The sequence below is a fragment of the Phaethon aethereus genome (genome assembly GCF_964289735.1).
Source record: "Phaethon aethereus genome assembly, chromosome: Z".
In the NCBI taxonomy this organism is placed as follows: domain Eukaryota; kingdom Metazoa; phylum Chordata; class Aves; order Phaethontiformes; family Phaethontidae; genus Phaethon; species Phaethon aethereus.
This window is the reverse complement of record NC_138577.1, coordinates 15607235-15895592: the sequence shown is the minus strand read 5'-3', so window position 1 is coordinate 15895592 and position 288358 is coordinate 15607235. Positions and strand designations below refer to the sequence as shown.

The 288358-nt window shown below is 40.0% G+C and overlaps 3 protein-coding genes across 4 annotated transcripts; 2 read left to right on the top strand and 1 right to left on the bottom strand.

The window, feature by feature from the left end:
- Positions 1–49402: 49402 nt before the first annotated feature.
- Positions 49403–64959, top strand: GDNF (glial cell derived neurotrophic factor; the record flags this gene model as incomplete). Of its 2 annotated transcripts, none has more annotated exons than XM_082013782.1 (2): positions 49403–49475; positions 64475–64959. In XM_082013782.1, the coding sequence occupies 2 exons, from the start codon at positions 49403–49405 to the stop codon at positions 64957–64959; spliced, it is 558 nt and encodes a 185-aa protein (XP_081869908.1). The 2 variants fall into 2 exon arrangements, with proteins under 2 accessions (XP_081869908.1, XP_081869907.1); XM_082013781.1 differs by having other exon boundaries at positions 49403–49574.
- Positions 64960–91533: 26574 nt separating this feature from the next.
- Positions 91534–245922, bottom strand: WDR70 (WD repeat domain 70; the record flags this gene model as incomplete). The annotated part of the gene is made up of 18 exons (XM_082013152.1): positions 91534–91618; positions 99690–99852; positions 100223–100339; positions 104051–104130; positions 105581–105681; positions 121639–121777; positions 122875–122959; positions 129442–129541; positions 151307–151481; positions 183700–183776; positions 185558–185711; positions 191224–191357; positions 198785–198844; positions 236016–236220; positions 240912–241026; positions 245461–245544; positions 245749–245811; positions 245898–245922. 18 exons carry the CDS (start codon positions 245920–245922, stop codon positions 91534–91536), a joined length of 1962 nt encoding a protein of 653 aa, XP_081869278.1.
- A 2307-nt stretch (positions 245923–248229) lies between these two features.
- On the top strand, positions 248230–282748 carry NUP155 (nucleoporin 155; the record flags this gene model as incomplete). Its single annotated transcript, XM_082013758.1, has 35 exons — positions 248230–248365; positions 249647–249784; positions 250159–250255; positions 251390–251460; positions 252065–252157; positions 253468–253634; positions 254096–254201; positions 254753–254826; positions 255136–255227; positions 255361–255458; positions 255550–255702; positions 256566–256666; positions 258104–258274; positions 259341–259451; positions 260337–260431; positions 262478–262566; positions 267576–267638; positions 267742–267892; positions 268765–268831; positions 269574–269692; positions 269906–270003; positions 271821–271954; positions 273778–273969; positions 274619–274757; positions 275419–275554; positions 275987–276140; positions 276414–276518; positions 276653–276807; positions 277311–277440; positions 277713–277826; positions 278307–278427; positions 279419–279529; positions 280662–280798; positions 281559–281659; positions 282610–282748. The coding sequence occupies 35 exons, from the start codon at positions 248230–248232 to the stop codon at positions 282746–282748; spliced, it is 4158 nt and encodes a 1385-aa protein (XP_081869884.1).
- Between the last annotated feature and the right edge of the window lie 5610 nt (positions 282749–288358).

The window sequence follows — 288358 nt, the reverse complement described above, 5'->3', positions numbered from 1 at the left end:
AGAGAAGACTAATTATGAAACCGTGCTTAAGAAACGGGAACAGTTCAGCACGCCACATAAAAATGAAACATATGAAATATGTCTGTTTAAACAGGCTGTAGAAAGAAGCCTGACCTATAGAAGAGTTTGGGGGTAATGTAACCCTGAAGAACAAATTTCTTATATAGACAAATGAAGAGGAGAAAGGATAACAAGCTGAATCCATAACACAAACCATATTGTCACTAGGATCAAGGTCAAAAACTCTAGCAGACAGATGATTGAAACCTTTGACAAACACATTTGCAATGTTAATTAAACCATCCACTCTGGAACAAGGTGGACATGGCTATTGTACAAGAGACATGATGGACAATAAAAGACAGTACAAAGTCTGCACATCAAATTAGTTGGGTATGCTTGGGCTTTGCCATGACAGAAAACAAGGTCGAATAACAAGCAACACAGCCTCACCAAGGCTTATAGTTTTCCAGACCAGGCAGGTATATGCTACTAAAGATTAGGCAATATGCTGCTCACATCTTCAAAGAAAGAAAGCACCAAGATTCTTGTCTGTCTCTAATGGCAGATTATTAGCCATTAGAGACAAGAGCTACGACTGGAGCTGAAGGTCAAGGTGCAGCTGGAGCTGAACTTGGAAAGGGATGCAAAGAATAATAAGAAGGGCTTCTACAGATATGTCAGCCAGAAAAGAAAAGTCAAAGAAAGTGTACACTCCTTGATGAGCAAGACTGGCAGACTGGTAACGACAGATGAAAACTGAGGTATGATGAGATGCTGAGGTACTCAACAACGTTTTTGCCTCAGTCTTCACTGACAATCTCTCTTCCCACACCTCTCAAGTGGATGGACCTCAAGGCAAGGACTGGTGGAACAAAGTCCCTCCCACTGTAAGAAAAGATCAGGTTCGAGACCACCTGAGGAACCTGAACATACACAAGTTTATGGGACCTGACGAGATGCACCCCAGAGTCCTGAGGGAATTGGCTGATGTAGTTGCCAAGCCACTGTCCATGATACTTGAAAAGTCCTGGCAGTCAGGTGAAGTCCCTGGAGACTGGAAAAAGGGAAACATTGCACTCGGTTTTAAAAAAGGTAGCAAGGAGGAACTAGCGACCTGTCAGCCCCCGCTCTGTGCCTGGAAAGATCATGGAACAGAAGCTATGCTAAGGCACATGTACGACAGGGAGATGATTCGAGCCAGCATGGCTTCACCAAGGGCAAGTCCTGCCTGATCAACCTTGTAGCCTTCTATGATGGAGTGACTATATCAGTGAATACGGGAAAATCTACTGGTGTCATCTATCTGGACTTCTGTAAGGCCTTTGACATGGTTCCCCACAACATCCTTCTGTCTACATTGGAGAGATGGCTTTGATGGGTGGGCTGTTGGGTGGATGAGGACTTGGTTGGATGGTCTCATCCAGAGTATAGTGGTCAACAGCTGAATGTCTAGATGGAGAACAGTGACAAGTGGTGTCCCTCAGGGGTCCATGGTCCAATACACTTTAATATCTTCATCAATGACATAGACAGTGGGATCAAGTGCACCCTCAGCAAGTTTGCAGATGACACCAAGCTGAGTGGTGTCGTTGACACACCTGAGGGATGGGGTGCCATCCAGAGGGACCTGGACAAGCTTAAGAAGTGGACCCATGTGAACCTCATGAGGTTCAATAAGGCCAAGTGCACCTGAGTCAAGGCAACCCCCAGTACCAATACAGGCTGGGGAATGAGGTCATTGAGAGCAGCCCTGCTGAGGAGGACTTGAGGGTACTGGTGGATGAAAAGCTGGACATGAGCCAGCAATGTGTGCTCACAGCCCAGAAGGCCAATGGCATCTGGGCCTGCATCCAAAGCAGCGTGGCCAGCAGGGCGAGGGAGGGGATTCTGCCCCTCTACTCCTCTCTGCTGAGACCCCACCTGGAGTCCTCAGCACAGGAAAGATATGGACCTGTTAGAGCAGATCCAGAGGAGCGCCACAACAATGATCAGAGGGATAGAACACCTCTCCTGTGAAGAAAGGCTGAGAGAGTTGGGGGTCTTGAGCCTGGAGAAGAGAAGGCTGCAGGGAGACCTTATTGCAGCCTTCCAGTACATAAAGGGGGCCTTCAAGAAAGCTGGAGAGGGACATTTTACAAGGGCATGTAGTGATAGGACAATGGGTAATGGTTTTAAACTAAAAGAGAGTAGATTTAGTCTAAATGTAAGGAAGAAATTTTTGACAATGAGGGTGGTGAAGCACTGGCACAGGTTGCCCAGAGGGGTGGTAGATCCCCCTGGAAACTTTACAGGTCAGGCTGGACTGGGCTCTGAGCAACCTGAACTAGTTGGGGATGTCCCTGCTGATTGCAGGGGAGTTGGACTAGATGACCTTTAAAGATCCCTTCCAACCCAAACTATTCTCTGATGCTATAAGTGAGTCTCAGGATACAAAATAACTCCGACAAATTAACTCCTTGTTTCTGAAAACCAGCAGTGCTTGTAGTGCAGGCACCAGCTCTTTGCATGCATGCAAACTCTGATCAGATCACATAAGAACCTAACTCAGCCTGTTACAGGACACTGTTTATAAACAACACTAAGAGTGAGAAAGACTGAATTCATCCAGTATAATGTTCTGACAATGCCATCCAAAGGCTGCATCAAGATTAAGTTTGCTAAAAAAAATAGTATGAGTGGGACCAGAAATCAGTAAGTCCAAAGGGAAGTACTAGAAGTAATTAATATTCAGCTGAGGAATGAAACCACACCTCTTTAGAAACCTTCCAAAAGAAGAGTCTTTGGGATCAAAGAATAATTGAAACTATGCCAGAACACATGGCTTGCTTAAATGTGCTTTGACTGGCAGGAAGAGGGACCTCTGGGCATTACAGCACCCATCAGCAACAGGGGAACCCCAAACCCTCACTCAAATGTGATTCTTTCTTTCCTGTTGCCACGTCTCCCCTACCTACTCCTCTCTTGCCTACCATCTTCACATTTGTTTCCCTTTGCTATGTCTCCTTCTTTAGCCATTTGCCTTGGCAAAGTCCAGTTTAGAAAACCTACAGAGTGTCTTTTGAATTACTGGTGTGATCCAATGTCTTCAGAGGAAGCTAAAAGCAGTGTTCAGTGAACAGGCTGATGCTAGTAACTTTGCTGAGTTTTGTAGGGACTGTAGCTTTGTTTCACTGAGAGTGAGAAGCTCAGAGTCTGTGACTGCTGTTTCTATTGATCTTTCTGCATCTTTGCTCTGCTTATCTTGCTTTGCTTTCATAAACAAAATCAGATTTTAACAACAGCAACAACATCAGGTCCAGCCACAGAACCCAACTCATGTCTTCTTCTTTTTCCCAAAATGGAACGGTATTAACTGTTGCATCTGAAAGACTACTGAACAGGAGCTTTCCTTAGACAAATTAAATCATCCACAGTTTAAGGGGAAAAATCTCATTGAAACAAAGCTTTATTTTATTTTCCAAATGATCTAGCTGTATCCTTTTTCTCTTTTATCTTTTAAAGTCAAAAAGATTTTGAGAGGCTCTAAGCATATTGAAATCTCTGTACTCAAAGCCTTCAGAACACTATATATAGTGCCAGGGCAATCACTTGGGCATCTCCAAGTCCACTGGTTCCCTCAGAATTAACACAGCATGGGACACTGCAATGACTAATTGAACAAGTTATTAACAAGTTAAGTTCTTATCTTACTCCTAAGTATTTGCAATAGCCTTCTACTAATGCACTTACTCAGGTGTGCACCCTATACTAAGGGATAGAATCAGGCCTAGGCTTCATGGATGTCTCTACCCTCAGCAATAAAATACAGAACTGCCGTTGATCCACACAGATACGGCCTGCAGTGAAGTGTAAGACCAGTTGTGCTAGCTCAGTCGAAATGCCCCAAGATAATGATGCTCCTGAACTCACCAGCCCAACTTTCAAGAGCACCACACTGACATGCTAGAGCTGGTTCACATCAACCCACTGCTCTATCTCAACAGTGATGCTCCATCGTTTCTGTCCCAATGTGGGCTCTTAGGTGTCTCTGCAGTAGCTGCAGATCTCTGCAGGGCAGTATGAACAAGATGCATGAAGCTCTTGCATATACCTGGTATTACCCAGAGCCAGCTGAAGCCATACTAAGAAAAAAAATCTTACCCTTTGCAAACACCAAAAGAGGAGAAAGCGTGGGTATTTACTGACTGTATCATCATGGTTCCTACAAATAAGGCTCAGTTCTGCTATGCCTCTTCTGTGAATAATTTGGAATTTTTTATAATCAGAGCATGATTATCTGAGGCTGTTCTCATTTTATGTTACCCTTCAGTTCTGATTCTGTATTCTTTTGTGGTGGTTTTACGCCCTGTAACAAAGGAAAGTTGTCAGAGGGATAGAGTGCAGAACCCTTATATCCTTTTTATTCTAAAATTGTATTTCAAAGCATTCATCAATTTCTGACTATTAGAAAAACAGAAATTTTAATTTTTACTGCCCCACCATCTTCTTTTGCAGGGCAGTAAAGTCAAAAGCTTCCTTTCTACATACTCCAAAAACATCTGGAATTAGGCGTCAGAATTTGTATGTCAAAACTACAGCACATTTCAAAGCTCTGGGTTTCAATGTTCTGCAATACAAGCAACTTTTTGCTGTCACATATACTGGCTCCATCTTAAAACTTTGCACTTTCTGATGACCAGGTCTGAAAGATAATACACAAAAACATCTTTGTAAATGAGCGTATTGCTTTATTACATATATCTTCTATAGAAATGAAGTATAAATGTTGTAGCCAAGTTATCTCCTGAATTTCCCTCCAAAATATCTCATCTGCTGCCATGGATCAGTAGTCCAGAGGTTGTTACTGACAGTTTTATTTTTGTTTCTAAGGACTGTAATGGATACAGATCCTAACCAAAGCCTCTCTGAAGTTAATGAGATTCTTTCGTTTTCCACAGTAATTCTGGAGCAGTGTCATAATGAGGCTTTTATGCTAAGATTTCATCTTTACACAATAGGCCAACATCAAATCTGCTCCAAATGAGTACAATTCTCATGACTTTACATTGGCAACAAAGGTTTAAAGCATTCCTTAACACCACCATAACCACTGAATGCGTGTTGCTAGGGTGTCAGCAAATATCTTCACAGACTCATAGAATCACAGAACAGTTTGGGTTGGAAGGGACCTTAAAGATCATCTAGTTCCAACCCCCCTGCCATAGGCAGGGACACCTTCCACTAGACCAGGCTGCTCAAAGCCCCATGTGGCCTGGCCTTGAACACTTCAAGGAATGTTGGCATCCACAACTTCTCTAAGCAATCTCTTCCACTGCCTCACCACCCTCATAGTGAAGAATTTCTTCCTTAAATCTAATCTAAATCTACCCTCTTTCACGTTAAAGCCATTATCCCTTGTTCTACCACTACATGCCCTTGTAAAAAGTCCCTCTCCAGCTTTCTTGTAGGCCCTCTTCAGGTACTGGAAGGCTGCTATAAGGTGTCCCCAGAGCCTTCTCTTCTCCAGGCTGAACAACCCCAACTCTCTCAGCCTGTCTTCAGTCTTTGTTGGTCAGGTTGAGTTTCCACAAACTTGTGAGATTCATGTTTTCCAAGTTTGTAAATCCTACATCTTTTAAAAATCAAAAGGGGAAAAAAAATCAAAAGGAAAAAAATCAAGGGAAACTACAGTTCAAGAAAAAACATGAGCAAAATAGCTTATGCAACTATTTCTATGATGCACTTCAATCCACTGAAGCTGTTACTGTGCAACTTTAGGAAATAAATCTAAATGGCAACTCAATAAATATATTGTGTTATGAGTCATACCATAAACTCTGAACTATCAGAAGTTTTGTGTTTGAATGGAAAGCATTCCACTGATGCTTTACACATGAATAAGTAAGAGCATCTCTAAATAAATAATCCTCCAGATGTTACATAAAGAGTAACTGGTCTAACATGGGAGATGGATGAGTGAGTGAGGATTTCAGATGCTGCATGGAACATGACAGAAACTTGTATCTGCACTGTGTAACCTGAAAAAATAGTTACCTGCTTAGTGATGCATTTTAATTTAAAAAGTCAGTAAAAATCACAGGAATTTCTGTAACAACCTTCAAAATGGCTGAAAACAAAATCATCCTTCTATTCTCTGTTTTCTATCATCTGTGTTACAACCATTGGACTCACGGTCCAAAAAGACAAAACAACAGGAAAGATCATTTTCGAAAACAGCGGAATAATTTTAAGTTTTAGTCATGAGTCCTTATGTGGTTACTTTGTTGGTATGCTGACAGTGAGGAGAGCAGAAGGAAGACACCACCCTCACTTCTTGATCATCTTTGTTTTATTCTGTATATTTATACCATGGCATTCATTCAGGGCTTCTGCTGGCTGCTTGAAGTGGTCAGGAAAGAATTACTTTCCCTTTTATGATAAAATTTGACATCTATTTTCTTTCCTTTTCATTCTTCTGAATATTGGAGATTAGTCACATAAAAAAAAAATATACACCAGGGCATTTGAATTAATATGTTAGTGGTACTGATGTTATTCTCTTACCAGATCTAAGTTCGGTACAGGGTGTGTGCTTTGTGGTCTCTGATAGATTGAGGCACATGAAGTAAACTCCCTCAGATGGAGTAACCACCTCAGATGTAATCCCCCAACCCTGCTGAAGAGAGGACTCGATGCAGCCAGTCACTTTCATCCATCCTGCATTCATATGCTTCTGTGTGTGAAGATAATGAAAGACTATATTGTATGCTGACTTCACTATGGTTAAACGATGTTGTTCAAATAAAGAAAATCTTTAATTTCACAATTCTCCTGAACAGGGCTAGGGCAGCACTGAAATGAAACCCCAAAGGATATATCCCTTAGAGCTATTGCTCCCCATGTAAAGAGCCTGTGAAGGGAGAGCATGTGAGATTGAGCCAGTCCACTCTGTGAAGCACCTTCACTGTCTGTCGTTCACAGATAGGCCCAGCCTCTGGGGAGAGCAAGAATTGAGGGCACCTCAGAAGCAACCAGAGTAACCCAACACTGAATCAAGTCAACAAGCTTCTGTTCACGGTGCACAAGCTTCTCCCAGGCTTTTTCCTAATACCTTTTTACAGTTTGGTAAATGGCTAATGAAAACACATGGCTTCCTCTGCCAGTCCCCAGCTTATTCATCAGCCTGAAATTTGCTTCAGCATGGCTGACAAGGAAGGAAAGGAGAATTGTCAGAGAAGAGCAAAACCAAGGAAGACACTACTACTTTCTTCTATATTTGTCTCTTATACATTTTTGTTTTGAAAAGTAAAGACACATAAGTTACAAGGCAGTGAAAAAACAATCTCCGCCCCATCTCTTACTTCTCCTTCTTAAAGGTTACTTACTCACTGGATGGAAAGGAATCTCTAATTTTGATTATTAAATGGCTTAAATTCAGAGTATAAGGAGTTACACAGAAAAGGATCAGCAGCGGATATCCCATGAATTTTAACATTTACAGAAGCATAAATGGGTGTACAGTTTATTCTGAAAACATGCTCTGAGGTCCTAGCAGTGCAAAGAACAAAGAAGAGCAATATCTAGGTGGCAACACTGGAATGTGAAACAAGGTCCTTCTGGTCCACCAAGCCTGAGAAAGACTAGTAAGGCTTATAAGTAAGCTGGTAACCAAAGAAGAGAGTGCCAGATGAAAACCAATGGTGGTAAATGCAATATAATGCAAAATGGGAGAAAGAGTTAAACGTAGTGAAAATAGTATGAAAAAAGCCTAGTGGCTATGGTGCAAAGCAGAAACTGACAGTACAAAACCCATTCCGAATAATTAGGCCTAGTAAAATAAGCAGAGTTTATTAGACTTATAAAAATGTAATGCTGGTGCAACTAACTATATGACATCTTAGAAACCACAGTAGTCTGAGCACTTCTGGATACCCATTGCATTGTCCAGTGCAGCTTTAACCTGAAAATCATTGTGCTGAGCTTCACAAACAGCATTCACCCAAATGAAGAAAATACTAGGAGGTATGAAAAGAGGGGTGGAAAATAATACCAAGCACATTCTAATGCTGTTACATTTTGGTATGACATGCTCCCACCTGGAATACTGTCTCACAGACTACCTCTTTGGCTCAAAAAGACACCCAAGCATTTTATAGTCCTGAACTGCAGCTAATGAGACCCAGCTGACCTGGCTAACAAAACAAGGTTAGACAGTTCATTGCCCTCAAGTCTGACATATCTGCGCATACTCCTTCCTTGCTTGGGGTTAGAAGGTCTCAGACTGAAACTCCTATGCTATCCATTATATCACATCTACAAGCCTTAAAATTGTTTCTAGAAAATGTTGATCCCAGTACTGTTTCAAAACATTTAATTAAATGCTGCTTTATATTAAGCTAAACCTGTGACTCCCTGTACTCATTTTATAACACCTTGCCCTGAAAAATACATGCTGTAAATTGACATCATTTCTCATTTTGGAAGTAGAGATGACAATGGCAGCACTTACATTTGACAAGTCAAATCTCTCAGTCAAGAATTCTCTGTGTTTCCTGTTGAAACAACAGTGAAGATCCAGTCTACCAAGTGCTCTTGGGAAGTCAAGTTCCTTCTTTCATCTCTGGACCCCCAACAGCCTAGGAAAGAGGGAGTCCTGCCTGAGAGCACTAGCTGAACTGCCTGATCCAACCTGAGTAGCAGACTATGCATTGAGAATGATGCGCTTAAGCAGGAGGTACCCTTATCAGCACCACAGGTGAGCAGGGCACAAATGGGAAGGGGGAGAAGAGGCCTGCAAGTGTCCCAAGATGTCCATCCCTAGGACTACCTAAGGGTTCTGATGTGCTGTAGCCCAGATTAGCCTATACCTGATCCAAGGAGTCAGCTGTGCCTTGCACAGAGCACTGTACGTGGCTGTGTACCAGTAGCGCATGTTAGAGCTGAGGACGTGGCATTACTGGGGTGGTTCACATGGCTCAGTGCTGTGAGGATAAGGAGCAGGTCTGCACAGCACTGTCCACCCCCTGTTTGCGCCTTCTGTGTCCAACCGAGGAAACTCTGGTGCAGGCTGTGCATACCATGGCACAGCTCACGCCTGCTGGCTGTGGGCAGCACAGGCACACCGACAGCAGCAGGACAGGCAGGCAGCAGGCCCAGGAGGGAACCGCCATTTCAGAGGTTACCAGGCAGCACTGGAGTCCCAGGCCCAACATGGCGCTCACTGTCAAACTCCATTGTGATTGGCTACAGCCACTGGGCAGGTGGGCAGCTGGTTGCTAAGCGTCCTCGGGTCACCTAGCAACCCAGGTCCAGGGTGGGCCTGCGCTGGCAGGCTGTAGGCTGTGGAGAGTGGCCCCAGAAGGGGTCTCAGGTGGTGTCTCCACACCTAGCGTCAGGTCCTAGTGAGGAACTGGGGGGTTCCTGTATGGTGCGGGTTCAGCAGGACATTTTTTAACACTTTGAAATGTGTTGAAAAGCTATCACATGGTTGCTTGCCTTCCTAATGGGAACAGGACCTTGTCACCATCCTTCATGTGTGTGGGTTTCCTGCAGCAATGGGGCATGAATTTTGTTTCTCTTCACTCTCAACCTTGGAAAAGGCCTCAGGCAACACTTCCGCTTCACTTTGGTCAGCTCAGGATGAGAAAATGGAAAACCCAGCATTAAAAGCCCAATGGCAAGTAGAAAACAACACTGTGTCAAGTGCAGAAATTAGGAGCAATTTGACTGACTCTCATTTCTATAGTTGCTTCCATGTGTAGGTGGATGAGCAGAAAGCCACATAGTGATGTGAAGTCTTTGCTGTTCTTTCACCCTTATTAAAGTCACATTCTGTCAGCCCAATCCCTCAGGAGAAAGTCTCATTAATTTCATTTTCAGAATATAAAGGAGTAGATAATCACAATGCAAAACTCATTAGCAAAGTTTAAAAAAGGAACTAATTTAAGCAGCCTTTACTTCTCTGCTCTGCAACACAGTTCTTAGTTGATTTGAAACTAGGGGCAAATGAAGAAAAGATTTCCAGCATGGAAGACGAGGTTGCAGCATGCCATTAAATTTCTCCATGGCATTTCAAAGCAGAACCTCTCACTCTTTGCTGGGGGTTTATCACTGGAATCCCGACACGTGCCTGCACAAAGAATTGCCGTAGACCTATATATATAACTATTTAAGCACGTGGCAGGGGGGTCCATTTCCTACGATGTCTAACTGGAGCTATGATCCTCGAGGTCAAATTCTTGCAGGTAAATCCAATAAGAGAGTTAACCCCTGCAGATTAGGCACTGAATACCTGGCCTCTGGCTCCTTCTGTGAAATTCAAAACCTGGATCTGGGTGCTAAGCCTCCCCTCATTGAGCACATGCAAAGTTAGACCTCTCAGAAGGGCCATCCAAGAAAGCACATGTAGAGTGGGAGCCACTTGGAGCTGGAAATGCTAATTGCAGGAGCGTGGCTGAATTCTTGTCCCCTCTCCAGACCCATGGCATCCGCCCGTGTCAGAGCTCCAAATAGAGCCTGACCCTGCTCCCTCCCGCCGGCAGGCAGCCCTTGTCAGGCTTCTGTTTTCTTTCTAAAACCCAGCCAGGATGCTCGAGCGGTGTCGGCATTCGCGCATACATCATGCCCTGACGCCAGTAGCACCCGCCCAGGGAGAGGCACGCAGGCTCCTCCACCGGCTGGTGGAGCGTCTCCTGCCTCCCAGCAGAGCTGCCTTGCTGCAGACATCTTGGATGATGTGAATTGGGTTTCCATAGCTTCCCCTGGAAACTCTAACCTTAATGATGACTTTAGCAGCAGGTCTCAGTACTTCAAGTGTGTACAATGACAATGGATGGAGTTTTAGCACTTCACAAGAACTGACTTCCTATGGCCACTCTACCCCTGCTATCATCCCAGACCACTATGAGCTTTCATTTAACTCTTGCAAACATCAGCTATACCATCCCTGCAAAGATCTTTCTACCTGTAACTCAGGTTTCACCTGCTAGAAACCATATGCACTCTCTCTGGATTTTATCCCGGTGTATAAAAGGATGATTATTGATGATTTGGGACAATGCACCCAAACACACAGTGGCCTTTTGCAGTTTTCTTTTGCTAATTTTACAGTTTGCTCTCTTGAACATAACACACACACCTGTACAGTAACTGCCATTGCCTTTACACAGGAATTTATTTTATGACATGAAACGGGGTTAAGTTAGAGCTAACCTGTCATACGCTCTGAGTTAAAAAGAAACACACATTTAGCAGTGATGTTTGATGTTAAACACATGTCCTTAAAACATATCACTTCTTGTGAAAAATATTTCTTTTAGCAATGAAATTAATTTTGGTCAATATTACCCCTGAACCTGGAATAAATAAAAGGACATGGTGATCTTTTTAAAAAATCTGAATTTCATGTCTATCAGAATTTATGTCCATAGATATCAGTGGTAAAATACTGCTCTAAAATGCAACTTTAACATGTGACTATGGTGACATCATATTTCTGGTTTTTCTTCCCTTTTCTTTGAGCATCTGCACCTGAATTCCCTATCGTAAAATCAGTTAAAGTGGATATAATATAACAGATAATTATATTTATGCTCAGAAGGAAAATACTGAGATTCATATTACATGGCAGAACTCCCATTAGACCTAATCATTCAAAATAAAAGTTATCTTTTAAAGTCTTAAGGCATGGAACTGGATTACTGAGAGTCCTTTCTTGCATCTGAAAATAGTACTTTAAATTTCCAAGTGTTGCGTCATTGGAAAACAATTGTGGAAAAGTAATTATGATTTACACCCTGCAGTATTGCTGTAAACGAGCAATTCAAGAAGCTCCACAGAAACCTCAAATGCATAATTCCAAAGTAAGTTGCATTGAAATGGGCTTTAGCAAAGTATGTTCCCTGATGTAGCAGGAGAGCGCAGGGCACACACCTCCCAACTCCACATCAGTCACAAGTCAGGACTCTTACTTCCCAGAGAGAGGGACTGTGACCTCTGCTATTTAAAAAAAAAAAAAAAAAGTTAAATTAAAACCAGTGGCAGAATGTGAAGAAGAAAAATGTCCTTGTACAATTTGCAATACCAAGTCTAAATGGAAAATACCAGCAAATTCCTGAAAACATGGGTGCACACTAGAAAAAACAGGCTGTTACACAGCTGGGGCATGGACACAAGGAGGTTTTAGGCAGACCTGCCATCTAGAGAGTGCTGCCTGCCACTGTCGTGCGGCACTATGGTTGGGGAAAGAGACGATCTTTCTAGGAGACAAAGGTTTTGTATTCTTCCATAAAATGGCATAAATGTGAAACCATGTCTTTCCAAAACTAGCTTACAAGAGTTTGGCAAATGAAATGGTTACAGCTAAAGACCTCAGCATCTATTCTGGGGTAGAAGAGCCATTTTTCTAATTGTTCAATCCGTATGCCATTATGATAAGGATATCATAATGCCCCCTCTGACTTAAATGGAGTGAAAGAAGAAAGCCAAGATATGCACAGGGTGTCTCTATCTGAAAAAGCAGGAGCAGGTACGTAACTTCTATCACACATCCAGGCACCGAGCCAAATTTTCAGTGTGTGTAAACAAGCATAAACTTCACTGAAGCTGGTGGAGGCTTGCCATTAGAACTCACTAAGACTCTATTATTCTCTTTACCACGGTACCAAGTGATACCCTAGGATAAAACCTGAATTCCTCAAGACAAAAAAAAAAAAGAAAAGAAAAGGTATTGGATGAATAAGTGTCTGAAAGAAAATCACAGCCCTGAAACTACAAGCTCTGATTGTTGCCTTGATATAACACATTTAATGAATAACGGCTTGTACCCCTAGAAGTTCTAGACAACGTAACAGGTGATGTTCTCTGTGCACATGACTGTTATCAAAGCTGCAATACTTGGATGAAACAAGACTATTGATCCTTCAAAAGTAGGGATTAATTTCTCAGGATGGCATGGCTAATTTATCTCTAGTAAACTAAAATCATTCTTGTACAGTTGTGACTCACTTCAGATAAATGAGGACTGATCTTGTGTCAAAGTACTTTGACATTGCATCTTATTTCCAGAAGATATAGGCACTTGTGTGGCTCAAATATAATATGTCAAACGTTCATATATGTTGGCAAGATTATTAAAGAGCAAATAGGTAAATATAAATATACCCCTAATATAAAGGAAAATTCTGTTGCATGACCGGGAGCATACAAAGCTTAGAAACAAAGGGAAGAATCCATGCCAAAGTTTTATATGTAAAACATATGAGTACCATCATTTCAAACATTTGGGAGCTAAGTCCAGCAAGTCACGAACCTCAGCAAGAAATTTCTACATGAGAATTAATGGCATGCATCATTTAATAATTCAGTGGGAATCAAGGTGAGAAAATTATATTTCTGGTTATATTATTACTAAATTCTTTCAGAAATCATGAGATCTTCCATTAAAAGAAAAGCTGCTTTCACAGAACTATGAAAACAGCACAATAAATTAAATGTGCAATGTCTCAGTCTGAATGGACTTGTAAGAATTGCTGCAACTAAACTGTAATATATTTTATATCACTGTAAGGTTTTGTGTTGCCCAGGGCCTAGCACTCTGGAGGTGCCTCATCACCTAAAGTAATACTTAGTATAAATTGTTGCCACTATTGCAATTGTAATAGCTTTACATAAACCAGAGGAAAACAGTGTGTGAAAATACAAATCAATTTGTAATAAGCTTACACTATGTTTTTCATCTACCATAATACTATCTGAGCAGCATTCATTAGCATCCCTTTCATCTATCTGATATCTGCCTGCTGAAGATGCAGAAATAGATGCCTGATGGTCTAGCTCACTAAGTCTCCCAATAACCTCCATTCTGGCACAGGGAAGTTTATATGAGCAAAGACCTCACGTGCCTTTCGGTTCTCAGCGCTTCATCGCATACACATGGTTGGTTGAGCCAGATTTCCAATGCATAAAAGAAAGTAGTGTGTAGGTTTGAGAAATTTGTCTTTTCTAGGCCTCTTGCAGTATTGTTATTATTTTCTGATTAGCATGCAAAGTTAACACCCTGTGATAATTTGTAGAAACGTAGTCATTAAAATTTACACTTCCCCAGACTTTCCAGTGCAAAATAATGATTAGGCTCAGTGATCAAAAAGCACTGGACCATTCTCACTCTCGCTCCAATTCAGTTTATACAAGATTTTTTTCTATTAAAATTTTTCACAGGACAAATACTTCTCTACTGAATAAAGATTTATATTGCAGTTTCCTAGAATAATCTTCAAGAAGAAAAAGGTATTTCCTCCCTCACAAATCTCCTCACTCCTTGCATACACAACAGCATGTTCTGAATAGGACAAAGAAAAATTAGGGAGGGTACAATTACTTTACTAGAGAAAACCTACTCTCCTCCCACGCCAACAAGATATTATAGGTCAAGTCAAGTAAGGTCAAGTGAGTTCTTGTCGTGTCCAGGATCCCTGATTTATTTTGTCAGCTGTTCACTGTCATGCAGCATGATGGGGCAAGTGTCGATACTGAGATAGTGCAAAGTGAGTGGACAGGTTGATTTAAACTAGGATGGCTCATGTTCACTTGAAATACACACTGAGTCCTGCTGGGTGATTATGGATGTCATGGAGAGTGTGGGATGAACAGTATATTAGTACACATAATTTATGTATGGGGCTTTCTTTGGCTTTAAGAGTACAGCCTCTGGGATGGGGAAGTCCCGTGGGTTCCCCTGAGCTCTGTTATCCCCTAACAGACAAGGAGATACAAAGGAAGCAAATACAGAAGAGCTGGTGCAGTAAAACCCGTGGCCTCTCCTCTTAATGAACCTACCCAAGGTCAGACAACAAAACAGAAATACAGCTAGGACCCGAAGCCATGAGTTCCTGTTCAGCACCTACCTGCCAGCTCGGTGGGGTATATTACTTCCTAGCTCATGTGAAACTACATTTCCAAGGGCTGCAGTTCAGCATTTTCCATTGAAAAGGCAAATATATGCAGATTTGTAGTGGTGGTGTTATGCAAGCAAATGATGGCATCAATCCCACCAGTTTTTTTTTCTCTTTACTTTTATTGGTAGATTTTTATTTTTGGCAGTCCTTTTACTAGGGATTAGGTGTATTTGTTTAAGCTGATCTTTTCCACTCCTTTTTTATAAATACACATTTTCTGTGGGCAGAATGCAAAGCAGAACAGTTGCTGAAAGGGATCTGATGACTATCAGAACATCCTGCACTTTCTTTAAAGCACTACTTTTTGGTAGCTTCAGATTTTACAGGCACAGTTTTCAACAGCTCAGGAGTCAAGGACCTCACTTCAAGTGATCCTTGCAGTAATTCATCAGATATGGAGTAGGAGGCACTACAGTTATACGCAGTAATTGTATCACTGTCCAAAATTTTAATTTGTTAAAGTAAGTGTATATGGGAACTAGACAAATATGTATGCATGCATTTTTGTGCATTAGTTTATACAAAGCCAGAATTTAATGCAGGGTTCTTTAATAAGTCTGGTCACACTAAAATAGAATCATAGAGTCATTAAGGTTGGAAAAGGCCTCTAAGATCATCAAGTCCAGCTGTCAACCAAACACCACCATGCCCACTAAGCCATGTCCCTAAGTGCCACGTCTACACGTTTTTTGAACTCCTCTAGTGATGGAGGAGCAGCCTGTTCCAATGCCTGACCACTCTTTCAGTAAAGAAATTTTTCCTAATATCCAATCTAAACCCTCCATGGCACAACTTGAGTCCATTTTGTATCGTCCTATCCTCTCGTCCTATCTTGCCCACGTTATACTTGTTTCACAAGTCTGGCACTCTCATGCTTGTATAGCCTTTGGTGCAAAATACCTGGAAACTAAGTTATATAGAAGTCAGGTTACCAAGAAGCTTTATATACTGTGAGCAAAACCATGGCTCAGATAAATTCAGTTGCAAAACTTCCATTGACATCAGTGCACAAAACATTTCTCACTGTGAATGTGTTATTAAGCAGGGTTTAAACAAGAGCGGAATGCAACAATCAACTTATAGCTGTGATATACTATGCTTTTGTCTAAATTATACTAAACTTAAATTATACTAAACTGGGCCTGCCCAAAGCCTATTATGTTTCCATTTCCCACAGAGTATGGTGGCTTTTGTGCCAAACTGTTCAATGCCTAAGTTTGCATTTCTGCACAGCCCTCCGTGGGAGCTGTGTAAGGCTGGGCTGACATTTTGATAAACACACTGAACAAGCATCTGCTCTGTGAAGTAAAAGGAAGGGAGAAGATGTCAAAATAACAGGAAATGGTGCTAGGAGTTACTCTTCTTTAGAGACTTTGATACCAGCAGAGCCAAAGTAGCTGAGTACTGGCAGGTAAAGCAGATGGGACTCCATGGCTGTGCTGTGTCTCTGGAGTCCTGTAAGTATTTCCACTGGTTTCTTTTTGTAGAACTCAATTTCATTTTGAATTTCAGGTTCCAGAAGGAATTTCCAGTTTCCATTTATATTCCGTTCCTGCAATATCCCACAATTCATTTCTTTTGGATATCAAAACCATTAAATAACACCATCGCGACTTGGAACTTTACCCAAGGTGGATCAAGAAGGCTGAGTCTTTGTGCCAAGTACCAATGCTGCCAGGGCACAAAAGGTCATTGCCATTCTAATTTTGCTTCAATAGAGAAAATATTTGATGATCAATATTTAGTGGCATTCTCCATGGAAGTCACTGTTTCCAGGCCTGCTTTTAATTGGTTAGGGCTCCAAACAGCAAAACACTCAGGCACACACATAACTTCAAGCAACTGAGTAATCCCAGCTCTTTGGGCTGCACTGCTGAAGTGAGTGGGAGTCTTGCCATTGAATTTTATAGGAGCATTATCGGACCGTAAGTGCTTTGCTGGTTCAAGGCCAATATTTTCTCAGACTTTAGATGAAGCCAGATTGGGCCTGATCTCTACACAGCCTCTCCTAGAATGGTGAAAATAAAAACAAATGATACTAAGCAACAGGAATGCACATAGCATAGAGGAAAGAAAGGATCATTGAACACAAGACAAGCTGAGGAAGCATTACTCATTGAAATACCAGTATAGGAGTGAATGGTGGCAGGTTGTTTTCTTCACAATATCCTTCACACCAAGTTTTACAGACAGACAGTTTGTCCATCTAGCAAACAAGTGTCTGTCTGACTGAGATCAAGAGAGACAAATAAGCCTGCTGCAGAGCCAGGGCTGCAGCCTTTCTCCAGCAGAAGGGGCTTATGTTGCACTGGTTAGAGAACAGGCTGTGTGAAATGCGGTGTACACTAATCATCCATTTCACATACTTGTAGCAGCAGTGGGCAGGATCAGATCCAGCTACAGGCAGAGTAGATAACTAATCGTGGCAACCTACACCAGCAGCAGAACGAGCACGGCCCTTTTGCTCCTTTGGTCTATACCTGCAGCCAGGGCGAAGGGAGAGGTGAGAGCAGGAGGGGCAGCCACTGCTGGGTGCTGGGCCTCTCCCCTCGCACCAGGCACCCGCACGTCACTCCCACGGCAACCCAAGCTGCAGTCCAGAAACATCCACATCTGCCCCTGGATGTTATAATAACCTTTCTGGAGCACAAACAGCCAAGTCCTGAGCCAGCCTTGCCCTAACACCTCCACAACAGCATTTCAGGGAAGTCATTGGGTCCATATTACAGCACTATTTGGCTTAATATAGCTCTGTTAAAACTGTTTGGTGCTATGGTACTCCTCTCACATTAAGAGATTCTTCCCATGTTAGGAATTATGTAGACACTCATTTTGTCCAATCCATGTATCATCTACATGCACTCAAAGCTTGATAATTCTGTATATGACCCACTGTAAATTCTAATGTAGCATCTACAATGTGGAGACATAACCGTGGCCAGTGATCAACAAAGCTCCTCTAAACCAGCTGAATCCTACAAGAACACAGTCTCTCAGGTCCAAGACTGCTGACTGGTGTATCTTAAATTAGGAATAAAGCAACCTCTTTTTTTTTCTTTCTAGTAAGCAAGAGGTTTTATTTCCCCTGTTGTGGCTGATTTAGACAATGCCTCTTCAGGTAAAAACCAGCAGGTATATACTTTGGGTCTGATTCTCTTACTCCTTTAAGGCTAATCCAGTCACATGTGTTGCTACTCGCATTGAAGTCAGTATGATTATTTTTCCGGGTAAGATTTAGTCTTCTAAAGCCACAAAATCCAGACCCTTGGTTTTCTGCTATATTTCCTTCAGTGGGATAGCCCATGCTGGGAGAACATTCATTTACTGCTTTTATGCCATTCGACCACACAATCAGCCAACTCTTTCAGGCATGTGTATCTTTTTTATGAAATACAAACCAACTACCAAATGCTCTGTTGTTTCAAGCCAATTAAAATTGATGCTCTACAGTGCATACGAACAACGCAGCTCCATGAAAGGCACATACCTTGAATTGCTAACCAGCTCCGGATAGACCAGAGAATGCATTTTAAATGACAACGTCACATGCAGCTTGTGAGTGAGTAAGAAGCTATGCCACTATGGTGTCTCTGGAAATAAGCGCTACTGTTTTCCCTAGGCGCTTCATGACCTTGTGTGTTGATCTCAGTCCATTTTCCAGGACTGTAAATAAGAGCACTCAGAAAAGCTTTTCTGTTCACACATTTGTAGTTATGAGGGAGAAGTTCTGAATGGAAGTATGGCATCCATCAGGCAAGCACAGCAGGTGGCACAGGACAGACTGCATTAAGTAGATTCTACAACTGGGACTTCTACAGCATTTTATTATGGCAACAAGTGAATATATATTTATCAAACAACACCAAATAGAAAAAAGTTGTTACCGTGCACAGTAGTAAGCTGGCAAGTTTCCAGTCAGCAGTTTTACTCTTGGCAACACAGAGAAGTCACCTGCTGGGTCACCAACTGCTGTGAATCTGCAATTACTTCTATCGTATTATCTAGAAGCACTTCACTGACCCAAGTAAGGAACTTAGTTTGGGCACCTATATGCTCCCAGAAGATCTCAGACTTGGGTAAAAGAACCTAGACTAGTTAAGCTGAATTTCTTCATTGATACTGTAGTAAACATATTATAAAAGTTACTTTTCCTTCTTTTTCAGTTTCACAAGTGGTGATATTTTCTGCTTTCTCTATTAGCTTTTATTCGTATTGTTCTGTTCAGGGCTATCCATACTGAATGACTGAGAATCAAGTAAGATTACAAAGTGGTTTTTGTCAATTACAGATTTTTTTCATATCGTCCATGCTATTGTGATAGAAAAAAGGCTGCCAGCATAGCATCTGGGTGCAGATCTGAACTAGCTCTAAGGCAGAAAAGAAGCCTCAGGAAACCACAGCCACTCTATCACTTTCACATAAGGAAAAGAAAACCCTAACATGGAAAATGAAATCCACAGGATAACATATGTGCTAAACACACTGCCAAAATGAGGAAGCACTAAGTCCTCACCTGTACCTATCAAAAACACTAATGAAATTATAGTGAGTGCATCACTCTTTTTAAAGAAAAACCTCCATCATCCCCACTATTTCCTGGAATCACCTTTAGTAATTTCAGACACATAGAAAAGAAGAAAAAAATAGAAGCAGAAAGAAGTAAATGGGAGACAGCCGCAATTGTTGGCAAAATTTCTGTGGCTTCCTTCCTGTAATCTTTATGGATTACATCACCTGCACATTGTTCTCTATATGATCAGCTATAACTCTGTATCTGCACTGGCAAGACCAGACACTGCCTACCCCAACTTGCCTTGCAGCTCCCACTCAATTTTGAGACGCCAAATAAAACACAGAAGATTGCCCTTTTCTAATGGCCCCATTTCAAACTGCCATAATCTATTGCTAAATTTTCAAACAAGTACCTTCTTCTTTTCACCACGTCGGTCCTTGCACTTGGAAGCGGCTCCCTGCAAGAAATCACAAAGCTGCCTCGCTGTCCTCCTTCAGATTCCTCCTTAAAATTTACTTTTGTGATGATGTCCACCAAGAGCTGACAATAGCAGAGTGCTGAGACTGTGGCTTAGCCCCCTCTTCCCTGTCTAGCTGCAGCCTGGTTTTCTCTCCTGTACTTTTATGCTAAGCCCCTTATGACATGAGGGCTTACCCTGCTGGTCAATAGAACTGAGAAATGAGGATAGCTTTTCCTTTACAGGTATCCATTCCCCTTCACACAACATTGAAGGATTTAATTAAAACACATTATAGCCTGTCAATGGCTTCTATGATCTCAGAAATCTCCCTGAGTACAAGAGCCCTTCCAAATGCCGCATTAGGGAGGAGACTTCTCATACAGGGATGAGGGAAATAAAACCAAAAACCCACCGCTTTCACATATGCTAAATCTAAATAGAGTACCAAAAGGTGGAAGTGCCAATTGCCCGGAGCTTCATATAACAAAAAATTCATTGGATTTAATACTAGACTACGATTCCATCTCATCAAATAAGTAAGAAAACTTCAGTGATTTCACTAGGAAGTTGAAGAAGAGAATCTTTGCCAGGAGAATGAGAAATTATGAAGATAAGCCAGCGAAAAGTCTAAAAATAATGCAAAGGCAGTAATAAAGAGAGACTATTCAAAGGGATCCTTACACACTGCAAAACTAAGGATTTCTTTCCTGTAAACTTAATCCTCTTTATTAAAGTCCTTACTAGCTAGAAACATCTTCCAGCTCTGCAGTACAGCATGAAAAGATGATGGAGAAATAAGGCAGAAAAACTGCACTGAAGAAAATGCAGAATTTCAAGTAGGATTCTAATCAGAAGTGGTTTTCCTCTGAATTTCCCATCTGACAGGTTTAAATTTTTATCATCCTGTGGCATTACTAACACTTCAGAAATGTGGCATTTTATCCCATATTCAGTAACAGGGCAGGAGGGAGGAGAATGCCAGTAACAACACTGAAGAAAGGATGTGTCTTTTCTCAAACCATCCAGTGTTTGGAGTTTCTTTAGGACCTCCAGCCAAAGTCACTTGTGAGACTGAGGGCCGCTGTCAATATCAATGCCCTAGGTTTCTCCATTCTCTTTTGGAAAGAGAGACTGATAGTCATTTTTAATCCCCACCAAAGACATGTTTTCCTATACAGTCTTTTGAGCTGCCAAACCCTGAGCCAGACCTTTCTATAGCAACAAAGCACAGTAGGAGTCATCCCTTCTGGAAGCTTGGAAAGGCAGGAAGAGAGATATGCCAGTGTCTCTCTATTTATACCTTTAAAGCCTATGAGGAGACTGGCGGGGCATGAGGACCATGGCCAGCTAGGAATTCCTTGCAGAGCTAGTATTGCTAGCTACTCTGAACCTAGACTTCTGCGTCTAAGCTAACTGCTACTCAGTGGAAATTACAATTACAACTCGTGTGTTTTGCCAACATTTTGAGACAAATAAATTAAGATATACTGGAAGCTAAGGGATTGTGTGTTTTGTTAATAAACACAGAGCACATGGTATTTTCAATGACTTAGGCCACACAAAATAATCCAATAATTGCAATATTTGAAAAAATCCAAATGTTCCATCCTGAAACTACAGCAAACCCATGGAAGAGGCTACCAAGACTGCCCACAGATATGGGCAACTAAAGGAGGGCCAGCTGCATGCAATAAAGGCACATATTTTATACTAAAAAAACCAATTTACTATTAAAGGAAAAAATATTTATTTGATCTGGATCTGCATCACATCTGATAAATATTTGTTGGTATACCAAGTTTTTCCCAAATGAGTCAAACACTTACATGTAATGTTAATAATGCACATAAATACAAAAAAAAAAAAAAAAAAAAATCAGATTTGTTTCTGGAAGCCAGGAGAGGAGGAAAAAAACCACAAAACAATCCTTTCTAAACAGAAGAGTAACCTGTTTAAAGTGTGGCTTAACATACAGGAAAATGAACATATATTTAATGATGAGGCAAATCTGCTTGTATTTTACTGAGATTAAAAAAAAAAATTGCTTCTATACCTTCCAAAATAGGAGCATCTGGTAGGTAGATCACTAGAAACACTGAAAAGTGCTTTTAACTTTATTTTTAGAGCACTTCTTAATTGTTCCCATGGAAAAATGTGTCCTTTCAGTACAGATTCTGAGAAACTTTCAGCAGATTATTTCATTTCTGTTTCTCTTCTGAGCCAAGTTCTTTTTTTCTTTCTTCTTTTTTTGTTTTTCTCTTTTTAACTGAAAGAGCCAAAGCCTTCTCTGGTGTAACACCAATCAGTATACAGCAGGAATTAAATTGCTCTGTTTAGCTCTTATCAGATAACACTTTGCAGCTTTGACTGTAGCCCTCAATCAATGCCCTCATTGATTGATTTCAATGATTTAAACTGTGGCACAAGCGCAGAGGATTTCCCTCACTTTCACTGTCTCATTTGACAATATTAGTTGATACAGGCTGGACTGGTCTTTTCCTTCCTTCTTTGGTTTTATCTTCTTTCCATTTTTCAGGCTCACAGAAACTGAGGTTGTTTTATACTTGCATCTTAGCAGTACTCTTCCAGATTCATCTGTGTGCTCTTTATTGGTGCAATTTGATAATGCAGCCCAGAGTATTCAAATCTAATTTTGCACTGCCCCAGTTGTGGGAGCTTGACTCATGGGGCTGCCCCAAGGGCTTTGCAGCACCTCAGAACCACTGTAGTGCACACCTCAAAGGAGACCCATGCCCTCATTCTAGTCTGCTCTGTAAAGAGCGAGGGCAGTGAAAGGCTAAGTCAAAGCTGTTTTTACATCTCTGTATTGAGAAATTTCAGACAACTTTGAATCAAACCCTCAACTGAAAAATATTTCTGATTATTCATTACCAACTTACATTCTTCCTTCATGTGCTCATTTTTCAGATATTCTCTGGCAAAGACTCAGTATCTCTGATCTGTTGATTCATAAAGTTCATTTTAGCCTTCATATTTCAAATCTGGTTCAGGTCTGCAGAGGTTTATGCAGAAACAAAACAGCACTCTCTCTGAAGAGGACCTAGAAAAGCTGCAAATGGATGAGTATCTTGTCTCAGCCCCATCAACAGCCATTATCCTCATGAATAACAACACACGAGAGAAACTGCTCTTGAAGTTTGGTCCTAATCATCTAACTGCTCCATGATCTGCCTTTAACAAGTCCAGAACTAGTTCCTGCAAATGCAAGGGGAATAACCCAGCAGTAGACAGATGGAGGTATGATCTATTCCTTATGAGAAGTTTCATTACAGTCCATAACTGTTAGCAGAAGTAATAAATAAGATGCTAATTATTACACGATGCAGCATTTTGTCAACCTAAAGCTTTTTTCTTTTCTTTTTCTGCTGCTTCTTAATTCGTACCTGGCCTTTACCATCTGCTGAAGAGAGACAGGGTAGCAAACACCAGATTATCTTCACAAGTATCTGATACAGCTAACTGTTTCATGTCAGAATTGCCTAAAATGTTTTTCTCTGAAGGAAATGATAAATCACAGCCCTCATTTTTCAGTACATGTTCCAAGGCAATGGTTTCCAAACTGTTTTGGACCTTGCCCCACTGTCAACTCTCAGCATGACTTACACGCCATCAATCACCATCACTGTCAAACATTTAGCCGAACTCGTAGGAAAGCACGGCTGTGTGTGCCAGCTGTACACTATGCCCTCACAGGCCACCATTTGGGACACTCTCCTATGAAGAAACAGGTTTATATGCACAGACCACAGTACAGTCAGAACCAAGTCGCCCCTCACCACATAAGAGAGAGATCTGAGACGCAAGAAGATTTCTGGCTTCCTGTAGATCCCAGGTGAAGACCAGGGACGAAAGACAGCCCAGTGTTCAGATGAGCTCTGTGATCACCTTTTTGTCTGTGTGCAGAAAGATTAATGACAAAATGTTTTTGTTTCTGCAGAGCACGGTACAAAATATTGGAAAGCATCTGGTAGAAAGAGTCCACCAAGACAGCAATGCAAGGGTTGAGGTGTGTGGAAGACATAGGAAGGGTACATGTTTATAAACCTTCCTCACATCTCCCTGTGTGCACACAGAGGAGCTCATACAGCATGTGTACTTTTGTTACTCAGCAGGAAGCTCCTGAAGGTGCTGGTATCTCCCAGACACCCTGCCACCTTGATGAAGCATTGTCTCTGCCACAGCAGTGGCCCTAACTAGCTCTGCGAGGCTACATCCCACTCCTGCACCCTCTTCCTCGCATGGCTGCTCTTTCCCCACACACGATGGTGCCAGCAGCTCCAAGGAGCTGAACAAGACCTTTGATTCACAGAATCACTAAGGTTGGAAAGGACCTTCAAGATCATCAAGTCCAACCATTAATCCAGCGCCACCATGTCCCCTAAACCATGTCCTGAAGTGCCACATCCACACGTTTTTTGAACACTTCCAGAGATGGCGACTCCACCACCTCCCTGGGCAGCCTGTTCCAATGCTTGACCACTCTCTCGGTGAAGAAATTTTTCCTAATATCCAATCTAAACCTCCCCTGGCGCAACTTGAGGTCATTTCCTCTTGTCCTATCACTAGTTACTTGGAAGAAGAGACCAACACCCTCGTCGCCACAACCCCGTTCCAGGTAGTTGTAGAGAGTGATAAGGTCTCCCCTCAGCCTCCTCTTCTCCAGACTAAACAACCCCAGTTCCCTCAGCCGCTCCTCATAAGACTTGTGCTCCAGACCCCTCACTTGATTCAGTGACCATGAGTCACCTGGGCTGCCTAAAACACCTGGGCCAGGCCCTGCTGTCACTGAAGTCCAAGTTTTTGCATTTGAATTCTGTGAAAGCAGCACTGCAGCAACACTGAACCATGCCTGCTCAAGGGACTGGAACCCTTCTGACCAGCTCGGGGAAAGAGGCGAGTCTTGTGTTATGCACCTGCTTCATTGCTGAAAGCTCAAATTTTGATGCTTTCAAGCTTTCCCCAACAGGTTATTCTCCAAACCTGAAAATTATGTCAATGCCCAAAGAGAGGAGACGCAGGGAGTTTCCTTCCAGCTGCCTGGCTGAGGATTTTAACGTTCTGGCCTACAGTCAGCAGAGCATCAACCAGTTCATGTGAAGCTCTAAGTGTGTCACCAGGATACCACATGCTTTGATAATTACTCTAGTGGGTATTAAAAGTTAATCCTGTGCTGTATAGATCACTTACAAAACACAATAACTGAACCAGAAATCCTTATGTGAGACAGTCATAAAATCAGCGGCTGACAGTGCCAGCACGTCTCTGACACGTCCGGCGTAAACTGGAACCCGAAATTCCTGCCTAGTGCAGCCAGTCAGGAATCCAACTGTCCTGTGATTATGAAATCTGAGGCATGGCAGAGCAGCTTATGTCAGATCTACTGCGTATCCGTGAGTCTTAAACCAAGACTTGTGAATATAACCCATGCCCTTCCTGGCTTGTGAGAAGGGTCATGAGCAACTGGTGAAATTTCAGACAGAAATAGCCAATGCATCATTCAGAGGAGCCAGCTCTTCTTCCTTTAAAGACCAAACACCCATCCCAGACGCACTGGTCCTACCCAGCTATATTCCCAGCATGAAATCTCCTGTTCTGCAAAAAGCCTAGAGAAAAACATTCTAGGCGTTCTCAACACTGTCTCAAGGCAGGACACAGAGCTAAAGTCACCTTTACAAGCATGATGGAGAGGGAAGAATAGCCATCCTCCTCACTCCACTGTTCTTCTTTGCTACCTCCCTACAGCAACTGACACATTATTGTGTTTTCACAATAAATATTTGCAATACTTTCGCTGTACAACTGGTGAAAGTCCTGAGAATTATGCTAAGATAGTTTCAGTCTTTCCCAATAGCAGAAATTCAGTGAACTAAATAATAATGGCAAACAGCATGTCCTCATAACTCCTCCCTTTTAGATCAGTATTTTCTCTATTTTTTCCTATGTCTTCGTATCATATTGCATTGAATAATAAATTCAATACAGAATCTGGACTCTGACACTGGATAACAAGCAGCACTAAGTATCAATACTAAGTATCACCACCTGCTGCCACCACCGCTGTCTAGTGCTTGGACAATATTGACCTAAAAGTGAAGAATGGTTATAAGCCAGTAACAATGCTTGAAGGTAGTTTTACCCATCCTGAATCATTTGCAAGCATAAAATTATTATCTCTGCTGGAAGATTTCCAAGTAGCTGCCTCCACTGTGCTGGATTCACCGTGTACTCCGAAAGCAGTATTCATGAATAACTCTTTCTGTATTCCTGGTTAGGTACAAGAATCTTCCCATACCTTCGGATGGGAATTTCAGCTTTTAAGAGACATCAAACAGTCCAAACACCAAAGCAGCAGAGGACATTAGGAGGATATCAAGCCTATCCATCTAATAAACCAACTCCAAGGTCTTAATGATTATCTTCAAGGCATTCTTTTTCCCTAAGTCCAGGATATATAAAAGGCTATGAGCTAAGGGTAGGTAGAAGAAATTTCCTCAAAGACCAGGAGTAAAACCCTGGGTACCTCAGTACTGACTACTTTACACATAAGGCTCTTTTTCTGGTCTTATTCTCCCTTACTTAAACACACAGAACTATCAATGGCTTAAAAAAAAATCCTTGCTAAAATAAGCTATTTTACAGAAATCATTTCTCATCAAGCAAAGAATAAAGAAAACATAACAGAACCTAAGAGTTCAGACACATTATGAGATTCATTGGTTACCACAAGATGGAACAGACTTCACCTTACAATAAGCTGTTCTAGAGCTGCAGGAGGCAAAGGCCAAGCCCAGACTGTGGAGAAGATGAGGGGATGGAGAGGACATGGCTAGACTGCCAGTAGCTGGGACAGCTGAAGGATGCAGTGGCCTTTGGAAGCAGAGGAGGTTCTCCACTGGTGCAGCCTGCCTTGAAATGGGTTAAGCTAACCTTCTGACAAGCACCAGTGCTCATGAAGGAGCTAGTAAGGGATTACACTTCTAAATTCCATCCTGGATTATATACAATGGCTCCTCGTGTACATCCAGACTTATCTAGCAATGAAGAGAACAAGATCCACGCAACATACTCCCAGCAGGTAGACCTCTGTTCTTAATATCACAAAAGGAATGCAATTTCTGATTTCATATATGGCTTTAAGAATGTAGAAGGTTTGGCTTTTTTTTTTTCCTTCTATTTCATATGCAAAAAGGGGTTGGAAAAGGGTTAGAATTTTCTATCAACTTTATTTGCCTAGCAGTCTTTTTAACCATGTTCCCTACCAGTGTTATTTCCACTAGCCTTAATTATTTTAATCAGGCTCATTTTCCTGTTCATTAGACTTGAAGTAGAGGTAATTCTCTGTGAGCTCTAAGTTACAGTACCACTAAGACTAAATAGCTATTAATATTATTAATCTGAATGACCCTTAAAAAACAGTCAAACTAAGGTTAAAACCACAGCAAATAGACAAATTAGCAGGAAAATTGAAATTAAAAGGCCATTTTGGTTAGACTGTCAAACTGAGATGGCAGGGAATAAATCTTAATAAATCCTTAAACAAGAAGTTAAAAGAGGTAGTTATATAAGTAGTTACAAATCATATGAGCAAATTTTTGCCTGCAGCAGCAAAATAAAATTTCAGCTGGGTGTACATTTTAGTGCTGGAACCAAATTACTGTTTACGTCTAGATCACAATCTCAATGCCAACAAAAGCTTCCTCCCTACATTTGTGTTGTATGAAGGCTAATCTGTTTCCTTCTACCTCCCCACAGAAATTATAGGCTTCAGCAGGGCAATCTTTGAGGGAAATGTCCAGCATTGTGATTACAATAAATATAATTATAGCAATAGCAAGGAACATGTGAGGCCATCTCTGAACCCTTCTCTCTGGAACAGGCAATCAGAACATACCTTTGGTATTACCAACACCCAGTAGAGTTTCTAAAAAGCCATAAAGAGCCAAAAAGATGCCTGAAGGTGAGCAGAGCACAGAAGTATAGCAGCAAGAATGGATCAGAACAAGTCTGGGTCCTTATAATCTGGCACTGCCTGCCTTGGTCCTCTACCTCCCTAGCACAGGGCAACAGGGAATGGACAATTTCTCCCATTGCCTGCTCCCCAGCTTCTCAGGAGGCTTTAAAAAGATAAGTTATCATCCTCAGTATTTTACTGTTTCTCTTCCATGGAAAAGATGTGGAAAACTAGTTTTATAATCATCAGGAGGCATTATATGTGAAGGTGTACAAAATATCTCCATATCCAACCTCACATTTCATTCTTTTGCTTTCTTCTTAACCCATCTGAAGAATATGTCCCAGAAAAGAAGTTAATATCCAGGAAGGAAGATGAGAAAGGATCCAGGGAAGTTTTCCGTGATAATTCAGCGGAGCTGTATAGAATCATAGAATGGTTTGGGTTAGAAGGAATCTTTGAAGATCATCTAGTCTTAGCACTGCTGCCATGGGCAGGGACATCTTTGACTGTATCAGGTTGCTCAAAGCCCTATCCAGTCTGACCTTAAACACTTCCAGTGACGGGGCATCTACAACCTCTCTGGGCAACCTGTCTCACCACTGTCATTGTAAAAGATTTCTTCCTTATGTCCAATGTAAATCTACGCTTTTTCAGTTTAAAACTGTCAGCCCTTGTCCTGCCACTATAGGCCCTGGTAAAAAGTCTCTATCTTTCTCATAAGCCCCCTGTGCTGGCTGAAGAGCCACTCTCTGCCTATACAGCCTTTATATTATATTGAGGAAATTATTGTTCCCCTTCCTAGCTACAACTCCTCTCCTGCATAGATATGACTGTGTGTCCTGTCCCACTCATGCACCACCCCAAAAGCCATCCAAGCTGTGATTTGTATCCTCTCCCAGACACTCCTTTAAAAATTCCTGGCCACACTTACCATGGGAAGTCTGTTTGTCTTCAGGCCATGAAAAAAGTTCTGCTATGCTGTGTGTTTTTAAATGGTGACTGAGTCACTGGTGACTGAGACCTTCCTGACCTTCAGAAATAGCAATTGTGGAAGAGCTTTTAACGATATTCACTTCATTAGGGCTGCTTCATAGGAAAAATAGTTTGGCAAAAATAAGAACCAAGTGGAAAACAGATGCTAAAATTTGTTGGTCAGTTCCTCGACCATCTATGGCTCCATTAAAAGGTGCACAATCATTATGGTCAGGCACCTGCCTTGTAACACTGCGTTTCTGTATCAGTCCCACATAGCCAGCTGCACCAGGATTTTCTATCACTTGTCAAATCAGAGAACAAATTTATCAAGGCAAAACAGACAGTATCTTGAATTAGTCATACAGCCAATCCACTGGTGACTGAGACCTCTTTCTCCAGCTTGTTGAAAAGTTACAAGTTGTGAAGATTCAACAATCTTTACTCATTTTAAATGAGCCACTCTCCACACACACATTTCAATGAGCCACAATGATTTTTGGGAGGATTTCTGAGTAGGTCTAGAATTCCATTACTGTATGCAGATTATTTCAGAAAAGTGAAATCACTCTTGAAAGATAGTACAGCCTGCTAGTGTCCCTCTTCGACAACTCTTGCTCCATTCAGTTGACGTTTGTGTATCAAGGGAAGTGATTCAGAAAAGAATAATTTTCAGCAGTAACTGGTGCTGGAAAAGCATCAATGAAATTACTACCACATCAATCAATGCTCACTTACAACCTCCCCAAAGCAGATGCAGGCAGAGGCAAAGCACTCTGCTCTGGAGGAGTTCGTGGTACAAGACTTCACAGGAAGGCTTCACAGTGTGAAGCCACCTACTCTGACCAGCTTTAGTTTTACCCTTTTTTATCTTTTGAGGGAGAGGGGAAAATACCCAGCTGACCTGTCAGTAAGCCAGAGAATGGCACCTGCTTACCCATCCAGGAAGGACACTTTCATGAAGCCATGCCGTACGTACCTTCTTAGAAACACTGATTTACTTATGTTCTTCTGCCTAAATTAAATAAAATGTTAGGCAAATATTTCCTATACTACCACATATATAATCAAAATATAACTTTGAAGATATAATTTTAGGCCTTGTACTCAACATATATTAGAACATACCGTTCTGTGTATTTATATCATTTTCTTGATTCACAGATGAATGATGAACTTCAGAAATGTTATTTTTAGTGAAAAGAGCAGCAGACAGAAAATTTCGTATTCATCTGTAGAAGACAACAAGATTTTCAGGACTTTTTCAAGAATTATCAAAGAATTACATTTACCATATGCCCATAGTTAAAAGGTTAAGGGCAGAACTGCATTTGCCACTGGCTGCCCAGTAACTGGGGTGGCTGTGCTGTTTATGACAGCAGAAGGTCTTACATTTCTTTATGGCCAGATATAAGGAAGGAGTGGATGCAGGCCCTGGCAGATCTTTGCAGTCATCCAGTCCTAAGAAATGACACAACAGTCAGCAGCTAAAGCAGATGAGGTAATAAAATCCTCAGTGGTTCTGTACTTGCAAAAACACAGTGCCCAGACTGGGGACACTATGAGAGAACTTACTCAGCTCACTAGGTCTTATCTACATCTTTGCTTCCCGAGATATACTTGGCTGTGGTCTTAAGGAATTTGTTTATGTCATTGTAGATTTCATGGAGTTGCCTTTTGTGTCCTAGCTCAGTTCTTTCATTAGCCTTGTTCACTATCTAACATCTGCCTCTTCTTTTTCTTCCTGATCTGACTGATGTGGTTATTGCTAGAAAGCTTCTTCATTCCATGACAGGAATTTGCACAATTGTCCACACTGTTTACTTAAGGAATTCCAGTAGCCCAAAATAAAAGGATCAGACTCTGATATTGGCTAAGCTTATGTAAGCCTGGAATAACTCCACTGATTTCAGGAGAATTTGCCTGGATTTACATTGGTATGAGTAAGACAAAAATCTGGCCCAGAGTTTCTATTTATTCACTCACTTTAGGCTTCAACAATCACAAAACCTGGTTGCTAATAGGTTGACTAAAACTGGAGACAGGCTTTTTCACAGAGGCACTCCATGGTCTTTTCCAGCTGTCCATCCCAGGAAACTTCAGCTGACTGAAGCAATCTGAACCTCCACCCTGAATTCCAATTAGTAATTTAAAGCTTCTACTAAAGTGTTGTCAGAATTTTTTAACAAGTTCTAAATGCATGAGAAACTTCAAAATTGGCAAACTACTACTTGTTTGGCCTCCAATTCTCATTTGTAAACTAACACAGCTATACACTGGCTGTAAATTATTGCAGTATCCTCCCCTTTGAGGACCACTTACACAGTCCAGAGGGATATAAAGTGGCTTTGATGTAAATAAGAATTGGGTACTTTCTGTTTAGCTTTTTTCTTGCTGTTTATTGTCAGTACTTCGTTGCAGCGCAGTGATTTCATCTTGGGGATAAGATGCATATGGTTGTTGATTGACTTCTGCTATTGAGACTTTTGTCCTCTGTTGACTCTGCCTGTCTTGGGGCATGCTACTCTAGCAGCAGCACCAGGGGTACGCACCATGAGCCTCGTGGTTCATTGTCACACACTACTTCCCCCAGGGCAGCAGCAATTTTCCTGCAGCAATGACCGCAGACATCAAGTGCTTTTGTGTTATGGATCACTGTCCGTAGCAGACTCAGTAACACTGCACAATCGAATGCCACCAAAGCCAGCGGGAGCACCATCGGTCTTTAGGTCAGCAGAGTTTGGGTAGCAGATCATTCATGCCACTGCATTATGTAAGGCATCGTGGTTGCACAGTACTGGTGTGTTGAGTGATAGTCCCTGTAAGAAAATTATTTTTCTTCCTGGTCATTTATCCAAGGTATTTTGGAATCAGTGGAAAACCAGTGACACCCTGCAATTTTTACTTCAGCTGACTGGCACAGCTATCTTCAGGGTTTAAATCAAGAAACTTACTGTAGCTGAAACTATCTAAACCCAGATCCATCAACAGGGTAATATCATTTTTAGCTTGCTGCCTGAGGGCACATAACTGACATTTTGTATATATAAAGTATTGGCGTTCCTCATATGCCAAAGTTTAAACCACAGAAAGAATCTTCTGGCAGATTATAACAGAAGCTCCCCAGAGGCAGCTGAAACAGTCTATTATCTGTGTGTGCTTGTGTTGACTAAAAGTTACACATAGGCTGCACTCCACCATCCAGCAAGCAAAGACACAATGCCAGCCTTATCCCTGTAGCACTTTGGAACAAGAGCTCCCACCAGGATCAGGGCCACTTTCCCGCATGCGTCAAGAGAAGAGCTGCCCTCTGCAAAACCCAGCAGGAGCTACATGGGGAGTGCCCTGTATCCCTCACCACAACTCTAGAGGGTCACCCACACCACTCCAGCTGCTCGATAAAAGGAACTCGGATTGTATAAAGATGGAAGGATACCATGTTGGGTCACATAAGAAATTATGTTAAAGGGTTAGGGACTAGCAAAGGGTGGAAAGTGAAGCAACTTGCACAGAAAAAACTAAGTCGTCTGTTCCTAACATCTTACACTGGATATTTTTTCCACCCCAAGACAGCCCAAGGCTTAGCAGGAAGAGACTTTTTCATTTGTACTGGTTTCTTAGGGCTGCTTGAATGGGCTCTCTTCAGTCTTTAATGTTTGTTTCTCCAATCCTCACTTTTTTACTTTTAAAGCTAGGATGCAAATAATTAAATCTACCAGAGACCAGTGTTTATCTTTGTGTTGGTTTTTATAGAAAGAGCTTGAACGTCTTTTTGCAGTAGTAAGTTTTGTGACTTTAATTACAAGAAAGCTAGTCAATGTAGTGAGTCATTTTGGCTATTTAATTTAAAAAACTCAGGAGATGAAAAGGAGCAGAAATTGTTTAACTAAGTCTTTCTCCCATGTTAAAAATCACATTTTAGAACAAATGGATTTGTGTTATTGAGACAAGAGTTACATATGAAGCTTTTTCTGTACAACTTAGTCATACCAAAGCACTTGCTACTGTTCTTGTGGCATAAAAAATATAAACTTTAAATTCAGGGAAATTTTAATTTGAATCCATTGTAAATTTTATTTGTATTTTCAGTCAGGCTTTTTGTCAAGGAAGGTTTGCCACCACATAATTCAGTCTTCTGTCCCTGGCTCACGATCACAACCAGCCACTGCAGGTAAAGCAGTTAAGCATGTGCAAAACTTAACCATATCCAATAGGCCAAAAATAACACTTATTTATGGCTGTGTTTTGCTTCCTTTCTGTAGTATTTACCAGATTCATGCTTCTTTGCAGAGATTTTGTTTCCAGTTTTATGAGAAATTGGCACTGAGAAATTCCTACCTGACTGACCAGTTTTCCATATTCTGGTCAAACACCACAGAAGACTGTGATAACTTTTTCTATAGGTGTATATATTCATATGCAACAACATACCTAGTTAAGATGGCCAGCTTTTTTCCCATTGTTAAAAGCGATGATTCTGTTTTCTGCCTGTTCCAGTATTACATAGCTGCTGCCATTCCTCCGCAAACATTAAGTTCATCTTGAGGGTAGGCTCAAGTGGTTGACCTATAACAAAGTAAACACATGTAGCTCAATCACATGGGGTCAACGCATGCTTGTGTGAGCTTGCTTGACAGTCTGGGGTCTGTGAAAGCAAATGTGTAGCTGCACTAATGCAGGCTGCTCCAGAGGTGAATAGTTTACATGAAGGCAAAGCAGAATTTAGATTAATATCCTCTGGTACAGCGATGTTGCAACCTTGTCCCAGATCACTTACCTAGCAGATCTTCATTTCAGAGCTTCCAAGGTGAGGAACACCACACTGTCTGCTCATGAGAGCACACCCCCTGCTCCTCACCAGTCTGCCCTGACACTTCCCTCCTTAGGGACTCTCCTGGGCTGTTTCCTGCTCTAGCCAGGCTTTCAGCAGCACCAAGGTTGCACACATCAGAGAAACAAGAAAAAGTTAGAGTGGCTGATCAGAGTATCACCCACCTTCTTCCACAGTGATGGAGAGGACATCTCCCAGGGTCAAGTAGGAAGCATTCATTACTTTTCCATCCAAATACATTGACACAGGAGCAAAACCATGAACAAATACCAGAAACTGTAGTAGAACAGATCCATGAGCCCCAGTAACATTTCTATAGCCAGGCTGGACATCCTCTGCCCATTGCAGCTTGGTCCTGTGCTCCAGCCCCATCCCACATGCGTTCTAGGTGCACTACCTATGTGTCCCTTCACCCCTCCACCTTGCACACCTCCCCTGCAGCCATCTCCCTTCTCCCCTTCCAGCCTGTCTTCCCTCACCCCAAGGGGACTGAAACAGAATGAACATGGTAATTGTAACCATGGTGCTGTTCTCTCTACCTGCTTGTCCTCTTACCCATTTCCTCTCTACCCATGTCTATCTGCAGCATTTGGGCCATGTTTCAGAACTCAGCCATGAGTTTTCATAGTTATTGGTGCTTTTAACTTATGAAAGTGAAAAAATACCCCTCCCCCCCCCGGGAATAGTTTGAAAAGGCAAAATTCAAATTATGCCTGCATTTAATTAAAAGACAAATTTTCAGGCATCAACTCCCCCTGTCATGGGGAGCAAACCAAGCACACAAGTTGCTGTGTGCACAGATGGCATGGTGTCTAAGCACTGCACCCTTTGGCTGCAGATAAGAATTTACTCCAAGATAGTTGCAAATGAAGGTGCAAATTACTCACTGCAAAACTAACTCCAAATTTCTGTATGGCAGAAATGCCATACCTGATCAAGTCAGGCTAGAAGTTTGGTCCCAGTAATTCAATATCTGTCTATACTAAGTGATGACTGGACCTTTGATAAACTTGGAGAAGGAAAAGGTTAGTCATTTCTATGACATAATTATTCTTTGTGTGCAGAAAACATCTCTTTTCAGCATCTAGAGCCATTCATACCTCTCACTGGTTGTCTGCAGAACTGTTCTTTCTAGTATATATGGAGTTGATCAAAATGCAGATGTGAACACTGCTCATACCTAAATAGTGCTTCTTTTTCCCTTTAATTTCTCCTTCCCTTCTACTCATTTTTGCCACAAAATGATTGATTACGATATTATGATTGCTGGTGGTGTAATATTTACAAACCCACCAGAAGTTAAGATTTCTGCTCATAAAGAATCTCAGCTAATGCATTTTTAAAACAGAGATTTTTCTGGAAGAAAAACTTGATGTGAATCCATGGTTAACCACTATAGCCAATATCAAGAACTCCAGCTTCTCCAGCACGCTTTCCAGGGCCAGCATTCCAGGTCTGACTGGTAACCCCTAAAGCCAATGTGTTGTCTCTTAAAACACCCAAAAAATATTTTTATGTTAAATACATACAAGAAGACAACATTCTAACAGCAGCTAGATCATCTAATTGATCTTTTTCCTCTCTCTTCATATAAGAGAAGAGAAGCCTGGCCCGTGATGAGATCTCCTGTGCACCTCTTGCATGGAGAACGGAGGCGATCCTGCCTCCCACGGCAGTGGGGCATGGCAGCCTCTCTCATGCCCTTCAGATGGTGTTTATTCCTGCTTTCAACAGCACCAGTGGCGTGCTGACAGTGTTACTAAAACTGTTTTGATCTTGTTGCAGAATGAATAAATAAACTCATTGGATTGGGACCAACCCTATACCTCTCCTCTTAACGAAATCCATCCTGCATCTCCCGTGGCATTAGCCAGGCTCCCATCAGCACTCCCGTGTGTTTTCGGGGGTGGAGGGGCACACACATGTTGAGTGTATGTGTTATTCTGGCACTTAAATACAGAACATTCAGCAATTCATATCATCACTGGAAACGTAACTGTTGAATTTCTAATAGTTTGGACTCAGTTGAGAGCTAAAGGTCAGTTTGCATCATGTTTTGTATTTAATGATTAAAACTTAAGTGCTCAAAAATACGTCTCATCCAAACGAATGCACTTAGTCCAGTAGGTTTATATCAGAGTACTGATGCTTTGAAAGCCTATAAGCACGACAGTTACTGTCCTATAATCAAGAAAACCAAAATCCAAGTGCTATCCTGAGAAGTTTTCAGGATTTTATCACCCACACAAAAGAAGCCAAACATTCTTTTGAAGGAATTGCCCTTAAAAATAGAAAAGCTATTTTCATCAAGCTGCTGGACTGCTTTATCTTGTCACCTGTGCCCAGCAATGGAACACTTTTTTCCTTTAATAGATATGTTTCTTAAAACATCCTGATCATAAGTGACCTTTGGTTTTTAAGCAGAACAAAACGGAACACTTTAGTCCTGCTCCCCTTGAGGTCAGTGGGAAACCTGCCAACCCTTCCAGCACAGGGCGTCTCAGCCTGCAACATGCACAGGGCCCTGCCCTGCAAAGACATTTCACCCCCCCGCCAAAGCTCAGAGGGGCTGAGAGCCCCCCTCGTCCATGAGGATCATGGCTAAGAGATGTGTTCCAAACGACCCACAATAGAATAGCTCGGCATGCAGCAGCCAGCTGACAGATGAGAGCGCTGTGGGAAAGAAGCTTTCAGTTTTGATTTAGAGTGAAAGGGCAGCAGTATCACTGGCATCTTTGGGCAGGGACTTTCATGGATGAAGTAGCAGCTGCCCAGTCTGCAGAAATTTATGAACTGGTGAGATAAGCAGGCTGCTATCTGCTGGTCCTTTGGAGGGTGAAAGGTGAGAAAGAGAGAAAGAGCTCAGGTTCAAACCCTGAAGTGCTTCACAGAGTCAGTGGAAAGCAAACTACCTCAAAGGAAATACTGAAACTGAATGTAAGCAAAGAAATAAGATAGTATTCACTAGCAGCTGGTGGAGCCCTGGAAGCATGTACAAAACAAATAATGGCAATTTTTTGTGTGCAGGAAGCGATTATGAGAGGCATCACAGTTAAAAGTGGCTAGAAACAAATAGTTTGTTGTCACAGAAAGGTGCACTGGCAAAATAAAGAGGTTTTATTAACTTGTGTCAGTCTCAGGAAAATCCCCATTAAAAAGTCTAAACATACTTTTTGTCATCAGCTGTGAGAACTCTTTTATCTTGCTTTGAATTTTATTTTACTTGCTTTGATATTTATGTTTTATTGTGATGTTTTTGTCCACAAACTACTACTTAAATCTCAATGCAATAGCTAGGAGATGCAACGAGTATTTAACTTTTAAAAATTATCAGATACTGAATATACATTAAAGACATCTAATCAAAGAAGTTACCATTATATTGCAAGGAAGGAGCTTTGTCCAGCTCAATTTATTACAACATATCCAGATGAGACAAATACACAGTTACGTATTTCAAATGTGGGAGCTGCAGGTCCAGTAGACAGAGTGCTGATATTTCTAAAATGGTTAAAGTTAGAGTTCATCCCAGGAAAAAACAATGACTCCAACATTAAATCTTCCTCCTCCAACTATGCTTCTCTGATAAAGGTCCTTAAGAAATGGCACCAAACAGACCGGACAGGGGGAAAAGGAGTGCGGGTCCCCAGGCAATTGCTGGAGATGTACCTTAATACAGCAAAGAGTGAGACTTTTAAAACAAAGTGATGACACAAAGGCTTATGAATAACATCTAATACCACATCAAAACACAAAATTTCCTTGGGTGAAGCATGTATCTTCCTAAGAGCAGAAGCCAAGAAGACAACACAATAGCCCGAGGAATGACCCCAGAGACTCTGAGAGTCATCAGGGGATGAAGGGGCTCAGGTGAGCACGGACCATCAGCCAAGAGGCTGCAAGTCCCTGGGGATCCCCACAGGCAGGGCAGCAAACAACCAACCTCCCAACACACGGAAAGCCCTAGACCACAGGGCAATAAATATAACACTCACAGCAAATAACAGCCAGCTCCTCTGAACACTGTCCCTTGGGCTGTCAGTCTAAAACCAGCCCTTTAGAGACTCCCTGATTTTCCACATCTCAGAGGCTTCATTTCAGCATTATTCCCCATGCAGAAGTTCGGGGTTAGATCTTTTCCCACATAAAATACCAGTAATACAGCTGCTTACCATGCTTTACAGTAGGATTTAATATTATTAATGACCACATATGACAGTAAAAACTTGCCTATTAACCAACCTTTCAGATAATTTCCAAAAACCAATCAGCCATTTCGGACAGATCGTTACCTTCACAGGAATTCTCCCTCTTCACAGACTAGCAGTAACACAAAAACTCTTACACAGATTATATCAAAGTTTGCTAAAATTGCTTGTGCCGAGTTAACTCCAAGTCTTGCAGAAAACTGATATAGCTGTGATGAAGCCAAGGGGGCGGGTGACTCCCATGTGTTTCCCATTTCCTAGTCAGCATAAGCTGCAGCAGATACACAGAGAGCAGACAGAGAAATTATGCAGAGCTTGTTTCAGCTTTGATGGTTGTACAGCCAGTTATCGGGACTGCAGCTGTTGAAAGCTGAAGGCACTTTGCTTCCCGTTGCCAGTCAGACAGGTGCTGACATCCCAGGGAACCTTACCTGCAAGACTGCACACTCGTAACACCACAGTTAGCATTTGCATTCTAAGGTATCATCAGCTTAGCAAGACTTCATTAAATGTGGTGATTCTTAAATATTTCCTGCTGTGCTCATTGCCTATGCCCTTGCATTTTCCCATGCACCTGTGCTGCATTTCCCCTGGTGCCAAGGAAGAAGCCAAGATCCATGTTTCTCCTTAGGCTACACCTTCTTCTATGAGAATCTGCCTGCAAACTTTCTGCCAACAAAACCTGGCAGAATTGAGGGCAGAAGAAGCACAATCAAGTCCCCTCTGTCCATCGTGCTCTGGGGAATTATGGAGGAAGGAATATCTATGCGTTGCATATGTGTGTATAGTATATTCACACAGCAAGGGCTGGACAAAAGGACAGTCATCCCAGGGCACTGCTCAGGAAGAATGGAGGGGAAAAATTAAGACCGAAATATCTCAAATTAGGTGGGCAAGCCATCCTGGCATCAGCAGCTGTGAGGAAGGAGCCAGGGGAGGGAAGGGCTTTCAGGAGCTCAAGGCACTGCGGGTCAAGTGTGTGTGTTTCCACAGAGATGGAAATGTTTGTATCAGCCAGATGAGGACCCAGACCAAATGCTCTGTGTGAAAAACACGCCCCTCAGCGCTCCTGACAACATGTATCCAAGTATCGGAAAACAGGTCCTCTCTCCCCCACTCCCATCCTATAGACCTGTTTGCATCGGAGCTTGTTTTGCAGAGATGCCTCTTATAAGACTGGTCACCTCTGATGTCCACTAGCACCAATGAAGAGACTCAGAGCTGCTGCTCGTCTCTTAGGTGGGCTGAATTGCCCTCTGGAGAGGCTGTACCCTCCATGAACTACTGAAAAAGTCTGTGGCAAATTTGCTTCTCACTTGGACACCCAAGCTACCTGCCAAAAGCTAGGTGGAGGGGGCTAACTCACGGTACCTCTCTTTCAACCTCTTTCATTGGGCTTTTCCCAAAATAAGGCAACATCAAAGGGGCAGAAGATGGTCCAAGAACATGAGTGTCAAGAGTCTGTGTGTGTCTACTCCCATTCCCCTGGTCCCTCCCTACCCCCAAAAAACACTAAAAAAAAAAATTCATTAAAAGCTGTAGCCACCTTGGTACAAAGTGAGGAACATGGTAGGCACTGTTGGAATTCCAGTGTAGAAAACAGAGATGAAATGACATGTTCAGAGGATTCAGTACCAAACAGTTCTGTTGGTTTGGGGTTTCTTTTTCTTTGTTTTCTTTTCTGGGGAGAGCATCAGGGGTTTTTTAGAGTTTTTGGGGGGTTGGGATCTTTTGCTGGTAGGGGGTTTGGGTTTTTTTTAATGACTGCTTCCTCTTGTATTGCCAGTAGAGAGGTAAGTCCTAGAGCCGTGAGCGGAGAGGACGGGTGCCTGGTACCTGCACCCTGAGCTCCCATGATCGCAGGAGTGGGTGCCCCCAGCTGCACACCTGATAGCTGCCCGCACCCAGGCACAAGCCCTGCGTGGCCCTGATGAGAGCATCATCAAAGACTAAAGACTGAGTGGCAGAGGAGAAGATAGCAGGTTTTAGGCACAGAAGAGAACCTATAAAGGGAGGGTGAGAATGTGGCCATCCTGATGCAATCAGTCAGACAAGTGTAAAGGAGCATCAAAGGAGCCAAATATCACTGAAGTTTTGACTGAGACCAGGGCCAGAATTGGGCTAGTGTCCTGGGCTGACAGAAAGGGAAGACTCCTTGACTTCAGGAACAGATAGTTTGATATCTTGGGAATGTCTCTGAATTAAAGAATCTGTTGATGTTTTGGGGTAACCTGACTTCACATTAAAAGCTAGCCTGATTAAAGGCTCCCTGGATTTTTCCTCATGCATTGTACTGTTCTGACATCTGACCCCCTTTCCTATTGCAAAGGACTAGGGTTTTTTTCCCTGAACAGACAAAGGAAGTGTCTTGCAATATAGGTTCATCCCCCCTCTATAAATGCAAGTTTGGCTTCAAGCACACCAGACAAAAAATAATTGATTTCTTGAACCAATAACCTTTAACAGCTCCCACCATGATATCATATGCTCTTCCCGAGGCGACCTGCCAGTTTTTCCCTGGCTCCTTTCTGAATGTCCCAGAAGAAAAATGCAAAGGGAAACATAATGAAGAAAGGCTGTGGGGAAACTCCCCTTTTACCCATTTCCAGAAAAGTGAATTCCTTGGGATCTTAGCTAATAATGACATAATCTTAACTCCTGCACAAGAGTGAATTTCTTCTCACAAAAGTAAAGAACATCTTCTTGTTTCCATTTCTCAATTCCATGGCCCCAACAAAAACAGAAGTTCTCAAAAACCTGATACAGTGGCTCAGAGAGTACAGGTGAGATATTTTATGGAAAGAGTGATGTTGGGAAAGGGTCTGAAAAGAGAGGGAGTGAGAACAAGGAGGTGACTTGGCAACAATAATTCTCCATGGGAAACAGCTTTTGCACAAGCCTGCTGGAACTGTCCCTCATGCAGCAGCACCGCACTGACTCTAGAAGCAACCAGCCCCTCAGGAAATCGCCACAATGAAGACAATGGAAATATTGCTGGAGTAAGAATAGCAGACACAGTTCCCAATACTGATTTTGTATTGACTTTTATGGACCTAAGACAGCAGATACTTGGAAACCTTTGCAGCAAATTTACCAAAGATTATCCATGAAGCCTTGTAGCATCCTACCCTCCCAAGATATACAATATGAATTTTTTTTTAAGAAGCTATGTTGCAAATTATAACATTTCTGACATTTCTTTCCAGCCTAAAAATGACTGGTTGTCTCTTTCCTGTGAATTTGGGATTCTTTCACACCTTCCCTCACTCACCTCTACATTCCTAAATGGCTGCACTCTATTTCAGTTTGCTGATTAATACTGTCTATTTTTTCCACTTTGCCTGCAGTGTAAATATAACTCTGTGCTGAGACATTTAAAGATCCAGGAATCAATTTAGCAAGAAGCTTGCTTGTGTCTAAGTGTGCTAATCATCCCTGGCTCAAAGTCAATGTTTCACTGCTTTGCTGAATTGAGATACTAAACATAATTATCAGAGGAACTTCCTTGAAGATCACATACATCATCACACTCCAGAGTCTTACTAACTACAGAGAGCTCAGAGGTGTAGGCAAGAGCACAGTACAGTACCCCACGCTTTTACTTGCTAAAGGAGATAGAGGTCTATGCATAATCCACGCAAAGACTTCACAAAAATCAAAGCAAAAGTGACTGTCTCCTACGGAGTGACTTCAAAAGGAGCCTGGTATAAATAAAACGTGTCAGTTTGCATTTTTGTTCCAGATTACAGCCTCAAGTTTTCAGAACTTTCTTCATAACGGCTGAAGAAGATTTTCAGATGGGTAAGTTCACAGCTCTATTAATCATTGTTACACCTATTTTGCATGCGAACTATTTCCTCTGAATTTGTAACTAGTCATAAGCCTTCTGCTCTGCGAAAGTATATTCATGAATGCCCCTTTCTGAACACAGAAACCACATAAATGTTTCTAGTTTCAGCAGTTAGTGAAGTTTTCCCAATGTAAGCCAGCATGCTGAAGCATTACAAGCTGATGGCCAGGACTCATTATAACTGTTTTATGTAAAAAAGAAAAATTTAAACAAATAGTGCCATAATTCCACACTTGCAAGGAGAACGTATCATTTAATTGCCTCTATATGATGAAGCACACATAAGCAAGGAGCAGAAGATTTATAGCCCCGTTGTTCTCATAACTAATCCCAATTACAACGTGTCTCTGCTCACCCCAACAGAAACATCTGCCTAAGCGCCGGGGCTAGGGATAACCACTGCTATCTGACGTGACAGCGGTTTACGAGGACAGCGCAGTTACAGCTGCAAGTCTGCTGCGAGCAAACAGCTGAATACGCTGCTGAATGCATCACAGTCATTCAGACTGCTGAGATGCCTCTTCCTATCCTTAGTAACAGGCTGAGGGATGTTCATCTGAAAGAACAAAGCTTCTGCTACATATCTTGTGATTTTTTTTTTAATTTATTTTTTTTTTACCAACTTGGCCTGGCAGAAATTAAGTTTAACAGGCTAACAAATACTTGTGAGTGACCTTCCTTCTTACATCAACACCTGACAGCAGAACACAAATTCAGAAATACGGAAAAAAACCCTTGGGAGAGAGAATCCAAATGGAAAAGCTCAGAGCTTTTGCAAGATGTCGCTGCTTTTTCCTGTTGTCCCTCTGCATGGCTCACTCCTCTTGGCTGCTTTCAGCACAGATTAGTGACCTTCAACCCTGACAAATATGTTGCTCTCATGCTTTTATGATCTCCTAATCTCTCAGAAGGTGACACATTCTGAGATTAGAGCAAATACACCAGGATCCCAATGGCAGCATAATACAGATGCGGCTGTGATGAATGCCAATTAAAACAATAGCAGCATGTGACAGCTGTTTACAATTACTTTTAATTAGCAACTTTTAAAAACTCTGTTATCAGGCTCCTCTTTGAAGGATACAACTAGAACAGGTCTTGAGTTTATGATTTCTTAGTCCTTTGAGTGGCTTTCTGCTAGACAACTTCTGCATGAAATGCTTTGGCAGAAAAGCTTTGCACAACCTCCTAGTATTTCCCTGAAAAATGCCTCCTAAAGATAAAGGAACTTCAGCTATGGGCGGAATTTGGGCACTGGACACTGCCCAGATGAACTGTTAAACACAATTTGCCCACAGTGTTCCCCATCACATGTTAAACTTTACCTATAAATATACAAGTTAAACAATAAAAGCAGGCATCTACAATAAAGTTCTGCAAATATCTACCTAAAGAGAAGAAAAGTTAAGGTTGCTTTTAAGCCACATTTGTCACATCTCGGACCAATTTTAGAAACAGGGTGCCTTCTCTCCTTCTCGCACCCAGCAAGAGAAGAGCCCTGCTTAGGGCTTGTTCTCATTGCACTGGGAGGTCTGCCTGAAGCACGTGGAGACACGCTGGCTGCACCTATCCTGGGAAAATAAACACTGCCAGGGATGCTGCCAGGCCCAACCATTGATACTATCGCACTGGGAGAGCAGTTGCTGGCATGCTGGGGCCCATGCCATCCCAGGCAATCTCAACCCCACAGAGGTGCAGGAGTCCACAGGGACCAGGAGACACCCCCAAGGCTACGTGCATGCAGCCACCCTTTCTGTGAGGGAACGGGAAGGATGTGGTCAAACAGCTGCAGTTGGCCCTCAGGCTAAAGAACAAACCCTGGCACTGGCTCACAATAATTCTAATAAACACAGCAATTAGGGCCAGCTTTAACTAGATTGCTTGGGCAATGCAGGTAGTCTGAGTTCCAGCACAGGCCGGGCACCTGAGCAAATCCTCACGGGCCCCAACAGACCTCCACTGCTCAGGGGGACATCTATGCTGCCACGTTTTCACTCTGGTTCTTACCTGATCTAAATTAAAGGTCTCACCCCTTGCCCACCAGTTGAGTTACCATAATACACGTACCATGGGATGCAGGAACGGCAGTTCCAGCATTGGATGCCAGCGCAGAGCAGAATGGCCACACATGTCCTCGAAACACATGAATTCATACAAACCTTAATCATCTTAAGTCAAAGAAAGGGAATGATTACTCAAAACTGAGTTTCATGCAATGGCCCAATCCTGCAGGGACCTCCTGCAGGTCCAGGGATGACCAAGGGCATTCGACATCACGCAGGATCAGGCAGCTGTAGCCCAAAACACAACTGCTTCCCGCAGCATGCAGCCGCGCAGTGCATTTCCCTGGTGCTCAGATGGCTTCCAAGGGCACTCGCTTCAACAACAGCACAATCTCCTCTGCTACTAATACCGCAGAAACAACTGCTTATTGCCTGAGCAGTCGTACTGTGACTAGGGAATCATGCTTCACGTTTCAAAGGTAACTTAGAAATTACAGTATGGAGTGCTTGACACCTTAAGAGATCTATACATCATGTTGACACATATAAACAAAAAATGAGCCCATACTGCATAATGTCAAGCAGCTTTTTAGCTTGTTTTAAAAGAGGCAACCTTTACAATGTAAAGGCACACTTTATTTAAGTCTGAATGGGTCATTTTTCTCTTTGTGGTTTTCTTCCTGACAGCAGAAGTTCTTTTTTTTTTTTTCACCAAAAAAAGTTTTATCTCAAGCAGTTCCCAAAGCCTTGTGCTTAAAACTTTATGATCTCTATAGAAAAATATAATAAATTTTTAAGTTTTTGTAGCTTTTGTTAGCTTTTAATAGCACTACGGACATTTTCCAGCAGCTACTTCAGTTTCTGCAAAGCAAGAGTGCACAGGGCTCTCAGTAACCCTCCTTACCAAGAAACTGGCGATGGCGGTACAGGGAGAGGCAGGTACATTATTTTTGTGATTAAGAACTAGCAGGTTTACCCTCCACTTATTTCAACCATCCTATTAATGCAGCTAAGACATCTGCATAACACTTCCTTTCACTATGGTTCCTGTGAGCTAAATAACGCGTATGTTAAAAAAAAAATGGCTTTCAGCCGCTTTTAATAGCAAGGAAAAATAAGCTCCTGCAGTATTACAGATATGCAATCTCTGTCTTGGCTTCATTACCTGATGTTATTTGAAGAAAATCAGTGGCTTTGCACTGACAAAACCCATTCAAAGGAATAATGCATTGAGCTAATTTTATCCAATATGTGCAGTAAAGGTTTAGTTAATGGTGTTTTAGTTAAAGTACTAAGCGTCCATCTCACTGCATGTTAATGGGGTAACCAGTACATTGATTTCAATGTGTCTGAGTCACCAACATTTAATAGAGGCACCACGTTGCATCCATTCCCTCTATCCTTTCTGCCTGCTGTGTTCAGCCTGGGAGCCAGGAATGGCTTTCTGTGCATACAGCACTTGGTGCATACGGCACTTGCGTCCATCACCCATCTCACAACTACGCATAAATAACGTCGTGGCAGAGGTAGGACAACCTGAACAGTATCGCTGAGCCAAACCAACCACTGCTTCTTGTAATGCCTTCTCCCATCCCCTTCTGGTGTGCACATATATATAAACAGATGCATTTATCAGATGCCTGTGTCTTTATTGTATGGATACCATATATCCTGTTTCTTTTTAACAGATTGTTCCATCATCATTTTCCACCCATTTGTTGTAGTCTGTAAAGAGGCGGCACTTTAGAAACTTTTACTCCAGGTGCCTGTCACTGGATAATCTGTACTGAAAAGAAAGTTACGATGACTTTTAAGTGATTACTGATGTATAATGCTGTTTCAAATTTATAATGGGAGATAAATTTGGGGGAGTATTTTTCTCTGCTGTTCTTCTGAGACATCTCTTTTGTGCAAATCAGTCTATCCCCAAATGGCACAGTTACGAATACAGATAGCCTGAAACTTAAAACAACTAATAAAGTAACTAATTCAGACATTATTTCTGAGTTGCAAATCTGTTGCTCCTATAGAGAGGGGGACATGTTCCCAAGAAAGGCTGCCCGCTTCGTCACAAATGCCCTGTATAGCGGAAGACAGTTGTGAAATTTCCCTTCAGCAGGCAGGTGACTGTGGCTGTGTAAAAGTCATGCTGCCCAAGGGGCTTTGCAAGGAGGTTCATGTTCACCTCTCCATCTTGTCATCTGACAGAAATTTAGAAGACACCTCCTGCAGAAATATTTCTCCTGGCAGCCCATCCAGATGACATTAGCAGACTCCTACAAATTTCCAATAAACACATCTTAAAAACCTTCAGTATGCTGACTGTTGAGGGCACAGGGATTGCAGCTCGCTCCCGTTACACCCAGGGAGGTGACAGTGACACCCTCTACAGACCTACAGCCCCTGGCCTTGAGGTCTCCTCCTCCAGAATTGGGTGCCTGGAGGACTCTGCACATTTCACACTTATGAAGAAGAGCAAACAAGCGTTATTGGCGTGCACACACCTGGCTCTGGAGTTCACACCTGAGGTCCTCATCCTACTTCCTAGACAAAGGGTGCACAGAGGGTGCAAGGGGTGCAGCAAGGACTGTGCCGAACGCCCAGGACAGGCAGTGGGAGCTGGTCCCACCTGCCTCCTGCATCCTCTTGCTGTGGGGCCTGGGCTGGCTGGCACATAGGCAAGGGAATGGGGCAGAGGGGAGGAGCAGGGAAAGGGTCAAGGAAGGCGAAAGGGGAAGGGGATCCTCTGTCCCGCAGCTCCGGTGCTCGGCGTAGCACCGGCGCGGCGAGCTCCGGCAGCTGAGCTGGACTTCTGGGGCTTTCGCTGCTCCGTCACAGACCCCAGCCTCCCCCAGAAAAACATATCCAAACGCAAAAAACGTCTACGAACGACACGGCAGCGGCCCGTGGGCCGCCGCGCGCGCCCTGCGCGCTCCCCCGCCGCCCGCGCGCGCTGCGCTGCGCCGCGTCCATCCCGCAGCACCGGCGGCATGAGGCGCTCGCCCCGCCGGGTCACCGGGCGAGTGACAGACGCGCGGAGCGGGGCTGAAAGCCGCCGCCCTTCACGGCGACTTAGCGGAGGCCCCCGGCGCCTCGAACCGCTGTCCTCCGCGCAGGGGCCGGGCTGCGCGCAGGCCGGGGGGGGGCGGCACCTGCGGCCGGCGAGGGGCAAGGAGCCGGCGGCCTCCCCGCCGACGTCCGTCGGTCCGTCGGTCCGTCCGTCCGCCGGTCCGTCCGCGGCGGCGGGAGCGCGGAGGAGGGGTGCGGTGTTGGGTTACCCCGGCCCGGCCCCGCCGCCGCCGCCGCGGGGCCAGCCGGTGCCGCGGGGCTGCGCCGGCGGCCGCGCAGCCCTCGGTATGTCGGGCCGGTGACTTCAGCCGGGAGATATTTGGAGGCTCCGCGGGGTCCGGTGCGGGGGGCCAGCGTGTGTTTGGGTCTGAAAGCGAATCAGCGGAGGGCGCGTCACTGCCAAAGGGCCCTATAAATCCATCTGCGGCGCCGAGCCGCCCTGGCAAAGCCCCCGCGTCCGCGCGTCCGGCTCCGCGCTCCCCTCCACCCGCGGGTGCGGCGCCCCCCGCGACTCGCCCAGCCCCGCGCCCCCGCCGCCCAGCCCCGCCGGCGCCCGGGCCACGCCGGGGCAGCCGGAGCGGGCGCTCCCGGCACCGGCGCTCCCGGCACCGGTCCGGCCTCCCGCCACGCTCCCCGCTTGGATCTAAGCCTTCGCCGCGACGGGACGCCCGATCTGGAGGAGGAAGCCTCGCCGCCGTCGCCGCCGCCACTGCTACCGGCTCTGTAGATCCCAGCGCCGGCCTCTGATTCTCCCAGCAGGCTGAGGGGGCTGGTTTGAATTTTTTTTTAATAATTTTTATTTTTCCCTCCCCTCCTCAGCTGAGGTGGGGTTTTTTTTAGTTGTTGGTTGTTGGGTTTTTTTTCCCCTTCCCGCCGTTGCGTGTGTGTCCGAGCGGTGCGCGGCGCCCCGCGGTGCTGGACCAGCTGGCGTTACAGGAGCCCTGATGTCTTCATCTGACTCCCCGCAGTTGTTGATGGAGTGTCTTTCTCAGGTTTCCAGGCAGGGTCCCAAGAGCAGCCCCCACAGCCAGCTCCCGCTGCCAGGCGGCGCTCCCCGCCGCTCCGGCCGCTCCCGCCGCTGCTGAGCGCGGCTCCGGGGCCGGGGCGGGCAGCGACCCCCGCGGCGCCGCTCCTGCCGCGGCCACAGCACCTGCTGCGGCGGCGGCGGCGGGGGAGGCCGCCGGGGCTTGTCCCTCCATCCAGGCTTGCGGCCGTGCCCCTCTTCCCTCCACCAGTCTTCCCCTCCCCGCGCAAAGAGGGTCCTGGCGGTGGGACCCCGGCCCGGCCCACATGCACCGCCCGTCCGGCCGCTCGGATCCCCGGCGTTGATGTCCGTCTCGGGTCCGAGGAGACCAGCTCAGAGGTGAGGGCGAGGCGGGGTGCGACGGCAGAGGCCGGCGGGGATAGCGCGGCCCGGGCGGCTGCGGAGCCCCGCCGCCAGTCCCCCCGCGCCGGGGGCCGGGGGCTGCTGTCATCCCCGAGCGGCGGGCATCGGGTGTGCGCCGTGTCTGGCCGCGGGCGGGGCGACCCGGGAGCCGAAGAGGAGAGAGGCAAAAGGGAGACGGAGAAGAGAAGGGAGAGGAGAGGAGAAGGGAAAGGAGAAGGGAAAAGAAAGAGGAACACCAAAAGAAAGAAAGGCAAAAGCAGAGGAGGGGGAAGCGAGGAGAGGGAAACAAAAAGGAGGAAAGGGAAGGGAAAAGGAGAGGAAAAGGAAAGGAAAGGGAGGTGGAAACAGGAGGGGGTAAAGGAAAAGGAAAGAGGAATAGGAAGGAAAAAGGAAATATCGAAACAAGGGGAAAGGGAAGCTGGAAGAGAAAGGGAAGAGGCGAGAAGAAAGGGAAGGGAAAGGAAGAGGAGGGGAAAAAGGAAGAAGATAGGGAAAGGAAAGATGACAAGTGAAGAGGAAAAGTAAAAGGTCAGAAAAATTAAAGGAAAAGGAGGAAAAGGAAAGGGAGGAGTGGGAAGGGGATGGGAAAGAGGAAAGAGAAAAAAGAAGAGGAAAGGGGAAAGGGAGAAGGAGAGGAAAGGTGAAGGAGAAGAGAGGGAAAGGGAAAGGTCGGTTTGCCTGTAGCACAGCAAATGTGCGCAGCCGCAAACCCCAGGTCAGCCCGGTCGGCCCTGGCCCAGTCTGGGGACAGGTGCCCAGGCACCGCCTGAGTGCTGGAGGAGGACAAGCACAAGGTGACCTGGCTGCCAGCACAGGGACACAGTCACACCTCCACCTCCCTGGCGGGGTGGAGGCTCCTGGGACCCGCCTGCCCACATCCCCCAAAAGCAACTGGCTTGGTCACAGAGGGGCTGGAGGCCATCCTGTGCCTCCTGATCCCACACCTCTCACTGGGGAGAGCCCACCTCCCTCGGTCTGGCAGGCAGTAGGGGTGGGAGGCTGAGCTGCACACCGGTTTGTTTCCCCCTGCTCTGTCCCCAGGCCTGGCCAGGGTGGACCATCCTGATCTAGGGTGTGAGGCTGCGCAGCTTTGTCTCAGGGCTGGCAGGGAAGGGCGCAGGACTGGGGGAGCGCAGCAGCTGGGGTCTAACCCTGCCTCTCCTCTCTGCCAGGGGCCCGTGTTGGAAGGAGATCTAAGATGAAGTTATGGGATGTTGTGGCTGTCTGTGTGGTGCTGCTCAACACGGTCTCCACCTCGCCCCTGCCCACCGGTAAGACGCCTCCCAAGGGGCTCCCTTCAGTGGTAGAGGGGCCTGAAGATGATCTCTCTCCCATCAGCCTGCTGCCTCCCTATGCTGTGCACAGTGACTGTAAGAAATATTCCCCTTTGTAGCCACCGCTGTCTGTCTTGTTAAACCCGCTCCCCTTTGCCCAGGCATCAGGGTGAGGAAAGGACCCCACACACTTTCTGCCTCCATTTCTCCCCCAGGCTGGCTCGCTGGCTCTGGTCTTGCTCCAGCAGCTCCAAACCAAGTCATCCTCCAAAGCTTGGGGTTGGCAACTGGAGTAGAAATGCCCCCCTTCCCTTTACACCTCCAGCCCTACCTTCCTGGCAGGTGCAAGATCCCTTTGGTTGGAAAACCTGGAGAGATGGGAAAGTTAGTTGTGTGCAGAGGAGCCGGGAGGAGGATCGGGTACATACACTTCCCAGTGCAGGCACTGGAACCCCTTCCCCACCTCTTCAGCCTCCTCTCCCTGCTCAGACCTGCCGATGCAATTATTAACTGTCTGTAGTGGGCACAAGTCCTGATGGAGACTGGGCTCCGTGGTGGGAGGCACTGTACACATCCTCTAGTGCTGCTGAGTTTCATTAAATCCTTCTTGGATCTTCATCTCAAAATTAGTGTGTCTGTGTGGAAATTTACAGAAGAATATGGTGGCAGATTAGGAGCTTGATGCAGAGCAATTCACATGAACTGTCTCACAGTAAGACAGCTCACAATCCAAATGACAGATAATAATAATAATTCCTCGCTAATAATAGGTCTCCTACAACAGCAAATACAGGGTTTTCACAGCTGTATGTGAGTGTTACGCTAACTCTTGTGGCTTTTTAAAGTGAGAGTTAATGTGACTCAGTAAGAAGTGGCAAAATACTCACATGAAATGTGGAGATGGTCACTTAGCAAAGGCACAGATGCAGCTTGAAGGTTGCTCCTTTTGCCCTTGCTCAGCCCTCTTTGATTAGCTTGTTGCAGGGTGCAGACAGTATCCAGTAATTTGGATTAATTTTTATCTCCTTATCTGGAGGCATGTCCTTTCCCTGTGCCTGCCCCAGCCCTGCTCTGGTTTCTCCAGGAGCAGCCGGGCTAACACAGTGTGGAGGCACCGGCTGGGGAGTCGTGTGCCATGACTCCACTTTCATCCCTTAACCAACACCCATCTCCTCTTCCGCACACATATCTACATCCTTCCCCATCTAGTTTTCTCCCTTTCCTTTTCTTGCTTGTGTTTCCCCCCTGCTGGCATCTTGCCTAGGCTACCGCCTCCACACATCCCAGCCCGGGCTCCTGCCGCTCACAGACCAGCAGCCCCTGACGTCCTTTCAGCCCCTCAACGCAGGGAGGTCGTCCAAAAGTGCTTCATCCCAGGGCTCCAGCCTGCCAGGGCTGCAGGGCCATCACATGCGGTGATCTTCTCCACGGCGAGCTGTGTGGCAGGATAGCTACCATCCTACAAAAGGCAGTGATCAGCTTTTCAGGCCACTGTGCTGGTCCCCACTGCACAGGCTTGCTGCAGCGCTGGTGGCAAGAAGAGCACCAGGGGAAAGCATCACCAGTCAGTCTGTAGCCCTGGCAGAAGCTGCGGGGTGGGAGAGCATTAATTCTCCATCTTTCCATGGTGATAGTATTTGTACAATGCCTACTTTTACCTTGAAACCTACTTCTGGGAATATGGTTCCTGGTGAGCTGGTTTCTCCACAGCAGCTCAAGGGGACAGGCAGCAGTAGTGGTCTCGTCTGCTCCCAGTGTCCAAAACTTCTCGCTGTTGCCTCTTTTTTTCCTGTAGATTGGGTAAACAAGAAATGGGAAGAAAGACAACCTGTGTTTCACCTGAGCTATGGTAGTATCAATAGGCAGCCTCTCCTAGATATCTCTGTTTCCAGGGTACAGACATGGGCTTCGCCAAGCAGAGCTGGGTCGCAGGTTATTGCCCCGGATAATCATTTCAGAAAGGGCTGATAGTTTGGTCTCAATCTCTTAACACACCCTCCTCTATCGGAAGTAGACGGCACTGGCTGCAAGGGGAAAGTAAGCAGTGCTGTTCTCCACAACAGAAATTGGGCAAAACCCAGGCAGTTCCTGTGGTCTTTGCATGGCAGCAGTTTATGCAGCACCCATGCCTGAAAGTCAGAAACTCTTCCCTGCGCTACGTGGCCAGGTTGGATGACTCGGGGGAGACCTGCAGAAAGATGGCTCGAAGAGAGCAGTGAAGTACTTTGATCCACTTTTACACTGGTTTTAGTTGATTTAGAAGTGTGTGGTGTCTGGAGAGCCACAAACTCTGCAAACACAGAGCCCACGAGGCTGGTCCTATCTGGGAACACCGCTGTCTTCCTGCCGCTGCAGCACTTTGTTTGAGTTGCCACTGTCAGTGTCTCTGACGTACCTGTTTCTCTCCAGCCACCATTTGGTGGCATGTGCCCTTCAACACACGGAAGACATATAACGCTGTGCACAAGAGGACTGGGTGCTGTGCGCATTCAAAGAGGGGTACACTGCTCTCCCCTCAAGCGATCCTCATGCAGGCAGGGTGGGGAGTAGCAGTTGCACTCCAATGTGCATTGCTTTTACTCCAGAAAGGTCAGGTCTCCCATATATTGCTTGCAGCAGGGGTTAGTAGGGTTGTGAGATCAAGTCCTGCTCAAAAGGTGCTCCAGCATCTTGCCAGAGCACAGATCTGTTTTCCCAGGCCCTTGACACCTTTTTGTGTTCTCATTTGATGGGATTGCTTTCTCTGCAAAGTGCTCTGAGGTCACCTGATGTTGCCCCATCCCTTTCAGATTGGCTTGGAACCTTCCTTCGTTCCAGCCTACAGGCAAGGTCCTAACCTCCTGGGCTGATCAGGTGTAATGTTCTGACCTTTGCTGTTCGGGGCAGTAATTAGAGATGGCAGAGGGTGTTGGCAACTGCAGTCTTCTGCATTTTTTAGTGGACTGGAAGCTGGAGTGAGAGTAGCCTCCATAAATGTAATGCATTTGAGATGAATGGAGTGTTCGTAGGTGTTTTAGCCATCAGTGTTATGGGATAGCTTATTTCACACAAAGAAGAGTAGCCGTAAAGTTTGTGAGGTTAGAAAACTATTTCTATGTTTCCCTCCTGCTACAGTCTGCTGGTGGAAGGACACAATTAACTTAAACAGCAAGTGCGAACAGAACAAATATAAATCAGATTACTATAAACTAAATACTAAGTCAGCCCCTTCAGAAGCATGACAGCACAAAGGGAGCCAAACACTTTGTTTGACTTACACACAGTTCCCAGCAAATACATTTTGTAACCACTTGCTGCTGTATGGCCACAATCAACATGTACGTGAGGACCAGGAGTGTCCTAAGGTACAGGATGTGATATATAGTCACTTGATCAAGTGAGCATCTTTAGTTAAGAACTAGTGGTAAGCACGTACAATTCAGTGAAAAATCTCACCATGGGCTCTTCCCTCCTAATAGGAAGAAAAGGTGTTTTTTTGCACTATAATGTCTGAGTTACTCTACAGCCAGTGGATGGTCATTTGTTGCTGCAGCTCCTTTGGTGTGTTTGTTATGCTATAACACACCATGGTACGTGTGCATTATACCTCTGTTAAAAACTCTTCATATCACAGTTAAGAGGTATTTAATGTTAAGTTTCTTCATTTAGCTGCAACATTATCAACTAATATGGAAAATACCTAGAATAAAATGATATTGTAGGGCTCTTCAAGGCAAAACCAGTATTAAATAATACTTCCAACTGAACGCATTTCCTTCCCTACAATATTTATTAGGCACATTCAGTGTTACGAACCAGAACTCTAATGTTTCTCTCCAGGCTTTCCTGCTCCACACACCTACGGTGTGGCATACGCACTTTAGTCTAAGACACCCAGAAGGTGCAGGGGTAACCTCCCCATGCACAGTAAATCCAATGCATCGGAGAGGTATCTATCTGCCACACCAAGCAGGTACCACACTGCATCATTTGATTCATGGGCAAAATCCTAGAAAAAGAAAGAACAGGACACATCTGGGTAAATCCAGATGCATGTAGCCCTAGATGCCAATTTCTCCATGGTCTCAGGTATAAATACTGAATATACTCCTGTGAAGGGTGTTCTGGGACTTAAGGAGGAAAGGACTGGAATGCAAGAGAATATGGTTTTATTCTCATTTAAGGAGTTATCCTTTGTTTAAAGTTTTATGTCTTTGCTGCTTTTCAATTTAGTGACCTCAAAAATTTCCCAGTGGAAGTGTGGATCATTTTAGATGTTTTGCAGGTGTGGGTTGCTAGATAACATACCTGAACATGCTTTTCTTGGTCACCTCTCATAGGCCTCTTCAATATCTTTTAGAAACCCCTGTGTTTAGTGTCTGCAGACGACAAGTCGCAAAACTATTCTTGAAAGGCTGAAGAATTCAGCTGTGTAGTGACTATTGATGAATTGATGGGAGAAGCATTATTTATCCACTAGGAAAGGATCCTCAGATTGATAGGGTGTAATATCTTTGTAAAGTATATTGTTTGTGATTAAGACTGCATAAAAGAGGTTTAAAATATTTAAAGTTATAGAGGCTGAGAGAAACCATTGGGATCATCGAGTCCCATCCCCGTAACTGCAGATGACCAGGGATGGATATCTAGTGCAAATACCCCACCTTCATCCTCCACAGCCAGTATCAAGCAACTGCAAACTAAAACTTGTAGTACATAGGCCAAACCCCACATAACTACACTTGTTGTGGATTCTCATACTTCTGAGGTAAAAAGTTAAAGACAAGTAATAAATGAGGAATACTAAATATTGCAGCAATAACCATGTACAGGATCATCAGACATCTAAATAAGCCACTGCCACATTAGTGCTGGTAGAGTGGCTGACACTGCAGAACGCTCTTTTTTGACAAAACCATGTGTAGTTTCTGATCAAGTAATATTTGGTAAGGGGAACCAAAGGAAAGATTTCAATGAATCTTGGAAATCCAGTTCTGATTTCAAAGAGGAGAAAGAAAATAGAATCAAAAAGGTTTATTTGAGACAGGTACAAACAACCATTAAGACACAAAATATACATTAGAGTATGTCTGTTCTTAAGATCAAGGACAGAAAAATCGTTTTGTGAGGCTTTTCAAGTATCAGCATTCTTTTTAAGGAATAAAGCCACATTGTATGACTTAGTAGATACTTTGGCTGTATGTATTGGTACAGCACTTAAACTTAAACCTGCAGGTACATTTCTTTGAAATCAGTGGAACTTGTTCAAATGTTTTAATGATTATTGAACAGCAATAGCCTTCAAAAGAAGGAAACACTGAAATCAAAATACTTGTTTTCCTGCGTTAGGGCCAGGCAATGTGACAGCAGGTATGCCAAAACTTCTCAGGTGGCCATGTTTTTAGAGAGAAGCTGGTCGTATCTGCTTTATATAACATGCTACATGCAAACATCTGGATGACCTCTGCTCCCATCCCAAGCATGTAAGATTTCTTTGGCAAAAACTGTTATTACTCAGGAAATTTCTTGCAGGGACGTGTGGATCCAGCATAGTGGCTGGGGAGGAGCGTGTGCTTCTGAGCACACGCCAGTGCCGTCTGGTGGGCCATGGTCCATACCTCCCAACATGAGACCTTCTGCAGCAGTGCGCAGAGCACCTGCCCTAGAGCCAGGGACTGATTTTCCAAACTGCAGTATTAAAACTTTTCATACCATTCCTATTGTAAACACATCAAAACGCAGGTAGTGAAAAGCAACAATGGAAGAACACATATTATTTATAGGTCAGATCAAAATCCGATTGCAGCAGAGATTGCCACAGGAGGGGCATCAGCCATGGTTTTGCTCAGACGGCTCTGCTTTACTGCCTCCAGGGAAAAGACCGGGATAGGGTCCCTTCCTGCTGCTTTGCGAAGCAAACCCTACCCCTAAAGCCCAACAGGAGATGCAGTGTAAGAGCACAGGCAGCCCGGGAACAGTTGCTGCTATTTATTCAGGAATGCTGTTCCCATTCAGTGAGCTAGCACGAAAGTGGGGCTGGGTGACTGATGAGGGATTTTACTGATGCCTTGCGAGGGCTGGGCTGGATCACTTCTGCAACAGGGATGCTAAAGAGAATTTCTTTTTATTACCAGCAGTATTTCCCCCATTAAATTCTCAGTGCCATGCCTGTTCTCTGGCTGCACGCATTCTTACTAACAGAGGTCACAGGTTTTGGGTCCCACTCATACATACTCATTTAAGGCTCTTACAGGGTTGTGACCAAACCAAGTATTAACTGTAAACCCAGGTTTTACTGGAAAGATGGATATTTACTAAGCATGATATGGATTTGGAGAGGTACAAGGGCTTAGTGAGGAGACAACAGGCAGGTGTGTGCCTTGCCCAGGTTTGGCTCCTGCTCCATCTCTGGCTTCAGGCAGGCTGCTGGCACTTTTTTATTGTTCTCCCCTTTTACACTCTTTATGCTGTAACTCCTCCAGATGCACAATAAGGCCCTAGCGCGAACGGGAGCTGTCACAAAACGTGAAGGGTGAGGGTGCTGAAGGGTCTGCTGGGCTCTGCTCCTTGGTGCCTCAGAGCTGGTTTTTCAAAGCCCTGCATCAGAGGCAGGACCACATTCTCCTGCTGCCCCTTTGCTGCTTGGCTGCCAGATGAGACACTCCTGTGCCCACCCCAGAGAGGCCAGCGGAGGGTCCAAGACCCAGGCGCCAGCCCGAAGTCGGGCAGGATCTTGTGAACAACCCCGCTCGCACCAGGTGAGGAGCAAGAAACTCTTGCAGACAGGTCAGCTCGCCAAGGCCGCTGCCTTTTCTTCACCCAGTTCATCCGACCTTGCGGTTTCCCCCTGCTCTCAGGCGATTCCCCCAGCTGGCAGCAACTGTGACGGTCCCGTTGTTTCCCCCCTTTCTTCTCCTGGTGGGAACCAGCACTTTGTAGCTGTGAGAAAGCAGGCACAGGATGCAAGGGCAGGCGCAGCCAGGCAGGGCAGTGTGAAAATAACAGCGGTCTCTGCAGATTTGCCATTATGACCGACACGTGGGAAGCGGCAGGGTTAGCTAGCGAGCTACAAGCACAAAACCTGGCTGCTCCATCAGAAGCAAGCACACCAGGAGGGCTAAGCCTGTGCCTTTTTCCAGGGCTGCCTTACTGTACCTGACCTGTGTGAGCAGCCCCGGAGTCATCCTCCAGGTTACTTTGCACTTTATCTTGGCCAGAGATAAGTGACACCAGCGAGAGGCTCCATTCCTTAGGGCTGTCTGAGTCGGAGGGGGGGATGCAGCATACCCTGGGAGCTGGCGAGGCAGGGCGTGAGTTAGTGAACCAGAACTGTATTAAACATTTAAAGATGAGCTGACCCTGGTGTGTTTGATGCTCTGTTTCCTAATGGACACAACCGGCTGGTTTCCATTTCACTCTTAGCCCCATGGATTTTCATGCAAGGCATGAAAGCAAAGTCGTGCCTTAGAGAGGTGATATTTTCATTGCTTAAATCCTGAAAACCTTTCAGCTTAACTATTTCCAACACTTGCCTTTGCTTTGATGACTGCATGACAGGCTTTGTTTTTCATGAAAAGTATTTAATTTGCAATAAAATAAATGGTTTATCCCCACAACAGTTGATGCTTTTTTACTTTGCAAAGCAGAATGATCATCTCATTAGTAATTTTAACCTCGCTAAGTTGCATTTCCACAAACAGGCTAGTCCGAGGGCCTCCTAAAGTATGTCTCTGTAGTGTGAGATGAAGGGATTCTGTGTTCAGACAGGGCATGTCCACTATAATAAGTACCTGAAAACACTACTGCAAAGCAAGCTAAATACAAAAATAATTAAGGAATAAATTGTATACCAGAGTAATCTTCATAAGCAACAAAAAAATGAGCATGATTTGTTGCAGTCACTGTTAGAAGCACATGAATTGTCTATTTCCCACTAGCAAATGGTCTAAGAAGAAATATCTTTGTGAGTGTAACTTCAGAGAACACTTAAAAAATAACCAGGAAAGAAAGGGAATTAAAATATTTTAGTTATGAAGGGCCCAGATTAAAGTACCAGAACTGTTTTTGAAGAAGAGTCCTTTGATGCTAACACAGATCTGGATCTTAATCTGAATTTTCTAAATAATACTTACCGTTATAATGAGTTGGAGTAACGCCCTTGAACTTTGAAATAGTACTTTATAAACTAGAGTCTGAATGCTGCTGTTTGAATTTCTGTAGTTGAAAGACAGCTGTGCTTGAGTGGAATATCGTGGTAATTTTATTAAATGTTTGGCCTAACGTTTTGATGTAGCAGCTATACACTGCCACAAATGCATGCATAAAAGTTACAATGTAAAGCAAAAATCTAATTTTATCATTTTTAGTATACCTTATATGACTTCTATTACATCACTTTAACCCAGGATATGCAAAGTGCCAAATGATGCTGCAGTGCTGTAATTACATTTTCCCAAGATCAGTATGGAAAAATAGTCTATACAGTTTCAAATAACTTCAAACATCAAATTTTTATAAGATTAAAAAAAAATAGAAAACCAACTTATATAAATTATTATTTTGCAATTAATAGAATTTAAGCTTTTCTTGTAAACCATAATAGATGGCATGATCAGAAGAGACTGTAGTTAGCCTTTGAAATCCATAGCCAGGCACCAAAATGAGTAACTGGATTTTTTTCTCAAAAGCTGAAGGTCCATCTGTTCCCACTGAAATCAATTTGTGGTCAGGTACAAACTGAGGGTTTCTTGCTCTACCATGCTGGGTTACTGCCACTGCGGGGAAATATTTGGCTTTAAAATAAATCTGTTGCTAGTGAAATCAAAAGGATAGTTTTACAAAACATTATTTTGATCACATTTGAATAGACAGAAAGAAATTGTCCATTTTTCCTTAATGGAGACTGTTTTCTTGAGAAATGTGATGAGTTTGGTTTGGATATTCATTTAGACCTATTTTATGTAGAAGTTCTATCTGAACACTGCATAATTTATTCTTGTAAAAAATGCAGGCATCAGATCCTGGTCCTGCTGGCACATGGTGTCTCCAATTAATTGGAAATGCAAAGGCAGACTGCGGGGGGTTTGCAGCGGGGAAGGTGCCCAGAGGAAGGCACGTGAAGCAGAGCTCCAGGGTGGCTCTCTAAAGAGGCTGGTGGGGAGCACCACGGGCGTTTGGCTGCAGGATCCTGCACCTGTATGTGCTGCCAGCTCCTGCAGTGCCCGGGGGACAGGGACTGTGCTCAGCAACGAGCAGGTCAAAGCTTCAGGTTCCAGGAAGCCGGAGTGAGGTGAGAATTTCGATTGGCACTCAAGAGGGACGTTCCTAACCCAAGAGGCTGGGTCAAAGCTGCAGTCTGAGTGTGCCCTAAAGGTTCAGAAAGCAAGCAAACAGTCTGCAAACAGCAAGCAGAAGGTGCAAATATTCTTGCGTTTTTAGTTAGTATTTTAAACGAGTCTCATTTCTTCTTTTTTTTGCTTGAGTCCTGGAGTTCTGGGCATTTGGTGTTCACCAACTGTGCTCCCAGCCCAGTCACTCTTCTCGATGCCCATGTGCACCAGTCCCATGATGTTTCATTCTTTCCTTCTTTGCTTTTTTATTCATTTTCTGGTCATGTGAGAAACTCCTGGCAGATCAAGAGCCCTGGTTCAGCTGGACCTGGGACACCAAGAAGGGGCTCAGAGGCAGGCTGGCGCATGGGCTGCCATGTATACCCCTTTCTCCTTCTCCAGCACTGGAGAGCAGACTAGTGCTCGGGTTGCCACCAGAGGAAAAGGCTCTGCCTGTTCCTGCCTGGGGGATCAGGTCCTTGGCATGGCACTGAACAAGGGAGCGTGGCAGGGAGCTGCAGGAGGGCGAGATGAGCGGGAGCAAGACACACGTGCTGCAGCCCCGCCGGCACTGCTCCTGCCCCACGCTCCTGCTGCTGAGGTGCTCGGCAGAGGCGCTGCACAAGCGCGCATGTCTGCGCACAGACTGCCTTCAGGATTTCCCCAGGGAGCTGGACGGTCAGGGAACAGCTTTCAGAAATGTGGCATAAAACCCAAATGAAACTGCATGACTTTGCGCTGGTCTTGTGAGTGCTCATGGCACCGTAGTCTAAGTGGTAGGGCTCAGCCCATCACATTGCCCCAGTGGGATCTGTGAGCCTTTTTCCCAGGCTGTGCAAAAGTTACACAGAGGTCCTGTGTTCCCTGAGGGAGGATTTTACATCCCCAAGACATATGGTCCTTTTCACTCAGGACACACGTGCTTTGAGGTGCATCACATGCGTGAGCCAGCCTTTGCTAACCTATATTGAGTACATGCTGTTGTGGGCTATCCCATCCTGTCCTATCCTGTCCCATCCCATCCCGTGCCATCCCATCCCATCCCATCCCATCCCATCCCATCCCATCCCATCCCATCCCATCCCATTCCATCCTGTCCTATCCTAGGTGGCTTTGGACTTTTAAAGTCCAATTCCTTCACACCCTGGAGCCTGGGGCCAGGGACTGCTGCTCAGAGATCTGCTTTCATTGCCATAGTATCTGAGCATTATCTGCCAGTACCTTATACAGTGGGACAGGCATCTGTCATGCGTTCTCTCAGATTTTCTACCAGAAGGCAAGTGTGGTCAGTAAACTAGTTTGCTTTGAAAAAATATCTGTGTGTGTAATTAGATATATTTGTATGTCTGTATGTGTAAATACAACACACATATACACACATGCAAACTGTGTATGTTACAGGAAGGGATAATAATGTGTGCTTCTCCCAGGGGTGTGAAATCCCCATGGAAAGCTGTCTGCTGCACAGTTAAGTAGCTCAGTCCATGCAGTATTAGAGAAGCAAAGCTGCTGGGCTCTTCACGTTCATTCTGAGACTATAAGCGTTTTCTAAACAGTATTGTAGACAGAGGGGTAACTAAGTACCCCTCAGCTGAGTTGCTTTATTCAGGTTACAAACCAGCACTCAATGCCAAGGCAGCCTCTATTGTCCGCTGGTGTTCCCTGGCCATGCAACTCGGCTCAGCACCCCCTTTGCCCCCAGCAGCAATTAGCACAGTGCAGAGACCAAACAAGTGCTCGGCACATGGTGGCTGTGGCACAGAGAGGTGTCGGCATCCCTGGAGCACATCTACCAAGTGCTCATCAGGATTGGAGTGATCCTGCTGTCAGTCTTCTCCACCTTCTCGTCTGTCTGTTAGTCTTTTATGGTCTTTAGTCCTTGGTCAGGGGTTATTGCTTACATACATATGATGTCTGGTGGTAGCTTCCTTAGCACTTGCCTCTAGTTCCTCCCTTGTTTCAGCCTGTCACACCTGGTGTTAATGCTGGTATTTCCACTTAGTTGCCCAGGGTTCTACTTCAGCAGTTTTTAATACCATTTTGTTTCAGGCTCTCAGGCTTTGCACCCATACTTATTGGACAGCTGAATATCCCTACTGCGTCATGACTGGCATCTTAGCATAGGCTGCTAAGTCAACTCTCATTTCACTCCTGGCTGTCAAGGTTTCCTTCAAGCCCCTGCAAGCCTCTCCTAGTGACTGTTTGTAGTCACGCTGATAACTATGCTTCGTTAAGTAGAAGAAAATTAGCACCAAGCCACATCTGATCATTATGAGCCCCATTGCTTGGGTCCATGGTTCAGTGGTTGCTGGGTCCAGCCGTGCTGCCAATTACCTTATCTTCTGGTTGCAGCAAGTCCATGTGTGTAGGTAGGGCTTCTCTAGTTGGATACGCTGTTGGCTTGATTACTGGTACTTTTTGCCCTACTGCTTCCACCTTCTGCAATGTTGACACCCCCATGTCTGCATTAGCAGCATTGCATAGGGCTCTTCTATGGTGTGTTTCCTCCACCTTAAATATCACAGGCCACTTTCAGCACAGAAGGCTCTCAGCAACATTAGCTCCCTTGGTGTAGTTGGGGTAGTGATCACACATGAACCAGGATAGATGTCAGCATGGGCTCTGAGCAGGAACACCTTCCACATTACGGGCCTTTCCTCCTCTTTATCTACCCTCCAGGGCATATGTGGATTGACTCGGGCAGGACAGTGCTTGAACCCTATAACTGTCTGATTAATATTTAACCAAAATAGACCCCTGCGTATAGCAGTGTTGCAGTGGTAGGTGATATTTCTGCACCTGAATTGCAAGCAGTTTAAAAATTATGTGCCTAGTTGGGTTGTTACCTCTTCAGGTAATGCACAGTTTTGTTTCTCCCTTCCTAGGTGGGGGACACAAAGCATACCAGCCTTGGGACAAGTATGAGGCTGAAGGTTATAGACGAGAATCTCCATGTATAGGTTGGGTTTTCCTGTAACAATCCTCTGTCCCCTTCCTGATTTGTTGACCATTGCATAAATTTCATTAAACCCTAGCATGCTTCCCTGATGGTTGTATTTCACTATCCACAGCCAACGTCTCATTTTGTCATACCGTTGCTACAAGGGTGAGGCCAAGAGTATGTGACAGAGGTGTGGGCTGTGGTAGTCACAGTAGTATGAGAGGGGTAGTTTGAAGGTGAGAGCCTAGAATGGCTCAGCTAGAGCCATCTTTTCAGGAACACATCCTTCTCTTATTGGGTTACAAGCTAAGAAACCTAGTTTCTGTGTGAGAAACCACCCAGTCCCACAGCAACAAATGCCTCCTGCTAATCCCCTCTCCATCTGTATCTGTGCCAGGGCCAAGCTTGTACTTCAGCAATGGGGGCTGTGCCAGCTCCACGTGGGTCATCTTGCTTGACTGAGTCTAGCAAGGTGTCCCTTTTTGCTTTTAAGGAATGTAGCCCACCCATTGCCTTGACATGGACCTTGCTCAGTAGGGCAGTATTCGTATAGTGTAGGCAGACCAGCCTGTCTGTCACTCAACAGAGCTGAGTGGTGCATCCAACGGACACATCTATCCAAGCTACCCCCCTCCAGCAGGTATGGCTTATAGTGGGTGTTTTGGTGCCTGCTACAGAGGAAATGACAGAGGAGTGCGAGAAGGGTGCACTTACCATTGGTGTCACAGGAATATGGGGCTTGGTGCAGGGTCCTGCCTTGTTCAGGTCCCATATAGGTGTATAAATAGCAGCCATCCCTCCTTCATGTCTTTTGGCAGTCACTGGTCTGCGAGATTGTTGACTTTAGCATAGATATCTGTAAAACAAAGTGTAATTCACTTTTCCCAGTCCCAAACTCTACAGTTTATAAGATCCCGCTTCCCATGTGCCACCCTCATTATGTGAAGATACAAGATTGCCTGCCTTCATTACTCTTTCACCAGTCTATATGTTTTTGCCTGAGCCATCCATGAAAAATCATATGCGTCTCATACATCACTGTTTTGTCATGCAGGGGGCCCTGTAAGATGTGGCTGCTTTGGGGAGGGGTCCATGACCCTCCTTAGGTGCAGATGCACTGTGCTTCAGCAGGTTTTTGCACTAACAGAGTTAAGATTCTGCTGCCCCCATCTCCTCTGTGTTTGGTGCTCCTGTAGAGAACAGGAAGGTGCACCGGTGCTAGGCAATGGGAGGCAGCTTCATGTCTTCCTCTCTCCTGTTAACAGAGTCCATGCCACCGCCTGTGGGCTGGGTACCTGCGCTGTCTGGTCTCCCATCAGCGCTCCTGTCTGCTACAGTGCTCATTAGGGAAAGGTGGTGCTGAGCCTTTGCCTAACGAGCTGTTCCTACCTCAGCACCTGAGCAGGTGAGAGCCTTCGTGGCTCAGTGGAGGTACCAAACCCTGGCCAGGTGCACTGCACTGGGTATTGACTTTCTGAATATTTGCAGCTCCTGGGATATTTGTAGGGGTCCTTCTGGAGATGAAGGTCCCGTACATGCGGGGCTGGTCCTTAACACTGGTCTGTTAAATGGGTGGGCACTGAGGAGTTAAGTACAGAAAGGAGCACCCTCTTACTGCAAAGGAAGTGAATCCTCAAGTCTTGATTTTTGGCACAAGAAAAATAATCTCAATACTGCAATGTAATTTATGTGTTCACGAGACAATCATTAATAATACAAGACATGGGCACCTACACATGGGCTCCTGACAGCCTGACCCTCCATTAAGTCACTGTATTCACTAAAGCAGATCACATTGAGAAATTTAGTCCACTGGAAGTTTAAAGATTTCAAAATGCAATTTTTTTCCAAATCATGCTGAAAAGGTGAAATCTGAGAACATTTCAGAACATGTTCAGTTTCACCCTCCTTGAAGAGGCTCATTCTGCTAGTATCAAAACATTTCATTGACTTCAACATTTAATTTATTTGAATAATTTGTCACTGGTAGAGTGTGTATCAAGTGAAAATGAAATACGCATTTTAACTTCATAAAAAGAAAATGCATTAATAACATTTCTGTTGAAAATTAACATAATACTTCTATTCTGATCTATTTCTACTCAGTCTAATCAGCATCTTGTAATACAAAATATTTCCATGAGAAATTTTTCAAAAGCTCTGATAATAATTATCCCCTAGAATCAGTAAAAAAGCAGGCATTCAGCCAGGAATAATAGCTCAACCTGGTGCCCCAGGAAATTCTTCTTTCTGTCTAGCCCAAAAACCTTATCGATAGGTGGTTTTGCCAATACTAACTGCAGCTGGTGTGAAAAGACAACAATTAACAATTATAATCACAAAATTGCTTTAAAGAAACCTCATCCTCTTGCTGCTTTTCTGGGAAGAGTCTGTATAATTCTCTACAGTAGCTTCACCCACCCATTACCTAATGTTCATATCATGACATGCTTTTCTTTCCCTCGATTTTGGCAGGGCATATTCAATATTGAAAGATGTGCTGGAGTGCTACCAGGCATCAGCAGACACCTACAGAGATACATATGTATCTCATTTACTTTTCCCCAAATGAGTTTCCCTGATGATCTAAACTGTTCCAAACTCTCCCTGATTTCTGAGGGTCCTGGGCACGCGCTCTGAAGTGATGGGCAGAGCAGCTTGCATGTGTCTAATGTTTTTGAGCCACAAATGGACACACTTAATGACAACTGACATGTGACAAAGCCTTTTCTCTCTTTCCCAAACAGCTAATATGCCAGAGGATTATCCAGATCAGTTTGATGATGTAGTGGACTTTATTCAAGCCACCATTAAAAGACTGAGGAGGTCACCGGATAAACAGACTCCGATTTTTTCTAGGCGGGAGAGAAACCGGCAAAACGCAGCCACAAATATAGAGAGTTCCAGCAAAAAGGGAAGGAGAAATCAAAAGGGAAAAAATCGAGGATGTGTCTTAACAGAAATACATTTAAACGTGACTGACTTGGATTTAGGATATGAAACCAAAGAAGAGCTAATTTTCCGGTATTGCAGTGGATCTTGTGATGCAGTCGAGACCACCTATGACAAAATTTTAAAAAACTTAACCAGAAAGAAAAAACTAGTCACTGACAAAGTGAGGCAAGCTTGTTGCAGACCCACAGCCTTTGATGACGACCTGTCCTTTTTGGACGATAACTTGGTTTACCACATACTGAAAAAACATTCCGCAAAAAGGTGTGGATGCGTCTGACGGCTGCACACCAGAGGCAATGCCAGTTTTGCATTCCTGCTACAATGCAAGGAGAGGGACCAAGGTTCCCGGGGATGATTCTGCTCAGAGTGGAGAAAAGAGGACCAAGAACGCAGAACAAGGGGTTGTGAGAGTCCGGGGTGGGGGGGCGCGTGAGGTAGCGTAGGAGGATGGAGGCTTTTGACGTTCTATGGGAAGTACATAAAAGCTCAGGTGGCGATGCCGGCAGCTGGATGGCGTGCGCACTCCCTTTGCTGTTTGATACAGTCCACCGTCAGTGAGACTCGGATCCCTGAGGAATGTGCTTAAAAACACAACCTTGCTATACCATGCTGTGTTGTAGTTATACCGTCCATGCCAGGAAGCTTAGATGAGAAGTAGCCTAGGAGTACCTTACTCATCCCCTTTGCCCTCAGCTTTACTGGACAACACATTGTGCTACTGCTCACTGAAGGGCAGTTCCTAAGCACTCAGGACAACTTCCAAGCTACAATAAGATTAACCTCGTAAGTAAGATGATATCAAAATTCCCAGGCTCAAGTTCTGTAGCGCCAGTATCAATAGAAAGCAGAACAGTTCCACTTACTGGCTAAGTTTGGTTATTTCCATCTCATGTTTCTTCAAAACGAGTGCAGGACTTCATTCTTCTCCTACCTATGAAAACAAGTTGAGTTTTTAAGCACTTCTTCCTAGTATAGTAAGAGAAATAACAAGCCCGGCCTACACAAAACAGGTTTCTTTTGGTTTACAAAGGACTAATGTCACTTGCGTAACTACATTTCTATTCGGTCATTGTGAGTGAGCAGAGACTACTTGATGCAATGCATCCATTCAGAGACATAAATATACAGAAGATATTTATTGAGATTAAGTTATTGTTATTTATTACAATTCAGTAATGAGTCTCCTTTCCTTATTTATTAAAGTTTCTTTTCAAAGGTGCCAAAGTAGAAGGTGCTTGGAAGATACAGAGAGACAATGAAGTTGGGAACAACGGTCCTTGTTTTTGATTGAAAGTGTTAACTTGAATGCAAAAAATCACTTACTTTACCTTTTTTTCTTTTAAACAAAATCCTGATTATGTTCACAAAATGTAGTGCTGAAGCCTGCAGCCCTTCCTCCTGTTCACTAATACTTTTGAAAATTACTGCAGTCATACATGTGCAGGAGAAACAATGGCTCTGGACGAGTGAGGGTTGCAGGACTTGGCTCAACTTTAGCAATTTGTTAGAAAAACTAATTATAGTCATATTTTAAATGTAGCCACATTTTTTTCTCACACTTTTTGCCAACTGACATATAACTATTGACAAATGGAAAATAATCACATTTAGCCTTATAATTTCTTGTTATATTTATTTGAGCTTTTCCTTCCATATTTCCATATAGATGAGGTTAAATCCCTCTTACTAGTTAGCCCTGGATTTAATATAGTCTGCAGGTAAACAATTGTGTTAAGTAACCAAAGTGTTTTGTATAATTTGTTGAAATATTATAGGATCATACCCACGCAGCAGAACAGTTTGAGTTCCCTTAGGATGAGGGAGGTTGTACAGCAAAGGTGTTCATACCTGACAGCTAATGCAAGCTCTCATCATGGAGACTTTTTTCCCAAAAGAGCAGCAGTGCAGGTCACTAGACGTACCTGACAACCAGTGAAGCATCAACTCCCACAAAAACAACAGGAAGAAAAAAATCCCTTCTGAAAACAAAAAACCCCGATGGGCTGACATTTTATCTCATGCATGCAATGGCTCTCCAGACTCATTTTGCCCTGGACCCTTTGGGGCATCACAGAAGAAGGGTCTAGAGGTCAAAAAAGTCCAGAACAGGCATATAAAGATGTACCAGGTATATGAAATGTAATTCAGCCCCAACCTCCGCTGCTTTCCTGGGCAGTCAGAGGGCAGCGCCAGAGCCTACCCGGAGGGTCCTTTCTCACACTGCCACAGGGACGCCTTATCCTTTGTGCTGGGCAGGGGTGGTACAGCGGATACCACCACCAGCATTGGCATGATTCGGGCAGTAAAGGCTTGCTAAGCTGAGGGTCAGCTGCGCTGCTGGGCGGGTGACCAAGCGCAGTGCTCAGAGGTGTGCGTTCACTTGCTCCAGTTGCTGAAAACTTGCCCCAAAGCATTTTCTGTGCAGCTTGAAAAGGCTGCAACCAAAGCAAATCACTATATTCAAAATACAAAAGGGTAAAGTTTGTGATTTTTTTTTTTTTTTAGACCTTACTGAAGACAGGAGTGTGCTTCTCTGGAGTTTTTTACTTCACCTGCGATTTGTGTCTCAGTCATTTGTGTTAATCAACCAAAGTTCTCTACAGACTTTATTTTTGTACAATATTCATTTTATAACTTTTTACAAAATAAAACTCCTTTCTATTGTTACCTGGTTGTTGCTTGTGCTTCTTCCCCATTGTACTGCTTCCATGCTGCAGTATTGCCCGGTTTCCAACCCGCATGGGACAATGCTGAAGAGCCAGCAAGTTCTCTGCGCAGGGGATCTTTCTTCTTGTATCTCACTCAATGTGGATCAGAGAGGTCTGTAGCTTCTTAGCAGCACATAACATTAATGGGACATTGCAATAAATGGCTCAAAAATGCACGGTAAGCAGTGACACAGTAATCAACCCAGTGGCAGGCTTGAAGCCTGGCGTTACCCAAGCTGTCCCTTGCCCATGTGGGTCTGCAATGGCTTCATGGCGGCCTTGGCTATGCATGGCCACAATTCCATGGCATTTTGCTTTGTTAACGCAGGTGTTACATCAGTTAGTTAGACGAAATTTTGGCAGTCCTTTTCCTTCCTTTAAATAGGAAAATACAACTTGAGCAATTTTATTTTCTGCCACCATCATGGAAAAGATGAGGGCATGTTTCGTGGCTGTGGCCAGCAACATTTTCTTAACTGTTTTAAGTACTGCAGTTCCCATCACAGAGCTGATAAACGTATGCAGAATTACAGGTTTCGACACCAGGCTCTGTGCTCCTTGAAACTGCTATGGAGAGGAAGAGGGAGCATCTGAGCAGCGAGTCAGTGAGCAGATCAAACACCCTTTCCCTTAATGTGCAGCCTATGGATGCTGTGGTTTCATTTGTGCCAAGCAAGGCCATGCACACAGCTCTAGCCCAGCTGCTGGAACAGAAAGCCAAGCTCGCAAGCGCTGCTTTTGAGGCACATGGTATGGCAGGCATTCCTCCTTGCTTGCCACTACCTCCGCTCCCTGCAGCAGGAGCCCACCCGCCATGCACAAAAGGCTGCTGATTGCGGCCCGGTTGAATATGGCACACACTAAGTGTTTGGCATGAAAATGACCTGCAGCTTCACGTTCAGCGGAGATCATGCACTTTCCCCGGAGCTGGAGGCAGTGTCTACGTGAAACACAACTGTGAGGTGCTCTGAAGATTAATCTCTGATCTTATAGCCCAAACCTTCTCTCTGCTCTTACGTGGATGGGGAAGCACAAGGCCGATGCTGAAGCCTTGTTTGGCCTCATGAAAGGCTTTGAGTGGGCCACGTAATAGCTGGCAGGAACAGGTTTGCGTGCATGGAGCTGTTTCACCCTCCTTCCCTGTCCTTCCTGGTGAGGATAATACTGGAGAGAGCACACGGGGTTTTGAGCATGGGCTCACCACTGCTGGGCTGGCGCCTTCAGCCTCATTTTCTAGTTAGAGTGAGGCTTGCAGTATTTCCCTGGCATCCCACGCGTGATAAGCAGCTTGAAACCTTCAGCTGGCAGGTAGTGCAAAAGATCTAAAAAAGGACTTAAACTTTCATTTGTCACTAGATAGTGCCAGCGCTGGGACAGACATTATGTCACTGAGTAGCAGGGACAGCACAACCCTGGAAGGAGGAGACGTGTCCCAAGTTAGATATATTATTTACAAGTGAGAGGATGGACGAAACCCCATAATTATTTACACTTACTCAATACTAAAATCAGGAAGATGTTAAGTTTTATTAGTTGACATCTTGAAAAGGATTTTTTTTTTTTAATTTTACTTTCTGTTTTTTTGCCTCGGTTAGCATTGTGTTGTCAGACAAGAAGGGCTGATTAGAGACTTGGGACAAATCATGAACATCTAAAGAAAAAGCAGGTATTCTGAAGGAGGGTATACTTAGTGATACAGCTTGGAAATCTGGCCGTCACCGAGTCCTCTCCAGCAGAAGGGATTGCAGCCGTGTACATCGCGCAGGCAGTGTCACTCACAGGCATCAAGAGAGAAATTGTAATAATACCAGGTCCTTCTGCAAGCTCTCCGTGCGCTCCATCCCACAGCTGGCTGGTGGTGCTGGTTGCAGTGCAGAGAGGATGAAGTAGGCAAAACTGTGTTTGATTTTGGGTTGTTTCACCCCTGCCCACGAAAGGGGAGAAAGGCCAAAGGCAGCCAGTGCCCCAGTCTGCAACAGTGCAGGAGGAAACCAGCAGCAGCCTCGCTCCTTGCAGTCTGGATGGCTAACCAAAAATACAGAGGAAAATATCAGGATGAAGAAAACAAATGGAGCTGACACATTGTATAAATAGGTCTTCAAATGTCATGCATGGCTGGAACAAAGACGTTTTGTTCCAAAGCAAGAGACAGCTTGAAATGGCTCAGTAGTACACATTGAGAAGTTTGCTTATTTGGAACAGAGCTCTTCTAATGAAAAGGTTAATTGTGTTGCAATGGAAAAGAAAAAAGGCGAAGCAGAGGCCAGGCCTGCACTGCTCACCCTAGCAAAATTTCCCACTGCTTGAAGTGAAGATTTTCTACGGCAAACAACACAGGACTGAACTATAATAAATTATACAGTAGGTATATTCACGGGTCAATAAGAATATCTAAACAAACCATATATTCTAGCAGTATTAATCCCACGGTGCTCAGCTCAGTCGGATGCTGGGAAGTTTCCTTGGGCAGGCACCAAGTGCCAGTACTCTAGGTCAGCACCGAGACATCTTAACTCGCCGCTGGCTTTTTCACTCCAAAACTGTGGCATTTTGTTCACTTTTCCCCAAAAAGGGTCACTCACAAGTGTGGAAACCTTTCAGCTTTGCAGCTGAAGAAATGACAAAGAACATGATGGGCTTTTGAAGGATGCAAAGGATTGCTGTAATTACCCACAGGGCTGAACTTCCGTGGGCGACTTCTCTAGCTTTTTGACGACAATCCCAACCCTGGCCCACACATGTAGGTTTCCTCCCACTGCCCCAAACCTTTGGTTTCCTGTCTGCCAGCACATTGGATGAGGAACACTTTCTTCTCTGTCACCCCAGGGAAGATAAGATACAAACATCAGTCCCTGGCCCAGAGCTGCCCACCTTATCCCCAAGTGGACCTAGCAGGTCTAAAGCCACCAATGTGCTCACCAGAGCTGCTCCATTGACTGTTATGGAATTATTCCAATTTCACAGGAGTGTAAACAAGTATATTAAAGTTGATTTTCTTGGCAATAGTCACAAAAAAATGTGAAGACTGGATCCTTGGACAATCCCCCTAGTCTTTCTATTTCAAGTTTCTCCTACTTACTTCATGTGTCCTGGGATTTCCAGAGCTTCAAGACATTTCACTGTGCTTTTACCATGTTGCTAATATCCCCTTCTTTACTCCCTCTCCATTGGTGCTCTCCCACAGCTTTCTCTTCCTTGACTGTCTCATCACTCCCACATTAATCTCTGGCATCACAGATGCTGTAAACATGTCCAAATATTCCTTTATTTCAAGATAAAATCATTCCCCTCTGAGATAAAAACAAGGGTCAACAGGCACTCCTTGTTAGCATTTGGTATTATTTTTAACAGCAGTTTTAATTTGGATATGAAAAAATTCCTTAAAACCCCCCACAGCTTAGAGACAACTTTGGATAATTCCGAAATTTGAAAAATACAGAGACTCCTTTCGTGCAAGTCTAGGCAGGTCTTCTGGGGGTGAGAGTGGCTGCAGAGCCAGGGCAAGGATGAAGATCTCCCAATACCCCATCTCTGGTAGTGGCCTTCAGCTGAGAAAGGAGAGTAGAATAAAAAGCAAAGTGGGAGTGGTATTTTCCCTGGAAACCCCACCCCAGCTCCAACAATTTGCAGTTCAGGAACTCTCTGAGCCAGATGTTTCATTGGTGTCCAACAGCCCTTGGCAGGTCTGTCTCCCTGGGAAGGCACCCAACATCCTCCTCTGTGAATTTATTTTCAGGCTCCTCTGCACTCTGGGGCAATTTAATTCTGTGCAATGCGGGTAAGCACTTCTCTGCTGGCAGTAAACCTCCATTTCATCAATTGCCCACTCATTCCTGTGTCCTGATGAGTCTCCAGTCCTCCTCCACCTTCGTAGTCCACGTGGGTCTCTCCAAACTGAGGAGTCCTCAGACACCATCCATTGTCTTCTCTCTTTCTTCCAATCAGACCACGTTCCTCCTGAAGGGAAGATGCTCCTATCAGGATGCTGGATGAGAGCAAACCCTGGATTTCCACAGAGGTTTCCACGCTGGTATTTTCTGTCTGATTTCCATTCTGTTTCCAATAATTCCTTTCAGGTGCTGGATGGGGAACTCATCAGAGATGCCTTCAGATGCAGCATGTTGCATCCTTTGGGAATCTCCTTCATTTAACTCTGAACTTTTTGCCAAATATCAGGTCTGAACCCAACTAACTCCGATTGTGTTGGTCTACACAAGATATCATGTGGCAGCCAAAATAAGATTTCATTTTACTGATGTGAAACCATTGTGTGAAGCTGCTGTGGAGCCAGAAGGCATTGCCCCAGGCTGAACCACTGTGCAGTACCAACAAATACCCACCTCCCAGAGCTGTCAATGCATGGAGATCCCGAGTTTCCAAGTCTGAGGCACCCATCTGACTTAGGAACAAATCTTGTGTGCCATTGCTTACAGAAAGTTAATTAAAGGGATCTTGTCTTCTGAGAGCTACTCAGAGGGCTGCCTTAAATTAAAAAAAAAAGAAGGATCATAGACAATGAGTTGGCCTTTCTTGAAAACAGTAATTACTGGAGGAAGGGATATAGCAGTAGGCCAAGGACAAGAAACGGTGACCAAGTGCTGCTGCAAACAAGGGATGCAGGGAGAACCCGAAATGTGGCACAGGCCATCCCTCCCAAGCTGTGATAATCAGTGGAAAAGAGTTTCTGTCAGGCCAGGAAACAAGTGGGTAAATGCAAAATGTATCCAAAGGAGAAAGTTTCTGTGGCTCTCACATGGACTGGGTGCCTACCACAATAAAGAAATGAAGATGACCTAAGGGGCAGATGTTTGGAAGGAGCTGAAGAAATCTCGCAGCAGTTTTTTCTGGTGTTTATGGAGGTCCAATTCTGCTAACAGTAAATCTTTTCCTATCAAAGATATCCGGTTTCAGTTCAGCTACAAGTGGGAATGTCATTTAAAAACCCAAAGCAAATTACTAATAACGAGGCATTTTTGCAAGGACACCCCTTTCTGACAACTGGTGGAAAAGAAAATTGTAATAGTTAAAGTTCTCCAAAACCTTGGACTTTGTTCCATTAATCTATTCAGAAAGGCTTGGTAACATCTTAGGCTGATTTTTTACTGTCAGTAATATGTGACTGTTACAGGCCAATGCAAGTAGGTCTCAGCAGTAGACTGCGGGTTGTAGTTGCCTGTGAGTGAGTCTGCATGTTATGTGTGAGTATGAAACAATGAAGCACCTCTGTGTCATGGTATCTCTTTGGCTAGATGCTCAGGGGAGATGGTTTTAAATCCCTTCAAATCTTCGTCTATTCTTTTAGAATACATGTGATATTGGCCATATTTAATATAAACAAATCTGTCATAGATTTTTCCTACACTACATTGGCGACATGACATTTCCCTACATGACACACTTTTTTGTACAAGGTGAAATAATGCAGTCTAGAAGTATTTCCCCATTCCCACTGTCTGAAGGATAAATGGAAAACAGGAGTGCCCATAATCAGAGGTTACAGTGATGCTGTTGTATTTATGACAAGAAAGTTCATTAAAAGTTTCGTGTATTGGTTTAATTTACCCATCTCATGATAAACCATGAATCTCCTCTATCTTCTTTGACACTAACTACAGACTCAGAAGTGTACTTTAAGATTGCTGTCTGAAGGTTTTTGAGCAAATATGGTAAAGCCTCTCTTAAAGGTAATCCCCCTGAGCCCGCATGGTCTCAGTCATGTTTATTCACCTCTTCCAGTGTTACAACTCAATAAATACTGCTATGGCTTAGCTAGGACAGCCACTAAATGTATAGTTTTATGGCTGAGTCTGCTCTCTGGTGCTCATTTAATCATGTGTTTTATTGTCAGCTCTTCTCAAACTGTCAAGCGCTGTTCCTTATGAGAGAGGGACCTGCTTTCTGTAACACGCGTCCCCCCTAGTCCCACTCATCATTTAGTACGATTGCCTTTCTTTTCTCCAGTCTGTTGATGACATTTATGGCTGTTTTTTCCCCAAGAAATAGCACATTTTTAAAACAGGGCCTCTTTTTCTCTCTTTAGTGCTTTGGCTCAATAATTTCTCACACACTAGAAATGGCCCAGCTGATGTCTTGATCTTTATATCCCTCCCCATCCAAGAGCCATAAGCAGCAGTGAAAACTCTGTGTGGACCGCTTTTGCCTTTCTTCAGGAGGCCCCATGGAAAATCCCTTTCCTGCTCAGCTCGGTAACACAAATGCAGAAGCCACCCATGCCGTGCTCCACCGCACGTGGCTGCTGCTCACTATGCCCAGCCTCTGCCACCCTCCCTGAGCACGGACACTGTGAGCGTGGGCAACCAGGCCAATGCCATGGAGAAATACGGACATTTGCTCACATTCACATCCAACAGCAGTCTGACAGCAGTGGCGTGACACTGCAAACCGGTGGTATGTAAAAGTGACCTCCGTGGTGCCCACGATTTACCGATGCTGTGGGGCTCTCTGTGCCCATATAAAGTCTCAGAATAGAATAGAATAGAGTATTTGTTTAGTTCCCCATACTATAATAGTTGGAACGGACCTAAGCGATCATCAACTGCCTGACCAATTCAGGGCTGCCCAAGTTAAAGCAAGTCCTCTGAGCCTCATCCAAGGAATAACACAGAAGGATCGGGGCAGGAGGGAGATGCTGCTTCAGCAGTTACCAGCCTCATTTGGACCTGCAGGGATTCACACAGACAACTGTTTAGCAAGAGGAACCAAGCAAATATTCTGCATCTTGGACTTTTATGCATTGCCACATACAAATATTTTAAGAAGAACAGTAAAGATTGACTGTTTTTCCTATGCTTTTTCAAACTCAGCAGTTTGTTTCTCCATCAGAAGTCGTCAGCTCAGCAAAACGGAAACCTCTTGTGATAACTCAACCATTCAGCCAACGCTTCCTATGGCAAGCAATACAGAGAGCTCAGCTCACATCTCCTGTAAATCTCACACAGCACATCAGGCTATATGGCAAAGCTGGAACAAAGCGCTCTGGCATTGCAGAGCTGAAATACTCCACCAGGTTTTGAAAGAACTCCTTAGCTACCCGCTCCTGGCACTTCACTTCCAACACTGGTCTGCAAGTAGGTTGTGTCCATCCTGACAAGTCCTGTGATCAGCCAACTGATGGGACGCTACTCAGGGCATACATATTCACACTTTCTAGGACATGGTGAAGCGAACAACAAAGCAGAAAAAATCCATTCCTTTCTGATAGCTAACCACTACAGAAGCATCCTGCTGAAGACAATTCAAGACTTCCATTCCTGCTATGGAAGATAGCAACAACTTTCACATTGTCAGTTTAAGGGGAGCAAAATTGCTTGAAAAGAGAGTCCTAATAACTGCATTAAGTAAGTCACACAGTTTTAATCCCATCATCCATGTACTTTCGAAGTGTTTCCCAAAAGCCTAACGCTTGCTCTAGGCTGTCTGTGCTGCCAAAAATTGCCAAAACTGCTCAGCAAACCAGACGGATGAGAGTGCAGTGAGAAAGCAGAAATGTGCTTGGAGTTGGGAGGCTGGGCTGCAATATCGCTATTTCAGTCTAGCTGAAGAAAACCCTCTTTTTGAAATCTTACAAAGAGCAATGAATGTGAGTTTCCTGACCTCAGCAGGGGTCTGGCTGAGAGAAGCCCATTTCAGTTGCCGAAGCTGTGTGCATCAGCTTTGCAGATTTGCCAGCTCTCTCTGCAAGATGGCCTGCAAGATGTGTACACACGGTATCTGGCAACAATAATTCAGACAAAATGAAAAACGCTTCTCATTCATTACAAACAAATGGGTACAGTGCAATCCCAGGCAAACTTTCCCAAAGCAGGCAGCTTTCTGCATTAAAAAAAACAAAGGGGGTGAAAAGAGAGTGTGGAGGCCCAGGGGACCCCTGACAGGAAACGCGTGGGAACGGTTACTTCAAAGAAGGGAGCAGATACCTAGGAAAAGAGCAAGCTTCCAAATGCAGCCTTTGCTTTCTGCTCTGGAAGAGCAGCCCGTGGCCAGCACGGGTGCTCACACATGCACTGCAAGGGCTGCCAACCATGGCCACCATCAATACCCTGCTCCCAGCATGGACCCTCGTCTCTCATCATCAACTTATCCCCAAAACAATTACTTCTGGCATCTTAAAGCCCTGTGATTCTGCAGGTCTGGGCACCTTCTGAGAAATAAGCAAGCTTTTATTTACTTCCATGTTTCTTCCTTGTAGAGACTTTGTCTGCCCAGGGCCTGTGATATCAGCACTCGAGGTCACTGGAAGACAAAACTCATGAAGAAACTTTAGAGGGCAACCCCAAAGCTCATCTAAGCAGGGATGTTCCAGATGAAGGCACCAGAGCCATGACAGTGAGTAACTGCTGACACAGCTCTGAGCTGCTTAGCCACGGAAAATTTGAGGAAACCAACCTGACTGCCTCTGCACCTATGCCTTCACTTGATGGTCCTCCTCAGTCTTCTCTGATAAAAAATTGGCAACTATTCAGAAAAAGGCTCAGCAACTAGGTGGAGAAATGTATGGCATATATGCCACTGCCAAGTGTGAAAAAGCTACAGCATGTAACATAGGTGAGCAAATAAAACACCTTTATGAAAATATGATAGGACATTTGATTTGGGTTGTGTCTTGTGTGAAAGCTGAGGCATATTACTATGTGTAGATAAAATTTCATTCTCACTTCACCTTTGGCATGCATGTATTTACTTACACACCTCAACAGCATATACAGTACGGAGTTCATAAATTTTCTCACTGATAGGACCTCAATGCAAATATAATCAATTTCATAATCAACAATCAAGATGCTAAAATCTGATCTCTCCAAACCAATCACAGACTGGTAGATTCATTGTAGCATTTCTATTATCATTGGTTTAAAAGCTATAACCGTGCTTTCCTGAAGGGAAATACAGGGAATAACAGCTGGCGGCAACATGACCTGGGAGTCACGATGGGAGACGTTTGGTTTGGAGTTTTTTGCTTTCCCTTGTAAAAGCTCTGTTGTGTTTACTTCACTAAAGTTTAACTTGGCTATGATTTCATGACTCCTGAATTCATGCTGCCCCCCAGCCAAGTCATAGAATAGCTGAAGACTCAATGAAGATGAGTGACATCATTAACCCAATACAGTAGCTATTCAGATGTATGCTGTGGTCTCCTTACATAATCACTAATTTTAGCTACTGAGTGAGCCACATACAGTACCACAGTGTATTATGAGGTCTGAATAACTGTCTAATATCCAGATGCTTTTTCCAAGGTTATTTTATTTTCCCGGTTTAAAATTATTTCCTTACACAAATCTCAAGGTGTTATTTTCCCTTAAGCAAATCCTCTCTTCAAAACATGTTCAAGGCTCCTCTGATCACTTTGACACATCATTAGTTGGGTCATCGCAGTTATATTAGTGCTCATGGCACCAATATACAGCACAGAACCTCAGAATTTTATGACTGTCAGTGAGAACAGCCCTAAGAAAACAGTAAGGTGATACAAGCCTTAATTCAACCACCAAACACACACTCAAGTAAGGGACCTGGTTTGCTAAAAGTAGCTGTTTCTTGTAGTTCTACGAAATATCTATGAAAATACTTTTTAAACCAGAAATATTTTTGGGCAAGGACTTCTTTTTGCTATATGCTACAACAGTGTCATCTGCAAGCCCTATTCCCTCCAATCAATTAACAGCAGACACATGCTTATTTGATGCCACTCATAAGTACAAACTCCAGATGCAAATTAAATGTGGTAGCTTAGGCGTGCTAGCACTAGTGTTGGAAACCCCTCAGATGGATGCCCCACTTTTGAAAAAGAAGTAAGAAAGCAGGACTTTCACCGCAGGAATCCCATTCACAGATTGCACCTGGGCACTGTGCATGCCTTCCGGGTTGTTGCATATTATGCGCACTGCACGTACAAGCTCCACAGATCGCACCACATGAAAAACAATCTAATTTGAACAATTTACCTTTCTTCAGCTTTTTGTCTAATATTTTCACATAACTATGCTCTAGCAATGAGAATCGTAGATTTAAAAAACTTCCTACTTCTGTAGCGTTTTTCATCTAAAGGACTTACAGTAAATCTCAGAAGTTCTAATTGCTCAGAAGTTCCTGTGCTTGTAGAACCTTCTTGAAAAAAGATTGATGGATTTCTTCACAATTACAGAAAAGACAAGACACTAGACTACCTATCCACAGTCCTCATACCAAGGCACTTCATTATGGCACGTGCAGAAAGAGATTACATGTAAAGCGGACTCTTACGTTACGATCCCCAAAACCACAGTTCTGCTAATCCCCCTATCGCTGTCCCGGACATCTGGCTTTCTCTCTCGGCACACTCTCCCTTGCTGCTGCCCAGTGCTGTTCTCCAGCCAGGAGAGCTGGCAGCTGGCCCCCGTCCCTTGTGTAATCAACTAGCTCACCTCAGAGATATTCTCACATCGTGCTGGCGCAGACTCACTTCTTCCACCTTGCAGCGCTACCATCTGCAGACAGAGCTCTGGCCCGGCTTTCCGTCTTGTTAGAACAGAACTAGTGTCTTTGTGACAATTTCTGGAAAAACAAACATGCTAAAACCCAAGGCAACATCCTCTGCTGGCTTAAGTAACAGCAACTCCTTAGCGCTCATTTCTGTTAGCAGAGGTGCTGGCTCTTGAACTCCAGTTAGCTCTGTGCTACTGGCACAATATTTTTGATTGTAATGTTAGTAGGAGTCAAACAAATCGGGTTAATGTTGGAAGCTGAACGTTTGAGCTGTAGAGGGCAGCTAGCTGTACATGGCTTTTCCCCCCACTCTACATCTAATGATACTGTGGTAATTAACAATAAAAATTCTCCTTGTGGTAAAAATTGACTGTAAAATTCCGTGTTAAAAAAGTCATATTTAATTGACAGATTAAAAATGAAACCAAAGCCCAACGACACAGGAATGCTGAGCGAAGCAATCAGGAATGCTGATCATGCCTTGGGACAAGGAAGACAGTCTAGATGTCCCACTGGGGGCCTCTCTATTTGTCTAGGCATCTATAAACAGTGTAGGTAAAATAGCAAGGTTTGATTCTTCCCAGGACTGTCGGATTGCAGCCCCTGCATTCATTTGTGCAGGTAGAGGGCCCTACATCTGAGATTCCAATCGTTTTTAATTAAAAAAGCCCTGGCTCCCAAGCAGCGCAGCGTGATTCAGTGATAAACATCATCACTGCCAAGCCTGGGATGCACAGTGCCCTCGCTTCCCGAAGGAAGGGGGATGTTCCTCGGCCGTGCGCGGAGAACGGCACATCAGGGGGACCAAGTTGAAGAGCATGGTGAAGGCAAGCAAGCAAAAAACAGAATTAAGCAACGTGTCAGCTGGGTATATTTCCAAAGGAGCCATGTCAACCTGAATTGCCAGTGTGATATAGCTGCAGCCTGAAGGATTCAGTTTCTTGTGACAACCAAATGGCTGCTGATAGTTACACAGCATTGTTCCTAACTCAGTTACAGGCACAAACCTACAAAAATTGGATTACAACCACAAGATAAGAGTATTTCCCTCTTACAGACTTCTCCTCAGCAGAGAGATGCTGGTCAAGAACACCAAAGGGACACTGAAATAACTGAACTGTATTCCTACCTCTGGGACTAATCTGACTTTGATTAACTCCCCTCATCTTGTATTTCTGTTTCTTCAATCCTGCAGTAATAGTTGTTTTTCCCATTTAGATTCTTAGATGATACCATCTCGGATCATAAGTGAGAAGCACCTAACAGAATAAAAACCTGAACTTGAACAAGGATTTCTGTAGTACAGCAGAAAGGAAAAGAGGGAAGAGGGGATACTCTCTAGGATCTGATGAAGTTAATTTTTTTTCCCCCTCTCCCCTGCCCAAAGGAAAAAAAACAACCACATTTAACAACTTCTCTTAAGGAACTGTTTAAACTCTGTTGTATGCCAGAGTAGGACAGTATGCTGGACAGTAAAACAAGTAGTTAAAAGAAACAGAAAGAATATACACCCTGTGATACTTATCTCATTTCCAGAACTAAAGCTTCCCTTTTATTTTTTTAGTGTAAACATGAGTTAAAAGCTAGTAAAAATTAACAAAAGAATCCTACAAATGGACATTTTATAGAGCCTCAACCAGAAAGATTATCACCTTGTGAACAGCAAAATCTCTCACTGCATTTGGGAATGTGACAGCTATCATCTTCATTGAAATCTTTATCTTCTGTAATCTTTCTTGCATTACAGGATGATTTTATGATGTTTTTGAAATACATTATGGAACCTTTGAAAATTGAGTCATTAACTTTTTATGACCATGGGCTGTGATGCATGGGTATGCATCACCTTCATCCCTCACCTTCATCCTACAACCGGCCTGGGTCTGCCAGCCCCACCACTCCTGGAACAGTTTCCTAAAGAAGTATCAGTGCAATAGGATCCCAGAAGCCTGAATGTCAGAGCTGAGGATAAGTAAAAATGGGTGCCTCAGCACAGCGGAAAATCTCATCAAGAAGATAATTTTCAGCACCATGTCAGTTGAACTCTTTTTTAAATTTAATATTATTTTTCCATTTTGTGGCTGTCTGGGCTACTCCATTGCATTGTTCCATTCTGCGAAGGGTTAGTATCAATGGTTTGCCTAAGCGTACCCCAGCTGGGGTGAGGGAGACTCATGTCTCTCAGATTAAAATACTTACTGCAGATTCTTCCACTTGTTCCTTCATTGACTGTGCTTCTCACTGATTACATGGCCAGCTTCAGGTTTTCTGGTCCTCTGCATTTCACCCAAGATACTGCCTTAATTAAGGTAAATGTCCCCCAAGATAACCCCTTGCCCACACAGTTAAGGCTCCACTTGAGACATGTAGCATGTTACTTCATGTTATTCCCTGCATAGCATGTCCACATCAATAAAAGAAACTGTATATGTACACATATATGTGTGCACAAATGGTTGTCACGTTAAAGACAAAGTTCATCTCAGTTACTTTAGCATGTGACTTGTTAATCTGCAAGAAGATTATAGTTTGAACCAAAGGGTTTTGTCATATATTTTTTGTTGGTGTAAACACAGAACACTCCTTTCAGAGTAATTTTCTAAGCAATCCTTAGCATTCAAGGATAAGCATCTGCTTTGTGGTCGTCACCAGCAAGGGTGTCACTGCAGGATGAGGAAGAGACTCCTGTGAATCAGGAGCCTGCTGTGCTGGCATTGTCCAAACACCCAATTTTACAAGGATAAATTGGATAACTGGAGGTTAAGCATGAGATGTTTAGTAAGTTAACAAACCAGGAAGTATTTTTCACCTTACTACATAGGGACAATTGATATGGTCTGTCAAGTCCAATATCAAGCTTATTTTTTCATTATTGTATGTCCTTGACATCTCCATACACTGTTTACATGTGGTGGGGGTGGATCAAACCCCAAAATGTTTAAAGGTTGTTTTTATGCGGGAAAAATGTCTGTCCCAACAATTCAACATTCACGAGAACTCTAGAACGGAGCATCTGAAGCACAACTGCATATGGAAACAGCATGACTGAGATCAGCAGAATTGCTTTCTGAAATACGAAAATTTCCAGACTCGAGAGAGATAAAAAGTATCCTATCTTCCTGCGACTTCTCTTGAAATCTCTACTATTTCAAGGATGCATAGAGAGGCAATTACAAGCAGGAGAGAGAAAGCAGATTTTTAAAGGTGATAGGAGACAAGAGTTTGCCTCTCGGAGAGCCAGCTGAATTTGCAAGACTGCAAACAGAAAGGAGCATTTTCAATGTGTAGTACACACGACATCAGCACCTGGTGCTCGCAAAAGGAGACACCTCTATGCTGCATTTACCAAGCTGATTTTCAGACGAAAGCCATCCCAACCTCTTTTGTACTCTTCAGCAGCTGTGAGACAGAACGTGTCACATTCCCAGCCCAGGTCTCACTCAAGCTGCTCAGTCAGGAGCAATCCTTTTGGCAAAAGATCCATGTGCATGTTTTTGTCTGCCTCGTCAGAGGAAACACAGAAACACAAACTGCCATCCACCAACTCCAGTGTAGCTGCGAGTCATCCCGCCACAAAAGAAAAAATAATCTGCGTTTTGAATTATTGTTTTCCAGATGTATTATCTTGCATTTGTCAGGGCGACTCCTTGTTATTTCCTGCTTCCCTTTTTTCAATGGTGTTTGCAGTATTCATCTGCATCATCTGTTAATTTCATTAACATCCTGTTTAATGATCTCAAAGGGGGTAGTTTAAAATGGTGTTACATAAAACTGGACATAACTCCCTACTCCTGCAGCATCCCACCGATCACTTCCCACTCAACTCTGTGCCCTATTATTTATCATGACCTGTTTCCTCGTCTTCTGCAAGAGCTCATGCTGTGTTTGTAAGACATGCTGTCTTCAGGTCAATATTCCTGAGTCACTGGGCCTTAGTTTCTTAGTCTGGGATTGCTGCTGCTTTTCCTTTGACTGCTACATTGTGCCTCTAAGGACTGAATTAAAATTCTCTGAATCATTATCAAAACAACACCATTCTACCTCAATTCTGTGATGCACTAAGCTATGGGGACATGGCTATATGCACTTCACTGTTACAAATTACAGTGGTATTACTGTAATAAACTGGAAATGTTATAGTCTCCCAAAAATGTTATAATAAATGTATGTTTTCATTATCAACTCAGCCACTTAATTAAAATATGTATCAAGACACATTGAAATTATTCTATGAATAATCAAGGAGATCTTAATGAAAAAAGCCCTGAAAACTTAAGAGCCGTTGTTAGTAACACTGCTTGCAAAGGCTAGTTTGAAGATACTGACCTCTTTATTTAGAAGATATTGATGTTTGGCTCTGTTTAGTGAGGTAATTTTAAATGAAGAGCCAACTGCAAACTATACACCAACTTCATCACAGAGTGGCCCCCTTGATCGCCTACTGTCATAGTCCCTTGCTTGCATAACCACTGCAAACTTAGGTTTCTCTGCACTAGCAAGATGCCACTAAGTGATAAGGGGAGCCAACAGTACAGAAGAAAGACAATCCCCAACTGGCACAGAATGGCTAGACTACAACTTGTGCAGTTTATGTGGGATGAAGAAGCATGGCTGTACACACCACAAAAATAAATACTACTACTACAGGTTAAGTCTCCGTAACAATACAGTTAAAATTGTATTTTAACACACAATCACTAGTATGCAAACCTTCTCACCCATCTGCCATCCCTTTGGGTCCGAACCTGACAGCTTGAGTTTGAGGGGCAATGGGGAGATGGGGTGTTGTGACAAGATAGCATCCCTAGCCCTTTGCCAGGAGATGGATATTGATCATAGAATCACTGAATCATAGTTTGGGTTGGAAGGGACCTTTAAAGGTCATCTAGTCCAACCCCCCTGTAATCAGCAGGGGCAGCTTCAACCAGATCAGGTTGCTCAGAGCCCCATCCAGCCTGATCTTGCATGTTTCCAGGAATGGGGCATCTACCACCTCTCTGGGCAACCTGGGCCAGTGGTTTTACCACCCTCATCTTAAAAAATTTCTTCCTTGGATCTAGTCTAGTTGTACCCTCTTTTAGTTTGAAACCATTACCCCTTGTCCTGTCGCTACAGGCCCTGCTAAAAAGTCTGTCCCCATCTTTCTTATAAGCCCCCTTTAAGGACTGGCAGGCTGCAGTAAGGTCTCCTCGGAGCCTTCTCTTCTCCAGGCTCAGCAACACCAACTTTCTCAGGCTGTCCTCATGGGAGAGCTGTTCCATCCCCTCTGATCGTTTTGGTGGCCTCCTCTGGACCCTCTCCAACAGGTTCATGTCCTTCCCTTGCCAAGGGCTCCAGAGCTGGATGCAGGGGGTTTCTTCCTCCTCCCTCTAGAATCTATCTGGGATTATTTTTGCATTTTGGAAGACACACTAACCCCTTGCTCTTTCTTTGCTGCTCTGTAGTTCCAACTTATGGTCAGATTTACTATATATGGCCTGCTTTATATTTTTTTAGATACTTTATTTTTTTCCCCTTTTCATATCCCTAAAAACAACTTATTCAGCTCCCAAAGTTGCATTCTCTGAATGACCAGAAATTGCCACTGGTGAGTTCCTGTTAGCCCCAGGGCTCGGGGTATAGCGTCTACACCTTCAACGCCTCTGCTATCAGGCTGTGCCTGTACTCCTCTACGCTGCATTTGAATTCTGGGGTCATAAATAGTTCATTCAACACAGAACCACATGCAATTACTATTTACCAGTTAGAAAGCCATAAATAACACCAGTTTCCCCATCATTGTACAAAGCTAAGCCAAACCTTAAACAAATGAAACGGCAATCACCTGTTTGTTAGACAGCTGTTACTTGAGCTAAGGAAGCTCAGACTAAGCTGCAGGCAGCCAAGACAGGTCCAAACCCAGGCAAGTCCAATTAGGTTAATACAAAACCCTTGGCCTCTTACTAGCCATGGCAGCTCCTTACTAAAGGGCATCCTAGGCTGTACAACAGATCCACAGAATCAAGCTAAGTAACACAGGACAGGGATGGACCAGAAACGCAGGTTTCAGAGTCATGTGTACACTGCAGAAATCAAGAAGAAACAGCAAGAGACGATTTCCAGTCCAGGAACAACGGTGCCCCTGAGAATGTGAGAAAAAGAGACACTTGGTGGTCAGTGGCATATGAGGAATATGACAGAAATACAGTGCCTGAAGACAGGCTTCCAGAGAAGATCTCTAACAAGCTCCAAGTTCCTCAGCATTTGAGCACTATGGAAACCTGCATCACACCAATTGTCACCTGACACCTGCAAACTAAGTGTCATGTACACTCCCATGTTCTTCCCCCAGCTGCAATGTAGTCCCAGTGATCTTGACAAGTATTAGTAATGGGCTAGAAAAATGCCTGAAGATTATTTTTGGTAGAATGCTGCTAAGTCCATTGGAAGAGCAGATGGTGAACAGGAAAGCTGTGGAACAAGAGACATTGCTGCTTCCATCATACTTGGCATTTCAGGAAGATGATGGGTGGGCAACACAGTCACTAGAAGCGAGGCAACCACAGATCCCACTGCAGCACCACACCTCTTGGCAGGTGTCAATGTAGTAATTCAATCCTAGCGTAGATCAGACCAGATGTGCACCTACAGGTGTGTGGCTAGCCCTACCACTAACTCACAGATTATACAAGATGATAGCAGATGACATTTTTTATTATAGAAGGAGAATTAAAGTACATGAAATTCTGGATCAAAACACCTAATTGGGACAGGCTGGAAGTATGTTCAGACTGTGGAATATTGAAATGCTGAACACAAAGAGGTCTTGAGGTCTCTCACATCTAACACTGTTAATGACAGAAGGATTCCTGCTGGAAAAAAAAGGGACAGAGCCAATAAAAAAATCCTGAAACCAAAGGACATGAAGGGAGTCCAGCAATTTCTAGGAAAGCCAACTGTTCTTCCAAAATTTTCTGAGTACGTTAACTAGAAGCTGATGAACCCTTCCCTCCCATATACATAGAAAACCTTACGGATTTGCCACTAACCACCAACTTCAATAGTGGCTTAACTGAATGAACAAAGAACACATTTGTTATGTCCACTGACAACTGGAAGCTGTAAAAAACTGCAGGCAGTTTGGGGCCAAGAGAAAATTCAAAATAATCTAAACAAAATGGCAATATATTTAGAGAAAATGTGATGAAATTCAGTACAAAGGGCAAAATTCAATGCTTAAGAGTACGACATAACCACTAGACAGTGAACTGGCTGGGCAACAGCTTTGCAGTGGACGTTCTAGAGTCTGATGGTGATTAGGACCTGAACACAAACCTATAATGCTAAACTGTAGAGAAAAAAGTGACTGTAATAAGACATGCAAACATTTTTCCTGTTTCTCAGTAGTGAGAAAAAGTATCTTAATCTGAAACACTGGATACGTTGTGGGCAGTACACTTCAAGAAATGTGGACAATCACAACAAGGCAGAGAAAAGCAAATAAATGATGGTATGCCAGAAAACATAAACCAAAAAGGAAAACTGAAAGAATAAGAGGAGACAGGAGATGATAACAAAATTCAAACATAACAAAAAGCTGCTGCAAAGGGGAATATCATAACGGACTTCCATGGCTGCTGGGAACAGGATAGGAAATAGTGGGCTTGAATTGTTGCAAGAATGTTTTTCTTAGAGATTATGAAATACTTTCTGCTGCTAAGAATGAAGCATTGGAACAGATTGTTTAGGGAGATTGTGCAGTGTCTACGATGGGAGCGTTTAAAGAGCTCATCCTATAAACATGCCAGACTGGTTCAGGTATAGCTGTGACCTGAGTCAAGGATGGACTACATAACTTCTCAAGGACCCATCTAGTGCAGTTTGTCTACTGCAGGTATTCATCTGTTGCATGTACTATTTCATGACACAACAAGGAAAAAGGCCAGAGCCTGCAGGAATACTTGTTTGAAAGAGTAAGAAAAATTGCAAGTACTAGCCCTGACATACAGCAGCACTACATGATACCTAAGGAAAAAAATAAAAAAAAACAGACTTATTGACTATGCTTTCTGAATCAGCCTTCTTTTGAGTCATCTCTCAGAGTACAAGATGAGCATACCGTCTGATCATCAGCCATTAGAAAAAATCATAAAACTATTGCAAATGTACTCAAGCAACACATAAGTTATGGAGATTCCAACAAGCTGATCTAAGATCTGCTGCCAAAGTGGGAGACTGTCAGCATGCTCCGATACCTTTGCATATAGGATGGGAAGCTTTGACAACCAAAGTAAATGGCCTCATTAAACCTCATACAGTTGGCCCAGCCAGCACAGGTTCATGAAAGGCAGGTCCTGCTTGACCAACCTGATCTTCTATGACCAGGTGACCTGCCTAGTGGATGAGGGAAAGGCTGTGGATGTTGTCTACCTGGACTTTAGTAAAGCCTTTGACAGCGTCTTCCACAGCATTCTCCTGGAGAAACTGGCGGCTCGTGGCTTAGACAGGTTTACTCTGGGTAAAGAACTGGTTGGATGGCCGAGCCCAGAGAGTCGTGGTGAATGGCGTTAAATCCAGTTGGTGGCCGGTCACAAGTGGTGTTCCCCAGGGCTCAGTTCTGGGGACGGTCTTGTTCAATATCTTTATCGATGATCCGGATGAGAGGATCAAGTGCTCCCTCAGTAAGTTTGCAGACGACACCAAGTTGGGTGGGAGTGTTGATCTGCTGGAGGGTAGGAGGGCTCTGCAGAAGGATCTGGACAGGCTGGATCTATGGGCAGAGGTCAACTGTATGAGGTTTAATAAGGCCCTGCCGGGTCCTGCACTTAGGTCACAACAATCCCATGCAATGCTACAGGCTTGGGGAAGAGTGGCTGGAGAGCTGCCAGGAAAAGGACCTGGGGGTGCTGGTTGACAGCTGGCTGACCATGAGCCAGCAGTGTGCCCAGGTGGCCAAGAAGGCCAACAGCATCCTGGCCTGTATCAGAAATAGTGTGGCCAGCAGGAGTAGGGAAGTGATCGTGCCCCTGTACTCGGCACTGGTGAGGCCACACCTCAAATTCTGTGTTCAGTGTTGGGCCCCTCACTACAAGAAGGACGTTGAGTTGCTGGAGCATGTCCAGAGAAGGGCAACGAAGCTGGTGAGGGATCTGGAGAACAAGTCTCATGTGGAGCAGATGAAGGAACTGCGGTTGTTCAGTTTGGAGAAGAGGAGGCTGAGGGGACACCTTATCACTCTCTACAACTACCTGAAAGGGGGTTGTGGTGAGGTGGGTGTTGGTCTCTTCTCTCAAGTAGCTAGCGATAGAACAAGAGGAAATGTCCTCAAGTTGCGCCAGGGGAGGTTTAGATTGGATATTAGGAAAAATTTCTTTACTGAGAGAGTGGTCAAGCATTGGAACAGGCTGCCCAGGGAGGTGGTGGAGTCAACCATCACTGGAGGTATTCAAAAAACATATAGACATGGCACTTCGGGACATGGCTTAGTGGGCATGGTGGTGTGCTGGGTTGATGGTTGGACTTGATGATCTTAAAGGTCCTTTCCAACCTTAATGATTCTGTTCAGAATGATATGCTACAGAGAGAGGAATATCTTGTGTTTCAAAGCTATCCACCTACGTGAGGCAATTAGACGCTGGAGTCCCAGAGGATGAAGTGCATATTGTATGCAAAATTGTGTTTAACTGGGATTAGCCAAAAATCCTAGCAAATTTAAAAACTGATCAAGTAAGATGTGTCTATGCTTCAACACCAGGCAAGCATAAGGACAGCTCTGCTCGCCAGCTATCCAACTCTTCATTTACATGTATGCCTGATACAGTGCAAGAGATGAGAAGAGCTCAGTGATCAACAACAGAGGACAGAACCTCATGAAATCCTAGTCTAACCGGGCTAAAAAGTCAGAACAAGCCTGCTGATTTTTAATGAGGGTAACTGCAGGGCTTTCAGTAAGTTCCCATTGCTGAGAGGCAGGCTAGAAGGACATACAGGCATTTAACATGACAAGGGAATAGAAGAGGGTTTTGCAATACTGGTGTGACTAACAGGCCACATCAAAATTCAAATGATTCAGTACTGAAGGAGGATGTGAGCTACAAATGCCTCAAGCTGGACACCCCTAAAGGCATCAGAGGTCAAAGAAACTAATGGATAAAGATCTAACCAAGTGAATAGCACTTCGCCTCAGCAATGCCACTCATTGCAAAGCACTCCTCAGAGTCCAGCAAAGATTGAACTGATAGGAAAAAGACTCACAGTTACTCTTCCTGTAACACATATTTTTCTGTAGCTTAACAGAGAAAAGGCAGGCGTGACAAAGAACATCAAACTAGGCATGTAATGATAAGCAAGGAGCCAGTGACTGGAGGCCTCTGGGCACAAGTTCACAGTTCTTGCTACCAATCACAAAAATCAGAGGCAAAGTATCATCTTCAGTAAATTACAGGTCATAGGAAGTAGACCAGAGAGGAACTTAGACAATCATGAAGTAGGTGCAAACAGCCAGAGGAAAAGTGCCAGGAATCAGAGACAGCCTTAGCAATCTTCTCACCTGTGGCAGAAAACTTAAAAAATAAGATAGGACAAAGGAACAAGGATATGACAAGACAAAGGACTACAGAGTCAAATTAAGACCTCTATACCAACAGCAGCAACACAAAGAAGGAATTTCTGGGAAACCAGAAAGACCACTAGCTGGTGGGCTGCAATAATCTGGCAGGAAAAGCCTTGGCCCTATGGGCAGGCATGTAGTATGTAACAGCTGGTTTTAACTAGTCATTAGCACAAAGGACAAAAGAGCATAAACTGCTATAAAGAAAGATCGAGATGCTGCACAGAACATGGAGAAAAAAATCCAGTTTTGGAGAAAGCACCACAGAAGCCATTCTGCATGCCAAAATGCTAGTGACCGTTGTGGCAAGTCTTCCAAGGAAGCAAGCAAAAAAAAAAAAAAAAAAAGCCCAACTTGTTTCAGAAATACTGAAACAAAAGCCCATCTGGACTCTGGCCACATTAACACTAAATTTGGATACATGGAGGACCAAGATTACAACTTGGCAATTACTAAAAACTAGGTCTTTCATGAGGTTAAAAAGAAAACTAGGTTCATAAAAAATTAATACAAGTATAGTTTCTAATATTCCAGTTTGCATACAGAGTTCCATCTTTCATACCAAATATTTAATCACGTTAGTATTTCTAATGTTAAGATTTTTCCCTGGACAATTCAAGGGGTTGAGTCAGAGTTTGCTGTCCCAAGTATGGCCAAGCAGACTGTTCGTATCTCACTCCTGACTGGATTAATTCTTACCATTGAACCGTTCAAAATTAAAACCTGCTTTTAACAATGCATTAAGATTTTCCTTGTTGGTGAACATGCCTGAAAATCCAGTGTAAGGACTGTGGCAAATAAACCAAACCAAGAGTTAAAAGTATAAGCAGTATTTAAGTTAGTTTTAAATATTTTTAATACATATCTGCAGACACTGCTTTAAATTCTAGGCTGCTAAAACAGTCATTCAAGACAATTAATCACTGTAAGTAACAATGATGAACTCTTAGAGAAATTCTAACAGAACTTTTGCAGGGTTCACTTACAGAACTTATTCTTCTAAGAATTACAAAACAAGATCTAGCTGATATTAATAAATAACATGAAAGGAGAAGCTTCACTTTAAGCTCAAAGAACAGCTGCAGCATTTTTCCTCATATGTCTTTCCCTGCAGCTCTGCTCCCTAAGCCACACTGCCTCAGTGAGCAACTAACAACAGAAATTATAAACTGTTAATATTCAGCCTAAAACCAAAGACATATTAAACTTTTAAGAATCTCATTCAAGATTTTAGAGAAATTTGTTTGAAAATGCTTCATTTTGTAGCACATTATTTGGGTTAAAAAAAGGCAAAAAATAGCCTTAAGTGAAACAATGCTATTTAATGTTTATCTGCTGAGGGAGACATTGCATCAGGGAGTCTTTAGCTGCTCTTCATCTGGTAGTTCTTTTCTCCTCCATTTACTGTCCACCTAGGCATTAAGTCCTTCATTCTACATATCACAGCTGCAATTGCAAATTAAGCATTGATTTACTGTTCTACATAAGTATGTACTAAAATATTTTTACAAGGGACAAAGTTGTGGATTATTTAGTGAGGTTCCACTCTTATCCAAAGACTACACTAAGAGTGAAAGCAGTGGAGATATTTTATCATAGGAATGTTATGCTAATACTCATTACACCTTTTGAAGTCAGGCTTACTTTTCCCTAAAGCATAAAAATAATAACTGAAAGAAAGATAAGCTTGGAAAAGGATATCATACAATGAAAGTGATGCAGAAAAGTGCTTTGAAAAAAAATCTAAGCTCTGCTGACTATCAGGACCACATATTTGAGGCTAGGAAGGTGATTAAGTGCTTTGCTAAATATAGCCTTAAAATATGCCTTCAGAATCTATTAATAATTAAGAAAGGTTGATTGTTTATGATGTCTATTACTCTCTAATCTTAGTGGAAATGCATAGTGCTTGCTATATTGTATATTATTATAATCACAATACTTAGCATACTGTATATTATCGTAATCACAATAGAAATGCCTAAAACTAACCTAGGTTCCTTTCTCCTTCTCTAAAGGACATTAGTTTAAAATCTGTCCTTTGCTTTATGACATGCAGAATTACAGTTTTGTGTTAAACAATGAAAACTTTCAATTTTTGAGAAACCACTTTATAAAGGATAATATTGGTCTTCAGAAAGTGTGAGGCAGGATATACATAATTCAGGCATACAACAAAGTTAATAGATACAAAGACCTGGTTATGAATACACATCTCTGCTCTACCCTGACACTTACCAATACAAATAGAGATAGGAAGCCTGAACAAAATTCTGCATCAGCTAGGCAATAAACATGTTATTTTTATTAAACCAAAATAGGTAATTGCACATTCCAATGCCACATTGTTGAAAAATAAAAGCTGTATAAAATACTACTGTGATATACTACACATACTGGAAGGACCATCATTCAAATAAGGACAGACATTAGAAAATACATTTTCCAAAATTCACACAGAAGTGTGAACTGAATTGGAATTTATGTGAACACACAAATAAACTAAACTGGATTATTCCACATTAATTAATCTAAATAAAAGTATAAACTTTGTTATACTTGTAAGGAAGCATGTAATTTGTTAGATCTTAACTAGAAAAAAACTAAAAGGAGCCTGAGAAACTGTATTATTTTATTTATATACTTAAAATCATTGAACACAGTCATGACAGAATTTGTAAAGTTGGCAGTAATGAAAAAAAAAATTGGCAATACAACTAATTCACTAGAGCTCTATTTATAAAGAAATATTTTTCACTTAAATCACACAGCTAAATAACTAACATAGAGAAGAGTTCTTTGCACAATATCATAGAATCATAGAATATTTGGGGTTGTGATAGACCTTAAAGATCATCTAGTTCCAACCTCCATATAATTAATTCCTTATTTAAAAATTCAGATATGGGATTACAATGCCGTGTAATATAACGATCCCTTTTTACACTGCAGCAAGTTTTATGAACTGAAGTAATTTTTACTTTCAAATTTTGGCGCACTACCCAAAATAAAGAAAGAAATGCTGCACTTTTTTTCAAATGCTTTAAAATTATTCTTTAAAACAATTTTTTCAAATTTTACGTTTTTTCCACTCTGGCTTGTCTGTTTCATCATCTTCTGGTTCCACTTCTGCAAAAACTGTTTTTGGCTGTGTTCTAGAAAACATTAAAAAGATTAAAATAATGGTCATATTACAATTCTTTATCAGAAACTATATTAGACATGCAGTAGACACAAATTATGTTCTTTCCATACTTGAAAAAGAGCATCCTAGACTTGTCCATTTTTCATTTTCAGCATAAACCTATCAACTAACCTCCTAAGACCTGAAGAAACTTGCAGCTCTCAAGGCAAAGAACAAGCATAACACACACATCTTTTGCAAGTATTATTTCCTCATCAGCTCATAATCATTATGTGTGTATTCCATGAATAAAATTAACATAGGAGAGAGGAACAAATCAATTTAACACAATGCTAGAAAAATGGAGCCACAGGTCTTCTCATTCCATGATTTTAAAAAAAGAACTGTCCATTTTGATACACTGTAGTATGACAGCAGCTAGCAAGTGAAAACAGCTAAGCCAGGTTTCTGGCTTAGCCTATGGATGAAAAAAACCAGCTTTTCCTCCAGAGACTTTATCCAGCACTACCGTAATATAAAAAGCCTAATGATCTTCATACAAGAACACAATGTATCCTACAGTCAAGCTTGATGGTATCTCTTCTACCACTGTTTACTTGTATTTTAAATAACACTTAAACTTTATAAAAATAATTATTGATTACTTTTTAAACGAACACAGTATCAAGGAGCTTTTCAATAAACTGTTTGGACATTCAGTTCCCCTGTTTTACACTTTAATCACTGCATGGTCCCCCTTTCCAACCTAATTCTCAGCACAATCACTGCAGAGATGAAACCACTAGATTTCTGATGCTGGCTGTGTTCAACTTCTCATTACAACAGACACCACAAAGTATAAAATGCAGCCAAGGCAGTCATCTCATTAATGTATTAACTAATGTTTTTACAGCAGTCTGAGGATATGAAGCACTATTATTATAACAACTGTTATTTGGCGAACTCTACAAAATGCATAAACCTTAAGAAAATTGTGTCTGCCTTAACACAATGGGCATAATTCAAAGTTGCCACTGACTTCAAAGAGTAATAGCAGGCCACCAGCTATTAAAGAGCAGGATTCTCCACTTGCTAAATATGTGGCACAAAATAAAGTCACCAGAACTAGTCAAAGACTTCTGTCATACAGAGGATCATTCTATTGGCCTGCCTTCTCCTCCATCCTCCAAACTTGGCATGGAGGTAAGGAGTATACTGAGAAGTTCCAGAGATGGTCCTACTACAGGACTCTATTGGCACATCGTCCCTGGGTGCAGACTGTACATCTCATTACACCTAAGCAGACCTTGTACCCAGATGAGGACCTACACTACGGGAAGTTAGAGAAATCATTCTGCTTTCCATGGAAAGCAAAACTAAGATTAAAAAAAAAAAATTTACAGTCTAAAAATGTCATTAGAAAATAGTTACATAAACTCTACTTAACCAATCACTCAATAAGGATTAAAAAAAATTAAAAAATAAATCAACATTCAGTCCAAAACAGACACCAGAGATGAAGGCTTTATTGGCTGAAATACTGGATTTTATAACAGAATCATAGAATCATTTACAGGTGAAAAAGACCAACCTGCTGAACAGGTGGAATGTATGGAATCTTCTCTTTTTTCAAAACATACGGATGGAAGTTTATTTAGCCCATAACAGTGTACCTTCCTTTCACCACAACAGACAAAAGGTCTCTGAATGCTCTATAGGTTCACATAAGGTCAGTATTGAGATGCTTGTTAGCAAAGTGTAAACCTATCATTTCTGACCACAAAACCTGCAACTGTCATAATTTTGATTAGAAACTACCAACCAAGGAGAAGGACTTAATCTGTGAAACAAGCAGCAGCAGAAGCTACGTATGTTCCAGGATAGAGGCGGCACAGTTCAACTAACATACGTATGCTACTGACTGCAGTACAGCTGGGGAGGGGGGGAAAGAAAAAAGAAACTAGCCTAATCTAGCAGTAACCAGCTAAAGGAAAAACATACAGAGGAAATGAAGTCTGCTTGCTATCTCGTTTTTCAAAATTATCATGAAATCGCTGTAGCCTTAGCTCAGCTGAAATGTAAACTGTTCCACCTCCACAGGCTACACAGCGGTAATCGGAGCACCTAGGGTGATTCATATGCCTGACCATTTTAAAGACATAAGCATAGAAAACACTGGTTTTGTTGTAGCATTATCAGCAGTGATCACTTAATTTAAATACAAATTGTTCTGCTTAGTAACTGCACTAGAGACTGCTAGTGTAGTAGGAGTTTGCTGCATGATTGATATTTATAAAAAAATTATCAAAACAGGTTTACTACTTCAAATTATTTTAATTTCTGAGGGCTAAATAATACATGTGGAAAGCTGTGTTCTTTTTCCCCATCAACTTTCTCAATTTTATTTATCCTTGACTTTGGGAGTTGATTTCAGTTTGCTAAGGATCTGCCATGGAGACTGCCATGGAGACTGCCATGGAGGGCAAAGGGGCCAAGGAAGGCTGGTTGATCTTTGAGGACAACCTCCTCAAAACATATTCCACCCCATGTGCAGAAAATTAAGTCTGGCAGAAGCCTAGTATGGATGTGCAGGGATCTCCTGACTGAGATAAACCCCAAACCCCAAAAATGAAGAACACAGACAGAGGAAGAGGTTCAGCCTTAGCTGAGAGGAACAGAGGCATTACATGAACATGTAGGAACAGATTTAGGAAAGTCAAAGCTCAGCTGGAGTTTAAACTGGAAAGAAATGTGAAAGGCAATACTAAGGGCTTCTACAGCTACACTGACAGCCAAAGGAATGCTAAGGGCAATGTTACTGGGGCAGGTGACCCAGTAACATATGATATGGAAAAGGTCAAGATACTTGTTTCTCTTTTTGGCTCTATTTCTCCCCGAGAAGGTACGTCCTCAGGTGTTCGAGGACCCCTACCTCACCACCAGAGACTTTGGGAGGGAGTGAGACATTACCAACAGAAGAGGAAGACAGAGACAGTGAGTACATAGCTCATTGGACATACAAAAATCTGTGAGATCAGATGGGATGGATCCAAAGGCACTGAGGGAGCTGGCCAATGTCATTGCAAGGGCACTCTAATATCTTTGAGAGGTCATGGTCATTGGTGGAGGTTCTTGACTAGAAAAGGCAAACATCATCATCTTTATGTAGGGCAAAAGGAGGATTTGGGGAGCTACAGGATGGTCTACCTAACCTCAGTCCCTGGGGAGACTATAAAACAAATCCCCATGGAAGGCATTTCCAGGCACATGAAGGACAAGAAGGTTGACAGGGAACAGCCAGCACGGATTTAGCAAGGGCATACTATTCCTGCCAACCTGACTGCTGGAACCGGCTGCCTAGAGAGGTGGTGTGGAATCTCCATCCTCGAGGATATTCAAACTTGGCTGGGCAAGTCCCTGAACATCCTGAATCTAATTGGATATGAGCAACCTGATCTACGTTAATATGCTTTAGAGCAGGAGGTTGGACTAGATTACCTCCAGAGGTCCCTTCCTACCTAAATTATTCTTTGATCCTTTGTTTCCACATAACTGTCAGCTGAAACCAGTATCTCACACACTGATGAATGCACTCCTATTGTGGGTTACACTAACAGGCTGAAAAAAAAAATGGGAAAACAAACTAATATGATTTATTCATACTGCAGACTTCTCTTTATATCAGTGGTCTTCAACATATTCAGATACGCAGACCCTTAAAAGATTTCTAGGGGCCATGCAGACTGCTTTAGAGTCACCACAATCCCTCTGGTTATGGGCTGTTTTTCTTATTTACCTTTCAGGGATCCAGTCAAAGTAGCTCTGTCATCTGAGGTTCATAGACTAGCAGCTAAAAAAATACTGCTACAACTAAACTAGCTGGCAATGACAACTGCATATCATGGCATGTGACTCATGTCGCAGTAACTTTTGAAATTTGTGTTTATACTGCACTGAAACAAAGAAAAAAGAAGACTTTCAAGCATGCTTGGAAACCAGAATAATGTCATAAAGGCTACTTCCAGACACAAAAGTGAAGGTTTTCAGCATCAGTCCCCTTTGCATTCCTTACCCCACCAACCAGCCTGACTCTTCTCTGAATCTCAGGGGCTTCCCCCTCAAAATTACCAATTTCCTAAAACGATCTAGCTTAAATATACCAACATGTGCCAACAAAATCACTGGTAGAAAATGTCTGTTTAGTCCTGCTTCTTCAACTAAAGATACTTGAGCCACTGCATAACTACCGCTTCACACACTGGCATTGCCATCGAAAGTTCGGTAAACACAGCACAGCTACACGCTGTTGCTTCACATCATTCAGCTTTGCCTGTGACAAGCAGCAATAACAAAAAGAGCAAAATAGGTGCAACATGACTGAACTGAAAGGTATTTTCTAAGAACTCTGGTCTATCTTGGTGGGGAGGGAAATTTCACCCTCACCTTCCCTATGGTACAGAAGAGAGCTACATCTGGGCCTGATTAGGCCCTCAGCTACAATGTTTAGTAACTCCTGCTGATCCTTCAGAGGGACATCTGAAGTCATTATAGCATCTCTGTACAGCTGTGTTAAAACAAACAGCTCACAAAGAATGTAATTTTCAAACATTTACAACTGATGCCTCAAGTTCCTTTCCTGTAGTTCTTTACTTGAAATATTCAATCTGTCCTTCCTTTCCTTTCACTCCACTGAAACGGCTCTTGCCAAGGTCTCTAACAAGCTTCTTCCTGAAAAATCTCAAGATCTTTGTCCTCATCCATTATGACTTTTCTTTTGTGTTGATCACATCATTCTTGACACTTTATTCACATTAGGCTTCTGCGACATGTCATCTCCTGATTCAGCATGTACTGCTTATCATTCCCCGGTATACCTTTCAGCAGCATCTGTTTTTTTACCCATCCTTTTTCCGCTTGTGTACTTCCCTCTCCTTTTCTGGCTCAAATTATAGGAGAAACAGAAAGGTCAGGGTAATGATAACAAGTGATAAATAATGCAAATGACTACTTGGATTCAAGAATAAATTAGGCACCTTTAAGTCCAACAAAAAGGAAATATTTTTACATACATTGTATTAACTAATAGCAAAAGGTATTTTTAAAAAGAAATATTGAATTGAAAATACAATTAAAAAAGCATGAAATCAGTTATCTGATTTAGAATGATCTAATCAGTATGAATCAGGACTGGACGAACTTTAACCCAGTCATCACAATCAGAGTTATGAAAACTCTTATCAACCAGAAAAAGAGGGTTTTTCAGGCCTCTCAGTCTAAAATTATTTAATAACCTTCACAGAAGAAAATTAAGTAACTATGGTTTCATTAGACGTTTTCTTAAGAAGGAAAACGAAAAACTGCAAGTGAATAACCATCCATTAGACAAGGCAAAATCAAAAGCCTTATCAATCAAGAAATATATCAAGTGGATCGCTTTATCCCATATTTGTGGGAAGTGAAAATTTACTACAAGAAATGTGGAAAAACTGATAGCAGAGAAGTAACATAGTAAAAGAATAAACACTATTAAAAAAAATGAAACGTACTATGTTTTTTAGGTCTCAAGACAGTATGTAATTTTAGGTACTTATCAGAATATCACCTTTCCTAACTCTATAGTATATCTTATGCTGTAGCTAAAGCAGCCATTTTCCTGGGTTTGTATACTGCTCGTTATTATGAGCTCCTGATTTTAACAGGGCCGCCGGGGACAATTTTACAATCCAGTATTATGTGATAATATATATCAATTACTTTTACTTTGCATATTTTATTAAACACGCATCCGTAAGAACATCTCTAAGATGCTTTATATACAAGGTGAACATATGTATGCTGCAAAGTCAGATATAGGATACAATTAACACAGGTTTCTATGTTATCTGTGTGCGCAGGCAAGCAGCTAACGAAACCCATGACTGCCATTGGTATGCAGCTGTTAATATAGACCTCCATTTCTGAAAATTAAGAACATAACACAATTATAAATAAAGTTTTTGCATTTAAGTGTCTTAGCTGATAATAACAACAGCAGCAGCAACAAGAATAACAACAAGAAAATTATTTTTAAAATGCTCTTTGCATAGAGTACATCTTAAAATCAAGCTTTTAAAGCAAGGATAACGTTAGTTTCACTGGCATGAGATTTATCAGCTGACAAAACCATCACGACAGCATGCGTCTGGCTGCAGTCCAATTCCCCCACATACATATCACCGTCTGGTGTGTAAGTTAATAGCAGGCTGGACTTGCATCCTCCCCGCTTCTCAGCCAGCTCTCTTCTTCCCCTGCAGCTACATCTTTAACAAGAAACTGTAATGAGATCTGCCCACCTGACACAGTAAGCCTTCTGTAATACAGCTATGTTTTAAAACTTTCATGTCTACTACATTGCAGGTGTCAGGGATGAAATTTAATATACAATCAATGAAGTTACTGAGCCAAAAATATACTGAGGTATCTATCTACTTGATGGAATGTGTGATCATATTTACTTTTGAGAATCAATACCCGCATATCTCAATACCTACACATTCAAAGTAAATTTCATCTCTAGTAAAAATGAACTCTCAAACAATTAAAAATCAGTATTTAGCATATTCATTACAACAACTGTTACTGAATCAGTTTTTCAAATATTGCTTTTTTGGTACTAACGGTGATACTGTATAATGCATTGATTTTATGTACAACATCAAATGCCATACTTATTAATTACCGGTATGCCATACTTATTGATTACCTAGTCAAAGCCAGGCTGGGTCACTGACATTCTCAAGCTGCTTCGGAACAGCTATTCAGTCATCTTTGTGAACACGTGAGTCAAGTCAGACAACAAGTGTCACTACTAGAACCAGATATGATTCTTAACGTACTTTGAGTTTCTGGAAAGAGGTGGTGATTGTTTCACTAAAGAGATACACACTAATAAAGAAAGTACAGTCAGTAAAGTACTAACGAACGTATAGCCTAGGAGATAAAACACTGGGCTGCAAACAAGAAAAAATAGTTTGTTATTGTCTCTGTCCATTCTGTGCAGACTATATAATCCTTCAAAACCTTCTCCTTATGCATTCTGTTAATACTATGTATACCACATAGATGATTTTGTGTAACAAAAACATCAATGATAATATGAAAATGTGAAGATGTTAGTAATTTTTAAAGTGGTACTTTCTGTTCAATAGTATGAAATACATTTATTTAGTATTTATTTTAGTACTATTGTGAATGTATTTATTTAATGGTTTGAATTGTGTTTATTTTTAGGAAAAGAAAAAATCTTTGGTAGAAAGCATATTGCACAATTTTCACTGTAATGCCTACACACAAATACCACACTCACACATACAATTTCTACTGAGTAAATTATCATCTGTGGGATTACCAAGACATACATATCTTGATGAGGCTCTTTATGTAACAACTGCACACTTGTTTCTTTCCATTGAATTTTTGGTAGGAGATTTTATCGCTGCAATTTTTAATTTTTCTACACCTTTTACACCTAGTTAATTCAAGCAGGTACTCAGGTCTTTATGTAGGAAAAATTTGCATAAAAACTTAGGACATTCGAGAAATCACCTAAAATATACTGTCATAACACAAAGTAAATATTTTGAAGGTTTAACCTAAGAATCGTGCAGAACTACAGGGCATACTGGAAAACTTATCATCCCAATCTGTCGATTGGACAGTACCTTATTAAAAGGTATAGTGCAATTTCAGACATTAATTTGGAGAAGAATATAAATTCTGGTCAACTTAGAAAGCTTTCAAATAATTTTCTAGCACTGATAGGTACATTTTAAAAATGGAAATGTCAAATTTCAATAATTTAACCTCCCAAAAACGATTATCTTCAAAAAGATTTTTTGAAGATATTTTGAGTTTGGAAAGAGGTGGTGATTATTTCACTAAAGAGCTAAACACTAATAAAGAAAGTACAGTCAGTAAAGTTTGGTTAAATATTCTTCGTTTACATATTTGTGGTAGCAATGCAAAAATGGCAAAGTATACCATTAAAAATGTGTATCTTCTCTTTTTATCAAACTCCCACTGGCCTCCAGAAATATTACTTGTATTTTTAATTGCTTCCTTACTTAGCATATGCAGGAGCAACCCAGTATGGATTCTCCTCCGCTTCCTTTGCGTGACGTAAAATGGCCTCTCGAGGGTTGCTATCATCTGTCTTATCCAGTGCAATATTCTTGACTATATATGATGACAAGGTACCTCCATGAGTTCCAACACGCCCACCACGACCTGTAGCAAGAAAAAGAGTATTTTAGAGAAAAATATTTAAGAAACAAACACAGAAATGTTCTATTGTGTCTGTAACAGTGATCTGATACAAAGAAGTTATTTAATGCTATAGGAAGAGTCCAATTTAGACCTGCCTGCACATAAGTGTTTTACTGATTATATAACTTAAAGTAAGTCATTACGATTACTAATTTATTCCAGGCAAGCACTCCAATCAAAGACCAATGTCTTACAGTGCTGGACACTGTCCACCCATATATAGCAGAGTTGCCACCCAAAAAAGTTTGAATGTAAATCTGAACGAGCATAGCACCCAAGCATGATGGTCCCTTTGGCATACGACAGTTTGAAATGATTATGCCTAGATTACCTGGTCCTGCTACTGGTGGTTCAGGTTTGTGAGACTTCATGGGGTCCAGCCTATCCTTCTCCAGTTGCTTCCTGGTGCTTCGCTGCCGTGGTTCACGGAACATTGGAAGTGCATGGGCTGAAGAGTCACAGTTTTGAGAAAAAGAAATGTTAGAAATTCCATTTTATTTTTAAGTTTTTAATTACAAAGACAAAGCAAAGCATTTCCTTGCAGTGGAAAAGGTGGCAAAAGCAGCCTCCGAGTTCTGTGTCCAAGCAGTGATTTATGGAGGTATATTTTAGAGGGCTTCTTTCTGCTGAAAGCAGACAGATTTTCAGGGTTCCTTCAGGCAGAAAGCTTACATCTGAAATACAGTTCGTACAGTTTCTGCATATTTAATCTATTCCTCTGTCACAGAATCATCGAATAGTTTGGGTTGGAAGGGACCTTTAAAGGTCATCTCATCCAACACCCCTGCAATCAGAAGGGGCAGCTTCAACTAGATCAGGTTGCTCAGAGCCCCGTCCAGCCTGACCTGGAATGTTTCCAGGGATGAGGCATCTACCACCTCTCTGGGCAACCTGGGCCAGGGTTTCACCACCCTCACTGTCAAAAATATCTTCCTTATATCTAGTCTAAATCTGCTCTCTTTTAGTTTAAAACCATTATGCCTTGTCCTGTCACTACAGGCCCTGCTAAAAAGTCTGTCCCCATCTTTCTTCTAAGCCCTCTTTAAGTACTGGCAGGCTGCAATAAGGTCTCCCTGAAGCCTTCTCTTCTCCAAAGTGAACAACCCCAACTCTCCTAGTCTGTCCTTCCGGCCCTCTGATCATTGTTGTGGCCTCCTCTGGACCCGCTCTCACAGGTCCATGTCTTTCCTGTCATTCATTTCTCAACATTAGCATTGTGACCAGTCAGTTGCTCTTTTCTAGCTCTCTATGTTTCTACAGCTTTCTAATATCCTAAGAGCAAGACAAAACCCTAGACACATTCTTGGATCTGAAACAGAGAGGGCCAAAATGTAATGTTTCTGCATATGAAGTCACAACCATGTTTTTTCTTAAGTTATGAGATAAACCAAGTTTGGAAGAATACCCATAACTGAGACAACCTGGATAAATTATCAGGATTAAAACTTGTATTTCCTCATAAATCTGCTACAGTTATCTTCAATCAGAGTAAAGATTTTGGTCTGCTCACACAAGAGTAATATTTGTCAGCAACAGAAAAACACCATGTTTAGTGACACGGTTTTCTTATGGTGAGGTTTAGCTCTCACAATCAGGTGTGCTGATTGCTTCTGTTTCCCAAAATGTGGTAAATTGTGTTGGGGTCAAAAGACCCAACAAGGACAAAAAACAACCAACCAAATCTTAAATTTAGGGGTACCAGCTCTATACTGAATAAAAAAAAGAATGCAGCATCCAGGGACCTGTAGGTTTGATTTTTCAGCTTATTTCTGGAACCCTGCTCAATTGATTAGACTGAGTGAAGTCACAGCCAGGTGACACAGCATTAGATCTTTGGAAAGAAATGTTTAGGTTTTAATTTTGCATATTTCATGAAGTATGAAATGCCTGGGACAATTTGCTGGCAAGCACTAAGTTTGATTGGTTTGTACGGAGCATCTGAGGTGACTAATGCACAGATACAAGCTTTTGCCATTTGTGGAGTCCAGGTTGCCTAAGGGAAACCCAGACTTCATATTCCTGTATTTTAAAATTAACATTTAATCTCTCAAACCAACATTCCTGCATTTTAAATAGCAATTACAGGCAATCCTGAGATTAAAGAGGAGCTGGAAGTCTGATGGAAAAAAAAAGATTAAAAAGAGAAGGAAAAAGGCGTTGGTTCACTTTGTGAAAGGACTTCTGAGATCTTCAGTTCTTTCCACTTCTATCTGTAAGCTTAAAAGACAGACATCTAACCTCTGAAAACTTTCCAAAATATGCAACAAACCTAAAAATTTGCAAAGTAATTCCGTACAACACTTTTATGCATTGTTTTATATGGAAGTATCCTTATTTAGTTTCAAAATGATGTGTAAGAAACAGTTAAACAGCTAAAACTCAGTGATAAAATTCTGAAACTTTGCATAATTGGGACCTAAATCTTTGAATGGCATTTATAAATGCCTTTGAATACATGAGTTCCATTTGACTTTAAGCAGAAAGTTTTCTAAAAATCACAAAAGCTCTTTACAGCATAAACACTTAATAACAGTGCACAAAGTATTTAGATAATAGACCATGTGCTGATACAGTGAAGGCTGTAGTAAGGATGGATTGAGAAGAGCACCCAAAGGAGATAAATATCCCTGATCTTTGTCAGCTGCTACTGTACCCATTGCTACCCAAAAACTGGAGCTGGACACCTGCAGCAGTGAGGTAAGTAGGAGACAGCTGTGGCTGGAAAGTACCTGAGATGGGAACCCAGAACCAAAGTGCCTTGATATGGGCCTGGTTACCACAGCTGCCCAGACTTTCTCATTCTGAACTTCCTTTGTGTTTATTATGCTGCCAAACAACTTCTCTGTTGTACAGAAGTGATTTTAGCTATTTCTAAGACTAAGACTACTGGAAAACAGAGCTGAATCCAAGCACCATGGAATTGGAAGAGGATAAAGAAGCTGGGCCGCACAACTGCATTGCTGTTCTCATTTGACATGAGGAAACATTACACAGGGCGATACTAATGGGGAGGGCCAAAACCACAGAATCATTAAGGTTGGAAAAGACCTTTAAGATCATCAAGTCCAACCATCAACCCAACACCATCATGCCCCCTAAACCATGTCCCAAAGTGCCACATCTACACGTTTTCTGAATACTTCCAGTGATGGTGACTCCACCACCTCCCTGGGCAGCCTGTTCCAATGCTTGACCACTCTCTCAGTAAAGAATTTTTTCCTAATATCCAATCTAAACCTCCCCTGGTGCAATTTGAGGCCTTTTCCTCTTGTTCTATCGCTGGTTACCTGGGAGAAGAGACCAACACCCACCTCGCCACAACCCCCTTTCAGGTAGCTGTAGAGAGCGATGAGGTCTCCCCTCAGCCATCTCTTCTCCAGACTGAACAACCCCAGTTCCCTCAGCCGCTCCTCATAAGACTTGTGCTCCAGACCCTTCACCAGCTTTGCTGCCCTTCTCTGCACATGCTCCAGCAACTCAATGTCCTTCTTGCATCCCCTTGTAAAATCTGCCCTTGGCAAAAAGCAGATCACTAAACATTTTATAGTAACAAGGACAACTATTTCTCATGCATCCGTGAGCCTTAATATGAACATAAGGTCCTAGAGAAGTATAACCCTGTGGCTAGAGAGATACTTAAGCTATTTAAAACCCCATAGAACTCTGTGCAAGCTCTAAATTTTCAAAAATCACTTGGAATTAATTCAAGAACATATCTCTAATATCTCTGATTTTGCCACTGGTACTGTTAATGTTTCCAAGTAGGAAAACACTTCCTAAATCATCTCCAGTCACCAATTTAGTTATGCAAAACTGAAAATTTAAGGAAGTTCCAAAATTTTGGAGCTTTTTCCCCCCTCTCTTTTCTATAGTAGTTGTCCTTTCAGGCTTTCAGGTGCATCAGAATCTAGAAACAAACCATCATTAACAACTTGACAGAGCATACAGAATATATACCTTTCTGATTATATATACCTTTTGTGCAAGGCTACAAAAAAATTTGTATGAAGTACTAACATCTCGCACCAATAATCAATGCTTAATGAAAGACTGCAACTTTATTTAGAGGGGAAAATATAAAGCTAAATGATCTGCAAGTAATTTCAAACCTGAGAAAGAGCTAAGGATGCTGCTATAAAGATCTGTTTAAATTCCTTACGTGTTATAATGTAATCCTGTGTAAGAGTCTCTGGTTGTCTCTCTTTTCGTTTTGTTTTGACCACGCATAATTTTGCTCCCCTAGGAGGAAACATACAGCAGTTCAGTTGCTCTGTTTATATCAAAGAGAAACCATTTTTTATTCAAGATATAGTTTCAACAAAATCATATAGCACTTTAAATATTCACGAATGTGTGTATCTTTGCCTGTCCATGCATATGTGAAGGAGGGTAGGGAGGCTATTGTTTCTGTTATAGAGCAGTTTATATGACATGCGGAAATAAGGGTGGAAGATTAATTTCATACTTCATTTGTCCACAGTACTTGTAGCGTGCACACTGAAAGTGCTCCTCTCCAAGCGTGGGCAATGATTTGGTTCTAGTCCTCCTCCTAAGCAGCAGAGGTGGCAGTTATCTAACCAGAGGTGTCTGTACACTGCAGCGGGACTGATTTAAACTGGTGGTATCTTCCTCCTCATGATAAGTACCAGGAAACAAACTGGGCACAAAACTGAGCTAGGGCTCCTGTGGTCTGTGCCTAGAAGACTCAGGCTGCCCTCTGGAGAGCGGTCCAAACAATGATGATGAACTCTCTTATTCTCTAAACTGATGAAGATCGGAAAAAATAAAACTTATTTCTGATAATCTTGTAAACTAGAGTGTATTTTCACATCCAAGTGTCCAGGTCACAGTAAGTATTCAGGACCCGTGAACTGTAACACAGTATGTTTTTGGATGCCAGTGAAACAAAGATGAGTGCATACAGGGGGAGAACATCATATTCATACCACTCAGCATAGATGAAGTGTACATTTCCTCCCTGCTGACAGGACGGAAGCATGCCCCAGTTCTCCGGCCAATCCAGATGGTAAAAGGAAATTAATTGCAAAAGAAGTGTTTATAGACTACTGAAGTCCTCTTCTTTTCATTTCAGGCTGACAAGTTACTTTCTGATGAATCACTACCACCTTTCCATTAGATGTACAGGCAAAATTCACATGGACAAGTGGCTGTGGGGAAAAAGACTAGCAGAAAGATGGGAATGTGCTTCCTTGCTTTGCCCTCTCTCAAACTGGGTGGTCCAGTATTACTTCACATACACTGAAGTTTAAGCTAATGCTTCTAAACAATCTTTTTACTTCAGGGAAAAAAAAAAGACATCAAAAATATGACTAAATACAATAAATATTCTTTCAATAACACCACATGAGCAACTTCCAAGAGATCAGATGAAAGGCTTGTCATTCTTACTACAGATTTCATGCAATTAAAAAATGAAAGCATTTGTAAATTCAGGTAGAACAGCCAGCATACTGCACCATGAAAAGCCCAGAGGAGAATGCACAGCTTTTCAAAACCAAACTGGTTTGGTTTTTTTTTTTTCTTTCTCCTGTTACTAAATAAGTAAAACTCTGCAAAACAAACGTTACTAAACCAGTTTTTCTCATTTCTTAGTATAAACACAGAACCACAGAATCAGGCTAAATTTGGGAAAAAATAACAGTCTTAATCATTAATCATGATTACGTACCTCTGGCTTTTGACAGGATCATAGTACACTTTGGCCAAACCATTTCCTGTACCAACCATGATCTGGTTCAGCTTGGGATGCCAAAGGCAACGCACAACACTCTGAAATAAAGCAACATATTGATAGCTAGTTGGTCATTCCTCTAGATCTTAGAATTAATATTCATACTGTCAAACAGTGGATCAAAGTCACGCTGTAGAAGGAACAAGCTTAAGCACATGAATTAATATTTGAATGAATAGCAGTTCCTCTCCAGAGCAGAATTCAATGTAAGAGGAATGGATGGAGGCAGAGAAGGAAGTAAAAATGGGTGGCAGTGTGATAACCATTGGTTTCTACAGACCAACTGCTGCACGGTCTTTATGGGCATAACGGAAATGGAAAGTTAAAGAGGCATTTGAAGGAGAAAAATTAAGTGCTTTGGATAGCAATGCAGGCCTTCATGACTTTTGCATTTTTCTTTTTAATTATTAATTCTTGCACCCTGTTCTTTACTTGATCTGTTTTTCCCTTCTTCTCACACAGTGCTGAACTTTGAGTCGCTGTCTGCAGAAATGGAAGAGAGCTGATTTTCACTCGTTTCCTTCTTCCCCACAACACACTGAAGAAGTTGGTATTTGAAGCCAATGTCTCACAGCTCTGTCACCCTGTTATTTTCAGACATTAAGAGAATTGTTCTTTTATATCCACATGGTTCTCCATGTGACTTTGAATCTCCGTATGATTACTGTACTCAGTCTGATTCAGCAGGCTGGCACAGAAGTCTGTAAGACTCAAACTTCTACCTTGAGAGAGCCAAAGAAGTGGGCACAAGAAGTGCAACACATCACACAAACACAAAACCTGTATGTGCACCTGACTAACTGGGGTGAAAAAAGTACCTATTCTTGAGAGATAGTAACTCTTTAAAGGCATACTGTCCACGACTGAAGACAGGTCTTAACAGTGCTTGTGTTACCTATGTAATAAATGTATCCAGAGCCAGCAGGACGCATCATCCTGTCAGTATTTCACTGAACGATGCTCATTTTTCCAGCCCTATCCTGCCCCCCAAGCTTACTACTTCTCCTGTCTCAAAAACCAGGAACAGACTCTTCTCAAAGTGAAGATATTCAACCACTATCATCCATCATTAAAGTATCTGTATATACTTTTTTTTTACATAATACAGCACATGAAATACAGCAAAGCTAAAATATAAATAGGGGTGCAATATAGCCCTATAACTTGGGAGATAAGAACCATCTAATTTGGATGACAATGGTTATACATCAGGTCTAGTGAGTCCTGAATCACTTCCCACATCATGTTCCAGTCCATTTCTGGTTTGGTCTAGATCTCATTTTTTTGAATGTTATGAGGCACAGAACATAAAAAAAAATGAAAAAATTCTGAAACCCATTCAGCCATCATGAATCAGAACTTCATTTTACTACAAGACAATGGATGACTATTTTCTGAGCCGTTTTTCTGCTTTGTGTTTTTGTTTAAGAAGAAAAATTCAGTGAGATGAGTTTATGTGACTCAACCGACCGTTTTTTACAAGGTTCCTCTGTAAAACACCCTCCTTCTACACTGATATACATACAACTTTATATATTCCCATTTAATTAGAGGTACAAATAAACCTGGTTTATTTATTACGAGACAGCTGAAGAACAACAATCTTTTTACAGGTAACTCTGAAGTACAAAATAGGATTCTGATAATGCAGTGTGTCCATGATTCCTGCCACAAGTGACCAAAATAACCAATACAGGGCTGCTAATAAGTTCTTTGATTTAAATAGGACATTCTTACATACTGTTATGTAATGCTCAAAATGCTATGGTAACTGTAAAACACACAAAGCTAATAACAAGCACTGAAGGTCAAAGGTGGGTGGCCTTTTCTTTTATTAATATTTATTGCATGTGTTTAGCCAGCCTTTTTAAACTTTGTAGTTAATATGGTTCTCCACTTTCTACTGTCAAGTAAATGTATTTTATGGCATGGTACTGGATCCCAGCCAACAAAAACAAAGCCTGAGACAGTGTGGCTCAGCACTGATGAGGATTGCTAAGTTTCTAACTTGTCAAACATGCACAGCACACTTAAAACCACCATGGCACATGCTCCAGAGCAGGCAAAAGAAACTGCCATTTAATGCAGCCCTATAAATCTTCTGAAACTGCAAAATGTCCCTGAATATAATTAGTTAGTAACTAAACAAATACAAGCTCTGAACATGCAAGTAAGTTTATTAACCCACTGGCATATAAACCTACTTTATAAGAAATGATAAAAACTACTTCTGCAGATTTTCAGATTATTTTAAAAATGGGCAATACTTTTAAAAGACCAAAGTACTGAATTCCTGATCTAAATCATAATAATTTTTCCCAATCATATATTCCTAAAGAAGTAAAAACTCTACACAACAAAGGCATCGTTGTAGACTAGATCTTAACATTGGGAGTGAGGGAGGAAGGAGAATCTTTATCATAAAAAATAGTTAGTTCTTAAAGAGCATTTTTCCTTCGATGCCTCTAACTTTCCTACTGTTTACACTTAAAATAACTCGGGTAGACACATTTATCACTGGAAATGCTAAACCTCAAATCCCGTCTCAAAGAAGATCCTACCTCCCAGCTCTCCAAGCAAATAAGTCTTGGCTTGGCCTACCTATGCACATAGATGGATATTCACCTACTGGTACTGGGTTTTTGCAAAATTACAGAATGGTTGCAGTTGGAAGACAGGTCTGGAGATCATCTAATTCAACCCCCTTGCTCCAAGCATGGTCAGCTACTACAGGTAGCTCAGGACATTGTCCAATTTGGTTTCGAGTATTTCCAAGGATGGAGACTCTATAGCCTTTCTGGGCAACCTGTTTCAATGTATGACCACCCACCATAAAAAAAGACAAACGCAAAAAAACAAACCCCAAGCCATTTTCTTATGTTTAAGTGGAATTTCCTGTAATTAATTTTGTGCCTGTTGCCACTTGCCCTGTCACTGGGCACCACTCAGCTTTGCTTTGTCTGCTTCATCCTCCTGTCCCTCTTCAAGCATTTATATGTAAGATGCCCAATGAGTCTCCTCTACTTCAGGCTGAGCAATCCTAGCTCTCTCAACCTTCCCTTCTGTGCCAGACACTCCAAGCCTTTAATCACTTTTGCAGTCCTTCACTGGACTCACTCTACTATGTTCCTCTCTGTCTTGTATTGGGAGCTCAGAACTGGACCCAGCACTACAGATGTGTCTCACCACGGCTGTGTAGAGGGGAGTAACAGCCTCCCTCAACCTGCTGGCAACACTCTTTTGCCTGATGCAAATGTCCACTTTCTGTTTCTCTGAGATGGAAAGGGGATCTGCCATTCCACAACCACTGCTTAAGAATAACTTGTTTCATTTTAAGGTTGCGCCCTGCAATGGAATCCAACATAAAAAAGGTGGTGCTTCAGTTTTAATTGCTCCTGAGACAGGAGCTCAGGCTGGAAGCGATACCCTCAGCAGTTAAAAGCAAACTGCAAGGTTTCAGTCCACTTACCAAGGTGGTTTCATGCTTGGTAAGAGAAATAAAAGAGCAGGGAATTAAATTGCCTGACATTGCTTTATGGAAACCTAGCACAAAAGACAAGACTAATCCTAAGGACGGGTTGCAAGGAAATCTTGTGGATGACAGCCTCAAGACTCTGAAAATACAAACGCCAGAACAACAACAAAAAAAATCAGTTAAGTCATGCTAGTTTCAAACATTCAACAGAGAAAGACTTAACCTGTTTCTTATAACATTTAAAGGTGAAACAAGACAAATGTACGTATATTCCGAAATCCCCAAAATTCCAGGTTATATCTCAGCTTTGCAAATGGAAAACAATGTCTTATTATAACAAACAAGAATGATAAAATGTAGAATGTATCATCATATAAACATCTCCAACATTTGAAAAACAGGTTTCTGTAATGGCTGGATGTTTTGGACAGTATTATCTTTGGAGCATGAAGTCCTGGAAGCCTGTCATAAAAGCCCTGAAAATAATTTTATCCATGGAAATGATACAGCCAGCTTAGTGACTGCAAGATCTGAAAATACAGCACTTTCAAAAGACAATGACTAGTAAAAATTTTAAAGCTGTTTGGTACTTTTGCTGTTGCAAAAGCATCAAGTTCTTCAAATTAAATCAATCTGAAAAGCCTTTGGCAATATCTATTACATATACATATAAAAACACTGTAGCTTCCATTGGGAAATACTGGGAAAAGATTGTGATTTTTTTTTTTTAAGTCAGGCAGGGAAAATATTAAAAATGTTAACAGAAACGCTCCAAATTTACCTTCTTCACTGTCACTGTGAAAAAGGATAGAACAGATTCAGTGGGCATTATTAATAGCAGGCCTTTGTAATTATTTTCACATTACACATTGTCTTGTAATACTGACTTAAACTGAAAATCAATTTAAAATTATCTATACAATTTTAAAGACTTTTTTTTGCAACCTGGAAGAAAATGTTTATCTTCTTAAACAACTGTCTAATAAAATAAGAACCTATTACTGATTGTTCTTGAAATCAGCCGTACCTTTTTCTAAAGTTGCTATACTATTCTTTGAAATAGAAAATATGAATTACCCGAACAATATTTACATTATTTTTAAACTAAGCACTATACTCACTTCAGACTCCCCATTATTTTAAAACAGACTACAGTTTTAGAAATTTTTACCTATAATAACTTAAAAGCTTAATAATATCTGGTAATCTTAAACCATAAAACTCATAAATACGTGGAAAGGTGGCAGGCAAAGGTGATGATATCACTTTTCCCTCGTGTGCTATTCCACCTGCATTCCTTCTGAGACATGTGCAGTCCCAGCTCATGTGCAGTTCTGGCGTGGTTCATAAATAGTCCCACATCTAACAGTCTGTTCTCACCTGTGTGTTTCCCTTTGTATCATACAAGCAGAGCTGTTGCTGCAGGTAAACAGTAAACTACACCAAATAATTTTTCCACTAGGTTGTTCCCCATCTGGGTTAGCTCACTATACACACATGGCTTTGATGGGATTAAACAGCAGTGCCTCTAAATGAGAAACTGAAGCCTGGAACATAATTTTCTGCAACACAGAATGGGACATTTATTCTGGCCTAGGAATAATCCCCTGTGTTTAACAGGCGAAGTGAAGAATAACTGAAGCAGATTTCTCAGCAAGCAAAAGCTAATTGTCTCAACTGAAACTGTCCAGAGCACTTGGGTAGCACCCCAACAGGAGTAAACAATGCAGAGGGCATTTTACAAGGTCAGCAAGAAAAGATTAAAATGATTTGTTGCATAGGAATGGAAAATTAACCCTAAGATGAAACCACGAAGCTGGTAAGGTCATAAAACTACAGACTGATGTCAAGGATTAAAAGAATTCCCCTGGTCTTTGCTTATAAAAGATGGTTCAAGACTGCAGCAGTGAAGATAAAATTCATTTCCCTGGCCCATGCTTTAGGTGAAAACATTCAGTTTTACAGCATGGATAGAACAGATACAGGATGGGAAGATCAGTCTTGGAGGGGTCGGTACAGGTTGGAGGGAGAGAGGTGAGGAAAGGTTAATAAATTTAAGGACTAGGAATGGTCCGAGAGGTTTCACATTGGGAAGAGGGACTGGCAGAGACTATGGGTTTTGTGAAAAGCTTTGGAGGGGTTGCACTATGGACAGCACAGACAAAGCATACTAAGAAAAAAACTTGAGCAAATACAGCAAGTGTTCCTAGTTCCTATGTATTACAGATAGATATAGGCTATTAATCCTTATGCCTAAAATATTTTTCTACCACATTCAAAGCCTGAGCAGTCACTTAATCTCATACCTTTTGAGTCTAGCAAAATGTAAGGTTACCTGTCATGTAACGAAATAAGGAGAACACATATAAAGACTGTCTCATGAAAGTATTATTCGCCTCTATCCTCTCACTCTGCTGCAAAAGAGCTAGGGAAAGTTAAGGTTTCCCTCCATTCTTGTCTTCTTGTTTTCCTATACTAACATTGTACAAGTCTGTGAGCTGAAGCTGTACAAAAGCACTGATTTCTACTTTTTTGCATTTTGGTTGAAAATTTGACTGGTATCCAACAAAATGTAACTACCTTTTATATGTATACAAACCACAAGATAATACCTAACCTTTTGTTAACTTTATTAAACAGACATGTATGTGTGTATGCATATACTGATCTAATGGAATATGGAGGTCATCATTTGCTGCAAGACTGGCATGATATCAAGTTTCATCATTTTCCAAAAAATCCCAAGGACTTTCATATTTTTGACATAAATAGTAATCACCATACACTTCTGCAACACTTACGTCAATGGGGCTATATTCTTTCCTTGCTACCTCAAAATGAGAAGTAAATTAGATGGGGCCATATTTTACAATGATGTTTTAACTTCTCTTCCCTCCTTCAGGAGGTCTTACTGCTTCGCAATCAGGCACTGTTTTCCTCAGAAACAACCCCTTCTCCCTAGACAGTTAAGTTTTAAGGTTAAATACCATGCATTTGTGAGTTTTTTTACTTTTTTTTTACATTTGTTTACATTTCATGTAAAGTATATTTTCAAATAATGCATGATAATATATCAGCTTTTTCAAGTTCATTAGTAAAGCTAATGCCACGCAGGGAAGAAGAAAGAAAAAACATGCTTCCATATTAGTTATGTATTGTTGGAATAAACCTTTCCAATCTTTCTTTCTCTTCACTTCAGGTAGAGCCTGTTGTTTTTCTCTAATAGTTCTTGATCCTCAGCCTGCTTATACATTTTCCTCCAAATGCCAGAATTGATTATTCAGTTATCTTAGACTTTTAGGCTAAGTTCACTAAACTAATGTCTGCTCCCATGGCTATCAGTGAAAACTGTTTAAATGAAAGTACAGACAAACAAATCTGGTAAATGGAGAAGATGCATCTATCTACTTTCACATTCACAGAAAACTACCCTGAGAGGGTGGAAATCTCTACTGAATGATGCTGACACAGAGCAAATATTTGTACTATCTCTGTGGTGAATACGCAGTCAACATCCCGCTTGTAAACTGGAGAAAGCAAAAGTGACTTCCTTGCAGATTATCACTGGAAAAAGTACTGCTAATTCCAGAAAAATACTGAAAAAGGAAAGGGAAGGAACATGCTAATCCTAGACTTTCACACACCTCTACTGTTGAAGCATGAATTCATAGGGTTTTGATGTTTCCTTCACATGTTTCCACTGATTAAAAAAAAAGTTTGTTAAAATTTAGATAAAGTTCTGTAACCTTCAAGTCGCTGATGTTTTGACAGTTATGTTTGGAAATCAGGTGCAAGTAAGAGAGATTAGACTTGACTCTCAGCTAGCACGATTCTTTCATAAAGCAGCAGGCTTTTCTGTAAATTCTCTCCTGAAAAAAGTCATAAATCCTTAAACTAACGAGTGCAAAAGTAACCCATTGTTTCCTACTTTGCTACTGGTAAGATCAGAGCAGAAGAGATTAAATGTCCCAGTGCTTTAGCAGGAGAGAATGAACACAAATGGAGGGAAGTGAAGGTCCTAGGTGGGACTTATCTCCCTAAACTTAGGATGTCTATACCTCTAATCTTTAGAGGTCTACTCTTTAGATGCCTACAATCTTTCACCTCCCTTTATAGTTAATAGAGACAAATAGCATTTTACAGTGGCCTTCATCTAACCTATTTTAAATATCTATTTTAGGACAAGATAAAAACACAGTCTGGATGTGTTTATTTTTCTCATTTGATTAGAAGAAGAGCCTAGGGTGACTGGATCAGCTGTAGACATCTATATTTGGTCAGGTGAATCCCTGCAGCCTACTATGGCCAAAATAACTACAGAATAAAAACAGAAAAATAACAAGGATCTATATTACCGCATGTTGTGCTACTTACATAAAACTCTCCAGTTCAAGGATAAAGGATCCTGAAAGCCAAATTAAATACTAATGCCAACAGAATACAGCAGATACAAACTCCTTAAACTGTCCAACAAATCTTTAGAATCTTAGCTTGAATGATCAGGTCTAGCTCTGGAGATACTTAAAAACTGAATGGGGATAAAACAGAAACAAACACAGCCTATGTTTGCCCTTATTGCTTACCCCTTTCCTGACCTACAATCTAATAAATAATTCCTTCAGAACCTGTTTTGAAGCTATACAACAAGAAAGTGATAGCAAGAGCTGCTACTCTAAAAAAATATTTTCAGTTAGGAAAAGAAAAACTTAAACAAACCTTCTCTATTTCCTATGTGCAAGGTTTGCTTCAGTGGCCATGACGGTATGTGATGGGTTCTGTTTGAACAGTGCTGCTCGGATTTCCTGCACTTGGCTGTCCAGACAGCCAGATAAGCGGCATGTCAGCAGGGAAGATAGTGAACACATAAAATAACATTCTGACCGTGGTCGTGGACTTTGTAAGGACAGGTCATCACAGCAGTGGCCAAATGAACTGAGTATTTATCTCAACTATAATTTTTACAAATTCCAACTTTGCTGAAAAAAAACTGGACTGTCAAAATCAGTGCAAATATTCATGCAACTCGTTTATTTAGCACATCTGTTCTGTAAAACCCCTACATATTCACGGTGAAGAGCTGCTTGTGCAATGCAGTATCTTTTAAACATGTAGGTGTTTAAAACATAATTAAGCAATACTACTTAAGAAACTTATTAGTATTTTTTTTCAGAAATAGAAATTACCTTTCTAATTAATGTTACCCATTACCTAAGCCTATAGGCACATTCACGTTCAGCACATTTCTCCCCGAATGTACCAGCATATTTTTCCCCAAGTGTACAAAGAGATGTTTTCTCTCCAATTCTACACAACTAGAATTTAAAGGAAAAATTAAAAAAAAAAAAAAAAAATCAGAAACTCAATATTCTAATCTGAAGCTAATGGCAATCTTACCTGCAGAAATGCCACTATTTCTACATAATAATCCAGGATCATTAATAATGATGGCTGACATGCAGAATAGAAAATAAAATTAACTGATACAGTTAGCATGGTAAGGAAAGGCTTGTATATAGACAGGTCTTTCCTTCTCCTACAGTCACCCAGATTTCTCTGCAGAAGATTCTGCACGAAACATCAGCTACATTAACTGTCTGTTCCCCTCCAAGAACAACAGAAATTCTGCCTTAAGAATGACAGAAAGATAATGCTGCTCAGAGACAACATTAATTCCCACTGCACACTCTGTAATGTCTTTTCACTGATATCTTCAAGCACAGTGGTGATCCAAAAGCCAACGACTTGGCTTGCCCTGCTGTATCTGGGAAAGGCTGGTTTGCCTCCTGGATGCACCCACCAACCACAGGGGAAAAAATGTAGACTGAGTAACTCTTACAAAAGTGCTGTATTTTTGATTAAAAAGAGATTAAATAATAGATTTAGAACTATGCCATTTCCAAATGTCCGTGAAGCTGAACAAATGCTACCAGTTTGCTTCTACCTTGTTTCTTCTTTTGAGTGAAAAGATGGTAAACACTCATATGTTGATACTATGCATGCTCTGATCCAAAAAAAAGGCTGCTCATACAATAAAAATATACTAATATTACACTAAAAATCTACTTTAAACCCCAGTTGCAAAGATCTTCAGGTTTGAGATTTCCCTGGAGCTCTTCCAAGGAAAAAAGCCAACTACAATAAATAAGGTGGGAGGTTAGGGAATATCTAGAATGCAGTGACCTGCTATCATTAGATTTAAAATACTCGTGAGAATACAGTAGTAGAGGAAACAACACTAGTGCTTTTCCCTTGTGAAACATGACTTAGAAAATGTGTGGAAACATTCAATAGAAAAGGGACCAGAAACGGATATAATTTACACTTTTCTATGTAGAAACCAGAAATACCCTAAAAACATATTCAGAGGCCAATAATTTAAAGCAGTATCTCAACATAGAACATATGGATAGCAATGCTGTATCACTGACCTTCCAAGGTACAGCTATAAAAAATACTCTTAGAAGTGAACTGAGCCACTGAACACCACTTTCCTTTTCCGATGGACAGAAAAAGTGACTTAATCAAGGTGGCAAACTGTTGTGATTGCAAGGTACGGCATTTTCAAGCTTCTGCTCTGTTAAAATTACAGCCACACTTTCATCGCAGTTATCTCAAAGCTAAGGCAGACAACCTCCACATACACTCCCCACTCCCTATTACAGTGAGAAAACCTGCACAGTTTATTTCTCTTGCATGCCTCAAACCTCTAGTGACAGCTCCCCTAAAACAAAGTACATGTTGCTGCAGGATATACGAAGGGAAGGATCACATTGTCTTTACATATATGAAAGCAGAGAATAAAAATTGACAAGTTACCTTAGTTTAAAAGAAAACACATTCCTGTGATTCACCTCTTCTATTAGATTTTTTTTTTTGCTTTAATCAGCAGAAAAATTTACTGGACCTTAAATATTGTATTTACTTCCTTATTGTGTAAAATGTGGGTTTTCCTTTCAAATAAAATAAATGGCTTTAAAAAACCCCAGAAGTCGTATGATGATCCCTTCCAGAAGTTAAAATCATTTATTTTTCTTAAATTCAAAAAGTTTAAATCTTAGTGAAATGGGCCACAGTGGAAAAGTCCTTTAATATATTACCATACCTTATAAATAGTAAATGATATCATCTGAGGTTAAGGAAAGAAATACTGCAATCCTATTTCAACTGTCCATAAAGGGTGCTGGAATTTTCGTATTCCTTATTCCTTCTTCCTTTTACACTCTTTAATCTAAAAAGAAGCTTTATTTACAGCTTGTCTCAGAAGACCTTCCTGAAACATCCCTTAGAGGTATTTTCAGAAGTATTTAGTAATTTAACTTTTGCTTATATTTGAGAAACTAAGAAAATATTGAATAATCCTCCTAACAGAAACAGCTTTCCCTAAAAAACCATAAATCTATGGTTTTGGATTGCTGCTTGACTACACAAACCTGCAGGATATTTTAAAAATTTGCACATCTCATTTTATAATGTAGACAATCTCATCATCTTTGCTCATTTGTAAATTAAATTATTACTTATATTTTCATTTAAAAATAGCAATTTCTGAAATTGTACTTTTTTTTTCCCAGTGCCCACTCTTGCTTGGCAGTAACAGGGTGTACTACTACTCCCTTCCATCTGGGGAAAATGACTGCTCTACTGCTGCCAAAATCAATCTTGTCTGTAATAAGGATAACTACTGGGTGATTTGTTTGAACTAGCCAAACAAATGATAGACATGTGAGAGTGATTCAAGTGACTATCCACAGCTATTTTAAATTAAATTGACATTGGGGGAAATGTTGTGTACCCAACTCCATCTCCCACTCACTAGGTATTTATAACTGGTTCCCATGAAGATCTCATACCTGTATAACCAAATCAAGAATTAGGAATAAACTCTCCCTGACTGGCATCTGACAATGAAATCTCCCTTCCGTTCCAGAGAGGACAGTTACAGATATCCCAAAAGATGAGACTTCACCTCAAAGCAGGTACAGATTTTCCTTCCTCTCACACTACCTGAGGAAATGAAAGGGAAATGGCCTCTGAATTTCTGTGCATACACTTTGTACCCCTCTTCTGGCAGTTTTATTTCCTGACATCTGTTTAATGCTCCTCATCCATCTAAAGGGAGTGAAGAAATATTCTGTGTGCAATTATAAATCTTTCAAATAAGAAAAGCCTCAAATGCTCAAATTGAGAAAGTTTAATATAAATATTTTCTTGTGAATATTTGAGGTGAGAGCAATAGAACTGTTCACAGCTAATACTGTCAAGATAGAAGAAACAGAGACAGAAAAACTATGGAAAAGCTGCATGTGCATAACAGGATTTTTTCAAGTTCAGTTTTTCTTAAGATGAGAGGAATTCTGTACAGTTTAGCATACATAACTATGGTCACAGTATGAAGCCCTCATAATTTCCAATCACACTTCTACACACTGAGCCAGAGCAAGGCTGAAGTACTCTACACAGAGCATCCTTATGAGAGTGGGAGAGGCAGGGGCTCTGACCCCCGAGTTTTGATCTAATCTGCAGTAGGTAAATGACGCTGCCAGTAATCTGCAACATGGGTAATTTCACTCCTTCATAAACTCATGGAAGAAAAATCCACTGAGTGCTACAAATTGAAAATTTCTGTGTCTGCATCAAGATATCTCTACCTCACAGATCACCAGATGCAGAACAGGACAGTCAGAGAAGCATCATTGTGTGTGTGCCCTGTTCACTCCTGCAGGCACACTGCTACTGGCCAGAGACCGAGCCCATGGTCTGCACCACTTCTGACATTTATTTAATTTTCCTTCAAAAAGTATTGCTATTTATCGAAGAAGCTTGAGTTCTAGAGAAGTCCCAATGCCTGCATGGAGGGATAGCATTCAATCGTGGACACAATGATATAGTCACTACTTTAGCCACAAATTGTGACAAAAAAACCAACCAAAAACCTAATATGTGAAATGAAAAGCAAATTAATATTCTACAGCCACAACAGCAGAGACTAATCAGACTGTTGGCCCATTAGTAAAACCACAATGTTTCATTCCAGCAGCTCTGAAACATTAATGGGTTTTCCCATGAAAACTTGAAAGAAAAGGTGAAAAAAGGTTTGTGTGGTATTATAGAAAGGAATGCCAGACACAGTTTTGGTCAAACATTCCCATTAAATATTTTCCCATTACCCCCTGGGTTCACTCACAGGCCAATTGCATTGGCTATTTACCAAGAAGGTTTAAGATAATGTTTACTGCTCTTCCATGTTTTTCAATTTTCTCAGCTTAGCAGCATTTCCTTTAAAAATCCTCATGAAATTAAAAAAGTAACACATTAATAGTTTATGTTTTCTCTTCACAGTAGATTTTCTGTTATTCTGATTATAAACGTTTTATCACTAAACTGGTATAAAACTGCCCTCAGAAAGCCTTATTATTTTCATTTTATACTTGAAATAAATGACTAATGATGCCCTTTTTCTTTAGCAATTTGGACTAAATACAACTGAAATCACTGAAAATATTTTCATGAGGAATGAGAGTAGATCAAGCTCTTTGCAGAGACAGATATTGGTATATTTGTGCTTTTACTACACATATTAGCATAGCATAACTTCATAGAATCATAGAACAGTTTGGGTTGGAGGGGATCTTTAAAAGTCATCTACTCCAAACCCCCGCCAATGAGCAGGGACATCTTCATCTAGATCAGGCTGCTCAGAGAACCTCAGCTATGCAGTGCCTAAAAAACCCCAAAATAGGCACATTGAAATTACATATTTAAGTACTCAATAACATACGAACGGTGAAGTCGTATGATATTTAGTTACAGAAGACAAACTGAAGTCTTAGGCAACTTTACATCTTATCTTTAATTATACTGCTTTCTACATTTTTGAGAGAGTATCAGGAAAAAGCAGAAACTAGGAAAGTAGTGCATGGAAAGCAGGCAATTATTGCACTGCTGAAAAAATGCTTTGATAAACTACACACAAAATATTAATCTACCAATATGTGGGCCAATGATCTTTCTGATAAACAGCATGTACTGCTTATAAAATACAAAAGCCAGCTTCCTGAAAATTCATTTGTTTTTAGCATGCCTTTATGTGTTTATATTTCATCAAACACTGCAATTTGAGAACAAGAAAAGAACACTAAGCACAAAGACGAAAGATACAAGCAATAGAAAGACCTTGGAAAAAAATACACTGCTTTTTTTTTATATAACATTACTTATAGTAATTTTTCTTCTTTTAGATTCTGGTGGTTATGCTTAACTGTGTTTTTCTTAGATATGTATTGTTGAAGCTAGAAGCTAGACAGACTGATTGTAAAGGTATTATTAGTGCTGGCTCACTGAAAATTACATCATAAGATCAGCATTTATAAGTCTCAATTCTTCACCTATTATTTCCATTATTTTCATTTGATCCATTATATTCAAAAGAGGAGAATGACAGCTTTAAATTTTGTAACTACAAATGAAGAAAAACAGCAGCACTAAAACTCTGTAGACAAAAGTAATTTACTAGTCTTAAAAAGTACCATATAAATTTCAGCACCTATATAAATTTATAGTATAAAATTATGAGCCTGCTGAGATTTGTACACATACTTAAAATTTTACTACATGAGTGGCCCCAGTGAAGTCGTTTACTGACCCCTAATTTTGTTTTTCCAACAATTTCCTACTGTTGGTTCTCAGCTCCACATCTCTCTTGCATTTTGAAGCAGAGCAACAGAACCTTACCTCTCAATTGTGAGAGAAACTGATAGCAAAACAATCTTTTCTGGACTCTCCTGTAGCATTATCTACCTCAGCAGATGAACAGACTCTCTCTTTCAGAGAATTAAAGAACTGTTTTTCTGGGAGACAAGGTTAGCCAATAAAAATTACATTTCCTTTGAACACAAAACAGGTAGGTTGGTGAGCAGTAATTCTCACTATTTAATTTCTTTCAATCATACAGGATCCACCATTGACAAGTTTCTCATTCTTGCAGTCTTAAAGCTCAAATGAAGTTTCTGTACACTGTAACTGACTTGACCACCTGCAAATGGAGATGCCATCATGACCACATCCAGACACCTAGCTCTAAAGACACCAAATTCATTGCGAATGAAATTGCTAAGCTATTTTGCTTCCTTGTGTGCATGGACAGAAGACCTCCTACAACAACGCACCTCTTGCACTTTATCTTATGTAGTTGCTTTCCTTTTCTCTGTCATGAAGTTTCAGAAGGGACACTGAGGCATTCATGTTTTATCTCATAAAAAGGTTATAAACACTCGATTATAACACTTGTATCAGAAAAATAACCCACTAGAAATCCTCATGAGTTCAGCTGAGGTTTGGTATGTTCCACAGGAGACAAATTTAAAATCCAATTTATGTTAACTTTGGAGAAATTCTTTAGTACTAAATAAAACTTCCAATGTCATATTAAAACTGTATTTGGAATATATGTTTAAAATAAAAACAGGACTTTTCCCACCCCCCTCCAGAAAAAAACACATGCTTTCTGCTTTGACATGAATTCTGCATTTCTAATTTGCAAGACTGCTGCCACAAAAATGATGGATATAACAAAATCATCTGTAACCAGATCTTGCTTTAGGATGAATTAGAAGAGAAAAAGCGATTTGAAAGCAGAAGTAAATACAAATGTAAATTCTGTATAAATGACCTCCAGCACAAGGTGTTTTTGGTCCACTATGCTAGGAAAGACTGCTATGTTGGGTTAAGAAAAGCACAGAAGGAGAAAACAATATCCTGAAACAAAGTGACACAGTTGCTACCTGACAGACTGCAACAGACGGCATACATTGCCATACTTAAGCAATGGCAATTCTGTGTGAATTTCTCGCATTCCTGTTTTTTATAACCTATAAGCTTACTTGTGTGCACCATAAGAGTACATGACCTTTTTATAATATTGAGCTTTTTCCTTCTGTACAAGGGAACAGGTGGCCAGTTCAAGTCATACACAGACTCTTCAGTATTACACATTTCCAATCTTAGGTTTTATATTGCTGACGAGAATGGTACTTTTGATGGAGAGATTCCTAATGATGTCTTCCTTTTGCCACGGAATTGATGCACTTACACAAGCTAGCATCCATTGAAATGCATTCTGTAGTAACCACAAGTCTAGTTTCAGGGACAAGTAGGAATTTTGTCACAATATGGCATTCCATCATAACTGGTCGAGTGAACAGCCTAACCATGTAAGAATTTTAGGATTCATGTCTCGCTTCGCAGATCTAGAAGGGTTCACAGAACTACTTGAGAAACGTAATGGTAACACCAAAGCAGGGATCTCCTAGTGCTTAAACACCTTGTCCCAAGATTTTTTTTTTTTTCTTAGTTTAAAGGAGTATAGCACCCATTCAGGCCACTCTACCACTATCTGTTAAATATGGAGCAGAAAAATTACAGTAGTCTTAATAGGTCATTATCTGTATAAGGGGAAAAAAGCACATGAATATGTTTTCATTCATATTCTGAATAGTTGACAAAAGAAAACTAAAATACATACCGCATCTGTAACTTCTATCTCATACAACTTGTGGAATGTCTCCCGACAAAAGAAAAAAAGTTTCCCACTGCCACCACCTTTCTTAACAGAGGTGCCTGTGACAAGTATTTTATCATCTGGGCTGAAACAACAATCTGTCCTGTTGAACAAAACAAATCATCATAATAAGCAAATCAATAATTAATGTGTAGAGAACTTTATATGTAAGTTGCACTCCTTAAAAATAATCCTTTCTATTTGTTAATCCTTTCAAGACAAAGCTTTAAAAAAATCTTTTGTCAGCTGTTATCTATTACTATCGTTATCAGACACAGTTCACATGTACAATTACAGCTGTGCACAGAATGTGCAAAACTGGCAGATCCAATAAAAATCCTCCTCCCAACAAAGTTCTCCTCCACTCAAAAATTCTGTAAACTTTTCAACATGAGAAACAAAAAAAAAGATGTATTTTTCAAGTCTGGTTATTACCATTAAGTAAAAAAATAAATCATTCATAAAATCTGTTTTTGCTGATGATACATTCTTCAATGGTGCAAGGCAGTGTGTTTAAACAGTGGCCAAAAATGTTTGTCTGTTTACTTTTCCTTTATGCTACAAATGATAGTCAAGACTGAGCTGTCCATGACCTGCCTTTCTGAGATCTTATTTCAAAAAGATCTTACCGTCCTTAAGAGTTGCATTTGGCTGTGCTACAGCTATGGGAATGCAGGTGGTAGCAATAAAAATATTAAATACAATACTTAGCACTATGTAGTACAATATAGTATCTTAGCTGCAAAGAACACAGTCATCAGCACTTCTAACAGCATAACCTGCATTCATACCATGCACCTTCATGTTATGTCTGCTTTTCAATCCAGCTCTTCTTTTATTAATCATAGACCAAATAAGAATGAGGATTACTTGTATATCTCATTACAGAAACATAAGGCAATGAACCGGCCTCCACCTGAAAAGCTGCTAATCTAATTAGACATAAGACATACGAGAATGAAAAATAGCATAAAACAAGCAAAGCTAACTATGAATTTTCACTAAAAAATACGAGATCTTTTAAAGCAATGTGAAGTCCTAAAATAGCCTAGAATCCTCATTGCACAGTCCTCTCTGTGCAGTCCTTTTCACACAGTTCTGGACCTAGTGAGAACTGAGGAGGAGAACTCCGGTAGACTCCCTCCCATTCAAGCATAACTACTGCTATTTCTACTAGCTGAAATAAATTAGAGTACTTACATTGGAAAGAAGCTGGGCAGTCTTTCCGCTGAATTAAGAGGCTTTTTAAATTGCCTAATATCCCATATTTTTAAAGTATCATCTCCTATGAAACAAAAGGGAGGAAGGTTAGCAATAAAGAATTTAAGTCAAGAATTTAGACATGTGCTGAAATTTTCATCTTCTAATTCAGACACAAAAAAACCAGAATGATAAGGTAGCAGCATTCAAAATGCTTTGTCCCTAAATGAGTATGAAAGTGCAAGTATGAGAAGCTCCACCTGCTGCATTCCAGTAGACCAGAAACTTCTCCTTTGCAATCCCTCCTACCAAGAACCATTATCCATGGTGGAATCAGACTCCCCAAACACTAATTTATTTCGAGTTTGTGAGCATTGGTGCTTTGCTACTAGGAGTAAATGTAACTTTTAAGAGATTAAAAGAAATTAAAATGTTACCATAGACGGTCTAGATTAAAAACTAAAGAAGTTTTATGTGTCTGGTTTCTACCTGCCCTCAAAAAATGATCAGGAAGAATGGAAGGCACAGTAAGTCTTTTCCCTTCTTTAGCAGGCAAACAGCAACAAACTGCAATCTCAGTAGGGAGAACAAGCCCTGGAATCAGTCAGAAATCCTTGGGGAAGGGGAGAAGGGAAGCAAGTGAACCCACACTTGCTATAATGAAACCTTTTCACACCCCTCCATACCACCTTTGGCCATAAAAGCCAAAATTGAGGTCACAGCAAGACATTTATAGCAATTCTCATCTATGTTTGATAAACACAGTGTGACTGTAGGCCAGTAAAAGTCAGGCTGTTTATTCCTTTTTGAAAAGTTATGACATATTAACAAAGTGAGAACGGGGGAAAAAAAAAAGAGCTTAGCTAGTTATTCTCAGAGAGATCTACATCTCTGCTGACCAACCCTCTGGGATACATATTTGCAGCATGAGACAAGCTATAGGACCTGAGCTTTGAAGCACCTCACTCCGGCAACTAGACATCTTGCATGAGCACTTTCAAGGGTGCAAGGAAGGACTTTCAAAAAACAATTCTCTTTAAAAATATCCAGAAATTAATTTTAGACAAAAAGTTACAAAATCCTCCTGACCTAGTTGGAAAAGGAGGCAAGTGACTGGTAATCCACAGACCTGCTTCCTTCCAAAGCAAAAACCTTGCAGGGAAGTAATTTTGTTGTCTAAAAGTATTTTGTGGATTCCCAGCCTTTGAGATCAAGAGCTTACTGGAGGCCTTGGAAACAAATTGTTAAAAAAAAAAAAGTAACATGCTGTAACAAAAGAAATCGAGGCCAGCAGTACCCTTTACAGGGAAAGCAGTAATGTGTGGCCTCGTACATCATGTATGTTTATATTAAAGACTAGCATAACTCCTTACTACAAAATATTTTTAAGAAGTGGACAACTTAAATAAATGATGTCTAGAGCAGAGTATATTTCTGTTCATTGGGAAGCTGAAAAATGACAAGCAAGAAAAATGCTGAGTCCCTATTTTTGGAATATCTGTTTTCCTACTGTTTCCCAGTAAACTCCACCCAATCACTTCAAAGCATTGGGTCTTGTTATACGAACCTTCCCTTTTCCTCTTCTCCGCCGCACCCCCCCCCCCAAAAACACTTATCTGCAAGATGTTATATTTAAAGCACCAGCACTTTATAAATGTATGCAAAGGATACCATTTGGCCACTCTGCAAACCTCCTGGATAGGGTGAGATCTCAGGCTAGCAGCCAAGGCTGTTCTGTTCCTAGTGGAATGAGCCTTGACATGATCTTCAAGCTGTAGTCCTGCCAGGCTTTAGCAGAAGAGATGCAGACAGACATGTAGCTATAGCTCTTCTGCTAACACGAAAATGTAATCTGCTGGTTTAAAAAATTAGAAGACTCTAGAAGGACTCAAAAAAACGTGGTTGATTTCAAATCAACGCTGTTTTACACTGTGCAGAAATAGTTGATTAAGTATTTGGAAAGGAAGAAATGCTAGTAGAACAACTTGGCCAATGCTCTGAAACTCTTACCACAATTAAGAATTTGTCCACATTCACTTTTTCTAATTAAAATTTTCTGTGTTGCAAATATGATATTGGTTCCTGAATCTAATCTGCATTTGGAGTTGAAATCACCGTCACTAACAAAACAGACATATTAACTTCCTGTAATACCATAGATTTTTTCCAGTAGTATCCTTCCGTGAACTGATGAAAAACACTTGATTTTTAAAAGGTTAACATTTGCATTTACCATAAAGAGAAATATATTAGTACTCTACACAAAATAGAAAGTCACTATACATGCTCCTGCATAATCCTTGAGCATACAGGAAACTGTACTCAAGGTGCTTCTACTTTTATAGCCGCCTTCAAAATCAAACATTTTATTTTTCCTCAAGAACATTGTGAAAATAGAAATACAGCTAAAACTAAAAACCCCAAAACAAAACATCAAAAGGAAACACAAAAAAATATTTTTATCTCAAAAAAAAGCGTGTATCTGCATAAGCCATCTGATAGGCTTAGATGTGACTATTTTTTCTTGGGTTTAACTACAGTGGACTTATTTTCCTATATAATTTCACTGATTAAGATGGCACTGAGTCTACACACTGTTCATACCACAGAAAAAAAATGAACCATCAGACTAATAGTTATCATGAGATTAATGGAATTAATGAAGCCACTGCTTCATATTATGACAAAAACGCCATAAATTCTGTACGTAGCAGAGTCAGAAAAGGGCTTTTAGATTTTTATAGTAGGATCCCAAGTCCAGTCCTGATACTTACCTCTTCAGTGCTAAACAAAGAAAAGGTTCCATAAATACTGTCTTCACTGTATTTAGAAAAAATTACATTCATGGTTACAAGTGTGCAAAAATACCACTTTCTTAAGTTTCTGTCAAGTTACTACCTAATACCTAAGAAAAGTAAGACTGGAAACTCTCATAAGCAGCTCCTTAGCTTTTCATTTTCCCTTGTGCTTGCAGCTGAGCCCTGCCTCACCTCTCTCATATACAACACAGAATCTCCATCAAATGCAGGAGAATCTATTAGGCTTTCAATGAAAGTCCCCATTCCCCAAACAACTATCCTCTCTTTGATCCTCAGCACTTGGCAGACGTGTTAATCTACGAATGCTGGATACACATCTGCTTTTGTTGATACAGATCCAAAGCAATGTTCTTATTACGGTGCTGACCAAACAAGTCAAAATAAGGTATGAATACTCCTTGTTCTCTAGCATAGCACACACAGATTACTTTTTTTTTAATACACTAGACAAAGGTAGCACTTTTATCCACACTGAGGAGACAAATTTTTGTACAGTCTTACATTTTGCAAAGAATCAACCAGCATTTCATACAGATTAGAGCAAAGTGTCATAGATAGAACATAAGTGAAAGTCTGTTTAAACACAAATCCGGAAACAAGGAAGAGCAGGCAACCAAAAGTGCCACACGCAATAAAAATAAGCAAAGGAAATTTATGTGATCTACATTTATAAATGGGAAACATAAGAGAATTTACCTAAATGGAGGTTTCAAGACAGCACTAGTGAATATTCCTCACGTAAGTATTAAACTTATTTTCTATTAATATTTAAAAGCACACCAAGGCTTCTCTTTAATCATATCAGGTATGTCTGTGTGAATTTTTCAGTGACAATACCACTGCAGACAGATGCAACATTTCATAGAATAGTTTGGGTTGGAAGGGACCTTTAAAGGTCATCTTGTCCAACCCCCCTGTTATCAGCAGGGGCAGCTTCAACGAGATCAGGTTGCTCAGAGCCCCATCCAGCCTGATCTTGCATGTTTCCAGGGATGGGGTATCTACCACCTCTCTGGGCAACCTGGGCCAGTGCTTCACCACCCTCACTGTGAAAAATTTCTTCCTTAGATCTAGATGAAATCTTCTCTCTTACTTTAAAACCATTAATTACCCCTTGTCCTGTCGCTACAGGCCCTGCTAAAAAGTCTGTCCCCATCTTTCTTCTAAGACCCCTTTAAGTACTGGAAGGCTGCAATAAGGTCTCCCCGGAGCCTTCTCTTCTCCAGGCTCAGGAACCCCAACTCTCTCAGCCTGTCCTCACAGGAGAGGTGTTCCATCCCTGTGACGATTGTTGTGGCCTCCTCTGGACCCGCCCCAGCAGGTCCATGTCTTTGCTGTGCTGAGGGCTCCAGAGCTGGATGCAGGACTCCAGGTGGGGTCTCACCAGAGCAGAGGAGCAGAGTAGAGGGGCAGAATCCCCTCCCTTGACCTGCTGGCCACACTGCTTTGGATGCAGCCCAGGATGCGGCTGGCCTTTTGGGCTGTGAGCACACATTGCCAGCTCATGTCCAGCTTTTCATCCACCAGTACCCCCAAATTCTTCTGGGCAGGGCTGCTCTCAATCCCTTCATTCCCCAGCCTGTATTGATAGCAGGGGGTTGCCCTGACCTTGCAGGACCCTGCACTTGTCCTTGTGGAACCTCATGAGGTTCTCACGGGCCCATTCCTCGAGCTCGTCCAGGTCCCCCTGCATGACATCCTGTCCCTCACGCATGACAACCACACCGCTCAGCTTGGTATTGTCTGCAGACTTGCTGAGGGTGCACTCGATCCCACTGTCAATGTCATTGATGAAGATATTAAAAAGTACTAGTCCCAGTAGGGACCCCTGAGGGACACCCCTTGTCACTGATCTCCATCTGGACATAGAGCCATTGCATTCATATGCTCTGGATGAGACCATCCAACCAAGTCCTCATACACTGCATATTCCACCCATCAAACCCTATCTCTCCAATTAGAGAGAAAGATGTTGTGGGGGACCAGGTCAAAGACCTTATAGAAGTCCAGACAGATGATATCGGTAGTTCTTCCCTTGACCACTGATGTGGTCACTCCATCATAGAAGGCCACCACATTGGTCAGGCAGGACTTGCCCTTGGCAAAGCCATGCTGGCTGTCTCAAATCACCTCCCTGCCCTCCATGTGCCTTAGCACATGATCCTCTTTCTAGAAGGATCTGTTCCATGATCCTCCCAGGCACAGAGGTGAGGTTGATTCGTTGGTAGTTCCCAGGGTCCTCCTTGCTACCTTTTTTAAAAATGGGTGCAATGTTTCTCTTTTTCCAGTCTCCAGGGACTTCACCTGACTAAGCACAGAACAGAAAGACAGATGGTTCACCTACTTTCCAAAGAGAAGGTTCTCACATAGTAAGTGTCTGATTCAGTAAGGATGAGCAAGGTTGAGAGTTTTTACCTCAACCACTTTGGACTCATTCATGATGCGCAGAGTGGCAGAAGAGGTCTGGATCAAGGAGCCTGAACTGCAATTAAGAAACAAGGAAAGTGCCATTAGCATGTCCTAGTAAGCCTAGGGCTGTCGAGGACAAGACTACCACCATTTTACTCTGAAAGATGTGATCTGGGGAACATAATGTTTGGAATCTTAGAAAGATGGCAAGATATACAATGAAGTCAGACACTGTAAAAAGCCACCAATGCCACTCTACTCATCAGGGACAGAAGACACAAAGTAATTGCAAGCTACAGCCCTTGGCTTGTAAGCACACCCCCTGCTTCATAGCTTTTGCCGTCTATGAATACTGCTACCCTGGAATTTTGTGTACGTAATCTCATTCTATGTACCAAACCGACCAGATGTCCTGTACATATGTTAGGCACAACGTTAGCTGACAGTAACATATATTGCCCCTCCCTAGGCCTGTTTATTTGGCCTGGGGGCCATGCTAATGCATACACATAGCTTCTGGTTACAGCTGGTTTCCATCCAGACGGCTTGGATTGTGTGCTTGCACCTGCCCGCAAAGTAGTGGGGAGAAAAAACTCTGTATGAAAAGCTGACTTAGGCAGACACCATCCTGTCCAATACATCTATGCTGGAGGGAATGAGTCTTCAAATACATCTTTGCCTTCTAAAGACTTCTTCTGTTTTCCAAGACTTCTATTAAAAAAGTTTTATCTGAGATTTAGAAAACAAGTCTTTTTTTCCTGTCCTGTAGACATTTCAAATTTTTTTGCCATTCAAGTACATCTTGGCCACACACTTCCAGTCATCACCTCTTGATGTTTGTAATATAAATTACATAAAAATTCCAATTAGAACAGAAAAGGACATTGCATAAGAAAGCAGCTTGAGAAAATAATAGCTCCAAAACAGAGATACTCTTACTGAGAGGCAGTAATCTTCCCAGAAAGTACTAAGTAATGGAACTGGTCTCATTTTATTTTTAAGCTAATAATATCCTTTTGGTGTATTATTAATGCTAGACCAGAAGACAGATCAGGAACTGCGTAACATAAACAGCAAAGTTCTCTTAAAATATTCCTTTACTGCTGTAAAATGCATTTTCAGGAACACAGTATTGCACAGTGTATCAAAATAAAAGATGTAAATTGTGAAACACTACAAGTTTATATCACTAATATCCTATCTCACTATCTTACCTCCACCATAAACAATTACATTTAACAATGCTACGATTTAAATGGTTTGGTGAACAAACCATTTCACTTAGTAAAGTTAGAATTGTCTTACATTCAACACATCAAAGGGTTCTTCAGTCACCTACCTCCCCGGCTGGCAAGGACAGTACCATCATAAGAAAACGTCAAGCATGAAGTGTCAGTGCCTGGAGCATGGGCTTGCCTGCAGTGGAATTTTGTGTGTACCTGTTTGTCAAACAAATAAAACATTAGAAAATGTATTTATTTCGAGACGGGAAAAACATTTCTTTATAGCATTTTGTGTACTCTGCTGCTATTCCTCAGTTTAAACAGAAAACCCTGTATTTTTAGCAGGTATAGAAGCTAAGTATTTCTACAGCCTTTTAAAAATGTCATAGAGGTTTCAGGGTAGGCTTTCATAGTAAGAGCTTGAATGCAAAATTTGACCTTTTCATAGGTTTAATTACACAGTCCACATTTAGGTAGCATCAGTGCTCTTGGAAAACTCCCACTAGCACTGAATAAAGGTAGTTACAACCGGTTAAGACAAAAATACATTTTAAGACAGTTCTCAACACTCCCCTAAGAAGGCTTATAGTTACAAAAAATACCAAAATACATACTTTGGAAAGACTTAAAAGAACAATTGGAAGAATTTACTTCAGCCAAATTTAACCCCTGCCAAAATTCATGGCTTATACAATAGAACAAAGCTCAGTTATTCTGAGGTTTGTGTTCCATTTAGCTGCAACAAAATTCAAGTTTGTGAATGATGTATGTTTATTTCTTATTATTTCTGTTTTGCTGATACTCCTAGAGAAAGGTAAAAATTATTTTCATGTTAAAGTTTTGTTCTTGTATAGAGCTGAATTCTTATTTATTAAGCCACTATTTAGTAAAATTCCTAAAAATTCTATTAAAAAGGGAGGGCCTTCAAATTAAATTTTAGCATTTTTGTAAAATCAAGCCTTCCTATTTCCCAACCAAAACCAAAGGTTTCAGCTAAGATATCAAGATGCCTTTCACACACAAGATGGGAAAATGGAAGGAAAGGGAAAAGGCAGAAACAGAGTCAAAGGAATTTGAGATAGATTGACTCCATTTTTAACACCTAGGAAACTACACTTCTTATTTGCCCTCTTTTCCTAATGTAAAACTAATTCATACAGTTGTAAAATAAAGCATCCAAGAGTTAAAGGTTGCCTATACAATTGTATCTCAGCATCCCATCTGTAAGAAGAGGATTAAAATATGCCCATCGTTGTGCAGAGGGGAAGAAGCCAAATTAGTGAAGACAAATTCAAGTCCTTTATTTACCATAGTGATGAGCAGAACAGAAAAATATGCATAGAAGCATACATTTTCAGAGGAGGGTTTGAATGGCATGTAGTAAGTCAGATCATGAATCACACACTGAACAGTAAGGCGACAAAACACTGAGGAGCTGCTTAGTGATTAGTATCCCATCTATGCAGTAAACAGTTCTACAGAATAAAAAAGGAGGATGTGATCACAAAATGTGAACACACGCACTGAATTAAGCTTGCACAGGATTCCTCAGTTACTGTATCTTCTAACTTTTTACTATGCATCTTACTAAGGCCCTTTTTACGGGCTATGCAAAAGACCCAAGTTAGGGACTTAATTAATGTTGTTCACCCTTTCAAATGTTCATTCTAAATTTGGTCCAAAAGCTAGACAATCTTTGCGTGATGACATAAATAATGACTGAAAGCTTGCAGATTTAGTCAAGTTTTGAGAGGAGTCACATAAGTCATTCCCTCCACAAATGACTCTTCAACAAACAGAGGAGGATTTCAAACACCAAGTAAATGCTTCTTACAGTATTTGGAGATAGAATGTAATAGCCTACATTTAGCCGTAGTACTTGTTTTGAAATTACTGTCACTTCTAGCCAATTGTGAATATCCTGGAGAAACTCTATGAACAGACTGCAGTTTACAACTGTATGTCTTTGGTGTGAGTATTTATAAATAATAAGAAACATACTTTATGCAACCAATTACATAAAATTTTCCAAGTATGTGGTAACACACAAAGGAAAAACTGTGATTTGGCTATCAGAAAATAAATTTTCTGTAGTATTTGTTAACAAGCATTAACAAGCAATTAAAATGATGTATTTTCTGTCCACGAAATAACACGGACACTTGCAAAAACATCATAAATGGTTAATAATCACACCTGGAAAAAAAGACAGAAAGATTACGATATGGTATTTAGCTCTTTCAAGTAAATTGGAAAAACTTCATTTGGTCTCCACAGCACTTGTCTACTCAACACTCCCATCCCTCCCTGGCAATGTCACACTGACATACATGTATTAAAATAACAGGGTTTTTTTATTTTCCTCCCCAACTGCAAGGATGGTGGTTTTTTCTTTCATTTCATCCTCAATCGATCTGAAATTCCCTCCTTTTGTTTTATTGCAGATAAAAAGTAAAATAAAGAAAAATCTTTGGGGTCCAACCAAAGCCTTTTTTTTTCTGTTTTATTAGTAAAAAATCCAAATATCGAGAGAGAGAGAGAGAGAGAGTAAATCACGTAACGTTTTAGGAGTTTTGTTATTTTTCTATGGTCAAAGATACTGATTTTATTTAGCATGAATTTATGAATCCACTAATCAAACCTAAACTGTATCTTTCAGGAATTGCTCACCTTAAATGTGTCACACACTATGGAGCCTTCTCAATGAAATACCTATACTTTCACCAGTTCTTACTCTTTTCCAGCTATCCCATAGAAAAATATCAACATACAGATATCCAAGAGGCAGACATTATTTGTCCCTTAATCACAAAAATGAAAACAACAGAATAAATTTAGCCAACTCTATCCTGCTTCAATGCCTTAGGATTTCATGTAAAATGAGACTTGTCTGAAAGGGACATTAAGATTGCATCAGCAATTCTGTTTGTCTTTAAAAATAAATTTGCTCAATTTACCAGCAAAAAGATTGTTTTCCTAACTTTGAGCTCTGCAAACTTGCCCTCCATATATTATTCTGCAAAGTAATATAACCCTGAATTGTAATACTAAATCAAATATTCTAAAATGATTGAAGGTTGCTCTAAAAGTGATAGAAGGTTGAAAAAGAAGTTTTACATATACTGGCAAATGTTCGTTGCAGTTTTCAAAGAAAATAATGTGTTTGGCCTCTGGCCTCAACATTTTTAACAGATGTCTAATCTTGCTAACAAATCATTAGCAAAAAAGAAAAAAAATTGTTATCAGCATGTTTCTTGCTGGAAAGACATGAAACAACAGAACTAATGTACACAATTTAAACCTTTAATTCAGGAAGGGAAGGAGAAAGCATTGAAACTACATAAAGATGTAAAGATAATTGGGGCAAAGTGTATCTACATTTCTCCCTCATCATCTCCTTTTGCTGCAGAGGTGCCTGTTATTATGCAGTAACACACTCTGTCTTCTGCAACTTGTCTGAAGGCTTTCTAGCAAATAACTCCAGCAATGCAAGCACTTTCTTTCTAGCTTTGTATTAGCACATATATTTTTGTTAAGCAATTACAGCTGACTGGACTTGTGTGCAACATGAAATGACAGGCAGAAAACATGAAGCACATGTGAGAAAGGATGCAGTCACATGTGTCGAAAAAACTACAATAACAGATAAATGTCAGAGTTTGCAATATCACTGCAGTCCTCCTAGAGGGGATGAGAACCAGATGATAGAAGGAAGCCAGAGAAAGGATTGGGAAGGGGGAAGGAGGAAGGTACACGACTGGAGTGTCAGTAATGAATATCCTTTATACAAAAATCTGGGTGGACTGAAGACCTCCCTTCGCCCCCCCCCCCCAAGAGGGAAGTGAAGACAACAGTGGCCACATGAATTGTTTATCACAAATGAATGACCTACAACAGAGCTGCATGGTTAGAGTTCTGCATCGCACAACTGCTCTCCTTCTCCAGATTTCAAAACAAAACATATTCTAGGAAAAGCAAAAGGCAGATGTAGTCAGTTTGTTCACCTCACAAATCCAAGCCACATCCATAAAAAAACCCAACAATATGCTTATCATGACAGTTTTTAACTTTCCACATTGTTCCTAGGACACAATATTTCACAGTAAGCCAAAACTTTCCCAAGATTATAATGCTTCACCCTGCCTTTTTTCTTTTAACAAAATGATGAACGTCCAAGCCAAGATATTCTTCTTCTTTCTTTTTCCTAACATCTTCAAGATTTTTTTAAAAGCAGAGGCAGAAAATTAAGGAAGGCCTTGAGGAAAGTGAGATCTACAAAGTAGTGACGAAGTTTCTGCTATATCAATCTTACCCTGTATTACAGACAAGTGACAAAATTTTATACATTTATTGGTGTGAACACAGTCAACCATGCAACCACAATCATGTCTACAGCAAAAGGAACCTCTACCCAACACTGAGTGTGCCACTAGCAATGTACAATCTACTCCAGTTTACTCCAGCACAAGGCAGGTGTATTCTGAACAGGGAAGCTCATCTCTAGAGATGCCTCCCATGCTTGCTCACCAGCTGTTCCCCCTCTTTCATATCCAGGAATGTTTCCAACGCTCCTTGAGAGAGCTGGAAATCAGGATTTATGGTGGTTTCAAATGTGAGGCAGGAGGGCAGGACTAGCTGGGCAGAGATGTCAGACAGGCAAGTCACAAGCCATGTAAGGCTCTTTGAGAGACTAAGATACTGTCAGCAAAATAAATTAGCTGACACTGATAATATTCAACTGCAAAACTGATTTTTTTAATGAACATAAAAGCCTGCCAAGATAACATGTTATCATAGGCCAGTATCAAGGTGACAAAGGCACGAGCTATAAAGCTGCAAGAAAAAAAAAACAAAGAAACAAACCAGAAACCTTCTTTTTACCACAACTGAGCAAAGCTGCCCAGGTCTTTGTTGAAGGTGATCCCATCAGAGACAGCCAGCCATCTCAGAGCTGTGATCACAGCTGACAAGGCAGGCCACGAGTTACACTCTCCAAATGGCTACTTCCCCATCCCCCCTTCAGTCATCTCTCTTGAAGGAAGCATAGTTTGCTTTCAATTATAATCCAAAAAAGAAACCTAACTGTACTTTCTGGGTTTAGTGTATCACTTACAAATTGTCAGGTCTACGCACACCAGCTGAATTAATGAAATTTCTCAATTTTTTCCCTGAGTAGGCAGTTGCAAACTGTATCAGATGCTTTCCTTAAGTCTCTGTAAACATGATCCCTGGGCTTTCAATTCATGTGACAGCTCTTCAATACCACTTCCCATGGTGTAGAAACGGATGCTGTTTCAGTAATGACCAGACTGATAGAAAACAAGATTAACTTGTCAAATTTGAGGTTTTGGTGTTTACGTGATTACACTGTTACATGATTTGCTCTTCTCTGTGATCTTCTAACTCAGAGACATCTACACATATCATTAGCAGATCTGAAACACTCCTTCCTTTCTCTCAATCCTAATGAAGCAATTATGAATAGAGTAACCTACCTTTACTTGCCATAACCAGCACATCTGACTGGCAATTGTATTTAACTGTCTTGCATGTCCATTATATTCTTTCATGTTGCAACAAAGGCCTTTTTCTAAATGGAGGGATGATATTCTAGGGGAGGTAAGTCTTTGGGATTTCTTTGTTTACGTCTCACACTCAGCAGTGCTTCAATAACCTCCTTTCACGTGTGTTTCATAGAGAAGTTTTCCCAGTTAGTTGCAATTACTGAACAGATAAGAGACTTGGCTTTTTTTTTTTCATATTCTGCATTTTTTCTTGAGCAACTGTATTGTGATGAAAAAAATAGACAGCTCTGTACCTATTTTTAAAGTCTATAAAATCTTCAGTCCCTTGCAATGAATCATGCATTATACCACGGAACTATGAACAAAAATAAAAACACAAGAGAAAATGCTTGCTTGGAAAATGTTGGGCTGTTATGGAAAACAGCATTCTTAGAAGAGAAGCCAGCCAAGGTGAAAAATGATTTAGCATTTTGTTAATTGCAATTGATACAAAAAGTTGATTTTTATTGAAACAAAATCTCTAACACTTACAGAAAAGGCAGTGAGTCAAGGTACCTGACTACATGTGGTTTTAGACAAAACAAGGAAGCAAGCAGGCTGGCTTGCCACAGAGGTGTCTCCGAATCACTGTAGAGTGATGAGAAAGTCCCTCCTATCTGCCCAGACGCCCTCACCACTTAGAGCATTCAATTTCTAAGAGTATTGCTGACCACAGAAACAATTTCTTTTTGTTTAAGTTAATTCATCACGAAAGATTTTAGGAAACCATTTTAGAAAGATGGCTTCTTAACAGCATTGTTAAATATTTGCCTAATGGTTTGAAAATGAAACCCCAGCTGAATGTTTGGCTGCACTGTCAAACTCTGCATTTGAGAAAATTATCTTGGACACAAACCCGATAAATATTACTAATAAAAATAGCTTTTGGAAACTATTCAGTTGGCTTCCTTTGGGGATTTTTTACACTGCATGAGAAAAACTTACCAGGATGTAAAAGAAACGTTCCTTTGTATCTTTTCATAACTTATCTAACCCATCCCATGCTCTCCTAGCAAATTCACGATTTTCCTCCTTTTTACTATCATAAATATGGCTTCTGTAAACCAAAAAAAAGCCCCCTCTTTTGCCTCCGTCAAAAATAATCACTCCTACAGTTGCCCAGCTGTTGAAGGTTCCTTTGCCTTCCAGAAAAGAATCAAATCTGATCAATGTTTTTCTGTAAAAATTTCTTTTAAAATTTAGTTATGAAATACTACAAGTCCACAGATTGCTTCAAACTCACCTATGACAATACCGTTATGTTTCATATCAATTAAAAGTACCCTTTATCTATTGGCAATAAACAAGCAAAATATAAACAGAAGAAATATAAATAAGGTACAAGGATGTCTTTAAAAAGCATCTACCACAAAGTTATTCCGACCATAATTCAATGTAATTTTTCATATTCTTTCAGTCTTCAGTGCTCCCAAAACTTAAAACTCATTTTTGTGACAGGTGCTTAGATAGGTGCTGTGTGAATAGTAGAAATTCACATAAAGGCAGTATTTATGGATCAGTAACACCTGATCCAAAAAAGGCATAATTTGCAGTGAGTTATCAAAGGTGGCTGTATAATAAATTTACTTACTTGTTGAAAAAAAGTAGCTAAATCATGTATACTCCAACAAGATGGGTGTATTTATCTAAGAAATGAACAGTCACTTTCATTAAATTTCTTTTAGCATGTAGTGAGCTATTATTTCTTCTGCATTATTTAATATTTACAATAAAAATGTCCTGCAAACCATTATGCCATATTTTTTCTGCTTATTAATTAAAACAATGTAATTTTTTAAAAACATGGATTTGGTTTTATTTATTCAGGTCGAAAGGCGAAGGAGGAAGAATGCCTCAGTTAAAAGGGTAAATGGTATTTTGCTACATGAAGCATTTCAGTGATAAAATGAGCATTCTTAACTCAGAGCCTCAGTGGTTTATAAATAATGTTGCATAAGGTGGCTAACATTATTAGCTCAATAAATTTAATACTGCTTTTCAAGAACCCTACATATTTGAAATCTTTTTTAAAAGCCTCTAGAAAACAAAAAATACCATCATCATTCAGCAAAGTAAGTTGTTAATAAAAGTTGTTTCTGAGAAGTTGAAGGAAACTCCTTTTCTTCTGTTACAGGTCAGCCAGGCACTTATGGGAGTGCAGTGGGAGATATGCTTTTTTTTAATAATCAAAGATACGTTGCTACTAATCTGCAAGACATAGAGTTGTTAAATGCTCTCAATTTCAGTCACCTTTAACTCAGAATTTTACCTGATCAATTCAGCAACTTCAGGATTAGGCCTCAGAGTTACGTATAAGTAATATGTAAAAGTAAGAAGCCAGCTGGAAAAAAAAAAGGGGAGGATGGAGGTAACTCAAGCAAACTTTATTTTCTTTTCAAGCAACATTCCTACCCCAGTTTCATAATTACTTCATGGCCATTGCTTTTTTTCTCACAACAATTTTATATAATTTACTAGCTAAAAAAGCAAACAAATTAAAATCACTAAACATTTGTAAGCAAAAAAATTGGCAAAGTGGAAAAAATTTTCAAAAATTGTTTTCTGCAAGTAGTTTATATAACTGAACACAGTGTTCCACAGGGAAAAGAAATAAATTCCCACTTAGCCTCAGAATCTGTAAACCCAAAGTTACAGATAACAAATTTACTGGTTTTACAAGTAAAATATTACAGTGTAAATGACTTTTTCCACATGTACAATACACAGTTGTTGAAAACTCTTTTGACAAACGTAGTTTTGTTCAAATACAACAAATTACAACTTAATAGTGCTTTTAGATTCATCCGGCATTTAGCTCAGAAACAACATAGTCTTAAATAACTCTGTCACTTCTGGTTTTGTGGTAGCATCAACTTCAACCCAAAAATACCTTTAAAACCTTTCATGATTAAAGATACTTTGTAGGATAAGTTAAATTTAAAACCAAGATTTCACTGTTTCTGCAAGATGAAGCTCCGGTATACTTGGACTTGATTTCTGACACTCAGTATTGAAATGACTTGAAAATGAATGTTTCAATTTTAAAACACACTGTGTATTTATCCATCTACATTGCACAACACCCTGTCATATCATGTTTCCAAGGTAGCCTACAGAGCAGCAATCAAGTACCTAAGCACTAGGCAGAGTGAAAAAAACTAATATCATTTAGACAAATGTGGCTTGCTGTTCTACAGTGAGACTCCTGAACATATTTAAAACATGGGTTGCCTTCAAAATTAGTTTTCTTTTTAAATAGCTATTAAAAAACAGATTACTATTTAAATAGGAGGGGATAGAATGCCTTTGTTTGGAATTAACGTCCTTCTGTCTCATTTCATGTAAATAATAATCTGATTATCAAAGGTATGGTAATGTAAAAATGTCCTAAACAATATCCAAGACTCCTTCAAGCAGGCTGCAGTATCTCCATACCAATTTGTCTCTGGGGAGTATAAAATCATTACAGAATTATTCATTCTGCAATTAGCCTTCTCATCTACTGTTAATGTTGCTTCAAAATACTCTTTTCTTTTCCCATTTCCATTTTTGATGACACTCTCTAGTACCTCTCCTGACTATAATTCTCTTTCACCAGTAGCATCCCTAGAATTCTTCTCCATTCTACAAAAAGATTCCTTCCGTTTTCTCATCCTAGCCTTCCAGTTTTATTTCAGCACAGTATTTCACACTCATGCCTGGTAACTTCTTATTTCTTCTCACCAGCAAGTGGCATCTTTGGAGAACAGAGAGATACATGAATTGCTGTTTGTGAAATACACATCTCAGAAATCTCATTTGTGACTTACGCTTTTCACAAATAGCTCCATGTTTGTTTCTCTCTCTCCATTACTCTTTTTCACACTTTGGTCTTTTCATTCAATATTGCCTTCTCCTCCATTCTCATTCCTTTTAATTAAGTCAATCCCACTTAAATTCCTTCCTGAGTGTGAACAGATTTATCCCTGACAAATCCAACAAAGCTACCCCATCCTCATTCTCATCAGCCTTGGAAGAAAGTGCCTATTTTCTGATCCCCTTCATTATTTTATGAGGTCCAGTATCTCCCGTACACCTTCTGTATGCTGGCTCCCTCCTTCACTGTTCCCTCTAGTGTGTCTCTCTCTTTCTCTGTTTCACTGACTATTCACCATTACTCAGTCACCTTGGACACTGAACTTCTCAATCTACAATATATTTTTAAAAACCATAATCACAACCCTGACTACAAATATATCAATGCCATTAAATTACCTTCCAAGAAATGGTACATCATTCTCTATCTGCTGAACACCTTAGTTCATCTTGATATCACTTTGTGAATGTTTGACTGAAAACTTAAATTCACCATGATAAAAGCTTTTCCTGATCTTCTTAGCTGGATACTGTATCTCCTCAATTTTCCTGGAAAATCCAACCTCTTTTAATTATTCATCATAAGAAAAATGTTGTTATATGCATCACAGTGTGTCATCTCCTTTCTGCCACATACTGTAAAACACACTGTAAAGAATCCAATCAATAACCCATTGCCATTATTATTACTTTGATGCCTTTTCCCTCATTGTTTCCTTGAGAATGGTTCTTTACTTTCAGGGTCCACTGTTGCCTCATTTTGTCGTCTTTAACAGCTGTATTTTGCCAATGATTTAAATATATATTCTTCCAATAATTGCACTTACAGATAATTCACTTGATCTTCAAGCACATCTGTGTTTTTTTTCCTCACATAAAGAAAAACAAAGTCAAAACCAGCAAAACCACCACTCCCTTTTCCATAACACATACGGACATACAGTAAACCATCACTTAAAAATGACAAAAGAAGGGAGAGAAGTAGCAATTGAGTTTGTTCACTGTCTTGCTTTTGTTTGTCGATGTAAATCTCTTATCAATTTGACACCAAAGGATTCATCTTCTGCCATAACCACATGTGTTTCGGAAGGAGAACAATCAAAACTGAAGTTTGTTTTAAACATCAGACACACAGCAACACATATTAACGCAGCCCTGCCTTGCTCTCCTACCTCAATGCAATAGCCAAGAAATAACAGTGACCTGTCTGGAGCACAGAAAACATTCCTACACCCCTGTCAACTCCTACCCAGTTTGGCACCACACTTCCACATACCAAATATCAAAATCAACCAGGCATTTCCACATTTGTGACAAATGACAAGCCAATGCCTGGCAATACAATGCTGTCTGCTGACTCAAACAGGTATCCCTAATTCTGAAAAATCACTCAGGCTCTTGAAGGTGGTCTTGAACACAAGCCAGTGCCAGTCCTCCCATTACAAGGACAGGAACATCCTACCTGTACTAGTTACACTTTTGCAAGCGCTGGTGAAACAGCCTGTATAAAAGTCACAGAAGTATACTCTGGTGACCTCAACAAGACGAAGTTTGCTTACAGGTCTCAGGCTCAATCTGCTGTCCAAACAAGACCACAGACCTACATACTGGTGAGGACAATGAAACAGGCTACAGAGCTAGTTTATATGCCCTTACCAGGGTATGTGCTGATCACAGCTATATTCATCAGGAGCTCTTAGTGTCCATAAAAAACACGGTCCATGATTATACAATGAACTGGATTTTTTCAGAATATTCCACTTGTTGTATGTGAGCTAGCACAGTACTTTCTAATTTGCTCATCCTATCCCAACCTTAATAAAATGTATTACACTGAAAATTAAATATAAATTAAGTTTTAGTGCTGATTACAGGTGACTGGTTTGAACACAAAACAGTTACAAGCCAAATCTGAAGTGATACATATACATGGTAAAAAGTGAAATAGTAATTATAAAGGCATTTTTATAAAACCCTACATGTTGCTTAATCTGAATGAAAATTACATACCTTGAATTGTCTAAGATTACCTTGTTTAAATTACTATAGCTTAGAAAGATTATACACATTCAAAAATTCCATTAAACTAGATATTCATACTTCGACACACAGAGACACACTGTATATGTATTTAAGCATAATGTGTGAAATATGTACATAGTCATATCCAACTCCAAATCTAGTTCTCTATCTCATGAGAAATTTAGAACTTGGTTCGAGGAAGGCAGCTGTTCCACGGATGTATCTGATTTCAGTCTGTGTAGTATCACTGCAGTCATACGTTAAATAAAACACAGCTGGAACAATGCTCCACCTATTTCACCACCCTCTCTGCTAACTGTTTAGCACTAACATCTGTTGAAAACAAACTTTAGGAAACAGGGAGTTCATTTAAAAAAAAACTTTATTTTAAAACATTTTACACTGGAAGAAGTTTTACTTATTTATCAAGCAAATGTCCAATATATTCTATTAGGTTTTGATTATGAAATTTATACCTAGAGCTGAAAGAAACTTGCTCACTGAAGACTGTCTTACAAAAAATATAATATTATTACAAATACTTTTCATTTCATATGACTGTTTTCATTCTGTACCTGCTGCCAAGAGATGGTGTAGTAGTACAGTCTATCTTCTCGTTGATAATCATGGACATTAAAATAACTTCTTTGATTTATAATCTTATTATGAATTTTCTACAAATGCCATTCAGTTTTTTTTTAAAGTTAACTAGGCTTATGAGATTTTTTTTAGAAACTGAAGGCAGTCTGTAGTGTATTATGGCCAACTATTTAAGCACATTTAGAACTGTATCTTCACAGAAGTGCACCTTTTAATGGATGCGGCCATGAAACAATCATTCTCTATATAGAAATAGTTCGGTTTTTATCAGAATTCCTCTGAATCAAATGTATGTAACCCAATGCTACATCCAAAAGCTATCCTTCACTATAACTTATATTCTTTTTTTACTTTCTCAAATGCTAACAGATTCATAGGGAATATTTTTGTATTAAAAATGTATTTCGTAATGTCATAAAAACGAGCACAACCAGAAGGACCTGGACAAGCTTGAGGAATGGGCCTGTGTGAACCGCATGAGATTCCACAAGGCCAAGTGCAGGGTCCTGCAACCCCCTGCTATCAATACAGGCTGGGGGATGAAGGGACTGAGAGCAGCCCTGCCCAGAAGAATTTGGGGGTACTGGTGGATGAAAAGCTGGACATGAGCCGGCAATGGGCGCTCACAGCCCAGAAGGCCAGCCGCATCCTGGGCTGCATCCAAAGCAGCGTGGCCAGCAGGGCAAGGGAGGGGATTCTGCCCCTCTGCTCCGCTCTGCTGAGACCCCACCTGGAGTCCTGCATCCAGCTCTGGAGCCCTCAGCACAGCAAAGACATGGACCTGCTGGGGCGGGTCCAGAGGAGGCCACCAAAATGATCAGAGCGATGGAACACCTCTGCTGTGAGGACAGGCTGAGAGAGTTGGGGTTGTTCAGCCTGGAGGAGAGAAGGCTCCGGGAAGACCTTATTGCAGTCTTCCAGTACTTAAAGGGGTCTTAGAAGAAAGACAGACAGACTTTTTAGCAGGGCCTGTAGTGATAGGACAAGGGGCAATGGTTTTAAACTAGAAGAGGGCAGATTTAGGCTAGGTATTAGGAAGAAATTTTTCACAATGAGGGTGGTGAATCACTGGCACAGGTTGCCCAGAGAGGTGGTAGCTGCCCCATCCCTGGAAACATGCAAGATCAGGCTGGACGGGGCTCTGAGCAACCTGATCTAGTTGGGCATGTCCTTGCTGATTGCAGGGGGGTTGGACTAGATGACCTTGAAAGGTCTCTTCCAACGAAATGTTTATGATCCTATTCTATGATTCTGTGATTTCAAAATAAATAATTCTCTTATGTAATTGAACTTAAAAAAAAAATTAAATAATTTCCTGTTTCTCTTTGGTAAGTTTATTTTTTCTAAATTAAACAGTTATGAAAAAGGTTATGGACAAGCACTGCACAACATTAAACTATCTGTTTCCTAGGCCAGTATCCGCTTTCTGATAGTGGTCAGTGACACAGGAATACATCAAAATCCCACAAATTTCAAATTGGAAGAATTTGTTACCTTTCTTCAACATTAGACCTCTGGAAAAGGTAGGAATTTGGTAACATTTAAAATGAGATTGGGAAAAAATAAAAAGTAAAAGAAGTTTACTCTACTTCAGTAATGATAAGAATTGAGAGGGAAATACAAAATATATTTCAAAAGTTTAAAAATTCCAAATCATTACTTCAGTTTTGAGGTTTTGCATTGTCTCAAATTACCATTCCATTAAAAGAAACCCTACTTCTAATTTCCTTTTCTATTAAAAAAATCCAAATCTAAAAACCCAACCCACCTAGCTCTTATTACACTGTTTTCTAAAATTCATTTCACATTATTCTTTATGAATAACCCAAAAAGGAAAGGTTTCTAAAAGTTATGAATTTATGAGAAAAGTGAAGCCTGCAAGAGATACAACCAAATATGAACCTGCAAGTGGCGAAGGCCCATAAATTAAGCCAAAATATAGAGCAAGCATATGCAGACAGAAAGTACCTAATCTTCACTCAGTATTTTCCAGAAATCAGAAGTTATTATTTGCATCTTCCCTCCAGATGTCCATATCATTATCCAGCTGATCGGCAGACTCTTCTTTGGCAGTGTTAGGCCTGTGCTTTCTCAGAAGTTGTAACTTGCTTGAGTGTTGGTGGTTGCCTTATCATTTCTGTGATTTCCTACCCTTTTTCTTCTTAAATGAATCCATTTGATCAAGCTGTAACAGTTTTCCATTCGTATTTTAAAATGCAGGAGTTTTAGGCTTCTCTAAAACGGAACTTAATGACCACAAGTCGTACAGATACATATTTTTCATTGCTTTTACAAAATTCACAGTATAAACCTGCTGTTCATCTCCTCACTACCTTCAAGAAATAGTGACATACTATGAATCACAATGAAAAACATTTGGATGCAAAACTAGCTTCCTAAAACACACACCAAGCACAAAATTCTTTTGTAATTTACAAACCCTATCAGGCTCTAGACCAACGAAGTGTTCAGCTGCTTGAGCAGTGCCTATACTATAGTATCTAAAAACCTTTTTTCTAATAATCTAGACCACTCTGAAGCTCACTTCTTAGAACAAAACATAGCATCCATACTTTTAACTTTTTGTCTCTGCATAAAAGGAAATTTTTCTCTGAAATAGCAAAGTTAGCTCAAGAAGGCTCTTCTGTTTAATTATTTTTCATTATTTCATCCATTTCTGCAACAGTATTCACATTATAGTAATAACACTACAATATTAATAAGGCAAATCATCGTGCTATAATGCCTGTTTTCTTCTCAAATTGTCATTTTAAAATTATTTCTGTAGACTTTACTGTGATTTTTCTAAATAGTAAACCAAAGAAAGATATATAATCCTTGTGGGATAAGGCTTTTTCCTTTAACCATACATGAATCCAAAGTAAAATCCTTTATGCTATTTTCATTGGGATGTGACAGATTTCAAGATTTAGAATTGCCTTTCATCACGATATTAGATAATGCAAACATTTAGATAGTCCTTAACTATAAACTGTTTATTATATAAGAGAGAAATACACTTAGAAATACAGCAGGGCACATTTTATCTTAGCATATGATTGTCAGAACCTTTACTGCAGCTAGCTTCAGGGTACAGATAGTATGTACTGGCTAAAACAGATGTATACAAAAAGAAATAATATATGAATCTGTTAATATTTGCTGCTGGCAAGCTTGTGTGTGATTTCCAGTTTCTGGAGCAGAGGTCTGGCACATATACATATGGAATGAAAGGGTGGGATATTATGGATATGGAAAACTTAGCTTAAGTTTGAAAGGGGAATACAGTGTATTTGGGTATCTTTCAACTTGTATTTACATAAGAAATTTCCAGATGTAGCCAGACTGCCCTCTTCAAAGCACGAAGCATGTTACATACTTGGGGAAAATTGGATGATTTGCCGTAGTAGTGATATTCAGCAAGTTTAAGAACAGTAATTGTAAAAATTTAATGCTGTGAAGATATTAATATAAATCCCAAATTCTATATAAACAAAACCAAAACAAAATATCCAAATAGTCAAGTGAATATTACATGGCCAAAATACTGAATAAAACCTAGCTTCTGTGAAAAGAGCATAATCCTGGAATGCCATGATAGACCAGATACCAAAGACACACTATGACCTTTGCCTAGTAGAAACTGTATCTAAAAAGGCATATGCACACTAGTAAAGCTTTCTAGTAGACAGACAGAAGACATACATACATGTCAAGAATTTATTACTGAGATCTCTGTCTTTTGCATGTCAGCATATGCAAAAAGCATCCTGTAACTGTGCAAAGATCCAACAATCTCATCTTCCCAAAGTATGGGTATAAATCTCTGCAAAGGACCTTCCAATTAATGGAGAAAATATTTACAGCAAGTCTCAGATCTTACTACTAGTTTTCATTACTCTGTCTTGGCAGCATCAGCTGTAAAATCCATCAAGAACAGCAAAATAAAGTTTACAAAAAAAATTCCAAATAAGGTCTGGGCTTGGATTCCTATTCCAAAACAAAAGGGTCACCATATTTAGGGGGGGGGGAAGTATCTTAAATGATCTTTTTGTGTTATCTAAATCTGCGTTCTTAGTTGTACAGAATTCCTTCCAAATGGCTCCAATACTTGTAAAACCTTTCATCTCTGAAAACTTTACCTTAAAACTTCAGACTGCACACCACAAAACAAAGGTTACAAAAACCCTTTCAAAGCAAACAATCACTAAATATAGAAATGTATTTATCTTACATCTATAGTCACACAACTATTTGGAAAATACTTTTAACAGGAGTATTTGTAATTAAAATGTACAGACCTTAGATCTGCTTAACTTCCATGCATACTGTGACATCCCACTTTTCCTCCTCTTGTATTTTGAGGATAGGGTGGCTTAAGGGTGTGTAGAAAACAGGTTATTTGGATTACCACTTGATCACACCACTTTTGGGGATATCCATGTAGGCAGTATACTAGTATAGTGTTGGATTTCATTATTATTGTGCATTTTAAGTTCTGTAAAATCATTTTGAGCTTTAGTTAAGTAATTTAAAACTGATCAAAACACATAAATTATTCTAGTAATTTAAGATCAAAGTAAGATTTTAAAACCAGGAAAAAGGAAAATGCTAGCAAAGCAGTAGTTCTGCAATACTGTAGTAGATGCTCATGTTTGAGCAGGAAATAGCTGAAGAATGGAGTTAAATATAGAACTAGGTCTTTTATGAAAAGAGAAATTAAAAAAATAAAAGTTAATCACTAGCTATAAAAATTTTTCCCCAAGCATTGAATCAATTTGTGCTTAATGAGAATTAAATTATATTGAAAATCATAAAACACTGCATCTTTCCAGTTCAGATTTACATTACATAAAAAGATAAACCTATTACAGATATATCTGTCAAAACTAATCTTTACTACTTAGAGTCCAGCCAGTAGACAGCTAAAAGCTTATAAAAATTACTCAAGGTTTCTAAACAGACCCGATTTAATATAGCTAGGAAAAAAAACAGACAAGATTTTGGCTGTACAAGCTCGTTTTTAGGTTCTTAAAGGCATTTAAAAGAAATCACTACTCCTTACAAACTCTGCCTCCCCAGCACTCTTACCAATACTTTTGTATCACAGCTGCAACGATGTACCATAAAACATGTGATATGTGAAACTGAGAAACATGATTCAGGCTGCCATATACAGAGAAGTTGTTTATGCAGTCCTGGGTTCAATACACCCAGCAAAGCTGGAGGGAAAATTCACATAAGATGTAGTCTCATCAGGTGGTTTGAAGGACTAAGAAAAGCTAAGTTCTTTAGCATTCTCAGCCTAATAAATCCTATTTGTAATCAATGAAAAATATCTCGAACCTTTCCTGTTTGGTGTGGAAAGTGAGGGGGAGATCTTTTGTTCATTAAAGAGATTTCTATCAGTTTTAATTCACAATACATTTTTAACCTACCCACCAAGTGTACTAATAGTCTTTACAAAAATTACTTCAGTCTTTCCATATCTCTATGAATGAGATACTCCCACATCTACCCAGGAAAACTGGGCGCACAGAGATTTACTGATTGCAAGACAGACTTCATTCTAGATATTAAACACTAATTAAACACTCCACAGATCAGCTTGTTCAGCAATATGCATTACTACTGGTCTTGCAAACAGCTTTGAATGGGCAAGCACAGGCAAAATGCGGAATTTGAACCTATCTGAATTGCAGGTAAATCTATCGGTTTTACTGCACTGTCCTGTGAATCAAAGATTTTCAAGGTCCTGTCATATTTTGGCCACCAATGCTCTCCAACTCTCCGTATTTGCTGGACATTTCTCCATATGTCAGAATATTTAAATTGAGAGAGTTCTAATGTGTTATGATATTATTGACTATTTCACACTGTTGTTTCCACTATTCATTGGAATTTTGAAGGAAGTTATTTTTTATGTCCTTTGAAGCTGTTATTTTAAGTCAAGTTGACAGTGTTCATAATATTTCAAACAAGCTGACAGATCGTTCTGTTAATGTGCACTGTAAATGCACACGTACATGAACCTTAAAGAAAAACCATACACTGACAAAATAACATATGTGAGAAAATAACACAGATTTATGACAAAACGAAAAAACCTTCTGAGGCAGGTGATTATAATGGATCATAGTCATGCTGAGGAAGTTTGGAGAAAGGCAAGGCAGAGCTGGAATGCATTTGGCTAACTTCAGCATTAGCAAGTTACCAATGACAGTGTCATGAAGACAAAAAAAGTCTTCCTCCAAAAGTGTTTTTACTTTCACTACATACAGCTGGGAGATTTGGAATTGCACCAATAAAAGAGTGGAAGCAGACAACTGAATGAAACACTCATGGTGTGCATTACTAGTCAGAATTAAAGAAGGGAATTGATCATACACCAAAATCACTCCCTAGGCACAACAACATAATTTTTAAAAAGCCGATACTGAGGTGGCTCGAAGTGGCTTGGAAAAAACAACTAGCTCGTGACTCTAACTTACAACAAACAGCTACTTTGACTTCAGCAGGGATGATAAAACACGGGAAAGAAAAGATCTTATTTCTTTCAATGTAAAAAAAAAAATATTTGAAGAATTATTTCATCACACCATTCTGGACCAAGTTCTACACTACTGAGCAGGAAACACAAGTGATGCCACCAAACAATAGGTTTATTTTTGTCTGCCCTTTGATAGTCACATCAGCACGATTCCTGTAGTCAGGTGTAGAGGTAGCAAGTCATGTGTGGAGCAGAGGGTAATAAACCTATAACCAGCAGTCAGAAACTACGGCTACAGTGGCAAGGAAGATTTCTGGGAGCTTTGTCAGGGAGCTTCTGCCACCTAGAAAGCGGTACGGTCTTTGTGAACCCCCAGAGGAAGAGTGACCAGCACTGCAGCAGTGTGCCTGTCTCTAATGATTTCCCCCTTTGTTCCCAAGAAGGGCATTTTCAGATCCTCCTTCCTATCAGGGTATCCACTGCTGCCCTTGGTACTGCTGTTTTCATGACCCTTCTCCTGTGGGAAAGCAGGGGCTTTATGCTTTCACTGAAGCAGAGAAACTTCCCTCTCTCTGAAGTGGGCTCAGCGTCTGACCCAAGTTTTTACTTCTGTCAAAAATAAATGTGTCTAAAAACCTTCACAGACACCAGGATAACAGGTGCTATGGGCATTATGTAGTGTGAGCCATAATATATGGTAGGAACACCTTCCTCGATTTAGTTTGTGGTGTTATCGCCATATGCAGGAACAGTGGTATGGGCATTCAACAGCAGAGTAGAAACGACATTCATATTCGTGCTTAAATGCATAAATGAATTCAGAAAGTCAAAACAGGACTTTACTAGATCAGCTTTGGCATGACAGTCAGCTAAGTTACAGTTAACATCACACACCTTCCTGACTCCTTCCTTCCTGCTGTGTATGTGCCAAATCCATAGTCTAAAATAATGATGCCAGAATCTTTCCTAGCTGATCAAGTGTAAGGAATTGTAACAATTATTTTATGCTTTCAAACACTAGTGATTTTTGTTACAGACAGAATACTTTCTCAAGTTACACACAGATGCTGTCTTAATTCTGACTTGTAACAGAGCTGTACTGTACTATAGCAAAATCTGTGTATACAGTTCTACACTTGTTTCAACAAAGTCAAATGATATTTGCTGGATGGGAATTAAAAAAATTTCTTCTTCAAAAATCAGAAGTTAATATTTCTATATATTTCTAGCTTAACCCTCATATCTTGATTCTCCACAGCTTTACCTATTTTCCTGTGTCACCTACAGTTCATAACCCCAAAATTGCACCACTTTATCAAGAGTTAATATTTTCTTGTCCTCCTCTGCAAGCATCTCTGCAACCTGTCAGCCTAGTAAGTGCTTTTATCATTCCAGTGCAGGAGCCAATCTTATCCACCTCTTTCTAAATCCTACTTTGAACACATGTTCCTTTTCAATTTTTTTTTTCTGATGCCTTCCCCACCCCTCAAAATGGAGGATGAATTTTTTTAATGGATAATTTTTTTAATTATTTCATCAAGATGCTGTATGAAATGGCTGATTTTAAATATATACAGAGATTTCCAGAGCGTACTAGCAGTTTTAGATAAGAATGCCACTAAAAAAAATTTACACTGCTCCTTTACAGAAAAATCCTGCACATTTCTTCGTGACACCAATAAAAGCAAAGACAAAAATCCTTTACGCTTTAGAAATACAAATCCAAGGACACTACCAACTTCATTGCCACTAGGAAATCACTTTACTCTTGCACTGTTTTACAGGGGTCACCAGTTGGAAATTGCACAAAATGCGCAGGATATATCTTTAAATTATTCATAATTACCTTAAACTGCACTCAATCAGCATTGCAATATGTCATCTTATAGACACACAAAAGTTCAAAAGGAAAAACACATGAAAAAGCAGACTACCAAGAACACTATTGTTAAAACTACACCAGAAAGCTCAATATTTCAATACTGTATATGTTAAAATAAACAACATACACAGGTGATGAAAGCCAGTCTCTGAAAAATTTATTATTCTGTTAGAACAAGTTTATACTTAGGATGAATTCTCAAGCTTCATGCCATTAGGAAGTTTTACTGGGTTTATAGTGGAAATAAAAACAGAAATAAAAATAGATGACAATCCCAAAACACAGGCTGTACTTTGAATATGATCAACGGGCTTTCTTTTCCTTTTACATCTATACATTTCCTCTTGCATCCAGCAATCAAATTTTATTCAATCTTTGTGAAAAGTTCTGTAAATCACCTGTTTTCCTTTTTAAAATCAAATGTTTTGAAAGATGAAGTTGAACAGACTAACATAAGTTATATTAGTTCAGTACTAATCATCCCCAAAGGCATCCTATTGGAATTGTACAGCTTTCAAAGACTTATGATGTCAGTTTGCATCAAAGGATCCTCCTCTCCTCCCCCCATTTCCTCTATATAATCTTACTTTGGCTTCCAAAAAGACCCTAACCTCATTTTCTTCTCCTATGCATGCGATAAGCACTTAACCCGTCGAAGTGAAAGGGACTGGGCATCAATTCTTTGGGTAAGATGGGCATAAAGGAGATATTGATGATTATTAGGATGAATAATTTTAAAAGCAGTAAAGGTTTGCCTGGTGAATTTGTACATGACATTGCAAAATTAAACTCTTGGAACTGGACTGGTTTGTAAACTATACTACACAAAGCAACAGGGAGCACTGACTGCTCTAAGCTTTGAGTTATAACCTAGTAGCAAGAATTGTATGTATTGTCTGTCATATTCATGATTACTGGAAATTAAGTTTTAAGTTCAATATGAACAGAAGGAATTACAGACTATATTTCATAACTTTTAAAGATTTTGAAATAGTTCCTATTCTGACTCCTTCTGACCACACTGCATTTTACATAAATTGTTCAAATTTGCCCTAGTGTTAATTTTTACGCTTTGAACAATGTTACAACATTTGGCATTTAACGTGCAGCATCAGCCTTATCCTTACTGACTTGGATGCTCTTGTCCTCTGCCTATTATCTGGATGAATAACTGATTTCAGTATGAAGTTTTATGACTTACTGCTTAATGTATTCAACACTTGAAACAAAATATGGAAGTATAAATTTTTAATTACGTAAGTACCAAGACAGTTTTTTCCATAATCACTACATCTTAAATGAATAAAATTCTAAATATGGCCAACTTGGTGTTTTTTAAAAACAGACTGACCAGATTTTCCTCAGAGAACTGAACAGCAGCAGACTGATCAGATTTAGAGAGAAACAGAGGAAATATTAAATTTTGCCTGTAAGTTATAAAGTTTCTGAGGGGGGGGAAGGGCAGAATAAAATGTAAGTATAAAAGTACCAAAATTGATTTTATCAGCTTCAACATTCAGCACTTTAATATATTAAAAGCATATATTGTTATCAAAGACTTGACTTACATTCATATTTCTATCCCAGATCTGGATGGAGCCATCTTGACAGCCAGCTGCAATAAGTTTACCATCTCTGCTGTACGTGCAGGTTGTAGGAATTACCCGTTTACCTTGAACTGATCGTGGTTTAAACACGCTTTTGTGCTTTTTTTCATTGTTAACATCCCATGTCCTCACAGTTCTGGAAAAAGGTTTAAATTTTAGATAAAGTTAATACATACGAAATAATTCTTCTTGTAGTATAATCAAGCACCTTTTGCTGCCCGAATGGCATATAATATTGTTCAAATAAAGTTGTAAAGACAAAATACCATTTAAGATATGGCTTGGCAGTCATGAAACTAATATGTAAGACAACTTTCCAAGTAAGAAACATCATCTTCACTAACATGCATATGAAAGTTAAAAAACAAAACAAAATCAGATTTTCCCAAACTCTCATGTAAATACCAAAATTATTTACAACTGGACAAATGACCAAAGGTTAATACACAGGTACTACCATAGTCTCCACTGTCACTGGAAATCAGGAAGATGAAAGCATTCAGGTCTTTACAAGAATGAATACTTCAGGAAACAGGCATGAATGCTTATACAAATTCATTAACTAAACAGATTGTCTTACTTGTTCTGACATGACAACAACTGAAAAACCTGCTTTTAACTGTCTGTATTGCAGATTGGCTGGCTATTCTTCAGACTTTTCTTGATTTTAAAAAGATATTTTAAACAATGAATTGCAATATTATTATCACACTCTTCCACTAATCCTGAAGGTTTTAGGGTTCTGTTGCAAAAGTGTTCTTCAAATACTTAACAGAGACTCATTTAAGTAATATTGTTTTCTCAAGTTGAGTTCTTCTCACATTCTTAGCAAAATAAATACATCCTTTTCCTTTTTAATGGAAAAGTATATCTGCCTGTATCTTCAATATTTCTTAGAGACACAAAACCATCCAAATGAGAGAGAATTAAAACACTGAGATACAGGTGGATTCTTTAAACTGTCTTACATACAAATGTTTAATGTCCATTTATTATGTTGACTTCTTTCCAGATAAAAATTCAAAACTCTTTTGGCATCTAATGCAGAGAAGAGTTTCAGGATTTGGCAAAGGAAGGAAGGTCATTAATTTAGAAAGAAAAAAATCACTAAGTTCTCTAGAAAACCTCATTTGTTTAGACTATACAAACATTGCCTGTGATCCAACAGCATGTAATTCACTGGTCTCTAGCAAAGCAAACACCACTTTAACAAACGCTGCCATTTCTCCAGAACAAGACAAGACACTGTGGCATAACATTAGGAACTTCCATCAGAGCTACAAGACCAGACAGACTAAAGAGCTGACATATATATATAATTCTAGGATAAAACAGACAAGAAAAAGAGCGGGTAATAGCACATAGAAGTTATGTTTAATCACACATTTAATGACAGTAATGAGAAATCAGCAACTGAAGTAGAATGAATCTCCAGTTGTCCATAATAAAGTAAAATTATTCTCATTTTTAAAAGTTTTTAAATCTCATCTCTGTAAGGCTTCATTGCTCTATTTGGAGGTCTAGCATAAGACATTCAAGTATTCTGATGGTTGGTTTGGTTGTTTTTTTCATTTGAAATGAAACATTAGATTATGATGTGTTTTCTAGGGTCACTTAAATAAACCCATGTTGCTATATGGAACAAGTTGCCCAGCAAGGTTATGGAGTCACTTTTTTTTGAGTTATGCAAAACCTGTCTGGGCGTGCCCGTGTGCTAGGTGTATAGGTGATCCTTCTTTGAACGGGATGGGTGGACTAGTTTTGAACAGGAGGGTTGGATTAAAGCATTTTCAGAGGTTGCTTCCATTTCCAACCATTATGTGATTCTGAGATTCCCCTTTTCCTCTCCACGTGTTGTCAATAACCATCTCAGTCTCCTACCTTTCAGCAGGCACATTGACACTTTCTCCCATTCTGATAGTAAATGAAAACTTGAGTCTTTTTCCAGTCCTTTTCCCTCCTAATATTCAATCCTTCCAGAATCTCAATTGAATATCCTGTACCTCCAGTTTATCTTCGTCCTCTTCTGATGACCACCTCTTCCTAGAAAGCTGCTTCCTTTCTTGTAGTGCAAGTTTCCTAGGGACTGCCTTGGCATATCCACTTCTCAGATGGTGTACCCAGTTACATGGTTATGTGCAGGAAAGTTTAAAGCTGCCTCTCCCTATTGGCCTTTTTATTTAAGATGCCTCAGAAGCATCTCAGCTGCAATTCCAAAAACAATTTATGAGAATCCTTCACTATTCTAATTCTTAATTTCTGCTGGCACAGAAAGTCTTTTTTAAAGCCTTCAGTCTCATCTTTTTAGGGCTCAATGTCCTGTCAAAACCTCAGTTGCTTCACAACACTATAGAGCATGCTCAAACCTTATTCATTTTACCTTTCAACTGTAAAGAAAGAAGTAACACTTGTATACTTCTGTATCTTATAACACAGATTAAAAAAAAGTGAGCCCTGAATCAACTGTAATATCACCAGGCCAGATGAAACATCCAATTTTCCTGAGTAGCTGCTTCTGCTGCAGACAGTTGGCCACAGTCCTTCACATATGAGTTACATGCCCTGTTAAAAATATCCACATAGCCTACAGTATGTGTTTAATGTCCCTCCAGTGTTTTCTTAACATCCCCTCACTGAATGTGTTTACTGTCGCCTTGCTGCTATTGGATAGAACTATAAAGCTTTTCTACTAAAAGAAATATTTTATAAGAAATCATCTCTGTATTACTTACAAATTGATCAATCATTCCCAGAGAGCCCTTAAGTTTTGAGCTAAGACTGAGCTCTTCAATCTCTTCATTCATAGCAAATCTTTCCTGTATTTTTATTTACGGAAACATTTCCAAATTTTACTTAAAAATGGACATGGTACTGCAAACATATCTCATAATACCATGGACAAAATTTCGGCTTACCACATGAATCAACTAACTGGCTCATTGCTTCTGACTGAATGACCACCAACCAAAACATCAGGAATCATCTATAAACTATATATGTTTTATATTTTCCTTCAGACCACTGACAGACTAGAAATGTAAGGATTTCTGAAGGACCTCAAAGAGATACTTTCACTACCCCATTTTAAGGGTCTTCATCACCCAATCTGAGTATGATATAGACTTATTTGTTCTGACATTCCTCTTACTCTCTAGTCAATAACTATCTGAGCATCCTGTCTCTTCTTTCAGCAGGTGCTTTGATGCTTTGCTCCAGTCCACTGTTTACACTTGAAACTTACTTGAAGCTTTTTTCCAGTCCCTTTCCCTCACAACACCTAATACTCCTTAATATTTTAATCCTCCCATTCTAGCCAGAAGGAAAGGTCAATAAATAAGAAAGGAAGCACAGAAACCCAAACAATTTACCTTCAGGGAATATGTTACTACTGGCAATATGGCAAACAAATGTTACCTAATGCTGCTTCTGTATTTTCTCTCCCCTTCTGGTACCAACCCTTAGTCACCACGCCATATCATAATCAACTCAGAGAGAGCACAGCTTGGAATTGTGTCTTCGTTTTTTTACAGAATATTTTGGACCATGTAATGCCTTTTCCTCTTCCTCAGATGTAATGAAAAAACATCTGCAACTGTGTTGCAGAAGTCCCCTTTTCACTTCCTCATCTACCCTGGGTCCAATCTAATGTTTTTTGTACAGAAACAAATAGATTTTACCACTGGATCAATCAAATCACTTCCAGAAGACTCATTTTGGTAAAAGAGCCTCTTACTAATAAGTATCTCCCTAGGCCTAAGTAAATACAGGATTAAAGAATAACATTGTTTTATGCTCTGTGTTGCAGCATTTAGCATAAATATAACACTAATACTTATCTGTTGATAGGTATAACAAAGATATCCTTGAGTTCCATGGAAAACAAAAGGAAAACATTTCCTGAATGAGTTTCTGAGGCTTTTTTCCACCATGAAAACAAACTATGTTTAATGAAAGTTTATTCTTTAGTAAAAACAACACATAGGGATTTTTTTTCTAAACTATCCCTCCAACACATAATGTAGTTCTTTCATCACATCAGATTTTAATATACTGAATGATATGCACAGCCACATAAATATTTTTAATTTCTCTTTCATAAATTTATCTTCAAAGAAAACCTCTGTGAAAAAGGCTCCACGCACACAAGTTTAAATTTAACTTTTTAAATGGCAGATTCCACATCTGCAAAACAGATTTTGTAAAGTTCTTTTATTTGCCAAAAGCAATTCAAAGCAACTTAGAAAAGGATGGGAATGTTCTTTTGGAAAGGTAATGTGGATATTTTCCTGACCACTGAGAAGTTAAATGACCCATATTTAAATAAACATCTAATTTAATTACTGGGGTCCAGGGTTTGTGGTTTCGGTTTGTTTTCTTTCCCCCACAAATGTTTTTTATCTCCCCCCCCCCCCTAAAGTTCATATAATGATATTACTAAGTGAAAATTTCTAATAAAAGTAATTATTGACAATGCTGCTGTACTACACGAATTATTAAAGGTATTTATGTAGCTGCATTTCCCAGCCTGCAATCACAGAAAATTTCTCTAAGTCCTGATTCAGCAAGCCACTGTCCATTCTAATACTATTCTAATACAGTCTGCTGAAATTCAAGGAGTGAACCAATTCAAACATTAAAAACCTGACCTGTCAAATTCCACTAAGCTTCTCTACCTATTCCATCTCCTCTGTTTCTAATGGACTGCAAAACTATGTTGCACAATATTTAATATTATTTGCATTTAATATAGTATAAACATATGAAGTCTATTCTTAGTAATTAAGTTTATTCCTATCACACAATACAAAAAAGCTACAGAATACATTACTGCTAAAAGTACAGATCAGGCTTAATGTTGTACGCCTAGTAACTATATTATAATGCTTATTTTTGTAATGTATTATAACGCCTACTTTTGTAATATAAGGCTGCCCAAAAAGGCTACCTTGGAAAGCTACAACATATTTTAAAATCATCATACAAATACTGCTGCAATGGAATTTCTCTGCAGAGCACAGAATTCCGAGTCATCTTATCTTATTTTAAAAAATGTTAAATTCAGTCTTTTAATAAAAAGTAACTGATCTTAAAGTAAGATTTTTTTCAATTTTTTTACAACATAAAACAACTGTAACTACCTATAGAGGAATGAAATAAAGATATTTATATAATATGGTGAAAAATTACCTAAAACAGAAAAGGTAAAGAGAATAGATAGATAAGAAATAGCTGAAAAGTTCTGTTAAGATGGACTTCGTCCATATGGTGGTACAAGACTATGTCAGCAAGAAAACTTTCATTATTATATTCTCTTTGCCCTCCTTCAGCAGAAGTTATAGCCTTCTGTTGAGCACATGGGACCCAATGAAGGTTGAATCACCTGCCAGATACTGAAAAAAATTGTACACACAACAGATGGAGAAATCCAGAGAAACTTTCCATACTTGTTTGGCAGAGAAACTTCTAAATAAGCTACCTACTCCCAGCATCTGAACAGAGTTAAAATAATTTAAAACAGAAAAGTCATACCCAACATAAGTAAAATCATAACTATGGAAGGAACTGCCAAAAAAATTGACACAACTTAATAATTTGTAACAATTCTTCAGTTTCCTTGTTACTTAAATAATCCCTAAATGTAAAAAACAAACGAAACTTTAACAGATAAAGCATTTTACCAGAGTAAGAAACAAACAAAACCATAAAAATTCATTTTTATGTCATACGGAGCAAATGGGTTGAAGCAACTATGAAACTGTATTTCCAAATAAAATCGGTAGCCCTCTTTTGATAGCAGAAATTACCATTTCAATTATTACAGCTGAATTATAATTACTATTTTTAGGGGAAGAATCTAATAACAATGAATGGCAACTATCCCCATTGTCCAGTCTGAATGAATTAAAAAGCAACCAACTCAAAATTGAAATGACACATAAGCATGTCTGTTTGCATAAAGAGTAGACTTTCTGAATTACTAAGCAAAAATCCTGCTGCTGGACTATATACACAAGATTTGATGAAATCTAAATTAGAAAAGGAGACAGAGAAGAACTGACTATGAATAAGTTAAGGAACCAGAACTCCTAATGGAGGCCAGGGAAAAGAGTAGAGATGGAAAGCGACAGACTGGGTAAGAAGAATAAAAGCAAGGAACAGAATATAACAGCTATAATGTCATGCCAGATTTGGCATGACTGATTTAAAGTCAGCTGTCCAGCATGTTCGTGAGAGGAAAACAGCAGCAGCAAATACCAGCAAATTATGACATTTGATCACTTATGTCTGAAGAACTGGCCACAGATACATTCAGATACGAAGAGTTACCCACCTATACATCTATATAAACCCATTCAGGTTATAATGAACATACAGCATAAAGACACAGAATACTTCACAACAGAACCTCTTATGGCATAAAAAGTCTGTTTTTACTGAAATGCAAATTTCACAAGCTTTCCAAACTGTCATTTTTGTGCTTTCCCAGATAAAGCCACTGGTCAGGCTAAAGATATAAAAAGGCATTCTTCAGAAGGGTAAAAATTTAAGAGTAGCAACAAACTTCTTCAAAATTATATAGTAATTAACATACTACATATCTTACCAATTTAGTATTGACACATATAACTCAAGCAGAACTCATAATTAGAAATTATCTGCTTGAGTCACTCAGCCATCCATTCCCTCCCTTCCTCAAGGTTATTGATAAGAGAAAAGAATCTTCAGTTCATAGAATTAATTCGGCCCTTGACCATTCAGTGATAACAAGGAGACATAATCTATGCAGAATGCTTCCTTGCTTCAGTTTTTGCAGGAAGAGTACCCATAGAGAATATAAGCAGAGCTGGAGACATAACTAATGTACAAACCATGTCTATGTGAAAAGACTTACGTTTTCTCAGTAAGTTTTTGAATCATCAGAGACTGTAAATAAAGTTATATTGTATTTGCATATGAATTACATACCTATTTCAGCTATTCCCTTCTAAGGGCGTGTCCAAAGTGATGGAAAAAATACCCTGTGGAATTTTGCATGAAATTTCTTAAAGTACATTGCTACTTCTTTCCAAACCTGAAAATTCCCCAAAATTATTTGCAGATCAGCTCATCAAAATGACCAACTCCAACATTCCATCATTCTGACAAAGATTATAGCAGACATATTTCACACATCACATTGGCAGAGAGAAGGAATGACAAAATACAACACAGAAAAAAAAAATCCTACATTATAAACGTTGACAATTATCAAATAGCAGCAGCAGTTAGTAACTCCAAGCACAAGAAATAGCTTCCAGTCACACAAATGGGAAGATTTCAGAATGGATCATAAAAAAAATTTCAAGATTCTGCTCTAGACTTTTTTTTTCCCCTTGTGAATTCCCAGTAAAATATACTGCGCAATGCAAAATTCAAATAAATACCTTGCTATCTCCAGTCTTTCACTTCAAAAATTCTGAATGCTTTAATTCAAGCCAGTAAGTTTCACCTGGGACCTAGAAGTTTTACAAGACATTTTTTTCCTTTCTAAATAGATTTTCATCTATACCTTCTTCATAGATTTTCAAGATACCCTCAAACTTCAAAATACACTTGCTCTTAACATATCTAACGAAGAATACATTTATTTTCTTATATCTGTTTTGTTTTTGCTAAATGTATAGATCTTGAAATATTCATAAATCAAGTGTTCTTACATAATTAAAACCAGCTAGAAAACACAATACATATAACACATTGTTTTTACTAACAGATGAAGATACCAACAATCTGCTTGGAATGCAATTGTTATCCTGGAAGACAGTATAACATATTAGAATATAAATCATATATAGAAAGGTAAAAGATCAAGAGGGAAGTAAACTATAGAAAAGTTTAATTAAAAATGAAAGAATAACATTACTATGTATCTTTTCCTTTAACAGTTATTGGAAAGATTGGTTAGTTCCAATGTAGTTACTAATGCTCAGCCAAATCTTCCTCACATCAGAACAAGCAGTCTGAATATAAGTAAAACAAAAGGCTTGGTGGGAGAAACTTTACAACCTCAGAAGAAAAGATATGAAAAGAAGTATTACTTCCTATTTCCTACAAATAGGAAAAAGAAAGCTAAGAAGGAATATGAAAGTGACACATCAATTGTGGAAAAACAAAGGTTAACTAAGTGAACTGCTAGACAGAAAGCAGTAATACAGGGCATGCAGGCATGCAATTATGCCAGTAGGAGTCCATACTTCTAAGGATGGAGGATTAAGATTCCACATACATATTCTGTTCAGTGCTGCTCAGAATACAGAAAAATAGAAGAAATCTAAAAACAGTGATTACATTCTGAAGACAGGATAACCATCTGAGGAGAAGGGGACGGGGGGGGAAACAAAAACCCCAACCAAACCAAACAAACCACTTCAAGAACACAAGAATAAACTACACAATATGCTAAGTAAAGCTTTAGATATTACTGAGAGCAGAATGCATTGCACTGAGCGCTATCTTAAATCTATTCAAATTCTGTAGAAGATAAATTGGAAGGCAAATCACTGAGCATTTAAAAAAAACCCACAAACATTTAAACACTATTTAGATTCCCAGAAGAGTGATACAGAAAAAGGCCTCTTCAGACTAATAAAATGCTCTTCAAATTAAAGGCATATACTATACTGAAAACAGCAGTTGCAGGGCTCATAGGTTAATAAAAGATAATTCATTTAGGTGTTCCAAACTGTGTGGTTGTGATGGTTTCTTCCTTGAAGAATTTTTTCTCAAGTTTAACTCAAGGTAGTTATAATGGATTTGGTGTATTTGACAAAACCCCTTCTATGGAATGTACAGGCAAAACGGGCCAATATACAGGCAAAAACTGAACATGCCCATCCTGCACAAATGCCTGTAAGCCTTTCTCCCTTAGTATACCCTTAAATATTAAAGTATTTCCTTTTGTATTTCCCTAAAACACTGAATATATTTGATTGCGTTAGTGATGAGCATTTGGGCAACTAGACTGCACTAAGAGTAAAAGGTTGTTAGTTTTGAATGACTTTCCGGCTGGCATTGACAGCTTATTTCCTTTGTTTCTTTTTGATGAAGTCTTAACATACAAATCTGACTGAAGAAAGAGGTTGTTCTACTTTGCATCAGCCGTCAGGTTGGCAATCATGGATGTGAGCACCAATGCATATCACTTCTCCAGATCAAATTGGCAAAGTATCTAATCAAGTCTTCAAAAAACTATCCATACAGTAGGTTAGAGAACCATCCTCCTAAGAACTTTTCATCCAATGAGTAACAGGTTCCATCACTTTAATGAAGTATATTAAGATCTGTAAAGAGTCAACATGCTTTTGAACAAATAATAATTCAAAGTCTATGTTAAATGCTGTGCTATTTAAAAAAACCTGAGCAATGGCATTTTCCTGAGACTATTATTTTGCACACAAGAAGTCCTTCATTTACTACTCCCACAACATCTAACTTCAATATTATAATTTCTACTCAGAACATTAGATGAATTACAGATTTTATGTGACTCATTTCTGAAAGCTGTGACAGTATAAGGAAGTACAATTTTGTGTCATTTTCCAAACGGGGCAAGAAGGCGACGAACTGAAATCTCATCTCCCACTTGGTAAAGATAAGAGTGGGATGTAATCAATCTCCCTATTGGGTACATCTGATTAAGATCAAAGGGGAAGACTTCTGGTAAAGAACATCTCGACAGTTTAAGTTACTGTCACCTGCATGAACTGAAATGACTCAAGAGCACTCTTGCATGATACAGCAAAAGCATGAAGAGTAAATCACTAGAAAAACAGGATGCTTTAAAAAAAGCTGATTAGTCATGGCTATAAAATACTTAAGGCTCATTTGGATCTCAAGTTCTTCTTCAGTCTAATAAATAACTTGCACTGGAACTAACAGTCAGTGGTACTCCCCATTAAACCAGTGAAACAGCAACTGAAATTAAATTAAAGCAGTCAGGCAATTAAAAGCTCTCTGAAGCAACACCTCTGCTGATCCTATATGCATGACAATTAGTTTTAACTGTTTTTACTGCCATCTTCAATCTTAGTCACAGACATATTTCTGCAGTTCCACGAGCGATGAACCACAATCTAACAGATGTAAGTACGAAAAGAGAGCAAATCCTAAGTCTTAAATGTATTTTGATTTTTAAAGTTAAAAAATCTGTTCTAAACAATGCAAAGTCTGACTCAGCTGTACAGATTAACTACGCACTTTGGTCTATAGAAAATTTTAGAAATGAGTTTTACTTTGTATTTACGTATGAAATAACAAACTTTGTATGTTGTGGTACAATCTCCATAAAAACTTAGGAAAGCCTGATAAAAACCAGGCCAAACTGCAGCACATAAAGTGTAAGTAAATACAAATTCATGTATTTATCATATTTTCTGGAATACACATCCAAGTGTAAGACACTTCCCCCCTCCTCCCAAAAATTCAGAAAGGAAGACAGCATCTTTTGTAGAGAAGAAATGCAGTTCTTAGCCTCAGGTCTCCAAGGAGTCATGATACAGTCCCATATCTGTCTGGATAACCACACAGAGCATCTTTTTTTCATATACTCATCACCATGGTCTGCTCACATCATAATATTGCTGCTACTGAAGAAGTCCCTATATTCCTTTCTGCCTTTCATGTAAGGTTAAAAGTCTGAAGCAAACGGTTAGTGGCCAAAGTAGTATTAAATTTTATTATTTCTGAAAGTAAAAACTAAGGGACTTATGCTCCCTTATCCATTATGTTCTCCACATGGGGGGAAATGTTATTGTTTTGCTGAAGTTGAAAATATGTAGATTTAAAAATAATAAAGGCAGGACATAAACAACTAAGACAATATTTTTAACAGTCTGTTTTTCCTTTTAAATAAAAAAGATCAGAGAAGTGCCTTGTTTCATAGCCCAGTGCAATAAAAAATGAACTATCACTAGACATGTTACTTTGTAGTACTCTAGGCTTCTGTTTGCCTTAAGTCCTGAAATTTCAGTGTGTTCAGAAATTCACCTTTTAGCTCCCTGCACAGCCTGCTGCTACCTGAGCAACCTGATTTAAGATGGCCCTGCTCTAAGCAGGGTATTGAAATGACCTCCAGATGTCCTTTTCAACTATATTATTCTGTGACTCGAGACAACTTGAAGGGGTGCTTTACAATGCATTTAATGTGTATGAATATTCTTAGCAGGGACCCACACTTCTTATATCTAAAATTCTATGAATCAACATATATCTGTTCAAAAGCTAGTAAGACTAGAACTAAGTCCAAAATCACAACAAAGACATACAAATAGCATCAATATCACTAACTTTAAGAGCTACTGGGAGATGGATATTGGGAAAACTGCAGAAATTTCAGTTGGTGACTCATGTCCATTTCTCCTACATGTTGTAAAGAACATGTCTTACTTCTCCACTCCTTTTTGCACTCATGAGTAGTTAACAAGCATCTGGCCTCACACCTATTTGGATACTCCACAGCAATCAAGGTTTACCTCACAGCTGGAAGTGCTCCTACACAAGTATATCAAGTAGTAGGAAAATTCTCAACTTATTTTTTGCCCTGCTAGAACTCATGGATGCCTCCTTAATAATTCAGCTATTCTTTAAATGAGTATAAATGCCCAGCTCTACCCTTCCTTTTGCCTGGGGAATTGGCAAAATTTTTAATTCTTTTTTTCTTAGAATCACAGAATAGAATCAGAGAATATCTTGAGTTGGAAGAGACCCATGAGGATCATTAACTCCAACTCCCTACTCCTTGCAGGACCACCTAAAACTAAACCACATGACTAAAAGTGCCATCCAGATGCTCCTTGAATTCTAACAGGCTTGGTGCCATAATTAGTCCCCTGGGGATCCTGTTCCAGGGACCGACCACTCTCTCCCTGAAGAACCTTTTCCTAATGTCCAGCCTGAACTTCCCCTGCGGCAGCTTCATTCCATTTCCTCGTGTCCTGTCAGTGGTCACTAGACAGAGATCAGCCCTTCCCCATCCACTGCCCACCATAAGGAAGGTCTAGACTGTAGTGAGGGCACCCCTCAGCCTTTGCTTCTTCAAGCTGAACAAACCAGATGACCTCAGCCGCTCCTCCTAAGTCTTGTCCTCAAGGCCTTTCACGACCTTGGTCACTCTCCTCTGGACACACACTAATAGTTTGATGTCCTTCTTACATTGAGGCCCCCAAAACTGCACACAGAACTCAAGGAGGGGGTGCATGAGTGCAGTGCAGAACAAGACAATCACTTGCCTTCACCAGCTAGTTATGCTGTGCCTGATGCATCCTAGGTCATAGTTGTCCCTTTTGGCTGCCAGGGCAGACTGACTCATATTCAGCTTGCCATTGATCCAAACCCTTTCTGCGGGGCTGCTCTCCTGCCTCTTGCCCCTGCCACCAATTTGTATGTATAACCAGGACTTCCCTGTGCCAGGTGGAGAATCCAGCACTTTGCTTTTGTTAAATTCTGTACGGTTGGTGATTGCCCAGCTTTCTAGTCTCTTCAGATCACACAATCACAGAATCATTAAGGTTGGAAAGGATCTTCGAGATCATCAAGTCCCACTGTTAACCCAACACCACCATGCCCCCTAAACCATGTCCCCAAGCGCCACATCCACACGTTTTTTGAACTCTTCCAGTGATGGTGACTCCACCACCTCCCTGGGCAGACTGTTCCAATGCTTGACCACCCTCTCGGTGAAGAAATTTTTCCTAACATCCAATCTAAATCTCCCCTGGCGCAACTTGAGGCCATTTGCTCTCGTCCTATCGCTAGTTACTTGGAAGAGACCAACACCCACCTTACCACGACCCCCTTTCAGGTAGTTGGAGAGAGTGATAAGGTCTTCCCTCAGCCTCCTCTTCTCCAGTCTAAACCACCACAGTTCCCTCAGCTGCTTCTCATAAGACGTGTGCTCCAGACCCCTCACCAGCTTCGTTGCCCTTCTCTGGACACGCTCCAGCACCTCAACGTCCTTTTTGTAGTGAGAGGCCTGAAACGGAACACGGGATTCAAGCTGCAGCCTCATCAGTGCCGAGTACAGGGGCACAATCACTTCCCTAGTCCTGCTGGCCACACCATTTCTGATACAGGCCAGGATGCTGTTGGCCTTCTTGGCCACCTGGGCACCCTACTGGCTCATGGTCAGCCGGCTGCCAACCAGCACCCCCAGGTCCTTTTCTACCGGGCAGCTCTCCAGCCACTCTTCCCCAAGCCTGTAGCGTTGCATGGGGTTGTTGTGGCCAAAGTGCAGGACCCTGCACTTGGCCTTATTAAACCTCATACAGTTGGCCTCTGCCCATGGATCCAGCCTGTCCAGATCCCTCTGCAGAGCCCTCCTACCCTCCAGCAGATCAACACTCCTGCCTAACTTGGTGTCATCTGCAAACTTACTGAGGGAGCACTCGATTCCCTCATGCAGATCATCAATAAAGATATTGAACAAGACCGGCCCCAGAACCCTGGGGAACATCACTTGTAACCGGCCACCAGCTGGATTTAACGCCATTTGCCATGACTCTCTGGGCTCAGCTGTCCAGCCAGTTCTTTACTCAGGGAAGAATAAACCTGCCTAAGCCACGAGCCGCCAGTTTCTCCAGCAGAATGCTGTGGGAGACACTGTCAAAGGCTTTACTAAAGTCCAGGTAGAGAACATGCACAGCCTTTCCCTCATCCACTAGGTGGATCACCTGGTCATAGAAGGAGATCAGGTTGGTCAAGAAGGACCTGCCTTTCATGAACCCATGCTGGCTGGGCCTGATCCCTTGGTTGTCCTGCACATGCCCCATGAGCACTCTCAAGACGAACCGCTCCATGATCTTCCTCAGTACGGAGGTCAGGCTGACAGGCCTGTAGTTGCCAGGATCCTCCTTCTGGCCTTTCTTGTAGATGGGTGTCACATTGCCAAGCCTCCAGTCATCTGGGACCTCCCCTGTTATCCAGGACTGATAAATGATGGAGAGTGGCTTGGCAAGCTCCTTCACCAGATCCCTCAGTACTCTTGGGTGGATCCCATCAGGCCCCATAGACTTGTGGGTGTGCAGGTGGCTTAACAGGTCCTTAACTGCTTCCTGCTGGATTATAAGGAGTTTATTGTGCTCTCCATCCCCGTCTTCCAGCTCAGGGGGCTGAATACCTGGTCTGGCTATTAAAGACTAAAGCAAAGAAGGCATTAAGTACTCAGCCTTGTCCTCATCCTTGGTGACAATGGTTCCTGTCATATCCAATAAGGGATGGAGATTCTCCTTGTCTCTCTTTTTGTTGTTAATATATTTGTAAAAACATTTTTTGTTGTCCTTTATGACTGTGACCAGATGGAGCTCTTGCTGGGCTTTTGCCTTTCTAATTTTCTCTCTGCTTGACCTAACAAGATCCTTGTACTCTTCGTGAGTTGCCTTCCCCTTCTTCCAGAGGTGATAAACTCTCCTCTCTTCCCTGAGTCCCAGCAAAATCTCCCTGTTCAGCCAGGCCGGTCATCTTCCCCACCAGCTCTTCTTAGGGCACACAGGGACTGCCTGCTCCTGCACCGTTAAGATTTCCTTCTTGAAGACTGTCCAGCCTTCCTGGACCCTTTTGTCCTTCAGGACTGTCTCCCACAGGACTCTCTCAATCAGTGACCTGAACAGGCTGAAGTCTGCCCTCCGGAAGTCCATGGTAGCAGTTTTGCTGACCCCGCTCCTTACTTCACTCAGAATTGAGAATTCTGTCATGTCATGGTCACTAAGCCCAAGACGGCCTCCAACCACCACATCTCCCACCAGCCCATCTCTGTTTGTAAACAGCAGGTCAAGCGAGGCACCTCCCCTGGTAGGCTCACTCACCAGCTGTGTCAGGAAGTTATCCTCCACACACTCCAAGAACCTCCTAGACTGTTTCTTCTCTGCTGTGTTATACTTCCAGCAGATGTCCAGTGGATTGAAGTCCCCCACAAGAACAATGGCCAGCGATTGCAAGACTTCTATCAGTCACTTACAGAATGTTTCATCTGCCTCTTCATCCTGGTTGGGTGGTCTATGACAGACTCCCAGCAGGATATCTGCCTCATTGGCCTTCCCCCCTCATCCTTACCCATAAGCACTCAAGTGGGTCTTCACAATCATTGATTTCTATACAATCAAAACTCTCCCTAACATACAGAGCCATCCCACCACCTCTCCTTCTTTGTCTAGCCCTTTGGAAGAGCTTCTAACCATCCATTGCAGCACTCCAGTCATGAGAAGAATCCCACCATGTTTCTGTGATGGCAACTACATCCTAGCTGTCCTGCTGCACAATGACTTCCAGCTCCTGCTGTTTGATCTCTTTGTAAGGCCTCTCTACCCTGGAATGAGTCCACAGCTCCTCCTAGTTTATTATCATCAGCAAACGTGCTTAATGGACATTCAATTCCTGTGCTCAGATAATGTGCAAAAACATTAAAGAGCACTGGCCCTAAAATTGTGCCCTAGGGAACCACCAGCCTGAGGTAACCCTATTTAATAAAAGTCTTTGAGCCCGATCCTCAGCCAGTTGCTCACCCAACGTATTATAGGCTTCTCTAGTTACATGCTGGACATTTTGTCTAGAAGGATACCGTGACAGACAGTATCAAAAGCTTTGCGAAAATCCAGAAAACCCTGTTATCTACTGGCTTCCCTTGGGCAACTAGATAGGAGACCTTGTCATAGAAGGAAATTAAGTTAGTTAAGCAGGACTTTGCTCTTCTGAACCTGTGTTGGCTATGACCAATGCCTGCATTGCCTCTCAAGTGTTTTTCGGTAACTCCCAGAATAACCTTCTCCATAATTTTAAGAGGCACTGAAGTAAGATTGACAGGCCTGTAATTAGCAGGGTCTTCCTTCTTACCCTTCTTGAAAACTAAGGCATTTGTCAGCTTTCAGTCGACTAGAACCTACCAGTGAAAAGCAAGTTCTGGATACTTTATATGTTTAATTCCTCCCTACTATGGCAAAATGCAGCTAAGGAAGCTCTTAAAAAATAAACCATTTCTGAAGTACAATTTTTAATTTTTGTATACTTTTATGCTTAAAATCCAAACATGTTTTCTCTTGAAGCAAGAGACCCATCAATAATAGATGCAAACAGGACTTGTGGTTCCAGGCTGAATTTGGCCCCTTACACAATTTCATCACTGGCACCCTCAATTTTGTGGATAGCACAGATTTTAGAAGTGCATGAGATGTCAAAAACTCCTCTTGCACATACCTATGGCCAGTTGTTTAGACCTACAAGCCACTGCTGATTTTACACAGCCCAGGACAGACATTCCGAAGCTGCCGTTCAGTTCCTACCTCTGAAAAAGTTGAACCGTCTTGTTTGAAAGTATGTCCAGTAGCTGCAGAGAAATCAGTGTCAGAAGTGTAAGTTTAGCAGACACTTTCAGCCTTTCGTGGAATCATGTTAAGTTGTAAACTAAGTGTAAAAAACAAGATCCATTTCCAAATGGAGGAAAAAAAGTGTATTTTCATGTCACATCTGCTGTTTGCGCATGAACAGCATGAACAACTTCATGTGCTTACTGAAGTCACTACATATTCTTAATTTATGATCCATCACCACTGGGTGGATTCCCTAGTTATTCCTGTGTGAGTTTCTCTGTCTTACACTGACAGAATACACCTCCCCTATTTGCTGTACGATAAACTTGAAAGCTGTGGATAACATGAAATTCTGAACTTACCAATCCAGAAAAACAAACTGATCTAGTTTTGGCATCAACATACGAGACTAAGGGCAGAATCTTGAAACAAAATTAGAAGATCAAAGCACAATGCTTAACTGAAAACCTAGCCTTCAACAGAATTTTGTGTTTACATGAGCTGCAATGTAAAAACCACTTGATTAATCAAGTGGTTAATTGTAATTAATCAAGTGGAAATTTCATTTCAACCATGCTATGTAGAAAGTGGAGTTTTGTTCCTGTTATGTGCATAAACGCATCTGAATTTTAAAATTAAAACCATTCCATAGGGTCTAGAGACAAAGCACAATCCATCCTCACTTCCTCAGAGCCATGGACAATATAATAGCAAGACATGATTAAATGAATGAAGAAAAAGAATTGGCACAATTTAGCATGCTTTGTTCCCCATTTTCTCTGCGTTGCAGCAAGTGTTCCTTTTGTTTTACATTTTTATTTCTTAATATAGATGATCTATCTGAAACCTTCAAAAATTAAGTTATGCAGTAAAAATGTCAGTCAAAAAAGCTCTCAAATGCAGGCTCTTGCAACTGACTGTGTATTTTATTGCAGCAGCTAACATTTTAATCAAGAAAAATTTCAGGAAAATATTAATATAAACGTACATAGTTTATAAAGATGAAAATAGCTTTACTAACCCTTTTGTAAACATACAGCTTTCAGCAAGGGCCAGCACAGTCATTATTCAAACTCTCCTAACCAGGCCTGCTCATATGCTGTGCTCTCTTGATCAGCTCTGCACTGCATATATCTATAAATAGATAAGTTAGTCTAGGAAAAGCCATCCTCATGTATCTGGAGTGGACTTCACACCTTGACATGTGTAACGTCAAGACAAAAAGCAAGTTACTATGCCAGTACAGTGCAAATTACTACACGCACGCCAGATAGAAGCAATTTCTTGATGAAGACACTCTTGTATTACAAACGAGTCTCTAGAGTTGATTTTTCCAAAGGCTTACAATTGTGAGTAATCAGGGGAGTTTTTCGTAACAGCAACAGAGCTTTATCCCTACACAACCACAATGCTCCCTCTTCTTGCAAAATAGCATGCTGCTATGCTAAAGGATGAGAACTTGCACTGTTCCAGAGACAGGAGAAAGGAAAAAGTCACCAGAACTTAACATATTTGCAACTGTAATTCCTAAGCCTCATTATTGGAAACAGCTGAATTGCTATGGCTGAAATAAAAAATAAAACATCAACTATGTGAGGATAAATAAGGTGGATATATAAATCCTCCTGCATAATTTTATTTTCATAAATGCTAGTTCTGCTTCATTTTTACCTCATGCAGCTCTTGAGAACAAGCTTTTAGATAATCTGCATGGTATTTCAATGTAAGTATTTAAGCAATAACTCTATAGTACACAGCGTATATAAAATATTGGTTAAACATACAAAATATAAACCTGTATATAAAATACATAAACTGTATATAAAATACAGGTTAGTCTGCAAAAAGTATTGTATTTTATGCAGCTAAAAACTGAAAGAGAGACCTAAAGTCTCTGTAACTGACAGAGGAATAAAAAAAAATTATTCAGAGACTCATTTTATCTTCGGAGCAGGTACCAGACTATCAATTCCTTACTCCCTGTGTTTACCTGAGTGGATGTGCACAAACATCTTGGTTGCTCTGAAGCCATAAAATTTTGTTACTTCATGTGCCTCTAACTTCCCTCCTGCTTTGAATTTTATAAATGCAGCACTAGTGACATACATTTGATATTTAATTCTAAATAATATTACCTACAACAGTTTGCGAGTGCCTTATTTAATTTAACTCCCAATTCACAAATAGTCATTACAAGAAATAAAGCTTGTATGGTCCACTACCTTAAAGTCTTCCTAGATTATGGTTACTGAATATGCATGGAATACTTTTAAGTTATAGTCCACATAATTGCATGCACTTCCAAACAGTAGGCAGATCTATTACATCTCTACTGCTTTTGGAAGCCTTCCAATATTTTGTACTTTCCCAAGACCTTATACCCTTGAAACTGGTGGCCTACATGAGTACTTCAGATTTCACTTGAAAGAACCACAAAGAGCTTGAAATATTAAGCAAGTTTAGACTAAAGCTCAGAAACAAGGAAACAAATAAGCAACCTGTTAAATATTTAGTAATTTGTATTTGGAATAAATTATTAGATATATAATTATTATATATCTATTTGAGAATTTACTCGGCATTGTCCTAGATGTTATCACCTTGGCTGTTTCATTGCTAAATCATTCATTTGAATGTAATCTGATGAGGAGGCTCTTTAAACCAAGCCACTAACTTTCTGCCAAAGCAGATGAGTGATGTTCACATCACTCATTCCACCAATTCTGTTATAAGGGTCCTAATATTCTGCAGAGGATTAAAAAAAAGGGAGTTTGCATGTGGGACAGCTACTTTACAACAGCATGGACTGTTCCTCAAAATATCGGAACCTGAGACACTAAACTATAATGCTTATTTTTCATGTATAGTGCTCAGGAGACTATTAATGTCATCTAGATTCTTCTAAACATGAGTCCTGGGTTTAAAAATCAGCCATTCTAGAGTCATTGAAAGAGTTGTTACTGGATGGCTAAATTTCATGTAAATAGATGTGGGCTATGTAGAATATACTAGACACCCTTTGTCTGCTTCGAAAAGTTTCTAGAGCGAACAAGTCCATCCTGGCCATGGATTGTATGAGTCCAGTCTGGTCCTCTGAAATAGTCTCTGCATGAAAGAACTGGAAACATACATTCCACACTGCATTTCAATGGCATTTTTGATTTGGTCCAAAAAGATAACTACAAATATGTATTTTTATATTAGCACTATACTCAATAGGTGTCCTTAAAAAACTAACAAAAAAATACCAAAGGAAAAACCGTTCATGCTGTGGCCAGACACATGCTGTGATGAAACACCAACTTACAGACAAGTGATTAAATCTATTTTCAGAATTGTTATAACTTGGGTGAAAAAATGAAGTGGTCTGGTTTGGTTTGTTTTTTAAAAAGAGTCCCTGAAAAAGTTCTAAAGCCAAATTTTACCGCAAAGGTTTACCTTTTGCTCTGTTTAAAGTTAAATTATCTGGTAGAATTTACAATAAATATGTTGATAGAACAATTAGTTTTTAAAGCTTAAGTGTGTACCACCAAAAAAGGGAAGACACCTTTTTTCTTCTCTGAAACTCTTCAGTACCTGTTATTCTGCTATCCATTTAATTCACTGTAAATCACACAACAGAAGGAAGCTACAAATGAGTAAAAGTAAATAATTTATTATGAAGGGAAGAATGTATATGGTCTAGTAAGTTTACGATGACAAAAGAAGATCTGCATCTTATCTCACCAGAAGTTCAACCTCAGGAGACTGAAATGTTTGCCAGCAGGTTCTAAATCACACAGATACCAATGAATGTAGATCTTAATTGTAGGGATTTGATGAACAGAACTTTCCACTAACATTAATGAGCTAAACTGAAAAATATTCATCAGATGTTTTCTGTCCTAGCAAACAGAAGATTTCACAAATCACAGGTCTGGAAACATTTCAAGGAGGAGATGAAAGGTTTCCAAAAACCAAACTAACCCCTCCCAAAAGAAACACATTTAATATAAAGCTTTATTAGCAAATACGTGAATGGTAACATTATAAATAATAACATTATAAAATTAACATTATTTTATTAAAGGGAGGGTAAAACAATCTACTGGGGAATGATCCAGAGATAGCAAGGCAGGGGAGAAATATCAGGTAAAAAGTCAGTGAGGTATTGGTTGATAAGAAAACAAAAATCTTGTAAACAATGTACTACAGAAAGAACTGTAAGATACATTTCCCATCAGAAATTACACATGGACAGTTCTGCCATCCTCAGAAAGACTATGTATGGACTTCTTCCGAGACTCAAAAAGTTGAATAACTTTAACAGACATTTGGAGCTCAAGCCCCAAACCCTTATGCATAAATAACTAAATCACATGTATAACTTGATCAGAGTTTCTATCACCAACAAACCTACATGTGCATTCCAGTCTCAGGCTTATTTACTGGTGCATTTTGAGCTCACTGGTTTGTTTGATGATTAAAACAGAAATTTCATCCATAAACTTCTATGTGAAGGCTACAAATGGTACAAATTAACCGAACATAACTTTCAGGAAATTGATCTAATTTTTAAAATATTCTTCTCCATGTATGACCTCACATGCTGTTGTCTTCACTCAATTCACTAACCAATCTGCTTTCATTATCAGTGACTAATATTTATTGTTCAGGTTTTACTAGAAATAGATTTACACTTTCTCTGATAAAGTATGCTTTAATTAAAATATTTTTTAAAAATGTAAAAGTTTTGAGGCAATAGTCCAATCTTATGCAATTGCATTAGAAACATGCTGTTTTGATTACCCCAGATTACCAGTTTTATGATCTCTTCCCATTAGCCAGTCCAGGTGATATACAACAAACATCTCACATATATTTACAAGATTAATCCTTTAAAAGTCCAAAACAAAACTCACTGGAATTAACAGCAAAAATTTCAACATATTTTGGATTGTAATTTACTGCTTGTAACTGACTAATCACTACTACACAAAAACATATAAAATGTTTGATTAAATGAAGAGAAGTTTCTCTCACAAAAAAATATAGAATTTCCATGACATTCTATCTCACTTGCAAAACAGGATTTATCGGCCCTAAACAGAATTTTCTGAACTGAATTCATCTCCAGACCATCATCCAGTGAAACCACACACCATTGAAAAGACTAGCAACTAAGAAACACAACTTCAGACTGTTCCAATTCATTTCATAAAAAATAAAAACCACCCGGCATACATCTCTTAGGCGCTAAACAAGAAACTTATCAGTAAGATTTTAACTAAAACATATATTTTAACTAAAACGTATATTTTTATATAACATAAGGATCCTGATAAGAGGAACAATTTTACATTTCATTATGCAAACGATGAAATTACCTGCAATTCCAAATGTCAAAAAACCTAAGCAAATATTTTCCCAGAATTTTTATCTATAGGATATTAACTATCATTAGTCATTACTGCATAACTTTAATACAGAATTAAGATTTGAACATTAATCATGGCAATTTCATTTTATTTTCTTAGACAAAATACATATTTTATCTTAGTAATTATACATGCCAGAATAAATTCTTGTCTACCCTACTTTACTTTTTCATTATCAAACAAAAACACTTGAGTTTAGTTTACTAAGTCTATTGTACTTCCCATTATTACTAGAATAATCAGAGTATTCTGGTGAATCAAATAAGATGCATATCTCATGAGAAAACAGTCCTTTAAATTGAGTTACAGATTAGAATAACCAGCGAATACTTGAGAGGAAAGGGTTTCATCTTCATATAAAAGACATAACCAAGTCTTCATGGAAGAAGACAGGAAAGCAAATTGCCAGAGTGAAAGCTACTTGTGGAATGAAGTCATGACAATTGAATGACCCAAAAACATGGGAAGTTCCTTATCATTTTTAAAAACAGCAAATTCCTGTCTTCCTCCCTAACAGGTATCAGGCTCAGCTAATGGAAAAATTAAAACTTCCATTCTCCCATCATTTCTATCCTGCCTGAAGTTACTTACCCCTCAGATCTGCTCAAAAGTATTACCTAACCCATCTCAGTCAAAGTGAGTCAAGACCAGGAAAGATGTAATAATTAAACAGTTCTTCCGACCTGTCTCATTTTGACAGAACAGGGTTGGACAACAAGTCCCAAGGAAAGCTTATCCATATAACCTAAGCTGTGCACAAACACAGGTGAGCAATGAGGTACTAAGTGTTCCAGGACATGAGAAGAACATACATGCAGCGAAAACTACTTCCTACCTAGGCTAAGCTAAGAATATTGCAACTGACTAGCAAAAGCTGACTTCCTTTGAAAAGGTTGTCCCTTCTTGGATAGTCACACCCAGAGGGTGCTGGTCAACGGCTCAAAATGCAGATGGAGATCAGTGACAAATGTTGCCCCTCAGAGGTCCATACTGGGACCAGTACTCTTTAATACCTTCATCAATGACATCAACAGTGGGATTGAGTGCAGCCTCAGCAAGTCTGCAGACAACACCAAGCTGGGTGGTGCGGTTGACACGCCTGAGCGATGGGACGCCATCCAGAGGGACCTGGACAAGCTCAAGGAATGGACCTGTATGAACCTCATGAGGTTCCACAAGGACAAGTGCAGGGTCCTGCACCTGGGTCAGGGCAACCCCCGCTATCAATACACCTGGGGGATGAAGGGATGGAGAGCAGCCTTGCCCAGAAGAATTTGGGGGTACTGGTGGGTAAAAAGCTGGACATTGGTGGCAATGTGCACTTGCATCCCAGAAGGCCAACCACATCCTGGGCTGCATCCAAAGCAGCGTGGCCAGAAGGTCGAGGGCAGGGATTCTGCCCCTCTACTCCACTCTGCTGAGAACCCTAGTCCTGTGTCCAGTTCTGGACCCCTCAGCACAGGAAAGACATGGACCTGTTGGAGCGGGTCCAGAGGAGGGCCACAACAATGATCAGAGGGATGGAACACCTCTCCTGTGAGGACAGGTTGAGAGAGTTGGGGTTGTTGAGCCTGGAGAAGAGAAGGCTCTGGGGAGAACTCCTTGCAGCCTTGCAGTACTTAAAGGAGGCTTAGAAGAACGATGGGGACAGACTTTTTAGCAGGGCCTGTAGCGATAGGACATGGGGTAATGGTTTTAAACTAAGAGAGGGTAGATTTAGCCTAAATGTAAGGAAGAAGAGTTTCAGTGAGCATGGTGAAACACTGGAACAGGTTGCCCAGAGAGGTGGTATATGCTCCATCCCTGGAAACTTTCAAGGTTAGGTTGGACGGGGCTCTGAGCAGTCTGGTCTAGTTAAAAGATGTCCTTGCTGCCTGCAGGGGCCGTTGGACTAGATGATCTTAAAAGGTTCCTTCCAACCCAAAGATTCTATGATTCTGTGAATCTATGATTTTTGCTCTGCTCACCACACAGTTCTAAAAGGAGCAAATTGTTCAGAATGCGCTGAAGTACTGTAAATATTTAAATTCTGTGCTTGCCAGATAAACCAACCAGTTTTTTTAATGCGTGTTTTCATCTGACACAAAAAAGAACTTTCAAGTTCCTTGCCATAATAAAAAACAACTTTACCTTGATGTGACCAAAAATAAATCATTGAATGGAATCGTACTCTTTTACGTTCTAAATAAATTCTGAAAATTTGCCTAAACTGTAATATTGTCCTGGGAAAAAAGTATCTCATAAAAACCTTGAAGAAAAAATTCCAAGCTTCAGAATTTCATCTTCATGTGGAATATTTCACATGAAGTGAATATGCATGTGTATACACACCTATATACATATGTGCTTGAAAAAACTTGGCAAGAATTTTTTTTTTCCCTAGAATGGAAGTCCAAGTCGTACTCCACCACTGGAAAGTTCAGTTGTTTCACCTCAATATTATTTGCATTCACTATTATATAACGCAGTATGATGTAACTAGATATAATTCAGGGTGACCTTTTTGGGGAGTAATAACTTTGGACTCCAAAGCAAGTTCTACGCTCTATAGTAGGTATCTTGTTTTAAGAAGTATATCTAGAAACTGCATAAAAGCACAAGCTTAAGACTTTCTCATTAAACAAAGATATTTAAATGTTCCCCTAGATAAAGGTGAAACATTAGTAATTATTTTCAAGTATGCTTTGGCAATTAGTCTTCAAATTTGTGAAGACAGATGCAGTGTTGGAGTTTAGGTTCTAATGAAATTTATACAAACATCTTGTAGTAGCCTTGGCATTGCTGCCTTAATGCTCTCAGCAGTTTTCAAAGCTGAAGACTGATCAGTGTTAACTGTATTCGTTACACATAAAATGTTTAACACACTAATGCAGAAGGTGTTAAGACTAATATTTATCCAAAAGCTTTCTTCAATGCTGTAGTTTGTTTAGTGCTTTTAAACAATAAAGCCTGTTGGGATATGTAACAAGTCTATCATATTTCAAATACATTATTCACAAAATCTACAAATTCTGTGTAACAGCAAGACAATATAACTACACTTAAACTGAACTGCAGAGTCTAGATTCTGCTCTCACCTGTTTTCATACGCACAGAATTATTGGTACTTAAAACAAGAAAAGTAAAATTACAGCTTCAGTTCTCTAGTTGTCAACCAAGCTATTCCAGGCCTTAACAGAGTTCAGACAAACTCCAGGGCTCTATTCACTTAAAGTGTAATCAGCGTAGGCTGAGAGGCTATCAACATAGAGTGAGCAGACAGTATGTAACCTCAAGATTAGATTTTATAAATCCAGGAGAAATCCAGGAGAAATGCCATGCAATCCCAGTTTCACAGCCAGTGGAACTGTCCTTCACAGTGCAAGGCTGAGCAGGCTGGAGATACCAAATCTCACACTCTTCTGAGAACTTACTACCATGGGGAAAAAAAATCTAAGCAAGTATGTGAGCTGTAGTAGGTGACTTGGCTCTAAAGCTGATGGGGCACCGACCTCATCAACTCAATGAAAACAGAATCATCTAGGCTGAAAGGAGCTTGTCAGTTCAAGACAAGCAGAATGGCATTGTGGGAGAAAGAGCAACTGATTGCTTCAGTGGGCAGGGAAACTGGCTGCTGACCATCAGCAGAAGTACTATTCCAGACCTTGCTCAAATGCCTTTTCTGTCAAGCTATCAGGGCTTTATGCAGTTCTGGGCTTAACTAAAGGAACACTTGCCAGAAAGCAATGATCATGAAGGAGAAGCCATATACTGATAGCTACCACCTACACAGACACAGAAATAAGGCACCTAATGGGAAGGAGGTGAGAGCGCTGCATTCCAGATGCAAACCTGATTAATAGGACGAAATTGGTTAACATATAAAAAGTGAAAGGTAGCTGAGATGAAAGTGATCCTGAAACAGCGCTGTTCACTAAGAAGTACCGAATTTCAAAAGCCCCCATAAGTAGTATCTAGGACATAACGGATGTCCTAAAGGAGAGGAAACTCTTCTGAACAGTAATGCTTGCCAACATTAGACAGAAGTTATGCAAAACTATCTGCACCACTTGCCCTTCACAAATTATATTTCACATGCTTGAAACTACAAATTATATTTGCAAATTTAATTAAGCTTACTGTCAACTGTTCCATTAAAAGAGGAAGTTAAGCTACCACTGTGAAACAATTAATAGTTTTAAACCTGAAAAGAAGGATTTTAAGAATATATTCACTTTTCTTTTCTGAACACTCTGTATGATCATCACTTATTCTAATTCATACCACAAGTGGCAGAAATCTGCCTTTCTTTTTCCTTAAGACACAGAGGACATTTACTAAGCAATAATATATGATTACAAAAAAACATTTAACACCCTATCCTATGGAGCAGAGTAGCTTCAGATTTGAAACATACATTTGACAAAAGTCTAAGGATTAAATCATACCATAAATGCAAAATTTTTATTTCTGAAGATCTGAAGCTACTTTGCTGAAGTAACTCCATCTATTTAATTGGAGATAGATCTACACTGAAGCACAGTTTATCCCCTAAATAACTTATTACACAGGTCACTTGGTGACAGGAGTCAATACTCTCTAAGATACCATTTAAAGAGTGTGAACGTTAACTTACTAGAAGGTGAGAGAGGGAAGACCTGTGAGAGAAATCTTCTACAGTAAACCAGCCGTTAAGCAACCACAGCCTTAGCTGCAATAACAAATCACAAAGTTCAGGACTGCTAAATTTCCAGTTTGGCTGCAATTCTACTTCTAAAAGGAAAAAAATACATGAGTAGGGACATAGAACACCTCTTGCTGGAACACTTAATATCATTGAGCTCTCTTGCTTATTCATACAGTACTACCTATCACATTTCTGGTAAGAAAACATCCAAATAATGAAAACAACATTATCCATTTCCTCTTCTTCCTTTGTTTTAACATAGAAGACAACTGATATTTTTGAGTTATAAAAGCAAAGAGTTAGTTATGTCTTAAAGTACAGGCTATTTTTTAGGTCTCTCTGCACAGGTGTATTTCCAGAGAGGAGGATAACTTTTAAAGTCTTTCTCATTTTCAAAAATTTCTTTCACTTTTAGGCAATGGACTGATGTTGCATTTCTGTTACTATAAACTTCAATGTAGTTCTGTAGACATGCTCAACATATGCCGATAAATTGACAGATCCTTGCCTTCGTAAATGTATGTTCCAAATAAACCTGAATAACACGGTAAAGGCATTATGAAAAAGACTAAGATGTTGTTGATCAGACACTGCATCTGAGCCTTACTAGAATGGCAGGAAGTACATGCAATTAAAAAGGACTGATCTTTCAGGAATAGCTGTGGGGTATTTAAAGCTCTAGGCAATATATAGCCATAAATTAAAAGATAGGTTGCACAAGAAGAAACCTTAAATCAAGTTATTACCAATACTGAAAAGAGCTTTGTATGTATGCTTTAAAAACAGCTAGAGGTTGGTATGAATTAACAACAGTCAAATTAGTAAAAATTGAAATAATCATTTCTTTAAGGCAAACTTTTGAAGACAGAATTGCTACAGTTCCATGGAGAAGATAACTGAGTTTCTATGTCTGTCTTGTCTTTTGATACAATTTTATTCTAATCACTTGAAATGCTGGAAAGTTAAAAGCAACATTACACAGTTCTGAGAATATATGCACAAGTATTTATCCTAGTTAAAAAAAATACATTCAAGTAAAGAACTTCTTAGCTAAATCTCTAGGTTAATTAGTGATATTCATCCATACACTTACGGTTCATCACTAGATTACTTACAGAACTGACAAGTTTCTTACTTCCTTCTGCAACTAAAAGCTAACAGAACAATCTGCAAAAGCCCAACAAAATTGTTATTCATCCCCAGTTCAAGAATAATGAGACTATTTTTAAAAAATAAGGTTTTTTTGAAACTTACTATAACATAAAAAAAAAGAAACAGTATAGTATTTGATGCTTTAGTGAGCCATGATGTGGAATATTTTCAAGGAAAACAAAATTAAGTGAGCTACTGTAAGTTTTGTGTATTTGCTAACAATTGCATAATGGGACACAAACTTACAAGTTAATAAGAGGAGTTTTGAGACTTATTCTGTAACTGCCGGGTCTAGGGTCTGGCTCATTCCAGTGTGTAAGCTGACCAGCTTCTATTTCTCTCATATAGGAGTCAGAAGGAACTCTTGTCTTTTTCTTATGTAGTCTGATTCTGAGTTAACAGTGTCCTCGAACAGTCATACAAAACACAATGAGACTCCCTGCTGGTAACCTATATATCTGCAATCTGAAATAATAAATTTACAGACAGCCTAATAACCACAAATTAGAACACACTATAGCCAAAACCTACTTACAGGATCTGTTTTGTAAATCACAAGAAGCAGACCAGCTCTCAAAATACTTCTTTTACAATAGCAATTTTAAGAGCCTTCATTTTAATTACTTTTTAGTTCAGGATACTACTACAGCCTTAATCGCCTGGAATCAAAAGAAACTGTCAAGTGCATATAAAGACTATCCCCAAGTAAGAATTTGAGTTATAGCAGGTTAACATAAAAAGAAATATAAATACAAATTTTAAATATTTTAAGCATTTTTAAAACATATCTTATATGTTATTTTCCTTTGATTTCACAAGTCTACTTGCAAAGTTCGCTTTTTAACTTTTTAATGAAAACTCCTGCTTTCAACATACCAACCAGAAAATGCAACCTTCTTTCCTTACTTTATTTTTAAACTGCATGCAAATGACAACCATTCAACCAAAGAGACAGACAATGCAAATGCTATAAGTTGTCAGATGAAATACACTCCGCAATTTCTAAGTAGTTCTAACATTCACTTTATGAATGTTTATTTTCTCTAGAGGTGGTACAAATGTTACCTAAGAGCACAGAATATATAGCGTTTAACAGTATATTAACACCCCCCAGGTGCTCCCGTGTCCTCTTCTCCTTCAACCTCAGACATTGCCATTCACTGTGCTTCAAGGAGCATGACACACATGCTTCAATTGTTACTTTCAGCAGCTTCCAAACTTGTAGATGATGAACTGAAAACCTTTACACCTTTTTTTGCAAGCATCTTTAAAAACAAGTGTTGTTCTGGCAACAAGGTTTGGAGTACACAGAAGCTCTCCACATGGAAATACCAATGAAGTGAGTGGAGAAGTCTCTATTTAAGAGCTAATACTGCATTTTGCAGCCTTACTTTAGTGTTGCATGTGATGTCCAACAGAGACTAAAGCCAGCAAAAGTGGAAGATGTTCAACCTTCCTGTATGCTTACTAAAGGCAACACTGGTTTCATTTTCCTACATCCATACATGCAGGACTGACCCTTCAAAGGGTCGCAATTTGGTGTTAGGTTTTAGGTGTCCTTCTCCACACATGCCAGTTGTGGCAGTTGCTCTTCCGTTGTGAGAATTAAATCTCAACATTTAGAGATACAGATAGCACCACATTCCCTGTTTCAAGTTACAAAGCAGTCACCATAATTCAAGTGATTTGATCTTACATCAACGTGTAGTGGAATTTTTAGAACAAAACTAACAGAAATCTACTGCAAAATTTCCATAGCTCATCTTCACTATATACAAGAGCAGCAGTGCAGTGCATTGTTAGGATAAAAACAAAACTTTGAGATGAGCGGGTGTTTCACTTCACCTTTTCCTCTGATGTGCAGTACTGTAAAGCTTTTCATTTCCCTTTTTACAGACATAGATCTTCTTGATAAAGTATGACAAAGGAATATGTCAAGGACTGTAAGTGCCAAATCACACTTATGTATAATGTCAGGATTGTCACAATTGGGTACAGGCAGGTCTCCTGCCCTGTAGAAAGACTGCTTCAGGACTGGGAGATTTTTTTTAACTAGGAGAAACATTCTTACCTAAAACCTCTGTGTGCCAAAGCCACATAAAGTTATATTGAGCGAAGACCTCATCAACAGTTAGCCTATTTGCATGAAAACCTCAACAACTCTAGATAAAAAATCACTGCAAAAGCACTCTACCTTGAGAATAATCCACATACTACATTTCCAACAGTAGCATGGCATGAAATTCCACCTTAATTAACTGTCACGGAAGAACACATAAAAGCATTTTAAAAAACCCAACTAAATCTAACCAAAGATTCATGTAGCCTTGTATTCAGTCTTTGATCACAGCAATAATAATGCTAACCAAGTCTGACCATTACGGTTTATTCCCTTCATTCCCCCTCACTATACAAAACTGTCATATAAGAGATGTTATAATGCTTATTGCATTTCCTGTCTGTTTATGAGCCCTCTAAACATGAACTTTTCTCATCCCTTTCTAAATCTGTCTCCACAGCCCCCTGTGGCAACACATTCCAGAATAAATTCAGACAGTATCCAAAAAGAATTATTTTCTTTTATTAGTTTTAAACTTAACTGTAGCCACTTTCAACAAATGCCTCTTTCTAAGAGGTTTTCGTGAACAACAGTTCCATGTTCAACTCATCCACCATACGCACCATTTTGCAAACTTTGATCACATCCTATACACACTTAGACCTTTCCTCTCTAGACTGAAGACAGACTTCTGGTCTGACCTGATAAGGCCACCGCCTCCAAAATTCAAGTTCTGTTACAATTGTCTTGTTTGCTTTGCACACAACATAAACCAAGACTCTTCAACAGTTTCATACTTCTGCAAGCGTTTCATTAAGTGGAAATCTATTGACTCAAACAAAAAAAGGCAGCTTTACAAGTCAATGTAATATTGTAATATTGAAATATTCAACATGTAAGGCTGAGGGGTGACCTCATTGCTCTCTGCAGCTTCCTGCTGAGGGGTCGTGGAGAGCTCTTCTCCCTGTTATCCAGTGACAAGATGCATGGGAACAGTTCAAAGCTGTGCCAGGGGAGTTTCACACTTGACATTAGGGAACATTACTTTACTGAGATGGTGGTCAAACACTGGAACAGGCTTCCTAGAGAGGTGGTCGATGCCCCAAGCCTGTCAGTGTGTAAGAAGCTTTTGGACAATGCCCTTAATAACATGCTTTTAACTTTTGGTCAGCCCTGAAGTGGTCAGGCAGTTGAACTAGATGATTGCTGTAGGTCCCTTCCAATTGTAATATTCTATTCTGTTCTAGTTTACAGCTCCAGTCTTAAAATGAATTACTGATGAAACTTCGGAGGCTTTATAGTTTCTGTTATTATTAAATTTCATATACGGAATACTGTCTTTAACATTTAAGTCCTGTGTTGCAAATTAAGCAACCCAAATCGTTTCTTTTCATACGACATGTCCAAATCCTGGAAAGACCTGTCACTATCATGAAACAAAATGAAATGGGTTTAAAGTACTTTTCCTGTAATGTCAGCCATGTGGTGTCTCTGAAAATGCAATTATGCAGCCATTTATAATAGTGTTTATCGGCACCTTACTTACTTGACCAGATCATTTCAATTCACAGCAGTTCAAGCATCAGGGATGCACAGAATCCATATTTGGTATATTAGTTAGGCGCTTGCTTAGATGAAACAAAATTAGACAATCTTCATAATTTACAATACCTTAATTTGTTTTTCACTATCTACAAAATATTCAACCTAATTAAGAAGCAGTACTGATGTCTAACTACATCAAAAGAGCAACAAACTTTTAAAAGTATCTGTTTTAACATTTAATAAATATTTCTACTATGGAAGTAAAACCTTTTGTCTACAAGTTGGAAAAAATATATAGTTGGCTTAACTTGCATATATTTTTACAGCTGAGCTGCTCCATAAAGCACATTGTAGTATTTAAGGTTTTTTTTTCTTCTGCCACAGTCTTATCAGAAATTGTGAATTTTCATATTAAAATAGTTTTTTTCATGAACCTGTGTGTTCAACCAGTAAGTCAGTCCCTTTGGGAGGAAAAAAACCCGTATCATTTAAAGTAACTGATAATTGGAGTCTTCTGTTTACCATGGACCACACTACAGACGCATTAGGGGGCAATTCAGTCTTCCCACTTACTGTCATTCTGGTGTAAAGGAGACTGCATATTTGAAACATCAGTTCAAAAATCGTTAATGACCTTGCTACTGACAGCTGCAGTATCTTTGCCACAATGCCATTTTGCAGTTTGATTCTAACCACAAAGACCAAGACGGAAGCCACAAAATATTTTCTAACAGTCTCTTTGACACCTGTCAAACAACATCCATCAATATTCAATTACACTTAACATAAAACTTGCAACTTCCAATTGAAATACTCTATCTTCCCAGAAAATTCAGTTGCATTTGAGTCTCTACACAGGAATTATTCTACTCTGAAGATACACTGGTTAAAGTTAAATTTTTTCCAAGAGTTTTTGTGAAAACATATTTAACCAACTTTCATGAAAAATCATCAAAAGTAATTTTAAATTACAAAACTAAAATAATACAGACAAAATACATTCATTATCTAGAGCCAAGAGAAATAAAATTTTTGCTTCTAGATCTTATCTAACATTGTCCTTAGCACTTCCTCAAGACTTAAAAGGATGATGTTTAGAGCAAATTAGGGCACAATATTAAAACACAAAAGCTAAACAAGCCCCTCAAAACACACTGACAAGGATAGGCCTCAATACTCACCCATCATTAGAACATGTCAAAAACTCTTCCTTTATTTTTGGATGCCAACAGCCTGAATTGAGCATTGCTGTGTGACCCTAAGGAAATAAACACAAAGATGTCTTACAAGGTCTTATAAATTTTACTCCAAATCCTTCAAGTGTAATCACATGAAAGTTGAGGGCAGAAGAATCAGACCCTTCTGACCACAGCAATGGCTGACTGACATCACAATGATTTAACAGATTTTATGTACTCTAATCAATTTCACCCTTGCATGTTTTCATTTTTCAATTATTAAAAACCTGCCAGTCTTCTATTTTTATTTTTTCTTTCAGAAAATGGCATGGAATCATACTTCCCCTTTTTCTTTTGGGAGAACTGTAATGCAGAGAAAGGATGAAACAATAGGCATCAACATGGTGTCATGCAAATTGTTCCAACCTACACAGAAACAGCAATAACAAGAATTACTACGGTGACACAATATACATACTGAATGCCAAACTACACTAGACAAAGGCCTTGTTGGAGGAAATTAAAGAAACAGAATTCAAGAATCAAGATGGATTTAACATCAGGTGAGTTTTTTATAAAAGATTAGAGGTTGCAAATTGAATAGTCAGCCCTGTTTCTTTAGGATGGAAAAAACAGAACATAAGGATTTTATCTGAAGTAAGTGATTGCCATTATGGTGACAGTGAATATAGAATGTCTTTGTCCAGTTGGCTTTACTTCTTTGAAGTACAGGCAAATGCTCATTGACTACATTCAGAGAGGTATCTGGAAACTACTCCTGCAACACTGGAATTATTTCAGTTTCTTTTAAGCACAAATATGGAGAGAAATACTAAAAAGTTAGTAAGGCAATATAGCAAATATTTCACCATTTTGACTGTTGGACTACAATACACTGGAATTCCAGAAGTTTACAAGAGAAAGAAAATCTGAATTATTTTTAAGTAAACAAGAACTAAAGCAGATGTTACTATGTGATGGTTTATATACATGTCACTAACCAAAACAAACAGTCATCTGACAAGAACAGCTTTAGGCAAAGCATCATTTAGCCTAGTTATTTGGCAATATACTATACAAGCAATAAATAAAACAACTTTATCATCAGTTTGAGGAGTAGATTTTATCATTACTTTAGTTATTTAAAAAACTCACCTGAATTTAAATCATTTATATAAACAGAATACTTGTCTCATATAGCTTGTGGAAATATGAAGGCAAAGTGGTCAAACCCAATCAACTGCTGTCAAAATACTTCAAAACTACCCAATACTTCAGCCCTACCCATTTGCATTTTTAACTCCCACTAAAAATGTACATATTGTTACTTATTAGTCTTACACTTATGGCATGCAAGTAACAATAACAATAACCTCCAACCCCTGCCTTGAAAGAGGTAAATTGTATCAGCAAAAGAATGGAGGGTAAAAAGAAAGCAAGAGACTAGACCAAATCAATAGCTTCTAATATTTTTTGGTTGGTTGGACAAGGGTATGGGGGAAGCTGACAATTTTTCCCAGACACACTTTGAAATTGATGAATTTGTTGAAATTTAGAATTTCATAGACATCATAGAAACAAAAGTTGCAAGAGATGTCTTGGGTTCACGTAGGACAACCTCATGCTCAAAGCCAGATTATAGCCAACACCAGATCAGGTCAGCCATGGCTTTGCCTAGCTGGGTCTTGAAAACCTCCATAGAGGTCCCACAACTTGCAGCAGGCATCAGTACACGTAACTACTGCATCCCAGAGGACAGCACTTTGCATTCTTCCTTACTGAACTTCATGAGGTTTCTCATTCAGCACATAAATACAGAATATTGTCAGTTTTCTGGCATTCATTTAATTTCTGACTTTACCTTTGTGTTTGTCATATCCACAATATATTGGTCTCCTTTTATGCATTCCATTACTGGGAAGCCATCTCTGTCAAGAACTTTTGCCTGAGAGTTACCAGAGACAACGAGAATGACATCTCCTGTGCTGCTATACTGTAAAGATTTGATTTGGTGACTAAAACAAAAAAAAAAAAAGAAAGAAAAAGTTTCAATTAACTTCAGTTCCTGTAAGCCTACACTAAACCAAAAGCATCAACGGTGAGAAAATGTAGTGCAGAAATAGATCCATATATGTTCCTATACCAAAAAAGTAGGAGAAAAAAAATAATCTGAGATTAATGAATTAAAGCTTTTTATTCCTGTGTGCATATGTATGTGCATGTCACATTACCTTCCTCAACCATACAGCACAAACAATATTACATGTATTACTTGCAAAGTTGGCACCTAAAAATATAATTTCTGGCAAACACATGAACTTTAGGAATGGTGTTATAACTCCAAGTGAAAAACAGTATGTGTCAGATTCAGCTCTTCACGGCTGAAAATTCTTTTTAATCTTCTCAAAAGCAACATGTGGATTTACAGTAATCTATAAATTACTATGAAAGGATGTTGTAGTCCTACATAAGACTCCACTGTACATTTTACACCACAAAATTAGTCACATGTAAGCATTCTTGCATCTTTTTCTAAGTTCAGGGCTACAGTTTCATCAGTACCTTACGTAAAGTTAAATCAACCCTGGGAAACATGACAGTAGGTAACAATCTGCCTAGTCTACCCTGTCTTAGATAATTGCTCATTTGCTGTAAAGCTTTTCTTATATGTCTTTTATTAATTGAGAAAACTTGTGACAGAAATCATGGACTAATACCAAAACAACTAAAATTATTACGTGAAAGTAGGAAGATGGCGGATGAGCAAGAAGTCAATTTCCAGCTTCAGCATCTTCTCTCAGCATTCTGCTTTATGAACAAAGTTCACTGCAGTTGCTGTATCTGAAGCAGATATCCCTTTGAACCCCTACCAGCCTATACTCCATTACAGGGATGGCAAAGAATGCAAAGCAGTCTGTGCGCTTCACACCTGCCATAATTTATATCCTGGCACATTAACAGAATGTGCATGATAACATTACTTTATATTAATGCTTCCTTTCTGCAACGAAACTAATCCCAAATTAAAGACTGCAATGAATTTGCCAGCTAGATAGTATCTTCCTTTTGGTGAAGAACGTAATCATATGCATTCAAATCCTAGTAACGTTCAGGAAGCTACTTTTTAACACAATGTCACATCAGTAAAATTAACATCCAGATGATAACAAAACTGGCTATGCAACTTGTAACTTAATAATTTAATGTTACACATTTTATATGATAGAGACTTCATGACTGACTCAGCAGTAGCTACTGTCTGTTGAATCCGTCCTCAAACTGTGAGTTACTACACAAAACACATAAAACATTGTAATACGTATTTTAAAAGTTCTGCATCGATCACAGTAATGTAAACTAAGCATAAGTTTCCCATTCAAAAAATGTTTGGCAAAACTGATTACATTATGATTCAAAAGCCAAAAATTGCTTCAAGCACTCTATTATGCAATACAAACTGGCAGCCAAATTGGCGGAAGTACTATAAACTCTGACTTTTAGTAGAAAGGAGACACTCAAATCTGGGAATTTCCAAAACAGATCACAGGCTATGTCTGAAAAAGCATCCTGAGGCTCAAGAGCAAAAATGGATACTTGCTCAGAAGAAGGGAAAGAAGGCCAGCAGCATTAAGCTCAGAGGAAACACTGAAAAAATTGAAAAGAAAATCAAAATAGAAACCATATCTAAGGTCTAAAATATTCTCTGCCGACAGCTGATAAACCTAGACGAAAGAATCCATCAGATTCAGCTTTAGAGCAACAAGCGTATCTTAGGAATTAAAAAATTTTCCCCAGCTGTACTTCTGAGGGCTCTTGCCATATCACATGATTCATACAAAGCTCAAAATATTCCTAAGCCACACCTGAATATTGTATGCAGAATGAGGTACCTATGTAGTTATATTTCTCACACTCTAATGCTGAAATTGTCAAAAGAAAATAGGCAACACATCTCCAAAGCACAGATTCACGTTACGCACTTTTCATTGCTGAAATGTAAGAACCAAAAATACACATATAAAAACTATACTAAAAGATTCTTTTTGCCTGATGCATACCTCATGCATTAAGAGGATTTGGCCACTAGATATGATCAAACAGCTTGCCCTAAAGTAAAATCTGATTTCTGAGAGAATCCACAGTGTGTAACGGCCCACAGAGTTTTCTGAGAAAACTGATTTTTCAGACACTGAAGTACTGAAATTAAAACTACAAACATTAATACTGTAAACATGGTACTGTTCATAATTTGACCAATTTGATGGAAAAGGAAGGAAGAGAAAGGAGAAAGGAAGAGAAAGGAGAAAGGAAGAGAAAGGAGAAAGGAAGAGAAAGGAGAAAGGAAGAGAAAGGAGAAAGGAAGAGAAAGGAGAAAGGAAGAGAAAGGAGAAAGGAAGAGAAAGGAGAAAGGAAGAGAAAGGAGAAAGGAAGAGAAAGGAGAAAGGAAGAGAAAGGAGAAAGGAAGAGAAAGGAGAAAGGAAGAGAAAGGAGAAAGGAAGAGAAAGGAGAAAGGAAGAGAAAGGAGAAAGGAAGAGAAAGGAGAAAGGAAGAGAAAGGAGAAAGGAAGAGAAAGGAGAAAGGAAGAGAAAGGAGAAAGGAAGAGAAAGGAGAAAGGAAGAGAAAGGAGAAAGGAAGAGAAAGGAGAAAGGAAGAGAAAGGAGAAAGGAAGAGAAAGGAGAAAGGAAGAGAAAGGAGAAAGGAAGAGAAAGGAGAAAGGAAGAGAAAGGAGAAAGGAAGAGAAAGGAGAAAGGAAGAGAAAGGAGAAAGGAAGAGAAAGGAGAAAGGAAGAGAAAGGAGAAAGGAAGAGAAAAAAAGAAACCCCAACTTTGTGACTGTGCAATATGACTTTTTAAATAATGACCAAAAAATTGATTCTATAAGCAGGGTATTTGCACAGCCCCAGAAGTTACCACTTTTCAGATGTTTATTGGATTATGACCAAGAGTGCGGCTCTGCAGAGGCAGTTCTTAAAGAAAACATTTTTGGTTCTTATTAATGTTAAAGCAAAAGTCTTGGGAAACTTACAAAAACAGTTCCCTTTAATAGCATTAATCCAAGTCATTCTGGTTTAAAGCTGACAAACATGCATAGTACCTTCTGCCAGGACCTGCAGAACAGAGCTACATACATGGGTGGAACTGCAACACAAATAATTTCTACACATGTAACAAAGCCTTTGCCTTACCCTTGCCTTCGCCTTTAACACTGAGGTGTGGTTTGAAGGTACTAGGTTTTTTGTCAGGCTCTTTTTTTTTCTTTACATCCCAAATCCAAAGAGAAATTAACAGAGTAACCTGATATTATGCTACAAAATGGAGCCTGGACAATATAGAATTGTTGTCAGGCTTCTCTATTCCTAAAATTAAATTAAACTTATGGCTCCAGAACTGTATTTCTGCTAACAACTAAAGCTTCCATACCAGAACTCCTCAGAATTCTTTGAAATTAAATTCTGTGAATGCTAATAGTCCTTGCAATAAATTGCACAGTGAAAAAAATTATATAAGAATATATATACACATGGACATAGCTTACATAATATTCCAGACATTGCTCACCAGCATGCCTGAATGTCAGCATGAAAGAACTTTTTCTTGAGATTGGATCTTTCTACCAGACAGAGCTATATATCCAGTTTTATGTTTACAAAAAGATACAGAAGGGGTATTTAAAGAATATATTTTTTAAAACACAAAATCAGTACATGAGACTTGCAACATAAGTGAAATTCCCAAACTTTTCACCAATCTTGTTTTAATATTATTTTATATTCATATTTTTATGTATTTCACTTATAATTCTACATACTCAAACCACAAGAATGTACATTTCACCAAGAACATTCATATAAAAGTACTTACGAGATACTTAAAACACAGTAAATGATCAGTGTCAGGGATAACAAGCACTTTAAGCTCATATTTTACCATCATTTTTTGCCAAAAAGAGTTTACAAATGTATTTGCAAGCTGTTTTCCTTGAAATGGGACATTAACATACACTGTACTTGTGGTTTTCAGACTGTATTTATTTTTTATACCATTATTACTGAGTACTACTAAATTTGAATGTACTCTTCTGCTCAATTTCAAAATGCTTCAGTTAAAATAATGTCCTACTGTGGGTAAAGACTGTGAGCTCCTTATTACTGCTCAGTTATGACAGAGGAGAGGAAAATACCATTTGTATCTTGCTAACTAATCATGTAAATGAAACTCCTGCCAGAAAAGTGTGAATGCAATTTCACATTTGGAGAACTTTATTTATTTATTTATTTCAAGACAGCATGTTTACTAAGTTATGTTTTCAAAGAAAACGTGCCATTCATTAGTCTATTATAATGAGATAAGTCTGTCAAAGAGATTAGAATTGCATAACAAATCAAAGCACACTTTTTATTTTCCTGATTTTTCACAGTTTAGAACGTACGTAGAATCAGTAGAATCCCTTTCTATTTTGCTCCTTTTCAGGCTAACTGACACGACTTTTTCTTGTCTGCCATTATCTAGATTCTTGGCATAGCTACAGTTAGTCATACACATTCTTAACCTACCAAAATTCAGCTGTAGCTTTTTAAGACAATAATGATTAAAAATAGCATTCTAAGGACTACTCACTGCACATAATAAATTTCAATCCCTTTTCTAAGCATAGCAAAGTATCTCATAAAGTGCACCATGTTAGTTAAACATTAGAAAGTACCTTGCTAGAACAATTGTGTTTTTAATTTATGAAAGTGTTTATCTGCAAGTTAACTGTGCATGAGACAGGGACTCATTTTGAAGGAGTTCCATATTCCGATCCTCTGGAAACGCAGTTCATTTACTTGCTGAATTACCAGTGAACAGTATGGATAGTATGGAAATCACTCTCTAAAAAATACTTCCTGTATTTTTTTAATTTACTTATATATAAATATACAGATAAATGTAAATAAATATATAGCTTTTTTCCTTTAAAAAAACCAACAGACTGACACTTTTTTAATGCACACTATGTAGCTATTCAATTATCAGTACAATGCAAAGGACCAACGCTTCCAGAAACAGAGGATTTAATGAAAATTAGATACCATCCCACTCAGAAATACTGGCAGCAGCTTACAGAGGCTCTCCACAAAGGTGTCAACTGTTTTAATTTTCTTCTCTTCTTCATTAATTTTATATAAGCAGAGTACACATGGAAAGCATATTCTATTAATTTTGATTACCACTGTGAAAGTCAACCTGTCTCTGAGATGTTCAGAATCTATTTGCTGACACATAATACTAGCAATTTCATACACCATATTAACAATTTCATCTGCAAATTCACCTGTAGCTTCCTAAAAGGGGAAAACATGCAGGTCGTCAGGAAAAGCATGATAAGACATAAGCAGACAAGTTCTTAGGTTCACATTCCATTTACCACAAAAAGTACAATGGGATACAAAAGCCTTCTAAACAAGCTATCTTACAAGGCTTTTATGCATTCTATACAGGGCTTAACATAAGCACAGTCCTAGGTGAAAAAAGTCTTCATGCCTACCATTCACAAGGCTGGAGTGACCGAAAAGCTTGGAGAGAGGCATCCATTCCAGCAAAATCCCAAAATTTAACATCATAGTCATATCCACCAGTTATCAAACGGGCACCTGAAGGATCCAACCCCAAAGCAGAAACCTGTACAGGAAAAAAAAAAGCGGGGCGGGGGGGAATTAAGATTATGAAAGCTTTGTATTATTTTTTTTCTCTACAGTTCTTCAGGTGTAACCAAAATATTAAATACTACTAAAGTTAAAAAAAACATTCAGTGTGCTAGTTTCTTCCTAAATACATCAGCTACATTTTGGTTTTGAATTTTCACTAGCTTGTATGACTGAGTACTTTGGAAGGGGTAAGGAGACTGGAAATGAAAATTACATAATCCGAATAAACCACTGAAGACAGCTGAGAAAAGTTTCTTTACAGCGTTTGCTTTCTAATCATCTCATTGCAAAATTTGGATATGTTTCATTTCTATGAAGAAAACTGTACCCTAGACTTTTCACAAAAGTACAAATAGTATTTCTAGCAAGATACTGAAATGGCATTTAACATCCATCACTTTAAGATTTTGTGCTAGTTTATTCAAGACAGTTCATGTGCATATATATGTTGTTTGGTTAAATTTCTCTTCCGGAAAAAAGAAAAGAAGAAATAATGTATAAACTAGATTTTTAAAAAATTTACAAAAGATATTATTTTAACTAAAAAAGCTCAAAAAAGCTTACCAAAATCCATTTCTATTATGTAAAAAACTAGCTGCTTAAAGCCATTCAGAACTTTGAGGAAAGAATGCTTAATGCTTATTACTCTCATTTGTTATCCTCAAATCAAACATTGATTAAAATGGGATTTAATTCGCTATTTGAAGAGCTTTATTATAGTAGTGTTCAAATCACCATATGGACAAGTGAGAGTAGCAGAAAGCACGTCATTGATTTAATATCCTTTCATTTACCTTCAAAATGATTTCTTCTCTTTTCTCATTTGTGAAAATATTATCTACTACTATGATTTCAAGTATAAATACAGGATTAGTTAGACAATGTGCTATATTAATCTCTAAGTCAATTTCTAATCAAAGAGATTAACTCTCCCAAATTAAGTTGCCTACATGAGACAGTATTGAAAAGTGATGTCAAAAAAACTAAAACAAGAGTATTTTTAGAATTACTCAAAATTAAACCCAACTTAAAATGTTAAAATGACTGAAAATGTTTTCATGAGAAGATAAAACTCATACAGAACTCATGCTTAGGTTTTAACCCCTAGAACACAATTTAACTTCTATTAGGCATTTCAAGTCAGGCAGACCATGGGTAAAACCTAGGCTCTAACCAGAGTATGACTTTTAACCACTGGACAACAACGTGGGTCAGCCCACATGCATAACATAGATAATTCTCAAGATTCAGAAATCCTTTCACAACAAGGAAGACAGTCTTCAACACAAGAAAATAACGTAGCTGTAGGAATAGGTACAACAACAACAACAACAACAGCTCTAGAACAACAACAACAGTTCTAGAAAAAGCCTGGAAAGGGATTTGAAGAGATGAGCCAGAAAATTCTGAAGGAGAAAAAAAAAATCTTATACTCCTCCAAGAACAGATTTACCAAAAATTGTGTGGAAAACAAACAAACAAAAAAACAGTATGCACAATAAAAGAAGGAAAAGCCTTAATTTCTGAGTGAAAGATAACACCTGAGAATAGTGTCATGGCTATAGGCTAGCAACGCTGAACTTCTTAATAAAAAGAAAACACAGACCAATTACTTTCAGATGCCTAAAACTGTATTAAAAATTCCAGATATCAATGTATAAAAATAACAATGACTTGCATACAAAGATGCTCGTCTCTATCTTCTTTACATGCATATATGAAAAGTACTGACATTCACTATGATTTAATGCAGACACATGTAAGTACCACCAAAAAAACCTTGTCTCAAAGATGTATCCATCTACTACTGTACTTTTAAAAAAATCTTTAGTATATACACTGTGTTATGGAGACTTTTAAAACTTATGTAAACTGTTGAATAGTTCCCACACAAAACGCTGTTTAAAAAATGGAATTTAGCATGAGATATTCACTTTTCCATGCCCAATTGAAAAAGTAACCTACAGAAAACGAATGTTTCAATAAAAACACCGGTTATGGATGGAATTTATTCTTTAAGTTTCAGAGGGACAATTTGTTTTGCTAAAATTAAGGTTTCCTTATATAAAAGAGTACTGGCTTCTTTTGAGGTTTTTTTTTCCAGTTTCTTGTAGAAAATATTCACCTAGGTATTCCTTGTTTTATCAAAGACAATGTCTAGTCATCTTCTCCGTTAAGGCTCATGCGGCTTCTCATGCTGGTACCTCACTGTATTTCAAACATACAGTGCCATCATATAGCCACCATTTTGAAAAAAGTACTTTCAAGAAAACCGAGATGTTGCAGAAATCATGCCGCTGTTCACCAGGCAACTGATTCCTCCTTACTCTACTTGTCCTGCTTTTTTTTAGAGGCATTCACTTGCAGAAATCGTTACCTTTTAGAGGTCTAAAACCTCATTCTTCTAAAGAATGCAAAGGAACATCAGATGTCCTAATCCAGTACCCCCAAAAAATCTCATTTACACAGTTACTAATAGATTCAACATTTTTCTTTTTACTTCCCTGAAAAATGTTTCTATGTAGTGATTTGTGCTATCCCTAAGAATTAATTAAACTCCACTTAGTCATTATGTCACTGTGACATATTTGATTTTCAAATGAAACAGATGCAACCTCTTACGTATTTAAAAAAAAAAGCCCCTTCTGCTGTTTAAATGCAAATTTTGAAGCCCATTAATTTCATTCATGATTTCTAGCATGCAAAAAATGCGCAACTCCAGATTAATCATGCATTCAATTAATAGACTCAAGTATTCTATTCTACAATAACTACTATAAGAAGGAGCAGCTGTGGTATGAGACGTTAGAAAGCACACAGTTCAGAATATCTCTCATTATGTATTCTTTCTCATACCCACCTATGTATCAAAAGTGTCAGAAGAAAAAAAAAAAAAAATCCCTGAAATTTTATTGGGAACAGTAACTACTATTACACTGTACAAGCAAGGCAAGCGGGAAATTAATCAGGTTTCTGGAAAGACTATACAGCTTGGGAAATCTTTTCTGAGACCTTTCAGCACCACAGGAATAGAGTCATCATCAAATCCACATTCATTAGATTGAAGAGGTACAGATAGGATACGTAAGTTTAGCTGAAACACAGTACACTGTATGGTAATGGATGGGTAAGTAGTTTCATTAGTCTACAACAAAATAAAAAGCTAGCCCTTCTACAGAAGAGCTGTTTTTTTTCAATGTTTCATTCAGTGTATCCAGTCTAATCCAACTGTGCTGTATATATATCCACATTATAATTCACCTCTGCTCTAGGTGATGACAGCTGCATCTCATGCAGTCAAAATACCTAAGAAGTCTTCCAAAACTGTAACTTCAACTTTACAAAGCCTTTTAGTTAGAAATAACAATGAACTTATGGTTTAAGAAGTAATCAAAAGATTTACTGGTTTAATACAGAGAAAAATAAATTTAAAATTTACATAATGAAGTTTGTTAGGAATGTATTCAAGAAACATACTGCAGAAGCAATTACTGTCACATGTAAAATGGGAAACTGGTTTGCACTAGTACATTAGTATGCAAATCCTTATATGCATAGAAATCCGTACGTAAAGAAGTTACATTATTAAAGAAGTTACATATCACTGTATGCATAAAAATGCACTCTACTTTTGTTTAGTGTAATACAATGCATCTCTTACAGGTCTTAAAAGAGAATATTTTTCTATTTGTATTTTTAACACACTTGTTACTTCTTTATTCTCCTCCCTCTACATCTGTATATCTAGGACTATGATAAAACAAATGGGTAAGCCTTATCATCTATCCACATTCCAAGACAGACTGCAAAGTTTGATGCCAGATTAATGGAGACACTTATGAAAATAACTATTTCTGAAATCTTCTTTAGAAAATTTATGACCTTTACTTTTAAGTTTAAATGTCCAGAAAATTCCTTTAAAATGTCTGATAAATATTAGTAATTATTAAAAATTCAAATCCTAAATTCAAAAAAGTTGCAGTTCAATATTTGATTTGATGTAGCTGTTAATTTAGTATGTTTATTATTTGAAATAATTATTTAGTATTGTTGAATGTTAAATTACTACGTGTATGATAATATTAATTAAATAACAGAAAACGAATCCGTTAGTTTTCTTAAAAATCCAATAAAGGAAAAGTATACATTTCCTTAGATTGTTTAAAACCTCATGAAAAAGTATTTCAAGATAATTTCTTGCTTTATTTTTCTTTCCTTTTGTTTTTTCCTCCCTTTTCAAAGAAATTTCAGGAATGCCATGAGTGAGGATTCTATTAACAAGCTGACAGTGCTTTCACAGGGATATAATGAAAACAGAAGAAATTCTGGTATTATTTTCCCATTGAAGCCTAAGTCATAGCCCGAACTGAAGAGGATAAGCAGCAGCAGCATATTTTTTTTAATGACAAGGGAAGAATAGGGGGAAAGGATTTGGCTGTAGATTCAGAGCTATTCATGGCCAGATAAGTTCCATTCTATAAAAACAGATATTAACAGAGAAGGACTGATCTGAGATGTAGTGATGGGAGGCCATCTTGGGCTCAGTGACCATGACATGACAGAATTCTCAATTCTGAGTGAAGTAGGGAGAGGGGTCAGCAAAACCACTATCATGGACTTCCGGAGAGCAGACTTCAGCCTGTTCAGGTCACTGGTCGAGAGAGTCCCTTGGGAGACAGTCCTGAAGGACAAAGGGGTCCAGGAAGGATGGACAGTCTTCAAGAAGGAAATCGTAAAGGCACAGGAGCAGGTGGTCCCCATGTGCCGTAAGATGAGCTGATGGGGAAGACAACCGGCCTGGCTGAATAGGGAGATTTTGCTGGGACTCGGGGAAAAAAGGAGAGTTCATCACCTCTGGAAGAAGGGGAAGGCAACTCACGAAGAGTACAAGGATCTTGTTAGGTCAAGCAAAGAGAAGATTAGAAAGACAAAAGCCCAACTAGAACTCAATCTGGACACAGTCATAAAGGACAACAAAAAATGTTTTTACAAATATATTAATAACAAAAAGAGAGACAAGGAGAATCTCCACACCTTATTGGATATGGGGGGAAACATGGTCACCAAGGATGAGGACAAGGCTGTAATGCCTTCTTTGCCTTAGTCTTTAATAGCCAGTCCAGCTATCCTCAGGGTACCCAGCCCCCTGAAGTGGAAGATGGGGATGGAGAGCACAATAAACCACCCATAATCCAACAGAAAGCAGTTAAGGACCTGCTGCACCACCTGCACACCCACAAGTCTATGGGGCCTGATGGGATCCACCCAAGAGTACTGAGAGAGCTGGCGGAGGAGCTTGCCAAGCCACTCTCCATCATTTATCAGCAGTCCTCATTAACGGGGGAGGTACCAGACGACTGGAGGCGTGCCAATGTGACACCCACCTACAAGAAAGGCCAGAAGGAGGATCCTGGAAACTGTCAGCCCGACCTCGGTACCGGGGAAGATCATGGAGCGGTTCATCTTGAGAGTGCTCACAGGGCATGTGCAGGACAACCAAGGGATCAGGCCCAGTCAGCATGGGTTCATGAAACCTGCTTGACCAATCTGATCTCCTTCTATGACCAGATGACCCACCTAGTGGATGAGGGAAAGGCTGTGCATGTTCTCTACCTGGACTTTAGTACAACCTTTGACAGAGTCTCCCACAGCATTCTTCTGGAGAAATTGGAAGCTCATGGCTTAGACAGGTTTACTCTTCACTGGATAAAGAACTGGCTGGATGGCTGAACTCAGAGTCATGGTGAATGGTGGTAAATCTGGCTGGCAGCTGGTCACAAGTGGTGTTACCCAGGGTTCGGTTCTGGGGCTGGTCTTGTTCAGTATCTTTATAGATGATCTGGATGAGGGGATTGAGTGCTCCCTCAGTAAGTTTGCAGACGACACCAAGTTGGGTGGGAGTGTTTATCTCCTCGAGGGCAGGAAGGCTCTGCAAAGGGATCTGGACAGGCTGGATCAGTGGGCGGAGGTCAACTGTATGAGGTTTAATAAGGCCAAGTGCCAGGTCCGGCACTTTGGTCACAACAACCCCTTGCAATGCTACAGGCTTGGGGAAGTGTCTGGTAGAGCTGCCTGGCAGAAAAGGACCTGGTGCGGGTTGACAGCCAGCTGAACATGAGCCAGCAGTGTGCCCAGGTGGCCAAGAAGGCCAACAGCATCCTGGCCTGTATCAGCAATAGTGTGGCCAGCAGGAGTAGGGAAAGTGATCGTGCCCCTGTACTCGGCACTGGTGAGGCCACACCTCGAATTCTGTGTTCAGTTTTGGGCCCCTCACTACAAGAAGGACGTTGAGGTGCTGGAGGGTGTCCAGAGAAGGGCAACGAAGCTGATGAGCGGTCTGGAGCACAAGTCTTATGAGGAGCAGCTGAGGGAACTGGGGTTGTTTACTCTGGAGAAGAGGAGGCTGAGGGGAGACCTTACCGCTCTCTACAACTACCTGAAAGGAGATCGTGGTGAGGTGGGTGTTGGTCTCTTCTCTCAAGTAGCTAGCAATAGAATGAGAGGAAATGGCCTCAAGTTGCACCAGGGGAGGTTTAGACTAGATATTAGGAAAAAATTCTTTACTGAGAGAGTGGTCAAACCTTGGAATAGGCTGCCCAGGGAAGTGGTGGATTCACCATCACTGGAAGTATTCAAAAAACGTGTGGATGTGGCACTTCAGGACATAGTTTAGCAGGCATGGTGTTGTTGGGTTGATGGTTGGACTTGATGATCTTAAAGGTCTTTTCCAGCCTCAATTATTCTGTGATTCTGTGATCTTCAATCAGCACATAAAGCATGTATTGTATTGGAAGATGAAATTACACAGAGATAAAAATACTGAGAATGAAGAAAAGACAGTTCCAAGTCAGACAATGTTTCTTTAAAAGAAAGTGAAGGAGCAATACTGGAGGTGGAAGCTAGGGAAGATGCAGTCAAAGACAACAAAGAACAAGGTTTCAAGAAATTGAGAATGGTGTATAAAAGGCACTTAAAGGTTCAAGGAGAATAAAGGAGACCTGTATTCTGCAACAAAGAAGTGTTAGAAACTTCAGCAGTAAGATTCTCTTTGAAATCCATGACCAGTCCAAGAAAGGTCTAGATTAGACCTGTGTCTAATTAGGAAGGCCTAGCCCAAAAGAGAATCTCTAACAATTGCAGAGGGTATATTTGACAAAAAGGAAGAAAATGAAAGTACAATTCAGTCAAATGGAGCCAAATTTGGGTTATTACCAGAAAGCAAAGAGGCAGTCCTAAAACACACTTTCAACTGCAGTAAGAAAAGAGCTAGACTAAAATAACAAATTAAGAAAAAGAATTAGTTTATCGAACTTTAGCTGACCGTAAATATTTATTAACTTATTTCATAAATTGGCTCAGTTATAGAAAAACAAGAGGTGCTGAAAATGCATTATCACTTACTGTTTTTGTCCCATGTTGGAGTGTAATTTCATGAGAATCTGGAATTTTCTTGATAGGGTTCTGGAAAAAAAAGAAAATCTACGTCTGTGACAATAATGCTACGACAAAACAAACGAACAAAGAAAAAACCCAATACTGCAATATATATACAAAAGTAAGAAAGATTTCCCTCACACCAGCCATAACCTGAGAAGGAGAAAGCAGGGGAAAATCAGAAAGAAGAGACCGATTCCAGATTTTTATTTTCATGGATGTACCCCTAAAAATATGAGGAATAATTGTTAAAAAAAAATGAAACTACCTTAATAAAGAATAAAACCAGGAAAATATTTCCTGGTTTTGCTCTTTAGAAAACATCAAAATTCTCTTCATTTCTTAATCACCAATATCTAACAATCTTGAATCATGTTTTAGTCAATCCATTATTGTTATACAATGTCTTTTCAAATAAAAGGATGCTATGTGTTTATGAAATTAGTGAAAAAATCTAGAACTTCATCACAGGAGCTAAGTTATCTATGTGGTTTATTAAGATCATGGACTGGCTTCCCACTTCCACTTGTGCCATTATCCCCAGCTCTTATGGGTCTTCACCATTGCCACTTCGAAGGCAGCCACAACATAGTTAATGTAATTCAGGGAATTTCATTTAATAGCAGCATGCAGATCGAAGGCAATTACAGTTTAAAACATCACACTAACATCTGTAAAACAAATAGGAAAATAGTCAATTTACAAAGAAAGAAATGTACTGAAAGTACTCTAGTGATTGCAAGGTTCTACAAAGGTTATTTGAATCAATATTCTCAAATGCTCATTCGTCTGGTACCACTAGGTTTCCTAAAACAGACACAACCTATCATTTTGATTCCTGACATCTTTGTTATAATTTTCTGTTGCCAAAGCCCAATTTTAAAACAATTTTTAAGCACACTTTATATTATATGTTGTATCTCCTTCCTTATCCATCTATGCCAATTCCTTCCCTTTTTTTCATGCTTGCCACAGAAAGTCCCTATAGCATCAGGTTGATCTCCTTTACACTCATTTTATCCTGCAGTTCTATCAGCTTTATCTCTCTGATAAAACAGAAACTTTCATTATCTTTGGCTTAGCCAAACCTACCCTTCCTCTAACTTTACTTCTTCCCTCTAACAGCAGCTCTGATTCCCAAAACAACTGTATTATTTCTTTCCCTTTTCATACAGAGTTTCTCTGTCTATATATGTCTTCTCTGCCAGCAGAAGACTCACGTCCTCTGTTTTCACATTCACAGCATGTACACATCTTCAATAGTCACAGGTATTAGAAGAGGAACTCAAGTATTATCATCAAAATCGTCTATGCACTTGAGCAAAAAAATAGTTATGGTACTGTAGTCCGTGCTAACTCTGAAAAGATAAAAGTAAAGGTTTAAAAATACCTACACAAGACATTGTGAAAGGTACAGCCCACATGGCATTAACAGCCATTTCCACAGACTCAGTGATTTACGAGTTGAGAAGCAGGCATGACTCAAAATTCCCAAGTGAAGCTGTGAATATCAAAATGAGTTTATTGTTCAATTGACACTATAAAGCACCTGGACAAAGGTATAATTATAGTATGAATTACATTTTCCATGCCTCATCATTCCGTGCACTATAAGTTTGTACTTGCTGTTCTCGGGATGCAAAAAACTGCTCAACAGTCACTGCCTGTACTTGCCATCTAAGCACATTGCATAAAAACAGAAGTGTGAAAAGGAAACAAACAGCTTCCAAAATTCATGCTGCCATCACCCACAACAGAAGATGTACTACTTCTGTGAATCAAAGGCTTTCACAGAAACCATCTGTTGTTGGAAGGAGAAACAGCGTTTTGGGCATTCTCATCTTAATCACTGCAAGGTTGCTTATTTAGTATTCCAATCTACTTATTGGAATACTATAAGCTTGCTCATTTCATATACCTTACCACAAAGGTAGGTATTGTATGTCTATATTGCATCAGCATTGAATTTAATTTTGAGAGGATATCTTAGCTACTTTAATATTTCTTTCAATAATTCAAACAAACAAAAAAAATAATAAAATGTGTTAGAACAAACTTGTTTAATTTTAATTGCTATCTCCTTCGGGTGACAAAAATCATATCCCTCTTTTAAAGAGAAGAGTGAACCACTCACATAAAAACATACTTGCTTTACAGTGCACTCATGTTGAACACTCTTCTGGCTACTTATCTTTAAGGGAGAACAGCAGATAGGAATACATTCTGCCACCTGATAAATCAAACAGCCTGAGCCTGAAAGTCAGACATTTGGCAAGTGCTAGTGGTGCTACACTCTGCAGTGTCCATGGGATGCCTGACAGTTAAAGTAACTGTTCAGACTATTCAAAACAAAAAAATTAAGATAACAATGTCCAGGAACTTATCTTGGCATAACATCTTCAAATCAGCCAAACATTTACAAAAATATAAGGCAGCTTATTCTATTTTAGTAACTATGAACTTCCTAAATCACTGAGAATGCTATAAATATCTCTAACCTGCCACAACAAACGCCTACATGCGCACACAAAAATCAGATGCAATTACCATTTCTTCAGTTATTATATTCCAAAGAATAAGGAATGCCATAAAATCCTTTTTTCACACTCTCAAAGGAATATTAAATTAATACATTTCATGCTGATTTGAACACCAGGATCCCATGGATATTGGAATATTACTGTAAGTCTGAAAAAACGAAACAGTAGAGTTTACCCAAAGTGTACCTGCACTTCCAGGTCTTCCAGTTGTTGCTTGGATTTCAGCTGTTAAGTTTGTACAAATTGATTTTAATATTTCAATAATGCTGTCCTGGAAAATTTGTATTGCAATTAAAACTTAAAGAGATTAAAGCTTTACAGGATTTTTTTTCCTTTTATTTTTCTTTTGTTTTTTGCTTTTTAAATCATATCAGGAAAAAATAATATATTAAATTTCTCTTTCTCTTTCAGCAGAAACAAAGGAAAACCATTTTGGTGTTGACATATCTCCTAATATTTTTACAAAAATTCTCAATTCCCTGTCTTACATGAGATTAATATATATTAAATCTGTGAAATAGCGCATTCTCAGAGTTCACAGTTTTTTCAAAAATGAAAAGTCTTACCATTAAATAATTTCTGCAAAGGGACACTACAAGTCAGGCATCACATCTGCAGTTTGCAGTTACATTTTTTCAGGGAATTCCAGCTCTAGCTGACTACTAAGTTCCTGTGCCTGACAACACTCTTCCATTCACTTTGCCATTGTCCCTAAATACTATGCATTTTTTTTTCCTTCTTCCTTTTCGAAGCTTCCTTACCCTCAAGCAATACTCAGAAAATATGCCACTAGAAATCACAGGCTGGAACTAGGTCAGAGTCTCCAAGATCTCTTGAGAAAATTCAAAGACAAAAACTGAAATAAACCAATGATGCAGGTCAAACCAGACAAGTGAGAGAATGGATACAAAAAGGAAAAATTAGTTAACATCTAGATTTCTACACCCTACAAGATATCCTTCAATATCCTTAGGATTGTGAATATGGGCAATAATAATCATTGGGACTTGGCAGAAGACAGAGGGATACAGGAGGTGGGAAAAGAATGGGCTAGTATCTTTCTGATAAACTAAGTATTTGGCTTGGAGGAAGAATTAGGTCCTACAGAAATTAAAAAAAATAATCCACTAAACAGTATCAGAGAAAGGAATTTACAAATAAAAAAACCCTCAATCTTTGCTGTATGTTAGCCTTCCTAATAGATTGACCATCCAAAAGTCATTTTAGAATTACTTTAGAATTATGTTAAATTACATACACAGGCTTAGACGAATAAAAGCAAAGACTATGAAAAACAAAATATAAACTCCACAGTGACATATTCTGCTGATCTCACATACACAACAACTGCGAACTGCATTTGATGAAAAGCAAATTAATCCACTGGAATCCAACCTCTCCCCTCCTTAAACATCCTACAAGTTAGAATACAGATCCTCAAATGACTCACCTTTTCATGGCCCAAGCAGAGAAGGGCAGCATGATGCATTATTCCTAAAAGTACCTCTGCTGCTCTGTTTGCAGAGCTCTGTGTTTCACTAAATGGAAGCTATCCTGTGTGAAAGAAACTTGCAAGCTATAGGTAATCTTTCACATACCAGGCCCTTAAATGGGACCTTTTCTGGGCACCCACAAGACTACAATTTAACAGAGGAAACATTACAATTTTTTATTCTATTTGCAATTGTCCTTGGATTCTAGTATAGAGGATCTTGCCTTCCTTGCAGATGTCAAGATCATATGTTGCCCTGGAAGAAAATACAACTTTCCTTTTCTGGATAGCTCCTGTGTTCTTAGAGCTCTCCCAAAATGCTGACTTGATGGAGACATGAAGACACTTCCCATTTGTGGGAGCAGAGCTATGGTACAGCATGGAGGAAAAAAACATGCAAAACTACAACTGGTTAAACTAAAGGTGAGCATTTTCCCTGTCTTGAGCAGGTGAAGAGGTTAAAGTTGGCTTGGCTACTACTTACTTTAAATACCTTAAGCACTATACTAAAAAATCCCTTCTGATGGAAGTGTAAACAGTCACACCCTGCTCTTTTGGGTCTCTGGTTTGGTACACTCCACATGGAAGATGCTTGTCTGTTCATGGGTGGGAGTAAAGAGAAGGAGGCAAGAGCTACACTTTACAGAGATTTCTACACTTCTGGTGAAACTGTGGGTTTCACAGAACAAGTTTAACAGAGGTGGTCTGACAGATTATTGCGGCCTCCCTAGAAAACAGTTGGAATAATCAGGTTCCTAATGAACAGCAGGAATAGATGGTGGAAGTGAGAGGGAGACAAAAAACCCTAGAATCAAATGGTGATGGAGTTACCTTCATCTACTTAAGAAACTGCTGCAATTCAAACTCACAAATGAAGGACTCAGTGCAGAAAACTATGTTTTAATCATCCAAATCCCAGTCCTTCTGACAAGAAAAAGAACTATTTTCAAGCATTTTCTTTAAATACATCATGCTCATGATTTCTTTTAAGTGTTTTTTTAAAGCCTCCTCTCTTCCCCTCCAAAATGATTGCATTGCATGGAAAACCAAACACCACACCGCTGGGGGGTGAAGTTGGGGAACAGGAAAGCCTTTGCAAGGCTTATTTTAGATGCCAACATACAGACTGACAGTGCTGAAATTTTCTTCCTTGTGACCAGATAATAACAATTTTCTGTATCTTCCATTCTTTTCCAACAGAGAGTTCATAAGTGTGATTAAAAAAAGAGTAATCAAGAGTGAGAGGAGTAGTTAAAAAGAGAAATGTAATGTCTCCTAATAAAAATGCTCATGCTGTAAATTATGTAACATATTGAAAGCAAATGCTATTAAGAGATTTTAAGAATCAAACAAACGGGCAGACAACTTACTAACAATCACAACAGAAAGGATGGGATTTCTGACATGGTAATTCCCAAAGCAGAGAGTTTCAATACCACAACCTAGTCAGTCTAGACTGATAAAATACCACAGAAAACCACTGAATCATGCAGATAAACTGTTAGAACAGCATCACAGAAATCTGGTCCAACTGTTGCAGTATCTAGGCACAACAATATGCTAATACCAATAGCAAAAGGCTTTAAACTACTCTTATTTTACAAGTTACAACAAAAGAGCAACTCATGCTTGTTGCTTGCTAATTTTTGTATCAAATGTATTTGGTTTACAAGTCCAAGTATTCTCTCTCAAACACCACCTAAAATACAACCCAAATGGTTCTCTTTTGAGGGGAAAGAAGTTACAGAAGTCCATGAAACTTCACAAGGGACACTTGCACAACCTCCCTGTATTGCAGTCAAGTTCAGAGCCACAAACACGCAGTTTTTCCTTTCTACCTGACATCCAACTTTGATAGATACTACATCCATGTAAGTGAATGAAATCAAGAGGCTATTCTAGGGATGATGAACAGAGGGAATAGGCTCTTGTTCCATCCTTCAATACTGAGTCTGAAACACTACTAGAAGAAAGATAAAAGGGTGTGGAGGGGAATATTTCACAGATTTGGAAGAAGGCATGCCTTATTCATCTTTTCAGGCTAGGAAAATGTTTTAAGCTGTCAGGCACCCAGCTGAATTTTCCATGACAGCAGTGAAAGCTGAAGACAGTAATAATAGTTTAAATTTATTTTTTCTGTTCTTTTTTAAAGTAATTTTGCAAACACACACACACTGATGTTCATGTTTTGTTGCACAAGTTACTCCTCATACACTGATTAAAACCATATTACTTGTAAAAAGGGCAGTTTTTCCAAGTCACAATTTTTCGTTACTTTCCTCCGCAACTTAAACTGAAAATAAATGGTTAAGATGTACAGTAAGATTGCACAAGTGTACACTCAAGTGAAAGATGGAGTATGAAAAACCAGAATGTGCGAGATGGGTAAGATGCTGTTTTACAGCAACAGGGAAAAAGAAACATTTTGAGGTTTATAGGAGTGTGTTATCCACAAACTTGCATGCAGAAGGAAGCATCCAGATTTGAAAGGACATTTCAACACCTTTTAATTTCCTCTTTTTTAGGTGTTAGAGTTGACAAATGCATTCTGATGCAAACTTGCATGCTACTAAACTCAGTTTGGCCCACATTAATATAATCTGAGTTTCTGAATGTAATGCATCTAAATATGGAAAGCAGTTACTTCAGGCTTCCTCTTCAAAAAGAGACAGATAACCCCAGAAGAAGAATCAAAAAATTGAATCATCTGGAGATCTCTCTTCTTCATGAATTATTCAGGGACTGCAAGGCAACTAAATTCCAAACATAGGTGCCTTGATTAGGTTGGATGAGTCGGGGCTTATGTGTGTGTCTAAAATTTTGGCCTGAAAAAGACAAAGGAAAATATTGTGGAAAACGAAGAGGACATATGCAAACACTGGTATGAATCATCTTGGCTGATATTCCCATGAAACACGCACAATATCTGTTACTCATGGAAAAATGTAGGTAACTCATAACTCCATTACAAATGCAGAAAACCTTCAAAATTAACAGAGATATTGGAAGGACCCTACAAAATGCTCTCTCTCCCAGTTATCCTTTAATTTGGGTAACTCAAACAGAACTTATGTCTTGAATTTTAAGTACAGGAAGACTAAGGAGAGATTATTCTTTTCTTTAGTGAGTTAAAATGCTTTACTCCAGGGCACATGCAAGAATTCAGGAGGTGCCTAAGTAGATGAACTTCCTTTGAAATGCCTATAGGAAGTATATTTATTTATTCAATATGGAAACAGTACTGTGGCTGGCTTCTCTCAACATCATCTAATTCACAGCCTCATGAAATTTTTTCTTATGATCTGAACCAGAGTGTTTTGTCAGGTTTAATCAGCAAGGGAAAAGACTTTAGATTAAATGTTCATTCCAACACATGACTGCCTAAGAATATTGAATCTGTAATGTTATAATAGGTCAGATGCAACACATTTTATTAGATGATGGGTCAGATGGTAATTCAGGGACTGTTCCCAGACACAACAGGTAAGATGAATTACATCTCCTCTTCCCTTTCATGCCACTTACTGGCATATCCCCTTCTGAAAAGACTCCAATGACGTAACAATTTAGAAAAGGTATTGCAATTAGATTCTCAGCATGGTTTGCAAATATTTTTTTTAGATAGAAACATCACACTTGTAAAGTACAGCAAAAAGCCTGCTTGATCTGTATCCTGGAAGAAAGTTTTAGATAGATTTCAGCAGGTTACTATTTTTCAACTAGATTCTAAAAATCTCATTCACATAATTTCTAAATTTATAACAAGCCCTTGATTTATGAAGTCATAGTTTATATTAATGTTTATGACCTGGAAATTATTCTCACAATGTATACCAGAGGAATTCTCTTGAGCCTTTTCTAATGCAAGTTGTAAAACTGATAAAACTATTTAAATCTAAAATTGCCTATGGTTGTTCAAGTTTCCTTTGCAGTTTTTGAGAGGCTGATTTACTTAAGTTGAATATTCTGGTGATATTTCAGTTATGTTACATTCTGCTTACATAACCACCTACCTATTTCACCTTTATCATCTCAGTTTCAAATGTGTATAAATGTATTTTATATTTGCAAAAACAGTATGCAAAACTGCCACATACCATCAAAAAGCATCCACATTCAGTTAAGACAGTTTTACGACAGCAATAAGATACACAAAATTACTATTACCAACCATGTTAAGAATGAAAAAAAATCATTACCATTTTCAGTCAGACATATCCCTTATTAAGATAATTCTTTAGAGCTGAATAGAGCATTTTGTTCTGACATAAAGGAATACTTCTATTTACTCCAAAACAGCAAAATAGCACACACGACCACAGATCAGCTGACAATGAGAAACAAAAAAGCCACGCAAATGAACACCTTTGCTCCGAAAGCTCTGCTCAGCCTGGCAGGTAACCAAAGAATAGCTAAACTCTGAAATCAGAAAGGACAAATAAATATGAACTTTCAACTTCTTGGAGGTTAAGTGCCAAATGCTTAGTTCAGATGCAAACGGGGCTCATTTACACATTCACCTATTTCACAACCAGCTTGATTACAATTTCTGTACCACACAGATTTCACGTCAGATTTCTACCACAGAAGATATGCCCCAGAAGACGCACATGAAAGAATCCGAGAATATAACACAGGATGCAGGATCAGACTGAATCAAATTTTCGTTAATGCACACCACTTTTCAGCTTACTAGCCAGTTCACTTTATTATTTATACTAAAATCACTCTAAAACATCCTTTATCTAACTGTACAGAGGCTTTATCATCTTCTGACAAACTTTAGAAAAAAAATGTGTAAAGTTCTTTCACTTGATTCAATAAGAGAAACCATGAAAAACAAGGTTACACTAAAAGTTCCAGAAGCGGTGCCTGCCTTTGAACACTTAGGACACTTCTAGATGTTTTTCAGTCATTAGAAGAGCTTTAATGTTCTCCAGATTTACTGTCTGTCTTAAAAAAAATTCTTTATGTGTAAAAATCAGGGGCCAAGGCAAAAAAGGGAACCTTGTGGTTGCTGTCTAATATAGGCCGCCCAATAAAGGGAAATGTGTTGATGAAGCCTTCTTACTCCAGCTACAGGAGGTATCGCACTCGCAGGCTCAAGTCCTGCTGATGGACTTCAACCACCCCGACATCTGCTGGAAAACTAGCACAGGGAGCAGTAGGCAATCCAGGAGTCTCCTGGAGTGCATGGAAGATAACCTCCTGTGTCAGGTAATAGACAGCCCTACCAGAGGGGATGCCATAGTGGACCTGTTGGTCCTACCTGTTGGTAGCAAGGAGGACCCTGCGAACTACCGACCTGTCAGCCTCCCCTCTGCGCCTGGGAAGATCATGGAACAGGTCCTCCCGGAATCTATGCTAAGGCACATGGAGGACAGGAACATGATTCAAGACAGCCAGCATGGCTTCACCAAGGGCAAGTCCTGCCTGACCAAGGTGGTGGCCCCCTATGATGGACTGACTACATCAGTGGACGAGGGAAGAGCTACTGATGTCATATAGCTGGACTTCAGTAAGGCCTTTCACACGGTCCCCCACAACATCCTTCTCTCTAAATTGGAAAGATTTGGATTTGATGGGTTGACAGCTGGGTGGATGAGGAACTGGTTGGATGGTCACATCCAGAGGGTAGTGGTCAATGGCTCAATGTCCAGATGGAGATCAATAACGAGCAGTGTCCCTCAGGGGTGCATACTGGGAACAGTGATCTTTAATACCTTCATCGGTGACACAGACAGTGGGATCAAGTGCACCCTTAGCAAGTTTGCAGATGACACCAAGCTGAGTGGTGTGGTTGACACGCCTGAGGGATGGGATGCCATCCAGAGGGGCCTGGACAAGCTTGAGGAATGGGCCTGTGTGAACCTCATGAGGTTCCACAAGGCCAAGTGCAGGGTCCTGCACCTAGGTCAAGGCAACCCCTGGTATCAGTACAGGCTGGGGGATGAAGAGATTGAGAGCAGCACTGCCCAGAAGGACTTGAGGGTACTGGTGGATGGAAATCTGCACATGAGCCGGCAATGTGCACTTGCCAAACCGTCTCCTGGGCTGCATCCAAAGCAGCGTGGCCAGCAGGTCAAGGGCAGGGATTCTGCCCTTCCACTCTACTCTCCTGAGACCCCATCTGGAGTCCTGAGTCCAGCTCTGGAGACCTCAGTACAGGAAAGACATGGACCTGTTAGAGCAGATCCAGAAGAGGGACATGAAAATGATCAGAGGGATGGAACACCTCTCCTGTGAGGACAGGCTGAGAAAGTTGGGGTTGTTGAGCCTGGAGAAGAGAAGGCTCCGAGGAGACCTTACTGTAGCCTTCCAGTACTTAAAGGGGGTGTCGTGGTTTGGACCCAGCCAGCAACCAAGCACCACGCAGCTGCTCACATAGGACAGGGGAGAGAATTGGAGAAGTAAAAGTGAGAAAATTCATGGTTTGAGATAAAAGACAGTTTAATAGCTAAAGTAAAAGCTGTGCACACAAGCAAAGCAAAACAAGGAATTCATTCACCACTTCCCATTGGCAGGCAGGTGTTCAGCCATCTCCAGGGAAGCAGGGCTCCATCACCTGTAATTGTTTCTTGGGAAGACAGACACCGTAACTCCAAACGCCCTTCCACTCCTTCCTTCTTCTTCATCCCAACTTTATATACCAAGCATGACATCATATGGTATAGAATATCCCTTTTGCCAGCCTGGGTCAACTGTTCGGGCTGTGTCCCCTCCCAGCTTCCTGTGTACTCCCAGCCTTCTTGCTAGCAGTCCAGTATGAGAAGCTGGACTGTCCTTGATTACTTAGCAACAGCTCAAAACATCAGCACATTATCAACATTTTCTCATCCCAAATCCAAAATATAGCCTCACACTGGCTTCTGCGAAGAAAATTAACTCTATCCCAGCTAAAACCAGGACAGGGGGCCACAGGAAGAAAGATGGGGACAAACGTTTTAGCAGGGCCTGTAGCAATGGGACAACGGGTAATGGTTTTAACCTAAAAGAGTGTAGATTTCAACTAGACGCTGAGGGTGGTGAAACACTGGCCTAGGCTGCCCAGCGAGGTGGTAGATGCCACATCCATGGAAATATTGAAGGTCAGGTTGGATGGGGCTCTAAGCAACTTAATCTAGTTGAAGATGTCCCTGCTGATTGCAGGGGTTTTAGACTAGATGACCTTTAATGGTCCTTTCCAACCTAAAAATTCTATGATTCTATGATTTATGAAGTATTGTGTACATGAATGGTTTCTGAATTATAAAGTTTAACATTTTCTGAAAGAAAAAAAAGCCTCTCCTCTTTATATATTTCATAAGTCAGTGATACTATTAAGCCTTTGTAATTCATGCAGTAAAAGGCAATTTTAGTTACACGTACTTCTGTGGAAGTATATTAAAGTAATACATGCAGTACAATAAGTATTACTGTTTCTTTTGCAAGTTTTGTAGGCAGTGGAGTTAAGTCCATCAGCAGCACTGCACTCTTAAATTTTAATTTTGGATTCATCAAAACTTAAAAAGCCAACACAACCAAACCTCATTAGTGACTCATGTCTTTTAAATTATGCATGTTCTAATGACCAAAGCAATACACCACTGGTACAGACTAATCCTTGATCTTTGACCTTGTACAATTTATTTCATTCCTGCATACTCCAGTTTACACAACTGATAAATTTGAATAAATGTCTATCATAAGTAATCTGCTACAAGGTTTTATTCAGCAATGTTGGTGAAGTTCTTCAAATTCCTCAGGGATCCTGTTATTTTTAGCAAACACACTACAGCCAGCAAAACTAAACCACCACATCTCTAGAGAGGAAGTTGTCCATAGACTATAGTTTTCAACAGTTCTCCAGTTGTGATTGTAAAAAGATGTTCACTCAAATGTTTACTCCAGGCTCTTAAAAGAGACACAAATTTATGCATACCATCCCACTTAGTGACAAATATTCCAGTTGTCTACAAACTTACTAATCAATTAGGATAAGGAATTAAAATGATGGGGTGGGGGGGGTCATCATCAGCAAGTCATGCAAAGAAGATCTACAAATACAGGGTGAAAGTAGGGGAGTGGGGGTTAAAAATTACAGCATGTCTAAGTTACTACAGGAAGGAAGGACAATTTCCTATCAAGCTCCCACAGCTGGTTCCAATTCTATTACTGTTTCAATTACTAATTCTCCCATGCCACCAATAAATTACCTTCAAAACATGAACATTTAAGCTGTGTTATAGCAGCACAATTTTATGCAATGTGACATGAGAATAAATTGCTAAGTGACTTTAACTATGCATCTGGAAAAAGGAAAAGATACATTTATATTGTACATATGTGAGGTCCATGCTTGGAAGAAACACACTTTTCTGCACCCTTTACCCAGGTATATTCCACTAACTAAAACTTACGTCAGAAGAAGGTAGTGCATTATGACCAGTTGATGTATCTCATATTGTTTAAAAAGTTGTAATATGCAATGGAACTGCAAATAATTTTCAAAATGTTCAGGGCAAATACTAAGCACTAGATTAAAAATCACAGCCAATGTGAATATCTTGGATTTACTTTTAATCATAAAACCCATCACTTTTAAAAGTTGTGCCCAAGAATTATAAAACATGCTTATCTTCTATGCATTTATATGTCTTACTGTAGTACCTATAAATGTTGAGACCCTTCCAGCATAGTATATCAAAAATACTGATTTCTATACACATAATATAGTCTGAAACTTCCAAATTATTACCATTAAACCTGACAAGACATACAACTAAACAGAGAGACATTGATTTCTACATAGCAATTAAACAACCATTATTCAGTATTGCTCAGTTGTGGATGACACAGAACAGAGTAAAGACGATGTTCTAGAATTACCATCTTTTGGAGTCAGGAAAGAAAAGCACAGTCTGTACACATAAGGAACTCCAGATTTCAGACTGCATATCTACTACACATCTGCTGTGAGATTTTTAATAAGACAATTGCTTGTGTGTCTAAGTATCATGTCTCAAATGGAACAAAAAGTCCTATCTTGCAGGTATGTTACCATAATACATTACTAAGTACTAAGTTTGGTAGGTTTGTTCATGTGTTTGAGCTACTTAGAGTCTACCAAGTCAGAAGTCATTATAAAACCTTATTATTAATAAAGAATCATAGAACAGTTTGTGTTGGAAGGGACCGTCAAAGGCCATCTAGTCCAACTCCCCGGCAATCAGCAGAGACATCTTTAACTAGATAAGGTTGCTCAGAGCCCCGTCCAGCTTGACCTTCAATACTTCCATGGATGGGACATCTACCACCTCTCTGGGCAACCCGTTTCACCACCCTCATTGTGAAACATTACTTCCTGATACCTAGTCGAAATCTGCCCTCTTTTAGTTTAAAACCACTACCCCTTGTCCTGTCAGTACAGGCCCTACTAAAAAGTCTGTCCCCATCTGTATAATAAGCCCCCTTTAAGTACTGGAAGGCTGCAGTAAGGTCTCCTCGGAGCCTTCTCTTCTCCAGGCTTAACAACCCCAACTCTCTCAGCCTGTCCTCACAGGACAGCTGTTCCATCCCTCTGATCATTTTCATGTCCCTCTTCTGGGCCTGCTCCAACAGGTCCATGTCTTTCCTGTACTGAGGGCTCCGGAGCTGGACTCAGGACTCCAGATGGGGTCTCAGGAGAGTAGAGTGGAAGGGCAGAATCCCCGCCCTTGACCTGCTGGCCACGCTGCTTTGGATGCAGCCCAGGAGACAGTTTGGCCTTCTGGGATGCAAGTGCACATTGCCGGCTCATGTGCAGATTTCCATCCACCAGTACCCTCAAGTCCTTCTTGACAGGGCTGCTCTCCATCCCTTCATCCCCCAGCCTGTACTGATACCAGGGGTTGCCTCGACCTAGGTGCAGGACCCTGCACTTGGCCTTGTTCAATCTAATGAGATTGATACAGGCCCATTCCTCAAGCTTGTCCAGGTCCCTCTAGATGGCATCCCATCCCTCAGATATGTCACACTTTGAAGTAACCTGAGTCCCTTACACACTCATTTACTAACAAAGTAAAAACAAACAAAAGAAAACAAACAAACAACAACAACAAAAAAACAAACACAAGAAAAAAACAAACAACTCTGTGTATAACGATCATATACAAGTGAAATCTTGCCATTGGTGAAGTTACCAGGGAATGCACAATTCCATAACTACTGCTTCCATAAATAAGCAAGCTAAAAAAACCTCTCCAGCAGTTCTTCTCCTTTTAACAAGCAAGTGCTTAAACATAGGTCCAACCTGCTATTCTATCAAAAGAGAAACAAGAAACAAAAGTATAAAATAAGCCAAAAATGAGTGTGAGAGAAGCAGAGAGTTTATAAACACTTAGTGGCTTTCCACAGGAAAAGTTCAAGTGGTGAGGAGGAGCGTATAACCCATAAAATAATCTGAATCAAATGCTACCCAAGAATTTTGGCTCAGATTTTTTCAAATTCCCTGCCACGGACATTTTCCAGACACCTAAGAAAGAAGCCAAAACAAGGATTCCCATTTTGCATAGTTTGCTGTGCTTGGGCAGAATTTAACTCCCATTTCAGGAATTTGTTCTGTAGGCCTGAATTCTTCACATTAACCTCATGTTTGACATCAGCCTTGGACACATAATCCATGAAGTGATACGGTTTAGTTCTGAAACTGATGCTATTTCACATAACACCTACTGCTGTCCCAGCCTTGACTCTTTCCAAGGCCTTTTAACAATTTACATTTCATCTCTCGAGGGCCACACAAAATGGACAGCAGATAAGCTTACAAAAGAAATTGATTTGCCTTGAGTTTTCCAATGCCATTATTCTGTTTACAGGTAAAGTGAAAGAGTGTACAGACCACTTGAAGGCACTTTTCTTTATGTGCTTGCTTTTTAAGTTTATCTTGCTTTCTGAATCATACATTCAGAGTCTCTGCATCCTCGCTTCATCTGGCTATGCAGTCTGAGATACCAAAAATGGGCCCCTCAGTAGAGAATGATGGCATTCTCTTGTCTTCAGGTTCCTCTGATGAGATCCTGATAAACCTCTGCAGACAGGGAGAAACTCCTCCTGGGACACTTTATTTAGGTGAAATCTCCATTCACAAACCAATTATTTCAGAAACCACTGTACAGGATAATCTATCAAAATGGGAAAACCCTGACACTGATGGTAACACGTTCTTACCTGTGAACCACTTGCCCTTGGAATTTGCATGTAATACAGAAATCAGAAAACAGAGAAAGCAAAAGAATCCTGCTTTTAAAACACAATCATCAGTTTGACACAAACATGTACAAAAATTATGAAACCCACGATGAACTACTCAGGTATTCTCAAATTCTCACAGTCACTAATGATACCGAACAATTCCAGTACTGTGGAACATAGGTGAGGGAACAAGCTAGCAAGAGTGAGCAAATGCATATAAATAGATTTCTGCAGTTGGTTGTGGGTATCAAGAGCTTAGAAGTATCTATTAATACTGACAGGCACAGGCTAGATACACATTGCACTGTCAAAATTTTGCACAAGAAAGGGAATGGGGGAGTTTTGGCTAGGAGACTGGAATTTTTCATAAGCTTAGATATTTGCCTGAGATGATAATTACTGTTCAAGTGATAGGCTTGTTTACAAACTTGCACTTAAAGAACTCGGACAACCCATCAGCTATATTGTGACCTGCATGCAACTTAACCTATTTATCCCAATGGATGAAAGACCTGAGATGACCTCCTTAGAACTTGTAATTACAACATGGTATGTTAAGCCTAACACTTACACAGTAAACCTTTCTAACCGCAAAAGTGCCAAGCTGAGAGATTACTGTCAGTATGCCACAGAGCTTCTCCTCCACGCTTTTTCAGCAAGAACAATGGCACAGAGCGAAGTCAGGTAGTATATTATCAGGTACTGTCACACAGCGTTTTTGAAGAAACCTATGAAATCTAAAGCTGGGCTGTCGTCTTTGCTTGAGAGACGAGTGGTTAAAGATTAATGATAACTTAAGTATTATTTATTCATCTTATTCCAAATACAAAACACTCTGCCATGTAAGTGTTTGGATTCTCATACCAGCTCCTGGCCTGCAAGACATATTTCCTAACAAAGAAAGCCTAAACCCACCAATAATCTTTCTTTTAGACTATCTGTGCCTCAATCACTCCTGGTTTCATTTTTTTATCTGCAAAAACTGCAATATGTACGAACAGCTTTGAACTACAACTGACTATTAGGAAGTTCTCAGCTCAGTTTTGTTCTGCACGTGAGCCAATTACATTAGTGGTATTGCAACCATCAGAGAAACCATAGCTTAAAGACAACATAGCTTGCCTACATATAAATTAGGTTTAAATGCTCCAAAGAGAAATTATATCACCAATCTAATGATATTATGATATGATTTAATGATATAATGATACATTGTATCATTGTACTATTCCAAAAGGTGAACGAACAGGAAGTGCCAAGATTGGCTGTAGAAAAAAAAAAAAACCTTCTTACTAAGTTACTAAGATAGCAAGTAGGTTTCATACATACATAACCAACAGAAGGGAACGGGAACCTTTGCAATCCCACATTTTCATTATTTTTTTCTGTCCATACTTTTCAGAGTAATATTTAGACTAATACTAACTATTCTGCTGATACTTCCCTCCCTCACAAACAGCAGAGGACCCACACTGTTCTTAACCCACCGCCTTCCTATACTGTTGAATGTTTTCTCATATTACTGATTCTTATTTGCCTAATTCACCTCTGTATCATTTAACTGCTCTGCATGATCCATATTATAAAAGGTCTGATGTCATAAATCTCACCATATACAGTACTTTAAGATGCAGCTAGGTATAAAATTTCTCCTAATAAGCCAGAGGAACTCAGTAACTTCTATGATAATCCTGTCACGCAGTCAAACTTGGTTGCAGACTCCATGATAAGGTTACCACCTAAAAGTATCAGATAGGGTTGCAGCTTCCATTAGTTCTAACCCTATGGGTGAACTCCCAAGAGGTAAACTAATACAAATTGCATTAAACTACACAGAATCAAACTATAGCTGACAACTATTATTTTTTGACAGGATAGAACTAGTTTTCATAACTATGATATGATTTGGGCAGATGCTTATTTAAAATAGCATTATAAATAGCATAGTTAGAACTAATATAGATTTAGCAATCCCCCTTGCTTGGGGGAGTTAGTATTTTTGCTGAAAATGCAGTGAATTAGTTGACTACTGCTCATTCTGCATTCAACCACTGATTGCAGTTTCTTATTTGTACTAAAAGACTCTGGGAAATCACAGAAAACTACCATTGGGCCTTCTCATAAACTTACTGTCTATTCAATGTATTATAATTGCCTTCCCTAAGAAAAATATGTTATGGACAGCAACTGGACTAAGCCTAGTACTACTTATACTATTAATTTAGAGATAAGTCAAAGGATCGGCCCTTAAAATTACAGCTGTTAAATCCAGAAACTTCCTTTATTACTCTATTACTTATAGGCTTGCAGTATCGCAATATGAATATAAATATTTATTTGATATTATAAAGATGTATTTTTCAGATTCCTTTTCAGAAAGGAGAAAAGTATGACATGGAGTCATCAAAGGAGGGATATAAGCAGGAAGGGTACATACAAGATCGTCAGGATGCCCAATCCTTACAAGGCACCTTGGGAAGAAATATCAATTACAACAGAATACATGTCCATAGCACAGAACAAACAAAACAAAAGCCCCAAAACAAACAAAAACAAACAAAACAAGAAAAAAATAAAAACCAAACAGAAATCAAAAAGCAACTACAACTGGCTGCCCTGACCAAAGAAACTGCTAGATAAGGCAGCATTTAATCACAGAACAGAGGAACAACTCTGAGGGACTCTGTGAAAAGAAAGGTAAGAAATTACAAGTTAAAACAAAAGAACTCATTAAAACAAGGTACTGTATCATTGGCAGAAAAGAGATCCATGTCAGAATTTTTAAACTATTTTCTACTGAGATATACTGTGAGGTTTACTCTGGCATCTTTATTTCTAGGATTAAATGTTGGATGACACACATACTTCTACCCACTGACGTCTGTCACAAAATTATTGCATACTATGTGACCCAACATTTCACCTCATGCCTGCACACTCATGTATGCCATCTGAACAAGGGAGGGAAAAGCTGAGGAAAAGTAAGTATATGAAGAATACACAAGTGACATAAAAAAGCAACTAGTACATGGGAGTTTACATCTTCTCCAGAATTTTAATATTTTCCACAGGAAAAATTAATAGAGTTAAAAACCAATTTATTTTTCAGATTTTCTTAAAGCACAGAATACTCACAAAGGCCAAGACTTAAAACTGTAAAAAAAGAAGGAGCTGTCTTTAAAACGATTGCATGCTCTGTGTCACTGTGGTCTTGTAAAATAGGTATGTGCAATTTGTAGACACTGACGATGATTAAACTAGTTATTTTTTCTTTTGAATTTCCATTCCTAATACTTTTGGTACTCAGTAGAAAAGATAGTAGTACAATTAATGTACTTAAAGAAGGAATGTCACTGAGAAATATGTTTATTCTTGTATTTAAGACAACATGAGCAGTTATGTCATGACATTCGCTTTGCAAGAGACATACACTGACTATTTGTACTGAAAAAGGTCACAACTCTGGTAGAACTGAAAGCCAGCTGATCCCTACAGATGTGGTTATAGCCTGATATGTAAGTTTGCTTTCTCTGCAGGGAACAGCATGTTCCAAGACACCCTAAGTAACAGGATGGTCAGAAAAAGGTGGATAAATTTCTGCAAATCCAGGTGATGCATGAAACTTGAAAGATTACCGATTTGAGAAAGAAACAGTAATTGTTCTATAAGCTACGATTCTTCTCACACCAATTTATATTTTAAGTGAAGCCTAGCAATTTCTTGACACATACAGATCTATGTTACGTTATATCTTAACCAAAACATTGAAAGATTCTGGGTTGAAAAATAAAGGTTGCACTAAAATTCTGAAAGGCTGAAGAATTGCTTCAAGTGCCGTAATTGTTGCCATTCAGATATAGTTCAAAAGTTCAGGAATTAATCACCGCTTTTCCCTTCTGCTTAGGCTATTCCCAATATGAAGAATGAGAGTTCACCTCCTCCAAAGAACTGCAAACTCACCTTGAAATGTAAAGCTGGCATAATTTGCCTTTTCAATTGAAACATCTGCATGAGCCATCACATTTAAGGGTAGTTTATTTTTCAAATGAAATCTGATCTTTCACTCCTAATTCGGCCCTTTCAGTCTAGTCAACCCAGCATTGCTACAAAATTTGCTTTCTGCCTGCACATGTGTAGCACAACTGCAATATTTGCAAGCAAGACATTCACTCAACCTGCAGTAAGCGTAAAGGCAGGCTTCAATGTAGGCCCAGAGATGAAGGCTCAATAACATGCACAAAAAGTCACACACTTTTGGTAATTGTCTATTGGAGACAATGACTAACAGCAAATTAAGAATGCAATCTCTGCGTATTCCAAGAAAACTGAAGTCTTTTATTACTTTTATTTCTGGTATTTCGAAACAGGCATGCACTAGCACAGTTGTACGCTGAGGGATCAAGGAGACTTTAAGTCCCTCTAATTTATTTTGACTAATGAGAAAATGCCAAGTCACAGGACACAGCAGCAGAAATGTACTACTTATGGACTCTTTTTTACTGTGCTTGCATTTGTCCTGCCACAAGGTTTTGTTTGCTCCGAAACTCCAGAGATTTAGCATCATCGTTGCTTTCACAAGACCCAACAGGTAAACAGTGAACATAGTAAGTCTTAGTCACTGGTTAAACTTGGAAAAGAAGGGTGTCCTGTTTTGGCCCGCATCCCTTTGTTTGTTTTCTGATATAGCACTGGATAAGATGCTGTCTGTGGGCCTGATCCGCTTCACATGTGATCAATACAAAGTCAGGGACTCCACATTACATGCATATTTGTCACCACAGAGACTGACTACATTTTGGCCACAGAAGAATGAAGTACTCCAATATGCAAAAGTTATATCATAAAACTCAACCAAAAGATCTTTCAGACTTTGGTTAATAAATTGAAATAAAAGAGAAAGAAATTGGACATGGGAAGTCTCTGTTAAAAATTCAGCTCTATTTTCCCACTCCTTTTAAAGACATAAGCTGCTGCATAAATCCTACATAACTTCTCCATCCTCCAGCTAATCTTCCAAAGTTGATAATTTCATTTTTTAACAGGAGGGAAAAAGGAAAAAGCCTATATGTATAACATAAAGAAATATTTTTAACTTTTTTGTTTCCTTCTTTAAAAAAAAACCCACCACGTGTTAAGTCATATGGTTTGCCTGTACTACATGATAGCAAGAGAACAACTAATGCACATAAGCTATTAGAGGCAGACATTAATAAACAAATTGTCATAATTCATAGGACATTGCAACTGTAATAAAGGTTCTCAGCTCTGACACCTGAATTAATCTACAAATACACAACATACAGTAAGTGATAGGGAAGTATCACCTATAATGTGATATTTATGAAATACTTAAAAAAACAAGCCAAGCTTTCTAGCATTTCCATGCAAACAACTCACATATCAGTGAGAACTCTAGCTTTTGCTTTCATTCCAGATACGATCTGAATTAAGTACTTGAATAGGGTAACTCTTCAAACATTTTTTCCCACAATAGAAGTTTTGGTCATACATAGAAGAATAAGTTCTATTGCTAATTTCTATAACTCTTCCAGGATTTATTTCCTGCTTTCATACTCATTATTATATGGAAGATGACCTATGGGGCCTCTGTACTGTAAAAGGCCCACTGTGACTGAGTCCAGCCCTTATTTAAGACCTTGTGTTTCATCACATGAGAATGTACATGTGCCCACTGCAATGAATTCCACGCATCTAAATAATCCAAATCAAAATCTTTACATAGTACTACCTACTCTGGAAACTGGTTCCAAGCTGGTTGCTAAAGAGGGCTGCAGAAACTATGCAAAAGACAAACAGGAATTCCAGGAAGGCTGGTATGCATCTCGGATGTTTTCACTGCCCCTAGTGCAATTTTTTTTATTTGGGGGGGCGGGGGGAGGAGCGGGGCTGGTGGAATTGATGGATGTTAGCTGGCAATATCTGGGTTAGATGTATCAAAGAAATAGTAGTAGTTGTTAAGGCAAACGTTGACTGCATCTCATGTAGACAAACTCAAATTTGTGTATCAGCTAGGTAACTTATGTATAAATACAATGCAGACACAACAGCAGAGAATGTACAACGTACCCATACCCCTGCAGCGCACTCCCTTTGTAGCTAGCCTGTGCGGAGCTCAGTGCTGTCCCAAGCTGCCCAGAATGCAGAGTAGTTATTTTGAGAGTCAGTCACTGCTCTCACACAGACACACAGACAACTGCTCAGTTCCACGAGCTCCCATTTGCACCTTGAGAGGACACTGTGCTGCAAAACACCATATATTTTTATTTACTAAACACTGGTAGATTAATTAAACCTGGAAATAAAAATGGAATTCACAAATCACCTTCTTTCTGTTAGTAGCAAACTATGTTTTGTCCGTATCTTCTGCCTCCTGAATAGTGTAAAAGCAAAGGTACAATGCTAGTAGTTCCACTGATTATGCATACTCAGTCCCACTTACAAGATTGGAAGTCCATGGATAGTTCTACTGAAGTCAACACAATTACTTACTTACAATTACTTAGGAAAAGGATCTAATTCTCCAACCATAAATAATAAACCTGAGCTGCATGAGACAGCTATTTATTACCTGTTTGCATTAACCCCTATTTTAGAAAACTGAACAGAAAGCTACTTATCCCTACTGCATAAAGGTCCTGTCTGAAATTTTTTAATATTGGGAAGTAAAGGATACATATTTTATCACCTTTTCTCTATTCTTGCACATAATGCTTATGATATGAAAAGAACTTTTGCTTTAAAAAGAGAAGTTTTACCTGAAAAGCAAATGCTACGATTAACTCACATAACTTTAAAGTCCATTAGGCTCCTCATATAAATAGATGTAAGATCATAAAGGCTTCCTTTTCAGTTTTCTTCTATCTTATCTCTCGTTAAGTAGGTATTCTTTGCGACATTTCAAAAAGTTTTTCCCAAAAACAACAGAAGTAAAATCGATAATTTCCAAATTAAAATAAAATACCTCTAGTAGAATAAAGAAATAAATAATTTACAAAAAAGCAACAAGTGCACTCACTGGAATTCAAATAAGAGCCTCAAACACGTTTCAAAAGACTCAGGACTGGACCATGAACGGGGATGGTGTGACAGTGTGCTCCCACCACCCCCAGACCTGACCTTTTCCCATAACCCTGCTCCAGCAATAACCACCAGCAGTGGTCATCATGGATGCATCTGGCCGTGACGGCTGCATCCGGCTCAAAGTGGATTCAAGGAAACAGGTAACACCACAAAAGCCAAGGGCTAATTTACACCAATGTGCCCACCTAACCACACTACTGGTCAAAGTCTGACTCAAGCCAAGTTGGGAAGAAACTACCATCTGCAGTCGGTACGTAAATACGACTACGAGCCAATCACCTTACCCCATAAATAGTGGACAGCCCTGAGCCTGCTGAGCTCTCCCGTATGGCAGTGGGCTGCACTCCAGGATCTCCCCTGGAGTAGGGACTCTTCACAAGGTTATTCCTCGAGGTTGAGGAGATTCCTTGCCACAACAGATTCTCCATAGATGACTAATAGCATGCTAAACTTTGAAATCTTAGCTGAGTGATATAAAGGATTCATTGCGCATATATAATCCTTTAGACATAAACCCCTGACCAAGTCTGAGACTAGGATTGGATCCAGCCACACCTAGACTCCTCTCTGAGAAGGAGGTCAGAAAGCAAGGGGGTCCTTTCTGAACCTCGTGACTCAACGGGAAGGTCTCCCTGACTGTTTTGTCTGACCTTGTCCTCTATGCAGTAAATAAACAAGTGCACCCTACCACTGAATCTTGTTACACCAATGACACATTTATTATCAAATTTTGTTAACTCACTGTTTTGTATCAATAAACATATTCTGCTTCTCTCTTACAAGTGAAGTGCAATCACTCCTTCAGCGACAAATTGATGTAGTCAGCAGGATAGCAAGTGGCGTCACAGATTAGTTAGAGGCATGGCTTGAATTTGAGTCCCAAATTCTTAGAACAGTGTGACAATTGGCATAATTGGGAAGTCGCTGAAGACTACTTAAAAGCAATTAGAGGCCACACAAAGGATGGAGAACAAGTCTTATGAGGAACAGTGAGGGACCTGGGGTTGTTTAATGTGGAAGAGGCTGAGGGGAGACCTTACCACACTCTACAACTCCCTGAAAGGAGTTGTTGAAACTCCTGAAAGGAAGTTGTAGTGAGGTGGGTGTTGGTCTCTTCTCCCAAGTAACCAGCACTAGAACAAGAGGAAATGGCCTCAAGTTGCGCCAAGGGAGGTTTAGATTGGGTATTAGGAAAAACTTCCTTACTGAGAGAGTGGTTAAACATTGGAATAGGCTCCCCAGGGGGAGTCACCGTCACTGGAAGTGTTCAAAAAACGTGTAGACATGGCACTTCAGGACATGGCTCAGTGGGCATGGTGGTGTTGGGTTGACGGTTGGACTTGATGCTAGAGGTCCTTTCCAGCCTTAATGACTCTATGATTCTATGAAAAGGGAAAGGAGTTATCTGCAAGGTGCTAGAGGTACCTGTTTAGAAGTTGCACATCAAGAAAGGGAGACTAGAAATAGGAAGGAGCAGGACCTAGAGAAGGAAATAGAGGGTAGAAAGGCAACTGAGTTATTGCTGTCTTTAAAAATTGAACTGCTGCAAAAACAATTACAGAAAGAAAAGGAGAAAAGACTAAAGTTGCGAGAAAAGGCTGAAATTATGCTTATACAAGCTCCCTGCTCCCCTGACATTGTCCAGGTTAGAAAACTAATAGTATCCCCTGAAGACTGGGATGGAGATATCTGGGGTGATCCCAATGATACCAAGCCAGAAGAAGATACTTTGTTCTCCATAAATCCTCATGAATATGAAGCCAGGCCGGTTGTTAAAACAGAACGAACTGTAGGACCTCCGAGTGGGCATCCACAATATATTACACGAACAACCCCCTGACACCTGTGGCAACTGACAAATTTGCAAGAGAGATACAGCCAGAAAAGCAGGTGAAACTGAATACTTGCAGCAAGTATGCCTAAGTGGCAGCAACCGAACATTAGTTAAGGATGAAGTAAATGGCTATTCGGGTCCGGCAGTTTAGGACCCAAACCAACATACACACCCCATTCTATCACCACCCAAGTAGCTTGCTGGGCTGGAGGAAGAGGCACCATGGAGTGAAGTGACGCGTCTATTACATCTCTATGTGAGCTCTCTACAGCCATCACAAAAGCAGCTTGCATACAAGTCATGCAGGAACAAGGACTCCATGCTGTCCCGTTATCCGCAACAGAAGATCTCATAACATTAAAGCCACTGATTAGAGAAGTCCCGGCAATTCTTAAACCCTATCTAGCAAAACGGGATGATATTAAAAGAGATGCTGAATATAATAGAAAACAGGACAGTAATGGTCGTAAGCAACTCCCTAAATGGGCGGAATTAACACATGGCATTGTTAAGTACAGCCGTGAAATGGTCCGGGACAATGCACCAGCTGAACAACAAAACCTGAAGCCCGAGGAGAAGACGGCTAAGAAAGACCCGTGAAACAGGGAAGAGAAACTAGATGAAAGGTAAACAAATTTGAAAACCAGCAAGCAGAACCCCAAGACGGAGGACTAGATGATGGAGGAGGCATGCAGTGGGCCCGGGCAATCCCCAAGCCACGATGCAGCGACAGCCTCCGGGTGTTATCTTGAGCCTGACGGAAGCATTTCAGAGGCGATATAACAGTGAGAGCAAGGAGCGTATTTCAACTCCTCCGGTGCCAGTCCAGGGCATGAAGCAAAAAAAAAACCCCAAACGAACGAGTAATGCCTGGAAGACAATTGGGCCTGCCCGTCCTGAAGGTGCAGGCTTATCAGAGGGTAAGTGATGATGGCCCATATATTTTAATTCCAGTTGGCCCTCAGGGACAATTGGTGACTTTTTTAATAGATGCGGGAGCACGAGCATCACTGCTGACACAACAAGAAGCCGAGAAGCCAGGCGTTCAATGCGGACGACGAAGAGTTACGCTTGCCGATGTCACTCATGCGCGCGCTGCGTGTCAAACCACCCAGGGTCAACCCACAGCTCCCGGGCGAGAAGCGCACGGCGACCACTTGCCTTGCGATGAACGATCCTCGTGGAAATATTGTAGGTTTTGAGGTGTTAAAGGGATGAGCAGAACAGCCCCGACACAGGCACGGATGATGCTCTGATTTGCAGGAGCTTCCCCTGAAAAGGTGGAGCAAGCGGCAGGACGGCAAGCACTAGATAAAGTGGAAATTGAGACTCCACCCGGAACATGCCAGGGGACAAGGAAATTTCTAGGTACTTGGTGGATAGTACAGTGCAGTGCTTCCTTCAGATTCCTTAAGAAAAATCAAAGACCCGCAACTGCCCCAATAAAGAAAGGAGTTACAGCATGTAAAAAGTGTGTACCTGGATTTTCTATCCCTTCTCATCAAATTTCCCATTGATGGGAAGTGACAGAAAATCCAGGTTCACTCTCACTCTTAGGGAACAGCAAACTCCAGGAGTGGAAACTAGAACATAAAGAGGTGGCCAAAAGTCTTAACTGAAGAATGAAATCCGTATCAGTCACTGGGACCAGTACACCCCTGCAAACCTATTGTCACCAAATGGGGTTTTGCCGAACATGCTATTTACTGTAACCTATTCTAAACCGTCTCCGATGCACCAAAGAGATCTTTAGTGTTTAGCTCAACCGCATTTCAAGAAACAGAACAAAGATACTCTGAATGGGAAAAGGGACTTTTCTCTTCAGTCCAAGCAGTTAAACAAGTTGAGAAAATACATCGGGGACAATCTGTGCAAACCAGAGGACCACTTAATTTACTAGAAGCAACCCAGCAGGGGACTGCTTGCCCAGAAGGAGTTGCATAAAACTCCACCGTAAGAAAATGGTATGCCTACCTAAGAGGAGTTGCAGAAAATATGCAATTAACTGAAGGACACACTAAGGTTTCCAAATCGCAGATGCCCATAAACACAGACCCTTTAGCATTACAACCACCTTTTAAAGCTTCACCCATTCTGCATGCACCACTCCTCACTCAGGGTACACAAGCAGAAAACATTTAGTTTAGGGATGCTTCAGCAAAAAAGTAAACAGTAAATGGCAATATAAGTCTGTTGCATTAGATATTACCACTAGCAAACAAGTAACAGAGGAAAGTGAAGGCAGTACACAAGTAGGGGAAAGAAGAGCAGTTGTTTTGGCAGCACAGGTTGGAGTAAAATTATGTATGTACACCCTTAACATTGTGTGGGCTGGTGCCACATCGTGGAGAAACCCTGAATGGGGAAGTAAACAGATCCTCAGTTTGGAGAAATGAAGATTGGCAAATATTACAAGATACAGCCAGGAAAACATCTTTCAAGATGGGATGGGTAAAAGCTGATGCTAAGGATAATCAACCAGCCACAAAGTGGAATCAAAAAGTAGATAAGCTAACTAAAATTAGGAAAATAACCTTAAATCCTGGGTGGTATCAGTTGGGGGAATGGGTACAGCAAAACCTAGTCCACACAGGTAAAGAAGCACTTTAATTTGCTGCACAGAGTAAAGGCTGGCCTATAAACAGAAAAACTGGTGAAGCTGTTCTTATAGAATGTCCCCAGCCGCGACTGAAGTTACAAGCAGATCATCCTGCTAAAGCACCACTTCTACATTTCATTGAAGGGAAAACTTCATGGTCTACATGGCAAATTGATTATATTGGACTATTCAATCCTCTGCAGGATATCAATGCAACCTCACAGGGGTGGAAGTAGTCTCTGGCTTGCTGATGGTGACTAAGTGTTGGAAAGCCAATAGGAGAAATACAGCACAAGGGTTATTGTTTTGGTTCTCAAATCCACCTACTGCTGATGTTATCCAAAGTGATAATGGCTCACATTTTTCATGTAAGGAAGTGCAAGATTGGGCAAAACAAGAGAGCATTAAATGGGTATTCCACACTTCATACTACCCTCAACTGAATGGGATGGTAAGAAGAGCTAATGGCTTATCGAAAAGGAATCTCAAACCCCATGAGGCTCAATGAGATATGAGAATTCCCAAAGTACGCCACCAATTAAATAATTGATATGGGTCTACTGGAAGCCCTGTAAGCCGAGCATTCTTTCTAAAAACTGAGCTTAGCACTCCACCTACTAGGAAGAGAGAATATCTGACAATATTACAGCCAGGACAGCCTATGATGGTCAATCTGCCATCCATCAGTACTGTGCCTATGAGTTTAACTAAACCTTGTGGCCCATTTGCCTGGGAAGCTACTGCTACCAGTGGTACAAAACACAGAATTAGGGCACAATGGATTTTTCCTTCTTTTTAACGGGGTAACCCATTGAGACTCTCCCCACCAAAACAAGTTTCTATTTTCTCTTACAGCATCCCACAGGATGACAAATAGAAATGCTGTGTTCATGTTACTATTCCAAACCCTAACAATGCTGCTTCTTCTAACCCGTGGTCGAAGAACCCTAGAGTGGCCATGGTCTCAAGCATGTGTTAAGTATATTGGGAATATGGGAATAGACCCTAGTAACAGAGATTTAAAGCTTTCCACCATGGCCATGCACAGAACTGATAGATACTTAGAAAACAAATGGTGCTGGAATAAGATGAAGCTGATAATAACGTCCCTCAACTTCAGGGAATGGCGGGGAAAGAAATTAAAACAGGATGCTGGGTGTCTAGCCACCAAAAAGCATCTCAGATTTCTGTGTCCAACATTGTATCAAACCCAGTAGTAAAAGATACAAAATCTCGTGCCTCTGAAAGATTGGACTATTGGTACAATTTTACCTTAGTACAATCTGTTTCTGTGGTCTGCCTCTGGGCTCACCATACCATATGACTACCATTTAAATTTAGAATAGATATTATTGAACCTAATACTACAACATCCCCACTCATTGTAAAGGATAACTAATCTCTATCCTCACAAATTTTAGAAAATGGACCATATGTGATCAAAAATACAGGTCAACAACAAGTTTTATTTAATTCATCATAATCTCTTAAACAGTTAGAACTGTGGACGCAAATTAATCTCTCTACAATCAAACCGACCTGTTCACCAATTCTTGCGTACATCCCATGCAGGATGGTTAGCATGGTTAGATAGGTGAACACTCACCTCTCCTAGACAAACAAAGAGACACGTGACCAGTATCATAGGGACAGGATTGGGAGTCTTAAATAATACAGATGCTGAAGTACTCATAAAGAAATTGAGCACAACAGTGATTGAAACAAATTAGAATACCCACTGAGGTCTTCTCTACTAGCACTGGAAACTAACCAATGGCTGTTATCTGACACATTGCCTCAGAGGGAAAGAATTCATGGAAGGGACCACCAGTTGATTGTGGATGCACTTTTGCAGCCCAAAATAATGTTTCATTAGCTCTTAGTTGTATCCAAGGTCAACTGTGGATGCAATCTATGGTAGCAGCAATTAAAAGAGATGGTGAAGAGAGCATTTTACCCACTGAAATTCAAAAGGTAATTTGGGATAACGCAACTAGATTTGAAAAAGAATTACAATCTTGGTGGTCTTTAGTCAATCTCACCTATTACCCCATCAACAATAAGATCACAGCTTTTACACAGTGCTTCAGTATACACCATATACCAAATCACTGCATTAGTATTAAGTCACAATGGAGCTACACTCTATCCATTAGAACATAGAGCGTGGGCCAACAAAACTGAAACAAATGGCAAACTGTTGACTTTAATGCATGTGTTATATGACAACAACAAGGGTTTGTTTGAGAGTAACACCATCAAAGCCCAAGACATTTGTTTTGACACTGAATAAAATGTTTGTCATTTTCAAATACAGCCCAATTAAACCCCTGAAACTGTACTTTTATATATTGGGAAAGGATGTGTTTGTATGAGAAACCTTTGTAATTTCATATTAGTAGGTAACATTACTGTAGATACAAGCAATCACTCAAATTTCTGTGTTTGTAACTTTACTAAAATTATGGGTTGCAACTTTAATTATTCAGCTCCTTTTATGTCTTATCAATTTTTACAGTCTAATTACACACTGAGTGAAGATTTATTGCCTACCCCCATAGGAATGAATCTTAGATTGGTGAAGGAACTACTACAACATGATGACCACTCAACTGCTAGAACACATCTGAAACTGGACACAAAACTCTAATCTCCATTTATGATGATACAGAAGAGATATACCATGTCTTGGAAAGGGTAAAGAAAGGGTGGAGAACACCATTGGTGGGCAAATCTTGGATGGTCACCAACAGCAACAGGAGTTTTTAAATTCATGCTGCACCCAGTTGTGATTTTACCAACTTTAATGTGTCTATTGCTTATAATCATATTGTATATAAAGGTTTGGTACATGATAAAACAAATAACACAACTCCAACCACCCAAAGCGTGCAAGCTAATACATAGCAAACAGCGATACTTCACCATCTCCTTGCTGTGTATCTGTAAGCACGTAAGTTATCAATATACTGCTTGTTCATGGCAAAGAACCAAGAGGTGACCGCACCACCGCTCTGTGACAGTAAGATGAATTGACTATAGTCATGAGGTGGAGTGTGACAATGTGCTCCCACCACCCCCAGACCTGACCTTTTCCCATAACCCTGCTCCAGCAATAACCACCAGCAGTGGTCATCATGGATGCATCTGGCCGTGATGGCTGCATCCGGCTCAAAGTGGATTCAAGGAAACAGGTAACACCACAAAAGCCAAGGGCTAATTTACACCAATGTGCCCACCTAACCACACTACTGGTCAAAGTCTGACTCAAGCCAAGTTGGGAAGAAACTACCATCTGCAGTCGGTATGTAAATATGACTATGAGTCAATCACATTACCCCATATCAATAAACATATTGCTGCTTCTCTCTTACAAGAGAAGTGCAAACACTCCATCCATGACAGATGGTTAATAAAAATTCATATGAAAGATTCTTTATGATTCTTCAGTTCCATTGGAGAGAGTAATTCTTTTGTTTATGAAAAGAAATAGGGAAAATTTTGTAACACCTACCCATAACATTTGGTTGTATGAACATTTATCAATCCTCCATCACAATGATGGGTCAAACAAACTTTTATAAATAGTGGACAAGGTAACTCAGCAAAATATTATTCAATATCCTAATATTTTGAAAATAATTGTGTTAGGTATTAAAATACAAAAAAAAGATAAGCAGGAATAAAGGAAGAAAGTTCAATATGATTATTGCGTGATCTGGATAGTGTAACATCAAGCATGTATAGTCCCTGTATACTGCTAAGTGCCCACCTGCAAATAAAAGATGCCATTGCAGCAGTTGTAAAATGTTACTTGTGGTAGTCTCACATTAATAGAAATCCAAATTCATCTTTCAAACAAACAGCAGACATTCCAAGAGTCAACAAAATTGCTCTCCAAGGATACCACTGGAGCAGTGTGCAGTTTCAATAGTTTAACATAAATCATTCGTTAATCGAAAATCTTGTGAAGAGTTGTTTTGGAAAGGAAATGTAACTGCATGTCACTTACATTCTTCCTTCAAATATAGCCCTTCTAAATTATTTAATCACCCCTACCATAAATATTGTAAATACTTGTAATCATCCAGTTCATTTTTGTTTTCATTCAAGCAAGAGTTCTCTATACCTGTATTTCTCATTATTCTGTTTAAGGCATAAACAAAGTTTTTCAAAAAGATAACATTCACAGGCCAGATACAAAGAAAAACTGTTATCTTCCATTTATGTATTCCACAGTGATACCAACAGTGTTGAACACAGTTGCTGTTAGCTCCCTTTCCAAACTTAGAAATAGTTTATGTATTCTAACAGTGATAGCATCAATATGCTATCTGTGCTTCTTTTATAGAAGTACACTGGAAATTTGTTGCAATGGCCAACAAAAGCATCATGTAAGAAGGTAGTCCCCACTTCTTTTTGACTGGGTAAGCATTTTAGGTTCTCAAAGAATAAATTAATTCCAGTGTCTTCACCTCAAAAGATCCCAGCTTCTACTGTAGGTAAAGAAAGTAATACTTATCCTAAGATGTTCATATACCATTGCATGAACGGCATTTCCCAACATTTCCAACTACATATTCTTGTTAAACAATACTATAGCAGAAGTTTGGTCTTGTGACTGAGATGTGCATGTAGAATTTGTGCTTAGAAAGACTTTGAATTTTTTTTCATAAGAGGTAGGTCATAGAATTTTACAGCCTCAAGGTTACCCATGCCTCAAATATACCTGGCAAAAAAAAAAAAAAAAAAACAAAACACAAGTCAAAAACATTTCTGCCCTCCCTCCTGTAGAGGACATTAGCTTCTACAAAATCTTCTGGCTATAAAGAAACCAAAGGTCTCAGTAGGGATGAGCATGAGGTTTCAAGCATGGGAGTTCTACAGCCACTGTGCACTTTGCATCACTCTTAGCAGTTACCTTTCCAAATACAGAAGCGGTACCAGCAGCTCCTAAAAGAGCGTTCTACAAGCTCCATCAAGTCAGGCTGGCCTGATAAAGGGTCTCTAAAGGAGCTGGCAAAACGTAACAGAACATTAGAAGATCTCTAAACTTTGTTAAAAAGGACAATAGTAGTAATAATTATGTTCTAGATCACATTTTATTTAACACTACTGAAGTCATCTCTCTCTGATTTTTAAGTATCTCGAAGTCAACAAACATGCTGATAAATTTTCTCGGGAGATATTTCTAAAAAGAAACTCATAGGTCTAAGTATCTATCTGTAGAGGAAACATTCTAAAACATCTCAACTCAGTCATATTACTAATTAAATTAAATTAATTAAAACCAGTATCATGCCACCAAAAAGGCATGGCATGATATACAGCAGAGAAGTCTTAGCCTTACTATGCCCTGCTGAATTGATAGAGATCTTGTAGGTACATTAATTTTCTCTGAAGAAAACTGGTAATCATGTACTCTGGAACACTGGGCTAGAGAAGAGCAAATGCCCCATGCCTTTTTATGAAAGACAAGCATTCCCTAAGGGAGTTACCCTGTTAGATTCCTCTTGTACATTGTCTGTATGGTGCTCTCAGTTTCTTATGTTAAGTATTCCTTCCCCTCCAGCTGCTGATTCTCTCACATTCTTACACTGAACTTCATTATACAAAATTCAGGGGTTTGATTTTGTTTTCTTTTAATTTTTGTGAAGCTTGCAAGTCTTTTCTAATTCACTTTTTAGATAACCTTTCTCATTCTTTGCAACACTAGTAACCACATCAATGATCCTTAACAAAAATTCCATTACTTTTTTCAAGTTTAAGATAAAGAAAATACGTTTTCCTGATTTTTACAGCAGAAATACTGTCAAGACCTAAGAACATATTATGTGCATGACAAAAGCATTTTCCTCCTGATTATATAGGAAGGTAACACAAAAGGAAATTGAAAGAAATGGTAATTGCTACCTATTTTTCATCAACATATCAATGACTAGAAGTAGGTCAAAAATAATACCTTTCATCCCCAAACCTACACTTTTCTGTCTCTATTGTGCACACAATAATTGCTTTGTTCAGCTTACTTAACTTTTTCTTCTTCAGACAAGATGAAACATGACTGGGTAAATCAGATTCAGCAGTTACCAGCCTAAATGTTGTAATTCCTTAGGATGAATAAAAATTCCCATAACATTTATTTATTTTTACAATACCATGATTTTTAGCCTGATACCATAGCCAAATTCTAATTGGAGCAATTACAGTCTACTTAATTTCTCCGTCTAAATCAGCAGGAAATGGCTTCTTCCATTCTGAACAAATGAGTATTACTGGCATGTCCTGTTAAACCTCTGCAAAAAATTAAAAGTGTCTCAAAACAATTCTAAAACTTGGGATACTGCTAAACTATCATATTGGAAATATCCCCAAATCAGAGCACAGCCTTGGAGAGGTCCAAGGCTGTACTTGTTTTCAGGGACATAATTACAACATGGTTAGTATCCCTTTGGTACTGCAGGGAGAAATAGCTCTCCATTCCGAAGAATCAACTGTAACTAAGCTCCAGACAGAAGATAAAGCCTTGCAAATCCATCTGGTAAATTCTTCCAACCACCACCTCTATACCTGTTGCTTCAAGTGAGAAGTGTCTCAAGATGCTAACATTCCATTAAGTTCTGTGAAAAATCTCAGCACATTTTCTAATGACATGTAGAACAGAGTATTAATAAATACACACTCTCTTACTAATGTCTTTTAATAGGTGTCACCCATTACCTTGAAAAATGCCTATGTCCTAGATTTAAAGCTGTCTATCCACCAACCCTGACATTACTGCTTTGGCTAGTCTCCTGTCCCCCTCCAGACAAGATTTTATTTTAATTGCACAAACACCAGATACACACCCAGTGCATCTTGCCAGTGCAAAAAAGCTGGCAAAGACTCTACTATATCTCCCAACCTCAAAATTTACCACATGAAATATTGCCCTTGTTAAGAATCTGCCCTCTGAAAAACAACTGTTTTCTGTTTTAAAACATACCTGCTTGGAAAGAAAAAGATTTTCTTCAACATTTCCAGGACAGCATACTTTTTGGGATAGAAACCAAACCTGAAAAGCTTCAGACTACAGGAGACACTCTACTTCCTCCCTCTCAGCTTATGACCATGTGAAAAAAATGACACTGGCAATCCAACCAGATTTTTACACCATTAGGAGAAAAAGCACTATAGAAAAGCACTGATCACAATTCAAATAGACAACTCTTCTCATTTTCCTCACTCCCCAAATTAATGTAAGGCTTTCATATAAAAAGGAAAATTACAAATGAAAGGAAAATATCAGAGGGAATTAATACCAAACGTACTTATTGTCCATAAAATATACTTGATACAGCAGTATTCCTTACACTACTACAAAAGAAGCACTGTAGAATATTTAAGTACTTACAAGCGTATCGTGCCTTGATAAGAATCATCACTTCTGGCATGAATGGAGGTGAATTACACTAAATGAGTAAGTCATTAAATCTAAATACTTATTTGTTAAATGTAACTACCATCAATATTAACACAGAATTTAATCAAACATAGAAAAATGCTTTACAACAGCTACCACAAAGACTTGAGTATATAAAACTTACATAAAATCAGAGAAAAAAGTAACTCCAGTCAGAATTCATGTATGTAACACAATTATCTATGGCTCCTCTCAAAAATTTATGTTCAGTTTGTATCACATGTAAATATAAGTTATATAAATTTGTAGTACTCAAAACCTAACAGTCCTGATTCAAAACATTCCACAATTAACTGCTGTTATTCATTTTCCTATAAAAACACCAATAAGGAATGAAAAATTCCCATCAAAGACAATAACTACCAGCTACTTCTTCTGGTAGTAAAATACCCAACATGAGCTGGGCAGTCCTGGGCCAACCTTAGACTCAAAAGATGCCAACCTCATAACAAGCAATTTTGACAAATGTCTCTATTGACAGTCACCCCTAAGAAAGCAAAAACAACTCAACAAGCAATGATGGAAAAACAATGTTCCTATAATAAACAACACCTCTAAAGTCAGGCTTGAGACACAGTTTTGATGCATTTTATCTGTTATACAAAGTTCACAAGAGTTCAGATTACACAACTGCAACTCACATAGCTATTGAAGAAAAAATTGTTTCCTTCAGGGTCAAAAATATAGATACCTGTGTTTTAAAGAAGTCACTTCAGCAGCAAAATATGATAACAAAAGAGAAACAGTGTCACAGTACATCCGGAAACAAAAGAATTATTCAATGGGGCTTTCTGTTTCCCCTCTCCCAGTTCTGTCCCCATGCATACCAACCACAGCCTGATGTACAAGCAAGAAAAAGGAATCACAGAGTTCTCATAACAGCAACACCTGCCTTCCTTGGGGCTCACAGGATCATACTGTGATCACCAATCGATCAACAGGAAATCAGAAAAGCACAGCTGCTTCCTGATTCCCTTCACAGGAAAGAAAATAACTGAGCTCATGAGCAGCAGTAAGGGGAGGCTCTAGACCCCAAAGGCCTCTGGTATCCACACTGACACAAAATCTTCCCAGTTATAAATTAACTGTTTAGACTGAAAACCCACAAGTCTCATATTTCTGCTGCTCTGCTTATTCTCAACCAAATCTATTCTAGACTGTTTTGTAACTATTGTCTTAAGTTCAGACGAACTTAAATCACACCAATCTGCAAGTTACCTTTCTGTCTGAAACATTTCATAGCGGTCTTTTAGCTCTGTTTTCCAGTAACTCCATTTTATCGAGCCAGTTGTAGCATTAGTCAAATACATATAAATAAAAAATACCACAATCTTGCTAGAATTTAGAACAGTGAACCAGCAAACAAAGCTACTGAGAAAGACAGGCTGAAGTAAAATCAGCCATTTCTGCACATTGTTTTCCCTTTGGCATTCTAAAGAAGTTTACAGAACTAAAGACGAGTTTCACTAAACAAGATACCCACTGCCCATTGGGGACAGAAAATGAAAATAAATTATATTTAGTGTTCAGAATCCATAAATCTGAGCAGCATACAAGCAATTATATAAAAACTAAAAAAAAAAAAAAATCAGCAACTGAAATCTGCTGATTCTATGACGCCCTTTGGAATATGGACTCACTCTACTGTGCCACAACAGCTAAAAGTTAACAGAATCCCTGATACAAATCAATAGTAGGTCATAAGTTAACTTAAGGCTTACAACGTTATCAAGGAGAGTTTGGGATTTATCTGCAATTGGTTCTCTAAGACAGAACAAGTCATGTGTGGGGCACAGATGAGATCACAGGAAATACAGCGCTAAAATGTACAGTTTGATAATTAAAGAAATCCACAGGCAACAGTGAATCAAGCAGATCAGACAGTAATAAAAAACCCTAAGGTATCAGAATTTCCCATCACTTATCTCCGGAACTGTGATCATATAAGGTTACGCTTACTCTTAAAATCAGTTATGTTGTTCCTTAAGAAGTTCCTCTCGCTCATTTTCAGTAGTCTAAACTTAAAGTTCACAAGTTGCAAGGTAACAGATTTTACAGGGAAAGAACAAACAAACGCAACACCTAGTCAAAACTGAAGAGGAATTGACAAGAAACCTTTCAGACACCTCAGAATTTATTTTTTAGGACTAGGTTTATATTTGTGTAACAGGACATACAGGTTTTCTCCAGCTACCAAATGGTTCAAACAGCATAAGTAAGGCTGTTTTTACAGGACTTCTATCACTGTTGTTGCAAAAACAATATGGAAACCATCATACCAAATACACTGCCACAAAACATTCAAATTGAGGAAGTTCTGGAGAATGACCAACAAACCATTGAATTTCTAACTAAATAGGGAGATTTGTCAACTGAGTATCTGTGATACCCAAGTTAGATTGTTAGGGGTTTCCTTGCCTCTAACATATATAGATTGTCTTTTCTAACAAACCAGTCTGGCACTTAGATTTAGAGGGGAAACAAAAAAATCCCACACAACAGAGAGAAAAAAAAAAAGCCCTCAGTTACCACAGTTCATTTTCTCAGAACAGTTTTAGCACAATTGCTCTCCCCAGGTTCAAGACAACATCTACCTCCTCTTTCTTGTAAAAAATTCTACATATGCATTGCGAAATAAATCATATAAAATATTTATGTAAAATATTTATTTATAAGTTCTTTCATAATGTGAAAACAAAAAAAGTAAATAATATATACTAATTGATGATGAATTTCCCTTGAGATTCACATGCATACACTTTTTTAAAATGCTGGTATTTTTAAATTAAAATAATTATTTGCATTTGTTAAATAATCACTAGAAAAAAAAATACAAAACCACTGCACTGTAAACACCAGTCATACTTCACAAACAAATTCAATCATAAAGGAAGGAGCACACTTAGAAATTACAGTCAACTCAAAATGTTAAAACATTAAAGAGGAACAAAATACTTACGTTATCTTCCTCCTCTGCATCATCATTGTCATTATCGTCATCACTATCCTTGAACCCAGGCGGAAGTGGTGGCCCAATGAATTCATCATCTTCATCACCATCATCAGTATCCTCAGCTGGACCTTGAGCAGAAGTCTGGGATTGCATGGAAGGACCAGTTAAATCTTCATCAGAGCTATCTTCATTTTCACTACAAGCTGCCTGTCTGCATGTAAAATTTTAAAAAATTACTATTTCAAGAACATCATCACTTCCACAGGAATTTTCAGATAAAATACATTGAGCACTGTTTTAATTTGTAGACACTTGAAATTAATAGCAGAATGTAAACTAATTTTTATTAACAGAGTATAGGTCCACCATCATCTTGAAAACATAAATAAAGCTTTAAAAAAAGGAATACCACAGTGACAGTTTAAAAAAAGGACAAAGTAAAACAAAGTTGAATTGTAAAATCAACAGTATCACATCACTAGTATGGATTTCAATACTGCTTAGAAGTCAACAGAATATACTGTTGTAGAGCGTTTTCAAGATTCTGCTTCAACTTTCAGCTTGTGCAGATGCTCTGCACCTCTGTTGGCTGGGTGGTACTCAAAACAGTAATCACCCAGGCTCACAACCAGAGTGACAACACAAAGCATAGCACTTTATAATACCGGTAAAGAATAACAGGGGACCAGGCACTTTTGACCAAATATTTGATAATCACAATTCTAGATTCTAAAAATTACATTAAATTATCATTTTGCTGTTGCCCAAATCAGTTGTGTGAACACATTATTTTTGGCATTGGAAAAGTCTCTGAAAAGTAAGTAGAGCTACTTAGTTCATGTTCATTCACTTTATTCAAAATAATTGTGCTCCCTCTGCTGGTAGTTACCAAGTAGGCGGTATTGTAACTGGCAGAAGGTCTAAAAGCCATAAGCAGAAAATTTTGCCTTTTGACTAAATACATCATTACAGTGATGCTTTGCAGCAGAAATCAGATGTTCCTGTCGGATTCAGTGAGATAAGCTCAAACTGCACGACTCGGTTTGCAAGCATGTATTTTAAGAGCACGTATGTGAGTTTTTAAGTGAGCAGCCTGCAAAAGATAGTTTAGCAAAGAAAATTAAACAAAGACTAAAGAGGTATTTGGGGGTCTTTTTAAAGCTTAGGCTAGCACTTAAAAACTGTAATAAAAACACACACACGTTTACGAACATAATAAAGGATTAGGAAAATATGTTCTAAACTATGTAATTGCAACAGAGAATGCAGTCCCACTCTACCCCCCAAACCAGCTATACACCAAGCAGATAGTGGGTTACACAGCAAATATTTATGTTGGATAAGCAATTGAAATTCTATTTTAGGAAGAAATTAAAACAAACTAAAACCAACACAAATTAGGTCCTCAGATGATGACTGATGAGAAGGGTTTGCATGCCTGAATGCTTGTCTAATTTTTCCAACTATATTTACGAGCCTAATAAAAGATATTACCTCTACACACAAACTTTGTTTTGCATAGTGATGAGAGACATTTAAAGACTTAGATCAGGATACGATTATCTAATAAATCTAACTCAAACAAAAAGAGTTTCTCTTACTCTATAACCATGGGGCAATCCTTTTACCAAAAGGAAGCTTTTCCAGCATGTGAGGAAAGGGGTGGGACCTTCAAAGTTCTTCAAGTTAGGGATCCCCAAAACTAGCAACTTTACAATACTATATGCAAAAGAATTGTGTTTTAAGAGTCAATATGCATTCCCAGACTAGGAAACTGTATATCTTTTCCCCAAAAGCCACACTACTTAATTAGCTTTGGAATGGAACCAAATATACACCGCAGCTGCCAGTGAGACGAATGTATACAGCATAATGATTCAAGGAGGCCTTTCCAATCCTGGAGTCCCAGCTTTTCAGATCTTCGTATATACACACAAGAACAATTCCTCCTTACCATTCCCTCGTTTGCTAAAAAGGATAAATGGATCAAATCAAACATTTCAGTATTTTGAGGGACAGTGTAATCACTCTGCATGTGAAATGTCCAGAATTGCAGCGCTATTTTTCACCACACCCCAAGCTTGGCACGGACAGACAAGTACTCCAGCTACAGCTACTGGTATCTTCTGTCCTGACTGGAAGAAAGTCAAACGTAAGAACATCCCAACACAGCCAGACCAAAAGCCCATCTACCCTTCTGACAGCGACTGTGAGTGGTGCTGACAGAAAGGACAAAACAAGTGGCATTGCCTTCAACTTTCAGCCTTACAGTCTTACTCTACCAGAGGCTGTAAAGAGAGAATAACCACCAGCCCCTTTCCCAGGATTCAGAGAAGCGTAAGGAATTGGTTTTTTTGCTTTCCCTCATTACCTCCTTGGCAAGTGAAACAAGCTGTTAGAGGAAAAAAAGAAAGCTGCATGACAGTATGGATGGCACACACACAGGGGAAATAACAAAAAACATTCTGAGAGTTTTGCAAGTATGTGGGCATATCCCCCCCATGTGTTCACTCTGCTCACATCATCCACTCTATTTTCTTGGGGTTTTTTTATTTTTGTAGAGTAACAGATACTTTCATTTCACAAAGCATAATTATTATTATAGTTGTTACTATTATTATCATAGTTATGCATAAATATGTAAGTACCATAACTACTGCTGTAGAAAAATGTTTACAAAGTAGCTCAAAAGCAAAAAAAAAAAAGTAGCTGTTCTCCACATCTTTTTGGAGTGACCAACCTCTTTTTAACAAAAAATTAGTATGAGGGCTACTATAACTGAAAGTATTTTTAATTTTTTAAAAAGTCATATTCAGGAAAATGTTGCCATTTTCAGAGAACAGAAAAACCTATATGTGTCAGATCAATTTACAGTAACTAAAATCTACATTACAACAAGAACTACTGAGAGTCCTATATTTCAGACTTAAATTGTTAGTTGTAGCATTGTTCCTCTGAAATAAGGCTGAGTCAAAATGGCATGTCTCCTTCACCAGCTTCCTGTTTTTAGCACTAAGTGATATATTTTACAAGGAAATAAAAAACTTCTAGGAGAGCTTTTCATGTCATACCCTTCCTTCTCAATGCTTGGTAAAAACAAAAAAAGAAAAACAAAGAAACCTTAGTATCAGCATAACTCTAGTGAGTTACCAGAGCCTACCTAATAATAACTCAGAATACTGAAAGGTATTTGTTATCTTCCTTTATACAAAGTCCCTGGAGTTCTCTTCTGTCAAGTCCATCAGCGAAATGAGATAATGTCCTGGTTTCAGCTAGATAATTTTCTTCCTAGTAGCTGGTATACTGCTGTGTTTTGTATTTAGTATGAGAATAACGTTGGTAACACACTAATGTTTTACCTGTTGCTAAGTAGTGCTTGCACTAGTACAGGATTTTCAGCTTCTCATGCCCTGCCGGTTAGAAGCTGGGAGGAGGCACAGCCAGGACAGCTGACCCAAACTGGCACAGGGATATTACATACCACATGATGTCATGCTCAATATATAAACTGGGGGGAGTTGGCCAGGGGCACCATGGCTCAGGAACTGTCTGGGCATCTGTCAGCAGGTGGTGAGCAATTGCATTGTGCATCACGTATTTTGTGTATTCTTTTACCATTATTATTTTCCCTTCCCTTGGTGTCCTATTAAACTGTCTTTATCTCAACCCACGAGTTTTACCTTTTTTTCCAATTCTTTTCCCCATCCCACCAGGAGGAGGAGTGAGTGAGCAGCTGCATTGGGCTTAGTTGCCAGCTGGGCTTAAACCTCAACAGACAATTAGGGAAAGGCTTTACATCACCTGATTGCTTTCCACCTTACCATTTGTTTTAATTGATTCTTTATATTGAAGTCACCCATATACAGTACACAATCACATTACATTTTAAAATCTTGTGATCCTTCACCAGATTTCACCAGATAGGTATCGAAGATCATCAAAAGCAAACAGGAGCCCAGAATATTCTTCCCTCTTGCACAAGACATGACACGGGATCTATAGGGTAGTATATTCCGCAATCAGTTATTTCAGTGAGAGTGCACAGTTCATCTGAGTTTTCCATAGAGCAACAGGAAAAAAGTAAATTTTGTAACAGAAATTTGTTCAGTCTTAAACTGTCTATAACCACCACATGCAGGCTCTATCAGCCCATAAGATACATATATATATATATATGCAAGTCTGCTAGAGTCTTGTATGAGTTACTAGACTTCCATAGATATAGAAACCTAAGAATTTACAGTGCACTGATCTCATAATCCCAGCCACGCAACGGAGTTCTGTGGCTCTCATCACCTTCAGCTAGTTCTGATTTCCCAGCATTTCAGAATTCAAACTGTCAAAGCAGTAGCTTTTATTGTTTGTCAATAACATAAAACATTGGGAAGTTTGAAAGTAAATTTCAGACTGAAATCAAACCAAAATACTTTCTCAACACCATCACTACAATATGCGTACAGAGGCTCTCCACCTACCGTGCTTTTTCTTTTTCAGCAGGCATCAAGTATATTCTTGTGGATATATGGTGGGAATACTAGCTGCTCATTAAGTGCTCATTAAGTTAACACAGGTTATCATTATATTTGCCCTAATATTTCAAAAAATCCACAGATAATGTTGGTTTTTTTTTTTAAATATGCTGAAGAGGATTAGGGAGAAGACTGCAAAATTAACAATTAAATATACATAATGTATATATTTACAAATATTAACACATCTTGAAGAAAGCAGAGATAAAAAAAGACTACAAAAATCAGTGTTTCCACCTAAATGCTTCAGAGAACATAGACATGTTCACACAAATTAAATGACACTCGTGCTTTCAAAAAAAAAAAAAAAGACACAACCAAAAATCCCCTTTAGAAACGATGTTACACAGAATCTCCCACCATAACTAAGTACCTTTCGGTTAATGTGGACCCAGCTCCTGTTGCACTGGATGCTGAAGCTGATGAATCAGTGCACGAATTTCTAAATTCTTTTTCAGCCTGGTCTTTCTTCTCTCTTTCACGAGCCTCTAAATAGAGAGAGCACATAAATGAAAAATAGTCAAGACTTTTAGAAAATAATAAAATTAGAGGCCTGCTGAGAACAGTAAAACAATTTTCTTCGTTTTCAGACATATATGAAATATTTGGTAAGGTAAAAGCAAATAAAGGATTTCACATGAAAAGAGATTAGTTTTCCATATAAATTACATTTCCATTGCTACTGCAATAATCACTCAGAAAAACAAAATGTCATCAGGAAAATGTAAACACTTTCCAGCTGTTAGTTTGTTCACACTATCAAACATAAGTTTATCACATAAGGATGCTGATATTTCAGTATTTTCAACACTATACTGAAACAGTATGATTACTTCAGAGAGTTCCTGAAGTTTTCATAGTGCAGGGAACTAAATTAGTACGTAAGTATAGACAGGTGTAAATAAGTGAATTCTGAGTATGATTTATGGAAAACAAACACAGAGTTGTTGTATTAATAGTTTATTCCTGCTTTACTTACTGAAAAAGAATCCCTGTGGAACAGTGCAACAAAATCAAAGTAAAGAAAACCTTCCATTTCAAAGTGTAAACAAGAACAGTGGGATTATGACAGGGCAACATATACAGCTACTTTATTTCTAAAAGTGCTGATATCACTTCAATTAAGCAGAGAGAAGTTACTTTCCCTCTACACAAAAAACATCACTTTCCTTTTTGGTGTTAACTAAACTAAAAGGAAAAATGTTTTGCAGCAAAGCTAAGAAACATTTTCCTCTGAAAAGAAACACAAAGACCTGCAAGATACAGAACGAGGAAACATATTTTCATCTCAGTTATTTTTATCCACAGCTTGTGTAGCAAAGGAGACGTTTCCAAAAGTTATAACAGGTATTCCAAAAAGCTAAAAGTCAACAGTATATCTTAAGAAATTTGAAAAGAAAATGCTCACAGCGCACGTCACGCAAAAAGCTATAAAATATACACCTTTTTGATTACTATATTATGAATACCAAAATTTGTTTCTGAGTTAAAAAGCTGAATTACACACAAAGCTTTGTAGTTTTTTTCAACAATGAACCTTATAAACAATAAAATGTGTTGTGCTTCCTTTACGCATAAGAGCCTAGAAACGTTTGGGGGGGGGTGGGCCAAGAGAGGGGATGCAGCCAAGACGCAGTTCAAGATGTCTTGAGTTAAAAACGTTATGTTTTTGTAATCACTGAATGGATTCCTCTCCTAATCTAAAACATGGCATAAACAGATAATCTCTCATAAGGAATTATAGCTCAACCTGAATCAGTATCAAACATGCAAGAAATCTTCTTGTGTTTAGATTGAGCCAGTACAAAGAAATGGTTCAAAACAAGTTTTTGAATCACTCGTATTTTTGAATTTCAGTGTCTTACAGTCTACAAACTCAATAAGCCTCAACAGAGGTCCATTCTTGTGGTTCTGTATAGAATTAAAACAATTGCGATGTTGGTTGTTTTTATTATCTCATTTTTCCATATAGAACTGCTTTCTTCATGATAAGGTGCTTCAGGACTATTATCTTCAGAAACTGCAACCTTTTAGAAAGCAGATTAAGTGTAATCTAGTAGGACAGAAGCTGCTCAACTGTGACAGCATCACATGAAACAAAAAAAACAAAACCCACACATTCTGCACAAACTGTGCAAGCACAGGGAGAAAGCATGGACATTTGTGGTGGCAAAGGGATTTCTAGAACACACACGAGCGTCTCCCAAGGACCTTCTTTGCAATTCTGTTTACTTGCATACAGGCAACAAAAGACTCAATTTTCTCCATATCCCACTCTCAAACCACCACTTTGAAAAACTACCCACTCCCCAGAACAGCAGAAGACAGCCAAATTTGTGGGCTGCTGCCCTGGTTTCAGCTGGGTTAACCTTCCTCCTAGTAGCTGCTATTGTGCTGTTTTGGATTTAGCATGAGAATAAAGTGATGACACACTGATGCTTTAGTTGTTGCTAAGCAGGGTTTACACTACACCAAGGACTTTTCAGCTCCGCATGCCCTGCCAGTGAGGAGGTGCACAAGAAGCCGGGAGGGGGCACAGCCAGGACACTGACTCAGACTGGCCAAAGGGATACTTCATACCATATGACATGATGCTTAGTAAATAAAGTGGTGTGAGTTGGCCAGAAGGCAGTGATCGCTGCTGGGGGACTGGCTAGCCATTGGTCAGTGAGTGGCTGCATCACTTGGGTTTTTTCCATGGGTTTTGTTTCTCTCTCTGTTGTTTTTGTTTTCATTACAATTTACTCTTATTATTATTCAATCATTAAACTGTTCCTACCTCAATCCATGAGCTTTCTTACTTTTGCTCTTCTGGCTCTCTCTCCCATCCCACTGGGGTAGAGGGGATGGTGAGCGAGTGGCTGTGTGGTGCTTGGTCACCAATTGAGGTTAAACCACAATAACCCTTTTTGGAGCCCAACACGGGGCCCAAAGGGTTGAGATAACAACAGATCTGACCACAGCATGTTAAAATAAATTTTTTATAAACATTCATTACATTATTTTAATAGTTGCCGGTCACAATGTTGTTTTATTTGTTCGCACAGTTGTGTTATGTAAATCCTTACTTGCAGTATGTATTCCCTGCGATGCTGTGCATCACTTCTGGGAAAGGGATCAAGATTATCATTTTGCTGTACTGTGTAGCACAGGCTTATGATATTAAAACATTACTCATCAAGAGACTAATCTGGTGTTTACACTTGGTATTGCTATCATCTCCGTACCTTGGTTGCCATCTCTCAAATTATTATTAATCACATTCTTCACCTTTTCTCCTCAGAGAACCAATCTATGGGGAGGCCTGGCAGATTGATTATATCACACTCTGACAAACCCACCAAGGCACACACCACGTGCTTACAACGGTGGAAGCAACCACTGGATGGCTGGAAACATATCCTTGCCCCATGTCACTGTGCAGAACACTACCTGGGGCTTTGAAAAGCAAGTCCTACAGCAACATGGCACCCCAAAAAGAACTGAGTCAGACAATGGGACAGATGGCTGCTATTTAAACTGCTGTTCAATGTAAGACACACTTCTTTCTTATTCTGCTCTCTCTAGATTAAAAGCTGCCTGTACCAGCCTTCCTTCCAAAACAAATACACACTTAAGCAAAAGAAAGGAAAAAGTTTTGTGTTCAAATTTACCTTTTTCCTGTGTCTGTAAGCTATGCCTTACAACAGGAACCTCGCACATGCACACTGCTCTTACATACTCGGACAACATACATGAATTAATAACTTTTTATCAAGCCCCAAGTTTAGGACCATCTTCCTCGAACAAAGCTGCACTTGTGTACTGGGTTTGCACAGCAAGGTTTGGGTCGTGGAGGGCTACAGATGTGGCTTCTGCAAGAAGCTGCTAGAGCCAAGACGGACTTGCTGCTGGTCAAGGTTGAGCCCATCAGTGATCCTAGTAGCACCTATGCGATAACACAGTTAAGAAGGGGTAAAAAAAAACACTCCTGTGCACAGCAACTACAGCCTAAGAGACGAGTGAGAATATGGGAGAGAAACAACTCTGCAGACATCAAGGTCAACAAAGAAGGAGGGGGAGGAGGTGCTCCAGCTGCCAGAGCAGAGATTCCCCTGCAGCCCATGGTGAAGACCATGGTGAGGCAGGCTGTCTTCCTGCAGCCCACGGAGATTAAAGAGGCTGTGACCCCATGGGAAGCCTGTGCTGGAGCAGGCTCCTGGCAGGACCTGTGGCCCCGTGGACAGAGGAGCCCACACTGGAGCAGGTTTGCTGGCAGGACTTGTGACCCCATGGAGGACCCAGGCTGGAGCAGTCTGTTCGTGAAGGATGGCACCCCATGGAGAGACGCTGGCTAGAGCAGTTCATAAAGAACTGCAGCCTGTGGGAAGGACTCACATTGGAGAAGTTTGTGGAGACCTGTCTCCTGTGGGAGGGACCCCATACTGGAGTAGGGGAAGAGTGTGAAGAGTCCTCCACCTGAGGAGGAAGGAGCAGCAGAGACAACGTGTGATGAACTGACCACAACCCCCATTCCCTGTCCCCCTGCGCTGCTGTGGAGCAGGAGGGAGAGAAAATCGGGAGTGAAGTTGAGCCCAGGAAGAAGGGAGGGGCAAGGGAAAGGTGTTTTAAGATTTGGTTTTATTTTCTCATTACACTGGTCTGATTCAATTGGCAATAAATGAAATTAATTGTTCCCCAGGTCAAGTCTGTTTTGCTCATGACAGTAACTGGCGAGTGATCTCTCCCTGTCCTTATTTCGACCCAAGAGCCTTTTGTAATATTTTCTCTCCCCATCCAGCTGAGGGGGGGAGTCACAGAGCAGCTTTAGTGGGCCCTTGTTCTTTAGGCAGACAGTCTGAGACACTTTAAACATCACCCCAAAACATAAAAAACAAAACACCTTTTAAAATGCATTAGCTGACAACACTCACGTTTCTTACCCAAGACTTTCCTGCTCCTCTCCACAGCAGTTCTTCTCGTTTGCTCAAACATGGCTTCGAGGTCGAAAGTCCGAGCTTTCTTCCCTGAAAATGAGCAAAAAGGAGACTGGAACACAGACCCACCCTGGCCACAGGCACTCCGGCAGCTCCAGGCCCGGCGGGTGACAGGCACGACCGCTTCGTTTCCCCCTCCAACCACCACCCCCCCCCGGAGCTCCCCAACGAGGGCCGCAAGCGGCCCCCGCGCCCCCCACCCGAGCTCCCGGCACCCCCCGGCCCGCAACGCACCGAAGCCGGAGAAGCCCATCGTGGCCGCCAGCTCCGGGTCGGGTCCCCCCAACATCTCAGCGTCTGTAAGGAGAGAGGAAAGAAACCCACGGTGGTCAGCGGGGGGCCGGGGCCGGGCCGGTCCCGGCTCACCCGCCCCGCCGGCTCACCGCCCTCCGCCGCCGCCGGCTCCATACTGCAACTACCCCGGAACCACAACAGGCGCCGGCAGGAAGCGGCCGGGCGCAGCTATAGGCGCCCGGGCACGCGCGTCCGCCAGCGCCGCCCGCCGGCCGCGCCGGGAGCCCGCGCCGCGCGTCATCTCGCGGCGTCGGGTGTCAGCTGCCGGCGCGGCGCAGCTCCGCTCTCCCGTCGCTGCGCGGCAGGTCTCGGCCTCCGCTAACTCTGCATACAGTCGCTGCTCTTACCGAGCGCTAAGCCTCGTGACTAAGGGCGTCGTCCAGACGCTCCTCGAACTGTGACAGGCTTGGTGCCATGACCACTTCCCTGGGGAGCCTGTTCCAGGGACCGACCACCCTCTCCCTGAAGAACCTTCTTCTAATGTCCAGCCTGAACTTCCCGTGGTGCAGCTTCATTCCATTTCCTCGTGTCCTGTCAGTGGTCACCAGAAAGAGGAGATCAGCACCTCCCCCTCCACCTCCCCTGTGAGGAAGGTCTAGACTGCCATGAGGGCACCCCTCAGCCTTCGCTTCTCCAAGCTGAACAAACCAGGTGACCTCAGCCGCTCCTCCTAAATGTTGTCCTCAAAGCCTTTCAGCATCTTGGTCATTCTCCTCTGGGAACACACTAGCAGTTTTATGTCCTTCTCACATTGAGGCCCCCAAAATTGCACACAGAACTCAAGGTGGGGCCGCACCAGTGTGGTGTAGAGGGGGACAATCGCCTCTCTCGACTGACCAGCTATGCTGTGCCTGATGCACCCCACGACACAGTTGGCCCTTTTGGCTTCCAGAGCACACTTGACTCATTTGTCTTGCCACCAACCCCCAGATTTCTTTCTGAGGGGCTGCTCTCCAGCCTCTTGTCCTCCTCCCCCTGATTTCTACGTATAACCAGGATTACTCCGTCCCAGGTGAAGAATCCAGAACTTGCTCTTGTTAAATTCCGTACGGTTGGTGATTTCCCAGCTTTCCAATCTATCCAGATCTCTCTGTAAGGCCTCTCTATGCTGGAGGGAGTCCACAGCTCCTCCTAGTTTACTATCATCATCAGACTTAATGGACATTTGATTCCTGGATCCAGATCACTTACAAAAACATTAAAGAGCACTGGCCCTAAAATTGTGCCCTAGGGAACCCCACTTGGTGACTGGCTGCCAGCTTCTCAATCTTGAGAAGGCACAGGGAAAACTTCCTGCTTTGCCATGTAAACCCTGTGGGGTTTGGGGCTTAACTTTAGGCTATGCATTTGGAGAGCAGAATGGGGAGGGGGGATTTCCTTTCTCATGCCAGGTGCCTCTTCCATAGATGAACATTTCCAGAACGGATGCTGGACCAATGCAGAACGGACAGCCAGTGCAGTCAGGGCAGCAAACATGATTTACAAAACGGACCCATTCCCTGAAATTAAGAGTTTCACACAGCCCTGAGACTTCCTGCGATGTTTTGGGAATTGCCTACACCATCCCGAACAGACACATCACTTAACAGAGGCCCAACCGTGGTAAGCTAACAATGTGCTAGTCACATTGATGTGTCCTCCCAAATTCTGGAAAAACAGCAGCCACACTGGGTCAGCAGGGTGCAAAGGCAACTTACTGTGCTTCCACACCTCAGCTCCAGACAGAGGTGCTGTGCGTGTCTTTGAGGGAGTCCTCTCACTGTGTTTGGTTTATATAACTACACATAAAATGTGTGGATCTTTAAATAACTCTGATGTACACCGTCTTGCCACGAGGCCGAATGAGGCTCGCAGTATAAAGTATCTTCGACTGGGCTGTCACACGGGGCCCTTTAAGGGTTACAGTGACTGCCTAGCAGAGAAGCGGGCCGCGATCCGCCCAGGGCCACACGCCACGGACAGGAACCGCTTCCCGTTGCTCTCCTCGGGGCCCTCCTGCGCCTTTGAGGGCCGCCACAACAGACCACGCCTGGCCCCGGCGTGGCCTGCAGCCGGGCCATAGGGCCCCTCGAGGAGGCACCGCAGCCCCGACTCGGTCGTCACAGCCTGCCCGGCTTCGGCACCTCCTCCCCGGCAGCGCTCGACCCCCAGCCCCCAGAGACGTTGGCTGCCGCCTGCCTCCCGAAACCCCGCTTTCAGGCAGGCCCCAGCCACAGCGCACCCCTCTGCCCTGCCCTTCCCCCTTGTCGCGCTGGCGGAAGCAGTAACAGGCGCGGCAGAAGCGCATCACGCGCGCAACGCCTGCCGGGATTTGGCGGGTGGCGAAGCGGCGGGTGGTGAGCTCGCGCCTTCTGGCCGTTTGCGGTGTCGCCCACCGGCCCAGGCCCCGCCGTCGCCATCGCCATCGCCATCGCCATCGCCATGCCCGCCGCCATGAGCCCCGCGGCCCCCACCACGCAGGAGGCGCTGGAGATCGCAGGCCGCATCATAGACCGGCAGATCCAGGATGACCGCTGCTACCCGGACCTGTCCGAGCTGCTGGCGGTGCCGGCGCCTGGTGAGGAGCTCTCGGTGGCCCTCTGCCTCCGGCCCTTGTCCGCTTGCGTGCCCCGGTGACCCCGCCGTACCGCGATGCCTTGAAGGCCCCCTTGGCCGGCCACGCATGGGGGCCCTCAGCGGGCAGTCTGCCGGGCACGTCCGCCTCCCCTTGGCGGCTACCCCCCTTGGAAAAGCCCCGCGGACAGCGGCTGCGGGCCCTGCCTTTTCAGGGACGGCGGCAGGGCTGAGTCTGGCGGCTTCTCAGGCTTGGGGGCGGGTCGTGTAGTAGACGCTTTGGTGCGTGAGTGAAAGTTGTGGATGTGGGATCTCTCCATGATGGGGGGAGCACTGCAGGAGAAGTGGGCTTGGGTTGGGTCCTCGGCCCCATCTCCCTCTAAATAAAGTGAAGAGAATCGCACTTGTTTTCCATTCTGTCTATTGGGAAGTCCCTTGTGGAATACTCCTAGGGTCTTTAAGTGCACAGCACAATCCCTAAGTTACAAGCAGCCTTAAAATCTCTCTTGAGCCTCTGTGAGTGACTTTCATTTGCCTATAGCTGTATATCACATGTAGTTACAGAAGGTAGGTCGGGTGTACCTCTTCTCAAACATTTGTTTTCTTCTTAAAACATCAAGACAGCATTTCCTACTTCATTGGTGACAACTCTCTGGCAGAGTGGGCTGTGAAGAGGCAGTCTAGAGCTGTAGGTGACCTAATTAGTATATATCCATCAGGTATCGGGATACAAGCAAAGAGTATCTGTTTTCCATTATGATATGATGTGATGTGTATGGCCAAAGTGTAAGTGCTCTAGCAGCATCATGGATAAACATCACATAAAATAATGGGTATATATGGGGATTTTGACTTGATACTGGGAAGAAAGATCAGCTTTTCTAGGTAAAGGAATATGCTCCTGGCTAGTTCACATGGCATAAAGAGTAGGCTGGGGTCCAGATGAGTGATTGTAAGACTTTCTTTACAAATCTGTTTCCTCATGTATGATTTGAGGTTTAAATTTATTGTTTACAGTCCTCCTACAGAAATGTTTGTTCACATCTATATTGTGAGTAGCAGTATTTATATGCAAGTCTCTGCAGTATCAAGGCATTTTCATCTGCATAGTCTGAAGGCCTGTATTATTCATTTACATTAAAATGGGAAATGTGATTAGTCTAATTTAGATTTCACAGATTAGGAGACAATCAAGTAAAGATAGAAAAAGATAATATAAACATTCTTTTGTAAATTTCTCATTCTTTATTGCACTCTAATCTTTTTTCATTGTTCTTAACTGCAGGTAGCCCTACTGTTTCTGGGATGTCAGATATGGATTATCCTTTGCAAGGACCAGGTTTGCTGTCAATACCTAATCTTCCAGAGATCAGCTCAGTCCGCAGAGTCCCACTTCCCCCAGAGCTAGTGGAGCAGTTTGGACGTATCCTTATGAAAAATAATGTGTGACGTTCTGTAAGTCGTAATATTAGAAACAAACTTATTTTCTTCCGTAATCTTCTTTCACTTATTTTCTTCCGTAATCTTCTTTCACGATCTTTCTGTCAGGCTCCCAATAACGAACTTTGATATTGTTCATTTTTTTTATATTATCCCTTCATAAGGATCCAAGTGGTAACAAGTTCCATTTGTGTAGAGTTGCTGGCGGGTTTAGTTTCTGTATTAAGAACTTTGAATATTTATGGTACATAGTTTATGTACTACTGTATATAAAGTAATATTTTTTTTTTAAATGCTCCAAAGGGGATGCCTTTGCTAGGCAAAATACATTTAGTCCTTACATCAGCTGTGTTTCAGATATGCAGTGCAATTGTATGATGGGAGTATTTCCAGAAATCAGCAGAGCTTGGCTGACCATTGACAGTGACATTTTTATGTGGAACTATGAAGATGGGTATGTAGAGAACATGTTCCTGGTGATATTTTATTGGTATTATAAGTGACTGTGATAGTGGGAGGTTGTTTACTGGTAGCACAGAGGTCTGCTATTCAATTTAACTTATCTTAATTCCGTTTAGGTTTTACTAAAACTTTTGAGTGGTATAAGGATTTTTAAGAGTTAGTAATATTGCTGCCATATCATCTAGAGATGAAAGAAAAGAAAATGCATTTGCTTAGGGTTAGACATAACTAATATCCTGAAGTTATTGCTGTATTTATGCTAGGGCTTTGCTTATGCCAAAAATGTAGAAAAGATTATACTAATTCCCTAAGTTTTCTAAGTAGATTTAGTAAATACTCCGATGCATGTACAGTGGCCAGTCATTCCCACAATGGTAAGTAATACAACATTAGTACTTCGAAGTATTGTGATTGAAGCTGTCCTGCCTAGCTTATTTTAAGGATACATAGAACTGAAAATAATTCATTCTATTTTCATATGGCAGTGATATGTTTATAATATGCAGGTTTGCATCTTTATTTGCCTATATAGTAAGAATTCTTTTAGTAAGAATTGTTTTATATATATTGTTGCATTTCCTAAGAAGATTAAAGTTCAGATTGTGGCTCCCATAGATCCTATCCATATATTTACATTGTGTCACAGTGTATTAAATACATTCCCCAAATAAAACAACACTGCATGGTGTTAATAATCATAAGGTGCTGAGGTGGAGGTTGGGAATTCTTGCTTTAGATAATTTTCATGGGGAAAAAAAAAATAGTGTAAGTTCTTCCCTGCTGATTTTAATCAGTATTGTAGACGCCGCGCTGTGTAATTCAGAGTTGACTGTATGAATTAATGAAATGCAAAAATACAAAATATTGCAGTTGGGTGTCAGGTTTGAAACTCAGCTATAGGGGCTTCAAGCAGCTCAAATGTTTGCCTGTATAGTTTTGCTGCGAAACTTCTCTGTCATTCTGTTCTGCTGGACCTGCTTTCACCCAAAGCAAAAGATGTAGATGGCTTCAGAATGTTACAATAGGTATTACTAATTTTTAAACATACAGAATCTGATTTTATTTACTTTTTTACTTTGTGAGACAAATTTTGTGCGGTTGTGTGTTGATTTTTTTTTCTTGACAGGGGAGATCTGGCTTATTTTGATGGTCTTAGTGAAACTATTCTTGCAGTGGGTCTTGTAAAGCCAAAGGGAGGTAAGGAATATATGACAGTGAGTAGAATTAGGCAGTTACTGAATCTTCTATATACGTTTTTTTATACATGCATATGTGAAATTCTGTATTTTGTCTGTGTGTATGTGTATGCACAAGATACATGAGTTTGTTGAATTTTTAAAAACAACGTGAAATAAGTTACAAGCCAAAAATAATGTGTGGCTTAACAATCATTTACAATGATAAGCTTTCATTTTTCATCCACATCGTACTCTTAACATTTGTAGTGTTTATAAATTTATACAGGCAAGTGATAACTTCCATGAGATCCTGGTTTTTAGCTCTCCCAGTTCTTTTGGTAGCTACTGCTTAGATAACATTGAAGTCAAAGTTGAATTGGTAGTAGGGTTAAATTTAAAAGAAGGACATTTATAAGGAAAGTGTCATTTTAAAGGTCCTGTTTTCATGAAGTGGAACCTGAACTGCTAACTGATACTCCTTTCTAATTCTAGAATTTCACAGATCATTAGGTCTTAAATATGACTAATGAGTTGATATGTCTTTCCAGTGGAAACATTGGATACATCATTGTGATCTAAGAGGTGGGCTGCAAACAAAAATTTTATTTTCTCCCCTTCTTTAGGTATCTTCCAGCCTCATGTACGACACTTACTTGTTCTGGCTACCCCTGTGGATATTGTGATTTTAGGGCTCAGTTGTGCTAATATACAAGCAGGTAATTCTCTCCTCTCATTCTCAGTTGTGCATTAACAAGTTTTGGCTGTTTTACTTGTAGCCATTTAAAAAATAATAAAAAAAGGAAAACAAGACCATGTGCTAAGTGCCTTGCTAATTTTTAAATCATGTTACAGACAGGGGGAAATCATTTTTACTTTTTCACTTGCTGGATCCTGGACTCCCATAGGAGCATTGATTAGTATTATTCACCTGCTTAACATAAAAAGAGCTTTTGAAACAGGTACTCCTGTTAATTAAACAACATGTTGGAGAGGGAGAGAAGAGATGGACCGGAATCTTGGAACTGGTGAATACAGTTCATTAAGCTGGTTGGCATTTGTATTCCAACCACAGAAACCTGATACCATATTTGATGTGCTATATATTAATAGAGAAAATACAGAATTGTTTGGAGAAAGTGAGAGGATTACAATCTTTTGCTCTCTTTTTATACTATCTTGATGTCAAAGAGCGTTGTGTTTTAAAACGGCAGCTAAAACAACTGCACAGCTGTTCGCTCACCTCAGTGGGATGGGAGAGAGAATTGGAAAAAAAAAGGTAGAACTTGTGGGTTTAGATAAAGACAGTTTAATAGGACAGAAATAAAAGAGAATAATAATGATAATAAAAATTATAAAAGAATTTACAAAACAAATGATGCACAGCACAATTGCTCATCACCCGCTGACCAAGCCATGATGCCTCCTCAGCCAAGTCCCCTGGCTTATACCCTGACCATGACATTGTATGGTATGGAACATCCTTTTGGCCTCTTTGGGTCAGCTCTCCAGGCTGTGTCCGCTCTCAGCTTCCCGTGCACCACCAGCCTGCTTGCTGGCAGGCTGGAGCATGGAAAGCTGAAAAGTCCTTGATTGCTTAGCAACAACTAAAAACATCAGTGTGTTACCAGCAGCATTCTCATCTCAAATCCAGGACACAGCACTATACGAGCTACTAGGAAGAAAATTATGCCAGCCAAATCCGGGACAAAGTAAAAAAAAGTAGAAATCTGTGTTTTAGAGTTCTGATTTAGAGGTGATGACAATGTATAGAAATGAAAAACATTGCATTTCCTTACTTGGAAACTTATACAGAGAACTTAGTTTAATTTAAAAAAAAAACTCAGAAGATTTGTTTGTTTGCGGTTCACTTTGGAGAATAGCTATTCCAGAATGTGTTTAGTAGTTACAAAATTTGCTGTAATTTTTCCTGTTTTCCAAAATGCTTCTTATCACAGACCTGTAATATTTATTAGAACTTAAAAACTAAAGAGATTGATTCATTGGTTTGTTTGTTTGTTTATTGAAGGTACTGGATCTCCCAATGATAGTATGTCTGGCGGAATGCAGTTGTTACCAGACCCTCTCTATTCGCTCCCTACTGACAATACTTATATTCTGGCAATAACATCCACTGACAATGGGCGTATTTTTTTGGCTGGAAAAGATGGCTGCTTATATGAAGTAGCATACCAGGTGACTATAAGTTTTACACACAGGCATTTTTCCTTGCTTCATTGTTGTGGTACTAAGTGTTGTAGGCACTAAGAGTTCTAAAACAACGTCAGGTTTGCCGTCTTTTTTCTTCCATACTAATGTTTCATGGTTTGGTTGCACAACAGCTGTCACATCTTAGTGTAGGTGTATTGTCTTGGAAGAAGTAGCAATTATATGAAGAATAGCAACACAGGTTTGGCCAACTTCAAAAATAAAATTAAAATTGTGACATCCTGTACCTTTTTATGTAAAATTTTCTTTTTAATGATCATCTGTTTCTTTCAATTGAATAGTACGTACTTTTTCAATTAAATCAATGGTGTATAGTTAGATTTTTACTTGTTTTCATAATTGTGCCGTTAACAGCTTTTTTAATATAACTACCAGTTTGGTTTTTGTTTTGTCTTTTATTTCAACGCTGTATTTGTTTTAAATTGTAGGCTGAAGCAGGCTGGTTTACCCAACGCTGTAGAAAAATTAACCATTCAAAGAGCACACTGTCTTTCCTTATTCCTTCATTGCTACAGTTCACGTTCTCAGAGGATGGTAAGTACTGATGTTGAAGACTTACCCAATAGTTTAATGTAACCTTTGAAATAATACTACCAAGAAGTCAGACTGAGTAGTTTCCTCATTCAGAGCATTAGTTATTGTCAATGAAACTTGCAGTGGTTGATGATTGTAAAAATCAGGTCACTTCTTTCTGTGTCTAGTTCAGGATACAGATACCAAAGCCTGGAAAGTTTGACACTTAGGAGTAAAGTTAGAGTGCTGTAGTACAGAATTAATATGTGCTTAGTGGGATCACTGCAAACGGTAGAATCTTTAAGTAAATAATTTTACCCGACTTCACTGTTATGTGAAAAATTAATTTGAAATTATTTTTGAAATTGTTTTATCTTTTGTTTGTTTGTTTACTAATAGTTGTGTGAAATTGACTGCTGTTTTAAATGACTTCAGGTAGGAGTCCTGTGTGGGACTCCTGCAGTTTTTGTTAACTTACAATTAACTGTTTTGTAGATATTCTGTCTTAAACATGTTTTCACTAAATCCAGTATTGATTTGCTGGTTCTCCCTTTTTCCTCCCCCTTCCCCAGATCCTGTAGTTCAAATTGCCATTGACAACTCTCGAAATATCTTACACACCCGCTCAGAAAAAGGAGTGCTGCAAGTATGTGATGACTTCTAATGACTGCTGGCTATGTTACTAATGTGTATCTAACTTTTTAAGTTTCCCCCAGTACCTGGTAATTCTCTGTAGGTATTACAGGATATTATTCCAGTTTATCTTTTTGTAGCAAAGTGTGTGCCTGAAAACCTAAAATACTTTCTTCTGAGGAAAGACTAGCCTTTTGATTTTCTCCTCAATTATATGGAAGTATGAGGATAAATAAAAATAGAGTTTGAGTTGCTCCTTGATAGATGAGGCTGTATTAATTAATTCAACCGTAAATCACTAAGCTGTATTATTGAATTGCAGGTTTACGATTTGGGACAAGATGGTCAAGGAATGACCAGGGTTACTTCTCTTTCACAAAATGCTATAGTTTCTGCTGCTGGGAGCATTGCCAGGTATATTTATGACAATTATAATGTAAGAAGCTTCCTTTAAGGCCAATAGTTTCACACTATATTTTTGAAGAATGTTGTTTGCTTATTTCTTTGGATTGAGAGTGTTTGGGGGTTTTTTTGTTCTGTTTTTTAGAACAATAGATCGTTCTGTATTTAAGCCTATTGTTCAAATAGCAGTGATTGAAAATTCTGAATCCATAGACTGTCAACTACTAGCAATCACACATGCAGGTAAGAAAGCAATGCTAATGCCCCTTTTAAAGTGATAAATGGCATATGTGCAGTTTAGTAAAATTGTGACCTTTTTTTATCTTTTGTTCAGGTGTCCGACTGTATTTTAGTACTTCACAATTTAAGCACCCAACAGCTCGTCCCTCCATGTTAACCTTGGTTCATGTCCGTTTGCCACCTGGATTTTCAGCTTCTTCTAATGTGGAGAAGCCTACAAAGGTTCACAGAGCTCTTTATAGCAAAGGTAGGCAATGGAACATGGCTCAGACGGGACTGGGGTTTTTGGGGAGTTTTTTTGTCGGTCACTATCACACTGTTTTTACATTGGGGAGTTTGAAGCGGTGGTAATAACTGGTAACTAAGTATGGCGTCTGTGTTAATGAGAGAGTTTTTGGAAGTGGAAGGTTGTCATATTTTTCAGAATTTAGTTCTGCAAGGTGCAGTGTTTGAGCAGAGAACTCTCTTCATGTGTTGATCAACATTTTCTCTTCTAATCTCCCCATAAAATAGAATCAGTGTGTTCAAATTCACCTACATGTCTCTAGCCATGTGTGATTAGTTCTTGAAAGCAGTGGACAGAATAGGCTTCTTAGCTGTTTAGTGACTTTCATGCTGAGTTTAGCGTGTGCTGACTGTTGTTATTTTTTAATTCATTTAGCTACTGATACCACATAAGACACCAAACAGCTGTCAAATGGTTCCATTTTTATGTCATTTCTGATTGTAGGCTGAATTTTTAAAAGTGTTGAAGAAACGTAGAGGGGGATTGCTGACCCTTTTAATCATACATACTGATTTTTATCCTTGAAGTCATTTCCAGATGTTTTTTCATCCATCATCTATTTAAACATCTGATTTTTGAGGCATGTTCTAACTGTTTTAGGCTCATGTTTGTTTGTACATTTTAGAGTAGACAGAAAATGGTGTTAAATGTGACCATCTGAAGAACCCTATGACATACAAACTCCAGAGATATTATTTGCTGTTCAAACTCTATGATTAGGACTTAAAGATTGATTTTTACTAAAAAAGGAATGAATTAATGGATTTGCATCTAATGCATGATTATTGCTTCTGATACAAACGTAATATCTCTGTTCTTGCTAGGAGTCCTGCTGATGGCAGCTTCAGAAAATGAGGATAATGACATCCTGTGGTGTATCAATCATGATTCTTTCCCTTTTCAAAAGCCAATGATGGAAACACAGGTACTAAAGCAAACTTTTATACCATTTTGATGGAATCTAGATATTATTTTTCACTTCTGATAACAGATACTTAAGTAATACTATCTGCAAGAAATGGGTAGTTCACAGAAAACTTCCATGAGGAGTTTGGAAACACTTACAAAGAAAAAAAAATTAGTAGGCAGTTTTGTCAGTGAGTGGGAACTGATCTCTTAATAGGAATGCCTAGTTCAGCTGTACTTTCCAGCTTGATGCAAGCTATGTATCAGAAGCAATTGCCTTGACTTCTAATTAACATATTTGAAAATATCGTTGCCTGTAACATGCTGCATATTGTGCACAAGCACAGGAAGACACAGTCCACAGTCCATAGTGGTGTTTGTTGGTGAGGATAAAAATTTGGCAAAGATTGTTTAAAATGTAGGTGCTAGAGACTTTGGTTTCTTTATTTAAATTGATACGCCACATCTTCATTAAATTTCAGACATGATTAATCTCTTCCATTATTTTACTTCTTTTTCCTTACTTTCTAATTGTTATATAAGTGGGTTTGCAAGAGGGGCTTGGAGGGAGTTAGTTGCTTTATGCGTCAGTTCAGGGAGAATTTCATGTATTCCAGGTCTGAAGGGAAGTCTGAAGTCTTCTGCTGAAGTAGAGGAGTGACATGTCAAAAATAATATTATTGGAGGAACAGTAGCAGAGTTGGCATGAATGGAGAGATTGTATAAGTTAAAAGTTTCCAAGTCAGGTTTTGATTTGTCTGCTGTTTTAATAACTTACAAAGGAGCTTTATAATTACTCCTTCCCTGCAAAAACTTAGGCACGAATACCCAAGTGCTGACCTCTCTTTTTTTTTCAAGGCATTTGGCAGTAACAGCCAAGTTTCCCAAGCAAAACTGCAGCCTGTTCTTGAGCAGCAGTTCTTCCTTGTTAGCATACATAGTTTTCTGTAATGTCTTCATGACCATATGTCTCTTCCTGAGTTATATTTGAAGTACTGCTGCAAACTGTGAAAATCTTGTAAACCTTTATGATTCAGTTGCAGTATTTGTTGATTCTTATATCTTCTGTTGATAAGAAATAATTTAAATTCGTGATACCTTTGGTACCTAGTTCTGATATGGTTAGCAGATTGTTGCTGGTTATATTGTAGCAGCATTAAAGGATTCTACTTTGCAAGTTGTTTTACATTTAAATACAAAACACTATCCTTGACCCCCTAAAGAAGCAATATATTATTACCTGTCTCCCAAAAGCAGCAGTATATATGTAACTGTAAATTCAGTGGTAACCTTCTGTTAGACAATACAAGAACTTGATTATTTTCTTTGGGTTTTCTTGTGTCAAGAGTAGATTCTATTCTGTGCAATTTTAAATGGTAAGTAGTAAAATGTCACCACAGATGTACAAAATCCATGTCTGTTACCAAACTTTGGATAATGCCTATCTGTTGTTCAGATGACCACCCGCATTGATGGACATTCCTGGGCTCTTTCTGCTATTGATGAATTTAAAGTTCAGAAGATTGTAACACCGCTAAATAAAGACATTATACCAATAACTGATTCACCTGTTGTTGTGCAGCAACACATGCTGCCACCTAAGAAGTTTGTTTTGCTTTCAGCTCAGGTGAGTATTACTTTTCTTAATACAGGAAATCAGAAGAGTAAGTATGAAATTGGAAGACTGATCCAAACCTGTAAATGTTTATTTATTTTGGATATGTTTTAAGGATTATATTCTGAACACAAAAAGGAATAAGGAAGAAGATTGTTGAAACTATCTGTAACTATTTTAAATTTAATCAAAGGTATTGGACCAGCTTGTACAGTGCATTAATAGTTTTTATTGGTCTACAGAGACCCTTGGAGATATGGATCATCTGAGAAGTTCTTTTAACTTTGGTTATGTTCATGGTTATATGAAATTGAAACAGAGGCTGGCTGCCCAGAAAATATAGTTTGAGTAAATATTGTTGGCAATTGAAATTTGAATAAATAATTTCTTCTTTGTTATAGAATAAGTCCCAAAAGGGTTTTTTGAAAGGGTTTTAAAAACATAATGTACAAAAAGAAAAAAGAAATTAACTTCCCTACTTGTCTTTTCTGATAACATTTAGCAATATTTTAGGGCAGTTAATATCTTACCCAATAGGCAATTTAAAACAAAAAAAGTTTAATTATTAATGTCTTACAACCTCTAGACTCAACCTGCATTTGTTTAATGGCAGTTGTTTTGTTAAAGGCACTAATCGTATCCTGTCCGGTAGTTAGTACAAATGCAGAGGAGATGATTGAGTGTACAGTCTTACCATGCCCTTGGTCCTTGAAGTCACTTCAAGCATTTTTTTCCAGGCATTTTGAGAATTTGCAAGATACATAAAGCTTTTCTTTTCTGTGTATACTTGCTGTATGTTTGTATTGTATGCTTCACATTAGGCTAAGAACAGCAAAATTAACTCAGTTTATGGAGAGTTTACAGCCATTGCAGTATTTTTCCTGCCTTTCCTAGACTTGCTAGAGAATTTTCTGCATGTGAACGGGAACTGGGCTTTAGACACCATTCACGTTATACTTTGATCCAATAGTGCAACGAAGGAAGATTCAGAATGCTAAAGATAAGCGTTGTGGGGAGGGGTTTTTGGCATGGCCAGAGTAAAGACAACTTTATTATAACTTATTTTGGGTTACTTTAGGGGAGTTTTATGTTTCATAAACTCAGACCTGTCGATCAGCTGCGGCATCTGCTTGTTAGCAATATAGGTGGAGATGGAGAAGAGATTGAAAGATTTTTCAAGTTGCATCAGGTAAGATCTGTTGATGTGCTATGAAAACTGGAAGATTTATAATATTTATGTAAATCTAATCACTTTCTTTAGCATCTTTTTGTTGTTGCTATAAACTTCTAGTTAACATTTCATTTCTTGATTAAAGTATTAGCTTTTCCTCCTGTATTGTCTACATAGACCAAGTTTGTATAATGATAAATAATGTCTCATTTTGTGATATCTAAAAATGGAAGTGTAATTCACTTTCCCTGAAATTCTTATATGTTCTGTAAGCAGAAGAATAGTGCAGTTGTTAGTTTAGGAATGTAGTTCATCTAAGAGCAGGGGAGGAAGAGTATCTAAAAAAGTTAAATTCCTAACACTACAAGAGGTTTTTACGTTTTGAAGGGCAATAGAAATGTGTGTTTTTTTGTTTAAGGTAAATAACCAAAAAGCAGGAAGGAAGTTATCATGGATTACAATTTTAATTTGACTAGTACTGATTAGTATCTGTAGTGAATGTTTACTGTAATCTAGTATCTTGTGCTTTGATAGGATATACTAAGTGATATTTTAACACGCCATTAGAATATGTAAACCATTATTTGTATAGATTTTTTTCTTCAAACACATTCTTAATTTACATTTCTGTAGAAGTTGCATGAATCTAAGTCATAATATGGTGAGAGATATCAAGATTGTTTCCTACCAGTAATTGTACGAGTTTGCAAAAACTTACCTGCTACAGTCAGGGGACTCACTATGATTCACTTTGTGTCTATAGTTGGGAAGAACTGATTTCCTTGCCTTCTAAATAAAATGATGCAAAAAGTATTTACTGTTTAGTTATTGAGCAATATAACTTTTATGCATTTCTTATCAGCTTGATATAATCTGCCACACTAATAGTATAATATGATTTAGGAGGATCAGGCCTGTGCCACTTGTCTTATCTTGGCCTGTTCTAATGCCGCCTGTGATAGAGAAGTATCTGCCTGGGCTACTCGAGCATTCTTCAGGTAAGTTTCAGTTGTGTAGGCTGTTCTGAATATTACATTCAGGATCACTACAGCTACTAAATAATTGTACAGGCTCTTTAACCTGCTGCCTGAGTGAATATTGTTTTAAAATGAGGATAGACTATTAAACCTGGAATGGTTTAACAATTCCACAATGGTAGAATATGCTTTTGCATTAATTTAGGGCTCATCAACAAAGGATTGTTGTTATTTATTTGTAATGTCATGTAATATGTCACCATTCCTATGGTGATTTCTTGTTAGTTCCCCTCTTGGATGTTTGTATTCCACACGTAGAGGAGGCTATTGAAAATGTAGTTTAATCTGCATAAAATGCACTTATCTATACTTCACGTATCCCAGTTCATTGAAGTGCACTGTGTAGTAGTATCCTTAGTTGAGACCAACTCAGGCAGCTGGAAAAAGAACAGACAAATTTTTTAATTTTTGTGTGGGTTTGGGGTTTGGTTTTTTTTGCTTGGTTTGGTGTTTTTTTTTTTTAACATACTGTAATTACTTATGCTGTTCACCATTGCACCAAGGAAATTTATATTCAGATAGACTTTCCCTGTTCAGGGCCTGATAGCTTTTGGTCATAAATGTTGATTAATTGTTGTTGTTTTGTGTGTTTGAGGTTTTTTGTTGGTTTGTTTTTTTCCCCTACAAGTTGAGTGAGGGAGTATGGGCTTCCACTTTGGAGGATTCTTCACAGAATCACAGAATCACTAGGTTGGAAAGGACCTTCAAGATCATCAAGTCCAACCATTAATCCAGCACCACCATGTCCCCTAAACCATGTCCTGAAGCACCACATCCATACGTTTTTTGAACACTTCCAGGGATGGCGACTCCACCACCTCCCTGGGCAGCCTGTTCCAATGCCTGACCACTCTCTCAGTGAAGAAATTTTTCCTAATATCCAATCTAAACCTCCCCTGGTGCAACTTGAGGCCATTTCCTCTTGTCCTATCACTAGTTAGTTGGGAGAAGAGACCAACACCCTCGTCACCACAACCCCCTTTCAGGTAGTTGTAGAGAGCGATAAGGTCTCCTCTCAGCCTCCTCTTCTTCAGACTTCTTCAGGATATGGAGGATCTACTTTAGGATATGGTTTAGTGGGCACAGTGGTGTTGGGTTGCTGGTTGGACTTGATGATCTTTAAGGTCTTTTCCAACCTTCATGATTCTGTGATTCTGTGATAATTTGTCATCTGCGTATCCTTGGTATGATGCAAATATGTATATTTTAATTAGCTGCCTGAAAAAATTGGTATATTGTGGGTCTCTCGGCTGGCCTCACAGGGCATGTAGCCTGGAGGAAAAAAGAGGTTTGGTAAAATACAGCTGTTGAGAGTGATGATAAAACGTGCAGCTTTGACTGTATGTTTGTGCTAGAGTTTGAGCGTTGTTTCCAAAAGCTTGCTTGTTCCTTTCCAAAACTTGTGCAGGTGTTACATCAAGTCATCTATTCTCAGTAAGTTCTGAACAGTTGCTCTTTGTTAAATTGAATTACATTAGAAGATCTGAGAGAAAATGTGGATGACAACTCTGGAGAGATGGATGTTAGCGAGGGAAGATGTAATAAAGTGCTTATGTAGCATTATAGGAGAGAGAGACATAGAAATGACTTGTGGATGGTAGAATGATAAGCGTAGGTCATCTCAGCTGTGTCTTTCTTTCCACTTTACTATGGAGGCAAACCTTAAAAAGATACTAAAGCATAAGTCTGATTTTCAGAATTGGTAAATTTCTCTTTAAAGCCTGATTGTGTCATATCACTACAGAATTTCAAACAGCCACAAAAAGTACTTAGTTGTTCATCTAACTTGCCTTTGCAATTGCATATGTTAAATGCTTTCCATACAACAATTAGTTTTCTTCTGCCAAAAGTATCATACAGTCACAAATATTTCTGAAAAGTTGTGCTGGTTTTTTTTATTACCCATTTTAAAAGAACCCCCAAATTGCTATTAATTCTCAAAGACATGAAAATCAAATGGACTGTGTATGAAGTATGAAGTTTTTTGTCTTTGCATGTAAACTTTAGGTATGGTGGAGAAGCACAAATGAGATTTCCTTCAGCTCTGCCTCCTCCAAGCAATGTTGGACCTATTTTGGGTTCTCCTGTTCCTGCTGGTAAGTAGCAAGCATTTCATGGTTTTGGACAGGATTTTTTTTTCCTTGAGTATGTTGTGTTTTGTCTTCTTACAAGTATCTGTGTTCTGGTGTGTTCTGAAATAGTCCTTTATTTTTCCACTCACTGGCTAATTAATTAGAGAAATTTTTTTCCATTCCTCTTGAGTGATTTTTTGATTTAGTGAGAGGGTAATGTGATATCAAACTACGATACTGCATATAATCTGTTAATATTTATGTGAAGAAGGTATACATTTGCTGCTGCCAGAGGCACTTCAGCAGCCAGAGAACAATTTTCAATACTATACTTCAAACTTTACAAAGATTAGCTGTTTGTTGTGTGGCTATAGCAGAGTATCTTCTTACAGTGTCATTGTCATACCTCTGCAGATACTGCAGAAGAAAAATTTTTATCAAAAAATGCGTTAGTTGTTTGGAGATTTCTCCCTGTAAAAGCTCTAGCTTCAACATTTGGTTTTTGCTTAGGTTGTCAGTGCCACCTACAAATGAGAATAGTGCCTATTCTTTCTCCTCAAAACTTGATGCATATTGGGGTGGAGGCCTTTCTGTATTATAAGGATTCACTTAAATTTCTACAGTTGCTTCAGGAAGTTGTCCCTCAACACGTGTTACTCAATTCCAGATCTTAAGGTTTTTCAAAAAAGAAATTAATAATGATGAATTTGGAACTCTAAAATCAGAGTTAAAAAAATTTTTAATCAGGAACTCATTAATTTCTGAGATCCTTATCTGACACATGGCATTTGATTTTACACATCAGACTTGGGGGGAAAAAACATGATTGCCTGGAATGCAAAGAAATTCCATTTTAGTACCATCTTTGGCATATATCCCAATGGGTAAGTTTTGGAGAAAGGTGTGCTGAACAGGGATGAAGTTTTGGAAAGCCAGTTGACCATCTTTTTTCAGAATTCTTAAGTAGTAATAAAACACTAAGAAGAGTGGTATATTTAATGCATCAATGGCTTTCCTAGCCTGATGGTCTGGAAAAATAGTAATGGAGGCAGGAGCTGAGACAAGGCGTAAGAATGTAAAAGTAAATCTGAGTTAGAGAAGACAGCAGCTATGGAGAGAACAGGGACTAGGAGCACACTGAGAACGATAATAATGTCTGGGGAAAATGACAGGAAGGTCTGTAATCATAGAATCTAGAATAGTTTGGGTTGGAAGGGACCATTAAAACTCATCTCATCCAACCCCCTTGCAGTGAGCAGGGACATCTTCAACTAGATCAGGTTGCTCAGAGCCCCGTCCAACCTGACCTGGAATGTTTCCAGGGATGGGGCATCTACCAGCTCTCTGGGCAACCTGTGCCAATGCTTCGCCACCCTCAGTGTGAAAGATTTCTTCCCTACATCTAGAATATATCAACTGCCTTTTAGTTATAAAGCCATTACCCCCTGTCCTGTCACATCAGGCCCTGCTAACAAGTCTATCCCCATCATTCTTGTAAGCCCCCTTTAAGTACTGGAAGGCTGCAATAAGGACTCCCCAGAGACTTCCCTTCTCCAGGCTGAACAACCCCAACTCTTTCAGCCTGTCCTCACAGCAGAGGTGTTCCATCCCTCTGATCATTTTGGTGGCCCTCCTCTGGACCCTCTCCAACAGGTCCATGTCTCTTCTGTGCTGAGGGCTCCAGAGCTGGCACAGGACTGCAGGTGGGGTCTCAGCAGAGCAAAGTAGAGGGGCAGAATCCCCTCCTTTGACCTTCTGGCCACGCTGCTTTGGATGCAGCCCAGGGTACGGTTGTCTTGTTGGGGTGTGAGCATACATTACTGGCTCATGTCCAGCTTTTCATCCACCAGTACCTCCAAGTCCATCTGGGCAGGGCTGCTCTCAATCCCTTCATCCCCCAGCCTGGGTTGATAGCAGGGGTTGCCCCAACCCATGTGCAGGACCCTGCACTTGGCCTTGTTGAACCTCATGAGGTTCGCATGGGCCCATTCCTAGAGTTTGTCCAGGTCCCTCTGGATGGCATCCTGACCCTCAGGTGTGTTAACTGCACCACTCAGCTTGGTGTTGTCTGCAGACTTTCTAAGGGTGCACTTGATCCCACTGTTGATGTCATTGATGATATTAAAGAGTACTGGTCCCAGTAGAGACCCCTAAGGGACACCACTTGTCACTGATCTCCATCCGGATATTGAGCCATTGACCACTACCCTCTGTATGCAACCATCCAACCAATTCCTCATCCACCCAACAGTCCACCCATCAAATACGTCTCTCTCCAATGTAGAGAGAAGTTTGTTGTGGGGGACCATCTTAAAGGCCTTTCAAAACTCCAGATAGACAGTATCAGTAGTTCTTCCCTTGTCCACTGATGTGGTCACTCCATCATAGAAGGCCACCACATTAGTCAGGCAGGACTTGCCCTTGGTGAAGCCATGCTGGCTGTCTCGAATCTCCTCCCTGTCCTCCACATGGCTTAACACAGCTTCTAGGACGATCTGTTCCATGATCTTCCCAGGCACAGAGGAGAGGCTGACAGGTTGCTAGTTCCCAGAGTCCTCCTTGCTACCTTTCTTAAAAATGAGTGCAACGTTGCCCTTTTTCCCGTCTCCAGGGACTTCACCTGACTGCCATGACTTTTCAAGTATCATGGAGGGTGGCTTGGCAACTGCATCATCCAGTTCCCTCAGGACTCTGGGGTCCATCTCATCAGGTCCCATAGACTTGTGCATGTTCAGGTTCCTCAGGTGGTCTTGAACCTGATCTTACAGTGGGAGGGACTTTGTTCCTCCAGTCCCTGTCTGGCAGTCCATCCACTCGAGAGGTGTGGGAAGAGACACTGACAGTGAAGACTGGGGCAAAGAAGTCATAGAGTACCTCAGCTTTCTCCTCCTCCATTGTTACCAGTCTGCCAGTCTTGCTCATCAAGGAGGTCAGTCAAACTTTCTTTGACCTCCCTTTTCTGGCTGACACACTGGTATAAGCCCTTCTTACTGTTCTTTGCATCCCTTGCCAAGTTCAGCTCCAGCCATGTCTTGGCCTTCCTCACCCCCATCCCTACACATCTGGGAAGCGTCCCTGTACTCATCCCAGGATACCTGTCCCTGATTCCACTGCCTGTGCATTTCCTTCTTGCCCTTTAGTTTGTCCAGCAGGTCTCAACTCAGCCATGCTGGTCTCTTGCCTTCTTCCTTTCCTGATTTCTTACACCTGGGGATCAAGAGCTCTTGCACTCTATGGAAAGCATCCTTAAAGATTTGCCAGCTCTGTTCTGCTCCCTTGTCCCCAAGAGCAGCTTCCGAGGGGTCCTACTGACCCGATGCCCTGAACCGCTGGAATTTTGCTTTCCTAAAATTCAGGGTCCTGACTTTACTCTTCATCTGCCTCATATCCCTCAGGACTGTGAACTCTACCCATGCATGATCACTGCAGCCCAGACTGCCTCCAATCTTGCTGTCACAAATTAGCTCACTTGCGTTAGTGACCGACAGGTCCAGTATGGCATCCCCTCTGGTAGGACTGTCTCTTATCTGGCCTAGGAAGTTATCCTCCATGCATTCCAGGAGTCCTTTGGATTGCCTACAGCTCCCTGTGCTACTTTTCCAGCAGATGTTTGGGGTGGTTGAAGTTCTACAGCAGGATGAGAGCCTGTGAGTGTGATGCCTCCTCTAGCTGGAGTGAGAAGGCTTCGTCAATAGACTCCCCTTGATCAGGCAACTTGTAGTAGATAGCAACTATAAGGTTCCCGTTGTTGCAGGGGTCTTTGATATTACTGACAGATAATTAATAATAGATACTGCTGAATGAGGAAAGTGGCCAGTACTCTGTACCGTCTCATGGATGGTGGCAAATGCCCTGTACGGATGGCTATAGCATTGGAAGCAGACCAGTTGCAGTGCCAGTGCAAAGCTATCTGGACTGCTGAATTATGGCAAGATATCACTGCCTGGTTAGAGAACCTGATTGTAAAAGTACATCACGTAAATGCTCACATACCAAGGAGTTGAGCTGCTGAAGATCATCAAAAATCAGCAGGTGGATCAGGCTGCAAAGATTGAAGTGGCTCAAAAATGCATCTGGACTGGCAAGATAACGGTGAATTATTTATAGCTCAGTTGGGCCCATGACACCTCAGGCCATCAAGGAAGAGATGGGTATGGATGGGCTCCTGATCGAGGCGTGGACTTAACCACGACACCATTGCACAGGTTATTCATGAATGTGAAACATGTGCTGCAGACAAGCAAGTCAAGCAGTTAGAGTCTCTCTGGTATGGAGGACAATGGCTGAAATAAAATATGGGGAGGCCTGGCAGATTGACTATGTCAAACTCCAACAAACTGGCCAAGGCACGCACCATATGCTTACAATGGTCAAAGCAACCACTGGATGGGTGTAAACATATCCCATGCCTTATACCACCACCCAGAACACTATCCTGGGCCTTCAAAAGCAAGTCTTATGGTAACATGGCACCCCTGGAAGAATTGAGTCAGACAAAGGGAATCATTTCTGGAACAACCTCATAGATACCTGCATCAAAAAGTATAGCATTGAATGGGTGTATTGCATCCCTTATCATGTACCAGCACAGCACAACAAGTGCTTTGAAGGTAAAATTGATATTCTTTGAAAAGATCTAAATGACTGAAAGTGAGTGCTTGAGAGTAGCTGCCCACAGCAGGAATGGGAGCAGTCAGAAGGTGAAGAACAAGAAGTAGTATGTGGACAGTATTATATTCAATGGGGAGAACAGATGGTGTGCAATAAATAACATGTGAATGCTGGGGAAAAAAGCTTAATAACTGCTCTTAAAAGCAACAAATCCGTTTGGTTTGCTTATGGACTTTTGAGTTAATAAGAAATGAGTGCAATGTGGTATTTAACTATAAATAAAAGCTCTTGGAATGGTTCTAACTGTTAAGTACTTAGCGCTACTTTTGCACAGGAATGTTGTGGATTATATTTTGGGGGTTTTTTTTATTACTTGTTTGTTTGTTTTTAACAAACTTACCTTTATTTCTTTTCCCTTCTAGGTAACCCCTTGACTGTTGATAGTCCATATCCTAATCTTAGTTTTTCAACAACACCTGGGCAAGGTAACACCCTCTTTTCCTTTGCTGGAGAAATTAAGAAAATTTTTTTCAATGAGGCTTTTTAATTTGCATTCAAATGAGTAATATTTACTTACTTTTACCCTAGGTTTACAATCTCCTAGTATGTCAACTTTCATGTTTCCTTCTGGGAATTCCATGTCTCACCCTGGTACATCCATTAGTGGAATGATGGGTCCAGAGATAGTATTTTCTGGAAGACACAATGGCATCTGCATATACTTTGCTCGGATTATCGGGTGAGTTGTTTGTGTAAAGAGATTCTGTCACTCAATTTGTTTCAGTTTTTCTTTCCCCTAATACTTACAGGCGTTGAATTCTGTCTTAATAGCATTTAAATTTGCAATCAGTACAGAGCATTTTTACGTTGTCTTTGTGAAGTACCCATTGATACAATATGTTCTCCTCACAGCTCTGTTAATAATAATACATTCAGTGAATGGCTAGGACAGGAAAGTTCCTTAGATGTTGATCCTGCAGTCAAGTGTATATGCATAACTTTGAAAATACGGGTTTATTTTTCAAACCTATGAGCTCTATGTTTCAAACTCCTGCTAAAGGATGAAAAGGAAATGCAGAAGGACTTACAGGATCAAAGTCCTGGCTTGACGTCGTTTCTGTTCTTGGTGTTGTTTCTGTTAAGAAGCTTTAAATAGAATGCTCACATCAGAGCAATGAAGCAAGACTAAAGAGGATTCTGTTACTTGCATGTTGAATCTTCTGTTACTAAACACCCCAAGCAAGAACAGAGATCTTCATGTGTTGGTCATCTCTCTGCATGCTGGTTGGGAAAGAAATTTTTATGACACTTGTTTGCCTGCACTGTATTTCCAGACAATAATACTGGCCTATGTTTAAAGCATTTGAGAGCGTCAAACCTAATTTGATTAAGGTTTTAAAATTTAAAATTCTGTTAATTATCTACATATGTACCATTCACAAATTTATAGTGGTAATTTTTTTCAATGTTTAATTTTCATGCAACTTAAATCCTTATTTTAGACCTTGAAGTAAAAAACATTACCATTTCTTTCTTAAGAAATTATACATAGAAGACTTGCCAAAAACTTCAGTTACTTTGGTTTTAACACAGTCCTGTTTTGTGTTCCAGAAATATTTGGGATGGCAGTATAGTTGTGGAGAGAGTTTTCAAAAGCGGCAATCGAGAAGTTGTTGCAGTATGTAAAAGATTTTTTTGTATTTTTAAAAGTTCTTTATAGTATATACCTTAAGCCCTTTTACACTTCTGTTCCCAATTATAAACTGCTCATGAAAAAAAAGGTTGTTACTTGAATGTTTTCTTAAGTGCTGTGCTCTTAACTGAAGAGTAGGTTTTAAATCTCTTTAAGCTACCATTTTGAATGTTACTTTTAAAGAAACCTGACTGGAATTTGATCTCTGTTGTTAGTTGGCAATGGCCAGTTTTCTCCATGTTTAGTAATTGCACTTCCTTCATTTCTGCATACCCCCTCCAGACAAAGCCTAAAAATAAGATGCTTTAGTGGGTTAGGATAAACATAGCAGTTACGTAAAGACATTAAAAGATTTCCAGCATCTTCCTGGCTGACATCTTGGTATTTCACCTTTTCTGCATGATCAAAAGAACAAAGCGCTTTCTGACTGTGGGTGTTAACAGAATCCTGAATTGAGTGAATTCAGCAACGCAAGTTAACTGCTACTTGAGCTTTCCTCCTCCAGTTACAGGGCAACTGGGAGACTCTGAAGACCTTGGCAGTTACACTTTGTGTCTTAGCACTGCTCAGTCACTGTTTTAGTTCAGAGTTGGAAACCGTAGAATAGCTGATTTGGTTATCAGCGTTTCTCTTTTTATTGTTGTTTGTCTTTTTTGTGTCTTTAGCTTAAAATTGTAAATGTTTGGAAACTTAAGCTTTCTGTAAAGAAGTCTGCTTTCTTTTGCAGGTAGAAAGCAGTGTTCCATCCCATGTGCTGGAATGTGTGCTACAAGAATTAAAAGGTTTACAAGAATTTCTGGATAGAAATTCACAATTTGCTACAGTAGGAGCCCTTGGAAACCCAAGGTAGTATTCATTGTGTTGAATTTACTAGTGGTATTCAATGTCCAACTCTTTAAAAACTATACCATGTGTATCTGTGTTGAGCTGAAGTGTGTGTATGGCCTCCAGCTTCACCTGGTCAGGTGCTAAAAATGAGTTGTTAGATTCCATCTTTAAAAGATTCCGTATTTGTACTCATATTAGCATCTCCTTTTTATTTTGGAATGGCAGTTTCAGCACACCAGCCAATCTGCAACAGAGGCTCCTGGGTTTCATGCGGCCTGATGGTGGAAGTTCTCAGCAAGTCCAGCAGGAACTCCAGAGGAAATACCACGGTATGTAATTACTTTTGAACAGGAGGTGTCAGGGAACAGTGCATCTGGGTGTTGCCTTTCTCACTTTTCTTGTTGAAACCTTCACCTAATAATGCCTTTTTTCCACACAAATTTGACATGAATCAATATGCCATACTCAGTATCAAGTTCTTCAGAAGAAACACTTGTAGTTTGGAAACTAACTTTGCTAGACCCTTCCTTTTGCTTCCATACCATGTCATACTGTTCCACCAGGAGCAGTGCCTTTGCAGTGACTTTGATGTGAAAAATCATTTACATGCAACAGTACTAGAGGTGGAGTATATACTCAGAATGAAAACTCAAATCTAGAGGAACATTCCAAACTTTAGGTTGACTGTGGCAAGAAATTTGTTTCTTACATGCTGCACATGGTACCTTTCAGTTTGATACCAAAAGCTTTAATATTGCAGCTAGTTAAAGCAGTCCACAGCATGTACTGGTCCTGAGCCACTGCAAAACGCAAGTTGTATCTCTGAATTTATTAAGCTAAAACAAAAGTGCTTGAACTTTAAAACACACCCGCTCTCTCATACAAAGAACCAACCTTCTGTTCTGTGTAGACACGTGTCCTCTTTCTCCTATTTTCCCCACTGAGACAATCTTGAAATACAAAACCAGAGGTTTCTTTGCATGCTTACCTGTCTCCTTTTTTGCCTTCTAATGTTCTCTGTGTTCCATGAGATTGTTTCATCTCCTCATTGCAATACTGAGTAGCTGCACACCCATTTATAGTTTCGGGATAGCAATTGTTAAGCAATTTGCTTGTGAGACAAGCGAGTATGTTGTCTTGTGTAAAAAGAAATATTGTAATGCTAGTAGCCTAAGTTACAGTCACTGAAATGCCTACAAACTTTGTTTAGAAGAAGAGCCCCATCACACAGCCCGCTTGAGCTCATGTCCTCCTGTAGCGTAGCTTTTGCCCAGCACTTGCAGGCAAGTTGTGAGAGGTTGTTGATGTCTGTTACAGAACTAAAGATGGTTGTGGTCCATGTGGGTGTAATCCTGGCTTTTAATTTCTACTTCTTTTTCGGAACTGCTCATTTTCAATAGCATGAATGTAAATTTTTCTTAATCATAATGTCGAATTCAGTAGACATTTAGGAATTCTACTTTTCATTTTTACGCATTCCAAAGCCCATAAACCCTTTTGGATTCCTAAATGACACAATATAATGATTGCTGCCTCATTTCTGAACTGTTAAGCACTCAAAGAGAAGTTGTTGCAGTTATGTTCCCCCCATGCAATAAGTACATCCATATTATTCTTTCCGTGAATATCACCCATCTTGCCAGGTTAAAATGTTACTAGTTTTCGAAGTAGTTGTTTTTCCTTTAAAGGTAGTGTAGACACTGTTGACCCAAGCTGTAATTGTAATTGTTCTTTCTAAAAGCAAATAGAAGTAATCCAACAAAAAGGGAATATGTACGGTTTTCTTTTTATTTCTTTGATGTTCATCATGAATGCGTTTATAATAATAACTTTATGAAAAAAACAAGCAAAACTTTTAAGACTGATATGTAAATCCAGTGCACTCACTCAAAGCCATACTTGTTTTTCAGAAAGCACTCCTCCTGTGTTGCATAGTTTGAAATAAATGTGAACAGATGGTATTTGTTTTGGGGAAATGTCAGCATTGCACTTCCCTCCAAAGAGAGCCAGGCAGCCTTAATCAGGAATAGAAGAGAAAAAAGAAATCAGAAATTTAAAGAGGTTGATATTGAAAACCTCAGAAATTTACATGCTGATTTGAAACATGTAGAACAGTTACTTATTGACAGTGTCTTTGCTTTTTCAGCTGAGGCACAGCTAACTGAGAAGACCTCACTTCAAGGCATCCAGCAGCTTGTTCACAAAACCTGCCAGGCATTGGCTTTATGGAAGTTGCTATGTGAGCACCAATTTAGTGTTGTTGTGGGTGAGCTTCAGAAGGTACGATCTGAGTCATAGGGTTTTAATTTGTTAGCATGTAACACCTGAATTTCTTTTGCTACCTAAATATTCCTGAAGGAGCATTACTTTAATTTGTTGAGAAACTTGTCATGAATCTTAAACCACATACGGATTTTTATTCAGGTTCCAAGAGTTTATTTTGCAAGAGTTTTATTTGCACAAGACTGACATGTAGTATTGACTTCATCAGCCAATTTTAGCAAACTGGAAGTGTCTTTCACAATAGATCTTAATTCTGCTTTTATTGACAGTTAATAGTGAGTCTGACTTTATAAATTACTGTGTTTTCACCTTCAGCACATTCTGCAAAATGTGGTGGAAAGACTAGACCCATGTTGTCCAGCCGAGAGGAGTTCACTCTTTGCCTTGGTGTTGGTAAAGCTTTAACAGTGGAGAGCAGTAGTGTTGTAGAGTCTCAAACCCTTGCCCTTTCGTGTAAGTAGGGATGCAGAATGTATCACAGAGCAGCTGAGGTTGGAAGGGACCGCTGGACATTATCTGCCCTCTCTGCGCAAAGCAGGGTCTACTAGAGCAGGTTGCCCAGGACCGTGTCCAGTGGGATTTTTAATACCTCCGACGATGGAGACTCCACAGCCTGGCTGGGCAACCTGTTCCAGTGTTCAACCACCTTTCGAGTAAGAAAAATCTTCTTTATGTTCAGGCATAATTTCCTTCGCTTCAGCTTTTGGCCATAGTGTCCTGTCCTGTCACTGGGCACCACTGAGAAAAGTCAGGCTCTGCCTTCTTTACGCCGTCCCATGAATATTAGTAAGATCCCACACACTGTCCCGCGAGCCTTCTCTTCTCCAGGCTAAAGAACCCCAGTTCCTTCAGTCCCTCCTTGTCTGTAAGGAAGGAAGCTTACAGAGATATGGGTGCTGCTGCTGTGTACCCTTTGCTAATGTTGAATTTGCACCCAGCCCTTGAAGAAGCTATTGATTTGAATAATAGGCACTCTGTGCTAGCGCTTGACAGGAGAATCAATTATTTGAGGCGTTGTATTCTTTGTTGATAAAGAGAACAATTTTTAAACTTTACCAATGCACAGAAGCTGGAGCTCTTCACACGGTTGCTTTGGGGAGTTAGCACGATTTCTAACACAGGCAGCTTTTCTGTTCTGTTGGACAAGGAGTTAACTAATTGTTTAACAAATAGAAGCTTTTCCTCAGTCTTCAGTAGTTTTAGAGTTTTTGTACTACTATTTCCATGCTGTTAGTGCTCTTGCACAGACACTACTAGCAACTCTGTGTGAGCAAATATTCCTAATAATTAAAAAAATCATAACCTTCAATGTAATTGCAATATCAAATAGTATAACGAGCGCAGTCCTCAAATTTCTTAAATTCCCCCTTTTTATGCATCTGCCATTTTTTTCACCTGTGACAATACGCTGATGGTTCCCATTGTTAAAACCCGTGACATACTCATTTTGTAGGGTGTGCATTCTGACAGTGCCCTGTGAAGCAAGGGGAACTGCTAATTCCATTCCTACTCGCAGAGATCTGAAACAGAAGTGACACATAGTGAAGATGGCAGAGGGAGTCTGCTAAGAGGAATTCTCACTGTACTTGGGCACCCAAGTGCCTAGTGCCTTCATTGATAGGGCTTTTGTTATTATTTCCATTTTGCTACATAATGTGTATTTTAAATAATGTATTTCTATGCTGTGCACTTGAGCCATTGGAGTTTAATCTGCTTTTATTTACTGGAAGCAATTCACTTTGCTACTGTGCCATTGTGACATTTCTAAACAGAAGAAAGTAAAAACATTGGTCAACTAATGAAATTCTGTCTGTCTTCAGGAACTTCAAGAACATCTAAAGATTACTGCTTTCAAAGACTTGGTAATTAGAGACAGAGAGTTGACTGGAGCACTCATCGCTTCTCTCATAAACTGTTATATCAGAGATAACGCTGCTGTGGATGGCATCATTGCCCATTTGCAAGATATCTGTCCTCTTCTTTATAGCACTGATGATGCTGTGTGTTCCAAGGTAAGCGCGCTTCCGGATTTTACAGCACCATGTAAGAACATGTTCAAATGAGGTAAGTTGGGCAGCTTGTAAATCATTGTGCTCAAGTAGTTCCAGGAGTACAAGAACTGATGAAGGCAAGCCATGTGCATATTTGTGTCTTGCAGCTGATTAATGCTGAAAATGAGGCGAGCTCTGGTCTGAAGCATTTGCAGTCACTTTTAGGGTCTCTAACTCCACTGTGATGTTGAATAAAACTGTCTTTGTGGTGTTGATAAAATGTGTTCTTACTCCAGTCTTCCGTCAGCAGAGTCTCTTGTTTTCTGTCTGCTGCCTAGTTTCATGGAATTTGTGGAAAGATAATTGTGTAGAAGACCTTCACTCTTCGAAGCTCTTCAAATAAATTTGGAAAAAGTAACTGGTGAGGGGAGAATGGGGAACCAGTTGTCTGTTTAAGTCTTCAGACCTTCTCTCTAGTGCTGTTGTACAGTCTTTCGGCTGGAAGCTGAGTGTTATCAAGTGACAAGAGAGTGCTTTTGAGGGGATGATGTTTCAACTGTTTCAGCTTTGAAGTTTGGAGTAACAACTCATTGAACTTCCAACAATATCCATGATCTGTTCCTGATGTGTTTATGTGAATAATCTCCATTTTCCCACCATTTGTTTTTAGGCAAACGAACTGCTTCAGCGGTCACGGCAGGCTCCAAGCAAACTGGAAAAAGAAAAGATGCTAAGAGAGTCACTGAAAGAGTACCAGAAGATCAGCAATCAAGTAGACCTTGCTAACGTTTGTGCGCAATATAGGCAAGGTAAGAGGCAATCACTGATCGTGTTCCGGTAGGTAGTTTCTGTAGTGTCCTTTTGTGCCCACTTCTTGTTTGTTTGTTTTGTTTACTAACTTTCAATTCCTTTCATAGTGTTTTACCATAAAGAGTTTCATAATAACTCTTACAACTGTTGTGTGTCAACCTGTTCTTGTTTAAAGCCTTTCTAGATTTCACCGATCAATAAAAAAGCCCACTTCTGTATAAAAATATCCGCATCCACTTATCCCACACTGCAGCGTGCATTTGTTTCATGTATGTGGTAAAAACATTTTTAGGAAAATTGTCGGTCTGTACGTAAGCAGAGGGTAAAGACTGTGCTTTTGCAAGTAAGGTTTTATACCAAATGTGCTGTTTGAAAGATGGTTCTGAATGTTGTTTGTGCAGTAGGAGCTAGTACATAATTTAAATGTAGATACAACTGTTGTAACAGCCCAGACTTCAGCCTCTGCACAAATACATAACTTCAAACTTGCATATAATCCCACAAGGTTAAGTGCAGGCACAAACCTTTGTAGGATACAGACCAAAGTGAATAAGATTTATTTTTTCTTGCTTGCTAAAATGGGAGGTGTTTGATGTCACTTACCATTTTGTCATAGTTTTAATACAATAATGAACAGTCATATTTGTTCCTTTTTCCTAGTGCGTTTCTATGAGGGAGTAGTAGAACTCTCTCTTACAGCAGCTGAGAAGAAAGATCCCCAAGGTCTTGGCCTTCATTTCTATAAAAATGGAGAACCAGAAGAGGATCTTGTTGGACTCCAAGCTTTTCAAGAGAGGCAAGTTTTCAGGTTGCCTTACTACCATTACCTGGGGTGCTTTATTTCCAGTGACTGGAACAGTAACTCTTTTGGGGGAAGGTACGCAGGGTAATGGCAAACATGCATTTAATAATAAGGGGCACAATGGAGAGGTTTTTGCCCAGCATGCTCTCCTTGTTTATCATTAATATGGCACCAACTTAACCTGGAACAGAGGGTAACCTGAGAGATGCAGAAGACATTGTGATCTGAACATGACAGAAGTACTTGCTAGAAGGATGACCGAGAACAAACGAGGTTGTGGCAACTAGCTGACAATAATCTGTGATCTTTTTTACGTTTAGCAATTGTGTTTACAAAGGCATACCGTAACAACATTTCGGAAGAGTATTTCATAGAGAGTTGCCATGAAAATTGTGAGGCTTTTCTTTTCTTTTACTCTGTTTACAGACTGAACAGCTACAAGTGTATCACTGACACCCTTCAAGAGTTAGTGAATCAAAGCAAAGCTGCTCCTCAGTCTCCCAGTGTACCCAAAAAGCCAGGTCCTCCGGTGCTGTCATCTGACCCCAACATGCTAAGCAATGAAGAAGCAGGGCACCATGTAAGAAACTCACGAAACAATCAAGACTCCACTGCAGAAAACAGGGTGATTTGAAGGGGTGTAGAATTTGTTATTTTTTAAAAATTAGGGAATAGTTTAGCGACGTAGGTGAAAGTCAAGACTTGTCATGAATTGTCTTCTTTAGGTGCGGAGTGTTGCATAAAAATGATGACAAGCGAATAGCATGAACCTAAGTATTGCTGCATAGGTATTCAGTGCCTGACATAACGTAACCGCTTCTGGAATAACAGCTCTAGCCTTTTCTTCCCTTAGTTTGAACAAATGCTAAAGCTGGCTCAGCGTTCAACAGATGAACTCTTCAGCATTGCACTTTACAACTGGCTGATACAAGTTGACTTGGCTGACAAACTGTTACAGGTGAGCTCATCTCTGTGCAACAAATCATTTCGTGGAGGCTTCCACTGAGCTGGAAAAGTTAATAGTAATAATGCTGATGCTTTAAAAAGGAGGAGAGAGCAAGAACAGAGACGTTATCTTTATGACTTTTGCAGGTTACTGCCCCCTTTTTGGAACCCTACCTTGTGCGGATGACCAAGATTGACCAAAACAAAGTTCGTTACATGGATTTACTGTGGAGATACTTTGAAAAGAACCGAAATTTTAGTAATGCGGCCCGAGTCTTGGCTAAGCTGGCTGACCTGCATAGGTATGGACTATGTGTGATCTATTGCATATACTGAGGTAATTGGGGGAAGAAACAAGCAAACCAAAATCAAAACCTTATGTGTAGGTACTTTAAGAAAAGGCCAAGGACAAGAAAAGGCCAGGGCCCGAGGATGTTTGCTAAAACACATCTGAATGAATGGAATATATTAGTTTTTAATCCAGGCCATTACTGGAAGGAAATTACATGTTTATGTTACGGTACTTGCAACAGGGAATACATTGCAAGCTAATTATAATACGTATGTTAAGTGGATGTTTCTTCCGGAGAATTTTATAATGCGATCACCTAACTTTGGAGCAGTGGGTTGAGAAGTACAGTAAAAGAGAGCCTGCAACAAAGATGGGGTTACATGGTTGGATAATGTCCTGCATGATTCATTGAAATCAGGAGAAGCCACTTACTAATTCCCAGAGTCTAGTTAGACTATAATTAACCCTCAAATGGTGATATTAAGTACTTCATTCTGAGTATTTGTTTTGCAGCACAGAAATCTCTCTTCAGCAGCGTCTTGAATACATTGCACGTGCCATTTTGAGTGCCAAAAGTTCCACTGCCATATCCTCAATAGGTGCAGATGGTGAATTCCTACATGAACTAGAAGAGAAAATGGAAGTAAGAAACAATGTTAATCTAAGCTACACTGTAAATACGTTCTTTCACTTTCTCTCATTGGCACATGACATTTTTATTACCAGTTCTGTAGAAACAGATTTCTGTGCTTTCTGCCCAATGTGGCAAAGTTATGCAGTTGATAGGAGACTCAGGTGTACCTAAGACAGAAACATTTCTACATTTAAAGAAGTTAAAGTTAGTCCTGGATGTATTCTTAAGCTTTGATTAAATTAATCGAGTCCTGAAGTATTTTATTTTTCTGTTTAAACAAGGTTGCAAGGATCCAGCTTCAAATACAAGAAACATTACAACGGCAGTATTCTCATCATTCTTCAGTGCAAGACGCAATCTCCCAGCTTGATGCTGAGCTGATGGATATAACCAAGGTGATTAAAATTGCTCTGTATTAGAAATCAAGATATCACAATTGGGGGGGAGGGAGGAGGGGAACGTTTTGCAAAGAATGACCCTATGCTGACTAGGAGAAGTAATAGAGAAAGAGTTTGGCATTCCTGGTCTCAGAATGTCTGTTACCCTAGACTGCCTTTTTCCCTACTTTGATATTCCTTCAGTTATCAGTACTTTAATTTCTTCCATGTGTTTATCTTCTTTATTAAGTCTCTTAGATTTCTTCATTGATTGGGAAAATTCTTAGCAATTGATTACAACTTCCTCTAAAATTGGGGACTGTATTGAAGAAGTGAAACTAAATGTAGTGAAAAAAAATCATTTTGTGTTTGACAACAGTGACTTAAGTTGCACTTTTACTAGCCTGATGTCTACCATACAAAAAAAAAGAAAAGCCGATTTTAAAATTTTCCTTTTTATCCTACTTGAAATGTAAAACCTGGTAATTTTTCTTTCAGCTCTACGGAGAATTTGCTGACCCTTTTAAGCTCTCAGAGTGTAAGCTTGCAATTATACATTGTGCGGGTCATTCTGATCCTATCTTAGTACAAACACTCTGGCAAGAAATCATTGAGAAAGGTAGGTCTGAATGGACTAGGAGTTGCACAAGCTCGAACTATAGGAAAATGGTACAATTAAAGCTTTTAAGGTGGACTGTGTGCTGCTAGTGATATGCTGTGCAGGCAAGATGCATCTGTTCTGCACTGTTCTGTAATATATTTGGTAAGCATAGTTAACTAGTAATTCATTAATGTTACTAGCTTTTGGCTTGTGTGCCTGAAGGACAGAAAAGTAGTATTTTTACATGTCTGTTGGAGCATATTGCATGTCTGGCTTGAATAGTCATGTTCCAGGTAACGTTTAAGAAGTCGTTTCATCCCTTCTTAGATGCCAGCGTATATGGACTTCAGAAAGCCTGTGAAACTTTGTCTGAAGGTTTCAGGTTTAGGACATTATAATAAAAACGTTACATTTATTGTGACAAAGATTAAAGACTCTTCAGGGAGTTCAGCATTTTTCTAATGTTGGCAGGAGTGGAAGTGTAAGGTTTTTGTCAATTTACAGAGAAGCAGGAGTAGTGGGCACAGCTCTGCAAGCCTAGCCACTCAGCTGGGATAATCTGCCTCACCCTTGACCATGAGTTGGTGATTCACTCTCTCTTCCTGTTTGGTTTTCTTCCTTGGATTTTGTGCTCATCATTGCAGGTGTGCAAACAGCACTGACGGTGATTTGGGGGAAAAGCTATGTGGTGTGGTAGTGGTTTTTTGCGGGTTTGCTGTTGTCGGGTTTGGTGGTGGGGTTTTGGGTTGGGTTATTTTGTTCGGTTGGTTTGTTTCGTTTTTAAGAATTCTACTTAAAAAGTAAGGAAACATAGAAACTGTGACTCTCTATATATGCATACACACCAGGAGAAGTTGTGTTTTCGCTTCCATGTGCTGATTTTGCACTGACAATAGCATAGGATTTTGATGTCTTAGCAGTAAACTTCAGTATCTCAGTGTAGTTGTGTATAAAAAATGTGTAACTTTTTTTCTCAAGTTCTCTCCAAATGATTTCTTTTCACTTTCAGAGTTGAGCGATAGTGTGTCCCTGAGCCCCACTGACAGAATGCAAGCACTTAGCCTGAAGATGGTATTGCTTGGAAAGATATATGCTGGCACACCGCGTTACTTTCCTTTAGGCAAGTTGTAAAGGCTGCATAGTGAATAAGCATATGCATTACATGAATGGCTCTCAGCTTTCTTTTTAGCCTCTTAACAAAAGTTCTAGCTTAAGAACTTTTTTCAAAAATCTAAAAGGAAAGAATATTGATAACTTGGCGATACACAGTTACATGCTTGTGATACATAATCACTGTAGTTATTTGCAGAATTGTTCGCTGTAGCCGAAGCAACACATTATTTCAGCTGTCACTAGTGCTGGAGTTGACCTCGAAGGTACTTTGGTAGTGCTTTTCAGTTTTGTCCAGGAAATGAGGAACAAAAGCATTGTGGTACTTGCTCGCTGCTACATTGACTTTGACCAGGGGTTGAGGAGAGGGAGGTCAGACAAAACATAGAAATAGAATTCCTGTTGGCTTCTGATTTTGTAAACACAGTATAACTGTAGGATTACAAAACCTTTCTGTTTTTTACAGGCACGGTTTGGCAGTTTTTCCTAGAATTTGTCTAGAGATCTAACCAGAATTTACAGGTTTTCACCCTGAACGGGAGGTAAAGGAAGCTTAGAAGGCAGCAACAGTTAGTTTTGGATGGCTGTGCAGATCCCATTTTAGAAAGCAGTGAAGTTTGTTGGTTTCAAAGTAAAAAAGTAAAAATGTATATTTATAGATAGAACAAGATTTTAGGCAACAACATTTATCTGCTGCCTTTTGAAGTATCTACTACTATCTGCAGGGGCAGATTCTAAAAACACAATTCAGGCGATTTCTGCATCCTTTTTGGAGCTTCTTTCCGCTTTTGAGATGCTCACATGTTTTGACAACTTGGTATGATATAACAACCTGGAAAACATATTGCTCAGCACTAAATGTTCTTTTACGTTGCTAAAATAAAAGAATATTTAGCGCTGAGCAATATTTTTTAGTATTGTAACAGAACAACTATTGCTGAATAATATATAGTTAATTGTTATTCTTCCCTCAGTGCAGACTGGGGGAAGGTGTTACATGTGCCTCACAGGAGAAAGGCACCAACTGTGTGGAAGGGAGAAACTTAAAGTTGGAGTATATCACTTTCAGATGCCTTTCTTTGCCAGACTCCAGTTAACTAGTTGGAATTTAAACATCCCATTGTTTTTATTTTTGTCTCCAGATTTTTTAGTGCAGTTTCTAGAGCAACAGGTCTGCACTTTGAACTGGGATGTAGGTTTTGTAACATATACCATGCAAGAAATCGGAGTGCCACTGCCAAGGCTGCTTGAAGTATATGACCAGTTGTTTAAAGCACGGGTAAGGAAAATCACCACAAAATAAAAATTCTGTTTTCAACTACTGTCAAAGTCTGTCTTTGGTGGGAAACATAAAATATTGTAAGGTGGAATGTGTCAAAATACCAGCTTCATAGCTTTTCTTACCTGTTTTTCCTCAAAGGCTCTTACTGATGCTTTTTTTTCCCCATTGTTTTTATTCACTGCAGTCCTAAAGAATGAGGAAGATTGTTTAGAATTTCTAATCCTTTTACTTCACCTAAAGCTGATTTAAGATTAAATAGGATCAGAAATGTTATGTGGCAGAAGGAACAGCGTCTCTTGAATACATTCATTTTGTTTCCTATTAATGATTAAAATTTGCTATCTTACTGCACTTCTCTAATGATACCATAGGCATAAAGAATAGGAAGTCGTATTTTTAACTTCTGACTTGTAGAGCAGACTTAAACAGAATTAAAACAAAGAGACTTGACTTGGTTCTCTTTACCCAGATCCTTTACAGTGTAAGGAATTCAGAACCTCCTAAAATCTATTACTTGACAGACTCTTAGGTAATGGAAAACTAAGTTAAATTCATGTATGTTTTAGTACTCAAAAGTCAAAATAGTATTTAAATATAGACTTAATGTGCGTTAAGATAGAACTCCCATTTCTCTAACGTATTTTTTACAGTGAATGAATAATTACCACAGCTGATCATTTGCGTGTGTACACACACGTGCTTTTTTTTTTTCTCTCCCTAATATTTGTCTCCTTAATATTTTTGAATCTTATTTTAGGACCCATATTGGAATAGAATGAAAAAGCCTTTACACCTTTTAGAGTGTATTCACGTGTTATTATCAGGATATGTACACGACCCAAGCAGAGTACTTCTGAGGTAAGAAGGGTGACTATATCCGAATTAGTAGTGAAAGATATAAAATATCCTAAAGCACTACACTTCAGCAATCCCCAAAGCTGCTTTTCTTCTTTTCTTTTGGGTGAATTTAGTATTTCTTTCTTAGCAGGGATTATTGAGACTCCTCATTCTAAAGCAGTTGGTAGAAGCTTGTAGGGTCCTCTCTATAAACTACTTCAATCAAGGTTATTTTCCCCACGTCAGTGAAAATTCACGAGGAACTGGGAGGATTATTTTTTAAGTTTTGGCAGCAGACTTCAAGAAGTAATACAGACAAATCTGAAGGAATTTGGGAAAAGTAGGGAAAAATGAGAATTGGGAAAAACTGAGAACTAGGCAAAGTCTTGATAATTCTTCTAACCATAAAGTTTTCTGATTTTCTGGAAAATATACATGTAAATATCCCCCGTTCACATATAGCATTTACATCTATCTTTTCTCTTTTTTGGGGGGTCTTTTATGGTTAGGTGATTTAAATACTCTACCTTATCAGAACTTTAGTAAGTGTTGTCTAATTTTAAGGTCTACTTAGATATTAATACCTAAATTGTGATTTGATACTATTTAAATTGTGATCTAAATTAATAACTTAGGTATTGCTTTAGATAGGAACGGAATCAATGTATAAATATTAAAGTAAGTATTTCACATTGCTATTAACTGTATCATGTTTTATTGTTCATATTTCATATCAGAGGAATAGTGATGATTCCTTTATTTTCCCATTATGTCTGTCACAAGCATTAGATTTCAAAAATGAATTTTTCCAATAAGCAGTTAAGTACTGTTAAGTACTGTTAAATACTGACAGATGTCTTGCTGATGTGTTATTCCATTAGAACTCAAAGAACGGTCACTTTCTATTTCAGATGAATTCTAGGATACAGAAACAAAAAGGAGCTTGTTATTACTCTATGTTTTCTTTACAGGCGACGATTCACAAATGTTTGCTTGGATGCTGTAAGTTGCTACCTGGTTGAACTTCAGTCTATGAGCCCAACGCTGATGGTGCAGACTACTGTTGGGAATTTTAAATCACTACAGGCTAAATTAGAACGGCTTCACTGATTGACTAATATAGTAACAGAATCATTAGCTCAGATAAAGTGAACAATGAAGTAAAAGTTCAGATGTCTGCCCTGAATCTCTGGAGGAACAAATCCTTGGAAAGAAATTCTGAGAAAGTTGTATCTCCTGCTGCAGTTATCGATTGAGTGGCCTGTATTTGTGCTATTCTAAAGGCATCTACAAATTGTAAAAGGTAAATGTGACAAATGGAGTTTCTTTTCCTACTACCAAATTTTTAACAATAGAAAACTTTTTTTTTATACTGATGAAATAAAATACTTGGTGTGTGATCTTTGCCTTGAGGATTGAGGATTAAAAATATTTGGGAAATATTTTTCTCTTTTGTAACGTAACATGAAGTAATGGAGACAAGTAGGAAGTAGAATCTACCTGATAGCTGTTTTACAAGTATCAGAACAAGAAATGACAACTGCAGAAGGCAAGGTAATGATAAAGGCCCATGCAGATGAGTCAGGTTGCAAATGCGATCAGACCAGGGAGTAGGGTGCAATCGTAACTCTCTGCATGAGTTTATTGGCAAGTCTTTCAAGAACAAAGATGATTATTATTTCATAAGTGTCACTTTAAACACAGCCTGCCTCTGTTAGTAGAATGTTTGGGATGAAATTACAGAAAAGAGCAATCTAATTCATACTGCAAGTGAAAGAACAGTATTAAAAGCCTATTATTTTCCCTATGCTATTCTAATAGATATGTTGTATCTGCTAGAATCAAATACAGAAGTCACAAAGTGACTTCTGTCTACTTTCATTACATGCACACAAAGCACCAAATTGTGTATATTCCTGAAAAGGAGCAAAGCCTATGCATCCTTTATGCATGTTTCCTATGATTGTAAACTCTCATCCTACAAGGAAAATTGTTTTGCCTCTGTTCTATTGCTCTGCATTGTGTACATGTTCAACAACGTAAACTCTGCATCATATGCACAAGAAATTACCAGTTGGCTGGTGTTAAGTCTTTCTCAAATAACTTCTTGATGTAAGTAAATAATCAAAGAGTTTGGAGACATTTCTAATGGGGGAAAGAAGCAAATATCTTTATACCTACAGAGCACATTAATGGATTTTTTTTCCAAGAGAATGAGTATTTATTACATATATCACAGGTAAAAAAAAACACAACAAAAAAACCCCAAACAGAAAAAGAAGTATGGATTAAGACATTTATTTATATGCAAACTATGTGCCTATAGTCTTTACTACCTGGCCTGATTACTATGCTCTAAACATTACTCCCTGTAAACTGCCAGGTACATCCTGATGATATTCAGCCAGAGAATGCATGTACTGAAGTAATACGTAACTTAAAATCCATCTCTTTTTTTAGCTACTCTTAGCTCCAAATAGAGCTCAAATCTTAATATTGGCTTTTCTGTTCAGTCAGTATTGAAACTTCCTCATAACGTATTTAAATAGAGGAATTACTGAATGTCCAGGTAAAAACATTTGCATATTTCCATTTGCATAAAGTATACTACCTTTAGATATTACTAGTTATTTCTACTGATAACTGTGTTTCATGCCGAGGATATCATGTACATTTACACTGGTTTTGTTATTGCAGCTTTCTCCAAGTGATGTCTGCAGTATTTAACTCAATCTAAATTTCAGTATTTCCATGAAAGTATGTTGTGTTAAGCCATATTCCATAATCTATGTAAGTAGATTTCCAATTTCAGATCCGCTGAATCGCAGAACAGTTTGGGTTGGAAGGGACCTTTAAAGGTCATCTCATCCAGCCTCCTTGCTATCAGCAGGGACATCTTCAACTAGATCAGGTTGCTCAGAGCCCCGTCCAACCTGGAATGTTTCCAGGGATGGGACATCTACCACCCCGCTGGGCAACCTGGGCCAGTGGTTCACCACCCTCAGTGTGAAAAATTTCTTCCTTTATATCTAGTCTAAATCTGTCCTCTTTAAGTTTAAAACCGTTACCCCTTGTTCTGTTGCTGCAGGCCCTGCTGAACAGTCTGTCCCCATCTTTCTGCTAAGCCCCCTTTAAGTACTGGAAGGCTGCAATAAGGTCTCCCTGGAGCCTTCTCTTCTGCAGGATGAACAACCCCAACTCTCTCAGCCTGTCCTCACAGCAGAGGTGTTCCAGTCCTCTGATCACTGTTGTGGCCTCCTCTGGACCTGCCCCAGCCGGTGCTGAGGGCTTAAGAGCTGGATGCAGGACTCTAGGTGGGGTCTCACCCATGCAGAGTAGAGGGGCAGAATCCCTTCCTTGGACCTTCTGGCGACGCTGCTTTGGATGCAGCCCAGGGTATGGTTGTGCTTGTGGGCTGTGAGCACGCATTTCCAGCTGATGTCCAGCTTTTCATCCAGCAGTACCCCGAGTCTGTCTTGCCGGGGCTGCTCTCAATCCTTCATCCTCCAGCCTGGGTTGATAGCAGGGGTTGTCCCAACCTAGGTGCAGGACCCTGCACTTGGCCTTGTGGAACATCATGAGGTTCACATGGGCCCACTCCTTGAGCTTGTCCAGGTCCCTCTGGATGGCATCCTGTCCCTCAGGTGTGTCAACAGCACCACTCAGCTTGGTGTTGTCTGCAAACTTCCTGAGGGTGCACTTGATCCCATTGTTGATGTCACTGATGATATTAAAGAGTACTGGTCCCAGTAGAGAACCCTGAGGGACACCACTTGTCACTGACCTCCATCCGGATATTGAGCCATGGACCACCACCCTCTGGATGCGACCATCCAACCAATTCCTTATCCACCCAACAGCCCACCCATGAAATCCATCTCTCTCCAACTTAGACAGAAGGATGTTATGGGGACCTTGTCAAAGGCCTTACAGAAGTCCAGATACATGACATCAGTAGATCTTCCCTTGTCCACTGATGTAGTCACTCCATCATAGAAGGCCACCACATTAGTCAGGCAGGACTTGCACTTGGTGAAGCCATGCTGGCTGTCTCAAATCACCTCCCTGCCCTCCATGTGCCTTAGCATAGCTTCCAGGCGGATCTGTTCCATGATCTTCCCAGGCACAGAGGGGAGGCTGACAGGTCGCTAGTTCCCAGGATCCTCCTTGCCACCCTTTGTAAAAATGGGTGCAGTGTTTCCCTTTTTCCCATCTCCGGGGACTTCACCTGACTGCCAGGACCTTTCAAATGTCATGGAGAGTGACTTGGCAACTACATCAGCCAATTCTGTCAGGACTCTGAGGTGCATCTCGTCAGGTCCCATAAACTTGTGCATGTTCAGGTTCCTCAGGTGGTCTTGAACCTGACCTTCTCTTAAAGTGGGAGGGACTTTGCTCCTCCAGTCCCTGTCTTGCAGTCCATCCACTCGAGAGGTGTGGGAAGAGACACTGACAGTGAAGACTGGGGCGAGTTCTTGAGTACCTCGGCCTTCTCCTGATCTGTTGTTTCCAGTCTGCCAGTCTTGCTCATGAAGGGGGTTACGCTTTCTTTGACCTTCCTTTTCTGGCTGACATACCTGTACAAGCCCTTCTTATTGTTCTTTGCATCCCTTGCCAAGCTCAGCTCCAGCCACGTCTTGGCTGTCCTCACCCCATCCCTACACAACTGCGCAGCGTCCCTGTACTCATCCCAGGATACCTGTCCCTGCTCCCACTGCCTGTGCATTTCCTTCTTGACTTTTAGTTTGACCAGTAGGTCTTGACTCAGCCATGCTGGTCTCTTGCCTGATTTCTTACACCTGGGGATCAAGAGCTCTTGCGCTCTGTGGAAAGCGTCATTAAAGATCTGCCAGCTCTGTTCTGCTCCCTTGCCCCTGAGAGCAGTTTCCCAGGGGTCCTACTGACCCGACGCCCTGAACAGCTGGAAGTTTGCTTTCCTAAAATTCAGGGTCCTGACTTTACTCTTCACCTGCCCCGTATCCCTCAGAACTGCGAACTCCACCCATGCATGATCACTGCAGCCCAGGCGGCCTCCAATCTTGATGTCACCAATTAGCTCACTTGCGTTGGTGACCAACAGGTCCAGTATGGCATCCCCTCTGGTAGGGATGTCTACTACTTGGCATAGGAAGTTATCCTCCGTGCACTCCAGGAGTCTCCTGGATTGCCTACAGCTCCCTGTGCTACTTTTCCAGCAGGTGTTGGGGTGGTTGAAGTCCCCCAGAAGGACAAGAACCTGTGAGCATGATGCCTCCTGCAGTTGGAGTAAGAAGGTTTCGTCAATAGATTCCCCTTGACAGGGTGGCCTGTAGTAAACAACCACAAGGTTCCCTTTGTTGCCTTGGTCCCTGATGCTTGCCGATCAGCTTTTGACCTGCTTGTGGCTATTCTGCAGAGACAGCTCTTCACACTCTATCCATTTCTGGACATCAAGGGCAAAGCCTCTACCCTTCCTTCCTCAACTTCTCCCTTCTGAACAGCCTGTAGCCACTGATAGCCACACTCCAGTCATGGGATTCGTCCCACCAAGTTTCTGTAATGCCAACCAGGTCATAGCTTTCTAGCAACATGGTGGCTTCCAGCTCCTCCTGTTTATTGCCCATGCTGCATATGCATTGCTGTGGTGGCACTTCAGCTGCACTGTCGGCCGTGTCACCCTCTTAGAGGAACCTCCTTTAGTTCCTCTGATGTCCTTCTCTGGTGCAACAGGCTGAGGGGCCTCACTAGCACCCTGCCCCTTTAACCTTGCTGTGTTATCCCACAGCTTCTTGTGGGTGAGCCTGACATTATCCCCTTCTCCCTTCGAGTCTGGTTTAAAGCCCTATCAGTAAGCCCCACTAGTTTGTGAGCTAAGACCCTCTTCCCGATTTTGAGAAAGGTTAATCACGTGTGATGCCAGCAAGCCAGATGCTGTTTAGGCCATCCCATTATCAAAAAAAACAAAAATTGTGGTGGTGGTGATACCAAGAAGTTGGCAAGAAAACCAACTAACACTTGCTTTGAAGTTTGAGAAGGCAGGCATTCTTTATTGCAGCACTGGGCAGCACTGGGGATTGCTCCGCAACAAGTGCTCCAATGGGGGTTAGTAAAGCACATCATTTCATATACAGAAAAATCATACATATTCATCAGATTTCCTGAGAAGGGCAGTCTTATGGTGATGAGTTCCCAGAATTCATTTACATAGTCCAAGCATGTGCAGTAATATTAGAGGTAGGGTCTTTTCACCCTCAGGTGGTCGTCCATAGTCGTCCTCACGCTGTCCGCTAGTTGAACTTTGGGCTTCCTTTGTCCATATATAGTCATTGAATTAGCTTATCAGTCTTTCACTTAAACTAGTGCTTTGGTGCCCGAGTTCTTGTTATCAGTGATTTACATGGGAAGCCTAACGAGCTTGCTCAAGGTCTGTTTGATCTTGTCAGGCAAGAAGTTACAAGTTTAAGGTCTTAGACAGTAATTGTCAGGTATTTAACCGTTACTTTCAGTGGCACCAGTCACGGAGCCATCCATTAATAGACTGGGCCTGTCTGTTCCTCCCAGCTGCTGCCAGCAACTGGAAGGAGGAAAAAATAACCTGTGCTCCAGATTCCCTTACCAACCATCCCAAGGCCCTGAATTCTCTTTGATCTCTCTTGGACTATATGTTGCAGCATCATCACCATTTGCATGGAAGAGCAGTCTGAGGGCTGCACCAGACTGGAAAGTTTCCTAGTGATGTCC